At 42.1% G+C, this 288,358-nt stretch overlaps 7 protein-coding genes across 7 annotated transcripts; 2 read left to right on the top strand and 5 right to left on the bottom strand.

Annotated features, from left to right (window-relative positions):
- Positions 1-14,868: 14,868 nt before the first annotated feature.
- Positions 14,869-143,665, bottom strand: ctdp1 (CTD (carboxy-terminal domain, RNA polymerase II, polypeptide A) phosphatase, subunit 1). Its single transcript, XM_080735781.1, has 13 exons — positions 143,085-143,665; positions 140,430-140,513; positions 137,587-137,680; positions 136,167-136,289; positions 127,701-127,851; positions 125,286-125,376; positions 123,407-123,573; positions 121,451-122,515; positions 114,850-114,991; positions 114,459-114,680; positions 110,968-111,121; positions 70,399-70,601; positions 14,869-15,473 (listed from the first exon to the last, which is right to left on the bottom strand). Exons 1-13 carry the CDS (start codon positions 143,432-143,434, stop codon positions 15,317-15,319), a joined length of 3,003 nt encoding a protein of 1,000 aa, XP_080591907.1. The 5' UTR covers positions 143,435-143,665; the 3' UTR covers positions 14,869-15,316.
- LOC308292696 (calumenin-B-like) lies at positions 132,988-133,950 on the top strand (the record flags this gene model as incomplete). Its single annotated transcript, XM_080735107.1, has 1 exon — positions 132,988-133,950. The coding sequence occupies one exon, from the start codon at positions 132,988-132,990 to the stop codon at positions 133,948-133,950; it is 963 nt and encodes a 320-aa protein (XP_080591233.1).
- Positions 143,666-145,575: 1,910 nt separating the features above from the next.
- On the top strand, positions 145,576-162,810 carry adck5 (aarF domain containing kinase 5). The gene is made up of 15 exons (XM_080734503.1): positions 145,576-145,723; positions 147,313-147,404; positions 147,587-147,745; positions 148,341-148,416; positions 149,045-149,245; positions 149,814-149,954; positions 152,340-152,453; positions 152,563-152,694; positions 152,788-152,871; positions 153,331-153,412; positions 153,533-153,611; positions 154,233-154,324; positions 156,254-156,506; positions 161,875-161,991; positions 162,326-162,810. Exons 1-15 carry the CDS (start codon positions 145,700-145,702, stop codon positions 162,426-162,428), a joined length of 1,749 nt encoding a protein of 582 aa, XP_080590629.1. The 5' UTR covers positions 145,576-145,699; the 3' UTR covers positions 162,429-162,810.
- Positions 162,811-202,851: 40,041 nt separating this feature from the next.
- On the bottom strand, positions 202,852-207,312 carry LOC308293169 (small ribosomal subunit protein uS7-like; the record flags this gene model as incomplete). The annotated part of the gene is made up of 6 exons (XM_080735604.1): positions 202,852-202,917; positions 203,257-203,358; positions 204,232-204,360; positions 205,448-205,657; positions 205,866-205,975; positions 207,300-207,312. The coding sequence occupies 6 exons, from the start codon at positions 207,310-207,312 to the stop codon at positions 202,852-202,854; spliced, it is 630 nt and encodes a 209-aa protein (XP_080591730.1).
- Positions 207,313-213,996: 6,684 nt separating this feature from the next.
- Positions 213,997-244,107, bottom strand: cpsf1 (cleavage and polyadenylation specific factor 1). The gene is made up of 38 exons (XM_080735805.1): positions 243,995-244,107; positions 243,036-243,204; positions 242,911-242,938; positions 242,436-242,569; positions 241,642-241,722; positions 241,239-241,390; positions 240,336-240,482; positions 239,748-239,887; positions 237,539-237,649; positions 237,179-237,272; positions 236,978-237,065; positions 235,761-235,910; positions 235,024-235,075; positions 234,847-234,920; positions 234,678-234,752; positions 233,796-233,876; positions 233,033-233,128; positions 232,244-232,453; positions 231,109-231,250; positions 230,017-230,195; positions 229,104-229,243; positions 228,147-228,321; positions 227,285-227,491; positions 226,479-226,565; positions 225,877-226,023; positions 225,209-225,361; positions 223,485-223,601; positions 221,643-221,733; positions 220,736-220,820; positions 219,784-219,925; positions 219,493-219,645; positions 217,939-218,115; positions 217,351-217,417; positions 217,198-217,245; positions 215,667-215,822; positions 214,645-214,774; positions 214,207-214,345; positions 213,997-214,111 (listed from the first exon to the last, which is right to left on the bottom strand). The coding sequence occupies exons 2-38, from the start codon at positions 243,177-243,179 to the stop codon at positions 214,064-214,066; spliced, it is 4,440 nt and encodes a 1,479-aa protein (XP_080591931.1). The 5' UTR covers positions 243,180-243,204; positions 243,995-244,107; the 3' UTR covers positions 213,997-214,063.
- A 1,075-nt stretch (positions 244,108-245,182) lies between these two features.
- On the bottom strand, positions 245,183-271,532 carry parp10 (poly(ADP-ribose) polymerase family member 10). The gene is made up of 12 exons (XM_080734454.1): positions 270,548-271,532; positions 268,239-268,432; positions 257,405-257,580; positions 256,414-256,656; positions 254,586-254,816; positions 252,973-253,973; positions 252,484-252,696; positions 250,170-250,266; positions 248,401-249,396; positions 247,239-247,372; positions 246,966-247,140; positions 245,183-246,225 (listed from the first exon to the last, which is right to left on the bottom strand). Exons 1-12 carry the CDS (start codon positions 270,833-270,835, stop codon positions 245,927-245,929), a joined length of 4,047 nt encoding a protein of 1,348 aa, XP_080590580.1. The 5' UTR covers positions 270,836-271,532; the 3' UTR covers positions 245,183-245,926.
- Positions 259,399-265,593, bottom strand: LOC308292174 (CMP-N-acetylneuraminate-beta-galactosamide-alpha-2,3-sialyltransferase 1-like). The gene is made up of 4 exons (XM_080734455.1): positions 264,339-265,593; positions 263,480-263,525; positions 262,815-262,934; positions 259,399-261,861 (listed from the first exon to the last, which is right to left on the bottom strand). Exons 1-4 carry the CDS (start codon positions 264,452-264,454, stop codon positions 261,688-261,690), a joined length of 456 nt encoding a protein of 151 aa, XP_080590581.1. The 5' UTR covers positions 264,455-265,593; the 3' UTR covers positions 259,399-261,687.
- Positions 271,533-288,358: the final 16,826 nt, after the last annotated feature.

The raw sequence follows: 288,358 nt of genomic DNA on the forward strand, positions 1-288,358 counted from the left end.
GGCCCAGAATTTGGTGTGACGCCCCTGGTCTTGGTCACTGACTGACCCTGATGAAACAACAAAGCTGTTGCAGGGAGTTGTTTACACAGAGACCCCGGGGACCCTGGGGGTCCACTCACTCCCTGCCCCCTATGATCGGCTTTATGAGCGCTGTAAATCAAACCGATGCATTAGTATGGTATCGAATGGTATGTATACCTGCAAACCGTGCGTTTGTTATTGGGAAAGAGAGAGGAAACGGTGTGTGGTGGTCCCAATGAGCCACACTGAATAAAATATAATGCATGTTCATCGCAGACCATATGCCATAATCCCTCCCGTGTTATGACGACTGACTTCGCAGATGTTCCCATTTTCTCATCACGGAGAGCATAATTAGTCATGTATACTGTACCTCCCCCATAGGATTATCCCCTTAAACATCATCCGTCATCATAATTATGTTTTTCAGTATCAAATGAACGAGGGCCTTTGAGAGGAAACAAAGGCAAGCATAAAGGTTCGATACCTACAGTAATTTGCTCGGCAACTCGCTGTCATATTGCATAACTCTCGTTGTCGTGGAATATGTTTATTTACTCATTTATTTTCTGGGTTGGTTATAGGAAATATAACGTGGCAGACATTGGCGGTTGTAGGCAATAGGCATACATGAAATGACATGCAGTAGATACAGGTCATGTTTCTAAAGGGCAGGTTGAGATAGATCATAAAAAGCCCTCAGAGAAGCCTCAAAGCAGTGATCTTTTTTTCCTCAAAGGCCTTAACATTCTGAAGACAGGTAGAGCCTTTCGCCAGACGCACTGGAGAGATGGAAAGGAAATTAGATAAAAGTGTAAAAACCCTATCACCTTCTCCGGTGAACACAGTAGCACTTTCTATATTATATATACAGGGGCAAAGGGGGACTGAGTTACCAGGGCCCAAGAGGTGGAGGGGCCTTAATTATTTTATACTTTAGCTATTGAGAAATAGCAGATATACAAGCTCACAGCGCCGCACAGAGTGCCACTCTGCGAGGTTGTAGATCTGCTATTTTTGAAAAGTTGTGAAAATGTGTGCAAAACTTCTAATGTGCCATACATAGTGACTTGATATTCAGTTATTGGGTCCTATGACCAAAATGAGAACATTATAATGCTGTGTAAAAACAAAATCTAGAATTTGAGCATGGATTCTCTATCAACCACACTTTTGCTGAAATGAATGTCTTGGACTTTGAAAGGCTGCTTTCTTTTGAAAATACCAACAGCGGGTGTAAGCACACATTGGGTTCAGATCATATAGTTGCTGTGTGCTTTTGTGCAATTGGCGCAGGTTTGTTTTGACAGCAAGTGGGGAAATTGGATTATATTGTTATTTTCAGCTCCATCTGTGGTGTCATAAGGGGCCTGTTGGCCACCATTTCTGTTGTCCTGAGTGCTTCCCTCTTTTTATCCTCGTACAGTTCCCCTATCTCTCCCCGCCCACTCGCTATTGTTCCAAACGTAGGAGACGGTGTTTGAAGGAGCGCTCGTTTTATGGTTAGATATGTCACAGTTATTGTCCACGACATTGCAAGCGGCGCGAAGGCCAGCGGACCTTGGTCCTGCTCTTCGCGCCCGAGCGCCGCAGGCGCGAGTGCCCGCGAAGAGCGGGCCAGGGCCGCGCGACCGGCGGAGCGCTGCGCGAGTTACGAAGCCGTGGTGAATGCAATCGTTATATTTATGCCCAGGCCGTAAGGCCTGGGCAAGCGCACGATAAACGCCCGCGCAGTCCAAGTGACCACAGTCGAGCGCTCCAGACCTCCGCTCCAGCCAATCACAAGCCGCGCCTTCTAATTTATGCAACCCCGTCTCCTACGGTAGGAATACTCGCCGCCCACTCGCAGCCCCGAAAGTCGAGTCGAGTAGACGTATTTCTGAATTACATCATAGTCATATTCAGTCCACATATAAACAATGAATATTGTAAACATAATCAATCATCTTTGTCAGCAAAGTAATATATAGCAGTCCCTGCATTCAGGCATGCACAGAGACACATCAACTATGCTTAGCTTTTGAGACAGATGAAGTGCACAATATATTCTAATGGTATACAATAGTATTATGCAATATATCTTACACAATAAAGCCAGCGGCGCGTTTCGGTCCTTTCACAATTGGGAACTGTTGGAGCAAAAAGAGGGACACGTCCTAAATGCTGTTGTACAGTGGTTCTCTGAGTCAAAGTATAGCATCAAAACCACTTTAACCAGGGGCACGGTGGCGCAGTGGTTAGCGCTTCGCCTCACAGCTAGAAGGTCCTGGGTTCGATTCCCGCCGGGGGATGCTGTGGGAGTGTTTCTCCCTCCGCGTCATCAGCGCCCACACCCTAGGTGGGGTCGACGATAGGGCCTTTCTGTGTGGAGTTTGCATGTTCTCCCCGGATCTCCTAGGGTTGATACCCTCACAAAAACATGCAGTAATCCTGGTCTCAATAATGCCTCCCCCTGGCCAGCCAGGGCGCTTGATGGAGGGGAAAGGAACTGGTTGGAATAACGTGTTCCTTCCATGCGCTACGTCCATCCCGGGGAAATCCCCCCTGTCAGGTGAAAAGAAACAACTTGGACTACTCATGCATTGAAGGAAGCATGAGGTCAGTCCGTTGTCTCCCCAGGCACGGCAGAGGGAGAGCAGAGCCCAGGATTACATAGGCAATTGGCACTGGGTGAAAAATGGGTTGCAAAATCGTGGGATAAAAATTATAAAAAAAAACACTTTAACCGTACACACAAAGGTGATTTGAAAATAGTTCACATGATATCTGACACGTTATGAACTTAAAAATGTGGGATGTTTTTGAAACATTTTAACAACAGAAATCTTGTATGGGGTCCCTGGCACAAAAAGATTGGGGGATCTTGACATGAAAGAGTTTGACGCCCCAGAGCACTAACATGGCATACCGTATACACAGATTAAAGGAAAAACTGCCAGTAAGGGTGAGGTCGTGCCATGTCTTGGCCATCTGGCCAGTGATGTACATCTGACCAGTTACCCATATATGGAGACCCCTGGTACCCATATATGGAGATCCATAAACCCACCATGTATATGGAGATATGCTGTGAGTGAGATATGCTGTGAGACCCCAAACATGCTTTCTCAGTTATTCGTTGTGAAAGTCCTATGACGTCTATGACATCTGATCTGACATCATACATACAATCCCTTTTATGGACATGAGATCCCTGTCTGTAAAACCAGCCACACAGATATGGGCTGTCTTGGCCATCTGTCTGACCATATATGGATTCTGTTGTGTGTGGTAGGTGGCCGATGTGGCCTCCATGTATATGGGCAGTCCCACATAAAGTCCTGATAGATATGGGCTTAACATTGATGACATCAGGGATCTCCATATATTCTGTTAGTGTGGTTCCCCTGACATCACAGTGATGTCAAAGGAGCTGGCTAGATCAGCTCATGTACAAACACTATTTATGAACGACTGAGACCTTTGTCATATAATCTGTTCAGGAATATAAAAGTAAACATATCACAGGTATTTTTACAATCACTTGCTTTTCGATGTGCACAGTACACAATTAAATAATAATAATAACAGTAAATACGAATCGTTTCTGTATCGGAAGTATCGCGAGATTTGGTTTCCAGACAGGAAACGGTGGAGAGTCTCACGATACTTGGCACGTTTAGAAACATAGACCTACTTTGTGCTCTTTTTTGCGCTATAAAATGACACACATCGAAAATCAACACAGCAGAAAACAAATTGTGACATGCCTTCTTTTATTTTCCTGAGCTGAGTATGTCATAAAGGTCTAAATTGTTCAGAAATAGTGTTTGTTCATGAGCTGGTCCACAGGCTTCCTCTGACTACAGTGCATTCTACCGAACTTCCGGGCTGCAGTTTGGCACCCATGGTGCGACAAATCTGCCGTTTGGAATTGCGAGATAGCAAAAATGGCGATGGTGTCTTTGCCACCTATTTACCTTGACAGGAGGGAGGAAGTACGGAGTATGTGGCAACCGGTGGCAACAGGGGATCCATAGAGCACATGCCTGTTATAATAAAATATCAATATTTGCCATTAGTTTATCGATTATTTATCGCGAGAGGTAGCGCAACGATATATTGCAATATCATTCCCTGTGCTGCTGAAATTCCTGAAAATAAGAAAACGAAAGACATACGACAGGGAGATGTGAAATATATCCATTATGATTGGTTCTCCATACTCTTATGTAACACATACAATTGCATGGCACCTAAGCTTCTTTTATGTTGCAGTACAATACAGTACTTTCCAATGTACTGTATCTAGGCTATATAAGTGCAGTCTCCAGTTCTAACCGCGCTATGAACCCACAGGATGGAAAACAATCTTTTCAGAAAAAGCCCTGCTCAGTACACAGTGGCCCAGTTATCGCCACCAGCACTAATTATGTTACAAGATTTATATAACATATTGAATAGAGTGTCCCAAATTTATTTCGGGTGCCTATTCAGAACCAATAGCAGAGAGAACCTCACACTCACCCACACCTTGTTTTTACTAATTGGTTTCAGTCTTCAGTCAGTAGCTGAAACAACCCCTTAAACAAAATCCCATGCAACTAGGGCTGACAATGTTGATTATTTGCATATTTTTCTATTAGTCGGAGGCCTTAGAAGATAGAATGGTAATTTCGTGCTAATCAGTCTAAAAGCACCACATTTTGCACAGATGTAGCCCAGGGCTTGCTCTAATGATTTAGCTAGGGCGCCCGAGTCGGCGACCTTCGGGGTCGCCACAGTGGCCAAATCAAGTTGGGCTCCCATCGACTTTCTATACAGGAGGAAAATACCCAGAAAAACACATTTCTGTCTGGGTATTTAAGTAGGATGTGAGGGGTCTAACTATATCCACCATGTCAAATGATTCAGGAGTCAATGTCTGAGTCATTTTCAACACCATCAAGAAAACCATTCTTGCATGTAATGATGCCTTTACAAACTCCACATGCTGAGATGCAAGTGGAGCTTTTACATTGTAGTGGAATGTTTATTCCATATTGTAATATGGAATGTTTGATAGGATAATTTCCCAGAGGAGTTCGTTGGAAGTAATTGAGGTGTTAGAAGACACCTTAATGAACACATTTTTGTTTTGCAGACGGCTATAAAAGTTGGCATGATAATAATTGGTAAATATTTGCTTATATACTGTAAAGGCAGCACTCAATTGCAAACAGCTTGCCACAGGTACATGTGATCATTTTAAGTATAGTTTTATTTTTATAGTTTCAATAATTTCATCCTTGACCCTCAAAACATAGGTCTAAACAACTCATTTGTTCAGTTAAGTGCAATATTGGCAAGTGCAATATTTATAGGGATGGGTATCGTCTGCGATACTTTTAATGGTATCGATTGCATGACGTCGATACTATCGGGTATCGGTTCACGTAAAAACGAACGATACCTCGTTTCGATACTCTGGAAGGCACCCCTGGCCGGTCGCATCTGTAACAGTTGGGCTACTGAGAGTTTAATGACTGCTTTAGTAGGCTACACTCGTTACTGTGGAAAATAGCCGACAATAGCCTATAATGTTTATTATTATGATGATTATCCAACGTCTATACTCTCCGCTCCGCCACACTGTGTGATCATCATCATCACCTCTGCTCTACCGCAGCAGCGGTAGAGCAGTTAAACTTAAATAAAAAGTATCGAAAAGGGTATCGTATCGATTCCCAGGTATCGAAAAAGGTATCATATCGATTCAAAGGTGAACGATACCCATCCCTAAATATTTATAGTGAAAATATGTGTTTCGATAATGGCACTAATTTTCATATGAATGGTATATTGGAGATTTTGTACTTTTTCTAAAGATAGCTCATCATTTTGTACAAATCTTTTGCATTCTAGAAACAGTGATTAGAAGTATGTTTCCGGGGGTACTTCTTCCCACTAGACTAGTGGTGGTACTGGTTATCTGAATAAAAGCGAGAGAACTATCCACAAGATGGAGTACAAATAGTAAGGGAAATCTGCCAACTAAATCGTTACCAAGACATTTCTTTACCAGTGTGTTCATAAAGGTGTGTAATTGCATGTATTAAAAGGTTGAAATTCAACTCCCGGGGAAAACCCAGAAAAAACCTGAGCGGGAAAAGTAGGTGCGGACGTTTTTCCACCAGGGAGTGGCCTTGGTGAAAAATAAATGCTTGCTATCAACTCAGAAGAATCATGAATCCCCTCAAAAGTTACTCAAGTCCAATTTAAGCACTTTTGAATTTTCAAAAATCGGTTATCGGTAACCCAACTTTGAGCAGTTTTTTATGAGGTTTCCCAAGGGAGCTGAATTTCAGTCACAACTCCCACACAACATCAGGTGAGAACTGTCAGACATGCCAGTTGAAAGCTGATGATCCGCTGTGGCAACCCCTGATGAGAATGAGCCGAAAGAAGAAGATTAAAAAATATATATCACAATCTAAATAATCAATTAACTGTAGTACTGAGCATGTTTGCAGGCAGTTCAATCATCCCACTGAGCTAATTTAATGTGTTTTATTATGCAGATTCAGCTTGGAATCTTTGCACCATTTATCATGCACTCTGTGAATAAGATTTCCTTGCAACGGGGCTGATTGATTAGTGCGTCTGCACACTCCTTCCGAGAGGTGGTTGCAAAAATATGGAACCAATACATTTTTCAGATCCTGTACTGTCTTCAACAGGGGGTCCGGGATCCCTAGGGGGTCCTCAGAGTTACTACAGGGGGTTCTCCAAATCATTGTGACTTTTTTCTCCTTTTTTATGTTAACCACTTGAACCCAAGAACTTTAGCCAAAAATAGCAGATCTACAAGCTCACAACGCCTCGCACTGCGAGGCGTTGTGAGCTTGTAGATCGTCTATTTTCAGAAAAGAGGTCTGGTGTAGAGGGGAAAAAGGGAAGAAGTACAGAATGAAAGGTCAAGTTTATTAACTATTGATGGTTCAAGTGGTTAAATATCAGAAAACACAAATTGACATGAATCCAAAATACACTGATAATTGTGCTGTCAAATGATGAAACTATATGCATTCTATGAAAGGTTGTGGGGGCTTCATCTCTCTCTCTCAACTAAGGGGTCCTTGGCCTGAAAACGTTGAGGGAGAGAGGGCGAGATCATTTAGCGACCTACAACCGGGTCGCGACGTGGTCGGTAGTTTTCAGCGACCGGGTCGCTAAATCGACCGACTGGGACGGTAAAACCACCGACCGGGACGCTAGAACCACCGACCGGGACGCTAAAACCACCGACCGGGACGCTAAAACACCGACCGGGTCGCTAAATCGACCGACCGGGACGCTAAAACCACCGACCGGGACGCTAAAACCACCGACCGGGTCGCTAATTCCACCGACCGGGACGCTAATTCCACCGACCGGGACGCTAATCCAGCGACCGGGTAGGTAAATCCACCGACCGGTGGTCGCTTCCACCGACCACCGGGCTACTAACCCTAACCCTAACCCTAACCCTAACCTCAGTAACCTTACCTCAGTTAGGCTAACCTGCCACGCAACAGTAACCTTACCTCAGTTAGGCTAACCTGCCACGCAACCTCCCGACCGGGTCGCTAAATCACCGACCGCGTCGCTAAATCACCGACCGCGCCGCTAAAGCGAGCGACCGGGTCGCTAAATCGACCGACTGGGGCGCAAAATCTTCCGACCGGGTCACTAGATGTACCAACCGGGTCGCTAAATCTACCGACCTAAAACTGCAGGCAGGTCGGTAGATTTAGCGACCGGGTCGGTCGATTTAGCGGCGCGGTCGGGGATTTAGCGACCCGGTCGCTCGATTTAGCGACCCGGTCGCTCGATTTAGCGACCCGGTCGCTGAAAACTACCGACCACGTCGCGACCCGGTTGTAGGTCGCTAAATGATCTCGCTCCTACTGCGTTGAGGACTCCTGCTGTACTGGGTTGGTAGGCTTTGGGGTGATCAGTCCCCTTCACTCTCTTATTAATAGAAACTCAACATCAGTTCTGCTTTCTCCTGCTGGTCTATGTATACACATTTAACCACTTCCAACCTAGCGTCCCTGTTTTAGGCATGTCATTATGGGTGAGGATTTTCCAAAAATCGACAAAGATTGCTTTGTAAAAGCCATTACCACAGCCTCCATCAACCACTATGTGAAATCCATTACCAACCACACTCTCTCCATCCCTTTGTTTTACACCACTTTATTTCATTTGATTACATTTTTATTGTATTCTGTCTTGGTGTAATGAACTGTATCTGCATGTTGTTTCCCTTCTGCACGCAACATGGTTTAAAAAAAGGGATATTATAAATACAATTATTATTAATGCTATTATTTCTACAGCACAGAACGTCTGCCATAGCCTCGCGTTGCCAGACACTCGTCTGCCAAGCCTCTCTACACTGTACACTGTATAATCCTGAGTATTTATTTAACCACTTTTAATGTGACATCACTATTGGCTTGTCATTTTCAAAGAATTCACAATCTTTGAAAGCAGCAGACGCGACAGACACATTGTGTTAGCTATTTTTTGAAACCGGGATTAAGTGGTTAAACCCAGATTCTTCAGATTATTCTTTGGAGAGGCTCCCTTGCAGACTGAAACATGTTATGCCTTGGGTTTAAAATGCCACAGTACAGCGAACACATCCCTACTGACACACCTCTCTGGTACGGTGGGGATCCGGGAGAAGGTCAGGTAAATGCTCAAAGAACCCCCAAGTCTCATCGGTGTCTTCGCTCTCCAAATTAATCGAGTTTTTCGCCCAGCTCGGGCTAAACCCATCATAACCACTACTGGCAGAGGCGGGGCAGAAACCGAAATCAGGCCTCGGCTTGACCTGCCACTGCCAGCCTCACTCAAGGCTTTGTTTCCCCCAGGGGGGTTTGGGGAAGAGAAGCATTTGTATTTGTTACCTCGACAAGGCAGGTGCGCAGAGAGCGAAGCCTCGGGGCTCGCAAAGCTCTCGCGAAGCAGCTGATGACGGCCTCGCGAGCCGTCCGAACTGACAAGCTGTGATGGAAGGAATCGCTTATGACGTGAGCAGGGACATGCTGGGCCCCTGATTCAGCCCGGGAAAAAAAGAGTTGGAGAGGCCCTCATTGCGCGCTATAGAGAGAGATCTCTCTCCATAGCGCTGCTGCTACAGTACTTTGCCATTTCAGATCATGACAAGTGGGCCAATTACATGAGTTATATTTCGTCGTTGTCGGGTGGAAACCTTGTACTGTATGTCCAAAACCGTTAGTTTTGTATTTATAATTTTAAAGATGATTTAAACTAGTGAAAACAGCCGGGTGCGAGGCGTTGTGTGCTTGTAGATCTGCTGTTTTCACTACTTTTGTGCGACGGCCTTGTATGATGAAGCAGGGCCTTGCTTTGCGAAAAAAATTACAAATTTGAAACTTGGGAGATACGAGGTTTCTGCCCGACAGTGACGATTTACTTTGTTGGCCACCCAGCCCCCAAAATGGAACGAAGGCCGACATTTTATTTATTTATTTTTCCTAATGGCTGGCCTGAACCGGCCGGGAATGAACCGGCCGTTCGGGAGTTGTCCCACTTTTCCCAATGGCCAGCACGTTCCTGGACGTGAGGCCCGTCCACGTCTCCAGCAATCACAGGCAGAGTTGTCCCCAGCCAATCCTGGGGACAACAGTTATTGCCAGAGGCCAATGGCATCAGCTGGAAGGTGCGTCAATCGGTTCTGAGATGCTGTAGGTGTGATGTTCCTCTGGGGAAGGAAGGAAGGAAACCAGCACACACACGGCAGCAGAAAACAGGATGTTGGGAAAGGCACCAAAGTCAACAGTCAACAGTAAAAGTAGGCATTTCCTGGTGAACAGAGTAATAAGACACATCGCTAACTGATCTCTGACCAGTCTCCTAGGCCAGTGGTTTATTTTAATGATCGGTCAATCAATTGTCTTCCAGCTTTGATCAATGGAAATACCAGAGATCTATTTATCACAATGAAAACACATTTTTCTAGGAAAAAGGTGAATTAAAGTTTTTCCTTTTACATTCATTTGTTGATTATTAACGTTATATTATCATTACAATCTTGAGGTTTCGCCAATTATTTGGGGACCCACGGTCACCCACTTACAATACCTTAGTTCAGAATCACTGTTCTAGACATAACATAAAAAAGGAAATGCTGGAAATCAACAACATTATTACATGTTTACTATCATCTCTGTATGGTATGATCAAAAGTCAAATGATAAGAAATAGATACTATCATCTATCATCTCTCCACAGGATGTACTTTGTCCTTCTCTGTATAAATATTGACAGGGTCAAGCTGACTCTCATTAATTGTTTATACTGCTGCTGTCTGACAATTATGCTATTTGTGTCACTGTAATAAGTGGGCTGAGATGCCCTCCAGACAGCATACATTAGGTACAGCAGACATGTATCAGTCCGAGAGGGGGATAGATAGATACATATGGCATGAGGACTAATGGTTCTGGTATGGATTTTATGCTGATTGCATTTCCCATTCACTGAGTAATATGTCAACATACAGTAATCCTAAATTAAAACCGCCTAGTGGGTGGACATCTATCCGACTGCTTTCTTCGAGCACACCAGCAGTGTAATTGCTTCCATACTATGCAGAAATAAAATCCAATACACTACATTTCATGCTTGCAACATTAAAATTTACTGTGTATTTGTACATTATTGCGCATAGTGGCCCTATATAACAACATTCCCACTTAGACAGCACATGTGCGGAGACAAATAAGACAGCCGCTGCCGGCGGTACAGCGTACTAGGGATCGACTGATTATCGAAACGGGCGATAATCGAAGTCGATATTCATAACATTTATTAATATCGCAAAATATCGATATCGAAAAAAGAAGTTGGAAAAAAATCTGATATATTTTTTTAATAATTTTTTGCATCTTGGTTACTGATTTTCACAGATTTCCTGCTTCGGAATACGTTTTTAACGCTATTCTAGTATGTGGCAACTAGATGTGAGCCTCTAGACATTTAGGATGGGAAAAATATATAAATTAATTAACCACTATTTCAAATTGGGGGGCCTCTTTGATCATGACTTATCGATATCGAAATCGAACATGAAAATCCCATATCTACAGCGTACTGTAGGTGTGAGGGCTGTGTAGCGGCCCAAACCTCTAGTGTAATTAAAACATGTTTAATAATGGGATGTCTGTATCAGATCATGCATTATGAAAAAAGGAGGGGCCAAGCATATAACCCTGGGTATCCCTGGTCAAGAAAGTTAAAGGGTTGAAGTGGTTAAAATATGTTTTTCTCTTCCCAATTTGGTCATTGTCACTGCTAAACACTACACTGATGATCTAGGAGTGTAGACAAGTAGTCTTCATTATGTCTTTCCCCAGCCAATTATAGGGGGGACGCGCTCGTTTTGCTTACTCAACATCCTCCGTAGTGCGTATGTGCAAGGTTTTACAATACATTTTTACAATAAATGCACAAATGCAAAAAAAAAAAGATGCTTCGACAGCGAGGTGCTTCCGAGTGAGCCGCTAGGCGAGCGAATGCCCGCGCTGAGCAGCCAAAGACGTAGAGTAGGCAATCTACGGTGGGCGGAATTAGTTATCGTGTGAACCAAAACAAGCACGCCTTCCTCGTGAATCACACTCATGGAGGCGTGGTTTTTGACGGTTTTGGCTTGGGAATAGCAAACACGTGTGCGTCATTCCCAAGCCATTATTTCAGGTGGTGCGCTTATTTTGGTTCATACACAAGAGGTTGCCAGCCGCTTCTTTTCAACTGCCAATGACACTTCACTAGGACGTAACGCAAGCCGCGGAACACGTCATCCCTCCCACTTCTGCTCTCTGGAGGCCATGGTATGTAAACTTAAACCCTCTATACTTCGTCAACTAATACTGAAATGACCGGGTCAGCTCTGTACTTGTACCCCTCTTTTTCTTCCTATGCCAAAAAGCTTACAACGTGACACATTGCAAGCTTGTAGTTCGGCTATTTTTGGCAAATGTTACCCCCCAAGAAATGGGATGATAGGGTTCAAATGGTCAAGTGAGGTTTCACTTCAAAAGGGCCTGGCATAAAATGTTCATATTCAAAGGAAACAGGATTAAGTGAAACCAATCGATGGAATAAGCACTACATTCACTAATCCTGGTTGACGGCATTCGTCTTGAGAATTTTACAGTCAAAAACAGATGGCAACAGTAGAAGGCAACTTTGATTTCTTATAAAAAAAACACTTCTTTATTTATTGAAAAGTATCTTTTCTTTCTGGAACAAGTATGAAATAGACTTTACAAATACTTTACAAGTCAGTCTTTTCATTAAAAATTTGGAAAGAAAAACAACACAACGAACACATTATGAATATGGGAAAAGAACTGTACTGAAGTTGAACAGTGAATTGTTTTGTATCGAGTTGTCATTGTTGTTATTGACAACAATATGTGACATTGTGTAGTGGCACTGTCGCAGTTAAGGGTCACACTGTATCTATGGAGCAAGAATCACAGTGGCCTTGTGTCATGAGCCATGACCCGAATGGATTTCTTTGCTCTCTATTCCCCAATTTATAATTGATGTCACGTGCTGTAAACAGCAGATCTACACAACAGTCTCAACTACACTAACTAAAGGTGCAGTAATTGATTTCTTTTTGGTTCAAAAAAGGGGTAATTAGCTCTATATTCCGATCATATAATAAATTATTGCTATAAAGTGTTTAGTAACAGAGGGTCTCCCCCATCGCTCCAGCTTTTTAGTAAGCAAAATGTTTCTTTTAGGATACCAATTTCATCAAATCAGGAGAGAATACGTAACAACATAGTGAAATTGAAAGCGATTAAACCAAAACAAAGAAATGAGCAGACAGAATTGGAACTGAAACACAAGCCGATACATTTGTGCCATTCTCTTTCCTGATTGGCAGAAATGTGTAAGCCAGCTAAACATGCATTTTCTTATTATCAAAATGCCGGAGACGGGGAGATCCCTGATACTGATGATATACTATATAGCAATGATTACTATCAGAATATAGAGCTATAACATTTTGACAATTTGTTTTTTTTGTTTTAACCAAAAACTTACAACACCATTTAAGTATAAATCAAGCCTATGAAATTAGAGTTGAACCTGTATATATGCAAATAACAAACTTAAACTGTGATTTCTGAAAACAAGAACCAAACTAACGAAAACAGGTGGTTGAACGCTTACTCGTGTATACGATTCATTATGTGCTTTTCACTGTAGGAATGAGCTTTACTTCTCCTGTGTACATAAAAATAAAAAATAAAGTCCCTGGCTTCGTATTGTGTCACAGTGCATCTCGTTCATTAGCTGTCTGATCCAAATCAGCGGACATGTGGGGAAAGGAACATAAGAGTTGAGTTCATCTCAGGGTGGGACTGGTAGTGCATCAAGGGGCCTCTAGTTCGTTGGTTCTCAAATGTTTTAATTTCAAGGACTCCCGTAATTCTAACTAACTGACAATTGTGAAACTACTTTCACAATAGTTTTTTTTATTTTATTTTATTTTTTATTTAAGTAGGAAATTCGCAGATTTACAAGTTGCAAGTTTGACAGAAAAATAAAACATGGTTCTGATGAAAAGAGACAACCCACCACAAGAACACTGGCATTTATTGCATTGTATTCTGCCAAAATGTGTTTGCTGGTTAGACACGGCTGTTATGAGTCAGTAATATGTGTCATTACACACATTACATGTTGTCAGTGGTATCAAGAATGCCACATCCACGGTGAGTTGTTTTGGCTCGCAATACTTGGTGCTGATGGGAGGTTTAGTTTAGCACCTCTGTGGGAAAACATGGCAAACTACAGTACGCTTAGCTGTTACTGGAGCGGTTCGCCAGTTTACCACCCTCAAATTATAGCAGTGGTTCCCAACCTTTTCTGGATCTGGCCCCACTTGAAAATCTCTAGTGTTTGACCAATTAACTTAGGTGGTCAGGTGGGTCGTCGGCGTCACATGCATTTTGCGAGCATGTTTAATGAACAATCAATTGTGTTCCAGCTTGGATCAATGCAACTAACACATTAAATTCTTTAAATATATCTTTAAATTTATCAGCATCACAATGAAAACAAAATGTTTCAAGTTTTAAAGAACAAAACACCATGACTTTTTATAAACACTATTTAAAAAAATATTAATGTTATATTATCATTAAAAAGTGTTTTGTCAATTATTTGGGGGCTCACTTGCAATATCTTCACGGCCCACAGGTTGAGAATGGCTGAACTAGAGGCCTCAGGAGACAATCACACAGAGGTGCATCGCTACAAACGCGTCACCAGCAGAACAATAGTTTTCCTGTGGTATGTGCCAGCCTGACCCACACTTATACCACGTGCATGTGTCTTTCAAGCATTTTAGTTGCACATAAAAGTTTAAATATTCTCAACTTTTCAGTGCAAGGCGTAGAGACGCACAGCTCCTTCCTTTTTTGATGCCAGTAGAATTGCCGGAACGGTGCGACCAAAAAAACCCCAAAGAAAATGCACACAGGTTCATTCCAGCATGTTGTTTTGCGCTGTCATACCAAGAAGATGTTTCGAAGCACATCTGTCTGTAGCAATGTGTCCCGGTGTGATCACCCCTTCACACTGTCACGTTACGGTAGCAAATGTATAAGCTCTATAAAAGAGGACAGATGTCTCAAGATCCAGGTAAACACATTCAATCGTCAAGATTTGCTGGATGCAATATATGAAACCCTAAAAATCGGTTGTTGAGACAAACATGGAAGAGTACAATGTTTAGCTGCAGGCCTTGGCAAACCTTTTTCAAACTCTTTGGCATAATAGAACCAGCAATTGTCATTATCCCCCAGTTGTTTTTATTTTTATTTTCTTGTTTATATAAAAATCGAAATAGAAAAGCAAAACTCAAGGAAGAAAACAAAAAACAAAACAAGAAAATTCAAATTCTATGTTTTCAATTTTTATCTCACAATAAAATGTTAACATCAAACGTGTTGCTTTGTCAAAAAAAGCCTGTAATCATCACCCCTAGAAACTCTGAAAGCTTGTATTTACACACAGGAGACTCATTAATGTACAGCGCATTCATCAGAAACACACACCAAACAAAACCATACACACTGAACCCACACACATTTCAAAGTGAGGCGGGGGGAAAAATAGAATGTGTCGGTACCTCTGGTTAGGGAACAGGGGCGAGGGATTCTGCGGGGGGGCTTTAGTGGGGGGCCGCATTCTGTCGTCATCTCGTTTCTTTTTCGTTTTTTTTTTTTTTGTCTTTTCAAATGAAGTCGTTAAGCTCCGCCTCCACGGCGGCAGCCATGAAATCTTCATCCGAGCAGCTTCCTTCCTCCTCCTCGGAGTCCTTAGACGACCCGTCGGCAGAGTTCCCCGCCTCCTCTTCCTCCTTAGCTTCATCCAGCTTTCTTTTGTGGCCCCTGGAAAGATGAAAACGAGATGGTTTAGTAACACTGCACGGCTCAAAGCTGAACTCCACAACTTATCTAATGAAAAGGTCATTTCAATCAAGATGTATGTTAATACGATATACTGTAACTAGCACTGCTGTGGTTGGAGGTGGTCTCCCTACTCTTCCATTAACCCATTTAGAACGTCATCATTATTTTATGATTTAACTATTAAAAAATAGCAGATATACAAGCTCGCAGCTTGTAGATGTGCTATTTTTGAAAAATCGTGAAAATTAGAATTTTGACCCGATTCTCTAAGTGTCTTTTGAATCCTTCTAAGATTTTTTGAAAAACCTATGTTTCTATGTCAGCAATCTGGCCGGCCATCGCCAAAGAAAAGGTCCTTTTCACTTAACTGGAGCTCAGTTAGTCTGTTCTTGAGTCAGTGGTTCTCAAACCTTTTCATGTGAAGGACCCCCAAACTGATATGTATTTGGCCACGGATACCCCATCTCAACATATCTAGTTACAGGGACCACCCAGAAGCAAAATTTGAGTTACAAACATTCGCTTTGAAAATACATACATATATTCAAAGATTTGCACACATTTTCACAACTTTTTTCCAAAAATAGCAGATCTACAAGCTCGCAGCGCGGCACTTGGTGCCGCGCTGTGAGCTTGTATCTGCTATTTTTCACTGGTTAAAAGCATTCAATAATTCTAGGCCTAAATGGGTTGAAAGGTGTCAAGTAAGACACCTACTGGTTGAGAAGTAGTACTGCCTGATGCTCATAAGCACAATATCTGGCCCCGCCAGCCAAGCAGGGATTGCATCTTGCCTAAGCAGTAGAGGTTTCCCCCCACGTGGGAGGATCCACGTTTTGAATCCCAAATACGACATACAGTAAGACATTACAGAGTCCTTTATCAAGCTAGGAGGGTGACACTTGCCAAATAACAGCTCTACAAGTTAACAACGCATTGCTGTGAAACTCGTTAGCTCAGGGGTCTTCAAAGTTTTCAGGCCGAGAACCCCTTAGTCGAGAGAGAGATGAAGCAGGGACACCCACAACCAGTTAACAGAATCCATATAGTTTTATCTTTTGACAGTACAATCATCAGTGTATTTTGGAATCATGTCATATTTAACCACTTGAACTGTCAATACTTAACACAATTAGTGCCTCTTAATCTGAAAGTTGCTTGGTGCCTCGGTGCCACGCAGTTTCCTCCATAGGCCGCCGCTATTATTTTGAAGGGCTGGAAGGGGGTTGTTTTTGTTTTTTTGGATTATCACTTGACGGCAACGATTACGTCATCTAGTCACATGACAGTGTGGGACAAGAAGAGGAAGATGGCTGCGCCCTGCCTTGTGCCTTGTTTACATCTAGATCTGCTGCAAAATGTCTCAAAATGGCTATTTTGTTTAAATGAAGTTTCTTTATGGGCCTCTCCATTGACTTAACATTGAGGAGCTTCACTTCGCGTGCACGCCCAACGTGCGTTGTAAACAAATCGCCGACATTACCGATGCGGGCGGGACCGGAGCGACATTAAGTAAGTAATAATATCTTTACTGTATATACAGTAAGATTCACAGTCCTCACCGTCAACGGCGCCATGGTATTAACCCTTTCAATGACGGTGAGCGCCGTCAACAGCAGCAGAACAGTTAAAAAAGACCTTTCACTCTGACCAAAACTCTTTGCCGAAAATAGCCAATCTACAAGCTCACAAAGCCTCGCAAGGTGAGCTTGTAGATCTACTATATTTGGCTAAAGTTCTCTGAACATTAGACACTGGGGTTCAAGTGGTTAATATATAAAAGGAGGGAAAAAAGTTTATATCACACAACGTTTTGAAGGACCCCCTGTAGTGACTCTGAGGACCCCCTAGGGGTCCCGGACCCCCTGTTGAAGACCCCTGCATTAGCTTGTAGATCTATTCTTTCTGGCACGCGATACTGTCATACTAAGGAGTGTAAATATTTCAGTCAGGTTATACTGTATTGGTGTCTCAATACAGGCATTTATTGTGCATTTCTGCATGCGTTTCTATTTACAGATTAGGCTATAGACCTTGAGATGCATTTAAATCAGAGATAAGGAAAAAAGGCACAGGCACCGCTGTTTATCTTTTTTCATTCATGACGCAAATCCACAAAGCAAGTTATGCAATCTTTTCTCTCCGAACAGACAGCGGCCCACAGAAAGCAGGAAAGCACTGCCACAAATCCATGGCACAGCCTCCAGTTTATTGTAGTGCAGTGCTTCTCACCCTGGAGGGGGCTCCAGGGTGTCCCCCCAGCAACATTTGTTATCATAGCATCAATATCAGTTTAAGCACTTGAAACTAAATCTACATTGGCTATTTGAAAATAGCCAACGAAATCTTCTATCCTATATTAAAATTGCCTTGTTTAAAACGAAAAGTGAAAAGATTTGAATATTTTAAAAATATAATACATAAATTGGAGGTCCGTGGAAAAGTTGGAGAACCAACATTTCAGATCCCCTTTAAGATAATATTTAAAAAGGAGGCCGCAGCTGAGTGGGTCGACTGGCCTACTAGTCCATGGGTCATACGAGATGTCGCTCTCGGAAAGGTGGCAAAGGTTACTTACAGTAGCATTTTTGAAGAAGCTCTATATCTGTAGATTATATTTTGATATGATAACCCTTTCTGAGTCACAGCTAAATTGGTGTTATCAGCCACTAAAGTTGGTGTCCCATCCCATTAACTTTACTATACAGGGGTAAAAAAATGCAAAAAAAATATCTGCTTTAAGTAGCATATGAGGGGTCAAACTAGGTTTTTTTTCATGATGCTGAATTCATTGCAAGCATGTGTATTGCACGAAAAACATTCCTTGTTGGGCTAAAAACGGCCCCCACAAAACTGTGAAAAGTGATGACTCATCACTAAACCATAGTTTTGTGGGGGTGTTTTTAGCTCAAGGAATGAAAAACCCTAGTTTGACCCCTCACATGCTACTTAAATCAGATTTTTTTTTTGTTTTGCATTTCTTTCCTGTATAGTAAAGTTAATGGGACACCAACTTTAGAGGCTGATAACACCAATTTAGCTGTGTCTCAGAAAGGGTTATCATACCAAAATATATTCTACAGATATAGAGCTTCTGAAAAATGATGTTTGTAACGTTTGCCACCTTTCCGGGAGCGACATCTCGCATGGCCCATAGACTACTTGGAATCAGAGGATTGCAGGTTCAAACCTCGGCTCACTCAGCCAACCAAGTGTTCCTGAGCAAGACATTGACACTCAACTGCTCCTAATAGTTAGGAATGCAGAGGACAAATTCTGTGTATGCATAATGTACTGTGGAAATATATCCCTACAACCAACAAGAACTAAACTTCCACAACCCTAGATAGTCTTAAGAAATGCTACAGCAAATTCATTGAATTGTGACTTTCAGTATGTTGACAGCTGATGCTTTCAGCTGATTGCTCACACTTATCACCAAAGACGTCACTCACTACAATAAGACAGCTGAGATAAGAGAAGAGATGTCTGTGCCTTTTCTTTTCGGTACTTCCCATTCCAATATGAGTGATTTATCATTGATAAGAACATTGAGAGAGAAGAATTTGACACCACATTGCTTGGCATAACAAGTGAACTTATGAACAGGATGTAATGAAACCAGCCAGGCTTAATGAGCCTGGCTGGGTTCAAAAGAGCAGCAAAGCTTCTCTTAGTCTCTCAGAAAGAAATCATACTGTGCTTTGGTGTAGGCCTGTCAAAACTAATATATAATATTCATCGTTTCCACAAATATTTTCAAGAAATATCTGCTCTATAAGAGAACAACGAATCGCAAACGAGCTTGTAGATCATCTATTTCCGGTAATTGTAATGTTTTTGAAGTTATTAAATATGTCAGTCATTTCTATACTGTATATATTTAAGTTATGCCACATCTGCCTTGTGAAATTGCCTGAAAGCCAAACAGGAGTGTAATTTAATTGGATTAATATGTCCCAATGTTCACTGTAAAAAATTACAATTCAATTATTTGTGTGACAATTAATCATCAAGTAAAATGTCCTGATGGTGACAGCCCTACTGAGGTGCTCAAAGAGAAGCCAAAACTACATTCTGTAGATGGAGCAGAGAAGGAATAAAGACGGGCAATAGAGAAAAGAAAGGGAATAGAGATGAGGGGAAGAGAGAAGAAAAGGAATAGAGATGAGAGTCAGAGAAGGAAAGGAATAGAGAAGAACAGGAATAGAGATGAGGACAGAGACATTAAGTACTTAAATCCTTGGCTATATTTAACGTCATAAGACAAACAGCAAAATTATTTTGATGATAATGTTTGATAATTTTGGGGGGTCACCTTTAATGAGGCACAAAATCGGGCGCCAGGTTCAAAGTGCTTAAAGCAGTGTGAAATGCAGGCGAGACCAGAGACAAAGTTAAAAACCAAACCACAACTAAACCTATTGGGTCCACACAGTCTCCTAGATGACTAAATGACAGTCTCATGGGGCCGCTCCTCAGCGCCGCCCACAGATCTGAGGGCTTGTTATGGCATGATGCTAATGAGGCAGGTAGTGGTTTGTGGAGTGGGCTGCGTGCTGTGGATCTGACACTGAGGCCACGGTGAGGACCCCTCTCATTAGACCCTCGCAGCCCCACGGCGGAGAGGCTCTGATCGGAGTGTTCATTAAAGGTCAGATGTCACAGATCATCGGTGGGGAGGGCTCCCTGTGGTGGTTACACTGGACCCCTTGCGGACCGCTGTCGAGTGTGCGTGTGTGTGTGTTTTTCGGCTGCGCGCGCACACATGAAGGAGAAAGCGTGCGCGTAAAGAAGAGTGTGTGTCTGATTCTCCGATTAACAAGCGGCTTCTTTTTCAAAGCCACGCAACGGAGGCTTGCTTACAGGAGCGTAGCGTTGGCGCTCACAGACCGGTGATTAATCACCGCCTTCTGTTCTCCCACAGCCGGAGAGAATGTGACACAGGTGGCAATTCCTGATGTGCCACCGGTGGCATCAGCCACCATCAGCCACCAGGAGCCCTGGCAGGCTGGCGGTGACAGCAGAGGTTTGTGTTTACACATGTGAGCCGTGAGAGAGTGTGTGTGTGTGTGGGGGTGAGAAGGGTGAATGTATTGTACGCCACCTACCCCCTACCCCCCCCCCCCCCCCTCTCGCCCATCTCCAAATATTATCAGTCAAGACAGCAGGGGGGAGCTTCTCCCGTCGCTCGCTCGTCTTCGCATGGTTACACCCAATCTGCAGGCTTGTCTATTAACACCTCTACAGAGCCCTGAGCAACCGCTCTCCAATCCCCTCCACAAAACAGCTTTCATCAGCGAGCCACTTTATCAGATTCCTGCCGGGCGTCACCGGCATTCTCTAGTGTGAACATCCTGTTTGCTCTTTTGTGTTTGTTTCATCAGGCTCAAGCTCACCTGAGGAGTAGAGTAGCGGTTAAGAATGCTGACCTGTCAAAAAGGACATCAATCAACCCATGACCTGTGAAAAGCCATCCTGCAACTCCAATCTCTAAACAGCGTTATTTTGCGGCAGAATTTACAACGTTGTCAACTAATATTGTAGAGTACCACCACAGCTATAAGCATAAGCCAGTACAATAACATTACTCAAAGGTGCATAGGTCTTAAAACTACAATGCCTTATCACGATACAATGCCATTAAAACTAAAAATAGGCAGCGTGTGGTCCAATAAACCATCCTGTTGCACAGTTTGATGTGCTCAACCTTGCTCTTTCTCCTTAAGATCAGCGTAGCTTGCCAACAAGAATTAATCTTCAAGGTAACAATATGTCACATTGCGTTATACAGAGTATAACTTGTCCAGGGTTTTGCCTTTGAAGCATTCCCTCGTATTTCATCAGTTAACCACTTTCAAACTGATGTCCCTGTTTTGGGCATATTATACAGAACTTTTCCAAAAAACTTTTAAAACGCATCCAGGGCTTTGAATTGAATAATTTATTGACCATTCTTAAAAAGAATGTCAATGTGGATAAACACAATACTGTTGTGGTCCACTGCACATTAAACACTCAAGACACTGGACAAACAGCTGTGCAGCTAACAACACAAAATATGAGTACCAGAAAATACAGTTAAAAACAAAACATGATAACATAAAAGGGAAAAAGGAAGGGGACCAGACAGGAATATAAACAAATCTCACCAAGGGATTAATCTCATTGTAACTCTGGGATCAATCCCCAGTGAGATTTGTTTGACTTAAATGCTTAGAGTCCCAAGAATGAAGCCAAAGTGGTAAGAGGTTTGATGACTTGCTGGTAAAGGTCAAGAGCCAAGCTGGAGATGGCCAAGCTAAAAGATGCCCAATTTGTCTAATTGTCAAGGTCTTGTACTACGGCACAGAAGGCAACGCAATCTGAAAGGATATGAAGCAAATGGAAAACTCTCCTGACCGCCCTTCCCCTCCCACATCTAACCTTAAGGGGAGAACCAATTTACTGGGCTTGATTACAAAGAAATGAGGACTACTTTTCTCTATATCACGACAGAGAGAGGGCCAGAAGGGAGCGATGAAAGTCCAAGGGCATCACAAGTAGTGACAAAACGAGAGAAGGATGGAACCATACAGTTTGGAAGGCAGTGCCAGGTTCACCTCCAAATTGAGTTTCTCCATTTACTCCGTTTGGTACCTGCTGTGAGAGCGCTCCCATAATAGGACTGCATGAAATCCTTCCTTCGTTCATTTGCATGTCTTCATTACCAGCGGCAGTCTGGCGGCGCAACACGCCACCCAGCCGGCTCCCCAAGGGGGGCGGTGACATAAATGGCTACGCAGGAAAGCAGCCAGACGACATTTAACACTCCATCAGAGCAAAATCCAAACTTTCTGTCAAGCCAGACAACACTATCACAATATTCAAATGATAAACGTGGTCTTGAAAAAGTTAAGTCAGGAAGCTATCATGTGTTTTTTTGTTAAAATATTGTTAAATATATTTTGGAATCACATTTCTGCTAGATAGGATTGGACAATTCGGACATCCACTTAAGGCATTTTCAGTAACTTCTGATGTAAGCAAAACAACAAAAAAGCTTCATGTGACTGCGGGAAAAACTAAAAGGTCTTCATTTAGTCGAATGGTTTCAGCCAGCGGGATTAGTAACTGCACACACTGTGTCATACTGTAAGTGTGAGACATCACACCGCAGGGCCAACGAGTGCTGCTGGCCAGCAGCCCAGATATACAGGAGAACACCAAGTTCTCTACAGTATGAGTGATGCTATAATAATAACAATAATAATAATACAAACATAATGTCACAAAGTCCTTTACAAGACAGTAACAACAAATAAGGCCATCGCCAAGACGCCAACACCACAAGGCTGTTCCAGAGTCAAGGGGCCTTGTTGATAAAAGAGGATTGTCACATGAACACTTTTTGGGGGAGTAATCATAAGGTACATTACACCTGTAGTAATTTCCACAGCTAAGAATTCATTCCCAACATGCTGCCAAAATATACAAGTAGGACACCTAAGGGCGAGGTCGCACAGGACAGAATTCACACAGTAGGAAGGAATTCATTATTAATATATATCGGACCAGTTACCCATATATGGAGATCCATGTACAGTATATGGAGATATGGGCATATTGGTTGGATCATATTGGTTGGTTCTACAAATAAATAAATAAAATAAATAAGTACAGTAACGGCAGGGGAAGCAGCTAAGAACATAGGCAAAGATCTGAGCTATCCGTATGCAAAAGTTGGAATCTGTAGAACCAACCGTGTGCTGTGAGACCCCAGACATGCTTACTCGGTTACTCTTTATGTTAAAGTCCTATGACGTCTGACATCATACATACAATCCCTTTTATGCCCATCATTTCATAGTTAACTGCGACCTACGGTCCCAAAAGCCCTGACCATAATCCATACCAATACCTCCACAAAAGTGGGGCGATACTACTGCAACGTGACTCGTGAAAATGTCAGAAAATAGTCCACGGCTGGAGAGCACAAGATGCATCAGTGTTTTTAGTTGAGGATTGTGGAGACAGGCCTTATTGGCAATTAGGTCCTAACGATCTCATTTCTATGTAGCGAGAGGTGCCTGGGCCGGGTGGCTGCATGAGTGGTGTCCAACAGCCTGGAGCCATCGCTGCTTCACCACAACACCATTAACAATACTAAGTGATATAAAACAACAAATATTGCCTTCGCCCTGGCTTGTTCCTCTTGTCTTAGCCTGGGGGGCTTCAACCACATAGGGTTACTGTCGGAAAGAAACCTTGTATGTCCTTGTCCATATCCATACCTTTATCTTTCTGCAGTCACATAAAAGTTGCAGTAATAATCAATCTACAAGCTCACGACACGCTGTGAGCGTGAGGGTCTGCTATTTTTGAGCGGTACCTCAGTGCTCCAATGCTTGACCGAGTGTGTGTGTGTAGGAGTATATACTCATACGCCTTGCACGAGTAGCAACAGCTGCAATACCGCTGGGTGGCGCTGTTGAGCATCCTTGACATTAATGGACAACAGAATAATTCATATAGTTTAACTCTTTCAGTGCCCAGAATCACCACTAGAGGGCGCCCAATGGCCATAGAATCCACCATAGACATACGCTGTATATGCACAAGCCGTGCGCAGCCATGACGCGCCTGAACACTTTCCTTTGTGCATGAACAGGAACAGGATGAAGTTAGCTTGAAGTTAGCTATAGGCCCCTTTCTGGGCCCGCCCCTTCCGCTTCCGCCACGTGACCGGCAGACATGATGGAGTCACTCAGAATCATGCTCAGAATGTAAACAAACGGGCCACCCACCCTGCTAACAATGGACGCGCTGAGCCATCTCACGCTCCCCGAGAGGCAACGATATGACGATAAAATCAAATTAATCGGCGTCGATCCATACAAAATTAGCAAGAGCGAGTCTAGTTCGAACAATGGAGGGGCGGGCGCGCAGAGGCGTTCTGTGTACTTCTATTCCGGTTCGTCCACAGAGTCAGACACAGTGTTGTGTTGACATTTTCTCCGTTAGATAACAATGCTTTCTTTTCACTTTTTTCTACTTTTATCACTTGTCAAAAGACGTTTTATTTGGATGCTTCATCTTTTTACTGTTCATTTTTTTTGTTAGTGTTGTCATCGGTTTTTATTTATAAAGGGAAACAAGATATGTATGCTACAGTCTTCACACAGCAGAGCAGACAGAGAGAGGTAAGATAACGCTATTATTATCATAAAATACAGCAATCTATCTAATAAAACGTTTGTTAAATGTGCTTAGCAGTAGTGTCTTTTAGGGTTTGGGCCGGGGTCTTTGTTTAATATTAACGCTAGCCTCATTAGCATCTTAGCTCCGTCTATAATAGGTTACATCATCAGACTGCTGGTTCTCTTAAGTGGGGTCCGGGGACCCCCAGGGAGTTCCAGGGGGTCCCCAGCTGAATTATAGTTAGGAACCAAATGGACCCTAATGCCTCGTGCACACTACAGATATATAGTTGAACGTTTAGCTTGGTAATTCAATGTTATCTCTATGGAGCATCTGAGCATCTCCTGCATCTTAAAGCTGGTTTCCATTGAGATTACATTGAATTACCAAGCAAAACGTTCAACTATATATCTGTAGTGTGCACGAGGCATTAGGGGTACCGGTATGTAACTGTACAACTATATATCTGTAGTGTGCACGAGGCATTAGGGGTATAACTGTACAACTATATATCTGTAGAGTGCACGAGGCATTGGGGGTATGTAACTGTACAAAGCATTTGGTTCCATATGTGTACACTCTACTAACGTATGATTTTACAATATAAATTGGGGTCTCAGAGATACAAATGCTATTAAATGGGGGTCAGTAATGGATGTCAAACTGGGGGTCCTTGAAATTAATTTGTCATCATCATGTTTGTTCCCCCCTATAGACTCGTTTATAGAACTTTAATTTTTAACTAAAATATGAACAACCTCGTTTCCTGACAACCATAGGCTGCTAAAGACCCATTTAAGTCATATTTCACAACAAAGTATAAAGTTAAATAACTAAATTGTTCACAGTGGAAAAAAATAACACTTTCTTTCTTACCCTTTCAGGTCATCACAGTCTGCAATCAAGGTCTGCAATAATGTCCATCAATAAGAAGAATTGTAATTCATTATGCTGCTATATATGTTTTCAGCTTTAATGTATTCCCATAGAAGTATAATATTCTGTACTACTAACCATGTTCATCATTTTCGATTAAAACACATGAATCATGACATGTTTACGTCTTGTGAATTATATCAGCTTTATTCAAATGCATTCAGACAATACAGGCAATATCATTTCACAGGCAATTAGCCTTTTATTTAGGAAAACAATAGAATGTAGTCTTGTATCAGCTTTATTCAAATGTATTCAGACAATACAAGCAATATCATTTCACATGCAATTGGCCTTTTATTTAGGAAAACAATAGAATGTAGAGTACTGTATTTTGGGGGGATTTTGTTTGCATATTGTAAATCAAATTGAATAAGGTTCTGAATAATGTAGGCATAGCTATAGAATAGGCAAAGACAAATGTGTGTTGTGAATAGAATCAATAGTTTCCTTCCCAATAAAGTACAGGGGTGTGAGTTTTCCTGAACCAAACAGTCGTCAACCTCCCTCACCACGAAGGACCACAGAAAGTTTGTTGTTCCTTCTTGGAGCTCTTTCAAGAGGTTGAATTCTCAAATCTGATTGCTGCTACATCCTGCCATCGGAAACCCTGATCGGCTGATGTGGTCCATGTCATCGCAGTTCCTGAAAGAAAAATAATTGTACCCAAGACTATGTATATTATTAAATGTATTTTTATGTATGGTAAGAACAGATATTTACTGTTATTATAGCTATCATTTTACAATGTTAATGAAACTGGATTTAGTCAAAAGTAAAGTTGTTTATAACATGTACTGTAGACTATTTTTACTTAGTAAAATCTTCAATTTTAATTTAATTATCAATTTTAATTTAATTAAAGAATACATTTAACCAAATGGACCTGTACAGGTCTACACTCAGATTGAAATTAACATTGAGGATTTTTACTCTACTTGTACAGATTGTTTGGTCCCCATATACTCGTTTGATAATCACCAAATTAATAAGAGGTAATAAGAATTGACTTGTATTATCCCACATTCCCACTGGACCCCATTTAGGCCAGTGACCCCATAAGAGAAATGTTATACGGCTCTAGCAGTGATTCCCAACCATTTTAATTTCAAGGACCCCCAGTTTGACATCCATTAGGCTACTGACCCCCATTTAATAGCATTTGTATCTCTGAGACCCCAATTTATATTGTAAAATCATACGTTAGCATAACTCAGAGTGTACACATGGAACCAAATGATTTGTACAGTTACATACCCCCAATGCCTCGTGCACACTACAGATATATAGTTGTACAGTTACATACCCCTAATGCCTCGTGCACACTACAGATATATAGTTGAACGTTTTGCTTGGTAATTCAATGTAATCTCAATGGAAACCAGCTTTAAGATGCAGGAGATGCTCAGATGCTCCATAGAGATAACATTGAATTACCAAGCTAAACGTTCAACTATATATCTGTAGTGTGCACGAGGCATTAGGGTCCATTTGGTTCCTAACTATAATTCAGCTGGGGACCCCCTGGAACTCCCTGGGGGTCCCCGGACCCCACTTAAGAGAACCAGCAGTCTGATGATGTAACCTATTATAGACGGAGCTAAGATGCTAATGAGGCTAGCGTTAATATTAAACAAAGACCCCGGCCCAAACCCTAAAAGACACTACTGCTAAGCACATTTAACAAACGTTTTATTAGATAGATTGCTGTATTTTATGATAATAATAGCGTTATCTTACCTCTCTCTGTCTGCTCTGCTGTGTGAAGACTGTAGCATACATATCTTGTTTCCCTTTATAAATAAAAACCGATGACAACACTAACAAAAAAAATGAACAGTAAAAAGATGAAGCATCCAAATAAAACGTCTTTTGACAAGTGATAAAAGTAGAAAAAAGTGAAAAGAAAGCATTGTTATCTAACGGAGAAAATGTCAACACAACACTGTGTCTGACTCTGTGGACGAACCGGAATAGAAGTACACAGAACGCCTCTGCGCGCCCGCCCCTCCCTTGTTCGCACTAGACTCGCTCTTGCTAATTTTGTATGGATCGACGCCGATTAATTTGATTTTATCGTCATATCGTTGCCTCTCGGGGAGCGTGAGATGGCTCAGCGCGTCCATTGTTAGCAGGGTGGGTGGCCCGTTTGTTTACATTCTGAGTGACTCCATCATGTCTGCCGGTCACGTGGCGGAAGCGGAAGGGGCGGGCCCAGAAAGGGGCCTATTGGCTACCAAGCATTTTAGAAGCCCTATTTTCGGCGATTTAGCCGTGATTAAACCTTGCACACCTCATGGATATGCATGGAACAGAGAAAATGAGCTCTAAAGATCCTGGATTGCATTGGAGTGGATGGGAAATATCGGTGGCGCGACGCTCTCGCGGGCCGTGTAAACAGATGACGGCCGGCGGCCCGGCTCGAAAATTTAGCCCGGTGCTTCGGTAAGGCCTCTTTTTAAAAAAAAAGCCGAACTAGTTCGGGATCGGCACCCCGAACGTTAACTCATCCACTACATTGGACGAGTTTGACGAGCTATAGTTATGGGTCCACTCTGCTTATGACGAATATGACGAGCTATCAATTAGCTTTAATAACTATAAAACAAAAAAGTATGATCGCCGATAGCCCTGGGCGATATACCGATTATATCGTATATCGCGATATCAAAGGGCAATACCGATATTAAAAATTAATACCGTATATCGTCATTAATAAAAAAAATATTAAAATATTTTTTTTTTGGGCCAAAAAACACCTAAAATACTTTTTTTCAAGCACTGTAACTGTATTTATGCTATAATTGTTCGAGTCTATTGTAAAACAACTATAATTTTCCTAAGAGAACATTTACATAACGGAATTTCATTCAGAGACGCGTTGCGTGCTGCTCGTGCGTGACGTATGTACGTCTGCCCCTATGGTCAGCCCTCACGGATCACAGATCATCACACAGAGACAGAGCAGAGACTTCGTTCGTGCCCTGGCTGTATATTGTCATGCTGGAGTAACTTACATGTTTGTGAAGAAGTCATGTGTGCTCTCATGGAAATGTGAACGTATGGATATAATCCCAATCTCCATTCTGAATTTCTGTTGTTAGCGATAGCAGCACTGCTAGTTAGCAAACAATTAGCACTTTGCTAAAGCCCTGTTGCCTTCATAGAGTCATGATGATGCGATAGTGTGACATGACATAAGTCAGTCAGTTCATCCATGTTCAGACAGTGTTCGATTGAATATGCCAACTATGCTAGGATTATATCTTGAGTGAACACTAAACAAACTGCATTGTCCGCACAAAGCATTGACGTTTAGTTGACTTTTCATTGCTTATGCAACAGATGGAGGCAGCTGGGCACACTGACTCCATCTAGTGGCGTAAAACTAAATTGCACTTGAAAAAATATATCATTTTTTCTCCAATTCAAGTTTCTTTTATTGGACGATAATACCGAATATCGCGGTATTATTTTAAATATCATATCGATATTTAAAAAGGCCATATCGCCCAGGCCTAATCGCCGATTCGCCGTCCATAGCGCTCTGTGGACCCGCCCTATTCACAAAAAACGGATCTGGATGTTCCAGAACGGAAATGGGGGGGCGGGACAACGACGCCTGTATCCTGTCTGCCGAAATGTCATCCGGTTCAATGTTGTGCAACACCAGCGTGGCGCTCCGTCGGTTTCGCTTTGAGCGATGGAAGGCTGTAGTGCTTTGTTGCTTACCCTGCCTGGATCGTATTGTGAATGCAATCGGTGAACCATCGCGCAATGGATTCGCGCGCGCGCCCACGTTAAAGGTAGGCAAAATCCTGGCGGTGTGGACCCTCAGAAGGGTCTTAAAAATAGCGGTGGGTGAGTTAATAAGGTCCAAATAAAGCCGAACTAGTTCGGGATCGGCACAATAAGAGTTAACACTGCTCAAAGGCACCGTTCACTTCACACTGGGTGTGATTTGAGTGAAAGTGAAGGTGAAAGGGGTTCAGAGCATGTGACAAAATAACAACAGGATCCATGGAATTTTTGGTTTCCACCCAACAGCAACGATATGCTACATGGTATTGCAAATGCCCCTGAGGGGGATGAATGGCAATAAGCCAGTGAGCTTTAAGCTGGAGAAGCAGTGTGCACACACAAAGGAAGGCAGTGGAACCACACAGTGAAACACGGAGTGTTAAAGGCTTGTAACGCAGGGATCAGAACGACGCCTGGTGTACTCGCTTGGATCCGCAGGGGTTGCACTGCGCTCCTCATGTGAATACAAATACACGCACCTAAGAGAAAGGCGAGCATGCGCGTTTCCATGAAACTCTGTACCTGCCCACTCGCCTCTCATTGAAAATTAATGATTAGATGCGTCAGTCTGTGTGAAAAAGGCCTGTAATTCAAATGAAACACGTTTTACTGCATTACTCCCACTGGATCATGTTCAGCTTCCAAAACTCTAGACTCAGTATCTCAACCAGGGACTTGTAAGAGCTTGGCAAGAAAAAAATATGTTACAAAGAAAAGTTGGAAAAGAGATAAACATGTATTGTGGGAGGAGGGGAGCCTTCAAACACATCTGACGGCTCTGTGGAGGAGACCTAGTCAGTGTTAGGAGGAGGGGGAGGTGGGTGCAGGCCGGGGTTAAGCCCAATTTATACCTCAGCTCGCGATGGCAACACGCGGTGAAAATAGCCGACCTACAAGCCCCAAACGTGTCGCATCCACCACTGTGTGGTTCCACTGCCTTCCTGTGCTCCAGAGAAACACAGATACAGTGAAAACAGAATCAAGGGGAAAAAAAAGAAAAAGAAAAAATAAATCGAGAGAGGAAGAGGTAGAAAATTGGACGACTGGAAAGCGGAGGTACAGTACAGTGAAGGAACGAAACGGGAAAGGTCTCCAACTAATCAATTTCTCACGGAGGTCTCATCCCCAACAGATAAAACCAGCCAAATAAATACCTCGAATATTGAGTTACTTACAACGATTTACACGGCATTCGGGCACGTCTCTCTATGGCATTCAATCCGTAGGAGTCTATTAACAAGACGCTAGAGGTTTACTTGCGGGGAATTAACTCACCTGAAGCTGCCGAAGTCTACATCAATCAATTGCAGGGTCTTTCCCTACGGTTGAATTGAACCACCCGAGGCATGGAGCTTATCAAAGGCGAGTGGAGCACAGCTCTAAATCAGCCCCCCGGTGCCTGTACAGTAACCCGGCCAGACTCCATCACCTTGACACAATCTTTACGTAAGGCAAAGAACGGCATATCATAAGCACAATACATTCATCTACTGTAGACAGGAACATGACGTAAAAACATGTAGATGGCAGAGGTCACCTCCAAGTTCCAACCCGCCACTCGCATAGATTACACTTGTCTCTGCAAGCATGGCGGTTATTATTCTTGGACACAAACTTTCCCCTGCCCTCTTTTTATATAATCTTACCATGGAGACTCTCTCTCTCTGTCACAGACACACACACACACAGTCAGATAAGAAGGCGTGGTGTGGCGTTAAGGACTTTGTGGGGGACGCGACGCAGAAACAATCAGACTCTTCAGTGACATTCTAACATAATGAGAAATGAGAAAGGCATGACCGTGCAATGACACAAGTAAGCATCCTTCATAATAACGCTCCAACCCACACATGGGGCCTTATTGTGAGGAGAATTTTTTTTTTGATTCAAATTGACTGAATTATTTAATTTCATTGATTGGTACTGTATGATTAACTGTTATACCCTAATATGTATATAACTAGAAATTCGCGGTGGCTGCGCCGCCGCTCCATTCCTAGGACTTCGCGCCCTCCGGGCGCTTAGGCAGGACTGCTGCTCTATAACATTTGGCAACTTGAAATGTGCTAAAAGTAAACAGCATTGGCTGTAATGAGGTAGAGCATTAATTAAGGTTGTACTTACTACTTACCAGAATGAAATGACTCAAATGAAGCAAAGATGGAAACATACGGAGCTTTGCAAAAGACAGAGGCGGCGCGGCACTGCATTGTTCCAGCAAATGATGCTTTTTGTTTTTTCTGTGTCTTGCTAGTCGCTCTCTCTCTCTCTCTCTCTCTCTCTCTCTCTCTCTCTCCCTCTCTCTCCCTCTCTCACACAAGCACACGGTCTCCCCCTCTGCGGTCTGCTCAGGGGATGGTGTTTTCCTCTGGTGTTTCAGTCCGAGTGTATCAAAGGGTGCGTTCGGAAATGCGCACCGGGTGGACTGCGCGGGCGTTTATTGTGGGCTTGCCCAGGCCTTACGGCCTGGGCATAAATATAACGATTGCATTCACCACGGCTTCGTAACTCGCGCGCGGCCACTCGCGCCTGCGGCGCTCGGGGGCGAAGAGCAGGACCAAGGTCCGCTGGCCTTCGCGCCGCTTGCAATGTCGTGGACAATAAAACGAGCGCACCCTTTGATACACTCGGACTGAATCACCAGTAGAAAACACTCTCTCGTCTGCTCAGAGTGACTGAGTGTGTGAGGAGGGGGGAAGGGGGAGGGGGGAGCAGGATGCGTTGCAGGGCAGGCTGTGTTCTCGGCTGCAGTGAATGGGCCGGTTAGCGAATCGGCATAGAGGTGGGCGGTATTTTTCCGTACGTTCTACCTACTGTTGAGTTGAAGTTGAGTTTGAGTGGATGCAGAGTGGGCGTGAATGGGCTTGGAAGTGGGATGCGGCTTTTGCTAAATTGTATAATAAAGATGTTGCCAAAGTTTCTCTTTGACACCCAAGGTGATCAATCACCAGTCTGGTTTGGGACAGTGAATGTGTTGGCACAAAGAGGAGACCTGGTTAACTCCACTGAGAAAATCTGTTTTCAGGCTATTCCAGCTACACCCTTGCTCATCCACACTACATAGCCGGGACCATTAATCTGACGTGGGACCTTCGGGTTCCCAGGTGGTCTCTCAGCTATGGCCAAACATTGACTGAATTATTTAATATCATTGATTAGTATGATTAACTGTTGTACCCTAATATGTGTATAATATTATTATATAATAAATGTAATGTATATAATAGCAGGGAATCACTGTCATGTCAAGTTTCTAAACCCCCTCGTCCACTGTATCTTCTGCAATTCCCCGTCACCGCCTCCTCTCAGCCACTGACAGCAACACGTGATTGAAGCCCTGGAGTTTCCTCTCGTTTAACTTACATCCCTGCTCCGTCTATTACAGCAGCCACTCTGACACTGCTGCAGAGTTGACTTCACAGTGGCAGTGGATGTGGGAGGGAGGGAGGGAGGGAGGGAGAGAGAGAGAGGAAAGGGAGTCATAGAGAGAGATGGAGATGGAAAGGGAGAGTTAAGGCTCATTCATAGTCCAGAGAAGGTGAAGAGCAGTTCACCACGGGGTGTAGTTTTCTAATGTCAGAAAACTACAACATTACGTCATTAGTCGTGGTGAAGAGCGCTTCACCGCAAACCCCGACACATCTCCCTGCTTTTACTTTCCGACATCACCTCATCTCCCCATCAGCTAAAAAAGTGAGGAGCTATCATCACTTCACCCTAGTATGAATGAGCCTTTAGATGGAGAGAGAAGAGAGTAAGACAGAGAAAGATGGGGAGGGAGAGAAAGAGGAAGAGAGATGAGATAGAGAGATGGTGAACTTCAGCCACATGGCTCTGTAAATACCATACATTTTATTTTCTTGAAATTACAATCATTAGTTGATTGATTAGCTCGTACTCAAACAAAAAACAACTCTCAGGATGAATATTGCCTCCTTGAGGAACAATTCTAGCGGCAGGCCTGATTAAATACAGTAGGCTGTTGTGCTTTTGGAACAGTGCCAACGATCGCTAATTCTTTGCTGAGCACTTAAGCCTCCGCGTCCATAAAATATAATATATTTTTCTTCTTTGCTTTGGGATTTTCAGTCTCTATAGTATAGGGAGACTGCGTGTTTGTAGTATAAGGCTGAGCCAAAAATATGCAAATACACTCACTGGCACAGAAATCTGTCCTGTCTCTCACAGAGAAAGACAGGTGACAAATGACTGGCTAGCAATTAAAAAAAAAACGTTATCTGTAAACCTGCACTTGAAATAGCACGCAGTTAAACGTGATCCTTGAACGGAATATATACACTTCGACAAAGCAAGAATAATTTCTACACTGCACATGGCAGAAGAAAAATCAAACCGACTCACTGAGAATAATTAGAACTCAAGCGGGCAAAATGATGCGCTAAAAATCTATTTATCTTTGTGAGAGAGCGAGAGAAAGAAAATCAGGCAAAACTATTCAAAGGGACAATTTCCGGCCTTGAATTGAATGTCTATTCATGAGGTGTCTTTTATATGAATAATTTATGGTATTTTACTTCAATGCAGCACAAATCAATGTAATATGTAACTGGATGCTTTTAAGTGCTTTTCCTTTCTTTCGTCTTTCTCACTGTGGGGCTCTAATCAGGGGTGCACTCCTTTGCCGGTGTACTATACAGACAGTAGATAATGTTCGGCATAGACCGCAGACTCCTTCCCTAGCTGTCAGTCAGCACAATAGAACAGAGCCCAATTACAGAGACAATCGTCTAATGCCTTCTCTTATATGTCAATTGGTGGACAGACTGGACACCCATTTCTTTTTTTTCTCGCCATATGATTGGCTCAGGCAGCAATCACAACCCTGGCGGTGTTAAGTGTCATGGTGAATTCGTTGAGCTGGAGAGGAATTGGAAGACGATGTCATTACCGGGACACGTTGGTCATACAACGTACTGCGCAGTTTGCGACATAGCGAACAGTGCCCCTAACTGTGTAAGTGTCATGCTCCAGTCCCTCTCCACGAGCACCCAACCCCTCTCCAGAAGCGCAGGTACAAGATTGCCTGTGAGGTCAGCCGGTCAGAAGAAAAACGGGAGGGTTTGCTTTCTCTCAAGTGTCGGGTTCCCTGTGGTCAGGAGGAAAGCAAACAGGCCTTTTGTGTTGTTGAGTGCACCACAAACCACATAATACAAAGGCCCCCTCCTTCGTTCTGAAACGTACCAACCGTTAACCACTTGAACCCTAGCGTCCCTATTCTGGGGCTACTATTCACCATAAATAGCTGCTCTATAAGCTCACAACCCGTCATGTTGCAATGCGTTGCAAGCTTGTAGATCGGCTGTTGTCGGCATAGAGGATCCAGGGAAGCCTGTATAGAGCACTGGGGGACGCTGTACACAGTACATTACATACTGTAGCTGTAGTGTATAAGTGGTTAAAGGAATCTCAGTTTAAAGCATGATCTCTACGGTAACATAGCCACAGTGGACTCGCACAGGCTAGAAAGAAATCCCTAATAATACCCAAGTATATACTATGAAGATAAAGAAATTATCTTCTATAGTGACAGACTTAGAGCAGAACATCTTGATATATTGGGATTGTTTGTGTTAGTTTTTTTTTCTTCTCACTGTTCAGCTTGAATGAGATCTGAACAAATAGAACCAATAGTGGCCTGAAGAATGCTCAGACAGAGGTACAGTAAGTAATAAAAAGACATCTGAACATAATGGATTTTGGGCTGCCTGGAGGCTGGGGCACAGCTGGTAGTCCTGAGATGCGGTAGGCATCCTGTCCTTTATTTGATTTCACAAGGATTGTGTCAACCCTATACATCTCTTCAGGGTGGGGAACATGCTCATTCTCTTTATCCTCTAGTCTAGGCTAGCAGGAACCTCTTCTAGGCAACGCTTCTTGAAATCAGTTCTCTGAGCACAGTGGTTCTCAACCTTTTCAGGCCGCGACCCCAAAATAACCGCGACCCCCCCCCCCCCCCCCCCCCACACACACCCTGACGAGCACTAAGAGTTGAGGCATTACATTTTGTATAACAAGGTTCTATTGTGAAAATAGCAGATCTACATGCTCACAAAGCCTCGCATTGCCAGGCGTTGTGAGCATGTAGATCGGCTATTTTCACAATTTCTGCCTCCAATATTTGATAGTAGTAATTTATCATCTGGGGGTCCCCGACCCCCAAGTTGAGAACCACTGCTCTAGTCTAGGCAACGCTTCTTGAAATCAGTTCTCTTAGCGTATAGGTGACGTAGAGGTAATGTCGGTTCCATAGTCGCGCAAGATCTATAAGTGTCAACTAAATGCCTAAAGGACAAAATTGCCCCAGCTGACAGTATAGGCAACAACAGATTTGTATTTTTAAAACGGTACTGTAGGTGTAATGCCTCCTACTGTGTAAAAACATCACTGTGGGCAGTGCACGTCTTCCCTCAGACATCCGTCAGCAATGCAATGATGCAGTCAATGGGATTTGCCCACAAAATTATATTGAGGTCAGACTGCATTACCGACCCCTACAGTATATCCCAGAAGCACCGCAAGCAGCAGCCCAGAAATGTTACCGGCAAGTTACATTGACACAATAAAATACAGTATTTGTTATGAGCAGTTCGAAGTGCCCACACTTATTGTAAACACTTTTTAAAAGTAATACTAATGCATTATTATCAATGAGGAAATGGGTTGTTTCTGTCCTTGCACAAGAAGCATTTCAGTTTCATTTATTAGGGACCAAGCACATAGTGCTTTTGAAACTGTACTCAGGGTTCTCACACATCTTTACCAATTAATTTCCCAAACTTTTCCCAAACTTTTCCAGAATATTTAACCCGATTTCCAGGACTATATAACAATAATTCAGCTCAACAACGAGTCGCTCTCATGGTGGTTCTCAACCTTTTCAGACTGTGACCCCTGAAATAATCATATTTTAACTGGGGACCCCGGCAGCCTGACGAGCAATAAGACTTGAGAAATTTTGTATAACACTTTTCTATTGTGAAAATAGCAGATCTACATGCTCACAACGCCTCGCAACGCCTCGGCACCCTGACGAGCACTAAGAGTTGAGGAATTCTGTATAACATGTTTAATTTGTCATTTCAGAGGTATTAACAAAATCAATAACCAAAGACAATGCATAGTTATTTTTCCAGGACCTTCCAGGACCCTTGATCAATTCCAAAACTTTTCCAGTACTGGAAAAAAAAATCTAATTTCAAAATACCGTGGGAAATTCTGGGAACCCTGTGTACTGGTTCTTCCGCCACTTTTTCAGTTCTGGCTTAACCGTGCAGGTGTTTATTTTTAAATTTTTTATGAAACTCTGCAATATGATAGAGGGCTATGCCAAACGGTGAAGAAACAAAATTCACAATCATTGGCCAAAGGGTTGGTGCTTGACAACTCCTTGCAAACATCACGTCAACGTGACGTATGCATCAACCAGACGTTGACTGATGCCTGTCCTATTTTTGACGTGATGCGCTCGAAAGGCGGTCCACAATATACAGGGAGCCAAGTTTGCTTATTAAAGGTCAGACACATTCCAATCCCACAGGCATGTGGGACACACACAATATTCTCTGTCCTCCGTAAAATCCTAAGTCTTAATTTAACTTAGGAGAATATACAAATGGACCCATCTGGTTCCATTTGTATTCTCTGAGATAGATTGACACCAAGGTTTTACTGTGCATGTCTCTGCAGTGCTTATCCTACCCGTAGTGTTCCACCGAATGTCAACTTTCACTTTGCATCGCAATTTCAGCTGTCTACTTGATTAGTGCCATCATCTGAGAGTGTAATACAGATGTCACGCTGCCTTCAATTTAAAATTAGCTATTTTTTCATAGTTGGGTTTGACATCACATACAGTATGGCAGATTTCCTGGCAAATCGTTGGAAAACGATTTTCAAATTGTATGGTTCGGATTGGTTTCATTGCATATCCTGGTCTAGTACAGTAGACTCTGTTCCCTTCCAGCAGTTCATCCACAGAACAGAGAGGGTTAATGAACATGGTCTTCTCTGCCATATGGCCTGATAATTACCCCTGTGTGATGGGACGAGCTTGTCCCCAAGAGAACAGTCAAAGCCCCTTCTCTGTGCCCATCACCCCTCCGACCACAGACCCACACAGCCTGCAATCAAGAGTGATGAAAGCAAGTGCACGTTTTGTTTGTCTGTGTGTGTGTGTGTGTGTGTGTGTGTGTGTGTGTGTGTGTGTGTGTGTGTGTGTGTGTGTGTGTGTGTGTGTGTGTGTGTGGGCGTATGTGTGCTCATGGGTGGGTGTTGATAAATGCAGGATATTAGCTAGCCTGCCTGGCAAATAGTTTGCATGCCTTTGCTCCACAGATCAGTCACAGTGATGTCTAGGAGCAGGAAGAAATTGCTTGAAGTGCCAACTCAGAAACTGTGTGCCCAGAGCCAGAAACTAGGTCAGATTACAGCTAGATTGCCTTTTCCTCTTAGTGTATTCCCCCTTGTTCCGCTTCTTGGTCTCTTTTCTTTCTTTTTCCCTGAAATGTGAAAAGCATGAGTAAGCGTCTGTCACCACTCTCGCTCCACTGAGCCCAGTTCGCCAAAAGATAGGGAGCGCTGGGATTGTTGCATCCACGGACGTCAGCCAAGCGAGGCGAGAAGCCTGTCAATATCCCTTTACAAGTGTGTCACATTTGTAATATTCCTTCCTTGTGGGTGGCTTCTTTCTTATCAGCTCAGGGATTCCAATGACAGATAAAATGTTACATGTCACCTTTTAATATGTTAGTGGCACAGAGACATCACGGACCACTTCCAACAAACAGCAACAGTTGTGCACACCACACACACACACAAAGCCGCCTTCAGTGAGAGAAACGGATGTTCTGTTCACTGAACAGTCAGTGGTTTCTGAATCAAATGTTCTGACATGGGCTGCCAAAGTGCATTTGTACCTGACAAATCACATAAGCCCTGAGCCTGATGCAATGGAACAGACTCTGATCGGGTGCAGAAAACCTATAGACCCACAGGTACAAGGTTCCAAAATCATTTTTACCTGACAAGCTCCAATATACATTTCTGGGTTTGCGTTCTCATCTGAACCAAACTGAACGTTACACACCTGCTTAGATTTCTGTTTTAATGTTGAGCTTTTCATTATTATTCTTATTGTACTTATTCTGTGCAGAGCCTGCCAGCAGAGAGCGGATATGAGAGTTTCTGCCTCAGCTGCGATTACAGACAACAACACAGCATCTAACAAACAAGCCAGCTCTGTTTATCTTTCAGGGATTTAATTCTTTCATTAGTGCCGAGTCTGCCGACACTGTGACTTGACCCACTATTGGAGAATTATGGTGGCATTACTGAAGTCTGCAGGCAGGGTATCGGCCAATCTTTGAAAACAATTACCCATAACAGGATAGAGCACACTGGGGTGCCGGCGTTCTAATCATTATGAGTTATGTCATGATAACAGCCCTCTTTCACCCCCTTCTACCCTATCAATATATGAGTCCCAGTGGCCTATATTTCCTCATCAGTTCGTCTCCAAGAAGACAGGTAGGACTTATACAGTCGATGTGGGAACTGTTGTACGGCAATCCATCTACACAAACGTAATTAGCACTACAACCACCTCGTTTACTTTTAAAGAGTCAATGTCTAAAGCTAGTATAATGGCATTTTAGCTTGTTGTCAAGGTTCTGATGAGCTCAGAATAAAGTCCTGCTATGCACATGGCAGAGAAAGTGGTCACTGATGAAACAATTCCAAAATCCCTGGCTGATAAAATACATTGCATGGTATATTATTATATATACATACAGCTGTCCAGTGATCCATGAACAGTAACATTTTTGCTCTGTATAAGTGGTGAGGACAAGAGAATGAGGTGCCTGCAGTGAAATCCATATTGGACATGCAGGGTACGTACGTGTAAGACGTGTACAGTCAGTGCTACAGTAATTAAAGGAGATTGTCATTCAATGCGGTGTCAGAAGGAAGGTAATTAGAAGGCTTCCAGGCCGATCCCCGGTGGTACTGTGCATCGAGCCACTCTTGAGCAAGACACTAAACGCCTGACTGCTCCCAGCGAGCCGGCAGGCACCTCCTGCCTCCGCTGCCGATGTGAGAATGTTTGTTAGAAAGAGTGAAATGTGAGCCTTTTACACTGTAAAGCACTCTGGATGGTCTGACTCTGAAGACCAGAACATCTACCAGTGTGTTCGTATCAATCTATATAGAGTAACATAGATCACATTTGTCCTTTTAAAGAAGCAGTTCCTAAGCAGAGACAAAACCTTTTTTGATCAATTCTGATTTCACTCACACTAATATGCTCTCTTGACTGTGTTATACAGTACTATTGTATAACCACTTAGTAATACTCTTGACTGTATTGTCTATACAACTATTGTACTATTATTGTATTGTCTACTAACCACTCAAACCCTAAACACAGTACCAGTGGTTCTCAACCTTTTCTGGATCAGGGCCCACTAGAAACATCTCAAAAGCGTTTGCGGCCCACCCTTCTGAACACTTAACACGGCAGCCGTTCGGCTGCTGCGTTAACTCATTTTTCAAGGTTTTGAAGAAAGAAATACCATGGCCGTTTTCCATAATTATGAATGTTATATTATCATAGAAATCGTAATGTTTTGCCAATTATTTGGTGGCCTACTTGCGGTATCCTCAGGGACACCAGTGGAGGCCGTGAGGCAGTTGAGAATCACTGCTATGTACAGTACAGTACACCCCCATGCAGGGGTCTATTCTTGCCCCCTCGTTTTCTCCCACTACACCAAATCTCTGACCCAGATCGGCTATTTTCCATGGTCACCCATCTACGACATGCTCAGAATAGGGATGCGAGGATTCAAGTGTCATTAAGACCCGAAATGAGGAGGAAAATCAGGATATTACATACATAATATACTCTACATCAGGGCTCTTCAATGTTTTCAGGCCAAGGATCCCTTAGCTGAGAGAGAGATGCAGCAGGGACTGCACTACATAATTTATACATTAACTTCATAGTCTTGTTTGACAACAAGTCATCAGTGTTTACACATTTTCCTTTACATTATTAATACTAGCCCTTACCCGTTCAAAGATATGAGCTCCAAAATTATGTGCAGTGTGTGGGTTATGGGATGTGCACTGTGCATACAGTATATGAGGGATGGAAAGTAACTTTAACTGGTGCTTGCACGATAATATGTAGGAGCATCAATGTAAGAAATACCCGTTTCGTTTAATGGCTACCCCCCCCCCCCCCCCCCCCAGCCCGCCCGCCCACCCGCCTGCGCACACACCCGCCTGCCTGCACACACACACACACACACACACACACACACACACACACACACACACACACACACACACACACACACACACACACACACACACACAGAGAGAGCTGGTTAAACATGTTGCCTCATGCTAGATGCAGAATAGATGTGCCTCATGCTAGATGCAGAATAGATAGTAGCTACACCATAAAAATGCTAATATACAGCATACGATTTGTGAAAGTGACAAACGGGCTTCACAGTTATGTCAGGTGTGTTCATATGCTAATGGTGATGCGATTTCAGATCAATTGCTCCAGCCACTGAGGAGAAACGCTGTTTCAGACAGACAGACAGACAGACAGACAGACACTCACTCACTCAGACATTCGCAAAATTATAGTATAGATGTTGGATTCGTGTTCATGTGTATTTTCAGACATATGACCACTTAAAACCCTCAATACGTAACCTTTAAAGGACAACTTTGTTTTTTTACAACAAGGGCTCATATTTTAGATAGTAATTAGAGAAAAGAAAAGATGAGTGTTAAAATGTTTTCATTCACTGCTTTCTATTGTTTTAGCGATTTTAGTATTTTGATTTCAGTGGTTGGGGGCATGCGTACAAGAGGCTAAATATGCCCCCATAAGTCAACATCTGCACATGAAGATTGCGGTGCATCTTGGGAATGGGCTTATTGTGTCTAAAAAGACATATTTAGCCACATGCATTCGAATCAAAATATTTAAAATCACTAAAACAATAGAAAGAAGTAAATGAAAACATTTTAACACTCATCTTTTCTTTTCTCTAATGACCATCTAAAATATGAACCCTTGTTGTAAAAAACAAAAGTTGTCCTTTAAGTTTGGCTCTGTACTTGGTCTGCTCTTTTTACCCCCAACACCTTTACCAAAAATGGTCGATCTGCCAGCTCACAACACCTCGCCTTTCGGCTAATGTTCCGCATAGAATAGGGATGCTAGGGTTCAAGTGGCTCATAAAAAGTTCCTAGAACACAAAGATTTGGCGGCCCCCTGTAATACACTCTGAAAGGACCCCCTGTTGAAGACCCCTGCTCTACATTATATACTAGAAGCAAATGAGAACTTTTATATAACATCAGGCTGTGTGTGAGGAAATACGAGGGTTTCCCGTGAATGATTAAAATCAGGCACTTGTTTTAGCAATATTTCATGAAGACATGTACTGTATGAGGCTTTCTGGTAATCCCAATACAGTGGAATGGTTTACCGTAACATCGGCACTGTAGCTTATAGACAGAAGAAGAGGCTGGGAGTGAGTGAGTGAGTGAGTTAAGTGAGAGAGAGAGAGAGAGAGAGAGAGAGAGAGAGAGAGAGAGAGAGAGAGAGAGAGAGAGAGAGAGAGAGAGAGAGAGAGAGAGAGAGAGAGAGGGGCAATGTAACAGCTCTGTTTAATAATTTCTTTATTGTAATTGGGCGTATGGGGTGTAGGATGGGGGGTTATGGAGGCAGAGGACTCGGGGTGTAAGGGGGTGGAGGTTGTTGTGGGAGTGGGTGTATGAACTTGACTTGGGGGTATGTACTGTAGTTATGGAGGTGGGGTGGGGTTTGCTGTTCATGGGTGCTTTTCTCTAATACTTCACAAATTAAATAAAAGGGTGTAAATGCTGATGTGATGCACATCAGGACCATCTGGGTGCTTTATCATCACTCTTGGGCAAAGCGTACAGCAACTAGCAGGGATTTGAATAATCAAGTTTCTAAGCTGCAAGTCTCCTCGTTTCCGTTCGCAAAGCAAAGGCACAAATACTGGAGAACATTTGTTCCAGCAAAGGAATGCAGGTGCTGGCAACCTATATCTGTGGATGATCCGGCACTTCTCGGAATAGAACTGCAATCTGTTGAAAAAGAAAAATACTGGAGCACACCAATTCCTCCGAGTCTTCCCATGAGAAAGAGTTTGCCATGAATGAGAGAGAGAATGAGCTCTTAGCTCCAGTATTCCCCTTTACAGCGGAACATTTTAGTATTAAAATAACGGTTGATCCCCTATTAATCATTATGCTTTAATTTGGCGCTTTGAAGTATGCCTTGCCTAGGATGTAATTGTGGATGGATATTTGCGGTATTAACTAGGGCAGCATCTATGATCAAAATACAGCATATGTAAGGCTACAGTTCTTAATGATCGTCCTAAACATGAGCAATCGAGGCGTTCACATGCATGTCTGTGTATTGTGTGTGTGCATGTGTGTGTGCATGTGTGTGTGTGTGTGTGTGTGTGTGTGTGTGTGTGTGTGTGTGTGTGTGTGTGAGTGAGTGAGTGAGTGAATGTGTGCTTGAGAGCGAGCATACACGCACGCACGTTTGCATAACAATTCCAGTGTCTAAGCTTTCTGAAATAATACATTCTTAACAGTAAATGCTACACAGTGTGTGTGGAAACTCAAGATTTCTTTGGGTACTTTGAGTCAACTCCTGTTGTTTTAAAATGTGTTGTATAAATAAAGATGAATGAACTTGACTTTTTAACCAGGCACAGAGCAAAAAGGAACAGTGTTTGCTCTAGAGTGATCTTTGAATGAGAATGGACAGCAATAGGACTAAACTAAACATAGGACTTCTTGCATTTATAATTGTAAATCATCTAATATTTCAAACTAATAAGTAGTTATCAATGTGGTAACCATACAGTACACTTATTGATTTCATGAATTATATCTTCATAAATCAAACAAAAGGAACCAAAAGACAAACGTGTCACATTTTCCCACATTTCAACAAGGGTGGAGAGACTCCGCTTCTCAAGATGTACTTATACTGTAGCTAACAGACAACTATCACCAGCCTATACAGCCAAATGTGTTTTGTGTAACACACTGTAATAAAATATACTGTACAAATGCTCTAGTCTAAATGATAAGTGAGAATAGTGGAGCTTGACAAGAGAAACCACACCATGGGTTGTTGGTGTGGGAAATCATGTTCAACTGAAAATTAGGATACTACTACAGTAAACAGTAAATGCTACACAGAGGGGTGAAACCACATGAAAACTAAATAAGTGATTCACAAACCTTCATTTCAAGGAACCCCAATTTACAATGTATTAGGGCCATGGACCCCATACCTCTGAGAGTGCACAAATGGAACCAAAGAGTACCGTTACTACACTCTTACTTGAAAAAGACTGCAATGTCGAAACATTGCTGCTGTGAATAACAATTGGAGCATCAAAAAGTGAGTTGCGAGCCCTCCTCTTGTTTTTCATGATTCTGCTTTCACAGTTTGGCTCAGCACCAACAAACGGAGGATGTGCATTATTTTTTATCAGAATACTCTCAGAGTTACCATTGAATTAGCTGTGGACCCGCTGGAACCCACTCGAGGACCCCTGGACCACACTTTTGAGGACCACTACTATAGCACAGTGATGCACCAAGATTACTTTAAAGAGGCACTCCGTGGAGTGCATATCTCCTCCAGGATGGGTGGGCTACACACGTTGATGATGGGTAGGCCACCCATATTAAGAAAAAGAAAGAAAAAAAAAATATCTACAAGCTAAGGGTTTATCACCAGAGCCTAAGTGGCTCTTATCTTCCTCAGACTGAGGAAGAGCCACTTAGGCTCGAAACGTCACGTTTCTGTGCTGGTAATACTTTAAGAAAATATAATAATATAAAAAAATATTATAATAATCCAGTGTTAAAACCTGAGAGCACCACAGCATCTGGGTACAGCACTGCGTTCTGTTCTTTAATCTTCAACTGTCTCTGAGTTTACATTTATTCAATGTTCACATCACTCTGACTCAGACATAACCATAAACAAACCTGATATGCCCATATAAAGTACAGGCAGGACCACGGCCACGTCACTATGATCAGACATCCAATCCAACTGTATATGCCCATATGACCATGCCAATGTATGGGCATATACTGATGAAATCACTGTCAGATACAGTACAGAGATCTCCATTAATGGCCACAAATGGACACAGACAGACAGGTACAACAGGGTACACTGAGACAAAGTCCCTGACAATATGATTCTGACATATCGGTTGGGTCGGCGGTGTGACGTAGGGTCGCGTATTGGCCATGAACTCTAGATGTGATGGCCTGAACCTTTAGTTATCAAAAATGAGTTGTTGATGTGTGATCTAAATAATATTCAAGATTTGAGGTCTTTGGTCTGCTGTCTGCATGCTCATGAAATATGACGCAGATCGGTCTACAGTAGTAATATCCTAGACTAGAGGGGACATATACACTACCAACACACACACACGGTTGAAAACATGCCCTTCTGGTGGAGATAAAGATCAAGTGATGACAAACATACCCTGGAGAACTGCTGGCACTGTCTAGAAGTGTCATTATGTCGAGCCTCAAGGGGTAAAAAAAGGCTCTGATGGAAAACAGGTGTCTAAGATATTACAGCAACCCACTGATCTCACACTGAGATCAAACAAATATAATATAGGCACAAAAGCGGTATGGTCCTCCGCTGTGATTAAATTACAAGAAAGACAGCTCACTCAGTCAGCGCACCAGATTCCACCATCCGTTATAGTAATTGCCTGTGAATTGGCTGGCTAAAAAACAGTCTGTATGTGCTAGGGATGTGTCTTCAAAACGTGGGTTTGTGGATTTCATTTTGTCTTGCGTGGTGAAATAACCATTAAAAACACGATGGTACAATCAGTCACGGTGCTTTCAGTGGAGAATTGCCAAGTGTTAGAAATGTGTGAAAAGAATGTCTTACTCCCGAGTCATCTCCCAAATTGGAGGTGATGTTGTGCTGAAGAAGAAGAAAGACTTTTCTTTTTCTTTTTCAAAGGAATCTGGAATGGCAGCAGTGGCGAGTGATGACAGCTGAATCAAAAAGTCTTCCTCTGGAATGGAGACATCCTACAATGCTGTCGAGGGTGGATTTAGCGTTTAATGCGCTTACACACATGTGGATGAGGAGATACAGTACGTGCTACTACCCTAAAGGAAAATACTCATGTTAAAGCAGAATGGGGGGCTTGAACACCTGAAGCCAAGAGTGAGATTTTCCCAGGATGGTAAATATTCAAACAATCCTCTATTGAAAGGAATTTAAGAGATTAGGTGCACCATACTGTAAATATATATTTTTTTAATTGGTATTTTGGTAACCACTTTCAACCTGCCGTCCCCATTTTGGCTATGTCATTATAGGAGAACATTTAAAAAAGAATGACAAAATAGCAGAGAAATTACACGTAGCCAAGCGACACGTTCGGCTGAAAGACATTTAAATCAGAAAAAAGGGAGGGGAACAAGTATCCTGGGGGACCAACCAAGTCAACTAAGTACTATATAGGGTTTAGGTGGTTAAAATGTAACTTGTGCAAGGTGATACTAAAACCCCTCAACTCTTGGCATAGTATTTTCTGCTCTGCAGGGCTTTAGGGCTCAGAACCATAGGGGTTCTAAACATGTGACTGGACTCTCACTATGGGAACCTGTGTTGGCTTGATGTAGCCTAACACAGCTTAACTCTTATCTGCCATTCCTAACACAAGGGATATATCCACGCACTGTGATATTGTCTGGCAAAGCGAGGCTAGGCTTGATGGATGTCTGGACTCTGGAGGAGGTCTTACAACCACCCTGCTGGACACAGGGGGTGAGCAGTCAGCAGACTGGGATGGATGGTTGCAGAAAGCAGCCTATTCACCATTACATGGCTGGAAGGCTGTACACCTCAGCAGATACAGTACCTCCTACTGATCACAATCTCTACCTCCCGATCTTCTGATGCATCTGTCTGCAGTGCATATCAGACTCAATAACCACAGGCTATGTTCACAGTGGATAAGGCAGCCCACAGTGGCCCATACAGATTGGTCTTATGAAGAACCAAGCGAGAAAACAAAAGACGAAAAACGTGGAAACACGTGGAACCAACTTCCGAAATGGTATGGAACGTGATTCAAATCTGATTTCTAAAGATGTGTCAACACAAAGTTCACAACACGTGAATAAGTTAAACATTCCACATTAGCGAGTATAAATTAAGCATTACTCACTCCAATGTCATTGCATCGTTACCACAGCAGCCGACACACAAATCCCTTGCAAATAATAATGTGGACGATCAGTCCTAGATCTTATTTGATTAACAAATGGGATCTGCCTGCAGTCTGAATGATGCTTACAGTATCTGATAAATACTACTCACACACCCACACACTCCACTGATACAGAAATGCATTGGGAATTTCTGTCAAATGTTCACATCTCCCTCGCAATATGAGGAGGAGGAAGGAGAAAGGAAGAAATAAAGTAAAAAAGAAACTTCTGACATTTTCTTTTTACAAAATAAACATATCGTCATTATCAGGTGGAAACCTTGTATCTCCAAGTTTCAAATGTGTACGTTCTTTCGCAAAGTAAAGCCCTGCTTCATCATACAAGGCCGTCACACAAAAGTAATGAAAACAGCAGATCTACAAGCACACAACGCCTCGTGGTGTGAGGCGTTGTGTGCTTGTAGATCGGCTGTTTTCAGTAGTTTGAATCATTCTTAAATGATAAATGCAAAACGAACGGTTTTGGACATACAAGGTTTTCACCCGACAACGACGATATACAGTGTTTCCATCAAAAGGCACAGTTCTACTAGCAGATGTTTGGAGGCTTATGTTACCAGGGATGGACTCGGTTTCCTCTGCAGGCCTCAAAAGGAAAGGAAACTGGTGAGGAGGAAATGAAAGTGACAGAAGGAATCCACTCATCAGCTTTCTGCTTTTATCACGCAACCAAAGCCACTGAGCACAAGCTGTTAGAACAAACATTTTCTTATTCAGTTGATTTACATCCCTGGATATTCAAACCTGACAGCCACCACTGTGGCAGGACAAACCCGAAGCTTTGCACACGGCCAACAAGCTTAACTGATGTCTCTGTTTATCCTCTGAAAGGTTCAATGATTTGTACAAAAGAGAACAGCAGCCTCTAGGTTAAAGCAGAGATTACCTGGCTTCAAAATAAATGTTAAGTGTAAGCGGTGTATAGTTTGGTAACTCTGTCTACATTTTTTAAACATCATTCACTGCCATATAATGTTGAAACAACACTTTTGGTAGCCTGTTAAATCATCCCGGTCGCGTACATTCATATTATCTTGTGTCTTCTGCAGACTGGTCTGGCCCCAAGCACTGTGTGGGCGTTTGATCATGTACCAGGACGGTTTACCAGGCTAGCATTTTGGACCTCACTTGAAGGGAAATACCTCACTAGAAGGCGCACACACACATACGCACGCTTTAAATTCCAAGAGTTTCCTGGAATTTATAGATAAAAGTAAGAGGCGATAAAAAGTGAAGGAGGCCACCAGCCAGGAAATATAGTTTGTCAGAGCTACGCTTACTGCCGTCTTACCTAAAGTGTCGCTGGACTGCTGGAGACAGCCATCAGGTAGTGTGTTGGCGGTAAGGACCAATTATCAGCTACTGTCATTGTCCTGATGGAGGATTCAGCTTAGGAGGAGCACGGCAGGGAATATAATGGCAGGTCTCTAGCCTCCTACTATGCTTGGAGACGACAGTTCAAAGAACAGGCACAAGCAGCCATTATCACACAGGCCTAAGCCCTGCAATCTACACAAGCAGCCTGAAGAACCACCAGAACCACCATACTGGAGGCGATTTTTGCTGGCAACCTAAACACCTTCTTACACGGTCTGACAGAGAGGAAAGGGGGAGAAAGGGGAGAGAGAGAATTGTATAGTAGAGAACTGACTATTAAATCAAAAGGAGGGGAATAATTCATACTGTACGTCTCCTGAGGTTTATGTGTGTATGTACTCAGCAGAGGAACATAAAAAACAGTCTGCTAGCATAGAGACCGCTGCAGGCTATGAGAACTCCCATGATAAGCAAAATCGATGCTCTTAAATAAAGTAACGCCACACATGTATCCACACGTACATCACAGCTTCAGTCCAAACCAATAGAAGGGGAAAATTGATGAGAATGCGGCAAATGCTGATGGAAAACCAACAAAAAAACGAATACTGCAGCTGATTCAACAAAACTTGTAATAATCACCATAAATCTAGTATACATACAACGCGCATTTCTCAAACCTAATGCTCACTCAGTTGAACTGTCAGTGGCAATAATACCCGTCCAAACGCTCTGCTGGGTGTTCCATGACGTTATACAAATGAGAATGGCCTGTCTGGGTGAAAGCACTTCCCAAAACGCTCTGCAGCTTTTCATTTATCTACTGCCGTCAACATCCTGAGAGAAGTGGTTCTGCACCATTTACGTGAAGCACATCCCAATGACAAATATTCATGAATGCAAAACAATAACTATAACTATCATAACATCAATTCCACACAGGGGAGAACGAGCGCAGTTCCGTGTTATTCAAGCGTAGCAGTTGTGGGCTGTGGAAATTCTTCACTGTGATTGAATAATCAGCGACTGTGCATAGTGTAAACTAACAACGTGGGGGCTGAACATTGTCCCTCCCACTGGGGGAATCATAATCATAATTGCAAAACAGGCATTCGACATCTTCTTCCCACTTAAACCATATATACATAGTTGAATGGTAGAGTCCCCCAGGTCTCCAGTACCCCACTATTTTTCCCCTCGACACGAAGTATCTTTGCTGAATGCTTATAGCTGATCTATATGTGAAGATGCGTTGTGAGTTTGTAGAATGTAGATCTCCAAGATGTTGTTAAAAACTATGTTCCTCACTTAGGGGAAAGGGGATATGGTTGTAAGCAGGGAACATAGATACACTTCCCCCTCAAGGACCCCTGTGGGTCTCCAGACCACACTTTGAGAACCACTGTTCTACTAAACTTCAATCATCTCTCTTACCTATAGGCCCAGACTGTGCCAACTTTACGATCTAATCAACGCTAGGTGAATGTTTCATGGTGAGGAACACATTAATTCAAAGTTGGGAATTCCTCCATTATCTGTGGCCTTTAATGACCTATCCATCACCTCGAAGGAATGATTCTATAACTCAAAAGTATAGTACATTTTATATCTCTATAGATTGATGCGTCTCCTGCCTGCTTCATCTACTGCCTCACTAGCTTATCAAGAAGATATCAGTGAAAGTCTAACTCCAACCATTCCATTCAACACTGCAGATAATGTCAGGGAGAAATAAGAAAGATGAAGAGAGTAGTGTGCACGCACATCCGTGGCCCAGGTGCTAGACAAGCAGAATCATGAAGAAGGACATAGAGTCTGACTCTGCACACTGGTTAAGCTCCATAAGTTTATTGCTGGTCAAAGAAATAAGAAAGATGCCTAAGAAGAAATCAGAGGGGATCTCTAGTGAGTGATAAGACCTATAATTCATCTTTAAGATCAAACAAAGGGAAAAGAAGGGAGCTTCACTTTCTTTAACTGCTGTCGAAATCAACCCTGAATCGTCAACCAGGTACACAGAAAAATACTCTGAGAGTGTAGTGTAGAGTGCATTTGTACACTCTTGACTTAAACTAGAAAAATATTGTTCCTTCGAAACAATTGTGGGCTCGCTTCAAGCCAGAAAACAATGGCTATAAAAGCACAAAATGTCAAGATCGCAGGCAGTGCTCTCTTTGACGTTACTGACGTCAAAGATTGGTCCATTTTGTTCCAAAAATGTGTTGTGCAAAAGTTGACCCGCTGGTGGCGCTATAACAGGCCAATGTGAGAAGGTCGGTATCTGTTCCTTGACCTATTGGGAATGTGCTTGCAAGATTTCACGCACATCCCAGGCTGTGTTCATGATTTGAGGTGTTTTTGGCTTTGGACACTTTATCGCTGCTTGCAGCTATATTTATTATTATTATTTTATAATTTTTTTGTGTGCACTTCATAGGCATGTTAGACAAAGGTCCTTAGATTGCGTGTAGAATGTTTCATGCAAATTGCAAAAAAAATCCTAGAATAAAAACGGGTTTAAGCGTTTTACAAACTGCTCAAAATTATATAGCGCCCCCCTTTGGCCATTTGGGGTAAGATTGGTTTCAGTGATATTTGAACTAACCCTCTAAACTATTGTGTCATGAAAATGTGACTTTGCATGTATGTTTTAGAGGCAGAAGAATAATTTGCATAAAAATGCAATATTGTTTGAATTATTTAAAAAAGCATGTTTCAATGTTAAAGAAATCCGATCTGACAGATCTTTATATATCGGTCCAAAGTTCACGTAAAAAAAGTTTTGTGCACGTGACGCGAAAATTCCAGAATAAAAGCGGGTTTACGCGTTTTACAAACTGCTCAATATGTCGGAAAATCAAAGGGCGGAGCTTACTTAACAACGACACAGATGTCTTCCGCTTGAGTCAAAGCACGCGTGTAACAAGTTGCATGTCTTAAAAACGAAACGAGTCATGACTTATGCCCGTTTGAAGTTTGAATTTTCAAACGCTTCGTATAGCGCCCCCCTTTGGCCGATTGGAATAAAATTGGTTTCAGTGATACTTTGACTAACCCTCCACATCTTTGCCAAATGCCATGAATGTGTAACTTTGCATGTATGATTTAGAGGCCGAAGAATAATTTGCATAAAACCGCAATATTGATGGAATTATTAAAAAATTATATTTCACTTTAAAAAAAATCTGGTTGATCAATCTGACCGTATTGGTCCAAAGTTCATGTGAAAAAAGTTTTGTACGCTTAACGCAAAAATTCCAGGAGGAGATAGATTTTTACTGTTTATCATATAATTCCAAATTGTGGGAGATCTAAAGGTCAGAGGTCAAAAGTCAGAGGCTAAAAGTTGTTCGGCATGAGGAGACGCATACGTGTATACAGGTTTCATGCCTGTACCTCAAACACAGCATGAGCTATACCTGTTCAAAGTTCGCACTTTCGAAGGCTTCGTGCAGCGCCACCATTTGGCCGATTGCTATAAAAAATAATAGCGCACTTCGCCACTGTAAACTGAACACATTGATGTTTTTATTTTCATTTTCTCACTAAGTATGTAGGAGTAGAAAGGAACCGAAGTTCCCGTCTACTGTCTGTCTGACTGACTGACTGATAGATAAATAATGACAATATCTAAAGTGTGCTCGCCTTATAGGCGAGCCCACAATTAATTGCGACCGCCAGGTCGCACTTACTATCAAAACCACCACAAAGTGTAAGTAACTCCGTCCGTCCGTCCGTCCCTCCGTCTGTCTGTCACACCTCACACGTCACACTCTTGCCCTGCTCATATCTCCGCAACCGTTGCCCCGATCCATGCCAAATTTTGCACACACGTTCCTTGCCTGCCAAACTACAACCTCCAAGGACCCCCGGAGCTCCAGGGACTCCCAGGTCCCTGGGGGACCCCCAGATGTAAAAAATGACCAAATGTGCAAAAATGACCAAATGACCACCCCAACGGGGCTGCTCACGGGGAATTCCCGGGGACCACCGACTCCTGGTGCTCCAGAACGGATGCAAAAGTGGTGGCGCCCCCAGTGGAGGACCCCCTCCACTGCAGCTCACATAAAATGCCGTAACTCGGGCTAGGAGCGTCCGGGAGAGCCGGGGCCGGTACCTATTCGTCCGCCAAGGCAACGCGGAGACCCCACCCCTCATTTCTCACATGCCCCTCTTCTAGCGCCACCATGAGGCCGATTCTTGCAAAACACATTTTTGGACACTGCTCCTACAGATTTTGCCCTAAAATCACACAAATCGGTACACACTATGTCTACACGTCCCCCTACACCCAGGAACCAATGCCACTTACAGCCCTCTTTGTGTATACATGTCACCTGACGGTCGCTTATCTCCCGATTAGGGAGTCTTACTGGTACTTTACAGCACAGGTGATAGAAGGTCAGACTTCTGTCAGGGAGGAAGAAAGACGCATGAGTGATGTGTGTGTGTGTGTGTGTGTGTGTGTGTGTGTGTGTGTGTGTGTGTGTGTGTGTGTGTGTGTGTGTGAGAGAGAGAGAGAGAGAGAGAGAGAGAGAGAGAGAGAAGACAGCGAGAAAAGAGTGGGAGTTGACAGAACAAGAGACAGTAGAAGAGAGTATATAGATAAGAATGAGCATAGTTACTGGGTTGGTCGGGTGGGCTCCCCTGTGTGATTCAGAGAGACAGACAGACGAGAGTGGGGGAGAGAGAGAGAGAGAGGGAGAGAGAGGAGGGGGTGGGCGTTGACAGTAGAAGCCACAGTAGAAGACAGACTATACTGTAGATAACAATGAGCAGCGGGGTTATTGGGTTGGTTGGGTCGGCTCTGCTGCACGTGATTCCTTCATTTGTAATCGCGTCGCGGACCGCATCATCTCTCACCGTCTCTGATATCAAGCCATTCACACACACACAGGAGGAATGGAGGATATGACTTCATGCCTTGCTGGTGCCCGGCAGCAGTATCCCTCCCCTGACTAATGAGTACACACAATTCAAGGAGGCAGGGCCTGTGCAGTGTATATGCAATAAGCCAAAACATTGCAACCCTGGAAGCAAAAGTGGAGAGGAGTGGATGTGGTAAATCAGATTAAATTATGTATTGTATTACGGAAGAAAACATTCAAGCGGCAGCATCATGGCATCCAGAATAGATACGGCCAAATACTGGACCAACGGATTCACGCAGAACACATCATGGGTCTCTGGAACACTGGTTCTAAACAGGTTTTTTTTGAGCGGTGCTCCTGGAAGGAGCTAAGATCCAACATCTGGCTTTGTCCGGGCTCTGAAGTGTGGCCTACATCTGGCTAACATTTTGGCACAAAGCACTCAAAGTTTGTTGTATGCCTAGGCACGTAGGCCAATCATGATCAAGAATAGCAATTTCATCATTATGAGATCACAACAATGACAGCATCACTCAAAATGTGTTGTCCGGGCTCTGAAGCGTGGCCTATTGGACTACATCTTTGCACAAAGCGCTCAACATTTGTTGTATGCCCAGGGTCACATAATCTAGTCCAGAGGTAGGCAACCTTAGGCACGGGTGCCAACATTGGCACAGGGGAGGGTGATCGCCGGCACACTGGAAGAAGTTTGAGAGAGAGGATTTTTATTTTAAAAACAAAACTTTTTTGAACGTGGTCAATTAAATGAAGTTAGCTAATGTATAGCTAATTACATCTTGCACAAAATTCTACATTCATTAAAACTCTGAACTCTGACTGGGGAGGGAGTCAGGGAGATAGGTGGTTTATTGCTCTGGGTCTAATGATCCTTATAACAATGACCTGCCAATCAAAATATGTCAAAATATTTGTCATTAAAAAATGTAAATGTGGTCAATTAAATGAAGTTAGCTAATTTATAGCAAATTATATCTTGCAGATAGTTCTACATTCATTAAAACTCTGAACTCTGACTGGGGAGGGAGTCGGAGAGATGGATTATTGCTCTGGGTTTAATGATCCTTATAACAATGTCCTGCCAATCAAAATATGACAAAATATTTGTCATTAAAATGTACCGTATGTTGACATGGCACACCGACACTCTAGAAAATAAAAACGTGGCACATTTCAAAAAGGTTGCTGACCCCTGATCTATGCTATTAAATAGCATAGATTTTTGAGCGGTGCTAACTGCTCCAACGTCTGGCTTTGTGTGTAGGTCCCCATGTCCCTATGTCCCTAAGAGCACTGTATGCAGTACGAGACTAACGTCACGCGAGACTAACTTCATAGATAGTACGCAGAGACAAACATCACCACAGCTGATGTCACGGACAAAACGGCCCATACAAGGAGATATGCACGTGTGTCGTGTTTGATACCATGCAAAGTGAGCACCGCTCAGGTATGATTTAAAATTTTAAGGATCCCCACTTTGAAATGCATTATGACACAGACTCCCATTTGATGCTATTTTTTGGTCTATGGGCCCAATTCATGCCGATACATTTTCAGTATTAATTTAACACTCGAGTACTGTAATTGGCTGGGTAAGTATGTAATGTAGGTGACTGAGTTTTTTGAAGACCGTAGCCCTGAAATGTCTGGGATTCTGGTAATGTATGTATGTATGTATGTAGGTGACACCTACAGCCAATGAGGGACCAGCATTCCTGGTGATGATGTCAGCAGAGTTTGGTATATAAGAGCGCTCTTGGCAATGTCTTCATTAACGGGCGAAGACATTAGGGACATGAGGCCAGCAGTGCACACCTCGTGGTGCGCTCTGCTTGCGCATGAGCGTGAGGCGCAAGTTGGCACCTCGACAGAGAGCAGTTCTAGTTTTTAGATGTTTTAGACCTTTTGAACAATTTTACTTTAATTTCATAATGGAAGTCATGGGGTCCTTGATCGGGCTTAAATATTGTCCAAATTTGGAGTCAAACGTCATCGACATGTCATAGTATGACAGAGGTTGGTTACATGAAATTGGAGCTTTGTATAGCTTTAATTGACATTTTTAGGACAAAATAAATTAGCTCAACCTAAATAGAGCTAAGCTTCGATTACTACCATGAATGCTACAGTAGCTCTCGTTTGCATGCCATTTTATATTTTTGTGTACATTCTTGGAAATCATCACATACTGCAGAAAAACTGTCAGAATATTTTTCTAAAACGAGGCCTACGGATTGAGACAGCTGTGACTGCAGCCTCCCTGCTGTTAGCCATGTAAAATCTCTTGGGAAACATAGCGCAAAGTGACATTTTATTCTTTTAATATGTGCCATTGTGTGCTGCTGTGATGCAGAACTACCTCTCTGTCTGACGACTGTGTGCGGAGCTTGATGGCGTGTGGCAATCAAGTGTGAAATCTATGATGAGAGCCGGGAAATAGGAGTCACGCTGGGAAGGATGTTTGGTGTGGCAACGCAATGCCGCGCCGATAAGAGTACGCAGAATAAAAAAAATATATATATAAATCAAATCACACCCCGATCTGACAAGCGAGAATAATGAAGCATGTTGAAATCCATATCATTTTTGTGCGCACACACACTACTGTAAAATCAGACATATGTAAGGTTGCCTATCTATCTGCACAGTACAAATACATGGTCTGGATCAAAAACACGAGGAGCCTTTAATCATGGCTCTTCTGTATGCTAGTACACATGTGTACATACTGCATACTCTATATGCAGAGGATAAAATACACGTATGAACAAAGTGCATAACAGAATAGAACTGAGAAAGGAAAAAAAAGAAGATACAAGCAAGGCTAGTCAAAGGATCAGCACATACTGTAATACAGGGCCTGTTTACATACTGTATGAGCCAGCCATGGCTAATCCCTGTCTGTGTGTATGGCTCACAAAAGAAAAAGGAAATACTATGACTGGAGGAGCTTATTGCCTGTACATTGCTTATATACCTGTATATATCCATTCATTAACATAAAGCTTATCACATTTTTTAAAGTACAATGGTTCAGTAGCAGCAGCAGCAGCAGCAGTAATTAGACACAGAAAGGAGCCTTCAAGCCGAGGTGCACTTCTTATAATGGGCGGGGTGAGGGGTAAGGCTCTGCTCGCCCCCGGCGGTAGGCCAGTTCGGAGAGCAGAGTGACAAAGGTGAGAAGCACAACGGCACTAGCCTGGCATTGCTCATACTAATTCCTCACTGCGCATCGGATATTAGTCTGGACTCGTGAGCAGAATTTTCATTTCCAAGGGGAGGGTTAAAAAACATGGCTCTGGACGCGATTGGTTAGAACAGACCAATGCTGGGCCCTGATTGGACCCCCAAATCTTTGGGGTGAAGAAATGGATTCACAATTGAGCGGGGCCAGACCCATATTTGCCAAGGGCAAGTTATTTTGCCCAGGGGGATTGGTCTGGTTCCAGGCTACAACGGCACAGCAAGAACCAGACATGCCAGTATGGGCACACACCAATCCACCCATCCAAACATAAATATTTCTGTCTGTTTCTGTTAAAAGTTAGTTGCTCAGTTCTATACAAAGGCTCCGCACCATGCGGAAACCAAAACATACATAGCACCACAGGGCATCAAGTACATTCTTTTTGTTGTGTTACTTTTTAACCTGAAGCTGAAATTGCAGCTATTGCAACTTCTCCTGTCAATAAACGTAATAGAATTTGAAGCGGGGAATGTATCGTCTGGGACATGTTATTCTGTTTTCTAACTTGGTCACACACATTTCAAAAGGCGGAAATGTTGCATAGGCAAGTTTTATCCCCGAACAGAATGAGAGCCGGAGACTTTGGCGCTCCACATGACCCGCTTATGAACTGAAAACAAGACTGCTATCTGGTCTCGTTTGTTGTTCCACTGTTTGTTTATTTCACCGCCTTCACTTTAGCAATAGGTTGTTGGTGAGAAAACAGAAGTGGCACAGTGCTCCACAGGAGCAGAGTTGGTACAGCAGGTTATATTCAATTCTTCCTGCTCTTCTACTCTGACTTGCTGTTTCAATAAAGAGCAAAAGGTCCATTCCGTTTATTTATTTCTTCTAAAAAAGAATGAGGAGGACTGAATGCCGCCAAAGCCCCATTGCATTAGAATGGGGATGGGATGGTAAAGCATACTGGTGTGAAACACGGGAGGCATAAGCAGACTACAGTATCTTGTTAATCGTATTAATAAAAGCCCATGGCACGGAGACATGAATTGTACGCACCAGCCACTAAGCTGCACATGGACGCATGTCAATGGCTCTGTTTGCCGTTAAGCTGGGCTCTCTAATCAGCAAGCCGTGCTGCGCTCACATAGATCCTTCCTGCTGCCTGGGCTGCATGTTACACCCGACACGTCCTCGTGATAAAGAATTACTCTCGGCTCTTTGCTTGGAGAAGAATGGGAGGCGCTGGAGCCGAATGCACTGAAGTGAGCTAATGGCATGGACACACAAACTTAATCACAACATAAATGTCAACACGCCAAATAAATAGCTTAAGTTTACTTATCTCTATACTGCTGAACCCGGTTAAAGTGACATTTTAAACCACTTAAAGAATACAATTATGCTACTTAAAGGGGGGGGAGAAACCCGGTCAAGATTTGGTGATGCAGACAATTATAATAATAATTATTATTATTTTTTACTACATTTTTATCCAACGATTTTGTAACCCACTTTTCACCCAATGCCAATTGCCTAAGCTGTAATCTTAAGCACTACTTTCCCTCTGCCAACCTCGGTAGAGCCCCAAACTGAGCTCATGCTTCCTTCGATGTATGAGGAGTGAGCAGGACGCTTCTTATCACCTGACGGGGGGAGTTGAAAAAAAAGAGAGAAAAAAAAAGAAACTTTATGTCAAGCAAACCAAAGGTACTGCTTTGATGTCATTTTGCAAAGTTTCAAATCAAGTCTTGAATTATTCTGATAATAAATATTATAGTTGTTTATAGGCTATTTTGCACAGAATACAGTTTTTGCCTTGGTTGAAAACCAATGTCCTTGCTCCTCCACTGCCTTTCCTTTAGTATATGAGAACAACAATAACCAGAAAAAACAAACCTATTAGCATCCAGCTCCCACACAGAACACTTCAGAGAATCTGAGATGCAACTCAAACCACTTCAATCAGACAAGGACACCGTGTTAATGGCCTAGATGACGATACTGCTGCGGTCACGATGCGGCCGTGATGAGATGATGGGAGAAAAGTGCGTTTGGAGGAGCAATCGGGTCTAAGCTCCAACTGAATCCCTCGTTAATACAGATGGTCTATATTCTTATGAGAAGCTTTAAGTGCCGAAATCTCTGATCATCGTTATTTGATCAGCATCAATTACGGGAGACCAAGAGCTAATGACCACCAACATAGTGCGGTTAGTAGTTCTAAGCCCCTGAGCCACAAAGCTTAGTGGTGGTATCACATTAGAGTCAGGCTTCTAAGGACTGAACGAGTGACTGACAATTCATGGCTAAGAAGGTACCGGAACGCTGGTTCAAACCTTGGCTGCTCGTGTCTTTGAGCAAGACACTGAACCCCTAACTGTTCCCGATGAGCAGGTTGGTCCGTCCACCTTTGGGTGTGTTAGGAAAGCAGTTTATTTAGGCGGAAACGTAATGGACGGCTATACTAATAGTCTGCACTGATGGTTCCCATGGAAACTGACCAAGTCAAAATGAAAGGAAAGTGATGAATCAATTCAGCACGTAGTGAAAGAAGGGGAAAGGGTATTTGGGGAGAGCTCGACAGTTAGGCAGAACAAGTATAAAGGTTACATCTATGTATATCAAAATGACTAATCTGCTGCTCTACTCATTTGCTTAATCTTTCTCTGGACCAAAAAACATTGGAAAACACGATATCGAAGGCTAACAACACTAAGCTTTTCTGGCAGCAACAGAAACAGAAAAAAATAAAATAAAGTCTTCATTTCTTGGCTAGTACAACAGCAGAACTTTGAAACAGTTTCCGGCCAACACTGGCTTTCATCAGTTTAAGGCAGCCAGTTTTAGCAGAAACCTTGGCATTTTTAAGTGGTTGGTAACTTGGTACTAGTGTTTAAGATTTTCCCGGATTTAGCTAATTTTAAATACCGGGATTTTTTTTAGCTTTTCCCGGCTCATCAGGAATTCCCGTTAAAAATAATTTTAATTAATTACCATGGAACGTGCCTTTAACCAACCAGGGGGCGACACTGCGTAGCCTATCGACTGAACTTCCACGTGTCAGTGAAAACAGATGATATGATCTGCAAGCTCACAACACGTCATAGATTAGACGATATGTGAGCTTGCAGATCAGCTATTTTCAGCATGACGCAACACACTTGCACGACAACCTACTGTATATAATCAAGTTAATGGGAGATGCCTTTGTTGGATGCTCTTTCCAACGCAAAAAGAAACACTTAATGTTCCTCAATGGCTCATTAACTCTCCTACTGCCAGATTATTTATTTATTTATTGGGTCTGGTGCCATCAAAAAGCGGCTTACCTTTGCGACGTTATAGTAGATAGATAGACATTTATTTATTTTATTATTATTTTTTTTTTTGATTGTGCAATAGTGCACTTTGGTCTGCCAGGCAGCAGAGGGCGGCGTCATGCGAGAATGAATGTGAATTTGCCTGTTATGTGTTGCCGTGCATTCAGACCAGTCACTGGCCACAGAGCCTCACAGCCAGAGAAATCAACAAGGAAGTGAATTGGTCTCCGTTGATGTTAACGCATAATGGATTTTTTACACCATCACCGCGGAAAATGTGTTTACAGTACACGGCGGCGCGACCCCTCATCAGCTTAAGGACATCAACAAGGTAAACGAACGAACGCGAACGAGCGCCGTATTGGCGCGGAGGTTTCTTGAGAATTGGGGCGAACAGGAACGTCCAAAGCAGTATAAGAGTTAAAAAGCATTGCATTATCTACACATGGACATTTATTTTTGGTGATATAACGCTTGCAAGATCATTCTTCATAGTTCACCCCAAAGAAAGCAAGATAGACCACAAAACATATTACAGTACAGCAGCTCGATCATTTAACGTGGCTTTTAGAGATGCGCGGATGGCGGTTTTAGCCGCTGTGCACCGCGGATCACTGCGGTGCAGGCGGATTTGGATCAATCAAATATTAATTAATTTCTGATAACCGCGGATGAAATAATGCAGGAAATAAATTATGACAAAATATATCTATCAATAAAAAGCTAAAACTCTGTATGCTTGTGTCTGTGTGTGTTATTTTGTATAATTTGTTAAGTAACCATAATTTTTCATGAGGCAATGTCCAGTCCACAATAAAACTAACCAGCTGTGACCACTTAAAGGCATCAGCATCACGGCATGCCTCGTCGTGCTCATTACCTCTATGGTCGTGCTGCACTAAAAAGTGAATCTCTCTCAGCTCCATATTGCAAAGTACTGTAGGTAAGTTAAACTTCCCACTAACAAGCTGTGTGTGTTTGTTTCTCTCTCTTGCTCTCTCTCTCTCTGTGCGTGTGTGTGTGTGTGTGTGTGTGTGTGTGTGTGTGTGTGTGTGTGTGTGTGTGTGTCTGTCTCCCTGCCTGTCTGCAATCAGCGCAGCACCGTAATAGACTCATCATAATAAAAAGAGAAAAGACAAACGGACATTCCGTAGGCTAAATCAATGCATTTCTGTGATCGCACAACTAAGAAAACTAACAGGGAATAGCCTACCAGAAGATATTAATAATAATAATAGTTTGGAAGATGCAGATGACGGATGGTGCGGATCTATAAATTGGATAATATAATTAATGCGGTTGGATACCGGGAGGATAATTCATTTGTGCGGATGGATTCGGATGACCTCAAAAGCCTATCCGCGCATCACTAGTGGCTTTATATTCTTCACAGCATGATTGTCAACAACAGACTTGTTATCTATCATTTTCTATTATTTGCTGCTGGAAAACATCACATTATAAAGCATTCAGGCTGTCTCTCTGTAATGGTAAAAGGACTGTTGGAAACGCAGTATAATGAGTTTTGAGTTGTTTTCTGGTGCCACACCACTTTATATTTAATCAATTCAAAGTTTATCTAGTGCAGGGGTGTCAAACTGCCATTTCGCGGGCATTTTGCGGCCCGCGAAGAGGTCCAATGCGGCCCGTGACGGACCCCCGGCGGCCATCTTTGAAAAAAAAAAAAAAAAAAAGAAATTTTTTTTTTTTTTCAAATTTTTTTTTTGGACCTCCAAAAATGTAGTAGGGATGATCGCAATCGCGAATTTGCATGTTTAACCCCCTTACCACACCACATTTGAAGAAAACATAATGGCTTCTATCTCATGAATGCCTGAACGGATTTCCAAGCAGATTTTTTTGTTTGAAAGCTGTGAACAGCGTGCACACACATGGTGCATGATCTAGGCATGGGCATGCATGATCTGTGCACTATGAATTACATGGAAGTCTATGGAGACTGAGGCATCCTGGTACTTGGCAGCCATTTTGAAAAAGCAGCGAATGCGTTAATAGTAGAAAAGAATATGTATAACTTCAAATTGAGTGTTTCTACTTTCAATGTTTTAATTGGGCTCCTTAAAAATGCATTGTTTGTATATTGTTTGTGTATAACTTTACTAATCGTATGTGTATATATGTGTGTGTGTGTGTGTGTGTGTGTGTGTGTGTGTGTGTGTGTGTGTGTGTGTGTGTGTGTGTGTATGTGTGTAAACACCTTTGACACAATCTAATTGTCTCAATAGAAGAGCAGGAAAACTAAACACAATCATCTCAATTGTTATATTGTAACATACCATTCAGATTAGTAATAAAATGTGATTTTATTGGCCAAGCAAAGTAGGCCTGCATAATACAAGTGTAACTATACAAGCTGAAACTCTGGAGTCTCAGGTGATCATAGCTGAAACCTCAGAACAATAGCCACACATTAGCAACCATAACTACAGATAGCCACCCATTAGCTAACAGAAACTGCTTATGTAAATGCTGGAATGTTGGGATGTTAAAAAGGTAATCTCTTTCACTTCAAATTGCATAAATTAGCTATTGTTCATAAGTACAGTAGTTATAGAACTGACTGCCAACAGACAGAAAAACAATGCTGGTATAACAGCCATTCACACTGAGTGTAATAGCTTGGAAAATTGTTTGAAAATGTTCACTGTGTGTGTGTGTGTGTGTGTGTGTGTGTGTGTGTGTGTGTACATATGTATATGCATATGTTTATATATATACACCCATATGTTTATTCTCTATATATATATATATATATATATATATATATATATATATATATATATATATATTTATGTGCACACTTAATGGCACTTAGCTGGATGTGTGTGCTCGTGCGCTGGCTGCGGCCCAGCTCAAGTCACCTTTTGACCAATGTGGCCCTCAACCCAAAATGAGTTTGACACCCCTGATCTAGTGTATGTGTATCTAGGAATTCTAAAGCCATGTCACATACACTAGATTCTAGTGTATGTGACATGGCTTTAGAATTCCATGGCACTCTTGCCGTGTCCGGTGATATCAATTCATGGGTTGCATTTGTAGTCCTAAACCAGCCATATTGAGGACCAACACAGGTGTTCAATGTGTCTGATTGGCATAGAACCAATGTTCTACGTTAATAAAACTCCTGTGTTGGTCCTCAGAATGGTTGGTGTAGGACTACAAATGCAACCCATGAATAGCCAAACAAAATGTCCATTCATTCTGAGAATGAGCCAGAAGAGATGCGAGTGCTGTGCGCATCAAAGAGGCAGTGCAAGTCAGAGAGAGATTACTTTGTGGTTTGACTCGGGATTATTGTAGGCATATTGACATTCTGATTCATTCTGATATATATTTTTCTTGTTAAAAAAGGAGGCGAGGATAATGTGGCAAGCAGCCTAATTGCCTTTGCGCTGTAGTAGGCCTTTCTGGTAATAATTAGTAGTAACCCAACCCGGGAAGCCTGCCACTACTTGGTACTTTTGCCTAATACCATAAACATCTAGTTTAAAAAAAAAAAAAAAAAGTTTGCTTGTGCAAAGGGAGACAATCGTTTATGTTTGAAAGGACTGCTCTGTGTGGTGTAACAATTTTTATCTCTTTTCCCGTCATGTGGAAAAGTTCTTTGCACCCTGTGCCGATATGATAGCATGGGCTGTGAAAGGCTTTAGAGAGCGATTAAGCTGCACAGCTCAGATTGTAACCACTACTCTTCAACAGCTGCAGGTGTCTTTACTTGGCACGAATGCATGACTGACAGACCAAAAGAGTGATGTGGCCAAGGGGAACAAATCCATCACGCCTGCTGGCGACAGTGCAGGCACGGTACCAACCCAGACAGCAGAGCCTCAGGACAGGCAAACTGACAGGGGAACTAAACTCTCTGAAACCGTCCTACGCTTTAAAAACTGGAAGGTTATTATGCAGCACAAGTTGCTCTGGGTTCAACGTGGGCATACAGTAACAGCACAGAGAAAGATTTGGGGCTGTGAAGAAATGCATGTCTGTGAGAAGAAAAAAAAAAAGAAAAGTAAAAGTAAAAAAGAGGAGGCGTAATATTAGGCCTTCTGTCAGAGAAGTTGAGACTGGTGGGTGGGATGCTTTGTTAGGGTTGATAGATTGCAACGGCTACAGCTCTTCAAACTACGCAACCTTAACTCTCTGTTCCAGTTCATGTGAATTCTTCAATCTCTGCCACCATACCTGTTAGGGCTACGTTTACCTTTCACGTCCAATGCAGACGCAGAGATTTGATAAAAACGATGCACAATTAATTGGTCAATATCAGCCTTAGAATACAATAACTGTATTGAACCGATATCAAAATAATATATCGGTTTTAGATAATAATGCAGTTTTTTTTTCTTTTTTTTTTAATACTCTTTTTATTTGAGTTTTGGGCATACCAAGGAATAATTTCACAGTTATAAACAACAGAGTATAAGAAAGGCAGCGATAATGCCGTTTTTTTAATCTTTATATTTAAATGTGATGCTGAAAAGAAAATCCTTTTGTGATGAAGGCTACAGATTTAAAAGGGCAAGACCACTTTGGTAGAGGTTTGGGTTGTGTAGTTAGTTACCTTGACATGATATAATTCCAAAGGTGGACAAGAAATGACAAATAATTGGTCCATTGATTAGAAACTGATCATTCATAATATGCTCCTCATTGACTTATTAGTACGGTGAAACAGCTCAGGGAACTTTTCTCTACAATTGTCCTTTCAGGATGTAACTATAGAGCTCGAGCCAGAGCTGGGGCAGACCAGACAGCTGATAAACAGAGAGCCTGGCAAGTGAGAGAACTTAAAACTAACCCTGTGTCATGAAAGCAGGTTACTCCCGTGTTCCCTACCTCCCTCTGCCTGGGTGCTTTCTGTTCAGACACGTTACCATGGCAGCTAATTGGGCTGTTAGGCTTCAGCGTAGACTGCCAGGTACTAGTAATTGTTTGTAAATTAGTGCCATTCCATTTCTACATTTCAGAGATCACCCGGAAGAAATTCTCGCCACTGCGATCTAACGGTTTCCTCCTGCAGGCTGTGGTGATTTGAGACGCAGACTGAGGTACCATAGTTTGACAACCCAGCGTTTACACCATGAGGCTTCTATGCCCGACTCATGCAGGGCTCTGCAGACACAATGGAGGACCATAAGCCCCCCCCCGGACTTAATTAATTAGGATACATGCACTTCTTCCACCATGAACAGCTATAGATAGAAAACTGCTTAAACAATTCACTCTCAGTAAATTAACAACGGTCATATTGTTTCGCCATTGTCAGCAATGTCTTTTTTTATTGCCTGACCGCTCACTCATCGTGCGTCAAACTCAGCATGCAGCCCCGCCAGACCAAGAAGGTTCCCAGTCATTAATTGCTTCTCATGCAGGGTGGAATTATGGCCACGGAAAGCAAGGTTTCATTCAACAAGACAACAGACTACTGTAACATGTTTGAATATTTGCATTGTAGCCTACCATCCAAGGGATCGTTCTGAAGCACGCTTTCCCCAGCTACCCAAGTTGGCACATTGCACACCTGACAACAGTTTGCGTTACACGAGTCACTTGTAATTTTTCAAATTTTTTTTTTGGACCTCCAAAAATGTAGTAGGGATGATCGCAATCGCGAATTTGCATGTTTAACCCCCTTACCACACCACATTTGAAGAAAACATAATGGCTTCTATCTCATGAATGCCTGAACGGATTTCCAAGCAGATTTTTTTGTTTGAAAGCTGTGAACAGCGTGCACACACATGGTGCATGATCTAGGCATGGGCATGCATGATCTGTGCACTATGAATTACATGGAAGTCTATGGAGACTGAGGCATCCTGGTACTTGGCAGCCATTTTGAAAAAGCAGCGAATGCGTTAATAGTAGAAAAGAATATGTATAACTTCAAATTGAGTGTTTCTACTTTCAATGTTTTAATTGGGCTCCTTAAAAATGCATTGTTTGTATATTGTTTGTGTATAACTTTACTAATCGTATGTGTATATATGTGTGTGTGTGTGTGTGTGTGTGTGTGTGTGTGTGTGTGTGTGTGTGTGTGTGTGTGTGTGTATGTGTGTAAACACCTTTGACACAATCTAATTGTCTCAATAGAAGAGCAGGAAAACTAAACACAATCATCTCAATTGTTATATTGTAACATACCATTCAGATTAGTAATAAAATGTGATTTTATTGGCCAAGCAAAGTAGGCCTGCATAATACAAGTGTAACTATACAAGCTGAAACTCTGGAGTCTCAGGTGATCATAGCTGAAACCTCAGAACAATAGCCACACATTAGCAACCATAACTACAGATAGCCACCCATTAGCTAACAGAAACTGCTTATGTAAATGCTGGAATGTTGGGATGTTAAAAAGGTAATCTCTTTCACTTCAAATTGCATAAATTAGCTATTGTTCATAAGTACAGTAGTTATAGAACTGACTGCCAACAGACAGAAAAACAATGCTGGTATAACAGCCATTCACACTGAGTGTAATAGCTTGGAAAATTGTTTGAAAATGTTCACTGTGTGTGTGTGTGTGTGTGTGTGTGTGTGTGTGTGTGTGTACATATGTATATGCATATGTTTATATATATACACCCATATGTTTATTCTCTATATATATATATATATATATATATATATATATATATATATATATATTTATGTGCACACTTAATGGCACTTAGCTGGATGTGTGTGCTCGTGCGCTGGCTGCGGCCCAGCTCAAGTCACCTTTTGACCAATGTGGCCCTCAACCCAAAATGAGTTTGACACCCCTGATCTAGTGTATGTGTATCTAGGAATTCTAAAGCCATGTCACATACACTAGATTCTAGTGTATGTGACATGGCTTTAGAATTCCATGGCACTCTTGCCGTGTCCGGTGATATCAATTCATGGGTTGCATTTGTAGTCCTAAACCAGCCATATTGAGGACCAACACAGGTGTTCAATGTGTCTGATTGGCATAGAACCAATGTTCTACGTTAATAAAACTCCTGTGTTGGTCCTCAGAATGGTTGGTGTAGGACTACAAATGCAACCCATGAATAGCCAAACAAAATGTCCATTCATTCTGAGAATGAGCCAGAAGAGATGCGAGTGCTGTGCGCATCAAAGAGGCAGTGCAAGTCAGAGAGAGATTACTTTGTGGTTTGACTCGGGATTATTGTAGGCATATTGACATTCTGATTCATTCTGATATATATTTTTCTTGTTAAAAAAGGAGGCGAGGATAATGTGGCAAGCAGCCTAATTGCCTTTGCGCTGTAGTAGGCCTTTCTGGTAATAATTAGTAGTAACCCAACCCGGGAAGCCTGCCACTACTTGGTACTTTTGCCTAATACCATAAACATCTAGTTTAAAAAAAAAAAAAAAAAGTTTGCTTGTGCAAAGGGAGACAATCGTTTATGTTTGAAAGGACTGCTCTGTGTGGTGTAACAATTTTTATCTCTTTTCCCGTCATGTGGAAAAGTTCTTTGCACCCTGTGCCGATATGATAGCATGGGCTGTGAAAGGCTTTAGAGAGCGATTAAGCTGCACAGCTCAGATTGTAACCACTACTCTTCAACAGCTGCAGGTGTCTTTACTTGGCACGAATGCATGACTGACAGACCAAAAGAGTGATGTGGCCAAGGGGAACAAATCCATCACGCCTGCTGGCGACAGTGCAGGCACGGTACCAACCCAGACAGCAGAGCCTCAGGACAGGCAAACTGACAGGGGAACTAAACTCTCTGAAACCGTCCTACGCTTTAAAAACTGGAAGGTTATTATGCAGCACAAGTTGCTCTGGGTTCAACGTGGGCATACAGTAACAGCACAGAGAAAGATTTGGGGCTGTGAAGAAATGCATGTCTGTGAGAAGAAAAAAAAAAAGAAAAGTAAAAGTAAAAAAGAGGAGGCGTAATATTAGGCCTTCTGTCAGAGAAGTTGAGACTGGTGGGTGGGATGCTTTGTTAGGGTTGATAGATTGCAACGGCTACAGCTCTTCAAACTACGCAACCTTAACTCTCTGTTCCAGTTCATGTGAATTCTTCAATCTCTGCCACCATACCTGTTAGGGCTACGTTTACCTTTCACGTCCAATGCAGACGCAGAGATTTGATAAAAACGATGCACAATTAATTGGTCAATATCAGCCTTAGAATACAATAACTGTATTGAACCGATATCAAAATAATATATCGGTTTTAGATAATAATGCAGTTTTTTTTTCTTTTTTTTTTAATACTCTTTTTATTTGAGTTTTGGGCATACCAAGGAATAATTTCACAGTTATAAACAACAGAGTATAAGAAAGGCAGCGATAATGCCGTTTTTTTAATCTTTATATTTAAATGTGATGCTGAAAAGAAAATCCTTTTGTGATGAAGGCTACAGATTTAAAAGGGCAAGACCACTTTGGTAGAGGTTTGGGTTGTGTAGTTAGTTACCTTGACATGATATAATTCCAAAGGTGGACAAGAAATGACAAATAATTGGTCCATTGATTAGAAACTGATCATTCATAATATGCTCCTCATTGACTTATTAGTACGGTGAAACAGCTCAGGGAACTTTTCTCTACAATTGTCCTTTCAGGATGTAACTATAGAGCTCGAGCCAGAGCTGGGGCAGACCAGACAGCTGATAAACAGAGAGCCTGGCAAGTGAGAGAACTTAAAACTAACCCTGTGTCATGAAAGCAGGTTACTCCCGTGTTCCCTACCTCCCTCTGCCTGGGTGCTTTCTGTTCAGACACGTTACCATGGCAGCTAATTGGGCTGTTAGGCTTCAGCGTAGACTGCCAGGTACTAGTAATTGTTTGTAAATTAGTGCCATTCCATTTCTACATTTCAGAGATCACCCGGAAGAAATTCTCGCCACTGCGATCTAACGGTTTCCTCCTGCAGGCTGTGGTGATTTGAGACGCAGACTGAGGTACCATAGTTTGACAACCCAGCGTTTACACCATGAGGCTTCTATGCCCGACTCATGCAGGGCTCTGCAGACACAATGGAGGACCATAAGCCCCCCCCCGGACTTAATTAATTAGGATACATGCACTTCTTCCACCATGAACAGCTATAGATAGAAAACTGCTTAAACAATTCACTCTCAGTAAATTAACAACGGTCATATTGTTTCGCCATTGTCAGCAATGTCTTTTTTTATTGCCTGACCGCTCACTCATCGTGCGTCAAACTCAGCATGCAGCCCCGCCAGACCAAGAAGGTTCCCAGTCATTAATTGCTTCTCATGCAGGGTGGAATTATGGCCACGGAAAGCAAGGTTTCATTCAACAAGACAACAGACTACTGTAACATGTTTGAATATTTGCATTGTAGCCTACCATCCAAGGGATCGTTCTGAAGCACGCTTTCCCCAGCTACCCAAGTTGGCACATTGCACACCTGACAACAGTTTGCGTTACACGAGTCACTTGTAATGTCTTCTAAGTGTAATGTAATGTATTTGTCTGCTTGTTTTAGTTTTTTTGTGAGGACTGCGGATATAAATTTGCATCTTTGATAAATCCGGTGTATTTACATTACATTGCTTATGTATTGTTAATATGCAGTGTCCCATCTAAATAAACAAATAAAGTAAAGTAGCTTTCTTTCAAAATAATCAGGTGATTCATTTAGATGAGCCCTGATCTGATAAATATGTCCACGCAGTCCACCTTTATGATTAAAGTCTTGCTTGTGCATCACCCTCTTGTTTAACGTGTCTGTCTGTGGCATATTTTAAACTTGTTTTGACTGTTCAATACCACGCTCTTGACTTCTCGACAACTTTGCAGCAACAACGTCCCTCAACAATGAAGTGTCTCCCCTTTACCTCCAAATGCACCACATTTCACACTGGTTATTATTACAAGGAAAAAGGTGCAAGTTAACAGCATGTGTATTTGTGGGAGGGAGAGAGAGCGAGCAGCTGTGCATCAATGACTGGTGCCCCGCCGACTGACCCCCCCCCCCCCCCCCTGCCCATTTCAATTGAAACGGTTGAAACATACAGGGTTCCCACACATTTTTACCAATTAATTTCCAAAACTTTTCCAGAATATTCAACCCAATTTCCAGGACTATATAACAATAATTCAGCTCAATAACAAGTCGCTTACTCCTATGCGCAATGCCCAAAGACAGGTAGTGTATGCCAGTGGTTCTCAACCTTTTCAGGCTGTGACCCCCGAAATAATCATATTTTAACTGGGGACCCGGCAACCTGACGAGCACTAAGAGTTGAGGAATTTTGTATAACACGTTTCTATTGTGAAAATAGCAGATCTACATGCTCACAACGCCTTCCAACGCGAGGCGTTGTGAGCATGTAGATCGGCTATTTTCACAATTTCTGCCTCTATAATTTAATTTGTCATTTCAGAGGTATTAACAAAATCAATAACCAAAGACAATGCATAGCTATTTTTTTCCAGGACCTTCCAGGACCCTTGATCAATTCCAAAACTTTTCCAGTATTGGAAAAATATGTTTCTAATTTCAAAATATTTCCAGGAATTTCATGACCGTGGGAACCCTGAACATAGCTAAGCCCGCTACTGGATGTAGTGATTGAGGAAAAATGGAGGACACCCTGAAGGCCTCCTCTCATTGGAGGCGGAAGGCACCAAGGTCTGCGATGGCCAAGTCGAGAAACACGATTTGCAATTAATTGAAAAGCGACCCTCAGACAGATAGCCCTGGTTATGGACCTGGAGCTGCCAGGTCTTTCTCTTCTCAGACTGTGCCAGCATTTCATGATTACTTTTTTTGTCCTAGGTAAAGCTACCTCTTTAGAGGTGGCAAGGTAACAGCAGCACGCCGACACTCTCACAGCAGCACTGATGTAACGAGCAGCCTTACTAACCTCGGTTCGCTACCCGTCGACCTCTCGTCGCTCACTGGTGTCTGGATCTCCTCGCTCTGTGGCTGCGGAAGGCTTCCTGCTTCTGCGCTGCAGCCGGCACCCTGCTGCTGCTGCGGCTCCTCATCCTCCTCTTCCTCCCCCACTTTCAACTTCCATGGCCCCTGACTCTCGCTGTCACTCTCCTCGCCTAGCATGTCGTCCACCTACAGCACATGAGGATGATATGTAGTTATGGTTAAGGCCTGTACACACCAAGTGTTTGTTAGGTGATGGGGCCATCGATTAGCGGCTGTGCCCGGAAATTGGTCTTATGTGTGGTGTGTGTGTATTGCGGTGGTAGGCAGGCATTAGCGGGGCCTGATTAGAGTTCTCAAATTCTGCCTGAACCCGACCATACCCGAACCTGACCCGACATTTAGGGTAGGGTCTAAAATGTATGCTAATTAGTCGGGCCGGGTAGGGCCTCAGGCTCAATGAAAAAAGACAATATTTTGTATTTATTTATTACTCTGTGATAAGAGTTCTCAAATTCTTTCCAAACTAGACCATACCTGACCCGACGTTTTCGGGTCAGGTATGCTAACTAATTTTCAGGCCCGTTGAGAACTCTAGGCCTGACCGCCCAATTGAGCTTGCCAAATCTGCAGCAGGACTAGTTTCGAAGACAGAGCATTTCACTCTAGGGCTGTCTTCGACACAGGATTTATGAAGTCGACTCGAGTCGCGGGGGTTAATCCGACGCGTCGACGAATCGTTTTATAGTCTACTTTGTGTAAAAAAAAAGTGTTGCTTTAAACCACGTCAACATAATAGAATAATACATTAAGAGATGAATTGAATACACAGTGTTTTCGGTGATATCGGTGCGCGAGCACAAATGTTATCTGCATAGCAGTGTACAACCATAGAGTTATAACACACCGTTAAAACAAATAAAACATCTCTGCTGTTTCAACTCTGCCCCGTCTCTCGGCAGCGTGCAGTATAGATGACATTCGCGAACGATTCCGCTCTCTTGAACGGCTCTTTTAAATGAACGATGGGATCCAGTCCGCAGTCACGGGACACAGAGCACTGACAAGAGTAATGAGTTAGTGTCGAGAACGGATTCATTTCAGAAAAGGATCATAAACAGGTGGAGGCACAGCTCCCGCTTGAGCCAGCAGTGTGGACATGTCATGGACGCAAACACAGCGAAACACAATCATTCATCATGGATTACAACACTGGAACAATTCAGAAGCACTTTAATTAGAAAATGTAACTTGTAGCCTACACTTGTGTATGTTAATTTGACTTTAGAAGATTGTTTACTACTTCGTGGACGCGCGTTTGTGCTGTGGCAGGTTATTTAATATGGGATTTTGACAGCGTGCTTCCTCCTCTTAACGGAACACTGTCCCGGCTCTGAATGTTTTAACGAAGCGGCGGTCTGAACCGTTCTGGCCGTTCCGTCTCACTTTCAACCCGACGCTGGTGCGAGACAATAAATAACTGTTCGCCAATTGCTACTTCTCATTGGAAGTACATGACACCACACCAGTCCAGCAGTGCACCGCAGTACTGGCAGTAGTAGGCTGATATAAAAAATATATATATTTTCGCTTCGACTCAAACAATTGGCGTCGATTCCCGGGGCTTAAAACGACGCATCGATTCGTCGATTTTTAGAAGACACCCCTATTTCACTCCCATTCGCACAGTGCGAACAGGAAAAGGTATTTGGACAGCACAGCATGTACGAGAGAGGGAAAAAGATAAGGGTGAAGCAGAGAGTGAGAAAATTATTCTATGAAAGAGCAGTGCCATATATTCTATGAAAGAGCAGTGCCATAAACTCATTTTCAGCTGCAGTCAACTTTTAACACCTGAGATTACTTGTAAATGAAATCCTCATGCTTCAAATACAGCATACTGTATGAGCTGCAAGTGTGACTCATACAATATGCTAGGCCTTTACACGTGTTAGACCAGCTCAGGGGCCTTGTGGTAGAGTGTCCACCATGAAATTGGTAGGTTGTGGTCAATTCCCTGGACGGTTATACAAAAGTCTATAAAAAGGTTACCAAATGCCTCCCTGCATGGATGGAACTGGGCATCAAGTTGGCTTAGGGGTAAATCCCTGCGACACACAGTACTACCGTCATGTCCAGGGGGTACTTGTACATCATGGTTGGAGGATGTACAGTACTCGTATCAAAGATAGGCTCATGCCCTATGGGCCACATGGCTCGGAACTGTTGGTTCACAAGGCTACTTACTGTACTTACACTCGTGCTAGTCTAGACTATGACTGTACTGAGATTAATTATACCCCAACCAATCACACAATCCATGTACCACTGATCAGAAGCCTTTCTTTATTTTGCACAGGAAAATAAGCAAATCACACACTGGAAAATTGTGAAATTTACTTTATGCATATTCCAAAAAGGGCAGAACTTTTCTTTGTGATTAAGCTGAAAGAGAGAGAGAATGTGCCATAATGGGAATAATATGTGCGAACTACGAAGTGATTCATACATTAAAGGAGCTCATATTGGGGGTACGGATAATTCCCTTGAAGCATTGCAGACTGTGCTTTAATTATGCATCTAATTATATCTTGGGAAATAGGCTTCACTTTAAACTACGTGCTTGCATAAGCGGCTGAACGAAAATGAGTAAATGATACAGCCAGCAAATTAGGGTTTTGGTATTCCATTAACAATACAGTCATTCATGAGTGTGCTGCATTAATTTATGCAATGATCTATGGTACCAGTTGTTTTTTGTTATAAATGAATCTTATCTAATCAATTTTACGGTACGTTATCCTTAAGACTGAGAATATCAGTGAAAAGTCTTTTCAAGAGGCGCAACCAAGGAGTACGCAAGGAGGACTGAAGCGTTTCCTTCCTTGCATTTAAAAAAGTTTGTAAGTTGAAGTACCTTAATAAAAAAAGCTGCAATCAGTGTTGATTTTGTTGACTAAAACTACGACAAAAAATGTTTGTCGACTGCGTTTATTTTCACTGACGAAAACTAAATAAAAACTAAATAAAGACTAAGCTGTGATGACTAAAACTAAGACTAAATATATTGACAATTTCGGCAACAAAATAAAAACTAGACTAAAACGTTAGGGAGGGACTAGTGGAGAAGAGTAATTTTATGTTTGGTTGCTCTCAGGTGTTACGTGCTGAAAATAGCCGATCTACAAGCTCACAACGCGTCGCAGCGCGTAGTTCTGCTATTTTCAGCACACAACCAAGTGTAAAATCAGTCATTACAATGCCATCAAGGCCTGACAAAATACATGTTAATTTACTAAATCAACTGTAGATTTAGTCGCCTAAAAACTTACGATATTTAGTCGACTAAAATTAGACTAAAATGCAATGACATTTGATTCATAAGACTATGACTAAAACTAAATCAAAATTTGCTGTCAAAAACAACACTGGCTGCAATAGGTCTCTCCCAAGTGGGAGACCACATTTCTACCACTCTTCCAAGATGGAATTCATGCTTGGCCCTGGGTGATATTGCGCATATGAGCTTTAGGCAGTTCCACTTGTCAACCAGTAGTGTCCCACCAGGGCCTACATTTCTCAATGGAAGACCACCTCCAACCACTGCTGTGGATGTACAAGTAGTTAATCATAATGTATATTGAATTACAATACTTTACTCTGCAGCTAATCGGATTGCAGCTTTAACACTCAGCAAATGAAGGTGCTCTTTGGAATCAAGAGTTATAGACATCCAGGCAAAGTACTATAAAGTCTATCCAAGGCACTCAGAGTTACTACTAGGCTCCACCGACGCGTCGAGTGTCGCGTCAACGCTAGGAACGCTCCCTTTTTAATCAATGAAGGGTGCTCCACTGGCAACGTCAACGCCGGGCGCTCAAATTCGCCCCGGTTCATTTTTTGACGCCAACCGACGCCGGCACGACGCCGTCATTTTGGTGGAGCCCTAGCCTTAAGGTGTAACAACAGCTAAGGAAGGGTAAGTGATATTTATTTTTGTTAAAATAAAAAGTATATTCTGCTAGTTATCATTGTTATAGTGTGTTTGTTCAGTCACAGGAGTCTCCCTGTCTCCCTAACCCAGACTGAGTTCTCTATCCTGATTGAATAAATGGGATCCCAACCTGAAAACACTCTATAGCAATAGGTTATGAGATCAGAATATAGATAATTCATACTTATTTTAACCAAAGTAAATCACCTACCCTATATTTAAAGAACATTTATTAGAGCACAAACCTCAGGAGCCTTTGTCAGGGGGTGAAAATGCAAAGTGATTTAAATCGCACCATAACCCTCAATGCCTTTTCTCTGCTTTGTTGTCTCTGTGCCATTGCACATTGCACACGTTCTTGTGCCATGTATAGGCTTCAGAAGCAGTAAAAACAGCACGTGTTTCGTTAAAGCATTTATACAGATCCTTCTAAAGAAATTAGAATATTTTCGTGAAACTTTCATATATTTCATGAAACTTTCATATATTCTAGATACATTGGACATTCAGTGAATTATTCCAAATCTTTTTTTGGTAAAATTTAGAATTTTTATGGCATACATCTCATGAATATCCATATTTCAAATATTACACGAGACCACTCAAAACAAGGATTTATAATAGAGAAATGTCAACCTTTTGAAGTCAGAGTGGCCTGAAGTCCAGTGGGAAGTTTCCACAGTCAGTTATGATTTGAGGTGCTAGGGCATCTGCATATATATATATATATATATATATATATAAAAAAAAATATATATATATATATATATTTTTTTTAATGGCAATATTGTCTTGGACATCTCTTGGCATTTAGTTGGAAGTTCAGCTCTGTGACATTGCCGTTCTAGAGCCTTGCATCGTCCTCAGAAAGAAGCCATAACTCACAGCACCCCAGAGAGTACTGGATCAAAGACATCAGGTTAACCATTCGACAGTCACCCGGGGACACGCAACAGATCAATGTGGACGGGGGTGGAGGCAACATGAGGTAAATTCCAGCAGAGCGGTCAGGTAACGTCTTCATCTATTAGCTCATTAGCAACACATGCTACTTTGTCACCCGTAGAGAGAAACCTGGTCTAAACTCGGAGACACAGAATTCTCTTGGTGGCTAAGCTATGCTCATTATTGGCATCCAGACAGCCTCATTAAGGGCCTGTCGTAGGTTATTTAGACAGCCAGAGAACTGTGTGCACTAACGATGACTTAGATCAGATTTGCCATTAGGCAAAGGAGACACAAGCTACAAACAGGTTGGACCAGTGCAAGTTGGTCTCCATCCCAATTCCTTAAAGGTACTATTTTTGTAATATTAATCATTGCTATGAAGAACTGAGGAGTTGAAAGACTCCCACATCACAAAAATGTAAGGATGACTGCTTTACATGCCAAAAGTCAAAAGTACTCAAGTATATAGTGATAGGACAAATGTTTCGGTCACAAGATTATCGCGGTGCCATATGTAATCATTGTTATAACCAATTTCATTCAAACAAGAGTGAGAAATCATTTATCAGTTTCAATGTTATGGTGCTACAATTAAAATTGTTTGCTTGTTGTTTTGTTTCATCACTTCCAATTTAAATAGTCTATATTGTGTATCGCAGGGGTCTTCAACGTTTTCAGGCCGGGGACCCCCAAACTGATGGGGAGATGCACCTCGTAGGGTGGGGGGTCGGGGACTCGGGGCTACGACATATTTTTTATTTTAAACAAGTACAAGTTACAGCGAGCAGGGTGGGCCGTACCATTACCATTTCTAAACATAGGTCTACTACTTATTAACTGAGAACAAATGTCAATAATATCAACAATTGCATAGTAATCATGTATTCAAGCTATTCAAAATGGATAGAATCATGATTTTTTTTTTACATAAATGTGGAAAATGGCAAAAAAAAAAAGAAAAAAAAACATTTTTTTTCTTTTTTTTTTTTCTTTTTAATCAAGCAATCATTTCGCGGACGCCCAGCAGTACCTCCGCGGACCCCCTAGGGGTCGCGGACCCCCTGTTGAAGACCCCTGGTGTATCGTGTATGAGTTATCTATCCTGATTGAAATTGGTATCCCAGTACTAAAGAGCTGGAGAGACCTGTTACTGAACAAATATTCTACAGCAATGTTTACTATGAGAATGTAGAACTAAAATATGACATGCAGCACCTTGAAATACATTTTTAATTAGACTGAAGCCAAAGGGCAACTAGAAATTAAGTACAAAACAATGACATGCTGCAAAATAGACCTTTGTTTGTCCCTAGTAGCAAAAAATAATAATTTCACATTATCCCCAAAAGGATTTCCGTCACATGAAATTTTGCAATTTAAACACTTCCTTCCACACATAACTTAGCATTCTTTACCATCTCTTCCACTGATTACTTTGTAAACTTTCATATTCTGTTTATCTTGTATTGCCAATTTATTCATATATTAATTTATTCTCAATATATTCAATATTATGTATTTTTGGGTGCAGCAAAGGGTAACAAATTATAAATTGTATATACTAAATCTTTTTACCCCTCCCCCGTCCCTAAGGGATCCTTACCCATCCTTTCCTGTCTAGAAGATAGATACCCTGTATGCAGCCTTATATACCGGTATGCCTTGATATTATGATGTCACCCTTTACTCCTCTCTGATTGGCTACAGGCATATATGGCCTGTGATTGGCTATGGGCATAAACTGGGAGGGAGGGAGGGATGGATGGATGGATAGAAGATGATATTTAGGCTATGGTCTTTCACTTCTGTGTTTCTCAAACTTTTTCATGTCAAGGACCGGCAAATTGACAAATAAGCCAGGGATCTCGATATAAGAGAAGATTTTCACGGCTATACAGTAGCAGTGATTCGGCAGCCATTTCAAATACAAGGACCCCCAGTTTGATATGCATTAGAACACACTCTGATTTGATACAAGTTTTATTTCTGGGACCCCAATCTACACTGTAGTATCATGAGTGTTAATCTAACTTTAAGAGTTTCCATTTGTACACTCTCTGAGTTACAAACCCATAAGCATAAGGGTCCAAGTGGTTCCTACAGTAACTATCAATCATTTGTCTGGGGACCCCCATGTAACCCCCTCAATGGACCACACTTTGAGAACCACTGCACTAGAACAATGTCTGTGTATACTGACACTGCCACCTGTAACATAAGATATTTTTAACAACTTAACAAGCAAACAAAACCAGTCTCCACAAATAAAAGCAGAATGGAATTGTTATAAATGTCTAGAGCAAGATGACAAACTGCAATATGCAGAGGAGGATTAATGATCCAACACCTGCAGAGATCATCTTGTATAAATTAACTCAAGTCAATAAAACAGCGGCTTGTTGGAATTCCAACATCCATCAGCCCGAAAGATTAAAAGAAAGAAGAGTGATTATTTTGTGTTAGGCAGGTACATGCAAGCTATGTGTATGTTAAAGGTGCTGTACGTGATATTTTTGGGTAAAAAATAAAATTATATTCTGAAAGTAATCATAATTGCTATACAGAGTGCTTGTTCAGTAACAGGGTTAACAGGTCACCTCATCTTTCCAGCTCTTTAAAATCAAATACACTTTCAGGTGGACACCAATTTCATCCAATCATGTAGATTGAACCCATTTATTTATGAGCTTTAATTTTACAGTTTTGAAATTCCAAAACGTGTGCTGCCATTTTTGCTTATGTATATAGTTTATCGCTTCCAATTTCACTCGTTTATCCTGCATCTTGTAAGAGTTATATCCTAATTGGATGGGTCTATTTAACAAAAAAGATCACTTAAAGGAGTAGTTCACGCAAGAAATGACACTTACCTACCCGGTAGTGTCTTTGACTCGCAGAGAGTTTTAGTTTGTAAAACATTCCTGGACGGTAAATCCAGAATCCAAAAATGAAGAAAGAACTTCATGAATGGAATTAATCCGAGACTCGAATTAACAACAGAAAATCTACATCTACACTGGGGTTCAACCGGAGCTCATTCATATGCAAGCTGGTTTAGCCTGGAAGTGTTTTAAAGTTCATTTTCTTCTTTACTATGTTTAGTGATAATTCGGTTTCTGAGCTGACTTTCGGTAGAAGAGAATCTAAATGATAATACTGAATGAGTGGTGTTTTGGACAGATTTTTTTTTATATATTTTTGCTTTTGTTAAAACACATTGTGTGCCTAAGACATCCACAGGAGTCTTAAGGTCAAATGGACACCGATTCCACGTTAATTCGGGTTTCGGATTGATTCCATTCACCAAGTTTCTTTCTTTATTTTTGGATTGTGGATTCACCGTCCAGGAATGTTTTACAAACTAAAACTCTCTGCAAGTCAAAGACACCACTATCCTTTCAGTGCCCATCAACTATCCTTTAAGTTTAAGGCACCTTTAATTGTAACAAACAGACAATCTACAAGCTCACAATGCTTGGATCTTGAACTTGTAGATCTGCTATTTTTATATCTGGGAGCGTGTCGCTGTCACTACATGTCATTTTTTCGACACCCGACTCTAACCCTCACCCTAACTCTAACCTCCGTGGAGTGAGTCGCTAACCCTCCGTCGAAATGATGGTCCCTTTATATCTTTGGGGAAAGAAGGTGAAACAAAATTGCAATTGAAAATGTGTGAAAATTGGAACTACAGGCTTAATGAAGTTAGAGCTTTGCAGGACAGATGCACTCATGTTGAACCGTAAGAGAATTCATCTGAAAATGATCAGGTCAATGCAGTGCATTAAGTACATTTCCAGGGTGAATCACAGCTTTCTGCTTCGTTGCCTGCTCAGTCAAACTCGTCACGGTAAGAATTTTGGTGTCAGGCAGAGAGAGAGGGTCTTGGCAAAATAGTGGTTATTGACAATCCCTATCAACAGCATGGCCATCTTGATACAGGGTTCATTCATACCTTGGCTGTAATAACAGGGTCAGCGGAGGGCATGCTTCACAGCTTTCTAAAGCTTAGTCCAGACCAAAGACTTGCGAGTGCGACGAAACTACTTTAAGTCTGACTACTTACTTCATTGTATGACGGTATTAGGCACCGGAAACAGACGATCTACATTCTCACAACGCACCGTAGGTGTGACACGTTGTGAGCTTGTAGACCAGCAATTTTCGGCATGCAAAGCTGTCATACAAAGGAGAATAAATTAATCATTACAGTGTTGTGGGTGAAAATTGCAGAGGCTTGAATTATCCCTGAAGAACAGCTCCTCGGAGCCTCAAATCAGGTTGAGTTAGTACAACCTGGGTTTCAGGTTGTACTAACTCAACCTGATTTGACCTGAGAAATGTCTGACAAAGTGCTCTGGTGTATAACTGATTACGATGTGCTGCACGATTTTGTGTCTGCTCTGTGATTTAGTGTATTGATTTATCTGAATTGGAGCACACAGATGAGTAGGTTTTTTTTTTAAGTGCCCAACGATTCATCATCTGCTCAAAATGCTGAAAGAAGGCCTAGTTTCATAGGTAGGTGGGTACTTTGTTCCGCAAGGGAAGAGTAAAGGCATCCTTCACAGCATCTTATTAATTTCTAAACAATATATATATACAGTACATTGTCATGACATGGCACGTTATAACTTCGTTAGGCAAGCGACACCATTGAACTATGGTGTATTAAGCTTTGTGTGACATCCTCCTTTCCACACATTTTCACGTCGCCTCACACCAGAGGTACAGTTAATCAATTTCATTCATTGGAGGCAGTGAAAATGCTCACAGATGTTTCTGCTTTAGGGTCCAATCAGGCCTGAAGGCGAAAGCTTAACTCTTGATGCAAATCTAGTCTGTTGATCAGAGCTAAGCTGTTAGTAACCTGCACTGTCACAGTGTTTCCCAATCCTGGTTCTCAGAAAGCCCTGGTACACCTGGGTTTCTATGCCTCCAGGTGCTTCATTACATGGGGGCGGCATAGCTCAGGAGTAGAGAAACCGTTATTAGAGCACGAAGGGTTCCCGAAGGGTTCCCAGTTCGAATCCGGGCTCCCCCTGAGTTAATGTCGAAGGGTCCTTACTCCTTAGGCAAGACTCTGAACCCCTAGTTGCTCCCGGTGAGTAGGTTGGTGCCTTGCATGGTTTCCTCTGCCACCGGTGTATGAATGCGTGCGTGAATGGGTGAATTTAATGCACAATCTCTGTAAAGCGCTTTGGATAAAAGCGCTATATAAATGCACCATTTACCATTTTACATTCACCTGGTGTCTACTGGGATACTAGGTGAATAAATTACATATTGTAAATATTTTAAACCAGCAGCACCAGCAGTCTCTGACAGCCAGATTTGGGAACCAGCAGCTGACAGATACATCCACAGCTGGGGGTAGGACATGACTTATGGACGATAGCTACAGTACTAGTCATCACTGTATTCTGTAATAAGGTTGATTGGTCTTCTCTGGCTGATAGACAAATAATCATTGGTATTGGTTAGAAAATGACCAACACATAACCCACTTGTAATGATGGATTGCCAGAGCTGGTGGGTTGACGCAACAACTTGTGAGACAAAAGACCCTCTCAGATAATGGTGATCTGAAAAGAAGAACCGAAACGGTTCCCATCACTCAATGTCCTAGGAACGAAAGAATGGAAGGGTTCCATCTTTACGAGAGGTCTCCTTCCAGCAAAAGACAATGAACAACAATGATTCACTTCTTTGTCAGGGATTTTTTTTTTAATGTTTCAAAAAATAGGTAAAAAGCTGATCTATTTTTAAATAGCCGATAGTGTTAAAGTGGTTAAAGTAATTTAGCTGGGAAGCTCCGTCAATGACTCCACTTTGTTAACACACTGCTATAAAGAATTAATTAGCATCACCGGTTGTCAAACCGATTATTAGCTGGGTAACTTTAGTGATGAAACAGTCCGTAAGCTGACTTTGAACCCAAAGTAAACTTTAATGATACAAAGGTGAGAAGTTGATAATGACAGCTTGTTAAGACTTGCTGCCTCGTTGTATATTCAGTGGCTCAGCAGGAGATTCACCCTAATTAAAGTTGGAAGTCGACGGCACAGATGCTTTCAGCCAAGCAGAGTAAAAAGTTCAGGGACAGTGTGGATTCGCCTGGGGTCCAAGCCTGAAAGCGCATGTTATTATGTCTCGCTAGGAAATCGATAACTTAATAGGGAGACAAAATCGACATCAGATGGAGTAAAGCAGAAGCAAATAGTCGGAGTGAGACTTTTCCTCCAATAACGTCAAAAGGACCAGTCAATAAGACGTCATGTACTAGTCTGGCCCACTGTTCTCTTTGCTCTGGGTTATGAGAACAGGCTGCTGTCCCAAAATATATTGTACTATAAGATACAGCCCTCTAAAATTACTTGCTGCAGCTGTGAGGGGAAGCACGTGATGCCACAGGCTTGGGGAGAGGCAGGGAACATACAGGTACAGTATAAGGTACTGGACGACATCAAGCCCCGTTAAAAACAGGACAGAGCAAACAAACCATGATTATAACCACATTATAATGAAGGACTTTTCGTTGAAAAAAAGATCCAGTAACAAAAAAAAAAGTAGGCCTCCCGCAGATTATTTCAATTTGCCCAAGGGACGGTAGAGCTGATAGCAATTCAAAAAGTGCTTATGTAACATCTCTGCAGTAAACTTCACCTAGAACAAGGAGTGGAAATGGAACAAGACCTGAGGCACTAAAAAGTAACTGGGTGAAATGGAGAAACTGATGCAGATGGCAGTGAAGATCTGCGTTGAACCAACATGGCAAAGTTTAATACTTTTTGTAATTATATGCAAGTGTTTTTGAGCAGTCTGGGTCTGGTGTTGACCGCAATTTTTAAGTGTCTATTCCTAGACCACCAATAACTGATGTTTTGAGTGATATTCTGTAAAGACAAGATTTGATTACATAACTTATAACAAATAAACATCACGTTTGATAGTAAAGGTTGCCTATCCCTGTGTTAAGTAGTACACCAAGTAGTAGATACTGTAGATCCCAAACTCAAATATAAAATCTAAATTTACTATATCAGTACTTTGTGCACTCATTTCCCAATACAAAAGCAACTTATATATTCTAAAAAATATATTTCAACCAATTTCAAACGGGTGTCCTTATTGTGTGATTTAATATAAATCCTTGAATCATAATGGGTTGGTAGTTTGTGGACCAGCTATTTTTGCTATGAATACAGGTGACTTGAGACTTTAAGTTGTCCATTGTTTTGGCCACAAAACAACCACTTATACCCATAAGTGGGCATCTACTTTGCTGCCGTAGATGAGTTGCGGTTGTCCATGGTTCTAAAAATGTTAACCCTACCAACACTATACTGGGCATGTCATAATAGGCCAACATTTGGTGAAAATATGTGAACGTTCAACGAACATATCAGAAAAGCGCTCTCCAAGCTCAGAATGCAAGCTTTAGATCTGCTATTTTTCGGGCAAGAGATTTGGTGTTGAGGGAAAAAGGGGGTGGAACCAATGTAATGTATAATCAATGGGGGACCCATGTCAATGAAAGGTAGAGGAGAAGTTAAAATATGTCTCAATTGCTTGTAAACAAATAAACAACGATCAAAACTGGATGGCTTCCCATTTACTCTTTGATACATGTAAGAGAACCAACAAAGCAAGGTAAGAAGCTCAGGTTAGTTGGTTATCTCGGCAGTCGACAGACGGCATTTCTGTCAGGTTGCCAAAGACTGTACGCAAATGGAAGCTGATCAGAGAGAATATTCATTGTCCTCCAGGAATTCAGTCAATCCAGTAATTACTCTGCCCTCATGCAAAGCATGGCAGGTTATTGTAATCACTCCTGTCCCGCATGTCTGCGCACACAGAACTTGAGAACAGAGACATGAAACTTGGAGGGGATGAACAGTAAGCTGCCACAAAGAGGTGATTAAATACCTACAGCTACAGTAGTGCTGTGACTTTTTTTCCCTGTTTCGTTTGTCTAAGGACTCGACACTGCTTAATGTGTGATAGGATGTCTTGCCTGTGTTATTTTCATCTCCCCCATTGTAAGCTTGCAAGCTTATCTGGCAAACGGGTAAAGAGTAACAGGCTGGTCTGCTGACATATCATGATGACCATGTACCTCAGAGTGAAACACATGCAATCAAACCGCTTAATGTTTGATTGTGGTCTATAAATTGACACGCACATTTCCAATCCGGCAGCACAGAAGGTGCTCACAATCTCTCCTTCTGTTACAGAGTTATGGCGTTAAAAATGGCCAGAACATTATGATGTCAGTGTATATGAAATGTCATCATTGTCTAAATCAATTTTATTGGACTGTAAATTGTCATAACATACTGTATGGATTGTTGAGAAATCCATACATTAAACCAATTCACAAAATACGTTTTATCCCATTAGACGTTTGTGATAAATAATGTAAACATTTTTGTGTAACAGGCAAAAATGTGTTGTGAGGTCACAGTGAACTTTTTGAGAATTTGAGAATAGGAAAGAGGGATCCTCTGTAGCAAAGTTCAACTTCACCGTTGGATTATGGCTTTCAATTACTATAAGTAGCCAGCATCTGAAGACAGAAAATATAGTCGTCTTAAAACATACAGCATACTATTAACCTTGACCTGATCACTGACAAAGAAGGCATTTCAGTTAATACTTTAAGCTCTTATAAGCTGTGCATATAAAGAGGCATCCGATGCTCATGCTTGATTCGCATGAAATATCAAATCAAAGGAAGGACCTATTCAATTCATTGACACAGGCTTAGGGCTGTCACGATTATGACATTTTACATGACGATTAATTGTCACTCAAATAATTGCGTTTAACGATTTAATTGTGTTTTTGTCGTTGACAATTACATTTCTATTTGGCTTTTAGGCTTTGAAGTTGCACATGGTAGATATGACACATAACCTAAATATACAAAGAAATTACTGACATATTTAACAACTTTATACTTAAAAAAGAACATTGATAGTGGAAATAGCCGATCTACAAGCTCACAACATGTCGATGCGACGCGTTGTGAGCTTGTGATCTGCTATTTCCACTATTTTTGACTTTTTTTTTTATATATGAAAAATGTTCAACATGGAAACGATTATGACGATTATGAAAAATAATCACGATTATGTCAAATAAACGAGATTATGTAGAATAATCGAGATTATGTCAAATAATTGCGATTAGACGATTATGTAATAATTGAACCGTTATCAGTCCAGACAGAGCAGGTACAGTATGTCCGTCCAAGAGGAGCCTCCCATATTCCAGGAAGAATTCAACTTTGTACCTTATTGCACACAGGCAAATCAGATGGCTTCCTCAAATTGGCCAACAGCCTAGTCATCAGCTCAGATAACTGCTCTGGCCCATCTGTCATTGAAGAGATTCTCTGTACAGTAGCTGGCGAGAGGAGGCTGTGCCCATCACCTCTGGCACATAGGAGTGATAAGTGCCCTGCCACGCTCCCTCTGCTAGATTGGCATCAACTGAACTGCAATGAGAGGTCCAAACGTCCAATAACAAGCACCAAAGGTGACAGATGAGGAACAATTCTGGTCCTCAAGGCCAGACAGATTTTAGATACCAAGACCTCTCACAAAATGACTGTCTCTCAGAACAAATGCTGCCAGATGCCAGGCACTTTCCCACACAATAGCACGGTATGTGTTCACCAGTTATACAATGTCTCTACACTGTTTGACTACCTCTCTCTCATTTCTGTCATTCAAATGTATCGGTTAATCCGCAAAGTCTGATTGCGACCGTTAGGTCGAAAGTTACTAAGAAAACCTCCACCGGCTGTCTGTCAGTCAGTCCCTCTGTCAGTCAGTCTGTCACGTCACACTTTTGGACCTACTCTAATCTCCATGCCAAACTTTGAACACACACTCCTTGGCTGGCAAACCACAACCGCCCTGATTTCTCACATGCCCCTCTTCAAGTAGCATGTGGGGGGTCTAACTAGGGGTTTTTCATGATTCTGAATCCATTGCAAGCATTTGTTTTGCACCTTTCCTTTGGCTAAAAATGGACCCACAAAACTGTGAAAAGTGATGACTCATCACCAAACCACAGTTTTGTCAGTTTTGTTGGGTCCATTTTTTGCCCAAGGAATGTTTTCGTGCAAAACAAATGTTTGCAATGGATTTCTTTTTCCTGTATAGTAAGTGAATGGGTGCAAGAAAGTAAGAGCAAGAAATCATTACAAATAAACCCCATGGGACATTAGTTGACCACAGCAACAAGAAGAAATCATAACTAGACACCATAAGGGTCTTAAAAAAAACAGGTTTCGAAAACATGTCGTTCGGGTGCTCTGGGAGCCACTGATCTACCCTACTATTAGTCTACATACTGAACCCCTCTAAAAGTTTCAATCAAATCAAACTGAAAGAAAATTGGAACGGACTGGTGGCTAGATGACGTTACTTCTACTTTTATTTTGTTTGGCTGTATGAATTATGGATGAGATGGAGAAACATTCTGTTGCTGTCTGCACAACACAATGACAAGACACAATGAAACGCTAATATAATCAAAGACTTCCAGTGGATGCTTTATAAACCTCTCAGGGTCACTATTGTGATTATAACACATTTTCTGCGAGGTAGTTTTTATCATTCAGAAATGCAACTCTGCCAGCGATTTTCCTTATTTTGAAGGAATCCAACGATAATATCTTCTTTAACCCGGTAAAGAGAAATTGCGACCGCGACAATCTGCCACACAATACGGATTTCAGGGGCGAATCAGCACAAATGTGTTGCCATTTTCACTGCAAACTGGCTGCAGTCTACATCTACTGTGGAAAAGTAGGAGAAAAAAACAAATATATATGTATATATTATCATATATACACATACATATATATATGGAGTTTTTATATAGATTTGTATAAACACTCAAAAACAAGTGATTCACAAGAACAATGTTGGTGTAACGAACAGATTCACTGATGCATAGATTATCAACACAATCCAACTTTCACACTCTTTACTTTCACTTCACCTGGAAGTTTGTGTTGCTCACTGTTAATGTTGCGTTTGACTGCATTTCATTTAATTGGTCTACTTGTGAGGGAAGAGATGCTAAAGACGGCTTGGCCTTCAGAAACCATAAAAGAGACAGAACATTTCATATACGGTAATTGTCTCTACTCAAGGGAATAAGTTGCTAAAGGCAGTACAGCAATTATCAGAAACTGACTCTCCCAGAAGTTGAAACTTAAGTTTCCCAAAATTTAAATACATAGTGCAGTAACCGTTATGAGAGAACTTGGAGGCCAATATATGATGTCGGTCATCTACTGTATGACATCAGTGCTATCACATGAATACTGTGTGTCTGCCTCTATCAGTACCGAGCATCACCTGGGTTATTGCGCTTGTGGAACAGGCACCAAAAGTAGTCTATGGCATCAGTCATCTTCTATGACGTCAGCTCAGCACTGTGACGTCAGGCATGTCCATATTTGGGAGTAGTCCGGGCACACAGACAGACAGAAACACACACAAACTTCAACTTCATAGAAGATAGATAGTGTAGAAGGTACAACCGAGGACCTACTAGACTGCCTGCCTCAGGTTCAATGAGACGAGGGATTCCTTGGCTCAATCGATGTTGACATTTTGCACCATCATGCCTTGGATTGTCCTCTAGCATCAGTCCCAAGGATGTTACTTCAGCGGGGATAGGAGATCAATAGTACCAGGCACTGAACGGCCACGGATCACTTTGACTCAAGACTCAAAAAGATTCCCTCCGTGTGCCGAGGCCAAAAGGCCATGTCTCATCAGACTGTACTAATCATCAGACTGTATTAATCAAACTGTATGAATTCTAAACGTGGGGTCCTGGGACCTCCAGGCTCCTTGAGGAGTTATGGATCTAACTGGTGGGTTGCCAGTTTCAGAAACCAGGACAGCGTTCCCATGTATAAGCTTAAATGTTATAGTGTTCCAGTTCCAATTTCATCTGCTTGCTATCAGAATATACAGTATAGCTATGTAACACTTATTTAACAAACACATATAATGTACTGCAGCTTTAAATGAACACTGATGATTTTACACTGTAGATTGGGGTCCTAGAGAAAAAGGAGGGTATCAAATTGGGGTCTTTGGCCAAATGCATATCAAACTGGGGGTCCTTGAAATTCAAAGGTTTGATTGAAAGTTTGATCACTGTGCATACATCATCTCCTTGTTCGTGTTTTCTCGTCTCTCTGGGGAAAGGTTTGCATATGCGACAATTCAAGGGTGAAATCAAACAGTCCCCAACTGCAATGTTCCCCTTAATTTTTCATCGGTCTGACTGAGCACACACTCCAACCTTCTAAGCGCAACTTCTGAGCAACATATGACGAGTGCACTGTGTATACTGTGGTCGTGTCAAGTTATGGCTTATTCAAATCTGATTAAATAAATAAAATAGGACAAATAGGAGTCAACAAAATAACAATACTGACATATGGACGTTGACAGATGTCTAAAGAAAGTTAGCCCTGGCTGAGAAGTTACAGAAATTATGATGACTAAAATACAGTCCAGCAGAATGTGTACTGTAGGCCTACAGGATATGGAGGAGCATAAAGTGTATTGTACAGTATGTGCCAAGGTAGGCTACGTAATGATGCAAGCTATGATGTGAGCATTTGGTAGCGATTCCTTTTGCCCTGGATCTTTCTCGTTCTTGACGGTTCGTTCGTGTGCCTGATTGTTCGTGGAAAGAAGCTTTTTTGCAGTCTGACTGTTGCTAGTACAGTAGCTTTGATGATTCCACAGGCTTTGCTGACACAGTGTTCGTCGTACAAGGCGTATAAATGTAAACATTAAAGTTTACAAGGCTAGACTGGCCTTGTAGAGACCCGTAGGATCAGACCCTCTCACCCAGGAGTCAGCCCAGCTCCTCATCCAGACACATCAGTCTTAACAAAACTCGATACTCTCTCCTCAATGTGCACTTTAGCCCCTCCAACTGATCTAAAATGCTGCGGCACGATTTGTTTTAAACCAGCCTAAATTCTCACGGTTCCCCCCTTCTCCGTGCCCTCCACTGGCTCCCGGTTGCTGCCCGCACTGAATACAAAACACTGATGCTGGCCATGGTATAGCACCTCCACTCCTTCAAAACCTGATTGAACCCTACAACCCCACCCGTTCACTCAGATCAGCTAACACAGGGATGCTGACAGTACCCTCGCACAGCACATTCCTGAGCAGTGCGCTTAGTTTGTCCAATTTGGCATTTGATATATCAATGGCAAATCAGAACGGCATTTAAAAGCGTTGAAGTTGCCTGTGTAGAGTACAGAGCATATATTAGTAAGACACCTAAGGGTGAGGTCCTGCCAATTCTTGGCCATCTGGCCAGTGATGTATATTGGACCAGCTACCCATATATGGAGACCCCTGGTACCCATATATGGAAATCCATGTACTGTATATGGTACAGTACATCCCTTTTATGCCCATACATGGAGATCGCTGTCTGAACCAGCCACAGATATGGGCTGTCTTCCTCCATGTATGGGCATTCCCATATGAAGTCTTGCTAGATCAAACATATCATTTTCAGAATGTCTGAGTGAGTGTCTGTCTGTCTGTCTGAGTGTCTGAGTGTCTGTCACAGCGTTTCTCCTCAGTGGCTGGAGCAATTGATCTGAAATCGCATCACCATAAGCATATGAACACACCTGACATAACTGTGAAGCCCGTTTGTCACTTTCACAAATCGTTTGCTGTATATTAGCATTTTTATGGTGTATCTACTATCTATTCTGCATCTAGCATGAGGCTTATCTATTCTGCATCTAGCATGAGGCAACATGTTTAACCATCTCTCTGTGTGTGTGTGTGTGTGTGTGTGTGTGTGTGTGTGTGTGTGTGTGTGTGTGTGTGTGTGTGTGTGTGTGTGTGTGTGTGGGGGGTGGGGGGCTCTTACAGATGTTGTCCAAAAATCATGCAGATCGGTATACAGTAAACGAAACGGGTATTTCTTACATTGATGCTCCTACATATTATCATGCAAGCACCAGTTAAAGTTATTTTCCATCCCTCATATACTGTGTGCAGTGCACATCCCATAACCCACACACTGCACATCATTTCAGAGCTCATATCTTTGAACGGGTAAGGGCTAGTTAATATTAATTGTTAGGGCGGTTCCCATGACATCACAACAAATAATACATAAAAGGGATTCCTGGGAATACCCATATATGGACTTTTACATAGGTGATGTCACCTGTGATGTCACAGTGATGTGTCAGGGGAACCACAGTGACCTACAGACAGATATGTGGACAACATGTGCCGGTTTTCATAGTAAACTTGCGACCAAGCATGTAGCAAGTGTTTAATTGCAGTCTGTCAGGTCTACTCTGGAGTGGAAGGAGAATTCAATACTGCCCCATTAAACATCTGCTGAATCAGACTAGAGAACCCATCAGGAGAGCTACTATAATATAGGGGTTGTATTCCAAGTCAGTTCAAAGATATACTGTAGCCAATTCTTAACGCTGCACTCAAACATCACATTTCACACATGGCTGCAAAATGAACTGAACCAATATTTAAATCCCTACAATAAACCATAAGTTCAAAGGCTTGGATTTCCCCTGAAAAGTAAAAATAGAAACATTAAGACTTGAAAAGGCCAGAGGAAAGCATGAATAAAACTGTATTCATTAATGTGTTCATGTTTAATGTGCCTGTGCCTGTGACTATACAATATTTGAAATACTGGTTCCGAAGTCTGTTCCGTCAGTGACGGCAGACAGAACGAATAGAGTGCCATTTAAATCCTTCAAGAACTCAGTGTGTCCTTTCTTGTGATGGAAAGTCAAAAGATGAAATCTCATTCACAGCTGGCAGCTACCAATGTTAACCTGCTATTTTTGAAAATGACTCCCCCAAAATTGATTATCGATTATTCACAGAAAATAGAGTGAGCAACGTTATTATTTTGTCTGGCTTTTATCTTTTTACAATGTATCAAATCAGGACATAAACCTAATGAGCAAATGTTAGATTGACAATCAAGATTGATTCAAATACTTTATTTTCTATGTACTAATACACTAGGTAGGAGAGCAGTGAAATGTTCTTGCTGTAGTCTCTGCCTGTTGGTTGCTTCTGATATGACAATGGTGTGAAGGTCTGAATGCCAGTGAATACCACAGAGGCATTCAGCCATCAGCAAGTGAAAGGGAGTGCTCTGGCCCTTTGAGAGACTGCTAGGAGCATTGACAGCATTTCCCAGACAGGTCTACAGATGTGACAATTGGCCGTTTTCACGGGTGGGAAGCTGGCAGGGCTGGGATGTTTACTAAACAGTAGGGGTTGGCAGTGACAGGAGCTATACACATGGGGGGTTATTGGCATAGCGGCTATATTGGGGAGAAAATGGAAAAATCTCCACAATAGTTTCATAACAAAAAGGTCTACAGAGATGGGCTAACTGGCTAGACAGCTACTGCTTTGAATAATCTGTGCTCCTTAACAAGAAAAGAAGCACTGGCTTCTCATCTTAAGAAGCACTGGCTTCTCATCTTTAAGCGTAATCTATACAATGTCTTTACAAACATCACCAGACGAGAGCTTTCACTTCATTAATAGACAACTCACGCTCGTGTGGCACAGTGGTAAAGTACAACAGCAGTGACAGCACACAGAAATGTGTGTGGGGAGGAATTCATTGGCATGATGACTACATTGGGGAGGTGTAAAAAGCAGGCGCACACACACAAATAAATCTCTCTAACAAGGGGGAGGGGGGGAAACAGTCACAGCAGTTCCAGTTCAGTCAAAGAATGTGATAACCCCAAAATACACATATTTTAACTGGGGACCCCAGTTAACCCCCCACCCTACGAGCACTGAGGCATTACATTTTGTATAACACGGTTCTATTGTGAAAATAGCAGATCTACATGCTCACAACACCTCACAAGGCGAGGCATTGTGAGCATGTAGATCTGCTATTTTCACAATTTCTGCCTCTAATGTTTGACATTTTGCCCAATGTTTAAATTTGTAATTTTAAAAAGTCACTTCCCTCAATACCCTAATACGCTTAAACTTTGTGTTGGTTTGTTTACTGTTAAGTGAGAAAACAATGTTTCACATTAAGCTTATAATTATCTGGGGACCCCCCAAAATAATTTGGGGACCCCCCTGGCCCTGGGGGTCCCAACCCACATAAAACATGGAGTGACCAGGTTGTTGGCTCCATCAGACAGCCCCAAAGGAATAAACTTATAGTAGCTTAGCTTTTAGTTGTATAACACAATTCACACTTCACAGGTACAGACCCATAACCATCTATAAACATCTAATTAGCCTGAGTGGTGCAGGGGTCAGTGTGGCTGGCAGTTGCATTAATGCTAATTGAATAGGAGACTGCAGACAGTCCCTGCTATCAGGCAACCCACAAGGGAAAACAATTTCAAAGAAAGGTCACCTAGCTGGTAACATGTGCATCTGCTACACATGTTGCTCCCGCTAAACGGACACATTCCTCCATGTAACCATTTGTGACATTTAAATGTGAGTCTGTCTACCTGAGATAAGTGCCGAGCTCTAGCCAATTAGGTCTGCCATTTCTCTTTCGCCCCCAAAGTTATGTTAAAGTTTAAGGATGTCACACACAGCCGTTTACCAGAGGCAAGCTGTGAGGGATGACATTTCAAGAATACTGCCATAGTCCTGCCCTTTACTCTTCCACAACACAACGTGGAGATGTTGGTTGGGGGATTTGCTCTTGCTCGCAAGAAATCAGGGCTGCAATATAGGATTCTTTTAAAGATTTGTTTTGGGGCTTTTATGCCTTTATTGATAGTACAGTAGACTGAGGAAATGGGGAGAGAAACGCAACAAAGGTCGTTGGGATCGAGACTCGAACCCACAACACGCTGTCATGCATCAGAACCTATGTAGGCTCCCCACAATATAGGATTCTGAAACCTCTGGGGTTCAAGGTTACACTGTGTACTAAAGCACAAACAACTAAACAGGTGCGTTCAGTGGAGCGCAAATCTCCGGCAGGAGACATGCTCCAATAATTGCGACCGTCAGGTCGCATTTACAGGGACCCCCTTCCACCGCCGCCAAAAAGTGCAAAAATGACCAAATGACCACCCAAACGGGGCTGTTCACGGGGAATTCCTGGGGACCAGCGACTCCTGGTGCTCCAGAATGGATGCCCCTAGTGGAGGACCCCCGCCACTGCAGCACACATAAAATGCCACGCGTCCGCCTCGGCGGCGCCAAGAGAGACGTCAACATGAATCTGTCCCATATAGCGCCACCATCAGGCCCATTTATTCAAACACATTTTTGGACACTGCTCCTACAGATTTTGCCCTAAAATCACGCAAATCGGTACACAGTATGTCTACACTCATGTCATCAACATGGATCTGTCCCATATAGTGCCACCATCAGGCCGATTTTTTCAAAAACATTTTTGGACACTGCTCCTACAGATTTTGCCCTAAAATCATGCAAATCGGTACACAGTATGTCTACACTCATGTCATCAACATGGAACTGTCACATATAGCGCCACCATCTGGCCGATTTTTTCAAACACATTTTTGGACACTGCTCCTACACATTTTTCCCTAAAATCACGCTGCGACCTGACGGTCGCTTACCTCCCGATTAGGGAGTCTTACTGGTAGTACTTGTTCTGTCTATTGTGTGCTCGTGCACCGTTTATCTCTCCCTCTGTATGTTGTAGATGCCAGTGTCTTTGTCTCGTGCTTGCATGTACCTGTGTGTCATAGGTACTGCTGTCTTTCTGCGTCTCTCTTTGTCCGTGTGCGGTACTATGCACATGCATACGTACCGTGTAGTATGAAGTATATGCAAATATTATAAAAAATCACACACGTGTGAACTGAGCGGTGGAGGCTGTGCACTGCTGGGTGAGTGGAGCAGGGGTTGAGGTATATGGGTAAAATACATGCATTGCAAGGTTGCTCAACTGTGTGTGTGTGTGTGTGTGTGTGTGTGTATTGCAGTTGATGCTCAGGCTAGACTGATAGCAGCCTCTCTGGTCACTCAGTGGTATTCAGGCTACACATTCCTCAGGCTACACATTCCTCAGGCTACACATTCCTCAGGCTACATACAGACAGACAGACACACACACACACACGGCCACGCTATGGAGACGGTGTGACCACCGCTCAAAAACACAGGCACAAACTGAGTGTATATACCTCATTAATTACCCAGGGCCAAAAATCCATTGCTCAATCCAACATATCCACAAAATAGCATCTGAAAAATCAATTGACTCTGTGTAGGTTCTAGCATAAAAGAAAAAAGTTTATGGGTAAATTATTCACCTCTCAACATACAGCCACACAGCACACACACAAGGCTTGAATGAGCTAAGCTCAGAGTTGATAACTAAATGTCACATTTACACAACAAGGGGTGTGTGCATCTTTCTGGAACAACGCCCCATTGTAGAGCAGTTCACACAACCGGCCCAATGGCCATCAACAGCTCCATCCCTAGTGATTATGCTTCTCCATTAGTAGGGGACTGACCTTTGAATTAAAAAATAAAGTCGATGTATAATCAAGGCTGCATGAGGTTATATTAATACTAGGGCTGTCAGGATTATGACATTTTACATGACGATTAAAATGTCACTCAAATAATTGCGATTAACGATTTAATTGTGTTTTTGTCGTTGACAATTACATCCCTGTTTGGCTTGTAGGCTTTGAAGTTGCACATGGCAAATATGCCACATAACCTAAATATACAAAGAAATGACTGACTTTATACTTGAAAAACTACATTAATAGTGGAAGTAGCCGATCTACAAGCTCACAACGTGTCGCATCGTGACGTGTTGTGAGCTTGTAGATCTGCTATTTCCACTATTTTTTTAAATGTTTGAAGATATGAACATTTTTCACGATTATGACGATTATGACAAAATAATTGCGATTAGACGATTATGTAATAATTGTGACAGCCCTAATTAATACATGATTATGGCACTGATACTCCCAAAATAACCATTTGATGATGACAAATCTCTGCCAAGCACCTGGTCTGCCTTCACATGGTTTGAAATGAAAGCATGACCTTTTTCCCAGATGACACAAGCATTAGATCTAGTGCCTCCACCATTCAATAAATGAATTGAAAAATGGACACTGCATTTAGCTCAGCGCTAATGCATTTGGACCATTGCAAACCACCAGCTTCCCACTTTGCTGAATGACTGATCACGTTGGACTGATTGATCCGTTTCTCAGTATTCACAAGCACAGTAGTGAAGATGAGCAATTGCTACATTAGCAGGTCAATTTCTCAGTTCCTCTTTGGCTAGGGGGATCCATGTCATGTCCTTAGAACCCATAAAACAACCCTAATCCCACCACGGTTGAACATCGTTGACACAGAAAGTTGCACATGCTTGTGTCCTTAGTTCCGTGTTTAAAACGTGGAATCACGTCTATTATCTAAAGTCCAGCTCAGGTTTCTTTACGTTCTCGGCTGAATAAAAATCCACATCATTAATTAAAAACTATTCCAACATTTTTCAAAAGTATTTCATAAATAGCCTGCATTAAAAAAACATTAAGTAGTGAAAATAGCAGATCTACAAGCTCACAACGTATTGCAAAGCGACACATTGTGAGCTTGTAGATCGGTTTGGGAACCACTGCTCTGTAGCAATGAGTACTATCAGAATATAGAGCTATATATATATCTAGCTTTAGCTTATATTGTTATCATAGTGTTTTACTGCTCGCTGTGTGTGTGAGTGGGGGAATCCAAATAATTTCCCCCATGATAAGGGGTTGGTGGTTATAAAAACGTTTTGGCCTAGGGCATTCATTTATGAGAAAACATAACATAAGTACCTAAAATATTAACTAAAATGTTGCATCACATATTATATTTAGGCCATCCTTTATCATTAGTGACAAACAGTAATAATGGCATTCAAGCCAGTTACAGTACGTTTCTATATTAGCCCTTAGCTTTAACTGAATAAATCCTAATATAAATGCACAAAACATGGGTTAACGTCAACACAAGGGACGCCAACAAACATAGAAAAAACAAAAATAAAAGTAAGGGAGGAGGAAGAGTTGCCCCGTAGTATGGACTGGAGGAGGTGTTTGCAGAGGGGAGGATAATAAAGAAGCTGGACACCATCCTGATGGCAGAGGAAGCCCTCTCATCTCCTCTATACTGTGCTGGTGAGGATGACGGGCACATTAAGCCACTGACTCATCGTCCCCTGGCACAAGACAGTGAGAACAGTCTTTTGCCTGCGGCCATCAGGCTCCACAACCAAGCCTGACCCTCATATGCTCTGTTCTGTTGGTGTATTACTGACACCTGCTCCACTCTGGTATATTTGCACATGGACTACTGGGATGTGTACTACAGAACCATGACAGAGAACTGTTAAGGATAACTTTTATTAACCATTTCATTGATTCATTGTTCATATTAATTGTTGTGAATTCAGTTGACCTAGGAGTCGCCCTCTAACTAAAGGGTGGGTGATGAGTGTTGGTTGAAAACAAGCTGACCAGGCAGTAACACACGACAAGTTCTAAAATGTACTACAATAATATAATATAATATAATATAATATAATATAATATAATATAATATAATATAAAATAAATTATTTCTCTATATTATTTTTCTACATTTTTTATGCCTTCTTTTAAAATAATAACAATTAACTAAGAATGTTAGTTTTTTGTCAGTGCTGTTTCACAATGCAACACTACCCACAACCACACATACAATCGAACAAAAGGCACATAACATAATGTACAGAAACAATTTCCATCTAGCTTCCCGCAGAAGCTGTGACGACGTCTTAACGTGCACAAACAGGCGAGCAATCTTTGGGAAATGCTCTGTGCCCCTGTAATAGTTCTATGAAGGAGACATCGAGGTAGAATTGCATTTAGGACGATCACTGAGAGATGGGATGATCACACGTTTGATGATCATGTGGCAAAAGGAAATAACAAAATCTAGCATCGGCGGAGGCTTAGCAATCAACAGTCTTGTGGATTTGTGGATTATCAAAAGCTTTCCTATGCAACAGCAAGATGTGAATTTTGTATTAGGCTAATTCCAGTGATGAATGGCCCTGAAAACTTGATGTGTTATGGACCATTAAATCCAAGCAATGCATTTTCAGTAGCAAAAGAAATCATCTTCTATCTTATAACCGATGATGTGATAGCCGTATCAGTAGCATATATCCATGCTGGATTTCACACATACAGTAATGGGAAAAGAACAATATGATATGCAGAGAAACAGGGGGCATGTGGAAGTAAAATGAAAAATATTTAAATGGTAAATGGTGCATTTATATAGGGCCTTTATTTAAAGTGTCTAAAGCCCCGTTCACATTGAGCCGATCCCGGGGCCGAGGATCCCCGATCAGATTTCGGGAGGACCCCCCGGGAAAATCGTTTGGTCGGCCCCGGAATCGGTCTTGGGCTTGAACAGTACCCCGACACGATCGGATTATGTTAATTAGCTTTTTTATGACCTCGGGACTCGTCGGGAGCACTCACGATAATATCAAAAAAGTTTGATATTCTCGGGTCATCGGGTAGGAATCCTTTACAATTATTGTCGTCTGAATGAGCTCACGGGATTGCTTCAGATGATATGAAGCCAGCTCCTCCCTTTTTTTAGGCTGCGCAGAGTGTAGGCTATTCTGTCACCTAACAATAGAACAGCCTACACTTTTATTATTATAGCCTACTTACTTTTTACTTTAGCTTACTTTCTCCCTAAAATGAGTTCCAGGGGGTCCCCAGCTAAATGATATTGAGGAACCTAGGCCTGTCCCTATTCTATATGCTTGGATGAGGTGGTGGGACAGTAAAAAAAAAAAAGCGAGAGGTTAAACCTTTTTTTTCTGCGACTGCACGCCCACAACGGCGAGGTTTGGACATTCATAATTGCTATTAGCTGATTAAGCTCATGTCTGTTTAATGTCTGGCTGGTTGCCGTTAAAATGCTGGTTGATGCATTTTAGGAGTGGACTCGGGCGTTCTTTTTTCTCTCTTTTTTTTTTGCTGCGCAGATTTGGCTAGGGCAGTGTATGCTGTTCTATCACCTCACAAAAAGCCTTTTCCTTTTTGGACAGTTGGTTGAAAGCTTGGATGAGGCAATGGATTTTATTAAATCAATGATATTGGAGATGCGACACTCTCAGCCGTGTCTTGCTGGATGCGCATCACATCTCGCGTCTCGCTTGCCAAAAAAATAACTGAATATATAATTATAATATCTATAAAGTGAGCAGCGGCCAGTGTGCGCACAGTACCTAGAAGACTAGCCTACCAACCTACCTTTGTTTTTATAATGTTTTGTCATGATGGCGCAGTTATCACTTGTGTGCAAAGGACGATGATACACGAAAGAAGAATGTAACACCAACTTCTACCAATTAATCCATTGCTGTGACAGACAGGCTGAGACAGCCAACGTGCTTCCATGTAGACTACATAATCCACTGGGTCCAGCTTGGTTCAGATCAATCATATCAACATAACAGTAATAACACCAACCAAAGTCTAAAACACGGTGCCGTCAGCAGCTGTGTTGTGTGAGTGACAAGCCTGATTTGCGCTTCGCCGTATCAGCGACCACCACCTGGAACTGATGCGCTAATTATTGATCTGACCAGGGGTGAGATGCCATGGGCTCGCGTGTGCTATAGTTTCGCGCAATGATGTAATGATTAATTTGAGCAAGATATAACATTTTAAAAGGCTTTTATAGGCCTAGCCTAGGTCTACTCTTAATACTTTTTTCACGATGTAGCGCACGTTCAGCGCATGTTCAAGTTCAAACTCTTTCATGCTCACAAGACTTCACACAACATGTCGCTTTGATGTCATGCAGGATGTAATGGGCAATTTCCTATATTGATCAGATACACATACACACCTGAAAGCATTCACGCTGATGAACAGTTAATTTGAGCAGTGATGGAAAAAGTACTCCAATTCTTTACTTAAGTAAAAGTATCAATAGGCCTACTGCATTATTAGCTACAAATATCGCACAGACAGAGAGAGAGAGAGGGAGAGAGAGAGAGACTCTTTATTATAGACTATAGCGAATATATTTGTTTAATTTCGCCGTTTTAATATTTAATTAGTAGCACTGCCACTGAAGAAAGCACCATGCGTGCCTTAATTGTTAAGAGGCTGCGCAAAAAAAGAAAAGGAAAAAAAGCAGCTGATCAGCGCTCGACGGCACTGTCATTTGATGCACATTTCCAGTAGGCTACTTTATGTCACCCATCCCCGCAGATAATGTGATACACGCTCCATATAAATGACGTTCCAACCTGCATCTTCGAGGTGGCTTTTGATGGCGTTTCACCTCGCTAAAAAACCTCCATGATTTTCACCTTCAACAGATTGGCAGCACTGCGGGACTCATTGCATATGCGAACAGAAGGTAATAAAATGGATTTGGGAGCATAGCCTAATTACAATGGATGTCTCATAAAAAACAATATATATTTTATAGTTGAAGGGCAAATACACTTATACACAGTAGTATGGTCAGCAATGTGTGAACGTTAGATAGCGAATATATTTGTTTAATTTCGTCATTTTAATATTATAAAATCACAACCCATTTCCTTAGAATATATGTATGTAAACATGGTTTCATCTTAAAGGAACCCTTTCTGTACATCTTGTACCCCTGTGGGTCCCGATCCACAGGTTGAGAACCATCTAGTCGTGTCTCTCATGGCACCACCCCCCCGAGATCGTGGGTGGCTAGAATCGCGAGACGTCGGTCTCATTTGTAATGGTCTGAGATATTTCACTTGGCACAGCGGGATATACCGGGCCCGAATTCAAGACTGTCGTTTGAAATGAACACCGATAAACCCCCGGGCACGAGATCTGATCGGATCCAACATCGCGTTTCGTCTGTGAGGCTCTTTAAACTGTTACATTACATTCATACACATCCACACACAGACGGCAGAGGAAATCATATAAGGCACCAAGTAACCTGCCATTCAAAAGCAGTTAGGGGTCAAGTATCTTGCTCAAGGACACTTTTAACAGTAATCCAGGAGTATCCAGGACTCAAACCAAGAACCTTCCGATTCCCCAGTGGCTGATCTACTTCCTTAGCCACTGCTGCCCCCAAAATAGCTGGCGGCTTTGCCAGTATTTCTAGGTCAGTGATTTTAAGAAGGCTATGTAACGTTGCAAGCTTTCTTCTTTCTCAAACAAAGAGTGTGTGTGTGTGTGTGTGTGTGTGTGTGTGTGTGTGTGTGGGGGGGGGGTATATTCAGGGGTGTCGCACCAAATTCTGGGCCCTGGGTACAAGGACTCTTCATAGGGGGGAGGGGGTTTAACCCATTTAGACTGGGAACGCATTATTACGCATTATTTTGTGCTTTAACTATTGAAAAATAGCAGTTATACAAGCTCCCAGGGCGGCGGCTGCGAGCTTGTAGATCTGCTATTTTTGAAAAATCGTGAAAATTTGTGCAAGTCTTTGAATATTTCAAATCCTTTAAGGTTTTTGAAAATCCTGTTTCCCATCTCAAAATATTTAGTTCCAGGGACCCCCCAGAAGCAAATGTTCGCTTAACTAGACCAGGTCACCTGGTTCTGCCAGACCCGCAATGAAAATCAGAATGCAAGGAAGGGGGGGGGGGGGGGGGGGGGGGTGGATTCCTTAGTGGATGTGAAAGCCATTAGAGCCTGCACAGGGCTATTGACGAAACAAAGGTTGCGCTCATCAGGAGAGCCTGTATTGTTAACAAATTTAAGGGGAACTCTGACAGAGTTGGGGCGGAACATTTTCAACACTTAATAGCAAGAGCTTGTAGATCGGCTGTTTTCACTAGTATGGCACTGAACTAACACATGAACACACAGGATTGTATAGGCTGAGCAGCTGGAAATGTTTCTGAGCTTGTAGATGGGCTGAGGAATTTATAGTGTCAGCAGCTCGTCAGCCAACTCAACTCAGCTGGTCCTGTACAGGTGACGGCACTCAAGGCAATCAGCCGAGCAAGGGAAGGGAGGGGCAGATGAGCAGTCAGAGGCAAACACAGGCACACTGAGGAAAAGAGGGACCGACCGACCGACCGACAGACCGACAGACCGACAAAGCCTTTTGTAGGCCGACCCCCTGGGTCTGGCAAAAATACACATATTCAAAGATTTGCACAAATTTTCACAACTTTAAAAAAAAGAAAAAAGCAGAGCTACAAGCTCGCAGCGCAGCACTCGGTGCCGCGCTATGAGCTTGTATAACTGCAATTTTTCAATAGCTAAATAATCATGGGCCCCTCCACCTGGGGCCCTAGTAACTCAGTCCCACTTTCCCCCCCTTGTGACACCCCTGGGTATATTTACAGAAATGCAAGGCACAGCACTTTCTCACTGAGCTACAGCGCTGTCTGCCACGGCTACAGCAACTTGCAGAACTTCACTGTTCAACTAAACTAATAATAACGTCAGGGGGTTTAGCACCCCAAGAACAGGAATGGCCACATCACTCAAAGCGTGACCAATCATCCTGATATCCGCAGCATTCGATCAAAACCTCCATCATTACGCCATTTACTAGCAAGGTCTGTGACCTCTGGTGGATCTCGAGGATGGAAGTGAGCAAGCCAACGAGATTTCATAGGGGAGGTGACCACAGATGTGCCAGTACATGTGCATGACACTAACACAAGGTAGGTGTGATATAAGACTGGGGCGAAACGACTGATTAGATTTCTATCACAAATGCAATTTGCCTTTAATCATCAAGACGAAATAGGATTTTCTTGCAACAGAGTTTGATAAGTTGCTCTACCTTCAACAACAAATATGATTAAAAGAGGGCGGTGACCTGCAAGGTCACCCCACAAGTACAAAATCATGAATCATCTTCAATTCTGACAGCTTGTATTTGCTCCAAGACGGGGGAAAATACACCTTTTCAAAAGAAGATTCAAAACAAAGGATATTTGGTGATGTTTATCATTACAGAGTTTTCCTGATAATGCTCCTCCTTATGAAAAAAGTTATGAAGGGAACAGCAGACCGTTTTGATGAACAATATGCCAAGAGTAAAAAAGAAAAGAAGCCTAGCTAGTTATCGCAGCTAAAAGTGTTAGGCACAGCCACAGATACAGGGACACACTGTGACGGCCCGAAATGGTCCCCGAGCCGTCCGTTTCCCAACCCGCAGTCACCGTTGTGACTGCGTCTTTAAATACCCTGTCAATGCGCCTGGCGCGAGCTTGAGATGTGAGCGCCGTTGGACCTGTGAACGTGAGGAAGTCAGTCCCTCTACACACAGCGTGAATGCTGTTCGTTTAGCCCGTGAAAAAGTGTGCGTTAGGCCGGCCGTTGTGGACGTTAAACCCCGCGGAAGAGGAGCCATTGCATCCCAACACGGAGCATTAAACAACAGCCCGATGCGACGCTGGAGGATGTGTTGTTCAACGAGGAACAACATTGCTTGGCCGTGAACTTGAACGCCGCCGCCACCAATGGAGTTGTTCCCGTGATCCCGTTCATCATCACTGCTGCGCAGGACGGTAATTCACTCATCTGAGCTCTTCATGTATGCCTGTCTGAATCGATCCTAACTGGGAGAGTTAACTTTATTTCGTTTTGACTTGTGTGAACCTGCCGACTTCCTCGGTGAAGTGGAGGAACATTGACATTGACTTTGCATTGTCTCGCCTTGCGTTGCGTGCTTGCGTGCGTGCGCGCCGTGCGTTCATTCCGGAGGACGGACAGTTATTCATTTATTAAAAGACCTGTTGTTCATTCATTGAATTCTATTGTACACGGCAAATGCTGTGTTACGTTCCAGTGTGTTTTCGGGTTGAAACGTAACTTGTACGTAACTAAGGTTCTGTGAGTGAGCTGACTACATTTTGTTTTGTTTTTCTTCTGTTTGTTTTGCAAAGTGATCTCCTCCTGTTGGTTTATTGTTTGGTTTATGGTTTGTTTTGCATTGATGATTTGATCTGGGTTATGTTTTGAATTGTGATGAACTTGATGATGATGAGTTGAATGCTTTGGGCTGTTTTCAATCACTAAAGAAGTGAACTGAACTCGAATTGTCAAAGTGTTGTGTTGGTTTATTTCTCAACAAGGGTTATATTTTATATATAAATCCTTTGTGCGGTATTCACATGGTTTAAACTCCAGATGAGGAAGAACTCATAAATATATAAAAAAGGAGAAGTATCAAATCAAATATTTCTCTGGTAGACAGAGTCTACCTGGCACCCCTGAACGAAGTGGAAACCGTTACAGAAAAGTGGCACCCCAGATGGGATAAATAAAACGTTGAGAATAATAAAACTAAACATGGATCAAGGACAAGTCACTCAGCCAAACATGGAACAAAGCCAAGTCAATCAACCAATCAATCAAGTCACTCAAACAATCAATCCAACCGATCAAACAATCAATCCAACCGATCAGACAATCAATCCAACCGATCAAACAATCAATCCAAACGATCAAACAATCAATCCAACCGATCAATCAAACAATGGAGTCGACAATCAACTCATCAATGGAGCAAACATGGAAAACATTCAATCTGTAACAACCCACTCAACCTACTATAACCCATTTTATAATCCAACAAGCAATGGAGCTAACAGTGAAAACCACCCAGTCAATACTGCTGTTCTTGTTGATTCAGCATCTGATTCTGAGTCGGAAAATGGCGACAATGGAGAACCTGACAATCAATCTGGAGAATTTCAAATTCCTGGGAATGTGCTAGGAGTTCCAGGAGGACAGACCAGCCATTCAGTCGTTGATATGGAGCTCACTAATTTCACTGAATACTTCAATCTACCAAACGTTTGGGAAGAATCACCCAACGAGGAGATTAAAAATGCAATGGACACCCTGACTCAAAAAGTGCAACGTGAAATAACTATTGCCATGGACAAACAGTTTGATTACCACAGAACCCAACTCACATCTGCCGTTCAGTGGCGCTTGCAAAATCACCACAAGGAGCTTCTCAAGGAAGTGAATACAACAATTGCTCCTTTGATTAATGCAGTAGTCCACCTACAGGAAGAACACAACCACCAAGAGCTTCTCGAGGAAGTAAATGCAACAATTACTCCTTTGATGGATGCAGTAGCGCACTTACAGGTGGAGCTTTCACAATGCAGCAAACTGTTAAAGGACATGTCTGTTGACATGACTACTCTCAAGCAAAAGTCACAGCAAACAGTTTCTGTGGTGACCACCTCGGCACCGCCCTCTGGAAAACCAGCCTTGTTCTCCAAAAACCCCAAACCAGTTCCGACCACACCCTCTCGGATGCACTCCACTCCACTCCATCCTGGTCCTCAAACCCAGGACCTTCTTAGTCCATCACCTACCACTTCCGCAATTCCTTCTGGCTCTGATGCTCATGCGTCTGCACACACAGATGTGTGTAGACGGCCACTTAAACTGCCAATTAAGTTGGAGTTTCCTACTTTTGGGACAAAGGATGACACTCCTGATCCCCTCCTTTACCTTGAGAGGTGTCGTGATTTCCTTGCCCTCAATCCTCTTGCGGATGATGAACTGCTTGCCACATTACGAAATGTGCTTCATGGAACCGCTAGAGATTGGTGGAATGTGGTACGCTTCAACACTCACTCTTGGCCTGACTTTGAACGCAAGTTTTCTTCTGCTTTCTTGTCTGAGGACTATACTGACGAGTTGGCCGACAGAGTCAGAAACAGAGTTCAAGGTGAGAAGGAAAGTATCCGAGACTTTGCTTACAGCTACTACTCGCTGTGTAAACGCTGGAGACCGGAAATACAGGAGGATGAGGTCATCAAGTTGATTCTCAAAAATATCAATCCTCTGCTTGCCAGCCAACTCAGAGAGCGAGCAACTACTGTTGATGCACTTGTTCGGCTGGGGCAGCAGTTTGAAAAAGACAGAGAATTGCAACAACAATACGAACAGCGCACCAAACCCTCAAACAAGCAGCTAAACAAACAACCCAACCAAACTAACCAAACTCAATCCTCCCAGTCCGAGTCTGCATCCAATGTTGGACTATTCTGTTGGAGATGTAACAAGAAGGGACATTCCCCAGAGGCTTGTTACTCTCTGCTACCCAACCACCCCAGAAACCAAAAATCCTCAAATAAAACACAATCATCTAATCCTAACTCTCAGCACCCACCTACACTAAGTTCTTTGACTCAGCCTGAAAGACCCAGAGAAAATGCTTATCTCCATCCTTCTATAATTCCACCTCATCGACCAATACCACGTCAGCTGGTGTTACCTCTGTCTGTAGGAAAGTGGACAGGAAAGGCCATCCTGGACACTGGATCGTCCTACACTCTACTCAATGAGCAATTGTGGAAGGAAGTGAAGGGCAAAAACCAGAAACTTCACCCTTGGGTTGAAGGTCCTTTGTATCTGGCTGATGGTGAAGCCAAGCAACCTCTTGGATGGAGTGAGGTTGAACTGCGACTGAATAATCAGACTTATGGGATTCCTTCAGTCATTCTACCTCCCCAAACTCTTGCTTTCCCTGCTGTGTTGGGACTTGATTTCATGTACCTCAGTGGTATCCAGATGGATGTCACACACAACTGTTACTGGTTCCCTCACAACCCGGGGAAAAAGTATTCATTCTTGTCAGAAGGGGCAAAACTTGAAGATTGGCGGCCCACGGTCGCATTCTTTTCTGCTGTTGCTCCGTTCCTGCCCAGCCAGGACAAACTAGTTGATCTACTTGAACTTTCAGTAAAGAGAGCTCAGCTGGAACAGTCCGAAGAGTGCAAACTGTTGGATCAGCTGCGCAGGAATTCTGATGTGTGTACATCACTGCTGGGACGCACAGGGCTTTTGAAGCACAAAATCCACATCACCCAAGATATGCCCATCAAGCAAAAACCATATCGGTTGTCACCAGCTAAGTACCGCATCCAACATGAACTTCTGCAGGATATGCTGGCCAAAGATATCATTGAACGGTCCATGTCGCCCTGGGCTTCTCCTGTTGTCCTCATCCCCAAGAAGACAGGAGACTACAGGTACTGCGTGGACTACAGGAAGTTGAACAGTGTTACCCCGAACGATGCTTACCCTCTGCCTACCATCAACGAGATCTTGGATTCCTTGTCTGGCTCAGTCATCTTCACCACTCTTGACCTCAATAGTGGATACTGGCAGGTTGAAATGGATCCACCTAGCCGTGACATGACTGCCTTCGTTTGTGCAGAAGGCCTGTTCCAGTTCAAAGTTATGCCTTTCGGGCTGAAGAACGCGCCAGCTACCTTCCAAAGACTTATGGAGACGGCATTGGGGGAGCTGAAGGGGAAAAGCTGTTTCGTTTATCTCGATGATATAATCATTTACTCTCAAACCAGAGAGCAACACTTCAAAGAGCTCCAGGAGGTATTGGATAAACTGAGGGAAGCTGGCTTAACTGTCAACATGAAAAAGAGCAACTTCTGCCAGACTTCACTGAAGTTCCTTGGACACATTGTGTCTGCCACAGGAATCGAAGTGGATCCTGCGAAGATAAGAGCAGTTCAGGACTTGCCTGTACCAACCAACCTCAAGGCTCTGCAAAGATTTTTAGGTATGGCCGGATGGTACCACCGGTACGTGCCAAATTTCTCGCAAGTAGCCGACCCTCTGAATGCTCTGAAGCGGAAGGGGGCAAGGTTTAAATGGACAGCGGAATGTCAGGTTGCCTTTGACACCCTTAAAAACCACCTTGTCACCCCACCAATACTAGGACACCCAAACTTTGATTTACCCTTTGTGGTATATACAGATGCCAGCGATGTGGGACTAGGCGCAGTACTTGCTCAACGGACTGGACTTGGTACTGAAGAAGTGTTGGCGTTTGCCAGTAGAACACTCAACCGAGCTGAACGCAACTATTCAACAACAGAGCAGGAATGTCTTGCTGTTGTGTGGGCACTTGAAAAGTGGCGATACTATCTTGAAGGCCGGTTCTTCACTGTCGTCACTGATCATTCCTCCCTTGTGTGGGTGTTCAAAACGCACAACCCCAGTACCAGACTCATCAGGTGGGCACTTCGTTTACAAGAATTCACCTTTGCAGTGGAATACAGGAAGGGGAAATACAACACAGTCCCTGACGCTCTATCCCGAGCTCCGGTAGACTATGTCCACCCTGGATCTCCACCTACTTGTGCTACAGTGCTGTCTTGTCAACGAGACTCGCCCAAGGAGGACTTTCCTATCTCAGACGAGACCGTCTGGAAAGCCCAGCAGGAAGATCCAGAAATCCAAGCCATCTACCAGAAAATCCTGGAAGATGGAGAACAGGTCCTCAACTCTACCACAAAGTTGACTATCATCGAAGACAAAGTCTACCGTGTGTTGGAGTTGCCCCACAGAACCCTCTACCAAGTGTACATCCCACAAGCTTTCCGTTTATCACTCTTACAACACTTCCATGAACACCCAATAGCAGGTCATCTGGGCAGATTCAAAACGTACAAACGTCTGCAAGCCTTGCTCTACTGGCCAAACCTCAGCTTGGATGTCAAGACCTACACCAAAAACTGTCGGGTTTGTCAAGTGTACAAGCCTGAAGGCAGGAAGACTGCTGGCATGTTGCAGCAGACCATTGTCTCCCAACCTTGGGAAATGCTAGGAGTGGATATAATGGGTCCATTCCCGAAGAGCTCAAAGCAGAACGAATACTTGCTTGTCTTCGTGGATTACTACTCTAAGTGGGTAGAGCTCTTTGGTCTGCGTCAGGCCACAGCAAAGACTGTCTCTAACATCTTGACAAGGGAGATCTTGACACGCTGGGGAGTACCAGAGTACATCTTGTCAGACAGAGGTTCTCAATTTGTCTCAGACCTCTTCAAGGAGACCTGCCAACGGTGGAACCTGAAGCATAAGCTGACCACAGCTTATCACCCTCAAACGAACCTCACTGAGAGAGTGAATCGAACTCTGAAGACCATGATCGCCTCTTACGTAGGAACCCAGCACAAACACTGGGATCAGCATCTTCATGAGTTCCGCTTTGCTCTTAATTCTGCAGTGCACGAGTCCATTGGAGTCACACCTGCAGAGTTGAACCTAAGCCGTCCTCTTCGCGGACCCTTAGACCTGGTTCTACAACCCCAGAACGCTACTCCAGACTCTGCCTGTTACGACCAGGTAGTTCAGCTTCATGACTTGAAAGCTCTTGTCGACAAGAACCTGACAAAAGCCAGAGTCAAACAGAAGAGGAACTACGACCGGAAGCGACGAGAACTTCAGTTCCAGGTACGTGATCGGGTGTGGTTACGAACCCATCCGTATTCCAAAAAGGAAAAATCCTTTGCAGCCAAACTTGCCCCTAAATGGCAAGGTCCATATAGGATTGTGGAGCAACTAGGCCCTCTGAATTACCGAGCGGTTAAGGAAGACACAGGTGAAGACATGCGTGTTGTCCATGTCTCACGCCTTAAGGCCTGTTACCCCTCGGCAGAGGAAATGCAGGAAATGGAACGCAGGAAAGTTCTGGATATCTTGGAGGAGGAAAGCGACGAGGAGACTTTTCTTGGCTTCCCGGACCCAGAAGTCTCACAACCTAAAGTTGTTTTCCCCTCAGCGGAGAAGTCTGTGAATACGGATGAAGAGGAGAAAAGTTTGCTGGTGGCTAAAGTACCGACCTCTCGTTACCAGTTAAGGAAAAGGAGCCCAAAGCGGTATGGAAAATGAATTAATGGATACGTAAGGATAGGACCTTACTTCTTTCAGGGGGGGAGGAGTGTGACGGCCCGAAATGGTCCCCGAGCCGTCCGTTTCCCAACCCGCAGTCACCGTTGTGACTGCGTCTTTAAATACCCTGTCAATGCGCCTGGCGCGAGCTTGAGATGTGAGCGCCGTTGGACCTGTGAACGTGAGGAAGTCAGTCCCTCTACACACAGCGTGAATGCTGTTCGTTTAGCCCGTGAAAAAGTGTGCGTTAGGCCGGCCGTTGTGGACGTTAAACCCCGCGGAAGAGGAGCCATTGCATCCCAACACGGAGCATTAAACAACAGCCCGATGCGACGCTGGAGGATGTGTTGTTCAACGAGGAACAACATTGCTTGGCCGTGAACTTGAACGCCGCCGCCACCAATGGAGTTGTTCCCGTGATCCCGTTCATCATCACTGCTGCGCAGGACGGTAATTCACTCATCTGAGCTCTTCATGTATGCCTGTCTGAATCGATCCTAACTGGGAGAGTTAACTTTATTTCGTTTTGACTTGTGTGAACCTGCCGACTTCCTCGGTGAAGTGGAGGAACATTGACATTGACTTTGCATTGTCTCGCCTTGCGTTGCGTGCTTGCGTGCGTGCGCGCCGTGCGTTCATTCCGGAGGACGGACAGTTATTCATTTATTAAAAGACCTGTTGTTCATTCATTGAATTCTATTGTACACGGCCAATGCTGTGTTACGTTCCAGTGTGTTTTCGGGTTGAAACGTAACTTGTACGTAACTAAGGTTCTGTGAGTGAGCTGACTACATTTTGTTTTGTTTTTCTTCTGTTTGTTTTGCAAAGTGATCTCCTCCTGTTGGTTTATTGTTTGGTTTATGGTTTGTTTTGCATTGATGATTTGATCTGGGTTATGTTTTGAATTGTGATGAACTTGATGATGATGAGTTGAATGCTTTGGGCTGTTTTCAATCACTAAAGAAGTGAACTGAACTCGAATTGTCAAAGTGTTGTGTTGGTTTATTTCTCAACAAGGGTTATATTTTATATATAAATCCTTTGTGCGGTATTCACATGGTTTAAACTCCAGATGAGGAAGAACTCATAAATATATAAAAAAGGAGAAGTATCAAATCAAATATTTCTCTGGTAGACAGAGTCTACCTGGCACCCCTGAACGAAGTGGAAACCGTTACAACACATACAGGGAGGTAACACAGATGGGTGTCAAGGAGTAATCATTATTAATGTGTAAAAAATAAACAACAGACAACCGGTCTGACATCATAAGATGCCTTCCAAGTATTTTGTGCCTATTACACATGTGCAATAACCCAGCCAATGCTGGGTACTCCGGCCGGTAATTACTAAAACCCAACATCACGTGTCGTGAAATGCAAACGCCTGTCACGTGTAACATTTGAACAAGCTCTTCTTTTGAGCTCAATATGAGTAGCAGCTACTGAGAAGGCTTGCACATTTACCAAGCCCTCCATCCCCCCATGCATTATTAGTAACAGGGTTCCCACACATTTTTACCAATTAATTTCCAAAACTTTTCCAAATCTTTTCCAGAATATTTAACCCAATTTCCAGGACTACTGTATATAACAATAATTTAGCTCAATAACAAGTCGCTTACTCCTATGCGCAATGCCCAAAGACAGGTAGTGTATGCCAGTGGTTCTCAACCTTTTCAGGCTGTGACCCCCGAAATAATAATATTTTAACTGGGGACCCCCCACCCTGATGAGCACTAAGAGTTGAGGAATTTTGTGTAACACGTTTCTATTGTGACGAGGCGTTGTGAGCATGTAGATCGGCTATTTTCACAATTTCTGCCTCTAATATTTGACAATTTGGCCAATGTTTAATTTGTCATTTCAGAGGTATTAACAAAATCAATAACCAAAGTCAATGCATAGCTATTGTTTTTTTTACAGGGAACCCTGTAGTATAGTAAGCTCCATTAAAGACAATTATCCATCGTGGAGGTGAGCAGACCTCAAACGTTCACTTCACCTGCCTACCAGGAACAAAGAGCATACAAGATGAGAATACAGAGTGTAGATGGAGCTGGGAAAATGCTGGTATATTAAGAGGAATTTGAGTGGCAAAATGGATGACACACGGATGTGAGAGACTAGGAAAGGATGAACAGATGCACTGGTCTGGTGCTTTTCCTTCTGTTAGTACATGTGAATATTCTTCTGTCAGCCAGTAACGACTGCCAAGCACTCCCACACTGGCAGCCCTGAGCATCACATGTATGTTCCAGAGAGCTCCACATGCTGCGACCCCTCCAGGAAGCTGGAGGTGACATCAGTGTGGGGTTGTTCTCTATCATATTCCTCCTCATGACTAGGGCTGCAACTATCGATCATATTCTATCAATTACTTCTTTTTTTTTCCCCTCTATGTTTTTTCAATTAATCAAATAACCAGACAAGGAAAAAAAAGGTGATTATAAAACATTATATACAAACACACAACGTTTCACCCAAGAAACCGTAGTTCACCTTCACTTGTTGAATAAAGCAAGGGAGAGCATTTTACTTTACATTAGAACCAGACCAATCTATCAGTTTGGCAACAGCAGATCTACAACAAGCTTACAGCACACCGCGATGCGTTGTGAGCTTCCAGAATTGCTAATTGTGAACATTTTGAATAGGGCTTTAGTTTAGTGGTTAAAGCTGGAAATGGAAAATGTTGCACAAAATATCTATCAAAATCGGTGGTCTAGGACTCTGGATCTGCATCGGATCAGTTCATCAGCATCGGAACAGTTCGGGCTCCAATATGAATATGTGTATCTTGTTTGTTGAGTAATAACAGGTGGTGTGTCTTACCTCTCTATCCATGCTGTCCAGATCCTCTTTGCAGAGGGTGTAAAGGGGCATGCTTTCCGACATGCTGGGCTGCCGTTTTCTGCGCGAGGGTCCTGGCTGCTCATCATCTTGGCCGGGCTCTGCCGTCTCGTCCTGTGGACCCTTTTGAGTTCCCCTGAGGCACACAGGCATATTCAAGCATTTAAAAAAAAATAACTTCATCATTTAAAAGTTAAAGGTACCAAGACATCAAAATCAATGTTTACGGTGGCTCGGCTGGCACAGTGCCTGCCCGCCACCGGAGGTTGTGGGTTAGCATCCCGCTTTGTCGAGCTTCTCTACACAGACACAATTGGCCCGTATTTAGGGTGTGAAGCTGGGCGGGGAGGGTGATGATTGTCAGTGCACGTAATCCTATAGGCTGGGGGCAGGTGTTGGACGGGAGGAGGAGGATGAAGGCTCCCTGTCGTCCCGGTGGGGGCTCCTCAGTGGTAGGTCAGTAGGACACAAAAGGAGTGACAAGAATGTGTGTGAGGAGGAATCAATTGGCATAACGACAAAATTGGGGAGAAAAGGGGATTAAAAAAAAGCACAAAATATGTGCCTCACTTGTGTGCCCGGGTAGCTCAGTCAGTAGAGCTCTCGCCTTTGCACTACAAGGTCATGGGTTCAATTCCGGGCACCGCCAACTCAGCATATGAGTAGCACGGCTTGGCAAGCTGTGCGGCAAGTACTGGGAGCTGATGGTAGGTATGGCGCTCCACCTCAGCAGTCCATCTCCCAGGGGTCTAGCGCATTGTAACGGGGACAAACTCCTGCGTGTTACTGGCTGATACCGACAATAAGCCACTCCCGACCTACTACTACTTGTTAAACTCTTTGTAGAGGTAACTAATCAACGATATAAAATACAATGGGATTCCCAACCCTTTTTTGAAGGTCTTTCAGTCCGAGTGTATGAATTTTGCACCTCAGTTAAGGCAACCAGCCTGCGGAAGCTTGTAATTGGCTAAGCGAAGGTGCCGAAAGTCGGGGGGATGAAGATTTACTATTCTGGCCCCCTGGTTTACAACTTCTAGCGGCACTGTGTCGGCTTATGCGACCTTTGCAACGCTCCACACAGCGACTCGCTCGCTACCGCTTGCTCTGCGGTGTCTCACGTGGATCAAGTCGACTCGTCTGAGAGGCCGCGCCTCCGTCGTCTCCACCTTAACCGAGGTGCCTTTTTGATACACTCGGACTGAAAGACCTCCAAAAAAGGGACTCCCAAAATACCAATTGGTATTACTGAAGGGGGGAAATAATCTGCCTAATTTAAGTTTTGTGTTTATATAGTGGGTGTCCCTGCTTCAACTTTCTCTCAGCTAAGGGGTCCTTGGCCTGAAAAACATTGATAGACCCCTGCTCTATGATAACTGAAGTTTAATCCAGGTTTACGTAACTGGTTGGAAACTCCACTGTGCCACTGATGCATGTATAACGTTTGAAGGGAAAAGCAATTTTATGCTTGTGATTTTTAATTATGATATCAGTCACGCAGATGATGACCTGGTTCAAAGCTCATGAAAGACAATACATTGTTGGCAAAACAGATACTATCCTGGATTACAATTTACCTTTAACTACACGCTTGTAACAACACTGATTAACTTGTGCTTGCTCCTCCTAAAATGTCATCTTAGAAAGAAAGTTCATAATTTAGTCATCAAGTTTCAAGCAAAACTTGGAATTTATTAACAAATTAAAGTGCACTAAATAGCTAGAAGCTGTATACCTATTGCCACAAATTCAACAATTGCACTTTGCTGCCAGGAATCCAGACAGCGAAGATTCATTTGAAATGATAAATAGTGGATACAAAAATAAAAACATTAAATAATACATTTGGCCTAATGACTTCTTCCTCTGAATTATTTGGTTTTCCTCCATGCATCATTTCTATGGTTGCATGACATAGGGAAGTCTTTGGGGAAATTGCAAGTGGGCAAGTAGTGATGTTTTATTATCATCAAGACTCCGAAACAGAACAAAAAGAAAAAACGTTGTCTCTTAACCGTCAAGCTTCCCTGTGGCAACTCATATGCAGGGGGAATAAAACAAACACAGGGCGAGCCGTATCTTGCGGCCATAGCCTTCCCAGTATACCGCTTGTGTCTCTGAGCAAGACACTTAAAGACCCAATGAAATGACTATTTTGGGTAGTTTATTTTGAAGTTTCAAGCCTGTGTGTTTCTGAACCTATCCGAGGAGACCAGCCCTTCAGGCGATTAATGGGAGTAATGGGAGCCAGCAATTGGAAACAAACAGGTGAATGTAATCAAAGGTTCATTTATATTCAAAAACTCTATCTATGTCATCACTTTTTGAATTTCTGTTCACAGGAAGTAATTAAGAATGGCCTATTATTATTATTATTTTTTTGGCATCTAGTGTTAGGTATCGCCATATTATCACTACAGATATGCTCTAAAAGTGTGAAAAACATGTTTTTGATTTCACCCCGTCTTTAAGCATTGGAACCATATATAATTAGATTTTTTTGTTTTTGACAATGCACCAAATCTCTTCAAAAATAGCCGATCTACAAGCTTGTAGCTTGAGCTTTTAGATCAGTCAAACCCCACTGATAATTCCCTGGGGTTTGACTGAACTGAAAGACAACTGAAGTAGTGACTGAATTTAAAGGTAACCGAAGTTAAGACACTAGAGTGAGGTGTCTCTTGTAGGTGAGGTTGAGTCCACTGCAGGCTAAACTCTCACTTCAAATGTGTGCTTTTACTTTCGAATTAGAACATCTGGCGGAGGCGGATTTCTCCCCCTCTCTCAACATAATGCAAATGCTGCCTCCAACAGCTCTTTCATGACATACAGAAGTGATTCTTTTTTAATGGCGTGCCATTATTTACAGCCGCATATTTAGGTAGAGACAAATCGAAACAAGAAACCCTCAATTAGCTACAGTAGAAAAAAGGCACACGCAGCAAACCTACAGCCGATGTACATGCGAGCCCCCTGGCACGCTTGTCCCCCCCTGAGAAGGTGGACCTGATGAATCAATTTCACTTTCAAGAGTCAATGCTCTAACAGATTCACTAAATGACAGAGGAATCTGTCTAAATACCTTGTGTTCAGCTGGTTGTCCCTGCCGTCTGGTTGAAAACTACTCAAGTACTACAATCTACAAACCAATTAACACCCATTTTCTTCAGATATTCTACAATAGCTGCAATATCTGCAAACACACACCGTGTTCGATCGTGAGCTTCAGCTTTCATCTGCTATTTTCAAAAGAAAACCTGATTTTGTTTTAAACCAAAGGTTGGTTATCCATTTCCAGTGGGTCTTCTGGGGTAGTTCAAAAGCAAATTTGCGATGAGTAATATACTAAACTCCTATAATAAACACAAATGTCACCTTTTCTTTTTTTTTTACATGCACGACGCAAAGATTCTCCAGAGTGAATCCAGAGTAAAAACAGTGGAACTAAATCATCGATTCGGCGCAAATAGTACCTGAGAGAAGGTTGCTCCGAGAGTGACACAGAGCCTGGCGGCGGGAGGAAAGACGGCGGCCGCGAGGCGTGCGGACCCCTCCGGATCAGCTTCCCGGTGTTCTGGTCGTAGGTCCGCACCTCCGGCGCCGGAGGCAGAGCTTTGTGGTGGATGAGAGCTGGGTGGAGCATGGGATTAGGGAAGCCGCCCTGAATATCAGGTAACGAGGCTGGGCTGTTGCTCCTTTAAACACAGTAACACACACACACACACAAAAGTGATTTTTTTAAATGTATTTATATACCGCTTTTGTATTAAAAAAAGCTGAGAATAAGCCCATGACTAACTTAATAATAATGATACAAATAAAATAAATCAACATAATATTAAGACAATCAATCAGTTTCATTACCGCGGCGTCTTGGAGTAGTCCTCTTTTAGTGGGTACAGCTGCTCCTCCACCTTTTCCCACCGTTCCAGACAGCTCCACAGCCAATCAGGATTGACCACGTGGAGGTGCTTACAGCCTTGTGCCTGACGGACCTTTTCAGTGCCTGGTGACAGCAAGGAGAAGCAACAAAATGAAACAAACAGAGGGAATGTTTTTTTTTCGTTTCCAACACAGACATACTGTGGACCTACAGGGGAGTCAAACAGTTTGACTCTGAGGAGTCGGAACATCAAAATAGAGAACGTGCAGACCAGCCCAGTATTTTTATTTGGGTAGTCTCTCCTGACGTGCCCACGTATTAATCTCGCTGAGTTCTACCTCAATGTACCTGCTGGCTGAAGGTACATTGATAGTGGAAATAGCCGATCTACGAGCTCACATCATGTCGCAGTGCGACGCATTTTGAGCTTGTAGATCTGCCGTTTCCACTATTTTTTGAAAGTGTTTGTAACTATATTAACATTTCTCAACATGGAAACGATTCTGACGATTATGCTAAATAATCGCAATTACCTCAAATAATTGCGATTAGACGATTATGTAATAATTGTGACAGCCCTATTATACTGTGGGCCTACTTGATTATTTGGAACAATGGGAGAGAAAAGATCCAATTCAATTAAAAAGTTAAATTGACTATGAGATATCAACACAGACATGACGTTCACCATTCGAACCCTATCAGCCCATACGAAATTTGTAGTAGAGTGGACAGATGTACAGACTGAGTCCACCCTGGTTTAACTGGCTAAAGAATATTGGTTATTCCCATAATCCTTCGGGAGATGACGTCATCAGGAAACGACCAACAGTGTAATGATTTTTGAGGAAAATGGATGTATCTCAGAATCTATCTCCAGATCGTGTTCTTCCACGGACCATAACAAAAGCACGGAAGGCCGCGGTTATAATTCTTCCTCACCGGGTGAAAGAGACGAATCGTCGGCCGTTACCATAAGTAATCTGATTACATTTGTACAGTGGTGCATTCACGGAGCCTCGAAAATAAGGTAAAAACACTGAAAAATCCCGGCAGAGTCTACTGAATTAATCATATCATATAATCACTGTAAACATGGCAGTGGATTTCTCCAATGAGAAAAACTTCCGCGACCCAGGGGATGAACCAGAGACGTCAGGACTTCTGTGCTCTATATACAGTGACTATCTGAAAATAGCCAATCTAAAAGCTCACAACGTGGCAAATTGTTGCGAGTTTGGTAGATCTGCCATTTCTAAAAGATAAAAAAATATATATATCAATATTTATTTTTAACATTTTAAGACATTTTGTAAGAGGGTCCCTGGCACAAAAAATATCTTCAAGGCCAAACACTTATTAATTTGTTGGTTCTTGGCATAAATACGTTTGAGAACCGCCAGTGGTGTCGACATTAGATTTATAAATACAATTAATTAGGTTCATTTTGTTTAATATATGACCACCTCTGTAAAGTAGTGATTTGGGTGATTTGATATTCAATGGCTCTTGGGTAAAATTACACCTGGATTTCATACATCCAGGGGCACCGAGGACGCGACCAGATGTTAATGAGGTGTTTGACTCCCTGTCACTCATTCAGAGTGTTAGAGGCTGCAAAGTGGTTAGTTAAGAGCTTAGTTCATTAAAATTGTTTTAATGAATTGTTTAATTAACCCAGTGAAGCGCTGAGAATGAGAGCACCCACCTCCACACGTAATTTCACCATCAGTTACAGACATGCTTCCCAGTGCAGCCGTGTGTGTGTGTGTGTGTGTGTGTGTGTGTGTGTGTGTGTGTGTGCGTGCACATGTGTGTACGTGTGTGCATACGCAGTAAGTATGCACTTACTATACAGTAGGACTTTAATATACATGTGCTAGATAAGTGCTGCTCTCACTTACTTTGCTTCTTTGGCCTATGACATCAAGACAACATTCATTTATCAGACAGCTCACGTGTTTCATATTTAAATGTGCCCATCTGGTCTAATCAACATGATGGTATCTTTGACACGGCGGGACATTTTATAACAAATGGACCTCCAGTCTACAGACGCATCATGAATATCTGATCAAGACAAAGACCCATTTCCTTTCACCACACACAGGGCTGTTCACGATTACAATTGATGATTAATTGTCAATCATACATGTGAATAAAAATGTTATTTCTGTTTGCCTTTTAGGCTTCGTAATCAATACGTGCACCGGGCAGATATGACAAATCACTGACATGATGAAGAAATGAGCAGAAATAGCTGATCTACAAGCTTACAACACATCACGAAGCGTCGAACGCTTGTTCTGCTATTTTTGGAAAATGATAGAAAATGTTCCAACAGGGAAACGATTATGGAAAATAATTGTGATTATCTCAAATAATTGCGACTAGACGACTATGCAATAACTGTGACAGGCCTAACCATGACAAACTCCATTTCAAATACCGCTATCAGAAAGAAAAGAAGAAAGAAAGAAATCTGCCTCTATTGACACAGACAGACCTAGTCTCAATTGTCAAATACAAAGAGTGAATGTTTCCGCCACTTTCCCGTATAGATAATACATAGATAATATCATGACAGTCCACAAGGACGAGACTGAGTAACGCTTCATTTCCCCCGAGGCAATGTTTAGTCACACTGCATTGTGTTTACCTAGTCAATCCATGCGTGCCAACAGATGTTCTTTCTGCTGGTGCATTTCACTTTCATTTCTCTCCTGCACTGTGGTGTCAGCCGTCAGCTCTCTGACAGACACCTACTGAGCAGCTGCAGGTACAGTACCACACAAGAGGTCACAGAGTCCGTGTCAAGAATCTCAACCACCAGGTGACCATTTTAATCTCTTTCCGCCCCTCAGAAAATAGTGGAAATAGCAGCTTGTGGAGCATTATGATGATTATGAGCTTGTAGATTGGCAACTTCCACGTGACATTCTCACAACACATGTGACATTCTCACATAGGGGTGGGCGATATGGAACAATACAATATCACAATATTTTCCCAACCTGTATCATTCACGATACACGATTTTATCACAATTCTTTTTTACATTGGTTTTTATGGTTATTTTTCAAGTTACTGGACACAAACTAGACTCTTTGGGTTCCTTTTGGGAGGTCTAATTTGAACTTTACAAGTATGTAACTCTGACAGTATACAGAGTTACGGGTCCATTTGGTTTCATTTGTATACTTTCAGAGTTAAGTGGAGACCTTGACATTTTAAAGTTTGAGAACTACTGATTTAGACCAAAATGCAGGTTTAAATTGAATTCTGCAATGAATCTCTGTATTAATGATTAAACAGGATTTCTTACAAGGCTCCCTCAATTGTATCACGATATATACGATACCTCTGAAAAGGCATATCGTGGAGACATTGTATCGTCTCAACGATAATTATCACCATATCGCCGTCCACCCCTATTCTCACATCAAATAAATAAATAAAATGGGGTTTAGGAGATTTATCTTACTACTGGCCACAACGTCTTCAAGAGCAACCACATACAGTACAAGGGATATGGTCTGGTCTGGTGTAAGTAAAAGGGACACATTATATTTAGATACGAGAGTACAGAGCAGTCACACTCCCTTGGCTAACGTCTTGCAAAAAGCTGTAATGAAATAATCCATTTCCCCATGTGAAATGGGCATGCTAAACGTCTGTCACACGTGACAGACAAGCTGTGACAGCTAGGCGCAGTGCAACAGCCATTTTCCGACAATTCTCTGCCGTTTAACCCATTTAGGCCTAGGATTATTGAATGCTTTAACCAGTGAAAAATAGCAGATATACAAGCTCACAGCGCGGCACCGAGTGCCGCGCTGCGAGCTTGTAGATCTGCTATTTTTGAAAAAGTCGTGAAAATGTGTGCAAATCTTTGAATATATGTATTTTTAAAGCGTTAGAACATTTGTAACTCAAATTTTGCTTCTGGGTGGTCCCTGGAACTAAATATGTTGAGATGGGGGTCCGTTGCCAAATACATATCATTTTGGGGGTCCTTCACATGAAAAAGTTTGAGAACCACTGACATAGTAGTCTCTCAAGAACACACTAACTGAGCTCCAGTTGAAGTGAAAGGGACCTTTTCTTTGACGATGGCTGGTCAGATTGATGACATAGAAACACAGGTTTTTCAAAAAACCTTAGAAGGATTCAAAAGACACTTATAGAATCGGGTCAAAATTCTAATTTTCACGATTTTTTCAAAAATAGCAGATCTACAAGCTCGCAGCGCGGCACTCGGTGCCGCGCTGTGAGCTTGTATATCTGCTATTTTTCAATAGTTAAAGCAGTCAATAATCCTAGGCCTAAATGGGCTAAGTGGACTGCTGCCGATTTCACCCTGAGCATTGTGAGCAATCCTCGAGGCTGATTTTCTTTTCCCTTCTGATGTGCGAGCTTGGTTGATTACCAAGTACTGCTGCTCTCGGTGAGTCTGGCACCCAGGCAACGACGCCACTTCCAGAGCTTGTTTTCAGATGCGACACTGGATGAGGACCAGCGTGGGCTGATTTTCTGCTCTCCTTGTATGGACCATCAAGGAGGGCTGTCACAATTATTACATAATAATCGTCTAATCGCAATTATTTGAGGTAATCGCAATTATTTTGCATAATAGTCATAATCGTTTCCATGTTGAGAAATGTTAATATAGTTTCAGACACTTTCAAAAAGTAGTGGAAATAGCAGATCTACAAGCTCACAACGTGTCGCATCGCGACCCGTTGTGAGCTTGTAGATCGGTTATTTCCACTATAATTCTTCTTTTTAAAGTGTAAAGTTGTCAAATATGTCAGTAATGTCTTTGTATATTTAGGTTATGTGTCATATCTTCCATGTGCAACTTCAAAGCCTAAAAGCCAAATAGAAATGTAATTGTCAACAACAACGTTAATCACAATTATTTGAGTGAGAATTAATCGTCATGTTATATATCATAATCATGACAGCCCTAGGTAAGTGATATTTTCACTATGTTATGATAGTAATCAGTGCTATAGAGGAGTTTGTTCAGCAACAGGAGTCTCCCCGTCTCTCCATCTCTTTAATAAACAGAAAATAGATGTTCAGGTAGTGGACAGCATTTCAGCTTAATTTTTATAGTGTTTCATTTCCAATTGTCTGCTCATTTCTTTAAGCCATCAATTCTAATTTCTAGAGATGTTACCGATCAATCGGCAATGGATCGGATCGGGCCGATCAAAGCGTGATCGGCGATAATCGGTGGTTTAGATCAAAAGGTAAATTCACCGATCCGATCGGATCGGTGCATCCGATCAACCAGCCGTTCAGTATGCCCACTTGAGGCCATTTTGGGGTATTGATTTCCACAGTGCTGAAGGAATAATTAGTTACTGCTATGATAATAAATACATAGTAATGCTGGTAAATAACTATAAGGCAAATATATAAATGAATTCATGAGTGAGTGAATGAATGAATTAAAGTTAAAACATTAACATTTAGAAAATATAAATAATAACTTGATCGGATCGGTGATTGATCGGTATCGGGTGATCAAACTTTTTTCCGCTGATCGGTTCCAAAAAACCTGATCGGACCATCCCTACTAATTTCCCTTATGTATCATGTCTGAGTTCTCCAGCCTGATTGGATAAAACTGGTATCCCGACATGCTGTTATACTCATTCTCTGCCCTGAACGAAATAGGAAACTAAGCGCAACTCTGAAATGAGTTTGGGGTGTCACATCATCTCGGCGGCACCGTACAGACGACTTTAGCAGTTCCCCCCAAACCACTCACATATGTGTGTGTGTGTGTGTGTGTGTGTGTGTGTGTGTGTGTGTGAGACTGTGTGTGTGTGTGTGTGTGTGTGTGTGTGTGTGTGTGTGTGTGTGTGTGTGTGTGTGTGTGTAAGTGTAATAAATACAGGTTGTGTATGTACACCAGACAGGATATCAATTATAACATAATTAAATAAATAACATGGTTTTAGATTGTATTGGATACATAATGCGATTACCGGTAATCGTGCAATATGATATTAACTTATTAACACAAACTCTGCCATCAAAATACCCCTTTGTACCCCTTCTCTGCCATGCCCGTAGAACCCGTAAATGTAATAAAAATTAATTAAAAAACATTTTTTTATCGAAGCGCAACTAAAATAGGCCGGAACTAATGCTCCGTGATCGGTTTCTACACGGACACATTATTGAGCGGACACCTTTAACATTGGAGTCCCTGAACCGGAAGCGGAAGTCCGTCCTCTATTTTGGCCCAGCTTACTGTCTGAGCTCCGTGGCTTACAGATGGAGAACTTATTGATCAATTGAAAAAGTTTCAACGGATTTGAGAAGCTGATGGAATACGCGAACACACAAGCAGTGTCCGATCACGCACGATGGGAACTGGACGAGCGCCCACGTTAACAGGTAGGACTCGGAGAAGCCGGCAGTGAAAGACATAGAGAAATTAACGGGCTTTACGGCCGTAAACTACGAATGAGTTAACTTAATAGAAAGCCTGCAAACAAAGGTGCACAATGCTGTATGAATGTACTGTTTGGTTTAATTGCACGGTTATTGATCTGAACATACCAGCTCTGGCAGCAATGAGATGCGTCGTCCGACAGGGATCTTTGGAGGCGAGCACCAGGTTTTTACCGATCTTGGCCCCCAGCGCCTTGGCGTGGTAGTACTCCCGCGTCCGATCCATGGGGTAGTTGGTGGGGTACAGGCCGCTGAACACGACGGTCGCTCCCTCCAGTGTCTTGCTTTTCAGCTCTGGCACGATCTTGCGTATGTCAGGCGTCTCGCCGCCCTCCGTCCCCAGGTAGGCGACGTAGCGGCGGTAGTACTCCTTGTGGATCCTGGCCAGCACTTCCTCCAGGTAGATCAGGTGATCGTCTCGGTCGCAGTCCACTTCCTCCTCCTCTTCCTCCTCGTCCTCCATGCTCTGATCCAGGGACTCCTCGCCCATGGTTACCCCGGAGAGTTCGCTGTTCTGGGACTCCGTCTCCGCTTCCCGCCTGTCCGAGCAGCCGTTCCCCAGCTCGGGATCTGGGAGGACGACTCCAGAAGGCTCGCCAGAGTCCGAGTTGTTCTCCCCTCCTCCCTCGCCCGTTCCTTTACCGTCCCCTTCCTTTACCCCGCCCCCCTCAGCCGCGGGCTCCTGTGTCAGGCCTTCCTGCTGGGACGTCCTCGATCGTCCGGACTTCCCCTCGGCGTCGCTCTCTGATGAAGGAGGCTTCTCTGAGTCGTTGTCGCTGTCGCTCGATAGGTCAAAGTCCAGGTTGTTGGCCTCGTGGCGCTGCGCGGAGGACTGTGCTCCGTCCAGTGACTCCACGGTCCCCGACGTTCTGCTGCTCTCGGCTTCCTTGCCATCTGATCCGCTGCTCGCCTGCGTTTCTCTCGACCCCACCCCCGATTCCGCCTCAGTGTCTGGCCCTGTACAATGGGCCTTCTCGGCCTCTTCCACCCCTGAGGGATGTGTCCGTTCATTCGCCACAACTCCCTGAGCAGAGGAGGGCGCTGTTGTGCAATCCTCTTTCCCACCACTGTTGTGGTCCTTCCCCTTTTTCCTGAGTCCGTTATTCTGCTCCTCTGCTACAGACGTCCCTGCCACTTCCGTCCCTTCTGCAGGCCGGCTTGCCGTGCCGCCAGCTGGAACACAAACAAGGTGAATCACAAGGGCTGCATGATGTTTTTTTGCAACTTTAAGTTTTTTGACACCATTTCTCTTTATTCTTTGCCATAATAAAGTTTGTATTTGATCAGTTTATGTAAAACAAACAGATCGACTTCAGAGGATTAAAGGTTTATTATGATCTGACTTGTATTCTCCCAGTAGCCCCGTCTGTGACCTCCCCCCTCTGCTCGCTGCAGCTGCGGACTCTGTCTCGTCACCCTGTTGTCATTCAGATCTGGCTGAATGACAATGAAGAGGAAGAGATCGGCTCTTCACTTCTTACCTTTTTTCTGTATGGTATCAACAATGTTAAGGTAGTCCAAGTATGCAACAGATGTCTGTAGTCTTTTTTAAAGCAGGTTTTTAGCCAGCCTGCCTACACTGAATTTGACATAGAGGCGCATGCTGATCAGGAACGTGCAAGCTACGTTTAACATTGTTTCAGATCACACGAGCCGTCAGAACACTGATAGTAAGGTATATGTTGTTGGAGACATGATTCCTGCTTTTCATCATCATGAGCTACAATAGATGAAAGTTGAGATCTATCGACCGTATAGTATGTGTGTGTGTGTGTGTGTGTGTGTGTGTGTGTGTGTGAGTTTGAGTGCAAGTCATTATGTTTGGCTGCTGTGTCTGTGTATACAGAGTAGGGATGGGACGATAAGCGATATTATCGTTAATCTACAAAAGCTTGTAGATGTGCTATTTTTTGGCAAATGTTCCGCACCAAGATAATGGATTTTTGATTATCGCGATAATATTGTAAATCGCGTTTTTTTTTTTTGGTCACAATAATCGTGATATGAAATTGCCATATCGTCCCATCCCTAATACAGAGGTGTAAAACAAAAAAGAAGATGTACCTTTCTTGGCCAACTGAGCTTCCCGTGACCCCGGTGGAGCATTGATGTCACCTGTGCCTTGGAAGTAGATATATTTCTTCACAGTGATGAGGTTGGGTGCAAACTTCCACACATCCTCTCGGTCATCTATTATACAGACCATTGAATCCCCACAAGGGAAAAGGTTCCTGTCAACCAAAACAGGAGCAAAACCATTGGCCTTCATTGACAGATGTCCAGCATTCGTCTTGCGGCAGTATGTTGCAATGATGAATCATCACCAGGTTTTAGAATAGGCCGTGAATATGACAATCACCAAAATGGGTCGGGGAAAAAAAACATTTCTCACGTGGCAAGCCACTCCACAAAAAACATCCATCTCTCATTCCCCATTCATAAAGAACTAGAACCTAAATGCAAAACCGATGCCAATTTTAGATTCATACCGTATGACCAATTACGGATCCATTTATGTTCTTATTAAAAATAAGTATGAATTGCTAATATATATGTTGGATTAAGCAACAACAAGAATATTTGTTTTGGCCAGTTTATCTCTGCCAACCAATGTATCCATTCGTATGTAGAAGCAATATGAGATCTCTATTCCCCATGCTGGTGTAGCAGCTTGCGTTAATGACATTTCTAGACAGGAAATGTCCATTGGGACAAATGGCTATGGAGACTAAAAAGGCACCAAGTAAATTCACCATTGCCAGGTTTCAATTAAATGACCCGGATGCTATAATATCGAATCCACAGATTATTTGTTCATTGTCCCCCAATCTCTAAAATCTAAATGAATCAAATATTCACTTTAAACACAGCCTATAGTAATATGGCAGGGGAATAATATGCCAACTGCAATTGTCTTAACAATAAATGCAACTAGATACTGTAAAGCATCGGTTCTCAAAGTGGGGTCCGGGTACCCCCAGGGGAACTTGAGGGAGTCCCAGAGATAGAAAGGCCACCAGGTCCGTAGCCTAATGCATGTCAAACTGGGGGTCCTTGAAATGTTGAAAATCACTGCTAGAGCCTTAAAAATCTTCTCTTATGGAGTTCCCTGGCATATCTTTTGCCAGGGAGGTCCGCGGCCTAATAAGTGTCAATTTGGGGGCCCTTGACATGAAAGTTTGAGAACCACTGCTGTAAAGAATGTAAATGGGATATTTGTCTTCTGCATTTACCCATCCTGACTGTTGGGAGCAATGGGAGCTATTAATACGGTGCCCAGGGAGCAGTTAAGGGTTAAGTGTCTTGCTCAGAACACTTGGACACACAGACTGGGTGGACCCAGGGGGCCAAGCGGTGACCTCCTGATTCCCAGGTGGTCCCTCCAGTAGTCAACTATGCTATTAGATTAGGTATAGACGTACAGTAGCTAGTGCAAAGCACTTTTAAAGCAGTTCTAAATAGAGCTCGCCCAATGCCAGCTTTTTGGGTCAGATACTAAGAGTCCACCGATTCCCAAATCCTAATCGTTTTAGAAAAACATAGATTTAATTTATATGCAAACAAATGACTTTAACATCTTCTCTCTTTCTCTCCTTCTGAAGATTTTGAAGGTATTCTTCTATGACATGCCCAAAATAGGGAAACCAGGTTGTTGAAAGTGGTACTATGTTTTTGAGCGGTGACAACCGCTCCTACTTTTGGCTTTGTGTGTAGGTACCCGTATGTGAGTGTCCGTATGAGCACAGAACTCCATGTATGGAGATAACTGACGTCACGGACAGAACGGCCCATACAAGGAGATATGCACGTGTGTCGTGTTTGATACCATGCAACGTGAGCAGCGCTCACTGGCAGAGGAAAAAGAAACGGTTTTATATATAAGAGTGATTGGTTAGTGTGCAATGGATCCACCTTCCATCTTTGGCTTGATTTTGATGCCTACCTAAGATTCCCCGTCTTGGAGAAAGGGTCGATACACTCGTCTCTGGACAGGATCCGATGAGAGAAGAGCTTCTTTTCAGGATCCAAATAACCTTAAATGGAAGATAGGACAGAAAATAGAAAAAAATGTCTTCTCTGCATTGGCCAATAAAGCTTTGATATCATTGCTGTGCTGATCTTACACATCCAAAACCATTACTTTTCAGGAAACGGGGAAAAGAAAATGACCAGCTCCAACCATAGAGTAGTATGTGGACAAAGGGAACGTGACGTCACCCATTTGTTTCTACAGACCCGTTTTGAAGCCTCCAACTCATCAAAAAATGGCTCAGAGTGCAACCGGAACAACAGTGTGCCATTGGTGTGAAGGGCAGCGAGGGGTGGGTCTTCACTCAGAAGAACCCAATCGCAAGCCCCGAAAGCATATCCTGCTTTATTATCAATTTAAAAATGTATGGGACCATAATTTACAAAAACGCAGTCTTTATGAAAGAGTTTACTAAAGTAATAAAACCAACTGTAGCGTTGTGTTAAGGTCCCATTGACTTGGATGGAATGAACGTTCATTTATAACACTAATAATAATAGCTTATATAGCTAATAATTGCTTGCATCGAAGGAAGAAGCAAAAACCTTATAGAGTAACTTTTAGCCAATGAGGAAGCAGCATAAAGGTGACGTCACCAAGAATGCTGCTTCCTCATTGGCTAAAAGTTAGTGTGTTGCCGTATAGGCAACCACACTAATTATTTTCCATAAGCCTGAAAGAATAGGTGTCTTCTCAAAGCAGCCTTAAAAGAGTCCAGTGTCCAGAGCATGGCAAATCTCCATTGGGAGAGGTTCGCTTGCTTGTTTGGGGAATAGAGATTACCCAATAGAGATAGAGATTAATGATGCATTATTATTAGGTTAAGCTACTCAGCAGCACATGAAGTAATTAAAATCAGACCCACCTTTACCAAGTGCAAAATTAAAGTAAAAACATTATAACATGACACTACTTACAACAAAATATATGATAGTGATATGGGCCATTCATTTTTCACCTTTCACCTTTGAATTTCTACCTTAAAATATTTAACTTCTCCTTGCACTAGCGTATTCTACATTGCGGTATTGCAACATTTATTTAAGTAATACATAGGAGTGATTCTTCCACCATGATTATCCAACTGCTTTGATGACCTCTATATGTCCGGGCTAGATAAAAAAATACAAATCCAATTCAAACTGCATTAAAGATTCATTATACTGGAGCACAAAATAGTTCTGGACTGGGAGTGGTTCTCATCTATAAGCTTCCAGTTTGCAGTCTGAATAACAATAAGCTGTCATAGAAGCAAAATGCATGAACTCCAATATCACGCCAGTTGCTAAAGTAATATGTTCTCCTCTGTGAGCAACACAGAAGTAAATGTAACACTTTGTATACTTCCAGCTATCAAACAAAAGATGGTTTGGGTTATTTACTTAGGCAGATGGTGGTAAAATGTAATGCTTCTAAAACATTTTTATATCAAAAGGACCCCCGTGGCCATGTATTTACTTGGCCACAGGATTTTGTGCCAGGGAGTCGAGGACCCCCATGAGAGACGATTTGCCAACATTTTCTGAAAACAACGGATATACAAGCTTACAACGTGTCACACTGCGACACGTTGTGAGCTTGTAGATCGTCTATTTTCAAATAAATACAAATAAATAAAAAAGCGTAATAGAGCTTAAGTGTTTAAACTGCTCCTCGTTTAGCTGGGAAGACTTCAACCCTCTCAAGAACCCCTGGGGGTCCCCAGACCCCACTTTGAAAACCAGTGGTATAGACAAGTTACCCTGGCCTGATATCTACTGAGACATATTGGCCACAATGAAGAGCTGATCTCACAGCAGCTTAGCCAGTACATATTATGTTTTAATTACTATTCATTTATAACCAGCTCCTTTTATCTTTTAAGCTTGTATTTTCTTATTTTTCTTCTGTACTAAACATGGCTCCTGTAACAATGAATTTCCCCAATGGGATTCAATCAAATGAATCGAATCTAAACCATAGGCATACATCTCCCCCTTTTGGTCACACACAGGCAGTACAACAACAATATCATAATGTGTCTTCAAAACCCCAGTGTATCTATTGTGGGGAGAACACATAGCAGATCTACCACCTCACTTGTAGATCGGCTATTTCTGGGTAGTGTGTAAAGGGGAAAAGGAGAGGGCATAGTAGAGGTGCTTAGGGGACACAGGTCAACTTCTGTAAGTATATACTGTAGGTTTTAAAGGGAGAAGTTAAACAATTTGCAGTTAAAAGTGCTACATCTTGATTTTATGCAGGCTATGTGTACCAAACCAATGTTTAACAGTGGCTGTTGTCTAGAAAAAATATCTTTAAATGAAAAAGAATCAATGACAAAAATACCTGCAATGGTGTGTGCATAAAGACGGCTTCCAAACGTGAACACATGCAGCTCATAGAGTTTGGCGATTTTCTCCAGGAATTCCTTGCAGTGTGGGCGAAGCCGCGTGTGGAGCACAGGCTCCCCTCGTGCGAGCTGGAAGTGGAAAATCCCCTGTGGAATAATGTAAGAAAAATATTACATGAATACATTGGCATAAGAATTTAATTTGGAGAGGAATTAATTAAAATAAAAAGAGTGTGAGTGCTAGAATACGTCCGTCCACAGAAAAGAGTAGCTGAAGAATATCTGTTATAGTCTATCTACGAGCAACTCTTGTAAAACAAGTACAAGCAATAGCCTTTTGTGCTTGACATTTTTAAACCCTGCTTTTAACCTCTTAAAACATCTTTTAACTATGTAGCACTCAAGTGCATTACAAATTACATATATCACATCATGTATTATTCTTATTATTAGGATGACTTCATGCCATGTCAATATCTATACATATATCACATCATGTATTATTCTTATTATTAGGATGACTTCATGTCATGTCAATATCTATACATATATCACATCATGTATTATTCTTATTATTAGGATGACTTCATGTCATGTCAATATCTATACATATATCACATCATGTATTATTCTTATTATTAGGATGACTTCATGTCATGTCAATATCTGATGCTGCTGAGCAAGAGCAGTGTGCGGAATCCTTTGTACAAATATAGTTAAGACAAACATCTTTATCATTATGAAAAAAGGAACATGACTAAATTAAACACCACCACCAACAAAATACAAAGAAACCGTCAATAATTTTAAAAACTAAACTGAAAGGCTCTGGAATGGATTTCCAGAGGCTTTCAGGGCCTAGGTTGCCATGGCAGTCAATTTGTCATATTAGGGAAATCAACTGGCATCCGCTTCATTGATTGGCGGGCCCAGCGCTTCACCCTCGTGGACTGCCAAGCGTTCCGTGATGTTTGTGCAGCTGTACCAATGTTAAGTGCACCAGTAAGACTCCCTAATCGGGAGATAAGCGACCGTTGGTCGCTTATCTCCACAAATATCACAGCCTCCACCTCTCACGTCATACGGGCAGCCATAGTTACACCTGGAATGTTGAATCTCCATATATGGAGATAACCTACCCATCACACAAAGTCTGACCTCACCAGCCCATACCTGGGCATGGACGACTTATATCTCCATATACGGAGATGGCCATATATGGAGATACGATGACATCACAGAGTCCACAGCTGATGATGTGGCGTGATGTCATACAATACACAAACAAGCCCTATATAAAGGGGCAATTCTCACCAGGGAAGAGAGCATTCCCCACTAGCTGAGTATCTTAAGATGGTTGGATGTGATGATAAGCCACAAATAGGCCAAAAGTTTGTTTTACCAATTATCAAGACATACGGGCAGTTGACAGTTTGCCATTGTTACTCATTGAAGTTGAATCTCCATCTGAATCCCTTTTATGCCCATATATGGAGATCCCTGCTCTGAGTATCTGACATCACTAATCCCTTTTATGCCCATATATGGAGATCCCTGCTCTGAGTATCTGACATCACTATTCCCTTTTATGCCCATATACAGTATGGAGATCCCTAACAGAATCCATTTTATGCCCATATATGGAGATACCTGCTCTGAGTATCTGACATCACTGTGATGTCACCTGTTTATGCCTAAATATGGAGATCCCTGCTCTGATAATCTGACATCACTGCGATCTCACCTGTGATGTCACAGTGACACATCACCTCAGTATCTGTGATGTCACAGTGACACATCACCTCAGTATCAGGCGTTACACGTATACATTGAGCAGGGCAAAGGTGTGACGTGTGTGACGGACGGACGGACGGACGGACGGCCGGTGGAGGTTTTCATACCAGTAAGACTCCCTAATCGGGAGATAAGCGACCGTTGGTCGCTTATCTCCACAAATAGGCCAAAAGTTTGTTTTACCAATTATTACACTCTATGTGAACATTTACCTCCACCTCTCACGTCATACGGGTAGCCATAGTTACACCTGGAATGTTGAATCTCCATATATGGAGATAACCTACGCATCACACAAAGTCTGACCTCACCAGCCCATACTTGGGCATGGACGACTTATATCTCCATATACGGAGATGGCCATATATGGAGATACAATGACATCACAGAGTCCACAGCTGATGATGTGGCGTGATGTCATACAATACACAAACAAGCCCTATATAAAGGGGCAATTCTCACCAGGGAAGAGAGCATTGCCTGGAATGTTGAATCTCCATATATGGAGATAACTTACGCATCACACAAAGTCTGACCTCACCAGCCCATACTTGGGCATGGACGACTTATATCTCCATATACGGAGATGGCCATATATGGAGATACGATGACATCACAGAGTCCACAGCTGATGATGTGGCGTGATGTCATACAATAAACAAACAAGCCCTATATACTGATGCGATACGATGACATCACAGAGTCCACAGCTGATGATGTGGCGTGATGTCATACAATAAACAAACAAGCCCTATATACTGATGCGGAGATATGAGCAGGGCAAAGGTGTGACGTGTGACCGACCGACGGACGGACGGCCGGTGGAGGTTTTCATAGTAAACTGCTCCCTGACGGTCGCAACTAAACTGCGACCTTACGGTCGCAACAAGACGACTTCTTTTACACAGCAAGACTTCAATAATTTCCTTTTTTTGCTATAGGCTTTATGTGACATCCATGTCTGTTGATATCTGGTTGCTATGGTTGCTGACCTTACTAATCTGAGTACTGAGGACCTACACCATGAATTTTCACTTTTTCTATTTTAAAACCTTTTTTTGGGGTCCCACTGGCACCTTCTATCCTCACAAAGTCCTATTTCTGTACATTGTGTCTTTCTCTGGTTTTGGGAAGACAGAGATGAAAAGCTTTCCACGGGTTCTCAAAACAGTGCTGTTCTGAGAGTTGATCCGTGTGACGTCACACGGATTCCCGTTTTTTTTTTTTTTTAAACATTTTTTCAAAAAAAAAAATTTCAAATCATTTTTTTTTTCAAAAATATTTTTTTTCAAAAAACTTTTTTTTTCAAAAACTTTTTTTTCAAAAAACTTTTTTTTTCAAAAACTTTTTTTTTTCAAAAAAACTTTTTTTTTCAAAAAGCTTTTTTTTTATACATAAATACAATGCAGGTGGGGTTGATTGTCTAATGTAGATTAACTTTCAGTAATGTCTGGTCTAGCAACGGTCGCCCTGTGTCATTTGACAGTAGGCCTATAACATACAACATAGGCCTACAGTAGGCTATAATCAGAGCTGCAACATTATCCTATTTTTGTATTGGCCCAATATTAACATTATTTGTTGTCAACGTGGGGTCCGGGGAGGAGTGAAGAGGAGGGGAGGGGGGAGGGGTGGAAAAACCCCACTAGATGCGCCCCTGAGCAAACAGAGGCCGTTTTGGTATTGCAGCTGGAGAGCCTCATTATAGTAGAGCTAGAACAAACAAAAAGAATGGTCAGAGTGTTTGTTGAGGGTTAAAACCTGTCTAAGACTCAATTTTGAGCATATATTTATACAAAAAATATAGTTTTAAAAGCATGGTGTAGGCCCTTTGAGGCCAGTCTGCCTACATAGAGGTATAACCTGGAATAGGGCTGGGCAATGAACCAAATTCTGTGCATTAATCTTACAATAAATGCACAGAATCTCTGTATGTACTTCTGTAGTTCATGTATCTGACTTCAAAAATTCAAATACTGGTGTTGAGTCGGTCGGTACATGCTCACAACGCGTCGCATTGTGAGCATGTAGATCTGCTATTTTCACAATTTCTGCCTCTAATATTTGACAATTTGTTCAATTGTTTAATTTGTCATTTTAGAGGTATTAAAAAGTCCTTAAATTGTCACTTTAGAACCCTCTGAGTCTATACACTTAAACCTTCTGTTGGTTTTCAAAAAGAACAAAGTGATCCAGGCACTCAAAAGTTTAAAAAGGGAGGAACAAGACTTTATTTCATTATGTTAAAAAGCCAACATGTTTCGACCAGAACCTGGTCATCATCAGGGCATGTACTGACTGTTGGTTTGTTGACTGTTGAGAGAGAAAACAATGTTGCACTTTAAGTTAATCATCTGGGGACCCCCCAAGGGGTTCCCGACCCACAGGTTGAGAATCACTGCTCTTCCAGGTCACATTGTCACTCTTTTTTGTCTTCTGACATCACAATATACCTGACCTGGTCTGACATCAAAATGATATGATGCTATATCCCAGAGCTGTATCCTTCTGCTGAGATGGGATGAAGTGTTGTGATGTCAGAACCGGTCAGTGCAAAATTAATTCTGTCTTGGCCATTCATTGGGCATTCAGCAGCCCTGGATGTCAGAACAGGTCAGTGCAAAGGAATTCTGTCTTGGCCTCGTCATATCTGGGAATGCCCATATCAGTGCATGCCAGTGACTGCCGCCGAGCACCGCCGCCGTCTGGCCAGAGAACGCCACCAGCACCTAGAGAGAGCAGCATCAGTGCACGCCAAAGTGCCAATATTTATTTTAGGACGCAGAGGGAAAGTTGATCCCATGCCAAAGCGCCAGTACTTGCCCAGCCATCTGCTGTGGATGTGTGCACGCTCCCATGTGCACGACCTCGCCCTTAGGACGTCTTACTGGTAGTAATTAGTGTGGTTGCTATTGGCAACACACTACTGTATGCAGTGTCTTCAGCTAAGTGAACCTCTGTTTTGTAAAGTTTCTGAGTAATGTTATCCGGGTTGGGCGGCTGCACAACAGAAAAGTTACGCTTTTGGTCATGATTCACTTTACATCAAAATATATATAATATTAATGGTAAGACGGAATTAATTTCCCAGGGGATTCCTTGTGTCTGGCTCTCATCACAGCAACCACATTATGTTTGTGATGTCCCACCCATATATGGGCATTTTATGTCACCAATGTCACGTTTGTGATATTGTTGCACCTGTTAACATTGCGTCCGTTACGTCCCACAAGCCATATCTAGGCAAGACTGTCCAGGAATTCCATATCTTATTGTGACGACAATGACATCACCCCCATCAGCTTATAAGTGACTGCTGTCGCCAGTACAGAGCACATTGGCCTTTGATCTTCAGGAGTTTCAGTACTTTTAATATCAATATCAATCGTTCAACCGTTGCAAATCTTGAATCTAAGGGGCGGGTCTAAGAGTGAATCCCGACTCCTAAGGAAAGCATTGTCTGCACTGCAACAGACAATTTGAGAATCGATGATGAAGCTGCGAAAGCTTATCATGTGCTTTGCACTTGTGCTCTGCTTGATAAATGCCACCAGCAAACCAATCATAAAGAAGGACCGGATTTACCACGAAGTTCCACTCAGTACCCGAGAGCATGACGACTCTAAGAACTTTGATTATGACCATGAAGCCTTTCTGGGAAAGGATGAAGCCAAGAACTTTGACAATCTTGCCCCAACGGAGAGCAAGAACAGACTCGGCTTGTTGGTGGAGCGGATAGACGAGGACAAGGACGGTTACGTGACTGTGGAGGAGATGAAGAAGTGGATCAAACAAGTCCAGAACAGATGGATGTATGAAGACGTCGACCGACACTGGAAGAGGTACGACATCAACGAGGATGGCCTGGTGTCCTGGGATGAGTACAGGAACAACACATACAGATACGCGTATGTTGACCCTGACCGCAATGACGGCGCCTCAAGGATGGCTGCTCGCGAAGAGAGGAGGTTCCAAAAGGCTGACCAGGACGGAGACATGAAAGTCAACAAGGACGAGTTCGCTGCCTTCCTTCACCCTGAGCACTATGAGCACATGAAAGACCTTCTAGTGCAGGAGGCCTTAGACGACATTGATGCGAACGGGGATGGAGTAATTGACTTGGATGAGTACATAGGTGACATGTACAAGTACATGGGTGACCAGGAGATGGATCCTGAGAATCAGTGGCTGAAGACAGCGAAGGAGCACTTCACGGACTTCAGAGACAAGAACAAAGACGGGAAAATGGACAAGGAGGAGATCCGAGACTGGATCCTGCCCAACACCGACTATGCCGGGTCAGAGGCCAAGCACCTGGTCCACATGTCGGACGTGGACAAGGATGGGCGTCTGACCAAGTCAGAGATCTTGGATAAGTATAACCTGTTCGTAGGCAGCATGGCAACTGACTTTGGCAATGCCCTGCATCATCATCACCACGATGAATTCTAAAGACTTTGTTCTTATCTGGAGCAGCAGAGATGGCTCTCGGACCCTCTTTTCCAGTGAGATGAGGCCATCTCCAGTAACACATGGACAATAATGTATTTAGAAAAGTAGAAAGATGCAATTGGAAATTGCAAGTGTGGTTGCCAACGTGACTATTCTGCAGCAAACTAACTGTCATGTGAAGCTCAACCAATACTCGAGCTAGCACCACTCCCAAATGTTTTTATTTACCAGTAAAACTCACTACATCGGGAGATAAGCGACCGTCATGTTGCATACACAAACTTTAGAAGGCAATGGTGGCCAATCAGGAGGGAATATGGGATATTGGACAGATCCATGTTGATGACATGACTTACTGTGTACTGCTTAGTGTGATTTTAGGGCAAAATCTGTAGGAGCAGTGTCCAAAAATGTGTTTTGCAAAAGTCGGACTGATGGTGGCGCTAGATGGGACAGATCCATGTTGATGACATGAGTCTAGACATACTGTGTACCGCTTTGCATGATTTTAGGGCAGAATTTGTAGGAGCAGTGTCCAAAAATATGTTTTTGAGAAATGAGTGGTGGAGGGTGTGATTTGGCAGCCAAGGAGTGTGTGTGCAAAGTTTGGCATGGATAGGGGAAACGGAGATATGAGTAGGGCAAAAGTGTGACGTGGCGGACAGACGGACAGACTGACGGACAGCCGGTGGAGGTTTCGAACTAGCACCACTCCCAAATGTTTTTATTTAAGAAATATCAGGAAATATTTTTTTTGTGAATGTTTTTTTTCTTTTCTTTTCTTTTTTTCCCCCAAGGTAAAAACCCATTCACAAATAAAGTTTATCTAGAATAAAATTTCCCCAGGACTAGTGTGTTGCCCTGTTGGACAACCACACTTTTTCTTTTTTTCTTTATCGAAATGCCAAGGCAATAACATGGGTGGAGTTAAGAACCAGTATGCCCCTTTTTTAATTAAATGTTTTTCTACCATTTGTCCAGCACCTGGACACTCTTGCATCATACAATGTGCAAACACCTTTTTCCTTGTTAGTCACTTGAGATCACGTTTTTTTTTCTTCCCCAGAGTAAGACCACAATACCAGCTGGTAAAAAAGACATGCAAGATACAGAAAGACAAGAACATAAGATGATGGGACTGACCCGATGGCATAACAAATTTATGCTCTGCCAATCAGGTGCTCTGGCAGAGCAGTGCTTCCCAACTTCAGGTCCTGTGACTGTCAACTGGACATGTTTACTTGAATACCATATCTCACATTCAATATCTCGTCGTGACGACGACCCCTGTTCCTTCATGTGGATTGTGGACCTGTTATATGGATGTTTTAGACCTATATGTTGTTGTTATTTTTCACTTTGTGTTAACCAAAAGATTTGTTTTTTTTTGTAGAGAATTTGCATAGACCAGGGCAAGGTCTGACCAACCCCATATCCTGGACACTTCGTGTTAGCCAAAGAATTGGCACAGACCAATCATGGGCCGTTCCGCCCATGATGTCAGGGAAATAGCCCAAAAAATAGCACAGATCTCCATAACTCTTGAGCTGTGCTCTTACATACGGAAAGGTCTGAGGGAAAGACTTTGCCTGAACTTCAAACCGGCACCCGTAGAACGCCACCAAAGACCAGAGACAGTGCTCGCACAGGTACATTTTTTTTCTTTTTTTGCATGAGAAAGGGTAAAATTTAGTTTGACTGTAGCTCAGTGAAAGGGGTCCAACGCCACCAGGAACCTCCTTTTTATTCAAACCAAACTGTCACAGCGCTGCCATAATAATCATGTGCATTTCAAGCTGGCAACTGAATCAGAAACTGTGGCCAAATGTCTCAAAGACAAAGCTGAGTTTTTCTTTTTTTGAATTTCTTTTTTGAAAAATATTTTTGGACCTCCTCCTATCTACTAGGCATGATCACGATCGCGAAGTTGCATGTTTGACCCCCATACCAAGCAACCCCCATCATAGCAACGCTGTTTGTTTACATTTGAAGAAAACATAATGGCTGCTAGATCATGAATGCCTGGAAGGATTTCCAAGCAGATTTTTTTGTTTGAAAGCTATGGATCATGCACACACGTGGTGCATGATCCGTGCACTATGAATTACATGGAAGTCTATGGAGGCTTGTGGCATCCTGGAACTTCAAAGAGATTTTTAAAATGCAGCGAATGAGTTAAGAGTTCAGTGAGTAGAAACCTAGAAAGAGTAGATTACCTTATTGGGCTGACAGTGTTGCTCAGTGGTGTGGATGAGTGTCTGGTCCAGATCTACCATTAAGACCAGTTTCTTGTTCTTATGCAGTCTCTTCTGATCCTCCCTGCCAAGCTCCTCTGCTTGCTGGAAGGGTGAAATGGGTCAGTATAGAGTAAATATCAAGCAAAAACACCATATCCAAAGCTGTGTATGTTAATATACTGTATGTACGCGATTGTTCTGTACAGATATTGCGTTGGAAGAGCAACATAAGGGCAGTGCAGCATTTGTTTACAAAAAGAGCAAATGTCAAGTCATGGGCCTTATTACTTGCGGCAGCAGAGCGTGCAAGTACTGCGCTCGGCTGCGTATGTTTTCTTTTTTTTTGTTTATTAGCACATTATTATAAAAAATAGAACAATACATATTGAGGTCATTAATTTAACAAATACAAGTTCACTAGGAACAAATACAATATACAAGTTATGTCAGAGCAGCTGTGCAATAAAGAAGTAAAAAAACAGAAACTCCACAAAAAACTGAAAATGTAGGTATGTATGTAGGTCTGTTTAAGCCCGTAGCTTAATCAGGGACCAGCATTTCTGGCAACGTCATCATTAACAGTCAATGAGGGACCAGTATTCCCGGTGATGCCAGTGGTGATGTTACTGGCATCGCCAATGGTGAGCGCACCTCATGGCACACTCTGCTGGCGCACAAGTAGGCCTACTTGCGCTTACTTGTGCACAAGTCGCAAGTTGGCACCTCGACAGAGGTTCTAATTTATACTGTGTGAGCCAAGCTGTGGATCATGGCGCATGGCTCCAATAGGATCTAGACTCTAATGTTTTTTTTTATAAATCAATGAATCGACACGAAAATAAATGATAATCGACTGAACCAATTATTCCCTCTATTATGCTTTGTCGTACAACTGTCACACAAAAAATATCCGATCTACAAGCATAAAATACCTCACATCGTGATGTGTTGATTTATTTTTTCCTTTTTCTAACAACTTTAGTTTTTTACAAGAAGGGTTCATATTTTAGATAGTCATTAGAGAAAAGAAAATGTGAGTGTTAAAATGTTTTCATTTACTTTCTATCTTTTTTGTGGTTTTGATTTGCAAGTGGCTAAATATGTATTTTTAGACACAATAAGCCCATTCACAAGATGCACTGAAATCTTTCATGGTCAGATGTGACTTATGGGGCTTCTGTAAATAGTAATAAAGTAATTGCCGGCTTATTATGTCTTAAAAGACATATTTAGCCACTTGTATGCATACATCTAAAATATGAACCCTTGTTGTAAAAAAAACAGTGTTGTCCTTTAAGAAAAAAAGAGAATTTGTATTAAAATAATCGATTGAGTTGATTAATTCGATTAACAGCTGCACCCCTCCAAGTCCAGGTGTCCCTAGAATCCCACGCCTCACCTCTGAGCTGACCATCAACTCAGGGACACTGTGCACCATGGAGACTGTTGCCGTGGAGATGGGTGCTTGCTGTCTCCCATTCCTGCTCTCAAGCCTGAGAGAAAGAGAAAAAAGAGAGAGAGGGGGAGGGAGGTTGGAGGCGGTAACCGCCGTACCGCCGTACCGCGGTATACCGAGGTCTACCGCGGTGTCATTGTGCTTACCGCGGTAAAAAGACAAAAAAAAGGTCTATTTTTTATTGGAAAACAAGCGAGTTTTAAAACGGGGGAGAAGCGAGGACCGCATGCGCTCCATGCCGCTCTGCTCTGGGCCGTGTACCACACGTTGGAAGCCACATACGTCACTCACACACAGAGACCTGCAGTGTACACAGTGCACGGCTGCACGCAGGGCATAGATAGAGTACGGAGCACAACTCTTTCTCTGTAATCCACTCGACACAAGGATGTTAATACATAGGCTACCTTGTGTTGTGGCATATCTTTTTTTATTCATACGGATTACTGGCGGAGCGCGGGCCGCGTGGACTAAAGCCGAAAATGAAACTATTTTACTTTCTCCACCGCGTCGCACATTGTGCTCCGTCCAGCGGCGCGTCGGCGATTTTATAACCTTTTCTGTCAAGTCTTGTAACTAAAACCTGTATATAGCAGCACTCAATCACTGCGATTTGAGAGTTGAGACGTGACGTGACGTGACGTGAGTTTACAGAATCACTGTACACGATCTGACAACCCTTCCTTCAGCTGTTTGTGTCTGAATAGCCCAAGTAGCTAGCCTACGTAGCTTGCCTACGTTACTATGGTAACCCGACAGTGCAGATCTAAAAGCTCAGAACGCATCGCGGATGCGACGTGTTGTGAGCTTGTAGATCTGCTCCTTTGAAAGCCAGACACGCTGTGCTGTACGGAGAAGTATAACTCGGGCAGTCAGGCTGTGTCGCCTCTCCACTGTGGAGAAACTATTTTACTTTCTCCGTCGCACGTTGTGCTCCGTCCAGCGGCGCGTCGGCGATTTTATAACCTTTTCTGTCAAGTCTTGTAACTAAAACCTGTATATAGCAGCACTCAATCACTGCGATTTGAGACGTGACGTGAGTTTACAGAATCACTGTACACGATCTGACAACCCTTCCTTCAGCTGTTTGTGTCTGAATAGCCCAAGTAGCTAGCCTACGTAGCTTGCCTACGTTACTATGGTAACCCGACAGTGCAGATCTAAAAGCTCAGAACGCATCGCGGATGCGACGTGTTGTGAGCTTGTAGATCTGCTCCTTTGAAAGCCAGACACGCTGTGCTGTACGGAGAAGTATAACTCGGGCAGTCAGGCTGTGTCGCCCCTCCTTTTGGGAAGATGATTGCAATATTTTGGCTTATCGCCGAACCTTAATTAATAGATACGGGGGTGCGGTAATTACCGCAGTACCGGCGGTAAATGGGAAGACGGTAATCGCGGTAACAAAATGTCCATACCGCCCCAGGCCTAGGGAGTAAAGCAAGTAAGCATTTAGTGGTTTGTGTTTTCTGTGGACCTTGAACATTTATTGTGATCGTTTAGAAAATAAGCTCATTGTGAGGGCAACAACAAACATGCAGATTAAATTAGCAAGGCATGCCAGTGGTTCCTGACAGCTGGTTTGACTCAGACAGGCAAGCTGGCTGTGGAAGGTCCTCATATCAATGTTGTTTATAGAGAATACCTGAGTTCCTCAGCTTTGAACTGGCTGGGTATATTTCCACAACTTGACCCCAATCGACATTGTTGTTCATTCAAAAACTGAATTCCAATGTAAATGAATCTAACCTAATGTTGCCAATATCCAAATCAACAGAAGTCAATGTGCATTTTATCAACTGTCACTGCAACACTCTTGACGTGTTGCTTGTGAAATTCCTTTCAAGCCATAACTTTGAAAACGGGCAGCAGAGTTTGAATCAGTCTGTTAATAAGCAAAACAAATGTAGGAATGCATGTTTATCAGCTACAGCAACTGTACACATTTTTATGAACCTTTGGCACCAAGCAAAAATATGAGTTGAGCTCTTTGCATTGCACTTGTGGCTCCACCTGGTGGCCTGAAATTAACACATCATGACAAGCAAGTGACAGTTCCAAAACACATGCATAAGGAACTGAATGAATGATTTATTCATTAATTAGATTAGCGGATGCAATTGCCTCACAAATGTTTCAGTTATACCAGCCCTGTCCACCACTTGTCCAAGGCATCTGCTGTATCACTCATCGGTTATGACTGTTGGATCGACATCCAGATCTACCAAGAGCTACATAACAGTGACTGTCCATCATATGCATATCACCCCTGAGTGGAACATGGTAAGCCATAAGAGATGTGAGACAGATGTGCATGCATGCTGAGAACCGGCAGCAAGGTAAGGTAATAATGTGAGCGGTTTAATTTTGTTTTCATAAGTTCTTATGTGGGAAATTATTTTAGTTTTCTGAGACACATAACTGTCCCATCCCTTGTTCTTGTTGTACTGTAAATTCACTGTATGCGATTATTAGTGATGCTTGGTCCTCATATTGTGAACCCAGAATGAGAGGAAAGTGCAAGGGAAAAGTTGAGTTCTTGGTTTGAGTATTTTGTATATTTTTTGTGCTTCTATAACAAAAATCAAGAACTAATGATGGCAAAAGTGACATAACTGTCACTTTTGCCACACACACACACACACACACACACACACACACACACACACACACACACCCCTTACAGTGGCTTCAAACCCGAAAACAAAACAGAACTTTTTTTGTGTACCGTTACAACCTACTGCATTAAGCTAAAGCATCTATCAAATCTCCAAAATGTGTTTACTTACTGAGTCAGATCCTGGCCACATTCAGCACACAATCCCTTCATTACTATGGGGTGGTTGCATTCTTCTATTCTGACAATGACACCCCTAAAGAGAAGAGACACATTAGTTTCCATTTTTACAATCCAGGGAGCAGACTAAGTACAGAGTGAAAGGTCAAGTTCATTAAGTATTGACGGTTCAAGTGGTTAAATATCTGAAAACACAAACTGACATGAATCCAAAATACACTGATGATTGTGCTGTCAAACGTTGAAACTCTATGGAAATCTATGAAAAGGTTGTGAGGGGTCCCTGCTTCATCTCTCTCTCAACAAAGGGGTCCCTGCCCCTGGCCTGAACACGTTGAAGACCCCTGCTGTAGATAAAGCAGCTATCATGACAACAGAAGGGACATGTTATCACCCCAGGCAGTGAGGCAGCTATTACTATATAGCCTACCAGTGTTGCCCAAACATCCAGGGTCCTGTTTTTATGGCTTGCAACTGTAAATGTCCCCTTTATTAACATTCAGTAGTATGAATTTTACTGAACTGTGGTCAGGACAGGAGTTCCCTGTTTCCCTGTTTTTAGTTTTGTTGAACAACCGGGAAATCCTGACGTGGACTTCTTAAATTGAAGGAACTGAACAACAGCACGGATGTTAACTGTTTGATGAACTCAATCGAATTATTAAGGAACAACTGGAATTGACCAAGTTCTATCTTCTTCAAATTGCAATGTTGACAGGTAATGTGAGGTAGACTACCATCTGAAAATATTTTGTTCCAATAATATAAGACAGGGGTCTTCAACAGGGGGTCCGGGACCCCTAGGGGGTCCTCAGAGTTACCACAGGGGGTCCTCCAAATCTTTGAGTGATAGAAACTTTTTTTAACCACTTGAACCCTAGCGTCCATATTCTGAGAACTTTAGCCACAAATAGCAGATCTACAAGCTTACAACGGCGTTGTGAGCGTGTAGATTGGCTATTTTTGGCAAAGAGCTTTGGTGTAGAGGGGAAAAAGTGCAGACTAAGTACAAAGTAAAAGGTCATGTTTATTAAATATTGACAGTTCAAGTGGTTAAATATCTGAAAACACAAATTGACATGAATCCAAAATACACTGATGATTGTGCTGTCAAACAATGAAACTATGGAATATATGAACAGGTTGTGGGGGTCCCTGCTTCATCTCTCTCTCTCAGCTAAGGGGTCCTTGGCCTGAAAACATTGAAGACCTGTGATATAAGAGAAGGATTTAGATGGGGCGATGTTAGTCATTCTCTCGTTGAACTAACTTCTGGTGAAATATTGAAATAATTAAACTGTTCCTCAGTTAGCTGGGGACAACCTTGTGAAGACCAGTCAATGACCCCGCAGTGAGTACCACTGACACTGACTGCAAAGCAACTTTTTTATTTTATTATTATACGTATTTTTTAAGTAAGACTTTTACCCAGAAAACAGGTAAAGTTTGCTGTCAAAGGCGACTGGTTATCTAATAACACAACAGGGTTGAAAAATAAAACACATTACGACTTTTTACACTACAGGACAGGCTGCGGCACAAAGTGTCAAGTAAATCAGTCAGTGGTTCTCAAACTTTTTCCATGTCAAGGACCCCCAAATTGACACTCATTAGCCTGCTGTCGCCCCATTTGAAAAGATATGTATTATGCCAGGGACCCCCATAAGAGATGATTTTTTACAGCTCCAACAGTGATTCCCAACCATTTTAATTTCAATGACCCCCCACCTCCATTTAATGGAATTGTTATATCCCCAAAAGAGATCACAATTAAAAATCAATGTTAATTTAACTTTGAGTGTATAAATGGAACCAAACGAACGGGTCCATTTGGTTCCACATCCATAATGGTTCCTAACTATCATTTAGCTGGGGGGACCCCCTGTAACTCCCTCAGGGACTCCTGGGGGTCCCCAGATTCCACTTTGAGAACCGTCCAATGATGTAAAACACATGAGGATGAGAGAGCAGAGCACCCATCATCATAGCCTCCTTCCTGCCTGCCTGTCACCCATCCATCCCCGTGATCTGTGTATGTTCTGAGTCAAGTCAGTCAACAGTGCACACGGGGCAACAACATGGTTTCGTAAACGTTCAACTCAACAGCCCGGAGAGGGTGTCGCTTGTCAAAATAAAAAGAGCAGCCTGCTTGTACTTGATTTTTGACTAGCGACGCCGTCGTACTACGCAGTATAAACGAGGCTTTAGCGGAGCGGCTAATAGCACCGTTAGCTCGCTAGCATGCTTGCTCTCTGGTCCATAGCGTCAGAAGGAGTTCTCACCAGAGCAGTGGTTCTCACAGTGGATTCCTGGGACTCTCTGGGTTCCTTAATGGGGGTCTAAATTGACCCATACCAGTCTGTTAACTCTGACAGCGTACAGACGGGTCCATTTGGTTCCATTTGTACGCTGTCAGAGTTCAGGGGAGACCTCGAAATGTGAAGGTTTGAGAAACACTGACTGGACCAGAGCTATAGCTAGCATGCTAACGCGTTAACATGTAACCTGCAAATGCTGCTGTTGTTGTTGTTGTTGGCGTGCAACGAGAGCGACCGCCTGAAACGACAGCACCGTGTGAGTGAGCGAGCGAGCAGGGACGTGACGGGACGGGACGGGAGTCCGGGACGGGACCTTTCGGCTCACTCACCCGGCTGGTATGACCTGTCCGGGCTGCCAGCACAGCTCCTTCACCACTCCGGCGCGGTCCGACTTCACCTTCTTTTCGGCCGCCGGCGGCGGCAGCTTGTTCGGATGATCCGCCGCCGGGGCCTGACGATCATGACGATCCCTCTCCGACACGGGGACGCACAGCGCCAGCACGGAGTCCACGTTCACCTGAGAGCCGGGCCTGACCTTCCACTCCACCAGCCGCAGAGGGAGAGCCGAGGCCGGCGAGCGAACGTCCCCCACCTGCTGCTGCTGCATCGCGGGCCCTCCCTCCTCCTCCAGCGGGCCGCCGGGGCCACCGCCGCCGCCAGAATCTGCAGGATCCTCCATGGTGGTTCTCTCGCTTCAAGAATCCCTTATCCGTTAACTTTCCCTTTTTCTAATAAAACATAAGATTGTTATCCCTTCCAGGTGGCGCCGGTCATTCGGATAATGTTCTGTGGTTGTATTTATTTGTTTTGCCTCTGCGTGATGATGAGGTATGAAAAATACATGCAAAAAACGTGCTGCTTTGCTTGTGGAGAGCAGAGTGATCGATGCAACACACGCACAGGTTCGCTCTTCCCGCCCGTAAACAGGAAAGAGACAGCCGTGCGACACGGTCGTACGACGGCATCCGGTGCGCTGTGACGACAGATGACAGTGGAAGGAAAAAGTACTCAAATGTTTTTACTCAAGGAAAAGTATCGACAACGATACTGCAATGGGTAAAAAAAAGTAATACTCTGTGATTTGAGATAGAAGTAAAAGTACTGAAAATTGGAAATACTCAAATAAAGTAAAAATACCTCAAAGTGTAGCTACTTATAAGTTGGCAGTACCTTAGTAAATTTACTTAATTTACACCACTGTGATGATGATGCTGCTGATGATGATGAAGATTATGAAACACAGTTATTGTCATGATGACAACTTTGCCTAACTATAACTATACAAAATATAAAAATCGTTAATTTAAGTGTATGGCAGTGTTCACACAACTACAAAAATAAATACAATGATGAACTAGTTAGTGTGAATGGGGCTTAATCATGATAAATTGAATATCATTCTGAATATATATATATATATATATATATTTGTATTTCTTTTATGTTTTTATTTAGTTTTTACATAAAGTATTATTATTATTATAAGCTTGCATTGAGTACAGTACTAACCTAGGCCACCCTATCAGGATTGCTGTGATACAAGGGTTACCTGATGTAACATGATGTAACTTCATAATAATAATACTTTTTCTCTTCTGGGAATCAATGAATAAGTGAGGGTGGCTGCGTGTGCGTGTGCGTGTGTGCGCGCGTGCGAGAGAGAGAGAGAGACTTGGCTGATTGGCTTGATTATTATTTTTGTCACCATAAACACCAACGGTCTGTTTACTTTCTGCTTTTGTAACTTGTTTTACCATAGAGCAGGGGTCTTCAACAGGGGGTCCGCGACCCCTAGGGGGTCCGCGGAGGTACTGCAGGGGGTCCGCGAAATGATTGCTTAAAAAAAAAAAAAAAAAATCAAAAAATGTGTTTTTTTTTTTTTTTTCATTTTTCACATTTATGTTAAAAAATAAATCATGATTCTATTCATTTTGAATTGCTTGAATACATGATTACTATGCAATTGACAGATTGTTGATATTATTGACATTTGTTCTCAGTTAATAAGTAGTATGTTTAGAAATGGTAGGGTACGGCCCACCCTGCTCGCTGTAACTTGTACATGTTTAAAATAGAAAATATGTCGTAGCCCCGACCCCCCCACCCTACGAGGTGGTAGGGGGTCCCTGCTCCATCTCCACATCAGTTTGGGGGTCCCCGGCCTGAAAACGTTGAAGACCCCTGCCATAGAGTATAATGGTTTTTGGTTTTTACTTGACTTTTCCGTTGTATCCCATGGCACGGAAGGACGCTCGCCGCTCGCAATGACAAACCCATGGCTTGGGGGGACGGTCGTGGTGATTGGCTAGTTGATTGTCAGGTGATGAGCACACCAGATATTTCTAGGATAATAATCCTACGACATTGATTTGACTCTGACCACATTTGTAATTGTAATATATTACATCTTGTCTAGACAGATACTGTTCTCCCTTTGTCGAGCGAAGCATGCCAAATAAAAAAGGACCGTGCGACGAAGTATGGTTATTGTAATTATCTTTGCTCTTTGGTGCAGAGGAAGGCGATACAAGCCACACACATTTCCGCTTGTCAATTACGTCAGTGACGTATCCTTGGTAGTGCGCCCTGGTTACCGTCACAGAACAGATCTGCAGCCAACAACGCGTCGCATCACTGCTGATCATGATGCGTTGTTGGCTTGTAGATCTGTTCTGTTTTTTTTTTGGCAAGGAGGAGGTGGAATATGCAGATAATAATCTCGCGATGGGAGTCACTGTCAAATACAACCAATAGCAGGTCGCCTGGTTATCGCGATAATAAGGATGTATGTCAGCAGCAGGAGAGATCATGATGGAATCATACTGCTATTAGTTAGTAGCAAGAGAGGAGGAGGCAGAAGTCCAAGGTTACAATAGAAACAGGAGGAATAGTCTAGTTATTAGCTCCTTGAACTAGTGGACGATAAGTGTGGGACGCCGGCAGTATGACGGGGGAGACCTTCAAAGTGGTAAATCCATAAATAGCACTTGTGGAATGTTTTGTTTTGAATTGTGTGGCTGTCATGTTAGCAGCGGCAGTCATTGTGTAATGTTATGTTTATACTTATACTGTTAATACATCCCGGTGGCTCCCTCTAATGCTCTGCAGCTTCCAATTCCAATTTAAGCATTTACCAGAGACACTTTTATCCAGACAAAGTAAGGCACAGAATTATTATGACACGAACCCCAGTCAATAAACGACATCTGATCACATAGACAGATAGCCTGCCCTTGATCCAAGGCTAATAAATGGAATGCAAAGAAAACATGTGACGTGCAAATACAGTTGGCTACCAGGTAATCAAACCTACAATAGTATCTGTCTAATATTCTACCTAAATAACATTCTTAGCATTTGATGTCAGTCATACTGACAGGTGATGTCTATCTCAAATAAATAACATAGCACATAGCACAACAACAACAACAGAACACATACATCTTCATAATATAACTACAATCTTTCAAAAAGTGGGAAACAATAAAATGATAGACGTAGGAATGAAGAGTGTTTCAGACTGGATGATTGGGAGAGGTTTCATGACGTGCACCGGGGATGCGTTGCATTAAATCTGCAGTTTGCCATTTAATTCAAAGGGAAATTAAGGTGTTGGTACCTTTGTGTAATGTGTAGTTGGTACCTTCATTCTCTGTGGAGAAGTGATACTATACTTTTCAAAAATGTTCATCATTGTGAAGTGAAGCGATAAAGTGAGCTGCCTTGATAAATCCACTACGGTCAGGTCCCTGACATTAGTGCTGCTATCTGTTATCTGTACATCAATTTGTCAGTGGTGAAAACATTGTGTCCTCAGATGCAGACAGTCAATGAAAACAACAACGTATCTTGGCTGGATATAGTGGCCTTGATGGGGCATCCCAACACGGTAACAGGTAGAGTCGCCGAAATGAAGCTCGCCGAGAAACGGGGGGTGCGTTCGGAAATGCACACCGGGTGGGGCAACGGTGCGCTTTTTCAGCCTGAACTCTGAAGATAAACTTTGTGAAAAGCAGCAGTTGATAACCTAATGTTGCTATTGATGTTTATAAACTAGGGTAAATTATGGTCATAGCCTTAATCTCACAGTATCATAAATGTTAATGCTAGCAACAACAAACATGTAAAGTAGGACACACAATCACAGTATGCCTTCTTCAGTATCAACATGAATTAATATTCTATTATAATTTACCCTAGTTTATAAACATCAATAGCAACGTTAGGTTAGCAACTGCTGCTTTTCAGAAAGTTTACCTTAAGAGTTCAGACTGAAAAAGCGCACCGTTGCCCCACCCGGTGTGCATTTCCGAACGCACCCCCCGTTTCTCGGCGAGCTTCATTTCGGCGACTCTACTGGTATTCCCCAACACTAATGCAAACACACACATACACTAGTTCTCATGATGTTCTTAAAATATACCATGGTTGCCCCCTCGTGAGTTTGTGTCTCAGCTAAGCATTGGTGAAGAAACTTGTCACTTATTCTTGGACTGATAACCACATTAGGTAGTCCTCTACGGAAAATAAGCAACAATCTGTATGTCTCCCTGCTAGCCGAGGCTGTGTCTACGCCACATGGCCCTGCTCCGCAGATGTCAACACCCAGGAACGCCGAACACACTCACCAGAACCTTGAGTTCTTTGAGGTTTGTTATCTAGATGTGGGACTCCATCCTAGAACATAGACCGTATGGTCTTTTTACATGATGTTCAGTATAGTAAATTGACATGGTTCCATCTTGACGCAGCTTAATATTATGAATTATTGATATGTAATATCAACGATGCTGTGACTCGCATGTGAATACCTCCTTTCTATTTCTCTCAGGAAGGGGAAGAGCAGAGGCCTAGTGAAAACGTTTCTTGCCGTTCTCGTCGGTGTGCCTTCGGTGTACGGCATCCAGTATGGTATCCGGTACGCCGTGTCAGAACCTCGTGAGCAGAGGAAAATGAGGATTGAGATTGAGGGAATCGGTCGGTTCCTAAGGTGGGTGATTCACCAACAAAGATCGTTCCCTAATGCAGGGGTCTTCAACAGGGGGTCCTCAGAGTTACTACAGGGGGTCCGGGTCCTCCAAATCTTTGTGTGATAGAGACTTTTTTTCCTCCTTTATTATTTTAACCACTTGAACCCTAGTGTCCATATTCGGAGAACCAAAAATAGCAGATCTACAGCGCGAGGCGTTGTGAGCTTGTAGATCGGCTATTTTCGGCAAAAGAGCAGACCAAGTACAGAGTGAAATGTCAAGTTAAGTATTGATGGTTCCAGTGGTTAAATACGTATCTGAAAACACAAATTGATATGAATCCAAAATACACCGATTGTGCTGTCAAACAATGAAACTATGGAATCTATGAAAAAGTTCTGGGGGTCCCTGCTTCATCTCTTGCTCAACTAGGTCCTTGGCCTGAAAACGTTGAAGACCCCTGCCCTAATGTCATGAATCCATGCTTCTGGTTGTGATATCCCCCCTCTGGACCACCCCAGTGGTCATTCATTTTAATTGCTAACACGTTGCCTTTACCTGCAAAATATAAGCCTTAAAAGCCTAATTAAAACCTACTAATCTCTGTGTCCTCAGGTCTGTGCGCATTGGTTTCTGTATCTCATTTGATTACTGGTGGACGACTAACATGGAATTGCGTGGCCTAGATGAGGTAAGCTTGTCACCTAAAAAGAAACACCTTAAAAAAAAGATGATATATCATAAATGCCTGGAATGCCTTGCTGTGGAAATCTGACATGGGAGAAGACCTCAAGAGGCGGCTGTGGAGTCAGTAGCTATGTACTGTATGAGGCTGAGCCATGGACCCTCACAGCACAACAGGAAAGAGCCCTGGATGGAGTCTACACAAGAATGCTAGGAATGGCACTAGGTGCCGTATGGCCAGACCACATCAGAAATGTGGACCTCTATGGGGAGTACTACCACCACGGGTCATAGAAAAAGTCAGAGAAGGATGAGGCTAGCAGGGCACTGCGTCAGGCATCCAGAACTAGAGGCAAACAAATTGACTCTATTGGAGCAGCCAACCCAGGGCAAAGAAGCACACCACCTACGTAGACGCACTGCGGCGCAACAGCTTAGCTAACAACACTGAAGAGCTCAAGACCCTGATGTTAGATAGGAGAGTGTGGAGGGCAGCGATCCAGGAGTCCCGAGTTGGTGCTGGCTAGATCACACTCTTTCATTGCATTTACTATGCGTAAAGACATCCCGATCTGTGCTATTGTTCTTAAATACTATGTGAACAGTTGTATTGTACACGTGTCCTCCCCTGCCAGAGCAGTCAACCCTATTTGGATGGGATGTCAGCTTGCCACCAGAGGGCAGCAGATAGCATGGTGTATGGAGCTGTGAAAAATGGGGGAATATACATCAAACTTGGACAAGGCCTGTGCTCCTTCAACCATCTCCTTCCCCCTGAATACATTCGCACCATTCAGGTCCTAGAGGACAAGGCCTTGAATAGGAGATACAAAGAGGTAAGTGCTATAAGAGCCCTTTTCAATACCTCTAAAATGTCAAATTAAACATTGGCCAAATTGTCAAATACTAGAGGCAGAAATTGTGAAAATAGCCGATCTACATGCTCACAAGCCCTAGTTTATTTGAAAATAGCCGATCTACAAGCTCGAGCTTGAAGATCTGCTATTTTTCAAAACATTATTATGTACCTAGTTACTATCTAATACATTTAGAAGGAGAAGAGAGTGAGGATGCTGAGACGATAAAGCTACTGATTAGTACAAAGCTGGCTGGCTGCTGCTGCGTCTCTGATTTCCTCTATCCCAACGTAACCGCAATTTAGCTCATGTGTTTAAAGCAACACGTTGAGGGGCCTGGATGTTTAACCCTTGGCTAGATCTATCCAGATCTATCCAGAAACAGAATCAAAATAAGCTTTTGCAGACTGTAAAAATTAAAAGAAATTATTTTTGGGAAAGGTTACAGAGTAAGAGTTAGTTAGAATATGGAAAGTGACACAGAAGGCACAGTCAAATAAAACCATTTTGGGAGTGTAATGTTTTAATATTTTATTTTGTTTAAAAGGTGGATGCTCTCTTCCAAGAAGATTTCAATAAAACCCCCCAAGAGATATTCAAGAAGTTTGACAGTGATCCCATCGCAGCTGCCAGCTTAGCTCAGGTTCATAAAGCAGAGTTGTTCGATGGAACCGCTGTTGCTGTGAAGGTAAGTGCAGGTGCAGTCCAGAGCACAATGTCACGATTGTAAATATGACATGCCTTTTTCACATGTTCTTAATTTCTTAGGCTTGATTTATAGGCTTTGTTGCACACTGTTATCAATTGTGAAAATAGCCCATCTACAAGCTCACAATGCGCAGTGCATGAAGCTTGTGCGTCGTCTATTTTGGCAGTTGAAAATCAAGCTTTACCATACTGTTTATAAAAATTGTAAATGATTCATGGCACACTGAAATATTTATTTATTTTCTCAACCCACACCTTTCCTAGTGGTACTTTTCTTTTGTACAGCACTATGGACCATTCAAATCTGAATCTTCCGTTCAGTTGTTTTTCCATTATAAAAAAATATATATATCTTGTGTTTGTTTCCAAACACAAAATTAAAACATGGATAATGACTTGTTTTCCCATGTAAAATTGTATGCAAACATGGCTATAACTCAGAATTGCTTTGCGAATATAAAGGTGTGTTTAACATTATGATCAATTCACAAAAGGATTGTGTGGCTTTTCGGTGGCTACATCCACACAAATAAGACAAAAACGTGGCACTGACCCACCCTCAAAGGGTTAAATGAACCTCTAACTATGCTCCCAAGCAAATGATGTATCATGTGCTCCTTGCACATATAAATGCTAGCAACACAGAATGAAGGTTAATGCCGTCTTCAGAGAGTTGGTGGTAACTGAAGTGCATTTGTGAAGTAATTGTAGCCAGATGAAGGCGGCATCATGCAGGGTGTGCCCCTGAGCAGATATTTTGGACTACTAAATGGGACATTGTTAAAGGAATATATCATGTATTTTCATTTCATACTTGTCCTATATGTATAGGAGCTTTATAGCATCCAAGCATCAGTGAATTCTATGACTCAACAAGTGTGCACACACATGGTGGTCGTATTACTCGTATAGACTAATATAACTTCGAAATGTGGCATTCAGAAGGACACACTTTATTTATTTTGCACAAAGAATTAGACAAAGTAGAAGCCAGGCCAGTTCCTCACACACATAGCCCTACATTCAGTTCCTCACAAACACAGGCCTACATTCTAATCGTACCAGCCAACAAGTATAGATGATAATATAAATAATGACGGGGGGGACATTTCTTTAGTTGCCTACACTTACAGATGAAATCTTACAATACTCACTTCATTTCATGAATGATGTTGAATGTGCGCGCACTGCTGTTCCACTCATTAATGCTCCCCACTTATTCAGTTGTGATGCTTTTGGTCTCGCGTGTAGCCGTTAATCACTGGATCCAACTTTGAAACGCGGGTGAGAGTTTGGTCCATATTTTTGTAGGACTTTCTCCGCCAAGGTGGCCTCGGGTAGCCTTTGTGCACGGCTTTCCAACATGTATAATTATAAGTTGGCTAATAAACAAACTCAGGTGGGCAAAGGGCAACAGAACTGGCACGGTGTACCGAGTATACCAGATCAATAGGCTCTATGCATATACGCCATTTTGTTCTACTTCCGGGTGTCTTTCGACTTCCTTCACAGGTGTTACCGATGATACTAATGAAGGTTCTGTTCCATTCTGGTCAAACAGAGTCAGGGTGCTGATATTGTGCATGTTGGCTCTCTGGAAACACTCTGCTACACCAGTGGGTCTCAAAGTGTCCTTGAGTGGGTTCCAAATGTCCCCATACAGGTGTGTAACTCTGACAGTGTACAAATGGAAGCAAATGGACTCACAAGGGTCCATTTGATTCCATTTGTTGATTCCATTTGTACAGAGTTATGGGGGTCCTTGAAATTAAAGAACCACTGTACATTAAATCAAACAGACCCTTCATTAGTATCATCAGTAACACCTGTGAAGGAAGTCGAAAGACACCCGGAAGTAGAGCAAAATGGCGTATATGCATAGAGCCTATTCACTGCCTGTAACAATAATCACATTCATGAATGGTCAAGTTTCCAAATGTAGCCTTATTGAAATAAATGGTTGAGCACAGCCCCTCTGCTTGGATTTCATGGTAGGGTAGGACTTATAAAATATTATTTTTGGACAAAAGACCATCAAATTGCAGAAGTTTCAGTCAGTGGTTAAAATTTTGGCCACTGGCATTATCGATTGTCGAGGCTTTTGCTACAGTAGGCCTATGATCTATGCTTATACCTTAACCCCTACAAAGCTCTCAGTGATGGCCAAAGATGCATCAGCCACCCGATAATAACTTGGGGATCGGGTGCATCAGCACACAAATAAATAGCTGTAAAATCCTCTTATAGGCATGGTTTGCGCACCTGATTAAGTTTGGACTGTTGGACAAGAGCATAAACACTTTTTCCTCTGTCTTATACAATAAAACATAGATGTTGTCTAATATTGTTATCTCTTTTCTTGAAGGTGCAATACATTGACCTCAGGGATCGGTTTGAGGGAGATATTAGCACATTGGAATATCTCCTGGACATTGTAGAGTGGATGCACCCCACCTTTGGATTTCGATGGGTCCTCAAGGTCTGAGCATCCCGGCATTATATATTATGTTTTGCGTACTCTACAGTATATACTGTACATTTGATATTATGTGTAATACTGCTGGTTATTCTAATTGCTAATGCTATAGGACTTGAAGGGGACACTGGCTCAAGAGTTGGACTTTGAAAACGAGGCCAGAAACTCAGAGAGGTGCGCAGAGGAACTTAAACACTTCAAATTTGTCGTCATACCCAAAGTGTACTGGGAACAAACCAGTAAGGTGAGATTACTCTGCATGGTTGTTGTCTTGCAGATGCCTTGTTTTCGCTTCTTAATTGTCACTAAAGCTTGTTTCTTTTGTCCCAATTCAAAGAGAGTGCTGACAGCCGAATTCTGTGAAGGGTGCAAAGTCAACAACGTAGTAGAGATTAAACGGCAAGGACTGAGTTTGAAAGATGTAAGTAAGTGATGTGATAACAGGAATGATATAACTACAGAATTATCATTGGCTACTACAATGTAATATTGAATCACAGTGGTTTTCCCAGGGGTCCTTAAGGGCATTCCTGGGGGTCCCCATCTAAATTATTTATAGTTAGGAACCAATTTAGACCCCTGTACACATGGATACAAAATGGATCCTTACAGGTCCATTTGGTTCCATTTGTACGTTCAAAGTTATGGGTGTGCAGTGGTTCTCAAACATTTGTTTCCAAACCCACGGACCCCCCATTTGTAACGATATGCCAGGGACCCCCTTCAGAGATTTTTATGCCTCTAGCAATGATTTTGCATCATTATAATTTCAAAGACCCCCAGTTTGACATGCATTAGGTTACTGAGCCCCATTTAATGGTATTTGAAGGTCCTTGAAATGGAAAGGTTTGTGAACCACTGCTCTATGCCTCACTTCCAGACTGCTGATAAACTGATCCGGACGTTTGCAGAGCAGATATTTAACACTGGCTTCATTCACGCTGATCCTCACCCTGGCAATGGTGAGTGCAGTTGTGTGTATGTCTGTTACATACAATAACACATTACATAAAAGCAGATACTCAACGTGTTCAACTCCAACTAAGTATAATGGGTTTAATTGTGTATTGAATGTGTTACAGTTCTAGTGAGGCGGGGCCCTGATAACAAGGCAGAGTTGGTACTACTGGACCATGGCTTATATGAATATCTCAGTCAAACGTGAGTTTGTTTCTATTTTGTGTTCATAGAACGGGTACACATTATTGTGTATCATTAATTTATGCTTTAACTGTTGAAAAATAGCAGATCTACAAGCTCACAGCGCGGCACCGAGTGCCGCGCTGCGAGCTTGTAGATCTGCTATTTTTGAAAAATCTTTGACCCGATTCTATAAGTGTCTTTTGAATCCTAAGATTTTTTGAAAACCCCTATGTTTCTGAGTCAGCAATCTGGCCAGCCATCGACAAAGAAAAGGACCTTTTCACTCAGTTAGTCTGTTCTTGAGAGACTACTATGTCAGTGGTTCTCAAACTTTTTCATGTGAAGGACCCCCAAAATGATATGTATTTGGCCACGGACCCCCATCTCAAAATATTTATTTCCAGGAACCACCCAGAAGCAAAATTTGAGTTACAAACGTTCGCTTTGAAAATACATAATATTCAAAGATGTGCACACATTTTCACGACTTTTTTCAAAAATAGCAGATCTACAAGCTCGCAGCGCCGCGCTGTGAGCTTGTATATCTGCTATTTTTCACTAGTTAAAGCATTCAATAATTCTAGGCCTAAATGGGTTAAAACTGTAGTATCAGCTCGTACGTATCTGTTGAACTTCCAGCGACAGAGTGGCTCTTTGTGAACTGTGGAGGTCTATAGTCCTGCGAGATGAAGCAGCCATGCAGAAATACTCCAGTTCCCTGGGGGTCAAAGGTGAGGGCTCTTAAATGTTCTGCAAATCATGGCTACCTGGAAAATACAGATTCAGAAAACAAAAGAACATCTACCACTTTTTCAAGAGGGAACCCCCCTCTTTAGCCAGGTGAAGATATCGTGCTTTGTTGCTATGAGCTACTTTTGAGTAGGGAGACTACCTCCAAACACTGCAGATGTTTTAGTTACATTAACATAATTGAAATGTAGTCCGGGAAAAAAACGGTGATTTTTGGCTGAACGTGGTTTCGTCGGTAAAAGTTTTTTTCTCAACTGATTCTTGTAGCTTGGGGTCACCTCTTAAGGATTCAAGAGGATGACCAGTGATATCCATTGAGCATTTTTTATTATTAACCCCTTAATGCCTGAAACATGGGCTCCCATTGACTTTCTATACAGGAGGAAAATACCCAGAAAAATATTATTTTTCGGGGTATTTAAGGAGGATCTGAGGGGTCTAACTAGGGGTTTGTCATGATGCTGAATCCATTGCAGGCATTTGTTTTGCACAAAAAACATTCCGTGGGCTAGAAATAGCCTCAGAAAACAATACACGTATGGGTGAGTATTCATGTTAGTCGGAGGCCTTAGGTTTTCTTTTCTCGTGCTAATCAGTCTAAAAGTGCAAAATTTTGCACAGATGTAGCTCAGGGCTTGCTCTAATGATTTAGCTAGGGCGCCCGAGTCTGCGACATTCGGGGTCGCCACAGCGGCCAAATCAAGTTGGGCTCCCATCGACTTTAGTGATGAAAAGTGATGAGTCATCACTTTTCAGAGTTTTGTGGGTGTTGTGGTGTCCCCGAAGGTCGCCGACCTAGCTAAATCATTAGAGCATGCCCTGAGCTACATCTGTGCAAAATTTTGCAATTTTAGACTGATTAGCACGAGAAAAAAAACCCTAAGGCCTCCGACTAACATGAATACTCACCCATACGTGTATTGTTTTCTGAGGCTATTTCTAGCCCACGGAATGTTTTTGTGCAAAACAAATGCCTGCAATGGATTCAGCATCATGACAAACCCCTAGTTAGACCCCTCAGATCCTCCTTAAATACCCCGAAAAATAATATTTTTCTGGGTATTTTCCTCCTGTATAGAAAGTCAATGGGAGCCCATGTTTCAGGCATTAAGGGGTTAATAATAAAAAATGCTCAATGGATATCACTGGTCATCCTCTTGAATCCTTAAGAGGTGACCCCAAGCTACAAGAATCAGTTGAGAAAAAAACTTTTACAGGCGAATCCACGTTCACCCCCATTTTTCCCGGACTAATGTTCCAGATCCAGATTGCAGCATTAAGTGCTTAAAATGTTAAACTTATATATTGATAAAACATCTCATTAACTATTAATTAACTATTAACGATTTACCCTTTTTTTTGTTAACTTCAAACAGTGCTACTGTTTTTCTTTTGTGGATGTATGATTGATACTGTGAGAAGATGATCAAATAAACCAAACCTTAAACCAGGGGTCTTCAACGTTTTCAGGCCGAGGACCTCTTAGTTGAGAGAGACATGAAGCAGGGACCCCCACAACCTGTTCATAGATTCCATATAGTTTCATCGTTTGACATCAGTGTATTTTGGATTCATGTCAATTTGTGTTTTCAGATATTTAACCACTTGAACCTTCAATACTTAATAAACTTGACCTTTCACCCTGCACTTAGTCTGTTCTTTTTCCCCTCTACACCAAACCTCTTTGCCAAGGCGTTGTAAGCTTGTAGATCTGCTATTTTTGGCTAAAGTTCTCAGAATATGGACGCTATAGGGTTAAAGTGGTTAATATAAAAAAGGAGAAAAAAAAACGTTTCGATCACACAAAGATTTGAAGGACCCCCCGTAGTAACTCTGAAGACCCCCTAGGGGTCCCGGACCCCCTGTTTGAAGCCCCTTGCCTTAAACCTCGTTCTCTCTCCCCCCGGCAGAGTACTTCCTCTTCAGTGAGATGCTGCTGCAGCGACCAATCAACATGCGGGAGCTGGGCCTCTCCAGCATCCTGAGTCGAGAGGAGACGACGTACATGCGAGACATGGCCATACATCGCTTTGACAGCATCATGAAGGTGCTGAAAGCCATGCCCCGACCCATGCTGCTTGTCTTCCGCAACCTCAACACGGTCCGCAGCATCAACATCAGCCTGGGAGCGCCGGTGGACCGCTACTTTGTCATGGCCAAGAGGTTAGTGCAACAACAAGACTCATCAAAAGAGATTCCACTACTGCAGGGGTTCCCAAACTTTTTTGTCTCAGGGAGGGCACCCCATGAATATGTTTTTTAATCCGAGGCACCCCTACATTATAATTTTCACTCCCAGCACCTTATATTTTTAGCATATCGTCGTTGTCGGGTGGAAACCTTGATCCGCTGTTTTCACTAGTTTTGTGCGACAGAGGTTTCTGCCTGACAGTAATGATATTTTTGTGATTATGTTGCGAGGAAAACGTTGAGATAATAGCCATTTTGGTTAGAACTGACTGAAAATAACTTTGTACTTCAAGTTTAAAATGATACTAAATATTCTTTCAAGTGTCCAAATAAATTCCAAATATTATCAAATGATTCTTGCGGCACCCCTGGACTGCCGTCAAGGCACCCCAGGGTGCCCCGTCACCCACTTTGAAAACCCCTGCACTACTGAAACAATCTCACATGCTGCTAACTATGGCACTTGAGTTTCTGACAACAAATCATATCTGCGGCTGTGGTAATCTCGCAGATATACTTCCGTTACACAAAATACTAGGAAGAGATTGACTTTGTTTCAACCTTAATCAGTATAATTTTACAATGGTAAACCCTGCCTGTATATTTTTAGAATGGTAAACCATACCTATTTAACATATTTTTCTTTTTAAATATTTTTACTTGATTTGAAAGAAGTTGGTGACGCTTTATGTGTAGGGTTATTTTAGTCTTGGGCAGTTCCTTTCTTCCATTCTTTGGACAGAACTGATTTTCAACAGAAGTTTGTCCATTTTCAAAACCTTGGTGCCTCTGGAAGACTATTGTCACTGTCTTAGACACTGATCCTAATTTAGTTACCGTATCATCTTGCTTAATAATGCATGAAAGATTTAGCATGCCATGGTGCTACAGTAGCAAAAAAAAAGGCTACACAGAAGTTGAGGGTTAAATTATATTTGGCTCCTTCCCTCTGGGAAAACTGCAGATCATGTTTTCTCTCAACTTCAGAACCATAGACTGGGATTCATTTGCTTTGCCGGTTTCAGATCTGGTCTGGAGCCCACCTACCTCGAATAAAAGTCTGCTTCCAGTTTGGGTTATTGTTCTGACCCAGATGTAATCTTATGAGTCCAGCATGTTTCTTCAATTACTTTGTTACTTTAGCGTCCGAAATCACATACTAACGTACTATTACTACTACTACTACTACACTCTAAGAAAGAATTATGTGACCGAGTAAATAGCACTATTAGAAAAAGTTATATTTACTCAATAAAATCACTGAATATCATGTATGTGATTGTTTGAGTAGGTCACACCAAACAAAATGAGTAAAAATCCAACTGTTCTTTTTGAGTTAGATGTACATATATTATTTGAGTTAATTTCATGAGAATAAATTAGTATTTGACCAACTGATTTTATTCATGAATTATACTCAATTTGTTTTGGTAATTTTCCTTCATAATATTTGAGTATGGAGTACTTATATGGATCAATTTAAAAAGACCCTTAATTATTATTCATTCCAACTTAATAATCTTTCATCTCTCACAACAACTTAAACAATTGAGTAGATATGACTAAGATTCAAAATTGTACACAAGGGTTCATGGGAAAGTTCTACTGGAACATTCTGTCAACAAACAGCAGCAGCTGCAGCACACATCTTCTTCAACAAGAAACCTGGAGAGTGTTTGCAAATATTGGTAAGTAGATTTACTGTATCTTTGTGCATATAGGCTACACAAATGTATTGGGTATAACTTATGTTCTTTACAAAGGTTTGCAGCTAGTTAAGGTTACAGTGAGAGGAATGTGCAAGCCCTCTAGTCATTGTGACTTTTTGCATTTATTACAAGCTATGCACAGCCTCATACAATGGTGTGTACAATGAAGATAAAATGCACAGGTATAGGCCTACATTATTATCTACATGTCTTCTTTTTTACTCTCTTCCCCTCATCTCTGTCTTCCAGGTTAGTGCAAAGTTCAGGATGATCACCACACTGAATCTTGAGCCAAAATGTATGGCAATGTTGGACTTCTATACCCCCAAACTACTGTCCATGTTCCAGTCCAAGAAGGGCAGTTTGGGCACAAATGAGTATTGTACTTCAGGTATGAAACTTTCATTTACTCTAACTGCTTTAATTATATTTCACCTGGCTAATGACAATAATTACTATATTAATTTATGCTAAACTCATCTTTATCCCCTGCAACTCTCTCTCTCCTGATTATTCATTTCTAAATGTATGTCTTAATAGCTACTAAGGACAGTCTCCCAGCTTCCGTTGCTAAAACTGGGTTGTGGAAACAATTGTATTGCCAAAGTTTATGTTAGTTATGAAAGTGCAGTCATACTTTTTCTTTATTGTTCAAATAATTATTTTTCTATTCTGCAGAGAGGAATCCCCAATCAACGAACACGAGAGGTCATCATCCGATGTCTCATCGACCATCTGGAAGAAGATAGTGTCAAGATCAAGGACTTTCAAGTTAGTAAAATAAATGTTTTGACGTTTTAATGTCATCGTGGATGAGACCATCACATGCAAAGGAACAGCATAGTGATGTCCAGAGAATGAGGTTGTGACATTGGCTGAATGGCTGTTGCATCCGTTGCATGTCTGGTCCAACTGATTCAAGATTATGCCCAGGGCTGCATGTGTGGAGACAGCTAGGATTGCTCAATGTGTGTCTGTGTGTCTTGTAACATTTAGCCTGAAAGTGAGCTCTAAACAATTATCTTCACAATGTGTGCAGGAAGGAAGCTGCTGGTGCACCTGTCAGAGTAGAAGAGAAGTTGACAGAGGAGGTGATGATGAAGATGAAGATCTACCTGCTGCAGAACCAAGAGGACTCAATGAATGAACCTACTGATGTAGGTATTGTGATTAAGGGCATCACTGCCCTCAACAATCTTGGGGGTCTGCTGCTATCTGTTGGGACTGTTCTATGCCTTTAATCTGAGATACCCCAAGAACCTCAGATATGGTCTTGAGATGTTCCAAAGAGTACTAGTTGAGTTGGATCCTGGACACCTTTCAGCCAAAGTTCAGAGACTGAAAAAATGTCTGCTTGCCGACTACTGTTCAGCAAGATGCTCTCAGAAAGTGGGTATAACCTACTGAAAGTGGATTTATTGTCAAAACAGCATTTTTGCAATGGTATTTGTTGCTGATAGTAATTAGTTAATGTAAAGTGTTTGTTTCTGGTGCATTCGAGTCATAATGCAAACAGGTCAGTTTAGCATATAGACATTACATGTGTGCATAGTCAATATGTTTAAATGTTGAGCTACTGTAAATGCTTATTTATTATTTCATATTCCAAGTTGTGATTTTCTTTCATGCCAAATGGCCTCTGACTGTCTTTAATGTATTTTGTGGTTATGACTTACTGTTCATTTGATGGGCTCATTGTTCTTATGGTGCATAATGTTTGACAGACTGCTTACTTACAGTATGCACAGTTCAATTAGAGGTACTTACAGTATTGTGAACACACACTGCTCTTTAGTAAACAGAATTTTAAAAGTGTCAGGGATACCCCTTTCCTGATCATTATCTTTAAACATATTGTTTTTGCAGGCATTGTTGCATGTCATTTACATACTAAAGTATGTTGAATGTTCATACTTGATGTGGTGTTACACTGGTCAAAATTAGTTGATTAAAAACATAATTATCTGCATAATTATTTCATGTGTATTCATTTGACATCATGTACTCCTGGAGTAAAAGGTAAAGTAAATGAAAGGGGTAAATGGTACTATATGAATTAAATCAATAAAAGTAAATGAATAAAGTAAATGTGACATATTTGTTTTGTTAAATCATACTCTAATATTCAATTAGATCTACTTAATATTTCAATGTATTTACTTGTAGTCTTTTGTGGCATTGACTGAATAATTTAATTATATCTACTCAATTTCTTTAGGTCATTGTACTCAATTTTAGTTGTTAATAAGTACGTAAAAGTTTTGGTTACTTTTACTCAAATTAATTGAGTATCATCTACCTGATTTCATAACAGTAATATTTACTCAATATTTTTGAGTGTAAAAATGTTTCACCAATAAAATTGAGTAGAGCCTAGTTTTTGTTTTTAGAGTGTACTACTACTACTACATAATAATAATAATCCTATTTTCAACATACCATTCTTTTGAGTGCCTTCAAAATAGTATGTTTCATCTAATACAAACGAGACCATATGGAATGTTAGCAAAGTGCCCCATCTTGTGACAAAACAGAGGTACTACATGTTGATGTTTAAGCTTTTCAAGTACCAGGGTTGAGTACTTCAACCACCACTGGAATTTAGTGTGCATCCGATCGCATGTACCATTTAGTATTGTAACTAAGCTCTTGGACACACTGAAAGTCTCACATAATTTGTCATACAAATAGTATGATTGTATGTGATTATGTGATTTCGGACGGCCCGTGTTTTATTCTAAATTGTAGCAACTGGCAAGACTAGGCGACTCGATTCAGCATTTTGTGTGGGGGTACAAATGGCTTTTGGAGTAGGCCCGCTCTAGACTGGATCAGTTGATTCAGAATAGAAACCAGGCTACCGGTATCCACAGGTACTGGGGAAAGCCTGGTGACGTGAGGTTATATGAACCGGAACAGGAAATACAAGGACTTTCACAACCACAGAAACGACCCAAAGCCTTGCATTTTCTGGTGTTCTGTCTAGTGTCTACAGTCCTAACAACACAGAATCTGCAGTTATAGTATCCTGTAATCTTTAACCCATTCAGAATGGGTACACTATATTGTGTATCATTATTTTATGCTTTAACTATTGAAAAATAGCAGATATACAAGCTCACAGCGCGGCACCGAGTGCCGCGCTGCGAGCTTGTAGATCTGCTATTTTTGAAACATCGTGAAAATTAGAATTTTGACCAGATTCTACAAGTGTCTTTTGAATCATTCTAAGATCTTTTTGAAAAACCTATGTTTCTATGTCAGCAATCTGGCTGGCCATCGTCAAAGAAAAGGTCCTTTTCACTTAAATGGAGCTCAGTTAGTCTGTTCTTGAGAGACTACTATGTCAGTGGTTCTCAAACCTTTTCATGTGAAGGACCCCCAAAATTATATGTATTTGGCCCACGGACCCCCATCTCAACATATTTAGTTCCAGGGACCACCCAGAAGCAAAATTTTAGTTACAAACGTTCGCTTTAAAAATACATATATTCAAAGATTTGCACACATTTTCACGACTTTTTCAAAAATCTACAAGCTCGCAGTCGCGCTGTGAGCTTGTAGATCTGCTATTTTTCACTGGTTAAAGCATTCAATAATTCTATCTTTCTATCTTTTTTATTATTCTTTAGTGCTGTGCGAAGCGTGGGGAAGCTCCAGGCTGATAGTCCAGGGATTTTGTCCAGATTCAGGGCGTTCCGCTGGATGTGTTCTACCTGGCAGAGCCTCAAGTTCGAGTTCGCGCTGAGGTAAGGAGCAGTGCAGTGACATTCATTTAGGGCTGCAACTAGCGGCTTATCATTACTTTTTCAATTAACCCGTTGGTCAGCAACCTGTGGCTCTAGAGCCGCATGCGGCTCTTTAGCGCCGCCCTAGTGGCTTTTTCTAAAAATGTATGAAAATGGAAAATTTGTTTTAACAATTTTTTTATCGTCACTGTCGGGCAGAAACCTTGTATCTCCAAGTTTCAAATTTGTATGTTTTCATTTTCGCAAAGTAAAGCTCTGCTTCATCATACAGGACTGACGCACAAAAGTAGCGAAAACAGCAGGTTTTGATGGTGATTATGCGATTGCTCCACAGATCGGAGATGGCTATGATGAGTTTGACCCGGACTTTTGTCAACCTGCTGTCTTACTTTGGTCTCATATCTCTGGATGCTGAGATGTACGAGTATCTGAGATAAAGAACAGCATGGCCTCAAAAAGGACCAGAGAATGCGGACCTGCCTCTAGCACAAGATCAGTGCGACTTGGACAACTGTGGGTTGTGAGGAACAAAGAGAGGAACAAAGAGATGCCACTGTTGAAACAATCTCACATGCTGCTATAACTACAGTTTCTGACTTTAACAACAAATCATATCTGCGACTGTGGTAATACTCGCAGATATACTTACGTTACACAAAATACTAGGAAGAGATTGAAACAAACGTTTCAACCTTAATCGGTATAATTTCACAATGGTAAACCATACCTATTTTTTAATATATATTTTTAGAATGGTAAAACATATTTTTCTTTTTAAATATTTTTACTTGATTTGAAAGAAGTTGGTGTTGCTGTATGTGTAGGGTTATTTTAGTGTTAGGCAGTTCCTTAACCATTCTTTGGACAGAACTGGTAACCAAGGTTAAAACAAGGTTTTGAAAATGGACAAACTTCTGTTGAAAACCAGGTTTTCAACAGAAGTTTGTCCATTTTCAAAACCTTGTTGCCTCTGGAAGACTATTTTCACTGTCTCAGACATTGATCCTAGTGTAGTTACCGTATCATTTTGCTTAATATTGCATGAAAGATTTAGCATGGTGCTACCGTGGCATAAAAAGGCTACACAGAAGTCGAGGGTTAAATTATATTTGGCTCCTTCCCTATGGGATAACTGCAGATCTACTGCACAAGCTCACATTGATCACAGCATGTCACATGAGCTTGTAGATCTACCTTTTTCGGTACAAGATACTGCTCTGACTGTGCAGATTTGATATAATCGTTGGGAGATGTTGATTTATAATTCCTGCTCTTTTTCATTTTAATTGGTGTATTTCAATGTTTTTTTTTTAATCTATCAACAACGATGCTAATTGTAGTTGGCATTTATTTTGGTCCGTATCAAATACAACCTAGAAATTGGTATGTAATAACCTTTTTTATAACTAAAATTATGAATATTAAGTGGTGGCTTGAACCAGTACCCATGTTCTACAAGCAAAAATCTGGGATTTTCCATTTGTGCAATGTCATCTCCCAGTTCCTAGTGCCACCTTTAGCCACAAGAATCTCAAGATTTGATTTTTTATCCCTGACATATACTCCCTAACTATTTATTTATGACCCCATGACCTTTGCTCTAGCGCCACTCTCAGGACAAAATGTAAACTTCTTACTGTGTATATCTTCTAATCTAATACAGATTTCAGGACGATTTGAGTATTCTTTTAAACATTTTAGCCTTTCACTTTTAAAGGTTTTACTGTTTGCAATTTGTTATTTCTCCACTCCATAGATGTTCATGCAGTGCATTGTGGGTTTGATACTGCCTGTTCACAAGCCACCGCCTAATATGTATACTGTATGTTGTAGATCAAATGTCATGCTTGCATTACTTACTGTATGTCAAAGCTGCTATTCAAGCTTTAGTACCCAACTAGTCTGCTTCCTTTCACTTCCAACATCCCAGTTTACACATTCAGAATATACTAAGTCCACAGTCCCAAATATAAATTGAATAAAGTTTTCTACCTCAAATGCAAGAATTCTCTCTGTCTTAAATCTTGTTACTAAGCCCACTGCTACACTATATATATATATATATATATATATATATATATATATATATATATATATACACTGTGCGTGCGTGCGCATTATATTGCCCGTTACCACAATTCGGTAATTGCGACCGTAGGTCGCAGTTTAGTATGTGAACGGTCACAACTTGACCGTATCTCTGTCTGTCTGTCTATAATGCCTGACACCGTGGTTCCCCTGACACATCACAGTTGTCAGGGGAACCACAGTGTTAGGCGTGGTCTATTGGTTTGCTGCTCTGACATCACACTTTGACATCATTGTGATGTCATGGGAAGCACTCTAACAGAATCGCTTTTATGCCCATATATGGAGATCCCTGATGTCATCAATATTAAGCCCATATCTAACAGGACTTCATATGGGAATGCCCATATATGGATGCATATAAAGATCTCCATGTATGGGCATAAAAGGGATTGTATGTAGTGATGCCATGGGGACCACTCTAACATTAAGCCCAGGCCATCTAACAGGACTTCAAATGGGAATGCCCATATATGGAGGAAGCCCATATCTGTGTGGCTGGTTCAGACGGGGATCTCCATGTTTGGGCATAAAAGGGATTGTATGTATGATGTCAGATGTGATAGACGTCTTAGGATTTCCACATAACATAACAAATAACCATATACTGTACATGCATCATGATCTCCATATATGGGTGACTGGTCCGATATACATCACTGGCCAGACAGCCAAGACATGGCGTGACCTTGCCAAGGTCGCTTGTCGCCCTGAGGCATCTTACTAGCATATTAGTTATTATTTAATGCCCCAACACTGGTGTCGTGATCTTCATATATGGATATCCAGGTGATGATAGTCAGCAGTCTTGATTTGCAAATGAATTCTGATTTGGCCATATGAAGCATCCATATACGAGCATTGCCAAAAATGGGCTTAATATTGATGACATCAGGGATCTCCATACATGATTGCCAGAACAGTCTTGGTCAATGAGTCAACAATGTGATGTGATGTGATGTGAACGTGCCCACTTTAGCCTATCCATCATACCGATAAATAGGAGCTCACATGTAGCCTGGCTCCAGCCAATAGACCCGCCCACTCTCTGAGTGAACTGCATCTCTTAAATCAGGCTAGCTCACATGGACATGAACGTGTGAAAACCCTGCAAACATATTCATTCTCAAACCTTTTTCATTTCAAAGACTCACAGTTTGTATGCACTATCATGGCAACGGGCACCCATTTGATACAATTTTAATCTCTTGTACCCCAAATTACACTCTGTTATTGTAACTGAGAGTGTACAAAATATGATTCAATGTGTATACTTTCTGAGTTATAGACAATAGACATACATGTAAGTCCATTTGGTTTGTACCGGTGACTATCAATAGCTGGGTAGCACCTGGAACCCCCCAAGGACCCCACTGCCCTATGACATTATTTGTTGTAGGGCTGCAACTAACAATTATTTCATAAATTGATTTAAGGACGACTTCACCCAATTGCAACCTATACGAAACCTGCCTACCAGTGACTTCATCAATGGGGAATCCGAACTAATAGAAACTGCAGTTTTTTATATTCCTGAAAGTTATCATCCTTAATAATAAAGCCATTAGTGTTAATTAATACAAAATCATAAATTAACCTGCCTACCACTACACAGTCACGATACATCCTACCCAATGGCTGTTTGTAAATAGCCATCACAACAGGCCTTGTAAAGAATGTGAGTTGCCTGCCTACTTGTTACACCAGTGGGCCTACCCCTCCCCTCCCCCCCCTCCCCTCCCCTCCCCTCCCCTGAGCCCTCCCCAGTGCCTGAGCAGCAGTCAGCTGTAACACTCTCTCTAGTCCACACACACACACACACACACACACACACACACACACACACACACACACACACACACACACACACACACACACACACACACACACACACACACACACACACACACACACACACACACACACACACACACACAGAGAGAGAGAGAGAGAGAGAGAGAGAGAGAGAGAGACCGTGACAAGTAAGGTCCGTGAACTGAGCAAATATAGAACTTCCGGTGTCAGAGCATGCAAATATAAGACTTCCGGTTTGAAGCTTTCGCCTTCAGAATAAAATGCTCGTACTTAATTCCATTGAAAAACGTTGAATTTGCAAATTATATGCTCATTAAAAATATAAATTAGGCATTTGAACAAAGCCATATGACAAAAAATATGTTTGTGTAAAAAAAAAGTTTTAATAACAAAAAATATATCAAAATAGATAAATGCTGTTCACTGGAGTGCATAGCCTTTACAAATTGGACACTGGAGAACAGACAGCTCTTCGTGTCAGAACTTTTGACACATGCACGCGTTCACAGAGACCTCCTCTACCACACCACACTCTCCGCTAAGCGGGAGAGGCGGCATTGCAAAATTTGATGGCCGTCCAGTGGGGCCAGGTGCCAAAAAAAGTCCTCAAATGGCACCATTTTCCGACTCTAGTGGGCGCTGGAGAGGAGACGGCTTTTCGTGTCGGCACTTTTGACACACGCACGCGTTCACAGAGACCTCCTCTACCACACCACACTCTCCGCTAAGCGCGAGAGGCGGCATTGCAAAATTTGATGGCCGTCCAGTGGGGCCAGGTTCCAAAAAAAGTCCTCAAATGGCACCGTTTTCCGACTCTAGTGGGCGCTGGAGAGGAGACGGCTTTTCGTGTCGGCACTTTTGACACACGCACGCGTTCACAGAGACCTCTTCTACCACACCACACTCTCCGCTAAGCGCGAGAGGCGGCATTGCAAAATTTGATGGCCGTCCAGTGTGGCCAGGTGCCAAAAAAAGTCCTCAAATGGCACCATTTTCCGACTCTAGTGGGCGCTGGAGAGGAGACGGCTTTTCGTGTCGGCACTTTTGACACACGCACGCGTTCACAGAGACCTCCTCTACCACACCACACTCTCCGCTAAGCGCGAGAGGCGGCATTGCAAAATTTGATGGCCGTCCAGTGGGGCCAGGTTCCAAAAAAAGTCCTCAAATGGCACCGTTTTCCGACTCTAGTGGGCGCTGGAGAGGAGACGGCTTTTCGTGTCGGCACTTTTGACACACGCACGCGTTCACAGAGACCTCTTCTACCACACCACACTCTCCGCTAAGCGCGAGAGGCGGCATTGCAAAATTTGATGGCCGTCCAGTGTGGCCAGGTGCCAAAAAAAGTCCTCAAATGGCACCATTTTCCGACTCTAGTGGGCGCTGGAGAGGAGACGGCTTTTCGTGTCGGCACTTTTGACACACGCACGCGTTCACAGAGACCTCCTCTACCACACCACACTCTCCGCTAAGCGGGAGAGGCGGCATTGCAAAATTTGATGGCCGTCCAGTGGGGCCAGGTGCCAAAAAAAGTCCTCAAATGGCACCATTTTCCGACTCTAGTGGGCGCTGGAGAGGAGACGGCTTTTCGTGTCGGCACTTTTGACACACGCACGCGTTCACAGAGACCTCCTCTACCACACCACACTCTCCGCTAAGCGGGAGAGGCGGCATTGCAAAATTTGATGGCCGTCCAGTGGGGCCAGGTGCCAAAAAAAGTCCTCAAATGGCACCATTTTCCGACTCTAGTGGGCGCTGGAGAGGAGACGGCTTTTCGTGTCGGCACTTTTGACACACGCACGCGTTCACAGAGACCTCCTCTACCACACCACACTCTCCGCTAAGCGCGAGAGGCGGCATTGCAAAATTTGATGGCCGTCCAGTGGGGCCAGGTGCCAAAAAAAGTCCTCAAATGGCACCGTTTTCCGACTCTAGTGGGCGCTGGAGAGGAGACGGCTTTTCGTGTCGGCACTTTTGACACACGCACGCGTTCACAGAGACCTCCTCTACCACACCACACTCTCCGCTAAGCGGGAGAGGCGGCATTGCAAAATTTGATGGCCGTCCAGTGGGGCCAGGTGCCAAAAAAAGTCCTCAAATGGCACCATTTTCCGACTCTAGTGGGCACTGGAGAGGAGACGGCTCTTTGTGTCGGCACTTTTGACACACGCACGCGTTCATAGAGACCTCCTCTATCACACCACACTCTCCGCTAAGCAGGAGAGGCGGCATTGCAAAATTTGCTGGCCATCCATTTGAGGACTTCTTTTTAGCACCTGGCCGCACTGGATGGAAGTCAAATTTTCAGACTGGGGCGCTGGACAGGAGAAGGCTCTTTGTGTGGAGTGTAAAAAAAAAATTGTTGACTGACAGTGTAAACGTGTTTGCCCATTCCCATGTATATGTATAGGTTATAACGTGTGGATTTGAAAGTGAGTATTTATTGATGTCAGAAAATGAAAACAACATGCAAAACCTTTTAACCTGTGATGATGGCAGGACAGAGGTTACAACATTTTGAAAACCTGGTAGTAAATAAGTGAACATAATTTCCACTTTGACTGTAACTTCAATTCAAAACAACCTTGGAAAATTGAAAATGTGTATGAATGTGGGAAATGTGTTGTGTGTGATCTATCTAAGAGCCAGAGTGTGCACGGCATTGCTCTGGAATATTGACACTTCATATTCAATCAGGGTCGTACACTTGAACAGAGTTAAATCAAATGTGGCTAATGTGAACTTGGGTGAAGTGGAGGATGATCCCACAAGCTATTGTACAGCCCATTTTATCATGATTTATGAATACACTCTTTGACTCTTTGATGTCTGGCCGTAGTAGACGGCCCTCCACGCTTATTTTTTACACATCTCCGGCTTAGCAGAGAATGAAAGAATACAGACAAGGTCTTGAAAGTTAAAAAGACATACCCTTTAATTACTCTTTGCAAATAAAACTGTATACTTTCACTGGAAAGGAAAACATTACCATTTGTCTTAATGTGGACTCAAAGGCTACTTTGGTAGTTTAGTAATCACAGTTTTGATCAATTTACTGTGAGTGTATGTGCGCTAATAACAACAGACATTATTCAAAGGTATATCATGCAAAACTGTTCTGGGAAGTGCCCATTAGAGTCGGAAAACGGCCATTTGCTGACTTTTTTTAGCACCTGGCCGCACTGGACGGCCATCAAATTTTGCAATGCCGCCTCTCCCGCTTAGCGGAGAGTGTGGTGTGGTAGAGGAGGTCTCTGTGAACGCGTGCGTGTGTCAAAAGTGCCGACACGAAGAGCCGTCTCCTCTCCAGCGCCCACTAGAGTCGGAAAACGGTGCCATTTGAGTTCTTTTTCTAGCACCTGGCCGCACTGGACGGCCATCAAATTTTGCAATGCCGCCTCTCCCGCTTAGCGGAGAGTGTGGTGTGGTAGAGGAGGTCTCTGTGAACGCATGCGTGTGTCAAAAGTGCCGACACGAAAAGCCGTCTCCTCTCCAGCGCCCACTAGAGTCGGAAAACGGCGCCATTTGAGTTCTTTTTTTAGCACCTGGCCGCACTGGACGGCCATCAAATTTTGCAATGCCGCCTCTCCCGCTTAGCGGAGAGTGTGGTGTGGTAGAGGAGGTCTCTGTGAACGCGTGCGTGTGTCAAAAGTGCCGACACGAAGAGCCGTCTCCTCTCCAGCGCCCACTAGAGTCGGAAAACGGTGCCATTTGAGTTATTTTTCTAGCACTTAGCCGCACTGGACGGCCATCAAATTTTGCAATGCCGCCTCTCCCGCTTAGCGGAGAGTGTTGTGTGGTAGAGGAGGTCTCTGTGAACGCATGCGTGTGTCAAAAGTGCCGACACGAAAAGCCGTCTCCTCTCCAGCGCCCACTAGAGTCGGAAAACAGCGCCATTTGAGGACTTTTTTTGGCACCTGGCCCCATTGGACGGCCAGCAAACTTTGCAATGCCGCCTCTCCTGCTTAGCGGAGAGTGTGGTGTGATAGAGGAGGTCTCTGTGAACGCGTGCGTGTGTCAAAAGTGCCGACACGAAGAGCCGTCTGCTCTCCAGTGTCCAATTTGTAAAGGCTATGCACTCCATTGAAGAGCAATTATCTAGTTGTATATATATTTTTTGTCATTAAAACGTTATTGTTGCACAGAAACATAATTTTCATGGTATAGCTTCAATTAAATGCTTAATCTATATTTTTTATGTGTATATCATATACAAATTAATCGTTTTTCAATGGCTTTAGGGGTACTCTTATTCTGAAGAGATTGACACCGGAAGTCTTATATTTGCTGACACTAAATTTGTTCACGGAACATAGCCTGACAAGTAGTAGGACTCCCAGCACGCATTCCACGCAACATTGTGTCGGTCGGTGACTCGGTGTTGCACTGCCACTGACCAGTGACCACAGAAGAGAAGAGGCCAGGGAAATTGGATACAGATACATACGGTACGTCGGAACGGATACTATATGGGACGGGAGAGTAAGAAGTAAGAACTAGTAGGCTACAAACTTCTTAAAACGTGACTAATGTTATTAAACATTGCTTAATATGTTCGGCAACGTTGTCTGATTGAAAAAAGCTGTGACGGACTGGCCACCATGCATTTTGCACGGTGTGTAATAACAATTAAATAATATTGACATCAGCCACCAACACCAAGGACAGTCAATATTAAGATATAGATTAAACATGTAAAACTCTCCTCTGAGGTGAAATCAGATGTCATATAGCAATCAAGTCAAAGATGGTGCTCCAGGGCAAAAGCTGTATCAACCGGCCTGCATGATTACCAGTCTACCAAACTTTTCTCAGTTGATTCTTATCGCCTAATCTTTTAGAATCCATTTCTGCTTGGGACATTTTTGCGCATAGTTAATGAAATCATTTGCATATTTGAATAAACTAGCAGAAATAACGAGTAGGCCTATAGCCTATAGACTAGAGGTCATCCAACTTGTGTTTTGGTGGGTTTCTGGTAAAATAATGTAGATTCTGTCTCATTCAGGTGTAAGGATATTCAGTATTCACAGTGTAACCATTGGCTATTTTTATGGTCGTTAATTAGCATAGCCTATTATGCATATGTAACGACTTAAAGCAAATCGTTTTCTGTTCAGTGTTATTTTAAGTCGCCTACTTATTTTTACAAATATTATTATGACCATTACTGAAGCAGCAAATATCCAGATAAACTGCTCTTTGTTCATGTAATAAGTTAATATGTCAATAAAAATAGTTTCTGTTTATCAATTATTATGAATATTTTTGGAAAACAATGGTCACTACCAACCAAAAGTTTCTTAGGTAAATGTTCTTGTAGAACCCATTTCTGCTATTAGGTCATGTTTGTATTGTGCATAGCAGGTAATGAGGTAATTTGTGTGTAAACTAATTATAGGCCTATGCTTAATTAATGTTAATTATGATGTGCATGGGTGTAGGTAAGACAGAGTAATGTCTTTAGTTTAGGGCGCCAAATATTACAATTGTTAACAAATAATATAAAATGCGTTTTTAGATGAGATTTTGCAGATAATATGCAAATATGCTAATATGCAGATAATTAGATACACATTTACACTTATTGTTAATACGTGAGTTCTTCATATCCAGCAAAGCTAATTATTTTAGTAACTTTACCTAAATATTGTTGAGTCCTAGGGTGTGCATGTCAGGAGAGGGTCTTTTACAGTATAGCATCAAAGGCACACACAGACACACACACACACACACACACACACACACACACACACACACACACACACACACACACACACACACACACACACACATTCTCTGGGAAGAGGCAGAGAGAGAGAGCTGGATGACTGAGCAGAAGTCGTAAAAAGCATGTCCACCCACAAGCTCTTGCTAAAACCCACCTCCACTCCAGCTCCATAGTTTTTGCTCGTATAGACTTACTAATGTGTTGCTGCTGCTCTGTTCTGTAGTACCCAGGGGGTCTGGTGCTTGATGTTCTCCCTGCCACGAGTGGTCCTGACAGAAGTATCTGTGTATCTCCGGTAGACATATAGGTGCCCTTCCCTCCACCTACAGCCAAGAGTATGTGGAGTCTCCAGCCGGTATCAGTGGTGGGAGAAGGAGGGATTCTTCAGCCCAGAAATGAATGTAAGAAACAAGAGCATTTCCCTTGAATGCTGTGATTTCATAATGGGTTTTCACTGCAATCGTTTCATGACAGTGTCGATACCACAGTTTTCTGTTCTATTCTTTCTGTTTTCAATGACATTTAATGTGGTAAGATCATGACATTTACCATAATTGTAAGATGTAGATCTTTGTACATCTTTAGGAACAGCAAGCGCATGCTGTGGGTCAATCCTTCACTCTGTGCATCCCTCCACCAAATGTTACTGGTACTCTGCATCTTGGCCATGCCCTGACCGTAGCTATATAAGACTCCTTAGTTCGATGATAACTACAGTTTACATTATGTAATCTCTTGGCTTGAGATTAATCCGTGGGTGAAATATGAAACATGTGGTCCAGAACTGACTGACTCTGAGATCATGCAAACCGTTCAACAAACAAATGGGTTATTGCGACCGTATAGGTCGTAGTTAATAATGAAAACCATTACATCTTGCCCGTAGATCCGTAGATATGTAGACATTTAGACACGTAACAGCTTAATGTCTATTAGTCTATAGCTATTTTCACATTGTGACATCACATTCTGTCACTTGTATGCCCATATATGGAGATCGCTGATTTACAGTTTTTCAAAACAAAATGTTTCAGTAGAACCTGCCGATTCACACAGCACATGGTTGGTTCTACAGACAGGGATCTCCATATGCACTTAAAAGAGATTGTGATGTCAGATGTCATAGACGTCATAGGACATAGCAAGTTCTTAGCTGCTTCCCCTGCCGTTACTGTATCCTACTTGTTGATGTGTCTGTGTGCGTGTGTGCGTGCGTGTGTGTGTGTGTTTGTGTTCGTTGACTGAAACTGACCTGAATGACCCCTTCCAGTGGCAGTGCTGCTGACCTTAATTTAACCTCCCCTCCCAGTTGTTGAAGTGTGTGTGTGTGTGTGTGTGTGTGTGTGTGTGTGTGTGTGTGTGTGTGTGTGTGTGTGTGTGTGTGTGTGTGTGTGCGTGCGTGCGTGCGTGCGTGCGTGCGTGCATGCGTGCGTGTGTGTGATTTGGCCAGTAGTCCCCAGTAGTCAGCTCGGGTAGTTGTGACGCATGAAAGTGGGCGATGGATGGCCTCAGTGAGAATGTAATATTAGATGCAGAATCGCTACACAGGTACTGAGTCTATCTTCACTCTGACCTAGCTTTCAACCATATAATTGAAATATTTAATTAACCATATTTGTCAACTGAGATTTTTGTGATAAAATGTGGCATGGCAAGAAAGTGTGCATGTGTTGCAGATCTTTTATTTTTATTTTTTTATGTTTTTTATCCCACGTTTTTGCAACCCATTTTTCTCACCCGGTGACTACCTAACCTGTAGTCCTGGTTTCCGCTCTCCCCCTGCCGTGCCAGGGGACATTGGGGAGCACCCGGCTGGCTAGGGGGAGGTAGTATAGAAACCAGGACTACTGCATGTTTTTGTGTGAGGGCCTATGCCCAAGGAGACACGGGGAGAACATGCAAACTCACCACAGAAAGGCGCTATCGCCAACCCCACATAGGGTGTGGGTGCTGATGACGCGGGTGGAGGAACACGCCCCCAGCGCCCACAGCTTCCCCCGGCGGGAATCGAACCCAGGACCTTCTGGCTGTGAGGCGAAGTGCTAACCACTGCACCACCGTGCCCCTTTGCCCAGATCTTTTAACTCATTTCCTGCCATCCCTGTCGAAACCGGAGATTTCCCGCTGTACCACTCTGCGATGCCCGAGGAGCCCGAAGATTTAATTAGCTTTAATCATTATGAAACGATTAAAAGTATGGTCGCTGATTATAGCTGATTCTGGCTCTTTAGGCCCGCCTCCTAACTGTATCCGGTCGTATTTCCCGTTTGGACCGGATCTAGGTTTCCATATCCGGTCTGACGTCCAATCGCAGCTCCGAACGCATAGCTTTTCATTGTAAACAAGTGAGCTGACTGCACGGCCATAGAATGGTATTTTTTCACACGTTTTATTTTTATTTTGATTCTTTTACCCGCCTGGCATATGATCTGCGCACATATCATCTGCTATGTGCGCGAACGTGTCCACGTGTTACCATAGCGCACAGCTGGCTGTCTCCAATGTTTTTTCATGTAAACACTGGCGGATAAGCAGGGATACAGCCTCGCAACGGATATGTCTATTTCAATGGGGGTTTTTTTTATTCGAAAGCTGTCACCGAGTCTACACGTCTACTAGATGAGTCGCGCACAGATCGTGCACGATGCGTGCGCGTGCCCACGTTAAAAGGTAAGGACAATTTGGCAGGAAAACAGTTCAGCCTATGTTTAAAATAGCAGCATATGAGTTAACAAAAGTAGCCTACAGGAGTCCCACACCATAATATACCGATAGAGAGGGAGTAATGCAAGCCAGACCGTTCATTAAAGGTATATATTTATTATTATGGTTGCCCAGCAGGGCAACCAGACTATTAGTTCTGGGGAAACTTCTCTGTTTCTAGAGTAACTAAAAGTTTAACGCCTACTCCTCCCACAGTTTTCGCGCCACACATTTGCTCCATATGTCAAATCGACCGGCTTCATCAGGAATTTGCATTTTTCGAAGAGAAAAGTTGTATCGTTTAATTGATTTTTTTTTTTTTGTGAATTCATTTTCCCCACTGACTTTAATTAAAAATGTAACTTTTCCCAAATCTGGAGATGACTGACATCATAGACTACATGAGACCATATATGTCCATATATGGGCATTCTCCCAGAAAACGTTAATATTAAGTCCATATATATATATATATTAACAGATAAAATACATTAAATGTCCATATACAGTATGGGCATTACCAGATTATGCCCTGTTAGGTCCCACCTAACAGGGCATTGAATGTAGGAGTCTCAGAAGTAATGTTGGAGTGCTCGTTGGGGTTGGGCAGATCTTTATGCCCAATGCCCATATATGGTGTTCCTTGTTGGAGTGCCCGTTGGGTAGATCTTTATGCCCATACATGGTGTTCCATGCAAGCCCACACTGTTTCGTAGGAACAGTATTTCTAGTGACTTTTGTCATCTTTCTAGTTTCTTCTTCCACATGCGCAGGAGGGGGGAGCTGAGGGGAAGGGGAGCACTGTCTTCTCAGAATGGCCTGGAAGCACCGGGCCCAGGTGCTCTCCAATGAGCCATAGCAGGGGGGGGGGGGGGGGGCGGGGGGCTTTTTGCCTTTATTGATTGGTGTACAGTAGGCTGACAGGAAACCGGGAGAGAGATGGGAGGGTGACACACAGCAAAGGTCGTCAGGATCGGGACTCGAACCTGCAACGCTACAAATGCTGGATTACCAGCCTAGGACCACTACCCTGTGGCCCAGGCCATAATGACAGATTTTTAAATAAAATACTAAATAGACCCTACGGAGCTTGGAGGTAACGCTCCTTGATTCTTTTAGCTGCTGTTGGTACGGCTGCCAGTTCCCACCTGATGTCGTGTGGGAGTTCTGACTGCTCCAGACCGTACTGAATAACTGCTAGCTTGCATAGTGTCTTAAGACTAGGGCTTAAGTCTAGGACATACTGGTCATGTGTGCCGGTCATGAAGTAGTGTCCTCTAAAGAGGAAGAGACGATCTCCCACCACGCAGAAGCACATCGTATTGTGACGTTTCAGAGACGGGCCTTTCCCCTTGGGTTTAATCTTCTTCCAGGAGAAGCTCTCTGGACTGAATTTCCACAGATCGTTGAAGCTCCAGTTGGAGTTGAGGTTCAAGCAACAGGGATTGTACCCACCAAATATGTACAGCTCACCGTTGTAGGTACATGCTGCATGACCGGTTCGTCCTTCTGGTAGAAGCTCTGTAGAAGGCATGTTCAGCCAGCAATTGGTTTCTGTGTCAAACACACTGAGGGTGTTGATCAGGGTGTTGCCCCGGCCCCCAAATACAAACATATTTGTCCCGATGATGGTGGCAGAGTGAAATATTGAAGCAGATGGTGGAGTGCCTCCTGTGAAAATTGAAGACCAGACCATTGTGGTGGACGTGGTGTCCAACTTGTACATGTCATTCATGTATCGAGTTTGGTTGCATCCTCCATATATATACATGACCTTATTCCCCAAGACACACGCTGAGTGGCCCCACCTCTCCTCTGGAAAAGTCCCAGACACCTGTGGTTTGAACCATCTGTGGGTGTTCACATCAAATGCATAAAGAATGCTGTTGCAGAAAGGAAAGCCTCCCCAAATGTAGGAAATACCTTCTATCAGCACAGCTGTGTAGCCGTGAGACACGGAGGGACTCTCAAGGTGATGTTCCCCTCTTCCATGTGTCACTGGAGGACATTTCATCCAGCGCAAAGACAGCGCAATGTTTGCTGTGTTGAAGACCTGCACGTCAATCTCCATCTTCTTGTCAGCGTTCTTCCCAAAGAAGTACAGCTTGTGTCCGACTGCTAAATTACAAATCTGTACCTCCGGTGGCCCATCCATATGAGCCGTCCAATGAAACATTTTGAACACAAACTGTTGGGTGTCTTGTTGTTCTGTAGAAGAATGAAAAGCTCAACAGCAAAAAAAAAAAGGAGAGGCAAAGAAATATATTTCTAGACTTTTGCCGAAAGAGTCTTGATGAAAACAGTCTTGAAGAGATCTGTGGTGAAGGCTTTAGTCTTTCTTGGAGAACAGGCTCTGCTGGATATTATTGTGAACTCTCTCTGGGGCTGCAGTGCTTTTTATCCTGCTGGCTTGATTGCTCGTGTCATACTGGTGAGGTCACATCTAAGTATGACAATATCTCCATATATGGGCATAAGGGGGTACCCTAACATTCTAATTTTCAGCCTGGGATTTATGACATCAGAAATCTCCATGTATGGGCATAAAAGTTTTTTTTTTCTTTTTTCTGGGAATGACCATATATGGACTTTTATACCCTGAGAAATCTCGTAGCTTGTCTGACTGTCAGTACAGGAAGTGATGTCACGTTACATCCTTTTTATGCCCATATATGCCAATGAGGAAGCAGCAACAATGTCAACGGAAGCTTGACCAATCCTCCAGAGTTTATGGAGTAACATTTAGCCAATGAGGGACCAGCAAAAATAGCTTTTAGCCAATAGCAAGCTGCTCACTGGCTAAATGTTCCTTCATAAATTCAGACCGAGAACAATAGTGTGTCACCCTTTAGGCAACCACAATAAAATCGCACCAGTGCGAAATGAGCGGTACAAACACGACACACATATCTCTGCTTATCTCCTTATATGGGCCATTCTGTCCGTGACATCAAATGTAATGTGAATCAAATGTGATGTCACCCAGTTTACAGTAAAGGAGATGAGATCTATTACCAGCTCGTATTCACCTTATTCCTGGCCACTCCCAGGAAGTAGGGCGAAACACCTATGCTGGGCGAGACACCTGGGAAAGTGGTAAACAGGAAACTCAATGATGTGGTGCTCTGGGTGAAACCTGTGTTGCCATGTTTGCTTATAATAAGCAATTTGGGTCTTTAAAAAAAGTGTAGTTACTTATTGGCCTTGCTTTCTAAGGTTTTTTAAACAGTGGTTGGACGGCCGAGCATCTAGTCAGAGCCGGCCAACTCGGGAACGATGTAAATAGGGAATGAATGCTCCGCCCTTTAATGCAAACCCCATTATACCTGTTGTCATCGGACCATCTGTGCGTCCAAAACACTGATGTCAGACATCAGCTCTACATACGGAGAATCCGAACCTTTCGCGCTGGTTCCGGAAAACCTCCCTGCTGTGGCGGGGAACGCACGTGCCGAAGTCTATGTAATGCAAACTCCATGACGCCTGTTATCATAGGACCAGTTTTGACCATCTGTTTGCCTGTGTCCATTTATGCCATATAGGCCTATGGAGATATCTGTCTGTCTGCCTCCATTTTATGCCCATATATGGAGATCTCTGAAGACACAGTGCTGGTTCCGGAAAATCCTGATGTCAGACATCAGCTCCGCATACGGAGAATCCGAACCTTTCGCGCCGGATCCGGAAAATCGCGTATCGGGTCGGGTCGAGGCCGGGCACTGCACTACCTACTGCAGCGGGGAACGCACGTGCCGAATTTGAAGCCGGTGGGACGAACGGTTCTCGAGAGAGGCAGATTACATAACCTCACAGAGATTTTTTGTTGACTGATGTCAGAGCCTTTTATGAAGTGATGTCACAATGAGTCAGCGCTTGCACCGGTTCCCCGGAACAGCCTGATGTCAACAATCAGCTCCGCATACAGAGATTCCGAACCTTTCGCGCCGGTTCCGGAAAACCGCGTATCGGGTCGGGTCGAGGCCTGGCACTGTACTCCGTGTCGTGGCGGGGAACGCGCATGCCGAATCTGAAGCCGGTGGGACGAACGGTTCTCGAGATACGCGGATTACATACATACATACATACCGGTACACACATACATACTTACTTACAGAGATTTCTCGCATTTATTGTAAGATCAAGGATACCCAGATTAATATATTTGTACACAGTCGCAGACTCACATCTGGAAAATATGTGGTCTCCACAAGATTTCAAATGTTTCAAAAATACTAGAAAATAAATAAATAACAATTCTCAATATTTGTTTTTAAATAGCAGATCTACAAGCTCACAATGTGTAGCAATTTGACACATTGTGAGCTTGCTGATCTGCTATTTTCATAGACTTGGCCACTTGTTTCTTTGGCTAAATCTGGCAACACACAATTCCCTAGGGAGGAAGGTTTCCAGGACTAGGCAAAATCTAGTTGTATTTATATATCATGTAGCAGGCCACAGAGAAGAACTCAATGGAGCCCTCTGTAAAAGGTAATGGTGGTGCCCATGGAGAGGGCCAGGAATAAGGTGAACGGAATTGGGGTCCGTTACTAAAAAAAGTAATACATTACACATTACACATTACTTACTATTACTTGATTACTCCCTGGAGAAAGTAATTAGTTACACTACTTACATTACTTTCCATAAACTCGCCTGAGATGCATTGTCACGTTATTTGCCACACAATCTGGCAAGCCATCGTCAAAGAAAGGGGAACGCCCAGGCACGACTCCTGAGTAGGCCTGCCAATTATTTGCCATAATTGCAATTACTTTGTCAAAGTCGTCATAATTGTTTCCATGTTGAAAGATGTTCATATATTTTCAAACATTTTCAAAAATAGTGGAAACAGCAGATCTACAAGCTCACAACGCGTCATGATGTGGCGCGTTGTGAGCTTGTAGATCAGCTAATTTCATTATCAATGTACTTTTTTAAGTAGGCCTACGGTATATAGTTGTCAATTAAGTAATTTCTTTGTATATTTAGGTTATGTGTCATATTTGCCATGTGCAACTTCAAAGCCTACAAGCCAAACAGAAATCTAATTGTCAGTCAATGACAGAAAAACACAATTAAATCAGGTGCTGAGGGGCATAGCTGAAGTTTTCATGGTTTGCACCTTAATATAAACCGGAAAAGAGGGTTTTTCACTAGCCACTGACATCACAGAACACGTTCATGCAGATGTAGCCTGCCCTGTGCTGCATGTTTATCACACCCTTTCTTAGGCTGGGACGTAACACACATGCATGTACTTTATGTGTCCTTGTATAGTGTGCTCATCCAATCTGAGCATGCAGCAGCCTTGGTAAAATCAAACTATGTACAGACAGTGCTCAATGTGGCAACTAGCCCTTTGTGCTTTCATTGGTTGTAATTCTTATTCACTGTACTGTCACCAGTTACCAGTTGCCCAAGAGAAACTGCCCATGTGTTTAAGCTTCCCCTGAAGTTATTGTCTCCACCAGCCGAAGGCTGAGGGGAGACTATGTTTTCCCCTCCGTCCGTCCGTCCGTCCGTGCGTCCGTGCGTCCGTGCGTCCGTGCGTCCGTGCGTGCGTCCTCGCAGTTTGTGAACACCTAATCTCAGTCGCCGTTGGCCCGGACGCTGCCAAAGTGAGCACACACACTCCCTGGATGCCAATCTAGAACCTCTGCCCTACATTTTTCGAATGGGCCTTTTCTAGCGCCACCTAGTGGCCGATGTTCGCAAAACACATTTCTGTGCACTACTCTTACAGATTTTGTCCAAAAATCCTACAAATCGGTAGGCAATATCTCGACAGTCATGTGATCGACACGGATCTGTCCGATTTTGCATATTCCATCCTGATTGGCTAAGATTGGCTTCCAAAGTTTGTGGGATTGAGCCGTTTTGAACACAATGCCTCAAATCACAAACGCAAAGTGCAATTATCATGAAATCGCGCACACACGTTCCCACTAGGCCGAGGAAGAAATGCCACTTAATTTTTTTAAATCAGCCTCATGGTGGCGCTATAACAGCCCGATTTGTGGTTTTACCTATAACTCCACCGATCAGTTTCAAACTTTGTAAGCGCACTCCCTAGAGGCTAAGGATAAACCTTTGCCCTGCATTTTTCACATCAGCCTTTTATAGCGCCACCTTTGGGCCGACTTATGTAAAACACATTTTTGGATATTATTCCTTGAGATTTTATCCAAAAATCATGCGAATCGGTACACAGTATCTCTATAGTCATGTGATCAAGTCCGATCCGTCTGATATTTCACATTCCATCCTGATTGGCTAATATTAGCTTCCAAAGTTTGCAGGATTGCTCCGTTTTTGAACAAAATGCCTCAAATCATCAACGCAGCTTGCGATTACCGTGACATTTGCCACACATATTCCCACTAGGTCAAGGAACAAATGCTACCTTTTTAACATTGTCCTGTTATAGCGCCACCAGCAGGTAGACTTTAGCAAAACACATTTTTGGAACACAATGCTTGAAATCATGCATGCAGCGTCCGATTGCCATGAAAGATCTAAGGTGAAGAACATATGCCACCCTTTTTACATTGGCCTATTATACAGTAGCACCACCAGGACGCACGGCCTGGTGGAGACCTGTGCTCGGAAGAGCACTGCTTCTAGTTTGAGAAATGTGATCTACAGTATGCTGTGAGCTTATAGTTCTACTGTAGCTTCACTGCCCTTGTTCAATCACTTGTGGTTAAAGTTGTCCCTTGACTCTGAACCTAATCTCTGTCTGCTCTCTGCTGTGTCACCAGTGGTTGCAGGCAGAGAGCCATCCGGCCAACTACACAGAGGTGGTGGAGGAGTTGTTCCAAGTCATTCCTGACGAGATGCTCTACATGGATGGCAGCCCTGAGCGCTGCAGGACCTGCGCCGTGGTGGGGAACTCAGGGAACCTCAAGGGATCACAGTATGGTGACCTCATCGACTCCAGTGATCTTATTATAAGGTGATTTATTGCTAAATATTATTGTTTGAATGTAGAGGTATGACCAAATCTGAATGCCACAGGCCTACTCAGCCATGGGCACAAGAAAGAAACTCCCCTAACACCAAATTGCGAACAGGACTTTAAGCCAGATACTGTATTACCTGGAGCACCATCTTTGACTTGATTGCTATATGACATCTGATTTCACCTCAGAGGAGAGTTTTACATGTTTAATCTATATCTTAATATTGACTGTCCTTGGTGTTGGTGGCTGATGTCAATATTATTTAATTGTTATTACACACCGTGCAAAATGCATGGTGGCCAGTCCGTCACAGCTTTTTTCAATCAGACAACGTTGCCGAACATATTAAGCAATGTTTAATAACATTAGTCACGTTTTAAGAAGTTTGTAGCCTACTAGTTCTTACTTCTTACTCTCCCGTCCCATATAGTATCCGTTCCGACGTACCGTATGTATCTGTATCCAATTTCCCTGGCCTCTTCTCTTCTGTGGTCACTGGTCAGTGGCAGTGCAACACCGAGTCACCGACCGACACAATGTTGCGTGGAATGCGTGCTGGGAGCCCTACTACTTGTCACGGTCTCTCTCTCTCTCTCTCTCTGTGTGTGTGTGTGTGTGTGTGTGTGTGTGTGTGTGTGTGTGTGTGTGTGTGTGTGTGTGTGTGTGTGTGTGGACTATAGAGAGTGTTACAGCTGACTGCTGCTCAGGCACTGGGGAGGGCTCAGGGGAGGGGAGGGGAGGGGAGGGGAGGGGAGGGGGGGAGGGGAGGGGTAGGCCCACTGGTGTAACAAGTAGGCAGGCAACTCACATTCTTTACAAGGCCTGTTGTGATGGCTATTTACAAACAGCCATTGGGTAGGATGTATCGTGACTGTGTAGGCCTACCGAGACTCATACGAAAAATGTGGTAGGCAGGTTAATTTATGATTTTGTATTAATGTAACGGTAATGGCTTTATTATTAAGGATGATAACTTTCAGGAATATAAAAAACTGCAGTTTCTATTAGTTCGGATTCCCCATTGATGAAGTCACTGGTAGGCAGGTTTCGTATAGGTTGCAATTGGGTGAAGTCGTCCTTAAATCAATTTATGAAATAATTGTTAGTTGCAGCCCTACAACAAATAATGTCACAAAACAAACTTACTATAAAATAGTAACAAACTTACAATAAATACTATAAAAGTGCAAGTAATGAACAAAATCGTTTTTGAAAAATGGCATTGACATTGATATTTCAAAGACAAGATGATCCTTAATGGTCAAAACAATGTCAGAAATGAATTATACATGTCAGCATTAGTTGATTTAGACCTACTTACTCCTAACAATGGCCAAGTTATGGCCCACGGTCTTTGGAATAGCAAAATAACCTTGACCGTGACCTTTTGAGGTCCAAATCACCCAAAATGGTCAAAACAATATCAGAAATGAATTCCCCACACCACAATTAGTCCAAATAGAGGTATTACATGTGCATATACACCCAGAAACAGAAAAGTTGGATTTTCATCATAGCCGATGGCAGCCATATTTGATTTGGCCATTGCGCCATTCATGGCACTATGGCGGACGAGCACCTCGGTGATTTTTCATGTCTAGGGACCCACTGACTCAGTTCAGGTGAGAAACTCCCCTAACACCAAATTGCGAACAGGACTTTAAGCCAGATACAGTAATAAGGGCAAAAGCTGTATCAACCGGCCTGCATGATTACCAGTCTACCAAACTTTTCTCAGTTGATTCTTATCGCCTAATCTTTTAGAATCCATTTCTGCTTGGGACATTTTTGCGCATAGTTAATGAAATCATTTGCATATTTGAATAAACTAGCAGAAATAACGAGTAGGCCTATAGCCTATAGACTAGAGGTCATCCAACTTGTGTTTTGGTGGGTTTCTGGTAAAATAATGTAGATTCTGTCTCATTCAGGTGTAAGGATATTCAGTATTCACAGTGTAACCATTGGCTATTTTTATGGTCGTTAATTAGCATAGCCTATTATGCATATGTAACGACTTAAAGCAAATCGTTTTCTGTTCAGTGTTATTTTAAGTCGCCTACTTATTTTTACAAATATTATTATGACCATTACTGAAGCAGCAAATATCCAGATAAACTGCTCTTTGTTCATGTAATAAGTTAATATGTCAATAGAAATAGTTTCTGTTTATCAATTATTATGAATATTTTTGGAAAACAATGGTCACTACCAACCAAAAGTTTCTTAGGTAAATGTTCTTGTAGAACCCATTTCTGCTATTAGGTCATGTTTGTATTGTGCATAGCAGGTAATGAGGTAATTTGTGTGTAAACTAATTATATGCTTAATTAATGTTAATTATGATGTGGGTGTAGGTAAGACAGAGTAATGTCTTTAGTTTAGGGCGCCAAATATTACAATTGTTAACAAATAATATAAAATGCGTTTTTAGATGAGATTTTGCAGATAAATTATGCAAATAATTAGATACACATTTACACTTATTGTTAATACGTGAGTTCTTCATATCCAGCAAAGCGAATTATTTTAGTAACTTTACCTAAATATTGTTGAGTCCGAGGGTGTGCATGTCAGGAGAGAGTATTTTACAGTATAGCATCAAGGCACACACACACACACACACACACACACACACACACACACATTATCTGGGAAGAGGCAGAGAGAGAGAGCTGGATGACAGTGGGCAGAAGTCGTAAAGCATGTCCACCCGCAAGCTCTTGCTAAACCCACCTCCACTCCAGCTCCATCGTTTTTGCTCGTATAGACTTACCAATGTGTTGCTGCTGCTCTGTTCTGTAGTACCAAGGGGGTCTGGTGCTTGATGTTCTCCCTGCCACGAGTGGTCCTGACAGAAGTATCTGTGTATCTCCGGTAGACATAGGTGCCCCCTTCCCTCCACCTACGGCCCAGAGTATGTGGAGTCTCCAGCTGGTATCAGTGGTGGGAGAAGGAGGGATTCTTCAGCCCAGAAATTAATGTAAGAAACAAGAGCATTTCCCCTGAATACTGTGATTTCATAATGGGTTTTCATTGCAATCGTTTCATGACAGTGTCGATACCACAGTTTTCTATTCTATTCTTTCTGTTTTCAATGACATGTAATGTGGTAAGATGCAATTTACCATAATTGTAAGATGTAGATCTTTGTACATCTTTAGGAACAGCAAGCGCATGCTGTGGGTCAATCCTTCACTCTGTGCATCCCTCCACCAAATGTTACTGGTACTCTGCATCTTGGCCATGCCCTGACCGTAGCTATAGAAGACTCCTTATTTCGATGATAACTACAGTTTACATTATGTAATCTCTTGGCTTGAGATTAATCCGTGGGTGAAATATGAAACATGTGGTCCAGAACTGAATGACTCTGAGATCATGCAAACCTTTCAACAAACAAATGGGTTATTGCGACCGTAGGTCGTAGTTAACTATGAAAACCATCACATCTTGCCCGTAGATCCGTAGATATGTAGACATTTAGACACGTAACAGCTTAATGTCTATTAGTCTATAGCTATTTTCACATTGTGACATCACATTCCGTCACTTGTATGCCCCCATATATGGAGATCACTGATTTACAGTTTTTCAAAACAAAATGTTTCAGTAGAACCGGCCGATTCACACAGCACATGGTTGGTTCTACAGACAGGGATCTCCATATATGCACTTAAAAGGGATTGTGATGTCTTACGTCATAGACGTCATAGGACTTTCACATAGCAAGTAACCGAGTACGCATGTCTGGGGTCTCACACACGGATAGCTCAGATTTTCGCCTGTTCTTAGCTGCTTCCCCTGCCGTTACTGTACTTCCTACTTGTTGATGTGTCTGTGTGTGTGCGTGCGTGCGTGCGTGTGTGCGTGCGTGTGTGTGTGTGTGTGTTTGTGTTCGTTGACTGAAACTGACCTGAATGACCCCTTCCAACCCATTGCCAGCCAAATTTAAATATGAATGTGCGCTTATAACGCCAGGAAATAGCTATATTTAATCATCATAATCACATCAATTTACCAAGCCACATTGATTGACCACTAGAGCGAGCCATAGACCATAGACTGTGGAAGCCCCCATGTTAACCCATGTTAAAACCAAGGTTCACAACATTCAAGGATGGGATGATGACGTCGATCCCCATTGACATGAATGGGAGACCCGCGGGCCGCCATCTGAGCTCAATACTGTTCAATTCGTGCTTGATCGTCTAAAACCACCATCGGTATGGGCACCGGAACGTATACAGATGCCACACAGAAAGTTTCCGAATCAAAATCCGACCTAGTGAAGCTGCGTGAGGGTCGGATGGTTTGCATTGAGCCTAGCGGCTAGCAGAGGCCTACTGTACGTAAACAGGAAGCTATGGCTTAAAGGTGACGTCATAATCGTTTCCTTTTTTTTTCACGGTTTACGTCTTTATACTAGCCGAAGGTAAGCTAACCGTTCCGCTCCGTCTATTAACCCAAATTAAAAGCTTAAACAATGCTTTTATATAAAAGTCGATTAAAGTCGCTTGGCAGGGAACTCCATAGTGAGATAGTCGATCTAAAAGTCGACCGGCCCTGACTGAGTTAATTTAACCTCCCCTCCCAGTTGATGAAGTGTGTGTGTGTGTGTGTGTGTGTGTGTGTGTGTGTGTGTGTGTGTGTGTGTGTGTGCGCGTGTGCGTGTGTGTGTGTGTGCGCGTGTGCGTGTGCGCGCGCGCGCGTGTGTGCGTGCGTGCGTGTGTGTGTGATTTGGGCAGTAGTCTCACCAGTAGTCAGCTCGGGTAGTTGTGACGCATGAAAGTGGGCGATGGATGGCCTCAGTGAGAATGTAATATTAGATGCAGAATCGCTACACAGGTACTGAGTCTATCTTCACTCTGACCTAGCTTTCAACCATATAATTGAAATATTTAATTAACCATATTTGTCAACTGAGATTTTTGTGATAAAATGTGGCATGGCAAGAAAGTGTGCATGTGTTTGTGTTCATGGCCTTATTTGGCTTTTGTGTTTCTATCATACGGTGGTAGAAAGGAGATTGCTCAGGGAACAAGGGAAGCAGAGACGAGCTTTTTACAGGAGGAGTGGAAATGCAAGAATGAGTGAGTAGTGACTAGTATGCTTTCTTCACGCCCCTTGTTCTTGGTCATTGGATTTGCACCTAAGGATACGAGTAATTCTACTGTAGACGTGTGAGCCTTTATTAAGCACTTAATGTTTGAAATCTGAATGTTTGTGTAGACGTAAGCAGCAATTTGGCTCATCTGCTCCAAACCAGGTCAATCCTCATCCATGACAGTCATGAGTTACGACCATCAGGTTTCATCACGCCGATCACAGCAGTGACATGGACAGGCTGTAGACACACATGAAGCAATAAGTCTTTAGAACTGTTAGCTACGGGCGAGGGGCGTTCCAATGTCTCCAATCCACACAGTGATTGTGGACAAGTCATTCAAATGAATGCTTATCTATTGTGTAGATAGGGGATAGTAGCGATCTCACTTTTTGCCAACCCCCCCCCCACACACACACACACACACACACACACACACACACACACACACACACACAAACGCACACACGCACACACCTAGAGAGATAGAAAAGAAAGAAAGAAAACAAGGGGGAAACCCTGTTTCGGTTGTTTTGGATTGAAGTCACAGACTGAACACATAGCTCAGTATCTGTCATCAGTGATCTGTTCTCTTATTCAGGCCGAGCACACATTTTAGTGTTGTACAGTACATGTACAGTAGGTAGAAACATATTTGTTTTTGTAATGTTTTGAATAATATTTTACTTTATTCAGAAAAGATGGGAAGCGCATCCAAGCAGAACTGAGCCTGAGGCATTGTCGTTATTATGGCATGACAACAGGTGAAATTATGTCAATCAGCATAGGCTGCCAATTTATAATGACACGTTGGAATGGGTTAATTGTAGAGATGCTCCGATTGCGATTTTTGGGGCCGATATGATCACCGATCAACTGGAATCAGTATCTGCCAAAACCGATATTCCTGATCACAGTGTCAAATCCATAAATTATTCTATTTATTGTGTTACTGTAGCAGCATTTATACATTTAATGATTCTTCTTATGAAAAAATGACATTGTATATTAAGTATAAACATTAGGAGATTGCAGGCTGAGGTCCTTTAGTATCCAATTCAACTTGTAGGAGTTGAAGCTGAGGTTATATTCAGTCCCACAGATAAATATTGTGAAAATAGCTGATCTAGCTTGAAGATCGGCAAAGCCGATACCGTTCAAAGCCGATAGAGGCATTATCGACCGATCGCGATCACTCACCGATCAATCGGCACATCTCTAGTTAATTGGTTGTTTGATTATAATTAAACTTTATTTAACTAGGTGAATCTGAGGGTTGAACCGTTTGTGTTCAACCCTGTAGAACGCACATGGAAAGCAACAGCTTTATGATCGAGCCCTCTAAGGCCCACTGTTGTAATATTACAACGTTTGTATTTTATCCAAAAAAAGGTTTAAATCATTTTATGTTAGCTCCCCCTACCACCTAAACATCACCATTGGATTCTATTGTTTAGTATTACAATGCCATTGGCCACAATATTTGCATATAAATACCCCCCACAAGGGCTGACATTCACACCCGCCACACCCGCTGACATTCCAGAGTTTTGACGAACAACATCTCACTTTTTCATGGAAGCTATTCCTCACAAAAACATAAGTAAAATGCCTGTACTATTTTTTTTGGTGATCATTAGAATGTCTAGAACATGTACATATGTTATTATTGTGAAAAATATCCCCCATATGTAAATTAGAGCATGATTTATGATTTATGATTTATGGCTATAAAACCTTACAATTTTACTAAAAGTTTAACGCCTAGTCGCCTACTCCTCCCACAGTTTTCCGGCCACACATTTGCGCCATATGTCAAATCGACAGGCTTCATCAGGAATTTGCATTTTTCTTTTTTTAATTGATTTTTTTTTGTGAATACATTTTCCCCACTGACTTTAATTAAAAATTCAACTTTTCCCAAATCTGGAGATGACTGACATCATAGACTACATGAGACCATATATGTCCATATATGGGCATTCCCCCAGAAAACGTTAATATTAAGTCCATATATGTATATGGATATATATTAACGGATAAAATAAATAAAATGTCCATATACAGTATGGGCATTACCAGATGATGCCCTGTTAGGTCCCACCTAACAGGGCATCATCTGAGGGATTGAATGTAGGAGTCTCAGAAGTAATGTTGGAGTGCTCGTTGGGGTTGGGCAGATCTTTATGCCCATATATGGTGTTCCATGTTGGAGTGCCCGTTGGGTAGATCTTTATGCCCATACATGGTGTTCCATGCAAGTCCACACTGTTTCGTAGGAACAGTATTTCTAGTGACTTTTGTCATTTTTCTAGTTTCTTCTTCCACATGCGCAGGAGGGGGGAGCTGAGGGGAAGGGGAGCACTGTCTCCTCAGAATGGCCAGGTCAGGCTATTTTAGGGTTGCCAACTCCCAGAGACTCAAATAAGGGACACCTTATGGCCGCCCGCCGAAGGTGGGTGGCCGGAAAAAAAAATGTGTTTTGAGGGGGGTCAACAGACTCAACACGCCTGAAATGCATAGAAAACTGCATTTTGGCACAGTCACAGACACTCAGAGAGTTATACCTACGGTATAACACACAATACATAAAAAAACCAATACAATTACAAACACAACAGGTCTTACATCTGCATCAGGCTACATCTGCATCTTGCTTCAACCTACACCAGATATATCTAGCCTATAATAAACCCATGGCTTGCCATGTAGACCTACATTTTACTAAGATACACATCAATTTAGGCATAGGGTCTACTGTACATAGTCTACAACTCTGGTTCCCAAACACTGTGTCCCATTTGTGAGTCACATAATTATTTTTATGGGTCCTTTAATTTTTTGTTTCCTACATTTTGTTTTCATGAACTAAAATGAAAATCTAAGACATTCCATAAATTAGAAAACACATATTTAAGAAGTAGTGAAAATAGCCGATCTACAAGCTCACAACAGCTGTGCATAGATAGTGATGTGTTGTGAGCTTGTAGATCTGCTATTTTCACTAGTTTGGGTAAATGTTTCATTTCTCTTTTTGGTCTTGGGCTAAAATGTTTTGGAACCACTGGTCAACAATATACTGCTACAGAGAAAGGGGGAACAAGTAATCTGCTTGGAGCTTTTCAACATCCAGATTCTCAAGAACCCATAGATAGTATTATAGCATTTTGCCACATACAGAGTACAGAAACACAGACACACACATGTGGGCGGCATAGCTCAGGGGTAGAGAAACTGGTATTAGAGCACGAAGGGTATAAATCCCGAAGGGTTCCCAGTTCGAATCCGGGCTCCCCCTGAGTTAATGTCGAAGGGTCCTTGGGCAAGACTCTGAACCCCTAATTGCCTCCGGTGAGTAGGTTGGTGCCTTGCATGGCTTCCTCCGCCACCGGTGTATGAATGTGTGTGTGAATGGGTGAATGTAATGCACAATCTATGTAAAGCGCTTTGGATTAAAAGCGCTATATAAATGCACCATTTACCATTTACCATTTACCACACAGCTCACCTGCTGCAGAAGAGACTCATTCTTTCAGAATATCCCACAGTTTTGGGGCAAAACGAGCTTTGGCTAACAAAACAAATCTCACATGCAGGTACTTATTTTCGGTAGAGAAATGTGAGTTGCAACTTTAGTTTTGTGTCGCCCGCGCTGGCTCGCATTCAGCAACAGCAGCTGAGTTCATGTTACACAAGGACTCGTGCAGCACGCACGTACGTGACGAGGCTCCCCCAGGGTCCTAGAGCCCTTCACATACAGCACACACACAAAGGCAGGCAGACGATGCCTGGCGCACGCACAGAAAATATATATATTTTATGTGCATAGTCCCTTTACCGGGACAAGCGACGTCCCTTACGGGACGCGCCTCTTTCAGTCAGAATACGGGGCGTCCCGGCCAATACGGGACGGTTGGCAACCCTAGGCTATTTATAGCCTCCTGGAAGCACCGGGCCCAGGTGCTCTCCAATGAGCCATAGCAGTATGGCAGGCACACCCAATATGTGGGGACAGATTTTGAAATAAAATACTAAATAGACCCTACGGAGCTTGCAGGTAACGCCCCTTTATTCTTTTAGCTACTTTTGGTAAGGCTGCCAGTTCCCACCTGATGTCGTGTGGGAGTTCTGACTGCTCCAGACCGTACTGAATAACTGCTAGCTTGCATAGCGTCTTAAGACTAGGGCTTAAGTCTAGGACATACTGGTCATGTGTGCCAACCGTGCGGTGTCCTCTAAAGAGGAAGATACAATCTCCCACCACACAAAAGAACATCGTACTGTGACGTGTCAGAGACAGGCCTTTCCCCTTGGGCTTAATCTTCTTCCAGGAGAAGCTCTCTGGACTGAATTTCCACAAATCGTTAAAGCTCCAGTTGGAGTTGAGGTTCAAGTAGGAGTTGAGGTTCAAGTAGGAGGGATCGTAGCCACCAAATATGTACAGTTCTCCATTGTAGGTACAAGATGCATGACATGTTCGTCTTTCTGGTAGAAGCTCTGTAGAAGGCATGTTCAGCCAACAGTTGGTTTCTGTGTCAAACACACTGAGGGTGTTGATCAGACAGTATCGTATGCTCCGCCCCCCAAATAAAAACATATTTGTCCTGATGATGGTGGCAGAGTGAAATACTGAAGCAGATGGTGGAGTGCCTCCTGTGTTAATTAAAGACCAGACCATTGTGGTGGTGTCCAACTTGTACATGTCATTCACATATCCAGTTTTGGTGCATCCTCCATGTATATACATGACCTTATTCCCCAAGACACAGGCTGAGTGGCCCCACCTCCCCTCTGGAACAGTCCCAGACACCTGTGGTTTGAACCATTTGTGGGTGTTCACATCAAATGCATAAAGAATGTTGCAGAAAGGAACGCCTCCCCAAATGTAGGCGATTCCTTCTATCAGCACAGCTGTGTAGCCGCGAGACCTGGAGGGACTCTCAAGGTGATGTTCTCCTCTTCCATGTGTCACTGGAGGACATTTCATCCAGCGCAAAGACACTGTGTTGAAGACCTGCACGTCAATCTCCATCTTCTTGTCAGTGTTCTTCCCCAAGAAGTACAGCTTGTGTCCGACTGCTAAATTACAAATCTGTACCTCCGGTGGCCCATCCAGATGCGCCGTCCAATGAAACATTTTGAACACAACCTGTTGGGTGTCTTGTTCTGTAGAAGAATGAAACGCTCAACAGCCAAAGAAAAGAAGAGGCAAAGACATTTTCTTCTAGATTATCGACTCTTGGTCAAAAGAGCCTTGATGAAATCAGTCTTGAAGAGCTCTGTGGTGAAGGGTTTAGTCTTGGAGAACGGGCTCTGCTGGATATTAATGTGAACTCTTTCTGGGGCTGCAGTGCTTTTTATCCTGCTGGCTAGATTGCTCGTGTCTGGTGAGGTCACATCTGTGACATCAGAGATTACATCAGTGACAGTCAGTGAAAAAGCTGATAGATTTGCTTGATCACATGACTATAGAGATCCTGTGTACCGATTTGTGTGATGTTTGGAGAACATCCGAAGGCATAATATAAAACTACATAGATGCAATTCAGGGAAATTGCAAGTTTGGTTGCATTTTTCCCATTCAGGTTAACGTGGTTACTTTATACCACCACCTTGCCCCTCCCCCATGCATCTGTGAAACTGGTTTACCGAGTTTCAAATACTTGAAAACAAAGGTGACTAGCTTGAAACACACATTTGCATATGGTCGCAACCCCCGGCCTAAGCCATTGAGTCCTGCCACTGGGCCTGTACAGGCGCGCAGATCCACGAAAAGCATAGAAGGGGACCAATGTGCGCGCCGCCGCGCGCGCAAAGCGCGCGTCCGTGCGTGTGCGTGTGCGTGCGCGCGCGAAGCTGTAGCAGCAGTGTCCTCCGGTAACTTTCATTTCACAGCGAACACCACATGTTGCCACATTTTGCGAGAGAAACAAGCAGCCAGCTATATGAAAACCACCCTGGAATATTGTGGTTTTCATATAGCTGGCTGCTTGTTTCTAAGAACTTGGCAACACAGACCAAACCATTTTGCAGGAAAACAGAGGGGTGTTAGCATCTATAAATCATTCAAAAAGCATCGTAAATTGCTTCGATCGTGTTTAGTGCATGATTTCAGAATTTAGACCACTATGTCCTTGACTGGGGGGGACAGGGGGGTCTTCTGGAAGTGAATGGAGGGGACGAAATTGGACCTGGAAGGTGACAAAAACCCCTTGTGCCCCCCGCCATTTTCGCCTATGGGCCTGTATACTGTACACCAATAATAGAACCATGTTTGACTGAGACTTGTTTAATGCTAATTAAGTTAAAAAGTAGAAAAGAGCTGAAGGGAAACAAAAACATGGTTTAAATTAAATCTATAATTTGGCTGGCAAAGTTCGCTCGAGAGTTGGGGGCATGTCTAAGATCCACCATCTTGCGAATATCAAATGGGCAGTCACTATATAGCTACAAACAGCAGTACATAGAAAGCATACAGTAACAACAACAATGTTAAAATACAGCTGAAAGAACAAGGGAGCGAGCTAATTGGGCTGGCAACGCTGATGTCACACTCAGCTGTAACGGCTTCCCCCGCCCCACCGGCAGCCATGTTGAGAATATCGTCTGTCTATACTAGCTAGCAGCTCGTTCCCCTTCACTCGCTGTTTATAAACTACAGTGATGGGAAAAGTGCTCAAATGTTTTACTTAAAGGGAAGAACCACACGTTCCCCCCTGATGTTTAGAGGCATATAAAATTAGAAAGTTGCATTTCTGGGAAATTGCAAGTGTGGTTGCCATTCTTTTACCATTCAAGTCAATGGGGTTACTTTATAGAGTAACTTTTAGCCAATGAGGAAGCAGCAAAAACATTATAGAGTAACTTTTAGCCAATGAGGAAGCAGCAAAAACAATATAGAGTAACTTTTAGCCAATGGGGAAGCAGCAAAAATGTCATGTAAAGCTTAGCCTCGCGTAGCCAGGCTTACTCATCTGCGAAGAGAAAAGCCTGGTAACGACCATAGGCTGAAACGGCATGAAACAGTTCTACTTCCGCCGGGAGAATTTCACCGGATGTTATTGTTTTTTCATATTCCCCGCTGGCGAAAAAAACTGTTCTACTTCTCCCGACCCATCGGTTGCACTCGTAATAAACAATATCCAAACAAAATATGGAGTCTGACAAAGGACACCTATTAAGAGCGAGTTAAGAGCTACAATCTTTATGTAAACGTATTGCAATGCATGGTGTAACTTCCGTTAACCACAGCACTTCGCCACTTCCGGTGTCTGTAGGTTCATGCCGTGTTCATCTGCTATTGTTGCCAGGGTGTGTAAAGCTTGACCAATGCTCTGGAGTTTATGGAGTAAGATTTAGCCACTGAGGAAGCTGCTCATTGGCTAAATGTTACTTCATACTATTTACAATTTAGATATTTAGCAGACGCTCTTGATCCAGAGTGACTTACAATAAGCAAGGTAATAAATCAATATAATAAGCAAGGCAATCAATACATCAACATCAGTACATCAAATTATCAATCTAGACAAAAATAACGTAGGTAGGCCGAGCACCTATAGTCAGTAAAAAAGCTTTATATAAAAACCTATGAAAAAAATGCCATGTAGCTTTCATGTATGGTCTTTTGGGGGGTAGGTGAGCTACAGTAAGTGCTATGGGCCTAGGTGGAGTCTGAAGGGGTCTGTTGTTCTTAGTGCCACAGGGAGTCAATTCCACAGTTTGGGGCCCAGGAGGGCAAATTTTCTAGGGCGAGTGGATTTTTGTCCTGGGGTTTTTAGCAAGGGTTCTGTCAGCAAGCATCCCTGTGTTGGCTGATCTGATCTCATAAACATGGACAGTCTTAAAGGGGAGAACCACCCATTTTCAATATTGAACTGTGTCATTAACACTTGGAATGCCATTATTTTGGAAATTAGTTGGCTACAGAGTGCTGCCAGAAGTGATATACATTTGAGTTGTTATAGTATGTAACAACTCCACTATGTCATTAAGGTATATTAATGTGTTGAAAATGGAGTGGTTCTCCCCTTCAAGTAAAAGTACTGCAAAGTATGTAGAAATACTCTGTTACAAGTAAAAGTCCAGAATTCCCTGGACCCTGGTTTTGAGAATAATGAGCAAATGTAATAACTTAAAACCAAAGAAACCGATTCAAGTACTTAATGTGTTGTTTCTACTGTATATGTTTTTATGTGCAGACTATAGGATATAGCCCCAAATATGAAGACTTTTTTATAGTCTGATTATGGAGATCCCTGATGTCATCAATATCATTCAGAAGAAGGATATAGGATATAGACTCGTATATATGGAGATCCCTGACATATTGGTACTCCATATGTGGAGCTACCCGACACAACCTACTGACTTATCTGGGTCTGACCTCATGGACTCCATATTTGGACCAGGACGATCTTTAACTCCATATATGGAGCCAGCAAAGACATCATAGCTGACATATCGTTGACATCAGTGAGATGTTATGAGCACACAGCCAAGCACAGTATAGAGGGTGGCTGTAGAAGATATTATATTATCATGATTGATTATGTGTGACGTTATTAGTGATTATATTTAATATGGGCATGTTGAATCGGCAGTTCTACTTAAAAATGTTGTACAACTGTACATCATGCAAGTACATTAATGGCAGGGAAAGTAGCTAAGAACGTTGGCAAAGATCTATCTGTGTGTGAAAGTTGGAGTCTGTAGAACCAACCTTGTGCTGTGAGACCCTGTTCATGCGACTCGGGTCCATCGGCCTCAGCTTCAATTAGTAGTTGGGATGGGATATCTAGTTCCTTATGAAACATAATGATACTGATACTTGATAGGTAGGAGTCGAGAGGCCTTCACCAGGCCTCAGTAGCTTTTGTTTTGGTAAAGCCTATCTATGGTACAGCTCGTCCAAGAGGCCTTGAAGCCACACAGTATAATGTCTGACCATTTTTGAGCGGTGGTCACACTTTCTCCTATACGTGGCCGTGTGTGTGGGTATGTGTGTGTGCGTGTCTGTCTGTATGTATGTAGCCTGCAATACCTTTTCTGACCACACATGTTAACACATCGGACGCCCACGTGGTTTTGATGTCTTAATTTGCTGGTGCCCATGGCAACGCGTCAAACGCGTCATTTTACCTACCGGCGAGAGTACTGGCGAGAAAAGTAATCTGAGTAAATGTAATCCGAGTATGTCCTGTTTATTTCGCGAAAATCTTTTCTTTCAGTCAGGACCGTTTTTTATCATTTCTAAGCCACAGTGTTTGTGTTACGGCATGTAGAAGAGGCTGCCGTTTTGAGAAAAAAATGAAAAAAGGAAGAGAATCCGAAGAAAACAGCATTTTTGTGCAGCCGCTAAACAGGAAGTCAACGAGACACACAGCACGTCCGGGTGACGTAATTGCGCGCTGCATGTTGGGAAATGGAGTTTGTTTCATCACCGCGGTAGCCAAGTGCAGTAGCTACAGTACAGTATAGTTTACTGTACAACGCGTCAAACGCGTCGTGGGCCTCCAGCGACATCAAAGAAATTGACTTGTAGACACCACGTGGGCATCCGATGTGTTAAGGGAGGGGCGCTGTTGTTCAGGCCAGGCCAGGCCAGGCCAGGCACACTCACACTCACATTCACACGCACGCACGCTCGCACGCGCACACAGCCTCCACCGCTCAGTTCACACAAGTATGATTTTTCTTTGCAGAACTACTTTACCACTGACCTGACTGTTAAACTGTAGGCCTACTTCTGTCCATGATATCATTCACAACGTTTAATGAAAATCTGTCCAATAGATCTGCCTGTTAACCACTTTTAATGCCACAGACAGAGATTGACGAGACTCGTCAATAAGGCAGCTGTGCCAGCGACGTAGATTGACGAGAAAAGTACTTAAAGGGATCCCTGGCTGATACGACAAATATGCCTTAATACATTATAATTGTCCTCTATAACTACAATGTAAAATTAAAAACACCTTAAATATTTTATTTCTTCTAGAATAGCTAATATTTCACTCAATAGGAGAAATGCCTGTTGCAAGTTGATGATATCATAAAACCATGTGTGGTCTATCCCTATGGAATTTATGGCATGCATGTGCAAATAAACAACACCACAGACACATTTGAAATATTGATTTGATGCTCATATTAACAATATGAAGTATTAAGTTTGTTTTTATTTGCATTTACTTTTAACAGAAAGTACCCCTAGCTGACACTCTTCCCCACCCTGTGACAAAGTTTGGGACTTCTATTTACATAGCAAAATATTATTATTTGAAGTCACCGTCACAAAATCTTGAATTCTTCACACTGGTCATTTCCCCAAAATACAGTGTATTACAAGCGTTCCAGCTCAAACACAAAGGCGAGGGTCAACACGAGCCCAAACTGCTGCTGTCAGAGCCAGGGACGTGCACAGAATGTTAGAGGGGCAGGGGATGAAATATCTAAAAGGGCCTTTTGGTGAAAATATTGTGACCTCCAAGCTCACACCGCGTCACGCTGCGAGACGTTGTGAGCTTGGAGGTCGGCTATTTTCACTACTTGCATTCATGGTCTTTCTAACAGAGGATAAAGGGCAGGGGCTCAAGCCCCCTTTGATGTGTGTGCACATGCCTGGTCAGGGCGACAGAGAGAGAGAGAGAGAAAAGAGACACACAGCCACAGCCGCACACACAGGATCACACAAACAACACAGTCCTTGGCCCCTTACCTTGCTTGGTGTATTACATTCTAAGTTCCACAAACTTCCACAAAGATCCATCCAGTAATCCACACGTGTGCCCGTGCATGCATTTGAGCTTTCCCTGCGTGATGCAGCTCCGAGATGAGTTCATCAGCTTTCTCATCCACAATCGGTCCGTTGCGGGACAGCGCCGCCATCAGGAACACTTCTTATCTTTTGTGAACATTATATCCAAAAAGTAAAGGTCCCATACCAGTCTCTCATCGGTTTACTTCTCAAGCGTGGAAGAAAATCGAAGCAGCGTGTTGAAATAAACAGTTTATATAGCTCATTTTGTCAGCCAGTGCATTATTTCCCCAACTCATTTTCATTGTGTTTATACCACGTGGCCACCTGTCTAAAAACATGGGACTGTGAAAATCAGATGCTTTAGTTTAGACCATTACACCACCACTCAGACACATTCTCCAGGTCAATTTTACTCCTATTCATTTGTATGTTAGTCTTCAATTATTAAAACCAGTAAGACTCCCTAATCGGGAGATAAGCGACCGTAGGTCACTTATCTCCACAAATAGGGCAAACATTTTTTCTTCCAAAAACTTCCTGATCCATGTTGATGAGATGAGTGTAGACATACTGTGTAGTGATTTTCGTGATTTGAGGGCCAAAACTGTAGGAGCAGTGGCCAAAAATGTGTTTTAAAAATGGGCCTGTAGGTGGCGCTAGAAGAGGGCCATGTGAGAAATGAGGGGTGGGGTGTCCGCGTTGCCTTGGCGGACGAATAGGTACTGGCCCCGGCTCTCCCGGACGCTCCTAGCCAGAGTTACGGCATTTTATGTGAGCTGCAGTGGCAGGGGGTCCTCCACTGGGGGCGCCACCACTTTTGCATCCGTTCTGGAGCACCAGGAGTGGGTGGTCCCCAGGAATTCCCCGTGAGCAGCTCCGTTGGGGTGGTCATTTGGTAATTTTTGCACATGTGCTCATTTTTTACACTTGGGGGTCCCCCAGGGAGCTGGGGGTCCCTGGAGCTCCGGGGGTCCTTGGAGGTTGTAGTTTGGCAGGTAAGGAGTGTGTGTGCAAAATCTGGCATGGATCGGGGCAACGGTTGCGTAGATATGAGCAGGGCAAAAGTGTGACGTGTGACGTGTGACGTGTGTGACGGACAGACGGACACCTCGAGCAGCTTTCTGTAGTAAGTGCGACCTCCGGTCGCAATTAAATTAAACTGCTGATTTGAAAATGGAATATATGTGCTGTGAGTGCGATAATTAGACTACTACACCATTCAGTCACACATCTTTTAGAAAGGTTCAAGTGTTCTTTAGTATATTTGCTCTTAGTTGGTAAAGTTAAACATCCCAGCATTGAACCACAGATCAACTGGGACTTGAACTCAGGTCTTAAGGCTGGGAGTCCAATGATTAGGCCACCATACTACACCTCAGTCTCTCTTGACTCATGTCTGTTACTCTTAGTACTGTTGAAGCGTTCTTTAGTTGTTTTTTTAAGACTTGAAAACATTGAACTGTAGGAGAACAGGGATTTGAACATCTCTGAGAGTCTGATAATAGATCAAGTGCTGTTGGCCTCAAAATGGTTTTGTTGCAAGGAGTTACATGACAAAGCATTGGTGTGGTTTGGCCTTTAGCATTGTTTATTATTGTATATTTTGTATGTTACCTTCAATTAATGAACATGGTACCTATGCACTGAGAGTCTGATCCTCAGACCACTACATTGTCTCTAACTGCAGGTTTTTTCTAGAGATTTTGAGTATTTCTTCTAAATGTGTATTATAACCGTTAAAATGTCAAAGCACTATAGCTATGTCAGAGGACTGAGATTTGAACACAACATCTGCATTGAGAGTCAAATGTTTAGACCACTACACCATCTCTCACTGCAGGTTTATGCTGGTGCTTTTGAGTACTTCTTTTGTATTTTAACCTTGAAAATGACAAAGTACTACTTACTAGAAGAACATTGGAGGACTGAGACTTGAACATGGAACATCTGCACTGAGAGTCTGATCCTCAGACCACTACACTGTCTCTCAATGCAGTTGTTTACTAGAACTTTCGAGCACTCTTTGAAAATGTCCTATATAATAGGAGTACTATAGCAATGTAGGAGGACTGAGATTTTAACATGTAACCTCTGCACTGAGAGTCTGATCTTAAACATCCAGTAGCTCTGGGCCATTGGTGCCTATCTGACCATCATTACAGCATGCATCAACCCCTCCCATTGGGGGCAGTGTTGAACTAGCTAGTTTTAAGTCCCCCCACGACCGTTTCAATTTACCCCCACCATGCAAAAAGGCTAAGCAAAGTGTGAAAACAATCACCTCCTCCCATTGTGATCAGGGTTGAACTAGATAGTTTTAAGTCCCCCCACAACTGTTTCAAGGTCCCCCCACCATGCAAAAGGGTGAAAATCCCCCAAAACAGGAGATGGGGGTCATTCTAGAACAGGAGACATGGTCAAATAACAGGAGACTTCATGAGTGTTGGCAGGTATATCTACATTGCAGTATTGATACTTTTAATTCCATATAAAATATGAGTTCTCAACTGCTCCTGGTTGCATTTTTACATAGCTCTCTAGTCCAGGGGTTCCCAAACTTTTTTGGCTCAGGGCACCCCTATAAATAAATATATATATATATATATATATATATTCCACCCGAAGCACCCCTACATTATATTCATAATCCCAGCACCTTATATTTATAGCATTATATTAGCGATTATGTTGCAAGGAAAACGTTGAGATAATAGCGATTTTGGTTAGAACTGACTGAAATATGTTTGTACTTCAAGTGTCCAAATATTATCAAATTATCTCACGGCACCCCTGGACTGCCGTCGCGGCACCCCTGTCACCCACTTTGAAAACCCCTGCTCTAGTCCCCCTAGTGGCTTTAACTCAGGTCATGCAAGGAAACATGGTGTGAAATGGTCAATGTGAATGAGAGACTACTGTAAAGAAGAAGCAACGTTTCTGTCACTGACCTTCAGGCCTGAAAAAAAGGTCATCAATAAATCGTTGACCTGCCGAATAAAATCTAGTATATATTTACTAATTCTAAACTTGTGCATTTTCAGATCGTAGCATTGGAGCAGGAGTTGAAGACCATTGAAGACCAGCTGATGGCACTGCAGGGACTCAGACAGCAGTCATTTAGAAACAGACATTCACTGGGTTTCACTAGATCATATCAGAGCTGAAACTGATGAGGAGATTGGACCACTAAAGTGAACAAGACAATGGATTATTTTGACTTTATGGTCAGGGGATGTTTTTGTTTTCACAGCCAGGGAAATATTCTAATAAAGTGATGGCAAATAATTCCAAAATCCATAGAGAAGAAAGAAAAGTGGAAATATATATATACTGTAAATGTCATAAAATGTTGTAACAGTCTCTGCGTAGTTAAAGTTGTAGTTTTATTACTATATTTCTCATGTTACATCATGCACACTTCATGTGCAGGTTATATTATTTGTTCCCTCACTTGATGTACCTTGCTCTTTACTGTACTGTTCTTGTTTTTCTTTTTCTTACTTCTCTGTAACTTTGTAAATAACCTTAAACTGCTGTGCTGCCTCTGGGCAACTGATTTCCCCCCTTGGGATAATAAAGGTATCTATCTATCTAAATGCGTTTAAGTGAGGCATGTGATTGTGACCGCAGGTCGCAGATTCTTATGTAAATGGTCACAGCTTGTCCGTATGTATCTCTGTCACGCCTTACACTGTGGTTCTATTGGTTTGTCGCTCTGACATCATGCTCTAATGTCACTGTGATTTCAGGGGAACCACTCTCAGGGTTCCCACACATTTTTACCAATTAATTTCCAAAACTTTTCCAGAATATTTAACCGAATTTCCAGGACTATATAAGAATAATTCAGATCAATAACAGGTCGCTTACTCCTATGCACAATGCCCAAAGACAGGTAGTGTAGCCTATGCCAGTGGTTCTCGACCTTTTCAGGCCGTGGTCCCCGAAATAATCATATTTTAACTGGGGACCCCCCACCCTGACGAGCACTAAGAGTTGAGGAATTTTGTATACGGTTCTATTGTGAAAATAGCTGATCTACATGCTTGCAAGGCGTTGTGCGCATGTAGATCGGCTGTTTTCACAATTTCTGCCTCTAATATTTGACAATTGGCCAATGTTTAATTTTTGGTATTAACAAAATCAATAACCAAAAAACAATGCATAGCTATTTTTTCCAGGACCTTCCACGACCCTTGATAAATTCCAAAACTTTTCCAGTACTGGAAAAATATTTTTCTAATTTCAAAATATTTCCAGGAATTTCATGACCGTGGGAACCCTGCACTCTATAACAGAATGGGTTTGCTGCTCTGACATCACTCTCTTGCTTCACTGTGATGTCACACTAACAGAAACCCTTTTATGTCCATATATGGAGTTAACTGATGTCAGCAATATTAAGGCCATATCTAACAGGACTTCATATGGGAATGAAGTACCATGATGACCCCTGGTACCCATATATGGAGATCCATGTACTCAGTACATAAGAGCTGAGGAATTACATTTTGTACAAAGCAGTTCTATTGCGAAAATAGCTCACAAATGTATATCGGCTATTTTCACAATTTCTGTAATATCTCTAATATTTGACAATTTGGCCAATGTTTAATTTGTCATTTTAGAGGTAAAATGAAATTGACTTAAATTATCACTTTAGAAATGTGCAGATATCCTCTATACACTTAAACTTTACAGTATGTTGGTTTGTTTACTATTGAGTGAGAAAACAATGTACATTAAGCTAATCTGGGGACCCCCAAAATTATTTGGGGACAACCCTGGGGGTCATGACCCACAGTTTGAGAACCACTGACCTAGACGATGGAAGAATTCTGTAATATCTAACAGTCTTCTCTTATGGTGGTCCTTGGCATAAAGCATTTTCAAATAGGGGTCTGTGGCCTATTGCATATCAATTTGTATGAAAGCAAAAGTGTTCAGATGAAATGGCAAATTTGAAAATTCTGTTGAAATAAAATAATTGCTTTTTAATCTACAAATGTGTGTACGGGTTGCCGAAATGTGCATGATAAACCAGCGTTGAATAAAACTAGATCAGGGGTGCACAAAAGGTAGATAGTGATCTACCAGTAGATCACAAAGGCTGTGCAGACCCCAAGACATGCCCCTAAAAAAAATAGAATTAAGAATATATATTTATCAACCAAAATCACAAGACCCCTCTTTTTGGCATCTGTCAATTGAATTTGGACACATAAGGCTTGTGCTACAGTAGTATCAATCTAGAAAAAATAGAATATTGTGTAAAAGTACATTTTCTTGAAACTTTCATATGTTCTAAATACATTGCACATGCAGTTAATTATTACAATATCACAAGAGACCACTCAAAACAAGGATTTAAAATAGAGAAATGTCAACCTTCTGAAGTCAGAGTTGCTTAAGTCCAGTGGGAAGTTTCTGCAGTTATGATTTAGGGTGCTAGGGTATCCTCATTCTGCAATGCTTTTTTGCACAATATTCTTTGAGATTGATCAGTATATATAAAACTGCCCAAGATATCAAATCAAACAAAGAAATCAGCAGATTTTATTTTATTCAATTTAGATTTACAGTAGGCCTACATTCTAATGCTCAGGCACATTTTTGAAATTTGTATGTTTAATCTCTCATTTTATCTTTAACATCTCTCATTTTATGTTTAACATCTTTCATTTTATTTTCAACGGTTGAGCTTGGCGATCCTCTCAATTTCTCGCTTCTTCTTGATGGCGTAGGAATCGCCAGACTGAAGACAGGAAAACATCCACTTTAATACATGAACTAAAAATACATTCTTAATCATAATTATTATTATAAAAGAACCTGGCCTGCTGTTACCGATCAGATATACAATTGCAGGTACAGGAAATTATTACTTTGCAATAAAATGGTAATTGCTATATAGGAACATGTTGTGCATATACGGTATGTAGGTTGTGTAAATTAAGTGCACAATAAACATTTTGACATGGTAATAAGTTGCTAGACACAAGACGCATGCCCCAAATTGGGGCATGTTGTATTGAATCATTTTTAAAAAAGAAAAAGGAAAATAAAGTATTCTCTTTATTTTATTAAAATGTACCTCTTTTGCTGCGTTGATGAGCTCATCAGCCAGACACTCTGCGATGGATTTGACGTTCCTAAACGCTTTTTCCCTGCACCCAGTGGCCAGCAGCCAGATAGCCTGCGAAACACAGCATGATGAGGAATTAGATGAGGAATCAAAGCTATAGGTTCAAGGTTCAGCTTTATTTGTCTCCCTTGGGAGAAATGTGTCTTGGAGACAGAGCCATAGCTGCATACATATAGGCTATATAAACGGGAGCGTTTCGCTGTTACTACGTGTCATCTTTTCGACACCCAACTCTAACCCTTAACCTAAACCTAACCTCCGTGGGGTGAGTTGCTAACCCTCCCGACGCTCCTTTGTCGAAATGACGGTCGTTCGAAAGAGCGAGATTTCCCCTATATAAACACGTAACAAAAAAAAAAACAACACAAAAAACATAAATAGAAATATTGCACACACCCATGATAGAGTGCCTCTCCTCAATTAGTTATTAATACCCATGATCTTCCCTGCCATACTTGCCAGCCTAGCTATTTGAAACTTTTAACTTTTAACAGTTTACCAAACCAGCTAGACATACCATACTTCAGGATTCAATACTAACCCTGTAGAAAGTCAACATAGTATTTACACTCACTCCAAAAAGCCTTCGAAGAAAGTGTAGACACTGATGTATCTTAAGAGCATAAAGTTGTAACATGCATGTGCTAGCTCAGATCCTGATCAATCTGCACTCCTAGGTACTTATAGGAGGCGACCTTCTTGATGTTAGTTCGTGAACACTAATCATGCTGTGGTCTCCTATGGACCTGGGGTCTACTATGACCTTTTCAGATGATGTTGATCACACCATTCTATGAATCTGTCTACTGCAGATGTATGGCTGAGGATGTTAGAATCACTCTTGAGCAGACTGAGTATCAAGGTGTCATCTGAAAACTTAATTACAAATTGATTAGGATGAGAGCTGATAGATGAAATAAATACCTGGTTGACCCTACGTTGGGGAGACACGTCCACCGCCTGTCTCCTGATCGTGCCGGCTCGACCAATACGAGTAGAGTCCTCACGTGGTGCACTGTTTTCGATGGCATTGACCAGCACCTGGATGGGGTTCTGAGCAGAGGAAGCAACGGGAAATACATTAGACGGGCACACCTGAGTTAGACTGGAGGCAGTTATTATCTAACTATTAATTTAGTGAATGTCTGTCCGCCATCTCTCTGCCGTACTCTGACATCATACTCTGACATCACAGACTGGCCTGGACCCTGAACACCATGTAACATGGGAATAAAGATCTGCCTAACGGGCAATCCAACATGGAACACCATATATGGGCATAAATATCTGTCCAACGGGCACTCCAACATTACTTCTGGGACTCCTACATTCAATCCCTCAGAACACCATACACACCCGGACACAGGTCTAGTTTTTACATAATTTCAGGGTAATAGGATGCTAGATACAAGAGACTTAACCAATTTCAACCTGGTAAACCTGTTTTGGGCATACATATATTCAAAACAAAACATATAATAAATATCCAACGTACAACTTGTAGAGTGTATATTTTAGCTATTTGTCATACTATGAATGAATTAAGGGATATTCCACTTTCAACAGGGAAACAGCTTATGGGCTTCTCTCCACATACACATCCATTGTAACTTCAAACTCCATTTTAACCATGATAGATTAAAAACACCTATTATTTCAGGTGATGTGGTGACTCATATTACCCTCCAAATATGTGAGCAGGCCGTGTTTTTTCCATAACTTTTTTCATTTATTTTTAATAATTATTTGGGAAAATGGAAAAAATGAAATAGAAAAAATAATTATTAAAAATAAATGAAAAAAGTGATTGAAAAAGCACGGCCTGCTCACATATTAGGAGGGTATTATGAGTCACCAGAAGAAAATTATGGGTGTTTTTAATGAATCTATCATGGTTAAAATGAAGTTTGAAGTTACAATGGGTGTGTGTGGGGAGAGGCCCTGAGCCTGGAGGGCCTGGTAACATTTACATCAAATATCTAAATATTGAATCAAGCAAAATTAAAAACTGTCCAGGGTGTTCATAAAAGCCTGATTAGACAATAAAATTACCAAAAGTTTTTTGAAAGTGGAATATCCCTTTAAGTGGTCAAAGATTACACCTTGGACACTGGACAGACAGACATCCCTCCATACACACCTTTCCAGATAACAGGTAAATTATCTCGAAGGCATGTTTAACGATGCGGATGGTCATCAGCTTCTTTCCGTTGTTGCGGCCGTGCATCATCATTGAGTTTACCAGTCGCTCCACAATGGGACACTTGGCCCTACCAAAGGGCCTTCTGGCATAACGTCCAGCTGAGTGGGGCAGGTACCTAGCGTGCTTCTCTATCACAGCAATGTAATCCTGGATGGGAATGAGGTGGAGTGTACACAATTACAAATGAATCTGGACGTTATTAATGCACGGTCAACACTTAAAATAATACAAATAAAACACTAAACAGGGTTAAAGTAATGTCCCTGAGTTGGTGATTGACTAGGTCATTACAAGACTGACTCTAGCCTCATTTTTAGTCATTTTAATACATTTTGAAAACACAAGATTAGGTTACCTGCAGGGAGATGTCATTGATAACGACATACTCAGTGCTCCATTTTCCAAAGAGTTTGATCTCAGGTACCTCAGGCTCAGGTACCTCAGGCTCAACCTCTGGTTCTTCCCCTGTAGGAGAATATCACATTTACATTTAAGCTCAAACTCACTCAACTCACACATCAAATTAAGCAGTAGTTAGTAGTTGTGTGTAGGACTGTCAAAATTATTACATAATAATCGTCTAATCGCAATTATTTGACATAATCGCAATTATTTTTTCATAATCGTTTCCATGTTGAAAAAATGTTCATACATTTTCAAAGATAGTAGAAATAGCCGATCTACAAGCTCACGTGTCGCATGGCGACGCGTTGTGAGCTTGTAGTCAATGTTCAATGTTCTTCAATCTTGTAATCAATGTTCAATGTCCTTTTTAAAGTATCAAGTTGTCAAATATGTCAGTCATTTCTTTGTATATTTAGGCAATGTGTCATATCTGCCATGTGCAACTTCAAAGCATAAAAGCCAAACAGAAATGTAATGGTCAACGACAAAAACACAATTAAATCGACTATTTTCACTATATTTATCTGTGGAACCGAATCAAACTAAATGTAAATCAGGGTGTTCAGGGTTGGGGGTGCCAAAGAAGATATCATATTATTATGTTATTATGATTGATTATGTGTGACATTATTAGATTAAATGTGTTCAATTGATTATATTAATATCTAGTACTTATGATACATCATGTTACTGGATAGCCAGTAAGAGTAGATGTCTCATTAGGTCTGAGTAGCTTGTATGCTACAGCCTGTCTTAGAAGCCTTGAAGCAACGACTGTGTCTGACCTGTGCCTCCTATAATTACCTTAGAACTGACATGAGTGTTAATGTATTTCTGACTATGATATCATGTACATACACGGCACCACCACCTAAACATTGTCGTGTCTCCTCACTGCCTCACTGCCATGGGGCGGCATAGCTCAGGGGTAGAGAAACCGTTATTAGAGCACGAAGGGTTCCCAGTTGGAATCCGGGCTCCCCCTGAGTTAATGTCGAAGAGTCCTTGGGCAAGACTCTGAACCCCTAATTGCTCCCGGTGAGCAGGTCGGTGCCTTGCATGGTTTCCTCCACCACCGGTGTATGAATGTGTGCGTGAATGGGTGAATGTAATGCACAATCTCTGTAAAGCGCTTTGGATAAAAGCGCTATATAAAATGCACCATTTAACATTTACTGCCTCATTGATAATTAATTGATAATCAGAATTCCACGACAGGGGTCCCCAGTTCAAAAATGATAATTTTAGGGGGCTTGGATGTAGATCTGCTATTTCCACTATTTTTGAAAATGTATGAACATTTGGAAACGATTATGAAGATTAGGACAAAAGAAAATTGAGTATGTCAAATAATTGCGATTGGACCAGGATGTAGGCTACTTACCGCCGTTTGGCATGGCGTCTCTTGAAGTTCTCAAAGATCTGCAAAAAACATCACATCTGTCAGCTAACTGCTTCTCCATGTGTGGTCCCCCTCCCATGCATGATTGACAGTCAGGGCCGTGGTGATTTTGTGACAATCCCCAAACCGAACCGAAATAAATTTGTCTCTAAATTTGGAGTAGCCTACACCAGGGGTTTTCCGTGGCAGCAGTCCAGGGGTGCCGCGAGATCATTTGATAATATTTGGAATTTATTTGGACACTTGAAAAAAAATGTAGTATAATTTTAATCTTTTTTAAAGTTCAAAGTTATTTTTAGTCAGTTCTAACCAAAATGGCTATTATCTCAACGTTTATAATCACGTAACGTAATCACTAAAATATCGTCACTGTCGGGCAGAAACCTTGAATCTCCAAGTTTCAAATGTGTACGTCTTTTGGTATTAAGCAAAGCCCTGCTTCATCATACCAGACTGTCACACAAAACGAGTGAAAACAGCCGATCTAGAAGCACACAACGCCTCGCTGTTTTCACTAATTTAGTAGGTCTACATTTAATAGATGATAAATACAAAACGAACGGTTTTGGACATACAAGGTTTCCACCCGGCAACGACGATAACATTAGTCTTGTAGGGGTGCCTCGGATTAAAACAAATATTCATGGGGTGCCCTGAGACAAAAAGGTTTGGGAACCCCTGCCTGGCCTACACATCAGCCGAGCTCTGGTAGCGTACTGCTAACGCTATGGACCAGAGCTAGCATCAGCCCCATCACATCGTGGTTTTTGACTCAAGTAAGTGAGTCAAAACCATCGACCATCACCAAGTATAAAATAATGGTTAAAGTGGTTAAAACCTAACTTAAGTCACACAGCTGCATTTTAGTCAATGGGTAACAAGGAAGATGTTGTCGTTTATAACGTTTTAACGTCTCTTGTCTTTAATACCTCAAATACTTTTTCAGCGACTGTTCTCTAGCTTGACCGGGATGAAAAGGAACATTTTGGCTGCTGAGCCTGCTGTCTACCTGCTTGAACCACGTAGATTATCGCTGATTGGCTAAGATTTCCCTGTCGGAGGTGGACGGGTATAAGAACCAATCACATCGAGAATGTGATGGCGTACGGACCAATCACGTAACCGCAGTTTACGTCAAGTTCACATCAGGTCATGAGGCGTTCATCGCATTGTGGACTTGTAGATCTAGATCCAAGCCCCCAGTTTGAGATGATGCAATATCAGCAATAGTACGGAAGCGTTTATGACAAAAGACATGGCGAGTTGGCGATTAACCACACGTAAAATCAACTATTCCAGCTTTAAGACAAAACACAAAAGCACAAACTGAATAGGCCCAACAATTCATGTAATTTGAAGTTAAAATGTATATTGAAATTATTTAGGAATAACCCCTTGAGATGAACCATCTCGTTTTCAAGGGGGTTCCACAATTTACAAAATTATTTTCATACATTTAACACAATATAGGCCTGTGTAGGCTACAATCCATGCAACATCATAAAAACAAAACAATCAGTAAACAAACAAACAAACAAACAAAAAAACAAACAAACAAAACAAAATAAAACAAATTCATTGCGTTATAGGCCTAGATCTGTTATAGTCTATTGCTTTGACAGGTGCTGAAAAAGCAATGCCCCGAGTCCCATGCTGCTTGTCAACGCTGCAACATCAGCACAGACCGCTGTTAGAGGTTACTTTTAGTGCAGGAAGACGCTGGTGACTGCTGTGTAGGCTATGCTTTGATTAAAGTAGGCCTATCAGGGTTGAGTAGCCGAATACCAACCACCACTGGAATTTAGTAGGCTATATGCATCTGCGCATAGGCATACTAATTTGGCATACAGTAGCCTATGCCTGTAGTAGATAGGCCTATGTGATATTGTGATTTCAGACGCAACGACTGGCAGTCTGGCACGACTGGCGGGCGACTTGATTCGGCTTCTGTGTGTGTGTGTGTGTGTGTGTGTGTGTGTGTGTGTGTGTGTGTGTGTGTGTGTGTGTGTGTGCGTGAGAGAATTGCTGTGTGTGTGTGTGTGTGTGTGTGTGTGTGTGTGTGTGTGTGTGTGTGTGTGTGTGTGTGTGCGTGCGTGCGTGCGTGCGTGTGTGTGTGTGCGTGTGAGAGAGGGAATTGCTGTGTGTGTGTGTGTGTGTGTGTGTGTGTGTGTGTGTGTGTGTGTGTGTGTGTGTGTGTGTGTGTGTGTGTGTCTACCATGTGAGCATGGCAGCATGCATGTGTGCTCACATAGTTATGCAAAACTATCTTCAATCATTCAATTTGAAAGATTTCTACTGTATGTGTGAAAAACACACCAGCAGGGCTTGATGGCTGGCTGCATGGGTCAAATTCAATGATATTGATGGGGCAATTAGTTTCCATTAGTATTCACATCATACACGTTGAAGTCTTGTAGCCTATAAAGAAAAGGTAGGCCTACTGAACATCAATCAATAAGAATAAGTCTACAATGAGAAAATGTACTTTTTGTGTGGTGTGAACTAAGTACATTTACTGTTCCTAGGTACAGTAAATGTAGCCTACTTAGTTCACACCACACTATCTCGGATCCAAATATTGTACTTTCACTCTCCTCCTCCTCCTCCTACTACTACTACTTTGTAGATTTACAAAACATACAATAGCCGATCTGCAAGCTCACATTTATAACCATAACAATAATTAGTCTCTCCCCCTCTCTATCTTGTGTGCACGCCACAGCACACCACACCACACCACACGCACGCGCGCACGCACACACACACACACACACACACACACACACACACACACACACACACACACACACACACACACCAACAGGGGTGACCGGATTGGTTACCCATTCAACCAGTGGTGTTTACTTAAGTAGCCTACTGTACTTACCTTAAGTACAATTTTGAGGTAGGCCTATTTGCAATCTGAGTTCCCAGAGGTTCTTTTTCTCACCACTAGGGAGCCTATTTGTAACCTACTTCACTGGATAATTTCCAATACTAGCCCTTACCCGTTCAAAGATATGAGCTCCAAAATGATGTGCAGTGTGTGGGTTATGGGATGTGCACTGTGCACACAGTATATGAGGGATGGAAAGTAACTTTAACTGGTGCTTGCATGATGTAGGAGCATCAATGTAAGAAACCCGTTTCGTTTAATGGCTACAGAGATATTGTCCTTGTCCCCCCCCCCCCCCCAGCCAGCCCGCCCGCCCACCCGCCTGCACACACACCCGCCTGCCTGCACACACACACACACACACACACACACACACACACAGAGCTGGTTAAACATTTTGCCTCATGCTAGATGCAGAATAGATGTGCCTCATGCTAGATGCAGAATAGATAGTAGATACACCATAAAAATGCTAATATACAGCATATGATTTGTGAAAGTGACAAACAGGCTTCACAGTTATGTCAGGTGTGTTCATATGCTAATGGTGATGCGATTTCAGATCAATTGCTCCAGCCACTGAGGAGAAACGCTGTTTCAGACAGACAGACAGACAGACAGACAGACAGACACTCACTCACTCACTCACTCACTCAGACAGACATTCGCAAAATTATAGTATAGATGGAAGCGTGTCTCCTTTCTGCCATGTGTATTGCAGAATGGATGCCATCTCAACTCATGGATGTTTGTGCATACAAACTTAGCTACAGATCCTCTGTCACATCACTGAAGAAAGCATCTTCTGAAAGGACATCGCCTGCAGCTTTGAGGTACTGATATGGCATATTCTGCAAACACAAAGGGGACATGCTTCCACTTGACCTAAGAGCCAATATTCAGGCCAGAGTGTGGAGTCAGCCACACATTGCTCTGGAGTTCTTTGACCCACTCAACAATGGCTACTACAAGGACGAGGATGACTTTAGCTGAAACCAGTTAGGCCTACAACCGTGTCCCGACTCCCTCCCAGCATCAGCAATCATTGAGATGGCCAAATGTCACTGTAAAGCAGACTGTTCTTCTTATAGTTGCTCATGCAGATCAGTGGAGCTACCCTGTACAGAATTATGTCAGTGTAGTGTGACTGTGCTGACTTCCAAAACGAAAGACTCAAGATACATTTTCTAGTGACTGCAATGATGATAGCTGATGATGTATAGACTGGTCTACAGTTTGTGTTTTTGCTATTTGTGAAAAGAATATTCACTCATGCTTTGTAAATACGTTTCCACTAACAATAACCTGTTTTAGTTTGAAACATAACCGATTCAATTTAATGTGTAGGCATAGACAGTTTTCTATAATAGAATGGAATATATTATGTCATATTCGCTATTACTGTATATGGAGATGGGCAAACTGGACTACAGCTGGTGTTTGATTGTGTACATGAATGACCCACCCATCATCTGTCTCTATCTCTTCCAGATATTACTATCAATAATTATAGATTGTGACCTAAATATATGTGCTATTGATAAGCTGTACTGATAATAGCACATTTAAACCCCTACATTTTAATTGGATTTTCTAAACATTTTAGATTAACCTCTGGAATCATGATCCTATGTAATCTAGAAGTCAAAATAGTGTAAAAGTTCATGTTAAAATATTTTGACATTCATTTAGGGCTGCAACGATTTTCTTAGCGATCATGAAAATATTTTCAACAAATTGATTAACCAACAAAGTGTTTTTTCAAACTTAGTTGCACAATGTTGTGCAAAAAAGGTAAAATAGCAGTAGCTCACAACCAGATTGAATGCTATAATTCATTTTTCAACAAAACAATCTCACATGCTGCTATAGTACTGTAACTACAGTATGCCACTTGAGTTTCTGTGGATATACTTCCATTACACATACAGTAATACAAGGAAGGGATTGACTTTGGGACCGGAAACATATGTTTCAACCTTTAATCAATGTAATTTTAGAATGGTAAACCATACCCATGTTAACATTTTTATTACTTTATATTTTTATATATATTTTTACTTGATTTGAAAAAAAGTTGGTGTTGCTGTATGTGTAGGGTTATTTTAGTGTAAGGCAATCTCTTAACCATTCTTTGGACAGAAATGGTTTTCAACAGAAGTTTGTCCATTTTCAAAACCTTGTTGCCTCTAGATGACAAATGTTATTGTCTCAGACATTGATCCCAATTTCGTATTATCTTGCTTAATAATGCATGAAAGATTTATCATGGTGGTACAAGTGGCAAAAAAAGAGAGAGAGAAAAAGACCACAGAAGTTGATTAAATTATTGTATCCATCCCTATGGGAAAACTGCAGATCTACAAGCTCACAATGCATCCCACTGATCACAGCTTGACATGTGAGCTTCTAGATCTCCAATTTCTGGTACAAGACACTGCCCAACTAAGTATAATCATCAGGCTTTAGGAGCATCATGTTCCAGTTATTTTCTCTTACTGGGCAGATTTCATGATGTCATTTAGAAGTATTGTCAATTCATCAGTCCTGCTCTTTTCATTTGAAGAGGTGTATTTTAATGCTTATTATTTTAACTCCTTCAAAAGTGATGCTAATTTGTCATATATTTTGGCCTGCTGTATCAAATACAACATAGACATTAGTAACCATTTATAAATAAAATTATAAATGTTCCTTGCTCCTTGAACCAGTACCCATGTTCTACAAGCTAAAAACTGGGATTTTGTGTTGGGGAATGTAATTGGCTTAAACACTCTCCACAGGAATTCATCCTCCCTGGATTATAATCCTTTGGTCTAGCGCCACTCTCAGGACAAAATGTAAACTTCTCACCAGGATGATTTAATTTACTATTATTTAATAATTAGCTTTTCACTTAGGTTATTTATTGCATTTGTCTTTTAAAGTTTTACGCATTTACGGTTTGCAATTTGTAAATTCTCCACTCCATGGCCACTACATAAAAAAAAATCACAGTTGCATTACTTTGCTGCTATTCAAGTTTTAGTACCAACTAGTTGGCTTCATTTCACTTCCAGTTTACACTCCCAGTTTACACGTTCAGAAAATTCTCCCAAGCCCATATATAAAATATAAATAAATATATATATATATATATATATATTCTAACAGTGTTAAATAAAGTTTTCTACCCCAAATGCGAGTTTTCTGTCTTAATATGTTGTTTGCCTGGCTCCAGCCCACAGACCCGCCCACTCTCTGAGCGGACTGGTTCTCTTGGTCTGGTGTTGTCATATGACGCTTAACTTGATATGGTATCTTGGCGTACCAGCCAATGAAATCAATGCAAGACGGAGGAGGGGGTGGGTCTAACTTTTGAAAATCAATAGAAACAGTGGAGGGGGGAGCTCAGCCAAAGCTCTTAATTGCTCCCTTTGAACTTCAAAGGGGGGTTGTGCACACCTCGTTAGCGTCAAAGACAACAACCTGTTTGATGCCTGTCATAGAGGGGAGGGGGAATGTTTTTGTGTAAACACAAGTCAAACACAACCCCTCCCAACAGATCTCTTGTGATTGGGAATTTAAAATTTCAAATCCCCTCCCCTTTGAAATCTCTTGTCAATGGGACAATGTCAGACTCAAGCTCAGCGCAGAGTCTGAAATCAGGCTAATATGTTGTTACTAAGCCCACTGCTACCATGCATGAAAGAAAAACAGACTAGCATAGTTTTGATTTTTTTCTTTTTTTTTTTTTTTGAACAAAATATTGAAAACCTTTTTTTCCATTATGTAACAAAAAGAATCCATGTATCCATGATGAAATATAAAACAAGCACTGTGGATGGTACAATACACAAGCATCATCTGCTCAAAAATGAGCGGTTACTCTGTCAACCTCCAGAAGATCGTCCAGGATCTGCAAAGAAAAAGAGAGTATAAGAACAGACAGTAAACCAATGCCGTAAATGCACAACACAGCATGTTTGAGTTCTGTTCATGTACTGTACTTACAATGTCTTGGGTGGTACCAATCTTCTTGGCCAGTTCACTGCGCTCCATGGTGCTCAGGTAAAGGTATTTGTTGAGGAGTTCTCCATCCAAGATGTTCCTCACTGCATTCTGCAGAGTTCGTCTGTCAGCCTGCAGCATTCTAGACAAGGAACCACCACACACAGAAGTTTTAATCTGAGGCGTCACGGTTTCTTTTTATTTTATTTTGAGAGCGTAATACATATTGTGCCAACTTCACTGAATGATACTCTCATTCAGTGTAACTTCAGTAATGTATATTTTTTAGCAGTGAACAAGTTCCAAATCTGTTCTTGTTAGCAGTGTTATAGAATCGATGATATGTCTTGGCCAATAAGAATGGAGTATCTGCTTGTCATTTCTCAGTGCAGTGTAAGCTAAACATAAACTCCTCATAATGAATGAAGTACAGATCCAAACCTGAAAGCCTTTGGGTTTAGGCCCGCATGATGTGGAAGCATGGTGGTGAGCGCATTCTGCAACATGAGCAGTCGGCGGTATGTCTTCTCCTGCATGGGCAGCAGCAGCCCCATGCCTCCGTCTAGTGTGGCTGTAGGAGCACAGGGAAGAGACCACATTTAAACCTAATGGCACATTGGGGCAATACACTAGAACAGGGGTCTTCAACAGGGGGTCCTCCAAATCTTTGTGCGATAGAAACCTTTTTCTCCTTTTTTATATTAACCATTTGAACCCTAATGTCCATATTCTGAGAACTTTAGCCATAAATAGCAGATCTACAAGCTCACAATGACCCCTCGTGTTGAGCTTGGTGTAGAGGAGAAAAAGAGCAGACCAAGTACAAAGTGAAAGGTCAAGTTTATAAAGTATTGACAGTTCAAGTGGTTAAATATCTGAAATTGACATGAATCCAAAATATACTGAGGATAGTGCTGTCAAACAATGAAACTATATGGAATCTATGAAAAGCTTGTGGGGGTCCCTCCCTGCTTCATCTCTCTCTCAACTAAGGGGTCCTTGGCCTGAAAACATTGAAGACCCCTGCACTAGAACATGATGTAATAAGGCAATTAACGATTATCATAATCATCATAATCGATAATTATTTAGATTACTTTGTTAATTGGACTCTTAACTTTTTGAGTGCTCGGATCTCTCCTCTCTTTTTCAAGTTTTATCCCACTGATCCTAGAAGCACCCACCACACGTTTTTAACTTTGCTGCTACCTCCTGAGCACCTAGTTTCTCTTGTTCTTCGCTAAACATTGGCCAAATTGTCAAATATTAGAGGCAGAAATTGTGAAAAAAAAGGGGCGTTGTGAGCATGTAGATCGGCTATTTTCCCAATAGAACCGTGTTATACAAAATGTAATGTCTCAACTCTTAGTGCTCGTCAGGGAGGGGTGGGGGGGGTCGCCAGTTAAAAAATATGATTATGTTGGGGGTCGCGGCCTGAAAAGGTTGAGAACCACTGGGCTTACCAAACCAGGTGATGTGCTTGTTGTCCCAGGTGAGAGTCTTCTTGCTGGCTGTGTCCAGGGCTCCTCTGCAGGGCATCCTCCAGAACGTGTTGATGTGGGCTCCAGCGTTGAAGTCGGCTCGCCTCAGCAGGCGCATTCCACCGAAGCTCTCCTTGGCTGCAATGATAAGACTACGCTTTACACCAGGGTTTTTTTTTTTTAAGTGGGTGACGGGGCACCCTGGGGTGCCGCGCCGACGACAGTCCAGGGGTGCCGCGAGATGATTTGATAATATTTGGAATTTATTTGGGCACTTTGTTATTTTATTTAGTATCATGTCTTGTCAAGTTCAACGTTATTTTCTGTCAGTTCTAACCAAAATGGCTATTATCTCAACGTTTTCCTCGCAACATAATCACTAAAATATCGTCACTGTCGGGCAGAAACCTCGTATCTCCAAGTTTCAAATGTACGTATTTTGCCCTGCTTCATCATACAAGACCGTCGCACAAAACTAGTGACAACAGCCGATCTACAAGCACACAACGCCTCGCGCTGCGAGGCGTTGTGTGCTTGTAGATCTGCTGTTTTCATTAGATTAGTACATTTTATAGATGATAAATACAAAACGAACGGTTTTGGACATACAAGGTTTCCACCCGACAACGACCATAAGGTGCTGGGAGTGAAAATTATAATGTAGGGGTGCCTCGGATTAAAACATTAAGCCCTTTGCACACCGGACAGTTGCGTTGTTTTCGTTTGCGGCATGAATAAAACGCATTGGATTTGGTGTGCAAGGCTGTGCGGAATCGGCGCTGCGGATCCAAAAAGGAGTCATAAAAGGAGTGATGAGTTTTTTACCGCATGCGACAAGACGCACGAATCGAACTGGGTTCGATCGAGAAAAAAACGCACGGCGGCAGCCACTCGTCGCACGGCTAATTCGGAGCCGGTGTGCATGAGGTCATAGAGAATCATTGTTTTCTTTTCAAAAAATGATATAGTCCGTTTTATCTGTGCGGTTAAACGCGCCTGTGTGCAAAGGGCTTTATTCATGGGGTGCCCTGAGACAAAACATTTTGGGAACCCCTGCTTTACACAACACTGGTTCTCAGCGTCAGGTCCAGGGGACCCCCTGGGGTACCTTGGGGGGGGGGGGGTTCTGGGGGTCCCCACCTAAATGGTTGATAGTCGTGAAAAACAAATAGACCCTTGGGTGTCTGTAACTCAGAGTGTACAAATGGAACCTTCTGTGTCAATTTGGTTCTATTTGTACACACAGAGACAAATGAATGTTGAGACTTTTACAGTGTAAATAGGGGTCCTAAAGATTGTTTCAAATGGGGGTCCGTGGACCGTGGCCTTGTGCATATCAAACTGGGGCTCCTTGTGCATTACACAACTGAAAATCGACTTATACCTACCAAATATGTACAGAAGGTATAAGTAATGTTGGAGAAGTTACTTTCAAAATGTATAAAACACTTGAGTAGAGTATACAGTAACACTGGTTACTCATAGAAACATGTGAAAAATGTCTAATACCCACCTTCAGGCAAATACATGTATACACCAAGATTCTTGTCTCGGTCAGACACTGATAGTAGAGATAAAAAACACAAAGATGTGATTAGTAAAGGTAGAAAGATCTTAGATAAGTTAAACAGCCAAAGTATTCTTCTTTTTCCTGAAAGAACATTACCCAGGAATCCAAGCTGGTTGTTGTCCACCATGAATTCAACGCTGTAGACCTCCAGGGGCTTTGGATCCTGTAATAACAAAACAACAAAGGAAAGTCCTGTCAGTTTTGGTGAATAGATCTCCTTGATTTTGACACGTCATTGCATAGGAGTGCTTTTGCATATGTGCATCTTCTGTGCTTGTTCGCTCCGCACCAAGGGCTGTCACAATTATGACATTTTACATGACGATTAATTGTCACTCAAATAATTGCGAATAACAATTGAATTGTGTTTCTGTTGTTGACAATTACATTACTGTTTGGCTTGTAGGCTTGTTGCCCATGGCAGATATACTTACATATTTGACAACTTTATACTTGAAAAAGAACATTGATAGTGGAAATAGCTGATCTACAAGCTCACAGCGCATCACATCGTGACGCGTTGTGAGCTTGTAGATCTGCCATTTCCACTATTTTAGAAAATGTTGGAAAACATGAACATTTTTCAACATGTAAACGATTATGACAATTATGACAAAATAATTGCGATTATATCAAATCATTGCGATTGGACGATTATGTAATAATTGTGAACCCTGTCCGCACCTTGCTGACGAGGGACAAGGTTTTGCTCTCGGTCTGGTAGCGCAGCAGACAGACGCTCTTCATGAGGTCAGCAGCCAAAATGAAGTTCTTAATGCTGTACATCTGGTGGATGTGGAGCTGGGTGTCAATGAAGGCCATGCCCGTCAGGTCATTGTCCTTCAGGCTCCACAGGAATATCTGAGAAAATTGGAGAGGGAGAAAGAGAGTGGAACCGGGGACATTGTGATTATGACATCCCTCCCCTTCGCCATGAGAAGTTGTTCCTTCTCTTTATATGGTGAACTTGTATACTCTTATACAGGGTTCCCACACATCTTTACCAATTCATTTCCAAAACCTTTCCAAAACTTTTCAAGAATATTTAACCCGATTTCCAGGACTATATAACAATAATTCAGCTCAATAACGAGTCGCTTACTCCTATGTGCAATGCCCAAAGACAGGTAGTGTATGCCAGTGATTCTCAAAGGGGCACTCCACCACTTTTCAACCTATCTTCATATAATAGGTCCTCACTAATGTTCATGATAAAATATCACAATTTTTTTCTACTCCGTTTGGGTCTCATAGGAGAGCTGTGGGTGGGTCAAATCCTTCCTACCGGTGACATCATCAATGAGAAATGCAAGCTAATAGAAACTGCAGGCTTTCTATTCCTGAAAAAGTTGCAATGTCAAAGTGGAAGCCATTGTTCTCGTGATAATATTTTTTTTCTTTTTTTTCCAAAAATATTATTATTTATTTTTTTGTCAAACGATGATGTCACCGGTAGGAAGGATTTGACAGCTCTCCTATGAGACCCAGACTGAATAGAAAAAAAATGTGCTATTTTATTATGAACATTAGTGAGGACCTATTATATGAAGACAGGTTGAAAAGTGGTGAACTACTCCTTCAACCTTTTCAGGCCGTGACCCCCGAAATAATCATATTTGAAGAGAGTTGAGGAATTTTGTATAACACGGTTTTATTGTGAAAATAGCCGATCTACAAGCTCACAACGCCTCACAACCAATTTCTGCCTCTAATATTTGACAATTTGGCCAATGTTTAATTTGTCATTTCAGAGGTATTAACAGAATCAATAACCAAAGACAATGCATAGTTATTTTTTCCAGGACCTTCCAGGACCCTTGATCAATTCCAAAACGTTTCCAGTACTGGAAAAATACTTTTCTAATTTCAAAATATTTCCAGGAATTTCATGACCGTGGGAACCCTGTCTTATAACATATTACTGTGTCTTAAACCATGAATATGTAGGATATGCATTCTTTGATTTGTTATTGTTGATGTATTTGGGGTTTCATTTACTTTCTCTTTATATGGTGAATTTGAACAACTGTATATCATATTACTGTATCTTAAACCATGAATATGTAGGATAGGCATTCATAAGCTTTATAGCTTCAGCCAATTCCTTTTGATCACCTCAAACAGTGCTACTGTTCTCTTATGCTTTTGTCGATGTGAGACTTGTATAAATGTATGCTTGCTACTGTGAGTTGATCAAATAAACTAAACTAAACTGAAGTACTTTGAGGACTACCAGACCTTCTGGCCGATGGCTGACACCAGGAACCCACTGCAGTGACACAGAGCTGTGACTGGACCCTTCTGCTCCTTCTCATACAACACTTTGAACTTGTTCTTGGTGAGGGGCTGGCCCGGCTCTGGCACCACCTCAATCACATCCAGGATCAAGATCTGAAACCAAGACAATCAAGTCAGTCGTTCTTTATGCAGAAAATCAGTTATCTTTGGCAAGCCGACAGACACCCTCACACGGTGGACCATAAATTGAGCTAAAAGCGTGTTGGAGCGGTGTGGGTGGGTTCTCCTTACCCTGCCCCTACAGGTGACCTCCTCCCCTTGCATCAGGCAGGTTCCTGCTGCTATGTACCCCTTCAGTCCTGACACGGTCTCCTGGCTCTTCAGAGCCACTGTCTTCATGCTCGTCACATGCTCCCACTCCTCCAGGTCAATCCTGAAGGACACGAATGGACAGGTTATGGCCGTTACAACGGTAGTTGGCGCAGGGATGTGCAGAGAATGAGAGGCAGGGGCTGAAATGTCTAAAAGGGCCTTTTGGTGAAAATATTGAATATAGCAGACCTCCAAGCTCACGACGTGTCGCACTGCGACGCGTTGTGAGCTTGGAGGTCAGCTATTTTCAGTACTTTTCAGTAACGGCATGGATTTCTACACAGCGATGGCAATTCTTTCAACATAAGATGGTGCATTCAAGTTCAGGAGAGTTTGGACAAGGCAGTTCTCTTGAATGCTGCCCTCAGGTATGGCATGGAAAGAGGGCATTTGCATTTATTTCACCATAGTAAAAACTGCATTCATGGTCTGGAGAGGGCACTTTTTTACAGACGGATAAAAGGGCAGGGGCTCCAGCCCCCAGGGGCTCCAGCCCCCTTTCATGTCTATGTGTGCATGTGCCTGAGTTGACGCTATATGAAGATGACATTCACCTTTTGTTTGCAGTTTATTTGATTGTTTAATGGAAACGGACTGTATAGTTTTTGAGCGGTGCTAACCTCTCCAATACGTGGCTTTGTGTGTATGACCATGTGTTTTTCCAAGGGTTTTCCCATCAGTAATACTGATATTTGACCCCCTATGGCATTGTGGTCTATACATCATCATCATCATACTGTAGCGTCCTACTCAAACCAACAGTGTTTCTTCAGGAACAGTATTTTCTAGTGTGAAGTGCAAAGAGAGCACTGCTCATTTCACACTGGTGTGATTCTTTATGTAACTTTGGAGGGGGGTTTGGGGGTGTTACCGTGCGTTGGGGATGGCCTCCCAGCTGACTGGAGAGATGAGCTGGATAGAGAACCTCTCCTGATAAGGGTTGATATAGCGGTCATCTGCAGGGGCACAAAGGAAATAACTATTGTAACGACTTGTGCAAGTACTGTAATCGTCTGGGTATGTATTCAGGTGACTGGGTATTTTGAAGACTGTAGCCCTGAAATGGCTGGGATTCTGGGAATGTATGTTTGTAGGTGACACCTACAGCCAATTAGGGACCAGCATTCCTGGTGATGGTGTCAGCAGAGTTTGATATAAAGAGAAAAATTCAGCTGTCTGAGCCTTATATATGATGAGCAGGTGCTTAAGAAAGCATCATCTATTAAGGCCGATAGCTCTCATCCCCTTTATTCTCTATATGAATTATTGCCTTCCGGCCAATGGCTAAAGGCCCCTGTAACAAAAAATAATAGGTCCAAATTCTCATTCGTACCTACAGTACTTCCATAAGGGCCATAAATAATGGAAGCAAGAGGAGGTAGCTGTAGCTGTTTAGACTCATGGATGGTTGTTGTTACACTTGTACTTATCTGGATCTTGTGACCATGTCTAATTTGTCTATGTCTGTCTATGTTCTTGTTTATGTATGTTCACTGTGTTGTTTTTCTTTTATCATTTGCTGTAACATGAATTGCCCTGTTTGGGACATAGTAAACTTGACCTTGATTATGTCTTCATCAACGGGCAAAGACATTAAGAACTTGAGGCCAGCAGCGCACACCTTGTTCTAGTTATTATTATTTTAAATATCAGATATTCAGAGCGAGATGCTGTACATTTTATACTGTTTTCTAGTCAATTAATCAGAATATGCTCTGCATGGTTAAGAAGGTTTAGATGTGGACAAGAACACCAACACAACTTTGAGGAAGTCTAACCTCTGTCTATGACCTCAAACTCCTTCTCTTCGCCCGTCATCCTGGGGATGCGAGTGGTGGGCTCTTTCACGCTGGTGCAAACAGCGTAGACCTGAGAGGCAAACAGACATCACACACAAGAACACTGGATCAAAGGTTTAATCCCCTTTAAGGTGCTCTTCATTGATTTTTGTTTCTCTCCCTGTCAGAGGACTCTGCGCCCGAGTGCTTTTATCTCAAACTTTCGAACGCGGGCCAGTCAATAAGTATCAGTGTTTTCAACCTGCACCCTGACCACTTGAAAAGGAGCAGCACACCTGGAGTCTAAAGTGATGCAAACGTGTGCAATGTGCACAATGGACGCATGGCTGGAGAAAGCAGGGATCAAAACAGGTATCAAGATCTTTGATACCTACAACTAGGTTCCATGATGTTGTTTATATGTAGCCTGGAGCCAGCCTGTTCGCTCCGTTCCACATTTTGTATTGTCTCTACGCGAGACAATACAAAATGTGCTCTTCTTGTAAATGTTCTGTATGGGGACTACGGATGGAAATTAGTATTCTTGCTAAATCCGGTGTATTTACACAGCATTGTATGTGTGGTGTTCATTAATAAGTGCTGCCGACCACACTTGTTGAAACACACGGATTACGATGATTGTTGTTTATTGATGATTATTACACGGCTTGTTTGAATGCTTGATTCTGATTGGTCAATCGCTGAAATCAGAGGTCTGATATTCCTTGATAACAGACCGCTCCACTCTATAACAGACCGCTGCTTAATCAAAGGGTCAGAACACCTGCTGCGTGTGAATCTTGTGCTGTATCCAACATGTCAGCCATGTAAAAAAACACACAGCGACATTTAGAACTAAACGTTGCTCTCAAGAATGTTTTTGAAAACATTTGAAGCGAGAAATAGACAATGCAGTAACCAAATATGGATTCTATTTGATCAGCACTTCCTTGTTTGCGTTGAGGCGACGTTGAGCTCTGCGGACGGCCACTCTTGGCCAGTGCAACACTTTACTTGGGTCAATGTATTAATTTATTTAGTACTCGGTGGCATATCAACCTGTCGGGCTCCTATCACTCGATAATGACCACTGAGCGAGATGTTATCCTTTATATCTTACGTTAAATGCTGCCTTTTAACCCATTTAGATTTTAGAACAGGTACACATTATTGTGTATCATTATTTTATGCTTTAACTATTGAAAAATAGCAGATATACAAGCTCACAGCGTGGCACCGAGTGCCGTGCTGCGAGCTTGTAGATCCGCTATTTTTGAAAAATCGTGAAAATCTGAATTTTGACCCGATTCTATAAGTGTCTTTTGAATCCTTCTAAGGTTTTTTGAAAAACCCTATGTTTCTATGTCAGCAATCTGGCCAGCCATCGTCAAAGAAAAGGTCCTTTTCACTCAACTGGAGCTCAGTTAGTCTTGAGAGACTACTATGTCAGTGGTTCTCAAACCTTTTCATGTCAAGGACCCCCATGATGATATGTATTTGGCCATGGACCCCATCTCAAAATATTTAGTTCCGGGGAACCCCCCAGAGGCAAAACGAAAGTTACAAACACTTTAAAAATACATAATATACTCAAAGATTTGCACACATTTTCAAAAATAGCAGATCTACAAGCTCGCAGCACGGCACTCGGTGCCCGCTGTGAGCTTGTATATCTGCTATTTTTCACTGGTTAAAGCATTCAATAATTATAGGCCTAAATTGGTTAAGGGACATAAACATAATCTACCAACGTTAATTCTGTGTACATGCATATACAATTTGGGGTAAAATAACTAAATAATAATAATCCCCCCTGTACTGTGTGGGGCAGAGGAGCTGTACCTTGGATTCCACATGATAGGAGACGTAGTGAACAGTGCACCTCAGTGGGATCTTCCGAACAGGCCAGGGGGCGTCGTAAGACAGGTAGGTGGGCAGAACACTGATCCTCAGCTCACCCTGTGGGCAAACACATTCAAACACTGGGTTTAGAAGAGCACAGGGGCGTCAATTGGGTATGGCAGCGGTATGCAGCTGCCATACCATGGGTCCAGGGGGGAAAATAAAAGTTACCTTTAAATATAAATCCATGAATGTCTCTTTGTCTGTTGTTAAATTACAGTAAAATAACTACAACATTTTACAAAATGGTCACTTTAACAAGGTATTGTGGCACGTTTACTAACATGCCAAGTTTAGCTGCTTGAACAACCGTTCCAGGCTGCCATATCCAGCCCAAGAAACCGTAGAAACGGGGGGAAATAGAATGTACTTCTTAAGGTATGGCAACATGACTGGTGTCTTAAGACACCAGTCATGTTGCCATATCTTAGCTTTTTCTGAACTGACGACACTGGAAGAGCAACAGAAAAAACATAGTGGAAATGAAAATGGATAACATGAAAACAAAGGTTGGTATAAAATAAACTGACACTTTATTGACCTAGAACTCATAAATGAACCCAACACAAAAAGAAACAAAGACAACATCTATCCATAGAACAGTTCTTAACCTCTACTGGTCTGTCTCTCTCTCTCTCTCTCTCTCTCTCTCTCTCTCTCTGATTGCTCCCAACAGTGACCTTTCAATGCACAAGCCACAGAAACACACATAGCCTAGATCTGAAGATACGCTACAGAAAATGATTTCCTCTGTGTAGGGTGCTGAGGCAACGTTTCCAAGAAAGTGAGGAATGAAAAAGTGAATAATCCCCAGACTAACAAATAAAAACAGTAAACAGTAAAAACTGATGTTGTACTGTCTGGCGAGTGTTTGACAGCAGCTGTCCATAGCCTTCAAAATGATTATGTTATTACATTGTATGTTGAAATTAAATTTAATTTGTTTGGTTCATAACCGGTTCAGGAACATCATGTAGAAAAGATTACTGTAACATATTCTTTGGGGTGGAATGAACTGACAACATCCACTCACTCACATTACAAATATATATGCGATAAGGTCTTGCTGCGCGGTCATTATTACGGCTTATATGGACACGACGGGGTGATAATTCCCCGAGGCGGAGCCGAGGGGAATTATCAGCCCGAAGTGTCCATATAAGCCGTAATGACCAAGCAGCAAGACCTTATAGCACTTATTACCCGGCTAATACATAAAATTAATAATTTGACTCAAAACTAAAATCAAAACAAAGTGTTTCCTTGTTTACAGACGGCTGAAAGTGCGTCCCCCCGAGCGCAACACGCTCGCCTTGGAAAACAAGGAAGTGCTGATCAAATAGAATCCATTTCTGTTACTGCGTCGTCTATTTCTCGCCTCAAATGTTTTTTAAAACATTCTTCAGAGCAACGTTTGGTTGTAAATGTCGCTGTGTGTTTGTTTACATGGTAGACATGTTGGATACGGCACGAAATCCACGCAGTGCAGCCTGAATACAGCAGCTGCTCTGAGCCTTTGATTAGGCAGCGGTGAATTATAGAGCGGAGCGGTCATTATACGCTCATAATTCACCGCTGATTTCAGCGCTCGACCAATCAGAATCAAGCGTTCAACCAAGCCGGGTAATAAAGCAGTGTAATATCTTGGTGTACTGTTACTGTACCTGTTTGTTGAAGTAGAGGAAGCCTTTGGGACAGTTGATGTTGTGGAAGGGGGAGAAAGACTCGATGGAGCCATCAATAGTCATGGGATGGAGTCTCATTGCTCCCCGAGCTGTTACCAACATCCAATGAGGGGACGGCCCACAAATGAACACCTGGACCAGCCACACAAAATGGACAAATACACAGCGATTTTCCAACCATTTTACTCACAATCAAAACAGCTTGCAAATGTTTTCTGGACATTTGAAATAATTCATGTGTTAAAGTGCTGGTAGATACAGTACATCAAATGACATAATTCCCAGTTACTGATGCAAGTCTACCAAACATCAAAACCATCAAAAGAAAGACAATGTCTTTTAAAATGAATTGTTAAAAGTTGTGTGGCAAAATGAGGATGGCAAGTTTGAAAGGAACATGTTCTGGGTCATTCAGTGCCTTATTTCGATTTAAATCAGATGATTTCTATGGTTGTAAAAGTTGTAAAAGAAAACTTAACTAAAATATCCCCAATTTAGGGGTTATGTTTTTTGTTTTACTCAACATTCTCACCTATAATGACATGCCCAAAAAAGGGACACCAGATTGAAATTAGTCTTTTGAGCGAACACAGTCACAATGCTTCCATGGCACCATGGATGTTGCACAGGCGATGAAATGTCCTTACCCCAGAGTATCCAGAGATGTCTTCAAAGTATCTGAATCTGGCCACACGACTCCTCACAGCTAAAGCATCTTCACCAGCCCCGCCGTCTGCCTTCTTATCCTTCCTCAGCTTGGTCTTCTTCTCCCTGAAGTTGATGTTGTGAGGCATCTTTGTAGAGCAGCACAAATATATATTAGAGCCTTTCATAGATTCCATATAGTTTCATTGTTTGACAGCACAATCATCAATCAGTGTATTTTGGATTCACGTCAATTTGTGTTTTCAGATATTTAAACATTTTCCCCCTCTACACCAAAGCTTTTTGCCGAAAATAGCCGATCTACAAGCTCTCACGCGGTGAGGCGTTGTGAGCTTGTAGATCTGTTATTTTTGGCTGAAGTTCTCAGAATATGGACACGAGGGGTTCAAGTGGTTAGTTCAAGTGGTTAATATAAAAAAGGAGAAAATAACTTTCTATCGCTCAAATATTTGGAGGGCCCCCTGGAGTAACTCTGAGGACCCCCTACGGGTCCCGGACACCCTGTTGAAGACTCCTGTATTATAGATTGTTATCATCATTACTGATCACTACAAGTGTCGTCTGGCTACTCTTTAAATCTTACCTTCTTGAAGCGCACTTTCAAAGTGCTTTGAGTCTGCTGATCATAGGGGAACGCCTCGTAGATTAGAAGTTCTTGCTCCACATGGACCTACGAATACAAAATAAATACACTCGGACATTACATGTTAGGGTTTGACAATGAGTAATTCTAATGCACTTGACCACCGTTGTGATCTGTCAGATGAAAACATACTATTTTTCAGACAAGGTAGAAGACTGTAAATGGTTTTGATCCTATCAAAGAAACAGTACTGTGGCTGCATGATTAATTTTGTCATCACAATTATTGATAATTAAATTATTATGCTTTTTTTGAAGAACAAGATCATGTTTCTTAAAATATATATATAGTGCACTTTACTTTACAGATCTATTTCTCAGCTTAGCTGCAAAACAAGGGAATGATTTAGAGACCCCTTACTGTATGGGAACTTAAAAGGATTTCTATGGGGGGTTATGGTCAATCACAGCCACAGGGAGGGTTCTAGCAGCACCATGCGGTGCTGTGAATGGTTGGGAGGCTGGTGTATGCAAGGAGACCTGTGTGGAACTCTGAGGAGAAGTACATGTGTGTGTGTAACTTGTCATGGAGTGAGATACTTTCTGATCAATGGGCATGTTGTTAGTTGGATAATAAAGCCATGTCCCTGCCTGTGGTTTATGGAATTGTTATAATATTGCTATACTGTTGTAGGTATGCATATGTGTCAAGCTAAATGTGCCCCCGGATTTCAATGTTACCCTGTTTTAAGTCTAGCTTGTGAAATGGTGCAACTGGGACACTAGGGGATAAAGTGCACAACTCACCAGCAGGTAGGGTCTAGAGCGATTGTATCCAAGCGACACCAGGGCCACCTCTTTAACCAGTGGCATCTCTCCCTGCCTCGTCACCTCTTCCTTTTTACCCTCCCCCTGCGTTGCAGACTGGCCAGAAGAGCAGTCCACCAACACCCGCTGGCCCACAGGGAAGTTCTTCACCAGGAACACCAAACGCCAGTCTGGGAGCTGAAAGATCTGCACATGGAGAAAACGGAAAGGGTTGGCTGTTGGGTTGATGAATGATTCTCTCTAGCTGCAGAGTTCTCGTGTTTCATACCAGACGAGGTTTGTTTTTGACAATGCATAGTACCGGCTCAACTCAAATAGCCTCTTTTGGTTTTTCCATTAAACAAGATTACCGTTTCTTATTTGGTATCGCCGTCATCAAGGTTCCAAGCAAGCTGAGGCGATACCAAAAGTTGACGTGAAAACGCTGCAGACTACGTACTGATTGAATCATCAATAGCGTCATGGTCTTCCCTATGGATGGAATTCCCTGTAATGCATGTAAGCTCCTGAATACTGTTAACACATTTTTAATCTAGCTGTTGTAAATGTGAAATTAATTGATATTGAGCAACTGCATGGCCTATTTCTGACTTAAAATGTGACCGGCCAGACACGTTTTTTGTTGGACCACGGAGATGATTGGTTCCAGACAGCACTAGTGTCAGCTTTGACCTTTGCATTGTTTAACACTCTGCTATGCAGACAGTTGGACGACACTATAACGACTGGCTACATCATGGGTGTTCTATTCGAAGCGGAAAATTAAATAAAGTGAGAACAGTAGAATCGAGCCAGTGCTGTGCAGTGGAGAAGTAGTATAAATGTCCCAGTGATGGCGTACCTCCATGACGCCGTTTTCCCTGACTATCATGCACCAGTGGGTGGGCTCTGCTTTGCCGTGGATTCCATCACTCCCTGAGGCCATGGCTGCAGTGGAGCTACGAGTGGGCCCATCGTCCCTCACTGGAGCCCCTGTGTCTCCATACAGCATTTCCTCCTCATCGTCCACTGCATTACTGCACACACACACACACACCCACATGTTTCATACCAGTATGCAGCTACACTCAATACAGTCTTCAAAAGTGACTGACTGATGCTCACTAGGGCTGCAACTATCAATCAGCGATTATGCTATCAATTACCTTGATTAATTGAATAACTGAGTGTGTACTTTTCCCCCCTATTTGAACTAAATCAATTATCCTACGAATAAACGTCTGTCTGTCCGACGTCTGTCTGATATACACACATGCTGACATCATTGATACTAAACAGTGCTCAAATCTGGAGTTAACTGACATCACTGGGGCGCCCGCTGGCCTACTAGTGCATACCACATAGGCATTGCCACCGGTAGGCATTGATGCCTGACGGCATCGCCGGTTCAATTCCCGATCCTGACGACCTTTGCCGCATGTCACTCCCCATCTCTCCCCCATTTCTTGTCTGTCTACTGTCCTATCAAATAAAAGATCTTTAACTGACATCACTGATACGTCTGGGTTCTCCAACATTAGTTCTGAGACTCCTACATTCACTCCCTCATATACTATGCACACCCCATAACCCAAACTGCACATAATTCGGAGCAAATACTGTATGTTCGAACGGGCAAAGACGAATATTAAAATTTCATAATTCATCATACTGTACATGAGTCACACACAAATGGCTGATCTAAAAGCTCACAACACGTTGCATCGGGTACATTGTAACCCCCCCCCCCCCCTCAATTAAAGCAACAAGGTTGATTAACCGTTGCACCCCTAATGCTCACACTCATGTTAATGGCTACCTGAGATCATGAATGAGGGTCTCCGTCTCAGACTCGTTCCTGGTCCGGGTGTGCTCGTTAGCAGAGTAGCTGGCTTTGTTCTCTGTGGTGAACATGCCGCTGACGTCTCGGTACGTGCACATCGTAACCACACGGGATTGCTAACGGGGAAAAGACACCAGAGACCACCACACACTGGTCAGGCAACAAGCCTCTCAGAGAGTAGTTCATGTTTGGTTGTAAAGAGAACCTGGGTCTACAAGGTAAGAAAAACACTTCCTCCCCTTCAAACACAAATTTTGTATATTATTTTGGTGTGATAATCAATGAATCAATCTATCTTTCTAGCTGTTGTCAGGGTTAAACCTTGTATCTCTGTATTACATCTTTTTTATCATAGCTTTGTGAACTATTTTATACGTTGACATATGACAGTGTCACACAAAAGCAGCAAAAACAGCCAATTTGTTAAATACCACCCAAATTGTTACAGCTACAGTAAAAATATGTTTCTGGGAGGGGTCAACTCACAGTGTAGATGGGAGCAACGAAAACAGACAATTTGTTAGATATCAAAATTGTGCAAATAGCGGTCCGTGGCCAAATACATATCATTTTGGGAGTCCTTGACATGAAAAGGTTTGAGCACCACTGACATAGGAACATGCGTTTTCCAAAAACATTAGAAGGATTTAGAAGTCATTATAAAATCGGGTCAAAAAATTGAAAGACTTGCACAAATGTTCACAATTCAAAAATAGCAGATCTACAAGCTCGCAGCGCGGCACTCGGTGCCGCGCTGTGAGCTTGTATATCTGCTATTTTTCAATAGGTAAAGCATAAAATAAAAGCGGTTAAAAATCCAAAAGTGACACAGATGTGTGTTCCCGGTCTAAATTGGGGTCAGGTATGTTCCTGGGAGGCGTCAACTCACGGTGGGGATGGAGGGTTTCTGCAGAGACAAGCGGTGAGTCTTGCCCATGTAGGAGTCACTCTTCAGCACGAACATGGTGACCACGCCCTCTGCGGTCATGATGACCACGTAGGGGTCGGCCACGGAGCACTGCACGATGGGAGAGCCCAGGTCCACCGGGATGAAGTGCAGCTGCGTCACTGAAAGCAGAGCGGGACAAAAAGATTGCGTGACTTGGATTCATTTGTATTATATCGTCACTGTCCGGCAGAAACCTTTTACAGTATCTCCAAGTTTTAAATGTGTACATTTTTTCGCAAAGTAAAGCACTGCTTCATCACACAAGGCCGTCGCACAAAAGTAGTGAAAACAGCTTATCTACAAGCACACAACGACTCGCGGTGCAAGGCGTTGTCTGCTTGTAGATCGGCTGTTTTCGCTAGTTTAAATCATTTTAAAAATGATAAATACAAAACAAACCATTTTGGACATACATTGGTTTCCACCCGACAACGACGATATATTAATATGATGTGAAACGGCGATACTAAATGATATGCGCTTGCTTCTTTATGTGTTGTAAACCATCAGGATGTAATGGTTCCGCCTACCACCACAGCCTTGGTGAATGTTCAATTCAGATTCTCTTCTTATACTATTACCGGACATCACCAGATATTTACAGAATTATTTACAGAATGTTGTTTCCATTGTAAAATTATTATATTCTTCTTCTTCTTTGTCATTTCATTTTAAATTAAATAAAACACATCTTCATATCTTATCTGGCAACTATCAGACTGCTGAACAACAACTAAGCCTGTTGCCACTGCACAGACACAGACAGAACTGAACTCTTTCAAATCCATTCTTGACTCAGAATTTTTATTTATGCACGTTACAGATGATGCATTCCATTGATTTATTATGCGGATTAGTTATATATTATGCACTTCTCCTCTCTTTAACTCTAATCTAATTATATATCAATTTTTAACTGCATTGATGAACCTGCACAATAAATACTTTCACCTACCGTAATGTTATGTGACAATAAAGATTGATTCCGATTCTGATCTAGCGTATTACGTGTATTATATACAACACACATACCTCCTTCCAGTAGTCTTATGCCCATGGGGGAGACTTGGATGATGTACTTGTTGTCCCCAATGTTTCCAGCGAACACAGTGGGTCCCTGAGTGGCAAAGCCACTGGTGTCCAGCTCCATGATCTCCTGGCCCGTCTGAAGGATCTACACAGCAACACACATTACAACTTAAACAATGAAACCCCTGCAGTCTTAACACATTCTAAAACCTAACCTAAGCTTTCTGAAAACCTTCAAATTCTTATTAAAGAAATGTAAAATAAATGATGTTGCTGTATGTATAGCAACAACTAATTACAGTTGCAACAAGTCAAAATGGGTGGCCAGTCCACAGCATTCAACGGTCTCAGGGTCTCTAAACTGTTTTGTTGCAAGCAGCTGCATTGGTGTGGACTGACTGGCCTTTATAGAACTGGACCAAGTGGACTTGAGTTACAACTGTACTTTGACTTTTTCCGTCAACACCAAATCTCATTACGAAAAATAGAAAATAATGTACTAGATACAATATCTACAAGCTCACAGTTGCGACGCCTTCTTCTTTTGGTCTAATGTTCCCCACAGAAAAGGGATGCATGTAGTTGAACAATTATAGACCATTTTCAAGACTTAAGATTGAATTTGTTATTTATTTTGTATGGGTAAAAGTCTTAAATTATTGTGTTCTGGTTCCTCAAAGCCAGAACAAAAGATACATGTAAACTTTGTCACACGATGGTGTCGCAAAAAAAGCTGATCTAAAGCCGATCTCATGACACGTTGTGAGCTTGTGTATCTGCTATTTTTCATTTCATTATTACTACAGCCTTTCTCTTTATTGTTTGAACTGACCAAGCCTGCCTACAGATAAAGTCACTGGTAGGCACTAGGCAGGTTTCTGAAATGTCCACATCCCTCCAACTGAAACATGAAATGAGTAGACAGAAATGTTGCCGTCTTATAATGAGCATTAGTGAATAGTGAGGACGAATTATATGAAGATATTAGGGTTGAAAACGGGTGACGCGGTCCTTGAAATCAGCAGAGAAAAGAGAAGAGTGTTTGTTCTGCTGGACAATGAACTCAGCCGGTCCTTGTGTGTGCGTGTGTGTGTGTGTGTGTGTGTGTGTGTGTGTGTGTGTGTGTGTGTGTGTTCACCATAGTGGAGTCTTCTCTGCTTAGAATCAGGAAGCCGTGTTTCTTCTTGTCGTCCTCGATGACCGGCTCTACTTTCTCCTCCTTCTTCTTCTCCTCCTTCTTCTTCTCCTCCTTCTTCTTCTCCTCTTTCTTCTTCTCCTCTTCCTCCTCCCCATCCCCAGCAGCCGTCTCTGGTTCCGCCTCTTTCTCAGGCTCTGGCTTCTTTACAACCTGCAAAATTAAACCAACATTAAAAAAAAAAGAAAAAGATTCCTAGATGCTGTAGGACAGGGTTCCCCAATTAGTTTTCCCCAAGGGCCGAATTATGTCTAGGGTAACAAGCCGAGGGCCACAACATTGCAGGGGGCGACGGTGGCGTTCCCACAACTCCAGCGACAGTTCAGATATCGTCGTTGTCGGGTGAAAATCTTCTATGTCAAAAACCATTTGTTTTGCATTTATCATTTAAAAAATTATTTAAACTAGTGAAAACAGACGATCTACAAGCGAGGCGTTGTGTGCTTGTAGATCTGCTGTTTTCACTACTTTTGTGCGACGGCCTTGTATGATGAAGCAGGGCTTTACTTTGCGAAAGAACATACAAATTTGGAGATACGAGGTTATACTAGTGTTGTTGCTGCTCTTATACCACCATTATTACTGGGGTTGGTGGGGGCCAGACAGTAGCCCCCCGCGGGCAGCAAATGGCCCGCGGGCCGCCTATTGGGGAACCCTGCTGTAGGATTATGAACTGAACACAGGGTTAGTGGTGTGTGTGTGTGTGTGTGTGTGTGTGTGTGTGTGTGTTACTTTTTTGTCTTCTTTTACTTCATTGGAGATCACAGTCCACATGTCATGACAACCTGGCAGCTCAAAGGTGGTGACAACCTGTGGTCTGATGCTTCTCTGGAAACGGATATAGATTTAAATAAAGGTAGAAATACAAACAGAAAATACATACGGTGTCACACTGGTATACTGTAATGCAGGGGTCTTCAACGTTTTCAGGCCAGGGACCCCTTCGCTGAGAGAGAGATGAAGCAGGGTCCCCCAGTACATATTGTATAAATGGGTGATGTCGATTTTCATTCCTATTTTTGGCTAAAGTTCTCCTCAGAATAGGGAAGCGAGGGTTCAAGTTGTTAACCTATCGCAAAGATTTGGCACCCCCCCTGTAGTAACTCTGAGGACCCCCTAGGAGTCCCGGACCCCCTTTTGAAGACCCCTGCTGTAATGAATCATTCTGACATGGCACAACAAGCAAGTGCATTAAATGTAGGGTTTGTATCTGGGGTGTTTACAGGCTACTCCTGCTGATCTCTGAGGCAACCCTGGTAAACCCAGACTGTCACTGTAGCGCCGTCACTGAACCCGTGGCAGACTTTCCTCACCACCACAGGTCTTAAAAGACAGCGCAGCAAACACTGCTCTAACACGAACATACACAGAACATTCAACTCATCAAGACTTTGTCACGACTGTGAAAAAGTATCGCTCTACAAAAATGACATATTTTCCCATATATACATTTTGACATACAAATTAGCCTTAAAGACGCGGATGAGTGGATTACCTGAAGCACGGACAGTGCACCATTCTTCCCGTACCCAGAACACACTACGACCTCCAGGTCAGGCTCGGGGTTGCTCTGGAACTGTGGGCGAGTCAAAAGTCAATAAGGTCAACAGTGGAAGTGGAAAGGCGGAGGATGACGTGGACGGTAGCCCGCCCCCAACAATAGCTCTGGTCCAAGGCCATAATGCTTAATTTTTACATTGTTGCGCACCAGTGTCACGCAAAGAAAACAGCCAGGTAAGATTACAGGTTCCGCTACTGTACAGCAGTAGCTGTAAGCTTATAATGTGATTTTCAGCACCCGACACGATGCACAATGAGGTATAAATCAGGTTATGAATTATAAAAACCCGTCAAAGACAAAGTTAAAAGACCACAGAGAACTTCTAACTGAAGTATATTAACTGCATTTAATATACTTCCGTTGCTCAGTGAAGTAAAGCTGGTTTTCAAGAGATGAAAGACATTTTAACACCAAATGTACCATTAACAATTTCCACTGCAGTTTACTTGTGCATGCACTAGATTTATTCCTTCTTCAGCATTTTCTGCAATATTTTTAGTTTGTTCTTATTTGCGTGGTTTAGTCACTGTAGGACAATTATTATTTTCAATATTAATTATGAATTATGAATTAAAAAAAAGGTTTCATTAAAAATTAAACGTGAATGCACAAAAGAGTGAAAGGTTATGTCACTAAAGTACCAACAGTGAGAAATGTTCTATGAGATAACATTGTCTCTGACAGGTTGCTAAGTGAGGCACAGCTGTATCTAATGTACTGGACCAGGGAACCGAAAATATAAATATAATATTTAAAATTATATATAATCATAATAGCAGATGACATTAGAATGACTTTTAGGTTAACATACTGTACCTCCTCAGACAAAAAGGCAGGCTCGCCCATGGATGCACTGGCACAGGGTCCAATGTTTAATATGCTATCGCACACCTGTAAAAAAGGAATATAGGATCATAATAATAATAAATAGTATATGACAGATATTTATTTAATAATAGCCAATTAAACTGTTGTGGTTTTGTACCTCAAAAGAATAGGTGGATAGCTGAGTGCCTGACAAGGCCTCATTGCCATACACTTCAATCTCATCCACCTCGTCTGACGTAAAAAGAAAAGGAAACTGTTAAATTATGTAATTGTTTGTGGAAGAGATACATATATGCTGAGAGCATTCTAGAAATGTATAGTAGAGATGTTATACCAGTCCAGTTAGCAGAAGAATCAATCCTCTTCTTTTTGCTGGGTGGCTCTTCCTGAAATGGTTAACAGCAATAAGTTGTTGTAAAAAGAGTTGGACACAAGGGGGCACATCAAACAAGGCCATGCTAAGCATTAACCTTGTGTTCAATAAACACTTTTACTATGTCTTATCCAAACCAAATGTTTTTATTTAAAAAAACGACAATTTGACAGGTAATATACTAATATTATATCTAGAAAAGTGCCTTGAAATTGACAAGTACCAATGGTCATAATTAACATTATGTGCCTACATGAAAAAGGCCATAATTTAACCATGTTAATAACAATATATACGTCAAATATCAAAAATAGCCGAACAAGATCACAAGGTGTTGTGACATTGCACCCTTTGTGAGCTTGTAGAGCTGCTATTTTCCTCTAACGTTCACCTAGTTTTGCCAACTGTTCACTTATTATGACATGCCCAGAATAGGCTTGATTGTTTAAACCAAGGGTCTTCAACAGGGGTCCCCAGAGTTACTACAGGGGGTCCTCCAAATCTTTGTGTGATAGACATTCTTTTTTCTCCTTTTTTATATTAACCACTTGTTCTGAGAACCAATTGTGCTGTCAAACGATTAAACTATATGGAATCTATGAAAAGGTTGTGGGGGTCCCTGCTTCATCTCTCTCTCAACTAAGGGGTCGTTGGCCTGAAAACGTTGAAGACCCCTGGTTTAAACTCAAAAAGCTTACTTGTTTATCTTTATCCGTGTCTTTCTCTTTGTCCTGTTTTTCCTCGCCCTCTTCCGTTGTGGCCTCTGCCAGTTTCTCTGTGTACTTCAGGAGCAGAGAGTTTCCAAGTCGAGATCCCAGGAACAGATAGCCAGGCTCCATGGTCATCATCTGCAAGAGAAGATCACACATTACTTAACCCATTTAGGCCTAGGATTATTGATTGCTTTAACTATTGAAAAATAGCAGATATACAAGCTCACAGCGCGGCACCGAGTGCCGCGCTGCGAGCTTGTAGATCTGCTATTTTTGAAAAATCATGATTTTTTTTTTTGCAAGTCTTTGAATATATCTACTTAAAAGCGAACATTTGTAACTCAAATATTTACTTCTGGGTGGTCCCTGGGACAACATATTTTGAGATGGGGGTCCGTGGCCAAATACCTGTAATTTTGGGGGTCCTTGACATGATAAGGTTTGAGAACAGCATGATTTAGAGGAAGGATTTAGAAGTCGGGTCAAAGATCGGGTCAAAGATATTCAAAGACTTGCACTCATTTTCACGATTTTTCAAAAATAGCAGATCTACAAGCTCGCAAGCTGAGCTTGTATATCTGCTATTTTTCTAAAGTTAAAGTATAAAATAATGGTTAAAGTGGTTAAAATCTAACGCGACTCGGGCGCGTTCCAGGTATTTGAGTTAAAATAAAGGCTCATGTACACAGGACCGCGTAGCTCGACAAAATAGAAAAATTTAAGCATCACTATGCGATATGTTGTGGGCTTGTAGATTGACTAGTTTTTGATTACTGTGAAAACCTTTGAAGTGGGGATGTGTTTTTTCAATTAGTCTACTTTTTTATATTTTTGGGGGAAAATACAATAAATTAATTAAAATAAAATAAATTAAAAGGGTAATTCAAAAAACACGTCCCCCCTCACATAATTAGAAGGACAATATCAGTCACCAGAACCAAAGACGGATGTTTTAGATTAATCTAACGTTTTTCTGGAGTTTAAAGTTACAATGAGTTTATAAAGGAAGGTGTCAGATAAAATGTATACCAATAAATCTAAACATTGAATCAAGCAACTTAAAAACTGCCTGCGTTCTACACAAAAGCCTGAGTAGATGTTAAAATTACCCCAAACATGTTTGAAAGTGGAATATCCCAGTTCGTCTACCGTACATCCTACATGGCAATGTAGTGTTTGTGAGTTCTACACACAGCACTTACACAGGTAGTCAGGACACTGGCTGCAGCCTTGTCAAAATGGAAAGCCCGGACACTCCTCATGCCATCAGTGATGAGGGTCAACACATAACTACGGAGATGAGAGCAGGACAGTGAAGCAGTGAACGGAGAGGTCACAAAGTGTTGTCCTGGTTGATGTACAGAACCAGACACTTCCAGTCAAAATGTCTACGGTCCACTCACATTTCACCTCCTTTCAAAGAGATGACCATCTTATCATAGCCGATGAAGGCCGCCTGGGAACAGTCCAAGGAGATCTTTACTTCATCCTGTATGCCTGGGTGACCAAAACACATGATGATATTGAGTTAACCCATTACGCATCCGTGTCACTCTAGATTTGAACCAGTATTTTATGCTTTAACTATTAAAAGATAGCAGGTATACACGCTCACAGCGCACCGAGTGTGGCGCTGCGATTTTTCAAAAATAGCAGATCTACAAGCTCTCAGCGTGGCACTGTCGCGCTGTGAGTAAATTCTGCTATTTTTAAATAGCTAAAGCATAAAATAATGGTTAAAACGGTTCAATGTGAATACTCACGAAGGGGGAAGGCTGTGGTCCCTGTTGTCAGTGAATTGAGGGACACCCCAAAGGGTGGAACGCTCTGGTTTAAGTATAGCAATGAATTCACAGCAAACACCACTACTCCACCTATCAGTGAGGACAGAAGCCGCAATGAAACTTGTCAGTGTAGTCAAACATTTCTTGGTGTGATCATGTTTTATCCCTCTGTATTTTCAATCTTTCTTCATATTCATGCATTCTATGTATACTTTGTGTCCCTTTGTCCAGTGGTTTTCAAAGTGGATTCCAGGGACTCTGTGGGTTCCTTTAGGGGGGTCTAAATTGACCCATACAAGTCTGTAACTCTGACAGTGTACAACTGAAACCAAATTGGTTCCATTTGTACACTGTTAAGGGGAGACCTTGAAATTAAGAGGTTGCTGCATTTTTTTCGTTGCGTTTTGGAAATCCGAAATCCACAAAACCGTTTTTCAGGCCAAGGAGAGAGAAAGCAAGGGACCCAGTGGAGATAGTTGCGGAAATAAAATAAAAAATAAAAAAATCAACCCTGGTCCAAAAGTAAATACAAAGTGGGCGGCAGTGTGTAAACGTGATTGACATAACGTGAAGTCGATTTTCTTTTATTTATATGCTCCGAAATTCGCTCTGATATTCGTCTGAAAAAACGCAGCAGTGTGCAACCAGCTTTAGTCTATGACATAAGAAATAAACATGGAGAAAAATGTATAATAAAAGATGAAGTCTGCAAACACATTTCAAGAATCAGGTACAGTGTACAGCAGGGGTCCTCAATAGGCGGACCGCGGTCCATGTCCGGACCGCGAGGCACCGCCGACCGGACCCAGGACGAATTATAGTAAAAAGAAAAAGGTGGAAAAACATCTCCATGTTTTTGTTTCCACTTCTCGTATTCATTCACTTTCATTGCATGCGCTGAGTGTGTGTGTGAGAGAGAGAGAGACAACGACGCGCTGATTGGCTGATGCCAGGCAACAAAGTATTATGGGCTGTCATGTCTTTGACAACGATGCGCTGATAGGCTGTTGCTACAGACCGCGGAAGTTTTTGGAGCAGCAACAGCAGCAGTAGCTTCAGCCACCAACAATGCAACTAGTTATAAATCAGTGGGGTTTCATTCACGCAAAACATCATCAACGTGAAAACGTTTGCAGGATTGTAATCTTATCTCCAGAGTTTGTCGCGACGTGCCACGGCCCGACGGCCCGTGACGGCTGCCTCTCTTTCTGCATGGATGTTGTTCTCCCATGGTTCTCATGGAAATGGATGTGCTGTGTGGCAGCGCGCCGCATCCAGTTGGGGTTACCGTGCGGCACTTAACGAGCATCGATACCACGATGCGACGCTGCGCAGCCGTCCGCGTTCAGTGTGTGCTCCCCTGTCTCTGACGCGCGACACCTTGTTTTCATATCGATATTCACGTTGCGACACAAGCATAAATTATTCGAAGATTATCCCAGTTTGTTAAAAGAAACCATGCAGAGCACTAGCGCAAAATATCTCTGCTCCATTGAACATTCTGTTCTCCCTGCTTTAATGGGTTGTTTCTCTTCAATCAAGTAAGGCCCCCAAATGATTTTGGAGGAGTCCCCAGCCCAGATGACAGTGAAGTCATAATTTAAGGACCCTTTTAATAAAGAAAGAAACAGGAAAAGACCATTACTGCATGAAGCCTGGTGGGCGAGGTTATTATTGTATCAACAAACTACTACTACTACAAAAAAAAAAAAACACACATCAGCCATTGTAAAAAAATAAAATAAGAAAGGGATCCCTAATTATGTAAGATGAACAATAATGAGGGCAAGTGGCCATGACTGAGGGCAAGTAGAACATGACCTGTACTTTCCAGACGGACAAGTGCCTCTGAGACCATGGTGTCAACCCCTGGTTGGTACTTTTTTGTATCTTAGCCTACTATTTAAGATTGACCGACATAATAAAAATAAGCGAATATAAATATATTTAAAAAAATAATTATATATATATATATATATATATATATATATATATATATATTAATTGTTTAATTTTTTCCCCGGACCCGGGCCTGTTTCAAAAAAATATTTGTGGACCTTCAAGATTTGTATTTGAGGACCCCTGGTGTACAGTATGTATGGCATTTTTTTAAACATTCGTTTTCATTGTGAAAACAGATTTCAAGCATTGTTTTTTGTTCAATATGAAAAATCAACGCTGGGCTCACCGATGGGCTTGGGAACAGCCATGACCGCTGTGCAGTCAAATGGCAGATTGGTGAGAGACCAGATGACAGGATGCACCTTCTGCATGATGTTGAGTGAGATGGCCACAATGCTGCAGGTGTCCTGACGTACAGCCACACGCCTGTCAACAGTTATCACACCAAACAGTTACACGCTGAACACCGCCGTTGTTGATCGGAAACCTTGTATCTTCAAGTTTCAACAGTGTATGTTTTTTTTCGTAAAGCAAAGCCCTGCTTCACCACACAAGACTGTCCTACAAAACCAGTGAAAACAGCCGATCTTCAAGCACACAACGCCTCGCACCGTTGTGTGCTTATAGATCTGCTATTTTCACTATTTTTTAACCGGAAGGCTTTGGACATACAAGGTTTCCACCCGACAATGACGATATGCTTTTGTAGTAGTGGCATCAAGATGTGTTGTTCTTTTCACATTCAACAGAAATGCCAGCAAAACAGATGAAAAAAGTCTCTGAATTATACTAATATCCCAGAATAAGGATGCTAGGGTTCAAGTGGTTAAAACATATTATACATGTAAAGCTAGTGGTTTTGTGGCAGACTGACCCAGGCCAGGTTTGGTTGGGCTCATACAGGATGAGCAGTGTGGGTTCGTAGTAACCATGAAGGAACTTCATGTCAATGATGTTCAGCAGCTTCTCGTCCAGCTCACGCACGTCAATGTTGTAGCTGGGCAGAAAGTTGGATTTGGGCCTGCAGGCGAGACAAAAACAGATCTATGGATTAGACATACAGTACAGTGCGTGACTGGGATTACATACACAAAAGGATGCAAATGAGATTTGACTGTAACTTGCAGGGGTGAAACTATTAATCGATCGACAGAAGATAAATAAATAAATTGTAATCGACTGACCGGCTTTGAGATGCATCATGAAATCAACTGGGTAATTGATTATGAAAATCATTAGTAGCAGCCATGGTAACTTGTACAGTACAGTGTTAATTAGGTTAGCCGTTCAGAGGGTATAACATACTGCTTTGCCAAAGTTAACAGACCATACAGTCTAGTACAGGGGTCTTCAACAGGAGGTCCGGGACCCCTAGGGGGTCCTCCAAATCTTCCAATCCTTTTTATATTAACAACTTGAACCCTAGTGTCCATATTCTGAGAACCGTAGCCAAAAATAGCCGATCTACAAGCTCACAACGAGGCGTTGTGAGCTTGTAGGGTAGAGGGGAAAAAGTAGAGGGGAAAAAGAGCAGGCTAAGTACAGAGTAAAAGGTCAAGTTTATTAGGTAATGACGGCTCAACTGGTTAAATATCTGAAAACACAAATTGACATGAATCCAAAATAGACTGATGATTGTGCTGTCAAACGATGAAACTATATGGAATCTATGGAAAGTTCGTCGGGGTCCATGCTTCATCTCTCTCTCAACTAAGGGGTCCTTGGCCTGAAAACGTCAAAGACCCCCTGGTCTAGTAGTTTGAATCCTCATAATTACCCTTCACCAACGACCGCCTCTTGCTCATCCGTCAGCGTGTCCTTCCTGAAGGGCAACACAATAAGTTTGGTGCCGTAAACCAGCATCACAGCACAGCGGTTCTCTGGGTCCACACGGACAATAGGAATGTGTACATTCTGGACGAATCCATCCTGCAAATTCAGTTCAGAACACGTGAGTTACATTTGGGCACCATTTTCTGGAAATCAACTTTGTATTGTACGATCAATCAATCAATCATATTATACAGCATTCACTGGAAACGTGCTTCGATGTCCAACTGTACAAAAGCAACTGAACCTCAAGTCATTTTTACTTAATTATCAGCACGACTGTGACTTAAAATACGAAAGAAGAAGAAACAATGTATCAAATAAAATCAAATAAAAAGGTTTCCACATACTCTGAGCTCAGGCTCCTCATAGAAGAGAAGAGAACACGTCTTCAGGTCGTGGGTCCCTGGGTCATACTCCACCACTGACAACTAGGAAGAGAAAATAGTCAGTCAGCGACTGGTAGTTTTTTTTTTTTTAATCATTGTTGGCACTGCATGGCTGCAAGAACTTTCATTCTGTATGGCTCAGGTACAATTAGAGCTGGGCATTAGAGGTACAATTAGAGCTGGGCAACTTTGATGATGGCGAGGGCCACTATATTTCCACCTTCACTCCAGAGGGCCACATTGCATATTGCTATGTCCTACTTTGTCATACAAAAGAAGCAAAAATAGCAGATCTACAAGCTCAAAACGCATCGCAGCGCGTTTTGAGCTTGTAGATCGACTATTTTTGCCTCTTTTGAATTGGAATCCTGAATTATTTTTGTTGGAATCCTGAAATGTAACATTTTGATTCAATTTCAAACACATTTAGTTATATACTCATGTTAACTTTATGAACTTAAATACAAATACATTGAACATAAAAAACGACATTTTAATACTACTATACTAGTCATTAAGCTACTAAGATAGACTGACAGAATTACAGAAGGTCTGACAGAAGGTCATGTTTGCATGTTTGGAATTGTAACAGCTGAAATCAATAATATATCAGTATTCCTATATTAACCTGAGGGCCGCATTAAGTGAAGGTGGGTGCCACATGTGGCCCCCGGGCCGCCAGTTGCCCATGTATGAATTAAAGGGTACTCATACGGGTACGATACGGTTATTTTGCGCTGGTCAGAGAGGCACACCTTGGCATCTTTGAAACTGAGCAACAGAGCATCTCTGTTGGCCGCTCCCAGCTGCACACTGGCCATAGACATGATATTGCCAAAAAGCGAGAAGGATGCCACCTGCTCCAACTTCTCCTTTCGTGTTTTTGCATCTGTAGGCGACGACAAAAGATCAGAAAACAGGAGATCTATCATATCGTCGTTGTCGAGCGGAAACCTTGTTATCTCCAAGTTTCAAATCTGTATGTTCTATCGTAAAGTAAAGCCCTGCTTCATCATACAAGGCAGTCGCACAAAAGTAGTGAAAACAGCAGATCTACAACCACACAACGCCTCGCGGTGCGGGCGTTGTGTGCTTGTAGATCGGCTGTTTTCAATAGTTTAAATCATTTTTAAAATGATAAATGCAAAATGAACGGTTTTGGACATACAGGGTTTCCAAAGTTGCCAAATAAAATCGCTAACCAGAGAAAAGGCATTTATTTGGACATACCTGGAGCTTTCTCTCCCTTTGAGGTATTCTGAAATAAATAATGATGCAATTAAATCAATGTCATACACATTCATTTATCCATTCTTAAATAGAAACACAACGGTCTTATTAAGCGAGAGCCTCACCTCCACATCATGGATTATCCTGTAGATATAGAGCTGAGACGTGCCAGCGACGACCAGGTTCTTCTCCTTACTGGAGATGAAGTTGCAGTAGACTGAGAACTCCACTGCAGTGGGGGTGTGGGCTTGTCTGTAGACCGCATACATCCTGGAATGCTGCAGCCCTCAGCATCTGCATTAATGTCAGCAACAACATTGACTGAGACGCAGAACGACACGATTCATTCATTTATCTGTTAAGATGATAACCACTTTAAGCCCCATATATGAAGGATAGCGACGACAGCGCATCTAGATCTGCTATTCTCGCCATTGAATGATTTATTTGGCTCTTAGATAGAAATACATTTGAAGTGGCTATCAGCTTCATGTCAAAGTAAAATGCCTCCTTCAGTCCTTCTATGGCAGTGGTTCTCAAAGTGACTCTGTAGGTTCCTATAAGGGTCTCTAACCCTTACAAGTCTGTGACATTATACAAATGTAACCAAATGGACCATAATGGGTCCATTTGGTTACATTTGTCAGCGTTAAGAGACCTTGAAATATAAAAGTTTGAGAAACACTGTTCTATGGAGCCAACTTGGTGATAAAAGGCACACAATATAGATTACATTACTACATAATACATTTCACATTGTTTATATTGAAACATCAAAGGATTCCTTCATTCATGCCATGGGGGCCACGATAAAAGGATGCTCTACATTAGTCTTTTCAGATAACATTTAAGGCTAACCAAACTAAAGAGTAACATAAATCACCTGCTACTTCACTACACGTTTCCCCCGAGAAGAACAGTTATATTTTATTATAACAACAATAGATCCATAATATCCCCTAGTAAATAGCTCGTGTGGATAGGAAACACCAAGCTAACGGTTAGCATAGAACCACAGTGCCTGCCTCCCTCGTCCTCCTGAATGCTTTTGTTTTCTGGCCGTGAACTAAACATTTTAACTTACTTATGATAAACACGTTATAAGGATTTTCAGTTTTATTCCCCTGCTTTTTCTATTAATTTAATACGCCATGGTTTTGGATTCCGGACTAGCAACGTAGCAACACTAGCCAGCCCAGTACAGTATGCTAAGTATGCAATGCTGCTGTTGTTTAGCTCAATGAATGACTGGCCCCGCCCCGGTAGTTAGTGCCTTCCGGCAATCCCTTCAAAATAAGAGTATTTGTTTTACACTGAACAGCCAGTGGTTCTTAACCTGTGGGTCGGGACCCGCAGGGGGAACTCAAATTATTTTGGGGGGTCCCCAGATGATTAGCTCAATGTGAAACATTCTCACTCAACAGGTAACCTCGCCCACAGGAAACAAACCAACATAAAGTTTAAGTGTATAGAGCAGGGGTTTTCAAAGTGGGTGACGGGGCACCCTGGGGTGCCGCGACAGCAGTCCAGGGGTGCCACAAGATAATTTGATAATATTTGAAATTTATTTGGACATTTAAAAATATATTTAGTATCATTTTAAACTTGGAAGTACAAAGTTATTTTCAGTCAGTTCTAACCAAAATGGCTATTATCTCACTTTCCTTGCAACATAATCGCTAAAATGTGCTATAAATAGGCTATAATGTGCTGTGAGTGAAAATTAGGAATATAATAAGGTAGGGGTGCCACGGATGAAAACAATATATATATAGGTGTTTGGGAACCCCTGGTATAGAGAGGGTATTTGCCCATTTCTAAAGTGACAATTTAAACATTGGGAAAAATTCTAAAGTTACAATTTAATGACTCTTAAGACCCTTTTAATACCTGGCCAAATATTATTTACGAAAATGTACGAATATTGTGAAAATCTACAAGTTCACAATTCCTCGCAGTGCAAGGCATTGAGAGTTCGTAGGTCGCCTATTTTCTCAATGTTTATTAAAGTCTAACTAAATGTAATGCATACAAATCCAAATGATTGTTAGGGTGGGGGGGGAGTCCCATTTCAAATAAGGCTTTTTGGGGGGGTCACAGACTGAAAGGTTTGGGAACCCTTGCTATAGACCGATTGGTTCTCAAACATTTTCATGCAACTGCAAATGTGTGCCAGGTTGGAGACCAAGATTTATGTTCAAAATCTTAGGGTTAAAGTAGTTAAAAAGAAAATTGTATGAGTTAAAAAAAAAAGGATCTCAATGAACACCCCTCATAAATCAAAAACAAAGTTTATTAACTTTAACAGAAAAATAGGCTTACAGTGTATATATAAATGCATGTAAAATTCACATTCATTCACATGTTCTGCCTTAACCTGCAGGATATTGTTACGTATTTTGTAGAGATAAACAAGGCAAGTCATGACTCGAGTCATGTTGACAGTAAATCTTTACATTAACTCATAGAGCAAGCACAATCCCTTCCAGTAGTCACAGTAAAACACAATAGTGTTGAGATTTCAATGAAAAGGGTCAATTATGGCTCCTATGGTTATGTATAAGAGACTCCTGGACACCAATCTGAACTTTGTTAAATGACTGAAATCAAAAGATAGAATTCAACGGAACACAGAAGACGTTCAATCTGAAAGTTTTTTGGTTGCTGTTGCTAGAATGGAAAACTATTTCCTGTACAATTAAACCACAATGTTCCATACACTAAAATAAAATGTTTATTCCTAATAAAAGCCAAAGGGGACAGATACTGTATGCAAGATTTACATCTTGGGACATATCAACATAAAACTCAAAACACAGAAGCGTATTAAAACTACGAAGCGTATTGCTGCCATGTGAGGTGTGAGGAAAATAAATGTATTGATTGATAAAGACAGAAAAGAAAAACAATATAGACAGTATATAAAATTAAATAAAATCTATCTAGATTCATATCAGCCAGTGTCCCATAGATTACGCTTTATTTTAAATTACAACACCCCTACTAATACGTCCCCTCAGCGGTGGATTTTCTGGCAAGTAATGAGGTATTCTGGATAAGCCTGTGTATCATTGAAGATAACAAACATTGTGGGAGTGGTAATGTTGTCTGTCACGCTGTCGTATCTCAGCGGAATGTCGTCACTCTCCTTCAGCGGGGCAGTCTTCATCGAATGGTCGCCTCTCGTGTAGTCGCCCGTTAACACTTTCCCCACAAAGATAAATTTGTATCCTTCTGCGTTTGGAGGAGAGTACTGCTCCTGGACAGAGAGCGCCGAGTTCACAGCAAAATAGACCCCTTGGCCATAAACGGTGGCTGTGGAAAGACAACGTTAAAAGATTAATTTAAAAAGAATATTCATTCCATTAATTCTTTTTGTTTTAAGATTTGTTTTTGAGCTTTTTCTGCCTTTATTTGATAGGATACAGTAGACTGACAGGAAATGGGGAGAGAGAGATGGGGAATGACATGTGGCAAAGGTCGTCCGGGTCGGGAATCGAACCAGCAACGCCAGCAGGCATCATAGCCTAGTATGAGGTATGCGCCTAGACCACTAGGCCAGCAGGCGCCCCCCATTCCATTAATTCTTGGAGAACACACAGAAGGAACAATTACAAGATAGAGTAGCCTATATAATAAAATGCATTTGTAACGAAAATGCAATTATCAAAAACAATTACTCAAAATGTAACAAAAAGGTTGAAATCAGAGGCGTAAAATTAGTTAGAATAGTCAAGTTTCAGTTCGTTCATTCAGGGTTTTGATCCAATACCCAATTAAATAAAGGCTTGGACATTTTAATGCCCAGAAAAAATTACTTTAAATAACTTTCTGACCCAGTGGGTGTGTTTATGACATCAAACCCAACGTGTTTTTTAAACAACACAACAATGGATAACAGTGCCGGATGGTACAGTATACAGATACACTGCATGGAGATACATTACTACATGATCTGAAATTAAATGAAGTACAATTCAAACAAGACATTAATTTAATGACTTCTAAAACATGGCAAATGTGCACGTCATCTGCCATAAAAAACAACATCATACCATTCTTTCCACAGAAGCTTCTGTTGAATCCATGAATGCATATCTCCTTCACGCTGGACTCGCTCGTGCCATGGTAGAGAGTCCGCTCGATCTCTGGTTCTGTAGCACTTTGCGTTATGCTGGCTTTCTTCAGCTGGTACTGTTTATACAACAGTCGGTTCATGAGCTTTTCCACCTTCACACCAAACACATCATTTGTATTACAATCACGCATACATTTCTTTTTAAACATGTTTAAATGTAAATAAATGCACAGGAGGTAAATATTTTCACCTTTATGATTCTTATTTTGCTGTGGTATTTCTGTATGCTCTCGTAGAATTCCTTCACTACGTTTTGGAATTCATCCGAATCCTCGTCTACTCTGGCTACTTCTGGCATGCTCGACAGCAAAGAGTAATCCTCTTCTGTTAAAAGCAAAGCATGCATATTTTACACAAACACTCATGCATAATTACACACACACACACACACACACACACACACACACACACACACACACACACACACACACACACACACACACACACACACACACACACACACACACACACACACACACACACACACACACACACACACACACACACACACACACACACACACACACACACACACACACACACCTTGCAGGTGCATTCACACCATGCTCAACACAATTTTATGAAGCAAAATGTTATATTTAAATTAATATGAATTAATGTAAAGATGCAACATGAGTGATATTTCACATCTAAGACAAGTGTAGACCCAGGTTTCCCGAATGTGGCACACTCAGTACATGTCCCCATAGCTCCACTTTATTGGCATGGCAGTGTATTTAAACCGGTCAAACATTTGACTGTTTCCGGATTAAATATCCTGCCACACCAATCAAGCAAAGCTATGACCTATGAGAAAATAAACCTGAGGGAAATGGGGATGTCGCCTCTTGTCTGTCTCTGGTCAGAACACGTTGTGCTTGATTGTTTTACAATGCTTAACAGGCACACATAATTGCTGATGATACTGCCTCTAGGTCAGGGGTCTTCAACATTTTCAGGCCAAGGACCCCTTAGCTCTGAGCGAGATGAAGCTACTAGTCTGCTCTTCTTTTCCCTCTACAGTCTATACCAAACCTCTGAGCCAAAAAAGATAGCCAATCTACAAACTCACAAGGCCTCGCAGCGCGAGGCATTGTGAGCTTGTAGATCTGCTATGTTTTGGCTAATGTTCCACTAAGAATAGGGATGCTAGGGTTCAAGTGATCAAAAATGATCACACAAAGATTTGGCAGACCCCCTGTAGTAACTCTGAGGACCCCCTAGGTGTCCCGGACCCCCTGTTGAAGACCTCTGCTCTAGGTTGAATAGTGACACAGCTTGCCTTACATGATGAAACAAACGTGATTATGATATTATCATGCCAGGGGGCGAATGTACCAATGTTTCTTTACCTGACTCATTTGTCAAGTCCACCAAACTGAGCATTTTCCTGGCCATCTTCACAGTTTTCCCGGAGACCACATTGTATTCTTCCATCTTCTCAAAATTGATAATGTGGGGCTGATTGTTTAGCAAGAGATTGATCTTCTTCTGTTTCATCTTCCATGCGGTCTCAATGAACACTGTGGTGTCGGGAGCGTAAGGCGTTGCTGCTTCCGCATCATGCCTAACCCACTGCAGGGTCTTCAGGATCTCTGCATCGGAAGTGGCGCTGGACATCTTCTTCAGGACTAGCTTTAGGTCCGGCAGCGCGCTGGACACAAAATCCTTGAAACCACTTATGATCACCATGTTGCCTTGAGTTTTAATCTCTACTGCATGCTTCCGCTTGACAACATCCAAACACCTCTTGTGGAACTCTGACATGTTCTTCAGCCCCTTTTGCTCGAGTTTCTCCTCGACCTGTCTCAGGGTAATCTTCTTCGCAAGAGCTATGTCAGTTCGGATCAGATCGGAAGTATAGCTGGCAAACACAGAGATCTGGGATGTGTTGATTGCCTTGATCTCTTCCTGCATAGACGCATAGACATCCTTGACTTGCTTGGGGCTCTCCTTAGCAGGAACAGCAGGACCTTGGTGTTTGGCCGTCTTCATGGATAGCTCCAGTACCTTCTGCAGCTCTTCTTCCTCCTCAGCCTGAGAACTTGGAGTTGTGTAATCCATGGAATACTGGATGGCTAGAGACATCTGGGCCTCTTCTTCCAAGTTAGCAGGAGGACGACCCCGCGCTTCATCCTGTAATCCAGGATTTCCAGCAGTGGCCCCCTCCATTTCTGTAAAATCACTGGGAGCATTAATAATCAGTTCATCGTCGTCGTGGACAGTAGGTTCCCCTGCTGTGTACAGATCCTCGTCTTCCATGTCATCGGTTTTGTCTGAAGTGGATGGAGCCACGTCCATTTTTTCGTCGATGACCGAGACAATTCTCTTGGCCTCCTCTATTAGGCCTATAAGAAGAAAACACAAATTGTTTGCAAAAGTCAGAGGTTATGTGCAGGAAATATTATGGACATACACATGTTATTATTTATTAGTAACCATTTCTTTCAGCTCCCATAACATTCAGGAGCTTGATTAGGAGAGCAGGAATAACATAACGAGGAAGAGAAAGTGGATCGTACGTTTAGAGAAATATCTGCCATATTCAAGATTTTGGAATCAAAGTAATGGGATGAAAAAATGAATAACAAAAGTAGCAACATTTTTTAACTAAATATATACTATAATCACAGTAAACATAATTATTGTTTCAGTAAAAGCACAGTTTAGTTAATCACTTGAGAAAATCAAATCAAGTTCGAAGTGAGCAGTTCATTTCCTTAATCTATACACTGACAATGACCGATTTAGAATGGTGTGTGTGTGTGTGTGTGTGTGTGTGTGTGTGTGTGTGTGTGTGTGTGTGTCAACAGTGCCACTTGGTCACCAGAGGTAATGCAGCTCATGATACAAAGTTACAGACATACATAGTAACATACAGACAATACAGTCACTCTTAGGAGACGGTGTGAACACCGCTCAAACATGATGGGTTATTCAATTGGCATAACCTAAGAATACTAAGAAGCTTGGTGGTTATTTAAACCTAAGAATACTACCTGGATCAGAAGCTTGGTGGTTATTTAAACCTAAGAATACTACCTGGATCAGAAGCTTGGTGGTTATTTAAACCTAAGAATACTACCTGGATCAGAAGCTTGGTGGTTATTTAAATTCTCACCAGTTTGAGTTAACACTTCCATGTCTTGTGAACCATCCAGAGACACTTTCTGGAAGCTTTGCTGGGACATCATTTTCCATGCAGCATCAAAGATGTCCTGAAAAGGAAATAATATATTATATATATTTTTTAATTATTACTAGTAGGAGCCCTTCCATAGTGTAATGGTTAGTCAACCATATGAAACCTAGTGTCAGAGGAGCAGACCAAGTATAGAGCCATGGGGACTCCGGTCAACTAAGGGCGGATTCACACTGCAATCAGATTCATTAGAACTGTTTCTGAAAACAGTTGCCTGGTCCCCGCTGACCAGCATTCACATTGGCCAAAATTCTCCTGTGCCTGGACTCCCTGGAGTACACTTCATTCAACTGTAACTAGCCCTTACCCGTTCAAAGATATGAGCTCCGAAATGATGTGCAGTGTGTAGGTTATGGGATGTGCACTGTGCACGAAGTATATGAGGGATGAAAAGTAATTTTAACTGGTGCTTGCATGATGTAGGAGCATCAATGTAAGAAACCCGTTTCGTTTAATGGCTACAGAGATACTGTTCATTCGCAAAATTATAGTATAGATGGTATTCATGTGCCTCCCGGGGGCGCTTGTTGACCATGGGGCTTTGGGAGATATAAAATGTCATGTCACAGAAGAAGAGTATCTTGTCAGAATTTAGAGCGAATATAAAGTTTTACAGTGTTCCTGACGTTATCTTGAGTTGTAAGTAACAATAACAGAACAACAATACACAACCAAAGCAGTTTGTGCTGACTGTCTTTGAAACATCACAACGTAACGCCGTCTGTAATCATTGCACCATAGTAACGTCACTGGCACATCCTTGGGATCTTAATAGTGACGTCGCGGATCAATCCTTGTTATTTTCATCCCAGCAGAAGCGATACCACTTCCTTGTTCATGGAACGGTAGCTTCACATTGCAGCGCACCGTTCTTGAGGACGCATCAAGCAGACTCGAGACTACCTCCGGAGGTGGTCTCAAGGCTGCCGTTTCTGAGGAAAACCGCAGGCTTCACACTGTCAAAACATCTGCCAAGCAGTCTCGAGAACGCACCAGAGACCGCAGTGTGAATCTGCCCTAAGTGTAGGGTTTACTTTATTAAAGTAGGAACCTATATTGCAGGTCAACAACAGTTTTATTTTCCGTCTCCACCACCACCAATAAAACAGAAAAGTCACTGCTCTCATAAAGCTTTGAGGTATTATTCCATGTGTTGGTGAACTATAAAGATTCTTGATCCTTATTGTTAAATATTGTACAATAATAAGAATGTATTTCATTCTGGTTCCTCAGACAGGAACCAGACAGCTTTTTTTTAAATGTTATCCTTTTGATAATTGTGTGATAAAAATATGTAATTGTACATGTTTATTATCAATAAAACATTATATTATAAACATTATATTATAAACCAAAAAAATTTGTGTGTTGAACGGGAGGAGTAGGACGGAAGGGGGTCCAACCTATGTTCCCCAGGTTCTATGTTCCCCAGGTTCTATGTTCCCCACTTCCCACCCAAAAAGGTTCTATGTTCCCCAGGTTCCATGTTCCCCACCCACCCTCCCCACAAAAAGGTTCTATGTTCCCCGCTCAACCAAAAAAAGGATCTACTGTATGTTTGGGACATGTAATGGTGGGACATCTGGGCACTAAGAACATGTGGGCAATCCTAATTTAGGTGCCCAGTTGCCCAGGTACCCAGATGTCTCCACCCCCAAGTGCCCACTCGTCCAAATGCCCACATGTCCCTATTGCCCAGATGACCAGGTGCCCACTCGTCCAGATGCCCAGTCATAACAAAAGTATGGTGTCCAGATGTCCCTAGTGCCCCCTGTCCCACTAGTATTCGTAATTTCTCCCCATTATTGTGTGTTTCGAGTTGTTATTAATAATTAGAAATGAATGTTTCCCATGCATTTTTGGATGAGTGGGGTACATAGAACCTTTTTTTGTGGGGGTAAGTGGGGAACATAGAACCTGGGGAAGATAGGACCTTTTTTGGGTAAGTGGGGAAGATAGAACCTTTTCTGAGGGGGTAAATGGGGAACATAGAACCTGGGGAACATAGAACCAGGGGAACATAGGTACGGTCCCGGACGGAAGCGCTACGTCCTCCCGGTGTGGGCTCCTCACTGGCAGATGAGCCAGTAGGGTACAATAGCAGTGGCAATACAGAACTGTGTGGGGAGGATTAACTGACATATAACAACTAAAGAGAAAAAAGGGGTAAAGATAATTGGCTACTAAATTTAGAAAGCAAGCTAAAGTACAATCTGTCCTACAATTGTGATACCTCATTGGGAGTCCGTTTCCAGTAGACCCTGTCCATGCTGATGTACACTTGGAACTTGGTGGTTATCTCCTGCAGGATGATGGGCCCCTCGTCCTCTAGCAGGAAGCGGGACACGCCAGGCGCCATGGATGTGATGGTCCTGGTGCAGATGGAGGACACCACACTTTGCAGCACCTCAGTCGCCATTTGGCAAGCCATGGCATTGCCATGGATCTAAATTTAAAAAAAAAAAGAAAAAAGAAAAGTTTAATATATGCAAACATTTTTAATTCAAGAAGCTCACAACGCACGGCATCACCTCCAGATGCAGCACAATGTTTCTTGTTCAATTTCTTATGGTATCAGAAAATAACAAATATAAGCTTTATCTAAAAGAAATGTCTAAAGCTACGAAAGCTAATAAATCATCTATGACAGTACAACTTTTTGGATTTCTTACACAAAACACAGCTTTTTTTTTTGTTTTTCTGGCAATGAGCCACCACATACCTTTAAACCACAAACGTCCTCTGCCTCTAATGGGACTATTGATACTTGGTCCATGTCAGCCATCAATTGATGGTGATGCAGTTGGATGTACTTGAGCCTACCCGGCTCCATGGTGATGACCGTCTCCCTCTCAATAGGTGTACTGAGGAACGTCACGATCTTTTCCTGCATGTCGCTCTCCATTTCTTTCAGAGTCATCACTTCAATCACGCCTGTGCTTTCTGACACCCTGGCAGAGCAGAAGCTAAGCGACTGAAGGAATCCAGACAACTCCTCGGAGTACAACATGCACTCATATTCCTTATCCACCGGTATGCTGAAGCTGCAAAACTGGGATTTCAACAAGCTACATGCCTGGTTGACGTGATTTATGGACAGTGATGTTACAGCAACGACATTGGCTACTACACTGTAAATACTGGGTAGCCCCCGTTCCTTCATTTTCTCCAGTAGCAGCCGTCTGACCGCTTTATCAGTCAGAAGCTGGGCCATCTGTGTGTCAACGGGAAACTGTGTCTGAGCAATACTGCCTAGAAACTCCAAGATGGCGTTCTTTAGCTGCCCCATGGTCAGTTCATCAGGCCCTGCGATGTACACACCATCATCTCTGACTTTAATGTCAAAGTTTGGGTAAGCTTGTACAATGTCCTGTGGAAGCGGGCTGATCCGAAATAGGGCAAGTTTTAATGGATCAGGGATAGCAACGTGACTTGTAAGTGGTTCTCTGTCCTTGGTAAGGTCCTCCATGACCTCCTCTGCTACTTCTGCTGCTGTGTGGGCAACTTCAGCTAAGGCTATTTGTTGGGAGGACTGGCTGCCGGCACCGACCGGTGCCGGAGAACTCAAATTATGTCGGGCACTATCCATGCTAATATCCAAGGGTTGATTTCCAGAGTTCAATGATGACAAGCTTTCCGTAGGCTGAAGATGGGCAAAATACGGCCTCATATTTAGCTCAGCGTTCTCGAGTTTGTGTGGCCGATTAAGGATATCAACCACAGCTATTGAAAGGAAACAAAACATACACATATTTGGTTCATTTGAAGAATGGAAAATATCTGCAAAACACAACAGCAAGAGAAAGGAATAGCATGTGGTGTAAAGATTATCACAGAGACTAGGGCTGCACAATTGATCTTAAATTAACAAACATTTAATCGTGAAACTTGACAATTAAAAGGGTATTTAAGGTGTACTGTATGTGTGTGTGCGTGTGTGTGTATAGCTCTATATTCTGATCGTAATCATATTTGCTACAGAGTCACAGGATAAACAAGTGAACTTGAACCAAACTAAAATTAATGAGCAGACAAAATTGGAACACTACTACTACAACTGAAATGGATTGGATGAAATTGGTGACCCACCTGAAAATATATTTTCTGTTTATGGAAACAAACTCTATATAATTACTGAACAGACACCGATTACTAGCAGAATATAGAGCTTTAACACTTAAAAAATACTTATTCAAAATCAAAGACCCAATAAGAAATCACCCTTTTCCACCATAAATCATCATTATTAATAATTGTAATCACAATATTCTGACATTTTAAATGTTATACTTTCAGTAAGTCAGACCACTCAAGAGGGCAATGTGCAAAACTTACAATCAAACTCGACAAAAGAGACCCTGGCAGTGCTTGGTGATGTCACGTTGACCTCCTTCACTTTGTGGTTTCCAGCTCCTGTGCTCTCCAGGTAAGATGCAAGCGTGACCGTAGAGATGCCAGGTGGCAGGTTCTCCACCGAGATGGTGTCTGTTTGCTCAATTTGTTCGAGGGTTATCTTGGAACCATCAAGGGGCTTTTTGGAGATCTTGGCACTAAGCTGCTGGAAATCTGTACATTAAAAAAAAAAGGCATGGAAAGTTATTTATTTGGCAAATTTCATTCGCAAAGGCAATTCCAGGTGCTTTACATGCCATAAAAAGGCATTTAACACAGTAACTGCTGTACCCAACTAAAGTTGGGTTTTCAAATCCAACTGTTGATTGCAAAACCCGATGGATTCAACGTTTCCTATTGTAAACCGTAGCATGCATTCTGCGGCACTGATGCAAAAACTCAAATTCCTTTAAACACTAAGGAGATGTAGTCAATACCAGTCATCTGGAAATGAAAACCTCTGTTTCTCCAGATCGCGTTGTTGTTTAAATCAAGCCCTTCTCTACGGACCATAACAAAAGCACGGGTGGCCGCTGTTATAATTCTTCTTTACGGGGTGAAAGAAAAGACAAATCATCGTCTGCTCCCAGAAGTAATCTGATTACATTTGGACAGAAAATAAGGCAAAAACACTGAAAACCCCCCGGCAGAATCTACTGAATTGATTAATGATATACTACCTGGCAGTAGATGGTTAAAGACACACATTTTAATTAAACACAGAAATACAGATTACATCCTGGTGTACAACATATATTTTTGCCTAGACTATTGCTTTGGTAGTATAAACCTCCATCCTGCCGTAATTATGACCTCAGGGATTGTGTGCCGCACCTTTAGTTGTTTTTAGACACAACCTTTGAGAAATAGTGTAAAATTATTAAGAGGGATTTAGTAGGGGGGTGTGCGGATTTTCGGTTAACCTACTAAACGGGGCTGCCCCTACTAAACGTTATTCTATTACATATATTTTAATTCCTATCACTCTGATCAGCATAGTGAGTGAATCAAACCTACGCAAGCTACAGTCAGACACGATCCGTTTTTTTTTAAAAGGGCAAACTTTGGATTACTTTGTTAAGTTTGTTTGATGGGAAAACCATTGGGAAGGAAATAAATACATCACATCCAATATAAACACCTGGATGTGAATCGCCCATGTTACCTCGCACTGCCCACAGCCTCTGCGATCCGGTATATTTAAAGAAATAATCCAGCGAGTGGAGAACATGGAGAACACAGGCTTATGTTTTCAATCACAATTTGTTGGCTAAAGATCCATACTAAATCATGTTATGGTTTAAACGTTAAGGGGAGATGTCAGTCAGTAGTGTGCTTAGTTCAAACCTGCTCGACTTGCACTCGAGTGACAGCATAATTGCTTTGACCTACTTTTACACAGTGCACTGCATGCTGTACTTACTTATTTGGGTTTTGTAAGATTCTAATAGTATAAACATTTTAAATTACTTTCATATTTATTCATTTTTTTATGAAATTTGCCATGGCTATTTTGTGTTCATTTTAATTAATACATTTTCAACTATCCGAAGAAACGTTTTCAGAAATGTTGCTAACACGGAGCGCCCGCAGGCCTAACGGTCCAGGCGCAAACCACATAGGCTCTGATGCCTGGCAGCATGTTGCGGGTTCGAATCCCGATCCCGACGGCCTTTGCTGCGTGTCACTCCCCATCTCTCTCCCCATTTCCTGTCGGTCTACTGTCCTATCAATAAAGGCATAAAAGCCAAAAATAAAATCTTTATCTGACCTTGAGAGAGCGGCTGTGTGAAGTGGACAAGGACAAGCCCTCTCTCCAGCAGGGCCTCCAGGCTGTAGCCGTCCATCTCCATGCCCAGCAGGTTCTCAACATAGAGCTCCACCAGCTCCAGGTTGGTGTTGGCGTTGACCCCGCGGAGCAGCAGCCTCCATGGATCCTTCAGGGGAGGCCTCCTCACCGTCAGCTCAGTGTTGTGTAGAGCATGGTGCCCTTTAGACAACACACACGCTGCAACTGTGGATTAGATCGGTTTAGACGACAACATGGAATTTATGCCAATACCTTCAGATTTGATGATCGCACAATGTCCCCACAATCATAAATGATATACAATAGGGCAGTGGTTTTCAACCCTGGACCACTGGTTGAAAACTGAGGGATGGGGGTAGGAGAGGCTGGGGTTTGTGTCACATACATTCATCACAGGAAGTGGTATATATAAAATCTATATACAGTATGCGATTATGGTGTCCTTAGGAGATGCCTTGTTGCCCGCAGCTTGTGATTGGCTGAACCGGAGGTAGGTAGCGCTCCGCTGTGTCCACTTGAGGAGATGCCGAAAGTCGGGGGGGGGCGAAGATTTACGAGTCTGTCCCTATCGAGTCTGTCCCTATCGTGACATATCGAGTCTGTCCCTATCGTGACATAACTCAGACGGCACTGAGTCGGCTCAAGCGGACTCCACAAAGCTCGACACGGCAACTACCTCTCTCGCGTGGCTCAATTCCACTTGAGACGGCGCGCCTCCGTTGATTCCACCGAAAACAAGCGCTCCTTTACAATGCATTTCCTACAGATACAATATAATAGCAAACAGTATAGTGGCACGTTATGGTTATAGATGTAATGTAGAGACAGTAAATTGAGGACAGAGAGATGGGAGACACTTGGGTTACAAAGAGCATATGGTCAGTGTACTAACTAACTGGCTGGCTGACTGTGCAATCAATATTTTATTATTTAACAAACATTCAGTTCTTACCTTCTGCCTCCTCAAACACTAGTAAGGCACGGTCACCCTCCTTCTCCACGGAGGCAAGCGGGCCTCCCCCTGAGCGGCGTTTATTCTCAAAGTACAGCGACAGCAGTTCCTCGTCGACCCCGTCGGGAAGTCCCAGCACCTCCACAGACCTCCCCTCTTGGTTTTCAACAGGCATTCTAGTAACAGAAGCATGTTGTTCTTTAAGAGTTAGCCGCTTAGTATACTGTCACAATTTAGACATTAAACCGATTTAGAATGGTGTGTGTGTGTGTGTGTGTGTGTGTGTGTGTGTGTAGACACTAGCTATCCTACAGTATACAGTATGTAGTCTACTAGTACAGTGTGCTGTGAGTGAGTGAGTGAGTGAGTGAGTGACAAAGGTGCTCATTGGTCAAAAACCCGGCTCTGTGACTCCAAGAATATATTAGCACCATCTGAGACGGTCAGGAAATTCAGTTGTCATAGCAACACAGCAGTAAGGATTAAATAAAGATACAAAAGAAAGGGGTAGAACAAGTGCAGGGAAGTAGCAGGGTAAAATGAGCATTACGTACAACCAATTATGTAGATCCCAACTGACCAGTGTGGATGTACAGTAGCCTATTGTAATATGTAGTAAGTATGTAGTGATAGGTAGGCTATATAAATAAATATAGGTTCAGGTTATAGTGAACAATCTATCACCACCAGTAATACGTGCATATAATTAATAGGTATTCTGTATCAACAGTATACTTTACCAATATGTTCAGTTCAGTCTGTATACAATATACTGAGCATATGGGATACGTTAGCTCTGGTCCATAGCGTTAGAAGGAGTTGAACTCTTTCTAACGCTATGGACCAGAGCTAGGGTATGTCACATCACACTAACCAGAATAGAAAGGCTTGCAAACATCCAAATACTAGCTATTCTTTTACATGTACATATTAAAAGGAAAGTGAAACCTAAAGCGTTCATAATGTCGACACTCCTTCGGTCCTTCCTTCCAAGTTCAGATGAGTAAGGCTGGGGGAACGAGCCGAGGCTTCAAGTGCGTATTTATGTCATCACGGATACAAGCAAACGTGGCAAGCATATTTTTTCTCTCCAGTAGTTTAGGTTTACTTGCCTTCGGGTAGATGTATGAAGTATTATGTCAAGTCATAGCACTTATGTCGTAGTATTTTAACAGTGTTGTACTTTGTACTTCCTTGTTGGTGCTCCTCTGCAGCTGTTGTTGGTGGTGAACACTCCGGAAATTAAATGCGAAGCGCGAGTCCCTCCTCTTCCGGTCAACTGTAGACTATTTTAATTATTTATTTATTTATTTTCCCCTTTTATATTAAATGATATGTTTCATAAATCATAATGGATACGGTAATTTAGCAAATCATTGTCTTTTGTTATAAAACTTACACTTTTGCCTGCCTGCCTGTGACTTCAAAATAAGAGCATAACAAATAAGCATGCAGATGCAAATACTAAATGAAGCTCTATGGTGTGGTGTGCTGTTGATGGATGCACACCACACACACACACACACACACACACACACACACACACACACACACAGGTCATTGGATGGGTGGATGTACTGTAGTAGGCTATGGGATAGAACTATTTGGGAGGAGTTGCCATGGTGACCTAGGTGACAGAAGGGAAGAAAATGCCTTATGACCTTATGTATATCCTAATCCTACAAAGATATAGGCCTATGACCTTCCCCAACACACAGGCTGAGTGGTGACATCTCACCTCAGTCCCAGAAATCTTGGGCCTGAACTATCTTTGGGTGTCCACTCATCAAATGCATACAAAGTATACCCCTGAGTTACTTCATATTATGAACAAGTCAATCTTCCAAAGCCAGATCTGAGAGCTATCATTAAGGTTAAAGGTAAAATAACTCTGTAATTTACAAATACATATGCATTGCAACTCAATCAGTCAAGCCACATTTTAAATGAGGCATTTAATGATCACTTTTATTGACCACTAGGGGACAGTGTCCTCTTAGGAAAAACTTTTATTCTGCTGAGGAATTCTGCCTCCTGTGCAAAATCAGCAGGTCAGTGGCAACTGGCAACAGACCAATGACAATATGTTCCTCTTCAACTCTTATGCATGTCTAACATACAGTATACATACAATAGAAGGCAACAGAATTCTCATCCAAAACAGCAAAAAAAAACGAACTTATTTTAACAGACAATAGCAGTTGCGAACTTGCGAAGCTGTGGTTGTGAATTATCATTCAACTGCAAGCTATTCCAGCATGGAGAAAGACAAGGTCATATGTATGTCATGCACATGTTAATATTTAAATGCATATCATTAACAGCAATATCATGGTGTTTTTATTACAATGGTATTATAATCTCAAACTCACACTTTTTTTTAAATTATGAGAGCATCTTGATTTCTGTGAGAACAACAGCATTAATTATAATTATAACAATATAAAGGCAAAAAATACCTCAGTCTATTTTCTATAAAATAGGATGATCAAAGGCACTTCAGGCCTATTTCAGCATTACAAATGTATCTCTTTGGTAAGGCACGTTTGACTTTATATGGATCTATTTATTTAAAATTATAATAAGTTACCTGCAACTTAATATCATTTCAAATAAACATACGTTACAGTCTGAATTGAATGTCAGTGTAGAAAGTTGGACCAACAAAAACACGATGGTAATGAGGTTGTTATAGCATCACTGTAGCTTTGAAACACATCCCATTGTTGCTCCAAAAGCTCTTAAACCATGTTCCTTCTTCCTTCAGTTTTCATATCCCCACCCACTTTTTTACTTTCTCTCTCCTTGTATGAATTCAGGAACGACTGGGTTTCTATCCTATCAGAAGATACACCAGAAGACACGAATGGCTTCCTTGAAAAACTAACAAACAAAAACAGTGTTTTGCTTTGGAAAATGGTCGGCAGTAATGTCAACTCAAGTATATTACCATGACTCATAGTCATTGTGCAAAACTTGAAATACCAGCTGCCTTTAAGAACACAGAACACAGTCTGTCATGCTGGGTATAAGTCCAGGTAGGTTACAGCATGAGGTGACAGTCCTTCTTCTCCACGTCCAAGATGGAGCAGAGCAAGGAAAGTCCCTCCAACATGTAGGCCTGTCCATGATGCCACCACCTATCTATAGTGGCCGAGGCCCTCAACATTGCAGGGGACGACGGTGGCGTTCCCGCTACTCCAGCGACAGTTCAGACAGTTCAGATATCGTTGTTGTCGGGGGAAAATCTTGTATGTCCAAAAACCGTTCGTTTTGCATTTATCATTTTAAAAATGATTTAAACTAGTGAAAACAGCCGATCTACAAGCACACAACGTCTCGCGGTGCGAGGCGTTGTGTGCTTGTAGATCTGCTGTTTTCACTACATTTGTGCGACGGCCTTGTATGATTTGCGAAAGAACGTACACATTTGGAGATACGAGATTTCCACCCGACAACGACGATATACTAGTGTTGTTGCTGCTCTTATACCACCATTTTACATTACTACATTACTGGGGTTGGTGGGGGTCAGACAGTAGCCCCCTGCGGACCGCAAATGGCCCGCGGGCCGCCTATTGGGTAACCCTGCTCTAGCTGCTCTATCCTGATATCATCTCAGATATACAGCATGCCAGTGTGAAGAAGGCAGAGGATGGAGATGAGATGACTGTCAATAATGTGAATTACAGCATAAGCCTGGCAGATTCAGGTTTGTTAGTTTCATTTCCTTATGTTGTGTAGGGCTGTCACTATTATGACATTTTACATGACGATTAATTGTCAGTCAAATAATTGTGATAAACTATTTAATTGTGTTTTTGTCGTTGACACTTACATTCCTGTTTGGCTTGTAGGCTTTGAAGTTGCACATGGCAGTTATGACACATAACCTAAATATACAAAGAAATGAAGGACATGTTTGACAACTTTACACTTTAAAAAGAACATTGATAGTGGAAATAGCCGATCTACAAGCTCGCAACGTGTCGCACCGCAAAGCTTTGTGAGCTTGTAGATCTGCTATTTCCACTATCTTTTAAATGTTATATATATATTTTTTACATAAATGTTTATGACGATTATCACAAAATAATTGCGATTATGTCAAATAATTGCAATTAGACGACTATGTAATAATTGTGACAGCCCTAATGTTGTGTTCAAAGCTCTGTCTGCAGAATAAAAACTAAACTGCATCTTTGGAAACCAGAAGGACAACAGAGCTGTCATCATCATTCACTCAAGGTCTGCATTGTCCGGACAGCGCTTGTAAAGCAGCATCACCTCCCTTTGAACATTTGGATCTTGTGTTTGTCCGCCAGCAGCAGGGTGACGTTGTATTCATAGTCTCCATCATGAACTCCTGTGTGTCGGAACGCTCCTCCCAAATGGTTCACCTCCCAGTAGTGATGCCAGTTTCCATACCGATCCGCACCAAAACCAAACACTCTCACCTGTGGTGTACGGACACAAACACACTGTCACATAACAGAGCTGGGCGATCAATATCACGATTGTTTCAAACTTTTGCCTCGATTGAGATTAAATGTATCATTTATTTTTGTAATAATAGGAGCATCGCGATGTGACTTGTTGTGAGTTTGTAGATCGGCTAATCATGCTATTTTTACACGCCACTATTGTACAAAGAGGTATAATATAGGGCTTGAGTTGAGTGGCTAATCAATTTAGTTGATTATAAAAAATATTTTATAAGATTTATATAAGAGCTGAAAACAACTATCAAAAAATAAATAAACTCCTCTTCTCGATAGTCTGTTAGCCTACATTTCCCCATTAGGGCGTCTTACTGGTACTTACTTACTTTGTAGCACTTCATTGATTTATTGGCTTCCCTATTTACATGACCATTTTCATTGCTGTTTGTTGACTCATGTCATTTACTCTGATCTTGCATTTTCAAGTCACTCTGGATAAAAACATCTGCTATAGAGCATTGCATTGGTTTACTGGTCCCACTAAAAAATCTCCTGTTCATTTCCTCATAGACTTATAATTAAGAAAGAAAATATTTATAACAATTATGTTAAGCCTAGAACCAATCCATCCACGATGACAGTGAATCAAGAACATGAAATCTGTGTTTCTATGAAAAGAACATTTTGAAAATCGCTAAACAAAGGGTATTTATTAAATGTAGACTAGTATATCAAATAATTAAAATATTAAAATATGTTTTCATATAGGATCAAAGGTTTTATGGTCATAATTCATTGCCCTCCTGGATGGCTTGGTTCTAGGCTTAACATCATTTGTATAAATATTTTTGCAAAAGTCTATGGGGAAAATGAATGGGCGATTTTTTTGTGGGGCAAGTACACCACTTCCGCTGTGATGCTCTAATATAGACTCTATATGGTGAAATTCACTACAGCTATTAGCTTACCTCGTCACAAATGTGAATGGCAAGCAGTAAACTGAGGAAGCCGGTAGAAGGATATCGCCCGTGACCGTCGAGCCAATTCTCATAGACATATTTAAAAAAGGTTGGACTATAGATCAACACCTGCAAAGGAGACAGAATCACACTTCATGGTGGACCACTGCAGATGCTGTAGCCTGGAGCAATATATCGTCGTTGTCGGCTGGAAACCTTGTACTGTATGTCCAAAACCGGTTGTTTTGTATTCATCATTTTAAAAATTAAACTAGTCAAAATAGCCGATCTACAAGCACACAACGCCTCGCACACAACGCCTCGCACCGCGAGCGTTGTGTGCTTGTAGATCTGCTGTTTTCCCTAGTTTTGTGTGACAGTCTTGTATGATGAAGCAGGGCTTTACTTTACTTTACTTTTGCCCGACAGTGACAATATATTTGTAATGTTTACAGTCATGATGTCTCTATCGTACCAGCTGCGGACTGTTTATTTTATGTGGTCCGATTTAAAAAACACCGGTTGAAGTTCAACACATAAGTGCCTGACTAGCTGACTCAGACAAACACTGAGAATAATCACAAGATTATCTGATGATGAATAAACTTAAATAAAATGGCATGAAAACTAGTAAATTAAAACAAATAAGTAAGGCCTTCATTCATTGAACTCACCTTGTCCTTGTTTGCTTTTATCCAGGACTTTACAGGTACATATGTGCTGCAATAGAAGAAACATAATAATCAACTCATATGAACATTATCAAGGTGCAAGAAAAGCAAGCATAATTCAATTTCCTGGATACATCTATCTGCTCACAGTGTGTCGTGACTTGTGATGTGATGCACTGTGAGCTTGTTGATCTACAATTTTCATTTTTGAAAACTTTTTATGCTCATAATGGTATGCACTAAATAGGGATGCCAGCTTGAAAGTGGTCAAGTCTGTCTGTGGGTTTATTCATATTTGCCCATTGAAAAGTATGACCAGAGCTTGAGACTAAATAATAAGACTGGAATGATAATGTGACCATTTTGCTCTATTATATATAACCTTTCTGTAAAATGTGTATAATAATCAACATCTGTAAATGCAAACGTCCCATCGTGCGGCAGTTCCGGCTTCGCAGACGAGAGTGATCTACAAGCTCACAGCGGTTGCATCTGTGACACGACATGAGCTTGTATGTCTGCTTTTCACCGGAAGTGTCCCACACATAAACAGGTGGATATGTATATGGGCAGTATGTATGTGCAATTCTGCCCACTAGAGGGTACTGTAAGTCACAAAACAAAAATGGGCTGAAACCACTGAAACACAGAGAGAAAGGTCAATGTGGCAGAGCTATGCTAACCTCTAGATTGCCTTGTTTTGAATTCCCTTAGATTAAAATTAATAACATTGTAGCAATGTGTTGTACTATCACATTATATAAATAAAGATGAAACTAAATATAAATGTTATGTTTTTGTCACTTCTCTGACATTTCTTAGAGGTAAATTGAAAAGGTGTAATGCCGTGTAATGCACTCACTGTTTAATGGAGCCTGTAGTTAAAGCACTGATGATCCATTGAAGGTCCAGGGTCTTGAAAGGGATTAGCACCAAATGAGTGGTGTTGTCCAAGTCTACAGAACTTTCAGGGTACATCACATGGTGAGTGGTTCTGGACCCAACATCTTCTTCAAAAAACTACTTGGATGAGAAAGTTGAGGAAAACATCCACAAACCACGAGACCTATGGAAGCTATTTAAAACCCAGCTAGGCTGTGGTGCTAAACTCAGATCCATAGCCAGCAACATATCCATCCAAACTCCCATAACCCTCCTCACGGATAGTCTTGATGTAGCCAAAAATCTCAACATCTACTTCACCTCCATGGCCAAAAATCTGGTCAATAAACTGCCCGCTCCATCTGGGCTGTTTGGTGTTAGGCACATCTCGAAATTCTACAGGAACCTTGGGGTATGCAAAGACAACTTTAAACTTGCCACGGTGTCAACTGATGAAGTGTTTAAAAAACTGCGCACCCTACCTCAATTCAAGGCCGCTGGCCATGATAAAATTGCCCCCAAATTTCTCATAGACTCAGCTGCCACCATTGCCCCAATCATTACCCATATTATTAATCTATCTATCAAGCAGGGTTATGTCCCCCAGGACTTCAAATTAGCCAAGGTAACCCCCCTGCACAAAAAAGGCAGTAAACTTGACCCTGGCAACTACAGGCCAATCTCAATCCTTAGTTCCATCTCTAAGGTAATGGAAAAAATCGTCTATGAACAGGTGGCTAGATATCTTGAAGAGAATAAACTGATCTACGAGTTCCAGTCTGGCTTCAGAGAGTCCCATTCCACAGATACATGCCTCATCTATTTGAATGATTACATCAAACGTGAAATTCACGATGGCAAATATTGTGGCATGGTCATGCTGGACCTCCAGAAGGCATTTGACACCGTCGATCATTCTATTCTGATCGAAAAACTCAAAGCTATTGGTCTTGATAGCACAGCAGTGAGATGGATGCACTCTTACTTGGTGGGGAGGGAACAGATGGTGGAAGTCAACGGAACCCTGTCCCCCCCCCTCCCAGTAAACTGTGGAGTACCTCAAGGGAGTATACTAGGACCACTGTTGTTCTTAATATACGTAAACGACATGTCATCTGCTTGTGACTGCAATCTGTTTCTGTTCGCGGATGACTCGGCTCTCCTAGTCTCAGGCAGAGACATTTTGCAGGTTGAAAAGGCCCTTAACTGTGAACTTAACAAGATCTGCACCTGGCTCAATGACAACAGACTCTCAATTCACCTAGGCAAAACTGAATGTATCCTCTTTGGATCTAGTCAGAAACTTAGCCTAGTTGAGAACTTCACAATTAAAGTAGGTGACACTGTGATAGAAAGAAAAAACCACATCTGCTACCTGGGTTGCATCCTGGAGGCTAACCTATCCAGTGAAAAAATGACCACCAAGGTAATCAATAAAGTCAATCAACGAATTCGCTTCTTGCAAAGAGTTGCCCCACTGATCAATATTAAATCCCGAAAGACACTAGGAGGTGCTCTTATTGGGCCCCTCATTGATTACGGAGTCCTTGTCTGGTATCGCGACGCCCCAGCTGCCTTAAAGCTAAAGCTCCAAACAGCCCAAAACAAACTAATTAGGGTTGTGCTTGGTCTCCCTCCTCTGACCCACCTTACCGAGCATCACCACGAAAGCGTGGGGTGGCTCAAAGTAGCTGACAGAGTACAGCATCTTGCAATGGGCCTGGTGTACAAGATACACTACACCTCCAAGATTCCCATGTACCTGACAAACTACTTCTTAAAGGTCAAGGATGTTCACGATCATAACACCAGAGGCAGCTCCACTAATCATCATCAGCGTAGATTTAACACTAAACAAGGCGCTAACTTGTTCTCCTGCTATACCATCAACATGTGGAACGCCCTTCCACAAGCCCTAAAGGAGAGCAAATCCCTAGCCTCCTTCAAAATTGGTATGAAAAGTCACCTTCAGACAGCAGCTACCCGTGACTTGTAAATAGACTAAGCCCCCATGCTCCCCCCCCCCTTTTTCTCTGTATTCTGCCTTTTGTATTTGATGTTATGCTTTTGAAACTGATATTATCCTAGATAAAGTACTATGTTCTATCCGTCTGTCTTTCAATGTTATATGAGATACTTAAAGTGTGGTTCCTGTGGAAATAAGCCTCGGCTTTCTAGGATCTCCTTTTAGTTGACCTTGTACCAGTGATTTGTACTGTCATGAAACTGTACTTTTTTCTATTGCAAACTTCTAATAAATTCTTCAATCAATCAATCAAAAAGCCAGAGGTGGGAGCCTGGTTCATTCTGCAAACAAATGAACACAGCCTTGCTTTTTAGTAGATAATGGAAATGAGCCACTGAAGCCAGTTCTAGTATATCTAGTAGTATATTTTCATTACATTTGTCTTTATACAAAAACATGAAAGTCCCTTTTTGAAATCCAATTTCAAACAGTCAACGATGTGACATGCCTATCCTTTATGTCTGTCGAGTTTATCATCCATCTTAATGAAGTCATTTGCAAGAGCTTATCACATCACACACAGGACTCAATTGATTGATGTTCAACTTCAATAATCCAATGCAGTGGAATCTAATGAGACCCTCTCACATCTAAGCCAATTGTTTTTCATATCATCAGCTTCAAACCCCAACTTGTTGTCAGGTCTTATGAACTATATTATGAGCACATTTTACACTGTATGCTCTAATGCAGGGGTCTTCAACACTAACAGGGGGTCCGGGACCCTAGGGGGTCCTCAGAGTTAATACAGGGGGTCCTCCGAATCTTTGTTTGACAGATGTTTTTTTTTTTTCAATTTTTTTATATTAACCACTTGAACCCTAGTGTCCATATTCGGAGAACTCTAGCCAAAAATAGCAGATCTACAAGCTCACAACGCCTCGCAGCGTAAGGCGTTGTGAGCTTGTAGATCAAAGAGCTTCGGTGTAGAGGAGAAAAAGAGCAGACTAAGTACAGAGTGAAAGGTCAAGTTTATTAAGTATTGACGGTTGAAGTGGTTAAATATCTAAAAACATAAATTGACATGAGTCCAAAATACACAATGTTTGTGCTGTCAAACGATGAAACTATATAGAATCTATGAAAAGGTTGTGGGGGTCCCTGCTTCATCTCTCTCTCAACTAAGGGGTCCTTGGCCTGAAAATGTTGAAGACCTCTGCTCTAATGTTGCCAGGATGACATGCTTTAGCTGGCATCATAATAAAAACATATATCCACACACACTCTTGTACTGCAGTGAAGTATTGTATTGTTATAGTGAAACAATAACTCTTGTCAAATTGTAATTGAATCAGTAGGCAGTGGCGCTGCCATCACTGTGAGGGCTGGCAGAGAAGATAAAGTGCAATAATGTTGCTTCATACCAAACAACATGTTACAGTTAAATAAATGAATCAAAAACATTTAGGTTGCTACTACTGTGCCAGACTTTCTAGGTCAGATTACATGTCATGTCAGCCACATCATGTATCACTCTGTTTCTCAGCACTACTAGGGTCTATGCAGTTCATCATACAGGTACATGAAGGCACTTTTCTAAAAAGACGGATCCTGTATAGGAGAATATTGTATGAAAATTGATTTTATGTCCCACTCACAATAAAGTATTCATTCTCAGGTTTGGTAAATATAGTTTAAAGTTATTTTATAAGGGCATCTGGGGGGGGGGGGGGGCATCACCCAGATAACAGAGGCACCCGGGGTGCAGTGCGCTCCAACGATCAAACATCATATAATCAAAATCTCTTCTCTTTTAAGATCTTATATAAAAGGATATTGTGCCCATGGCAGAGTAGGCCATTCAGATTTGGTCATACCTCTACATTCAAACAATAATATTTAGCAATAAATCACCTTATTATAAGATCACTGGAGTCGATGAGGTCACCATACTGTGATCCCTTGAGGTTCCCTGAGTTCCCCACCACGGCGCAGGTCCTGCAGCGCTCAGGGCTGCCATTCATGAAGAGCATCTCATCAGGAATGACTTGGAACAACTCCTCCACCACTTCTGTGTAGTTGGCCGGATGCCTCTCTGCCTGCAACCACTGGTGACACAGCAGAGAGCAGACAGAGATTAGGTTCAGACTCAAGGGTCAACTTTAACCACAAGTGATTGAACAAGGGCAGTGAAGCTACAGTAGAACTATAAGCTCACAGCATACTGTACATCACATTTCTCAAATAACTTCAGGGGAAGCTTAAACACATGGGCAGTTTCTCTTGGCCAACTGGTTACTGGTGACAGTACAGTGAATAAGAATTACAACCAATGAAAGCACAAAGGGCTAGTTGCCACATTGTGCACTGTCTGTATTTATGTACCAGAGAGAAAACACCAGGTAAGAACACATTCATAGGGAACATTTATGGATATAGTTTGATTTTACCATGGCTACTGCATGCTCAGATTGGATGAGCACACTATACAAGGACACATAAAGTACATGCATGTGTGTTACGTCCCAGCCTAAGAAAGGGTGTGATAAACATGCAGCACAGGGCAGGCTACATCTGCATGAACATGTATCTACAAAGCTATTCTGTGATGTCAGGTTTATATTAAGGTGAAAACTATGAAAACTTCAGCTATGCCCCTCAGGACCCGATTTAATTGTGTTTTTTTGTCATTGACAATTATATTTCTGTTTGGCTTGTAGGCTTTGAAGTTGCACATGGCAAATATGACACATAACCTAAATATACAAAGAAATTGACAACTTTATACTTAAAAAAGTACATTGATAATGGAATTAGCCGATCTACAGTACAAGCTCACAGCGCGCCACATCATGGCGCGTTGTGAGCTTGTAGATCTGCTATTTCCACTATTTTTAAAAATGTTTGAAAATATATGAACATTTTTCAACATGGAAACAATTATGACGATTTTGACAAAGTAATTGCAATCATGTCAAATAATTGGCAGGCCTAGTCGGGACCTTGCCACCTTGTCGGACACAAGAACACAATGACCCCGCCTTATGGCACCAGAGTCCAAACCATCTGGTCAACTAGTGTTAAACTGTGACACTCTCATCATCAGCCTCCTGCTGAGAAACATTTTGTGAAACGAGTAAGTGACAGGAGGCAACCTTGCAGTATGTTCTTTCTTCCTTATGCCTCTGGTCTAAATGAACATGGTGTGAGGCGAATGTCATAATGATTGAAGCCATTGTACTTCTCTCTGAATAGGTAGTGTATCTGTATAACGTACAACACTGCTGTGTTGGTGGAAAGACAACATACAATGCTTTGGAACCGCAAGAAAGTGTGTTTCGACTTGATAGTAGAGCAAATAATCAATTCCATTCGTACAAGATGTTCATTAATTAAAATGAGATAAAAAAAACAATAGCTGCATTGTATGTGTGTGGTGAAATCACATCTTCTTCATTACACGTTATTAAACTGCCGGTTAAATTGACAGCCTTCAATTTTATTCGGGAAGAACTATTTATATAATAGAGACAGCAAAGAGTGAGTTTAGGAAAATGAAGGTGTATGGATGGCATTGGCGCTTAACAAAATAAAGAGGAATTATATTATGACCCATGTGGCTGTGAGAAGCTATGCGCTAAAGCAACAAATGTGTGTCTATAATGTTTGTCTTAAATCATTGCATTGACAATAGCATTAATACTAACAAAGGTCCATCACTGGATTCAAATCACCCTTTATGGTGAAAACAGATAACTCCAGTGTTACAGCAGTTTGACACTTCTGAATTTTATCCATGTCATTATTTGCATATACATTTTTCCTCTTCTCACAGAAATGAAGCGTATGTGTGTGTGTGTGTGTGTGTGTGTGTGTGTGTGTGTGTGTGTGTGTGTGTGTGTGTGTGTGTGTGTGTGTGTGTGTGTGTGTGTGTGTGCGCGCGCACATGTGCTGTACTTGGGATGCCCAAAAAAGAGGAAAAAAGACTGGCAAAGTATATTGTGTTGTCTCTGCTATAATTGGCAGCCGCCAGTCCACCACAAATGGCAGAGCCATACTGAGTGACATGCTTATTGTATCATGAAGACAAATGCCTTAACTTGTGTGTGTGTGTGTGTGTGTGTGCGTGTGCGTGCGTGCGTGCGTGCGTGTGCGCGTGTGTGTATTTTCTCTTGTACTTTCCCAAATTATTGTACCAACGGCATCGGTTCCCTGAATCTCACCTGCCACCACTTGAAGGTTTCATCAGACAGCATGCTGTTTCCCCTGGTCATGAGAGGCTGAATGGAAAGGTTGAACCGCTCCGTGAACCAGGGCTCATCCTCCAGCTCCGTCATACACTGCCGGCAGGCACATGCACCTTTGGAGAAAGAATTGTCCGACAGGCGAAAAGCGTACTTGAAGAAATAGAGCGAGGGATCTCGGAAGGTGTAGCTGAATAGGAGCATTGTGAAAGTTACGACGCAGAACAACAGCACTAAAGTCCTGATTTTTCGTTTGGGTAGAGGCATGGTGTGGAACGTCAGTCAGTTTTTTTTGGGAACGTTGGGAGCTCAACGGACCAGAACAGGCTCATTGGTGAACTGAGAATCCAAAGTTTTGAGAGGGAGGTGGAGGAAAAGCAAAACAAGCCATTCCTCTCTGTAAAAGTAGGTCAAATACTACTAAACCGACTCGAAGAGTTGCATCAGCATCCTCCATTGATACACATCCTCGTCACGAAGATGAGCACACAGCCTTTCACTTAAAGGAGTTCTTGGTAATATCCATAGACCGTGGGAGTCTTGTCTGTCGATGTCGGGTTCTCATCTAAGCCAGAGGCAGGTAATTCCACTGGGGCAGACAGCTCAGCGTGGTTCTGTCAGCTTGTGGGATCCTGGTTAACGAACGCTGCTGTTCTGATGTTGACTCTGTGGGGTTAGTGACCGACATGTCTTCCATCCTTTGAATAATCATCAACCTACAAGGCAAACAGACAGTTTTTTGTGAGCGCACATACTGTGAAAATTGAGAATAACAACAGCCTACTAAAATGTAAAAGGTTTCAGCTTGAATCGACGACACTGATGACATTTGGTGCTAATACTAATATTCTTTCCGTGTTATTCCAGTCAAATTAATGTATAATATCATTTAAAATATGACTGAACATTGCTGTAGAAATGCCTTTAAAAAAGAATAGACATAAAAGAATGTCAAACATGAGTGATTTATTGACAAATAAATGTTCTGATGTTTCTGAAAGTTCTGCCTGGGCCTTGTGGAACAAGTAGGCTCTCTGAGTGACTCTGATTTGGACAGGGAGGATGCTGGCATTCACAGCCTCAAAAAGCCCAGACCACCTGATAATGAGCCTGCCTTTTGAACTGTTAGACAACACAACAACGCAAGAGAGCAGGGACGTGCTGGGCCCCTGATTCAGCCTGGGAAAAAGAGTTGGAGAGGCCCTCATTGCACGCTATAGAGAGAGATCTCTCTCTATAGCGCTGCTGCTACTCAAAGATTTGCCATTTCAGATCATGACAAGTGACAAGCCAGTGGATCAATTACTGTACATGAGTTATATTTCGTCGTTGTCGGGTGGAAACCTTGTATGTCCAAAACTGTTTGTTTTGTATTTATCATTTTAAAAATGATTTAAACTAGTGAAAACAGCCGATCTACTAGCACACAACGCCTCGCACCGCGAGGCGTTGTGTGCTTGTAGATCTGCTGTTTTCACTACTTTTGTGCGACGGCCTTGTATGATGAAACAGGGCTTTGCTTTGCGAAAAAATTTACACATTTGAAACTTGGAGATACAAGGTTTCTGCCCGACAGTGACGATTTACTTTGTTGGCCGCCCAGCCCCCAAAATGGAACGAAGGCCGACATTTTATTTTTATTATTTTCCTAATGGCCAGCCTGGAACGGCCATTAGGGAGTTGTCCCGCTTTCCCCAATGGCCAGCACGTCCCTGAGTGAGAGCTTTCAATTAATGATTCAGCTGTGCTTTCTCCCTTTTCATTTTAACAATAAAATAAAAGGTCAATTCTGTGAGAAGATCACTGCACTCAGTTGACTGCAGGATAGGTGAAAGGTATACCAGAGGACCATAGAACCATTTTAAAGGGATAAAGGTTTCTGCACACGTAGGTAGCTCCATGGTATAGTAGTTAATAAAAAAAAAAGGTCATGCTTTCTCTCAGCAGACCTTTAAAAGCATGATTGTTTTTATTTTATTTTTTGAGACCCTTTAATCTCTTTATAAAAAATATGTCCCATAGCCGTATTGAATAATTGTCTGCAGTAGCCCAGGAGATAAAATAAGTGAAAGCGTTCAAACCATTAGGATCTAAATTAAAACATGAATGGATAAGTTCACTCAGTTTCCGGAGATTAAATAGAATGTAAATACATGAAGGAGAAGTAATTTAGTAACACTATTAACTATCACCAAATTGAGATACTGTACAGTGTACATTAACATGATGACACATTCTTGAGGTACGGGCTTACAAAACAGTATTTCTTTAGTCCAGGATCTCTCAAACATATTTATACCACAACCCCATATTATGAGGGAAAGGTTTCACGTTGGTCACAACGTTATAAAACGGGCTTTTAAGCCCAGGCTTCAGCCTATTCCTTTTCTGTGCCACTGTTGTCAGTGGACTACATTGTACTTATGTATTTTATTTTTTTCTTTAATGAACCGAAATAAAGATTTCTACTATTACTACTACTACGGACGGACGGACAGCCAGTGGAGCTTTGCATATTAACTTGCGACCTGACGGTGGCAAACACAACCCAATAGTGCATACAAGCACAATAACACAATAAAGCTGTACCGGTATATCCAAAGTTTGAGAGTGAGAAATGTATTGGAAAATAAATGAGGGAAAAAAGAACAGAGATTTGTGTAAACCACCACCACCAGGAGAGAGGGGCTGTAAGTCTTTCTTGATTAGAAATTGATCAGGTCATTCAAGTTCTACCCTGGAGACTGTCTGGTAAGTTTAGACCGTACATACCGTATATTTCACTGCTGACTGGTTTACAAAGCAAACCGTAGTTTGTTTTTCTGGATTCCATTGATTTCAGTACAATATTAAAATCAACCTGCAGCGACTTCAAACATCCTTGAGGTATTTTAAGTATTATCAAACACACTGAATGTCATTGCACAAAGTTATGTTTTAACAAGCTTTAAAGCACAGATTAATTAAATCTTTGGAGCTTTAAAGTCCCAGCTAAAAGTCCCGGGAGAAAGGATTAAAATATATATATGATGTACCGGTAACAAATGCAACACAATTATTCAAGTGAGTTCAAAAATAAAAATAAAAAGTAATCTATCTAATGTAAAAGATAAAGCTATTAACTGAACAATTGTCAATGTTTAGGCTACATACAGTATACACTAGTAAGACGCCTCAGGGCGACAAGCGACCGTCTGTCCAGTGATGTATATCGGACCAGTTACCCATACATGGAGATCCATGTACTGTATATGGAGATATGCTGTGAGACCCTAAACATGCGTACTCAGTTATTCGTTATGTGAAAATCCTATGACATCTATCACATCTGACATCATGCATACAATCCCTTTTATGCCCATACATACATGAAGATCCCACCCAGCCAAACAGATATGGGCTTCTGTTAGAGTGATTCCCATGACATCACAATCCATTTTATGCCCATACATGGAGATCCCTGTCTGAACCAGCCACACCACTGTGATGTCACCTGTTTATGCCCTATATGGAGATCCCTGCTCTGAGTATCTTAAACATCACTGTGATGTCACCTGTGATGTCAGGGGAACCACAGTGTCAGGCGTTATAGACAGACAGAGATACAATAATATGATATATGGTTGAAGCATGGTCCTTTAAGGCAGGCTGAGAAAGAATGTCCAGTGACATAGCTGTTCCATCTCGCTGTCACAGTAAGAGCAACAAAACCAAACATGACCACACACGGCTCACACATTGCCTAGAGCTCAATGCCAGACAGCAGAGTTGTTTGCATAATACTATATTTTCTAAAAGAAATAATGTAAAATTGGTTAGATTTCAGGGCAACACCTATGGACATTACAATTGCACTTCAATGAACACTACAGTATAAGAGAGGCTATTGACTGACTGACTCCACTCAGTTATACCTCTTGGTTTAAAGTGGGCCAGCATAGCCTACAGAATCATGAGCAATGAACAGAATGCGTCCAGAAACAGATGGTGCCTCCCCACGTTTGACAACACGTGGACAGTCAGCTTGTTCCCTGACCTTGTTCTACTGGAGGTTAGAGCAACTCTGAACAGATCAAAGTCCCCCCCGACTGTGACACAAAACTATGCAGACTTCAGAGAGGAAACACAGAAACAGAAGAAGAAGAAAAATAAGTTTGTAGAGGAGAAAAGTGCATGAGCTTTGCATTTCACTCTAATCTTTTAGTTTTGTGAAGTCATCAGCTTTTTAGATTTTTTCCCCCTTTTTTTCTGCCTGGCTTACCTTGCCCGGCTTCTTGCGAGTCATTTTAGAGCTCAAGATTCTACAGTTAAGAAAGCCTGTCTTTGGTAATCTTTTGAATCTGACAATAGCTTTGCGGATTCCTATGAACCATTAAATGAAAGACCTGAGGTGAATACCACTTAATAACAGCGGTATATTTCTGTGATCTAGGAGAAAATCCCATAAAATGTCGAACTGTGAACCAAAAACCACCAACCAAAAAACTAAGGTTCAACATGCAACGTCATCACATTTTAAACTGTAACATACAGAATAAATTGCTGATGAGTGCAGTGAGCGATAGAGTACCTAAGGGAATGTATTTATTTAGTGGGTAAGGGTCCAATTCCTGTCTCAGCATTGGAAACACCAGTATAAAAACAGGATGGAACAACACTATTTACACAAATATTTGTTCACATCCAGAATATGAAACGAATATCATATGTAATCTAATTCCAAGTAGCTTAGTAGTGGACTTTCACAGGAACCGTGGGGATCACCTATCGTTGTACAGCATATTACAGTATTTATAAGTCGTTTTTACCCGAGCAGCAAACCGCTGCGGGATAGAAGCTACTACAGAGGTTCCCTCTACACCAATCTCTTCAGCGATAATAGCTGATCTACAAGGTCACTAATGTTCACCCCCAGAATATAGATGCTAGAGTTAATGTAACAACAAAGAAAAACAAAGAAGTGATACAAATTCCTGTGAGTGACAATGCCCTACAGTGAATTGGGGCGAAAACACAACTACTATTCCCAAGAAAGCACACCAAAGTTCTTGCTTCTTTCTTTAAGATACCTGAAAAAAGTGTGTTATATCCAGGGATGGTATTAGTGCAGTAAGTTTTATAGAACATCATCATCTACCCAATAACGGTGGTTTGACATGCCAGCTGAGGACAAGAGACAGTTTGGACAAAGTGGTACTTAATTACCGGTACTGCATCCAGATTGGTTTAATGTGATCTCCCTGCAGAAATCTATGAAGTAAGATTACAAAGGGCCTTAAAGTTGTAAAGAACCCCTCTCGACCTTTTTAATTTCTGTCCTTCTCACAAAAGACTAAGAGGCTTTTAAGACCAGAGCATCCAGCTCTCTCCCTATAAGACATGTTGTCCCATTAATAATGAGCACTGGGAGGAATGTGGGAAGTATCTCCCTGTAGATAAAGTGCATAGTCGGAATTCCGGGTTTTACATCTCTGTGGCTTTTTGTTGAAAGACTTTTGAAGGGCAACTTCTCATATTTTTAGTAAAAAGGAGGGGATAGGTATTAGACCATAGACCCCTGGACAACTGCGGCCAACTAATAAGCATATAGGGTTTAGGGCACGGCGGCCACACCGAAGTTTAATTCCACCTATGAGGGCGGATTCTGCCAACACTTTTCAATGGGAACAAAGCTGGGTTTTTTTTTTTTTTTTTGCAGAACTCCACAAATCAACTCGTTGATCTCATGTTATGGACCTTGTATGATGAGAGATTAATTTGAAATAAAGCAAGTTCCACAAGCCTCTTCAGGTGATCTCTTCAGCAATCTGTAAATGGTTTTAAGGGATGGATAACTTGCTGCACTTACGGGGAGCACTTAATAGTATTACAGATGTATCATATGATACACATAAATTGTGTGTAGTATTGCAAGGGCTCTCAGGAAAGTGGCCCCATTAAAATAATCAATGTACACATACTAAAGATACAGAAAACAATAATGAATCATCCTTTTAAACGCATACTACAAATCAGGGGCAAATTGCTGTGCCTTGCTGTGTAAACCAGTATAAACCAAAAGATGAAAAAACAACACTTTGATTACAGTGAAAATGTGAAACAAACCTGAGCTGAGAGAGCAGTAGTTTGCACTGAAAATAGGTTTTGATGCACAGTGATGAACAAAAGAATCTCTGTTGTTTGATGAGGCCAATTTACAGTACGTCCCTCCATAGCAGGATGTGGAACCGTGAAGAATACAAATGTAGCTCACACTGTTGATGCTTTTTGTCAAGCCAATTCTCTCCCCAGAAGGACATGCTGCTGTCCCATCAATCATGAGCACAGGGAGGAATGTGGGAAGCAGCTCTCTGTAGATAAAGTGCATCGTCCAAATTCCAAGTCTTATATCTCTTTGTCTTTGTGTTGAAAGACTTTTAATGAGCAGCTTCTACGATTTTCATCCTTAGTGCTATCATTCTGTTGTGAGGAGGATATCAAAATCTATGTGGTTTGTGTCCAGAGCTCGCTCTACAATGTTGTATCTATATCAGTGGTTCTCAAACATTTACATTTCAAGGTCTCAACTTAACTCTGACAGTGTACAAATGGAACCAAATGGACCCACACTGTCAGAGTTACAGACTTGTATGGGTCAATTTAGCCCCCCCCCCCCCCCCCCCCCCCCCCCAAAAGGAACCTGGAAACCACTTTGAGAACCACTGATCTATATGAAGCTGAGTGTGAGGTTAGTCATCTCATGTATTGCTTGAAAATCTCCACAAGCCTGCACAAAATTACATTTCCAGCACCGTTGAGAGTGAACTCTCGCCACTCAGAATGTGTTCGGGAGTGTTACTGTATATGTCAGATTATCACACATCCTCCAGTAGAGTAGACAGGATTCAGCGCACCACATCCAGAACCATCTATTCTGTCCTCAGCTTCCTCTCTCCCTATACTCTCACTATAAGAAAATAAAGCAAAGTTTTAAAATACAATTATGTTTGAATTTGACATTTAACATGCAGACATTATAGCTCCTTTTATTCCGTCTTTATTTCTGATATAAAGATTGCAAGTGCAAGATAACAGCAAAAGTACTTCAAATATGCAAAGCGATACTGAGGCATTGGTATATTGTTACAAAGTGTAATAACTTATATTTCCTACAGGCTGCAAGCACCATGTCCTATCACATCATACAGGGATGACATAAGGCAGCTTGGCAGCTCTGTGATTATACTATTAGCATTGATCGAAATGAAAAGAATTGTTGTGCAATGACAGGACAGCATAGAAGTTTATTTTTTTATCAGGTCAATCAGACAAGACAGACAACAGTTGGCTGGCCCTCTTTCAGATGTTGTCATGTAGATCGGTACACAGTATCTCTGTAGAGTTTAAACGAAACGGGTATTTCTTACTTATTGATGCTCCTACATATTATCATGCAAGCAGCAGAAAGTTACTTTCCATCCCTCATATACAGTGTGCACAGTGCACACCCCATAACCCACACACTGCACATCATTTCGGAGCTCATATCTTTGAACGGGTAAGGACTAGTAATATAGTAATTTGGGGAAATGTTTTCGATGTGGAATGCAGCTGCATGAAAGTGGAAAAAAGTATTTGAATGTGCCAGAGTGCTGCTATTTGAACTGGAACTTAGTTTTTTCTTAATCCTCACAAATGTCTCAGTTGAATTAACCGCTTTGCTTATTTACATCTCTCTCAATAAAAAGCAATGTTTCCCTTATACGACAAATAAAACTGTGCCCTGTGCACACAACCAAAGACCCCTCGATAAGACACAGCATTGTTGAGGCACTAAAATAATCATCAATGTAGGTGGCAAGCCATGGATTTGAAGCTGAGATATCTGAGGTAAAGGAGAGGTAACAGGACAGCTCCCTGAGGTCCACTCTGTGTCGCTTTTACTTCCCCTCACAATGTCTGGCACACGACTGTGTTCGTGAAGATAGCCTGAACTCCACGCCTCTGTGGGACAACTGACTTCTCCATCTCAAAATATTTTGTTCCAGAGACCCCCAGAAGCAAATATTTGCATAAAAAATGTTCGCTCTGAATATGGGTCTTGCCTTAAAGGTGATACACCATGCATTTAAAAAGTATTTATGTCATATTGTTTATGTCCCAAAAACGTTTTTCAAAAGGTTTGAGTCTAAATTATCACTCCTGAATAGAGAGCCTCTCCACCACCTTTGGCCTGAACTGCGCCACCCCCCCCCAAAATATGTTTGAAAAAAAAGTCATCGACGGCAGCAAATCTAGACAGCCTGTTTTGAGAACCCGTGGGATGCTTTTAACTTCCGCCTTCCCAAAACCAGAGAAAGGATTGGATAGAAGGTGCTATTGGGACCCCAAAAGGTTTTAAAATAGGAAAAGTGAAATTTCATGGTGTATCACCTTTAAGCTAGATGCAGAATAGATACACGCTGCTCAGACCAGTTGGCAAACGAAAGGTCGCGAATTTACCCCACAGCAGGAAGGGCTAGAGTTGAAAGGAAATGTAAAAAAATAAAAGAACAAACAAACTGAAATATACTAAACTGACTCCTGCAGTGTTGTCAGTCTTATCTACATGGTGGCAAGTCCTGTGGAGTGCAAGGGTTTTATCATGTCACCCACTGCTGTGATAAACTGGTAGTGAAACTGCAGGTGGTCCAGAGAGACTCAGAGAAGCTCCTATCATATAGACTAGCCCTTACCCGTTCAAAGATATGAGTTCTGAAATGATGTGCAGTGTGTGGGTTATGGGATGTGCACTGTGCACACAGTATATGAGGGGTGGAAAGTAACTTTAACTGGTGCCGTTTGGTTTAATGGCTACAGAGATACTGTGTACAGATCTGCATGATTTCTCACACACACACACACACACACACACACACACACACACACACACACACACACACACACACACACACACACACACACGCACGCGCACACACACACACACACACAGCCGGTTAAACATGTTGCCTCATGCTAGATGCAGAATAGATAAGCCTCATGCTATGCAGAATAGATAGTAGATACAAAAATGCTAATATACAGCATGTGATTTGTGAAAGTGACAAACGGGCTTCACAGTTATGTCAGGTGTGTTCATATGCTAATGGTGATGCGATTTCAGATCAATTGCTCCAGCCACTGAGGAGAAACGCTGTGACAGACACTCAGACAGACAGACAGACAGACACTCACTCAGACAGACATTCCGAAAATTATATGTTTGATAGTGTGAGAATTTATTTCCACCTATGTTTTCATGGGTGGATGCTTCTTCTTGGGCACGGGGCACAAGGTATACAGTTTTCTGCAACCAAGGCACACACTACTGCCTCCGTGACAGGTTGAAGACGATCCTGTGTATTGACTTGACATGATACTTTTATCAGTAGGGGGACTTTATTTCTTTACTTATAATGAATCATGTCAAATAAAAATGAAGTATAAAACTGAAAGATGCTTTAAGGTCTGCATGACAGAGCAGCTAAGCTGACACGGCTGAAATTCAAGGAGGATACGGGATTGATTCTCAGACCTTTGATTTCTCCAGCATGCCTTTTTTGGAGCAACATCTTTCATCGATTAAGGGATCAAGATCAGACAGATGGAGCAGATTGCGTAAATCTGTTGATGTTCTTGTACTGGGGCTGGTTGCAAAACTTTAAGCTAAAGTGTGATTCTGAGAAATGAATAATACCTCGATGCCGATTTTTTAAATAATTTTCTAAATATGCTCCCTTCTAGAATTGAAGAAATATCTGATCGATATATGACAAATTACTGTTAATCTATACAATTCTGAACTAGACATTAAAGGAGTAGTTCACCCCCAAAATGACTTTTTCTATTGATTACTCATGCCATGGAGAGTAGAGTTCAATAATATCTTTTGGTTTTTGTCACATTCCTAAGACAAAAATTTGATTCGAGTAAATTTACCCCCATTGATTCCGGAAGGGGACCCGTTTCGAAACGGGTCCCCATCCGGAACGAATTGGGGGTAAATTTATTGTTATCACATTTTTGTCTTTAGGAATGCGACAAAAAACTAAAAATATTATTGAACTCTAGTCTCCATGGCGTGACTAATCGATAGAAAAAAAGTCATTTTGGGGGTGAACTACTCCTTTAACTGTATAAAGTATAGTATGGCATACTACTCAAAACAACTTAAAAGCCATGTTCTCTAAAATATAAAATAACTGAAATCCATATTTACAAATGTATTATTATCTACAATCGATATGCCCTCTAGCAGTCTGGCCATGATATAGTCAAGGACCCAGTCCCTGATAATGGGAGAGGACCTGCCGTACTTTTTATTTATGTTTTATCTATTAGTTTTGTCATTAAGGTCCACAGAAAGAGAGGCCTGCTCTGCCGGAAACATCGCGAAAAAAAGTTATGGCCATTTGTATATTCACTGTCCCATCGACTTCACTATACAGGAAAAGAATACAAAAAATAAATGTGCTTTAAGTAGCATGTGAGGGGTCAAACTAGGGGTTCTTCATGTTCTGAATCCATTGCAAGCATTTGTTTTTCATGAAAAACATTCCTTGGGCAAAATTTTGGCCCCCCAAATTTTTAAAAAGTGATGAGTCATCAAAAATCAAACCTCGGTTCGAAGTGGAGCGGTGAATTTGAGCAGCTGTACCCTATGTGAGTGAGTGAGTGAGTAAACTGTGCCTGTGAGTGAGTGGTGAGTGTGCCTGGCCTGCACAAAACAGCGCCCCTCCTTTAACTAGTGTGTTGTGTGTGGCCACTCAAGGTATTGCCAGGCTACGGACATGGCCAGCCAGCCACCCACCCAGCCAGCCAGCCACCCAGCCACCCAGCCACCCACATACCCACGGACATACCTGTCTATTGGGAGCGCTTTCACCGCTCCAAAAATCTTCACTTTTCACAGTTTTTGGGGGCCGATATGTTGCCCTAGGAATGTTTTTCATGCAAAAAAATGCTTGCAATGGATTCAGAATCATGAAGAACCCCTAGTTTGACCCCTCACATGCTACTTAAAGCCATACTGTGTAAGATGCCCAACTAGTGGTCATTAGCCCTATAGCAAACCGCGGTCGCGTCCGCGTCTTTCGGACGTTTTTCGTACCTTCAGACCCCCGCGTCTGCCTCCACCTCGCTGAGATCTATCTTTTAAGGGGTCCCTTGTTCCTGTGCGTTCAGTAATTCCAGAGATACGGACTCCTTCACCCTGCCTGGTAGGCGAAATTACCTAGAGAAGGGATGGTACAAACGGGCGACAACAAATATGGCTGCCATAGCGACCCCACTTCAAGATGCGCTGTGATTGGCCGGCAGTTGTATAACCCTCGCTGTGATTGGCCGGTAGTGTGATGACGCAATTTTGGCGCGAGATCCGGTCCACGGCAAGGATCTCAGTTTACATACAGAGAAGGCTTTACAGGCTGAAATTCACGGCGCGGATCTTCTAAAACTTTTGTGATTTAATAGTTAGGAGAATTTTAAGATTTGTTTTATAAAAAAAGTTACATAGTACAACTTTAAAGCACATTTATTTTCTTTTTTAAATATTTTTCTTTTCCTGTATAGTGAAGTCGATGGGACAGTGAATATACAAATGGCCATAACTTTTTTTCGCGATGTTTCCGGCAGAGCAGGCCTGTCATTCTGTGGACCTTAATGACCAAACTAATAGATAAAACAGAAATAAAAAGTACGGCAAGACATCACAGGTATCACCCCTATTCCTTGAGCTTTTGGGCTTGTGGGTCCTTATAACAGCACACCAGGCGTGTCCAAACATTGTTCAAAGGTGGCCACCTTAGAAAATATTAAAACACCAAAGGGCCGACATACAAAGTTTAAACAATTTCATTTAATTATCATCTTCAATATTTAATATCAATGTTCTTTTGTCAGGTATCTGTTCTGAACAAAACACAAATAACTCAGCCTTATTTTACATTGCCAAATGTAACCAGTCGTGCAAGGTAAACAAAGAAAATACAATAAAATAGCCTTTCTTTGACCCCTTCAGAATGAGACAACAGGGAAAGTATTCTTGATTGACGTTGCTGGCGGACCGTTTCTAATACAATTTAGCCCTGCAGGCTGTATAAAGTTTGACATTGGGATGCATTTGGCCCCCGGGCCGCACTTTGGACATACCTGCAGTAGACTGTCTGCTGCTGTGTTTCTAGTAAGGGAAAGTTAGCCGAGTATTAAACCAATCTGGGAACTAAATCTAAATCAATATCTTTCTTCACAAATGTGTTCATAAATGTGTCTACTATCACCTCTGAACTTTCTCAATCACAACTCCCTGGGGGAACTTTGTGGGAACCAATCAAAGTCGGGGGTATCGGGATACCTGGGCATGGGATTAAAGGGGATAAAATGAAAGAATTGCCAATATGAGCATATGGGGTGTGTAATTAGGGTGTTTTTGGGCTGCTGAATCCATTCCAATCATTAGTTTTCAGTTTAAATGACTCCTTGGCCATAAAATAGGCCTACTTGGCTAAGGCTTAGCCAATCATGTAATTCGAGTTCACCTGTGTCCTCTTAGTCCCTATGCTTTAAGCCCTTTTGAGTTTTCCTTGTCAGATTGTATCATGTTATCATGTGTGTCATGATGTGCGCTTAGCCGCTTACCCGCCTGATCTTGAATAGTTTTCATGAATTCAAACCCTACTCCCTACTGTTGTGGCCTATTTTATGGCCAAGGAGTCGTTTTTACTGATAACAAATGGTTGGAATGGATTCAGCAGCCCCAAAATACCCTAATTACACACCTCATACGCTCATATTGGCCATTTTTTATTTTTCCCCCTTTATTCCCAGGCCCTCGGGATACCCCCAACTTTGATTGGCTCCCACAAAGTTTCCGAAGGGAGTTGTGATTGAGAAAGTTCAGAGGTGATAGTAGACACCTTTATGAACACATTTGTGAAGAAAGATATTGATTTAGATTTAGTTCCCAGATTGGCTTAATACTCGGCTAACTTTCCCTTACTATTCATCTCCACTCTTATTAAGACCTGAGGTCAATTCTACAAATTCCTCCTAAATCAATAGTTCTCTCACGCTTTCAAGATTTTCAAAAATGTTCAAAAATAGCACATGTACAGTACCTACAAGCTCACAGCGCATCACAGCGCTGCGAGCTTATCTACACCTTTGTGTGATTAGGCTTAAAGGAAATGCTATGAAGTCCTCTCTTTGCTCTACTTTCCCAATGTGTAGGAGTGCATGCATGTTTAATATCATCACTGTCGGGTCAGTCGGAAACCGTGTATGTCCAAAACTGTAACTTTGTAACAGACAAAAGGAGCTGTGTTCTAAAAGATCCAATACAGTTATTATTTAACATAAAGTTACATATTTATAAAACTTACACCACCTTCACTTTCAAATATTTGCAAAAATAGATCAAACAGATCTACAAGCTAGCCTTGCATCACGTTGTGAGCTTTTAGATCGGCTATAATAGCCACTTCACTAGTAGGCGTATAGGAGTAGTCTACTATAACGAAGTAGGGCCAAAAAGAAAAAACAAAAAAAGATTAAATATGGAGGAGATACAAGGTTTCTGCCTGACAGCAACGATATGTGGTCTGGGATGCAAGGAACAGATGTTGCAACGACTCGGACCAAACACAAAGCTTTGCTGACAAATAAACAGGATGACAAAAACAGAAAAAGATCCAGATCAGCACCTGTTCTGTTCTGCCTTGGAACATTATACATTCTGCCTCAAGCTTCCAGCACGGCTTTGCAGACATCTCAAAGCATTTTTTGTCTAAACCACAACCAACCTCACTATAAGCCTGCCATGAGCTGAACGCTATTTGAAATTCTATTGTTATTGAAGAACAAAGGGAAGAAGCAATTGTGAAATAGCTTGAATTTCAGATGCGGTTGCAGCTAAACAAGCACTGACTTTTGTTTAGACAAAGGTGTTTTGTCTTGGCGGTACAAACAATAGTAGTAGTAGATTGCATCAGCAGTGTATTAGTGTTTCAAGATGGTTACACCTGGCTGTAAGGGGGGGGAGTGCTTTGAATAGAAATCTGGCCTCAAACTAAACATATGATATTTGTGTGAACTCGGACAGTATAGTCTCTCTGAGTGAGAAACAATAGGAACAACAAGGCTCTCTGTGATGTCAACAAGAGACAACCTGGCCTGGAGCTGGTCCAGATTATGGGAGAAGGAAAAACACTGTAACAATGGCTAAAGGGTATTCTACATTAATTAATTGCTCTGTGCATGGACAGCAATTTCAATTTCCATTCCATTGTTGTTTGATCAACATTAGTAGCTGCTGACTACATCTTAGCTTGAGAGTGTCAGTTCCGGAGTATACACTTATGCGGTATTTAATAATAGTTTTAATAAAGGTAGTTTATTTTCCTCTTCAATGGAATTGATGGTCACCTCAAGCAACAGTTTCATTCTTAGGTTGTAAGAAAACATAAAAGAGGAAAAATGCAAATAGAAATAGAACTTTTTTTCCAGCATGGGTGTCAATAAATCATCAATCTCTCGAGACAAGAGTCAATGATGGCTACGTCAAAGAAAAGGGACAAGTGGGCGGTCCCTTTTCGTGACGATGGCTAGCGGGACTGATAAATCATAAGCTATGCAGAGTATCGGTGCAGTCTAGTGCCACTGACTGAATATCTCCTGAAGTATTAAAAATCTCAAACAATGAGTTGTGATGTTTGATGATGTGTGTATCGCATACAAGACCTCTCTCTCTCTCTCTCTCTCTCTCTCTCTCTCTCTCTCTCTCTCTCTCTCTCTCTCTCTCTCTCTCTCTCTCTCTCTCTCTCTCTCTCTCTCTCTCTCACTCCCTCTCTCTCTCTCTCTCTCTCTCTCTCTCTCTCTCTCTCTCTCTCTCTCTCTCTCTCTCTCCCTCCTTCAAACAGCTGGTTTATCAGGAGCTGACAGTTCTGCTAGCAGCACCTGGAGAGTTAAAGGCTAGGCCAGGTGGTCCACAGCTTTGACTGCCAATTAGATGACTGACCATATGAGAGCTCACTGAGATAACTTCTAATTAACAACAGGCCTCAGGGGCATAACAATCACGCTTTTGATAAGATAAAACGCTAACAAAATGTGTTTTCTGCCATACTTGCTGAGGTGCTAAAAATACATTTCCACTCTTTATTTGCGAAATAATATATTGTTTGTTATAATGATTAAGGACAGTCAAAAAAAATTATATATACGGTGTCTGTCTATCCCTGTGGGTTTAAAGAGTTGTGTGGGCAAAACAGGGGAGCGAGGTCTTATGTACAGCAGCCTCAATGAATCACTCAGCTGAAAAACAAATGAAGGCATGTAATGTTCCCTGGCAAGGTCATGGACTCAACACGACTATAAGGAAAATAAAGAGTGCATGAATGCTTAGAATAACCTATGACATGTTTGATGTTTCCCACCACAACACAGGGGACCTCATTCTTGACAATGGGGTGATGAAAACCAAAGACATCCCATCTGTCATCTGACTCTGATCAAAACAGCTTATGGATAATAACTCCTGATATTGAGATCTACAACATGTATAAGTGTCCCCTTTAGGTGTTATTGTGGTATTGGTTAAGTAAGTACACATACCTGGAATCTGTCCTCCCCATTTCCTACGTGAAACTTAACCCATTAGGAGCAGAGGGCAAGTATTGCACCTGGGGAGAATTTGGGTTGTGTCTTGCCCAAGGATACTTCAACTCTACGCCAGGAAGAGCCGGGAATCGAGCCAGGAACCTTCCCTTTCCCGAATGGCTGCTGTACCTCCTGAGCCACTGCTGCCTCCAGCACACACATGTTAAGCTACACAAGCCATCATCAGAGGAATGAAACATCTGCTGCAGTCTAAGTTTTTACATAATGCCGTCCTCCCCACTTCAAACAACTTCAGTTGCAGAATCTCTCCCTCTTAAAAGGCACCTGCGTCTTAGTGTGGTGGAAGAGCAACATCCCTGACAAAAGTTAGCGCTGTCCTCCACTAAAGAAATTACAGTTATAGACAGTAGTATAGAAATTGATCAACTTTGATTTACTGATTTAATCAACAAAGCTGTACATTTCTTCACATTACATTTTTGCTGCTTCCTCATTGGCTAAAAGTTAATCTATAATGTTTTTGCTGCTTCCTCATTGTCTAGAGGTTACTCTATAAAGTAACCCCTTTGACTTGAATGGGAAAAATGCTAAAACAGCAACCACACTTGCAATTTCCCAGAATTGCATCTTTCTAGTTTTATATTTTATATTACACCTTTGTATTTTGTCCAAACGGTAAGCAAATTGGTACACAGTATCTCTATAGTCATGTGATCAAGCAAATCTGTCCGGTTTTTCACCGACTGTCACTGATGTCATACTTAGATGTGACCTCACCAGTATGACACAATCATTCTAGCCAGCAGGATAAAAAGCACTGCAGCCTCAGAGAGAGTTCACAATAATATCCAGCAGAGCCCGTTCTCCAAGACCAAACCCTTCACCACAGATCTCTTCAAGCCTGTTTTCATCAAGACTAGTCCGGAATCCTTTAGCTGTTGAGCTTTTCATTCATCTACAGAACAACAAGACACCCAACAGGTTTCTTCAATTCAACATTGTTCAAAATGTTTCATTGGACGGCGCATCTGGTTGGGCCACCGGAAGTACAGCACTGTAATATAGCAGTCGGACACAAGCTGTACTTCTTTGGGACTGACAAGAAGATGGAGATTGACGTGCAGGTCTTCAACACAGTGTCTTTGCGCTGGATGAAATTCCCTCCAGTGACACATGGAAGAGGAGAACATCACCTTGAGAGTCCCTCCAGGAATTACGGCTACACAGCTGTGCTGATAGAAAATTTCGCCTTCATCTGGGGAGGGCTTTCTTCCTGCAACACGCTTTATGCATTTGATGTGAACACCCACAGTTGGTTCAAACCACAGGTGTCTGGGACTGTTCCAGAGGCGAGGTGGGGTCACTCAGCCTGTGTCTTGGGGAATAAGGTCATGTATATATATGGAGGATGCACCCAAACTAGATACCTGAATGACATGTACAGGCTGGACACCACCACAATGGTCTGGTCTTTAATTAACACAAGAGGCACTCCACCATCTGCTTCAAGATTTCACTCTGCCACTATCATCAGGACAAAGATGTTTGTATTTGGGGGGCTGGGCAAAGGGGACTGTCTGATCAACACCCTCAGTGTGTTTGACACAGAAACCAATTGCTGGCTGAACATGCCTTCTACACAGCCTCTACCAGAAGGACGATCCAGTCATGCAGCTTGTACGTACAATGGAGAACTGTACATATTTGGCGGCTGCGATCCCTCTTGCTTGAACCTCAACTCCAACTGGAGCTTCAACAATCTGTGGAAATTCAGTCCAGAGAGCTTCTCCTGGAAGAAGATTAAGCCCAAGGGGAAAGGCCCGTCTCTGACACGTCAGATTATGATGTGTTTCTGCGTGGTGGGAGATCGTCTCTTCCTCTTTAGAGGACACCACACAGTCAGCAAACATGACCAGTATGTCCTAGACATAAGCCCTAGTCTTAAGACGCTATGCAAGCTAGCAGTTGTTCAGTACGGTCTGGAGCAGTCAGAACTTCCACACAACATCAGGTGGGAACTGGCAGCCGTACCAACAGTAGCTAAAAGAATAAAGGGGCGCTGTACACCCATTTAGACGTGTTACCTGGAACCTCCGTAGGGTCTATTTAGTATTTTATGTCAAAATCTGTCATAACTGTAGTGGGACCTGTGATGCC

The sequence above is a fragment of the Nannobrachium achirus genome (assembly GCF_963921795.1).
Source record: "Nannobrachium achirus genome assembly, chromosome: 10".
In the NCBI taxonomy this organism is placed as follows: Eukaryota; Metazoa; Chordata; class Actinopteri; order Myctophiformes; family Myctophidae; genus Nannobrachium; species Nannobrachium achirus.

Excerpts from the sequence above, each read along its gene's own strand:
- cpsf1 (XM_080735805.1), bottom strand. The coding sequence starts at position 243,179 with ATGTATGCGGTCTACAGACAAGCCCACACCCCCACTGCAGTGGAGTTC. Across the intron at positions 233,877-234,677 it reads CTGCCTTTTTGTCTGAGGAG|TTCCAGAGCAACCCCGAGCC; the intron begins GTACAGTATGTT and ends ACTCGCCCACAG. Across the intron at positions 217,246-217,350 it reads CAACCAGCTTGGATTCCTGG|TGTCTGACCGAGACAAGAAT; the intron begins GTAATGTTCTTT and ends CTCTACTATCAG.
- adck5 (XM_080734503.1), top strand. The coding sequence starts at position 145,700 with ATGACGGGGGAGACCTTCAAAGTG. Across the intron at positions 148,417-149,044 it reads AATTGCGTGGCCTAGATGAG|AGCAGTCAACCCTATTTGGA; the intron begins GTAAGCTTGTCA and ends CTCCCCTGCCAG. Across the intron at positions 149,246-149,813 it reads TGAATAGGAGATACAAAGAG|GTGGATGCTCTCTTCCAAGA; the intron begins GTAAGTGCTATA and ends TTTGTTTAAAAG.
- parp10 (XM_080734454.1), bottom strand. The coding sequence starts at position 270,835 with ATGCCTCTACCCAAACGAAAAATCAGGACTTTAGTGCTGTTGTTCTGC. Across the intron at positions 256,657-257,404 it reads AGTGTTTGAGGAGGCAGAAG|TTGCAGCGTGTGTGTTGTCT; the intron begins GTAAGAACTGAA and ends TCTAATCCACAG. Across the intron at positions 253,974-254,585 it reads CTCTTTTGTCGAGTTTGATT|CTGTGGTTGATATCCTTAAT; the intron begins GTAAGTTTTGCA and ends TCCTTTCAATAG.
- ctdp1 (XM_080735781.1), bottom strand. The coding sequence starts at position 143,434 with ATGGAGGATCCTGCAGATTCTGGCGGCGGCGGTGGCCCCGGCGGCCCG. Across the intron at positions 127,852-136,166 it reads AACACTGTCAGCCCAATAAG|GGGATTTTCCACTTCCAGCT; the intron begins GTAATCTACTCT and ends ATTATTCCACAG. Across the intron at positions 122,516-123,406 it reads AGCTCAGTTGGCCAAGAAAG|CTGGCGGCACGGCAAGCCGG; the intron begins GTACATCTTCTT and ends TTTGTGTTCCAG.
- LOC308292174 (XM_080734455.1), bottom strand. The coding sequence starts at position 264,454 with ATGTACCCTGAAAGTTCTGTAGACTTGGACAACACCACTCATTTGGTG. Across the intron at positions 263,526-264,338 it reads ACTACAGGCTCCATTAAACA|CACATATGTACCTGTAAAGT; the intron begins GTGAGTGCATTA and ends CTTCTATTGCAG. Across the intron at positions 261,862-262,814 it reads CCATTCACATTTGTGACGAG|GTGAGAGTGTTTGGTTTTGG; the intron begins GTAAGCTAATAG and ends CGTACACCACAG.